The sequence below is a fragment of the Hoplias malabaricus genome, chromosome 1, assembly GCF_029633855.1.
Source record: "Hoplias malabaricus isolate fHopMal1 chromosome 1, fHopMal1.hap1, whole genome shotgun sequence".
In the NCBI taxonomy this organism is placed as follows: Eukaryota; Metazoa; Chordata; class Actinopteri; order Characiformes; family Erythrinidae; genus Hoplias; species Hoplias malabaricus.
The window spans coordinates 8564313-8782331 of NC_089800.1; the positions used below are offsets into that span (position 1 = coordinate 8564313).

At 43.2% G+C, this 218019-nt stretch overlaps 5 protein-coding genes across 5 annotated transcripts in view; 2 read left to right on the forward strand and 3 right to left on the reverse strand.

Annotated features, from left to right (window-relative positions):
* Positions 1-8056: 8056 nt before the first annotated feature.
* On the reverse strand, positions 8057-71188 carry mindy3 (MINDY lysine 48 deubiquitinase 3). Its single transcript, XM_066645785.1, has 15 exons — positions 70415-71188; positions 67836-67915; positions 61839-61899; positions 60967-61155; positions 59185-59236; positions 57889-58003; positions 57665-57738; positions 56343-56422; positions 55924-55994; positions 51348-51428; positions 28456-28528; positions 21144-21216; positions 19251-19338; positions 16608-16679; positions 8057-9756 (listed from the first exon to the last, which is right to left on the reverse strand). The coding sequence occupies exons 1-15, from the start codon at positions 70560-70562 to the stop codon at positions 9607-9609; spliced, it is 1407 nt and encodes a 468-aa protein (XP_066501882.1). The 5' UTR covers positions 70563-71188; the 3' UTR covers positions 8057-9606.
* Positions 71189-79064: 7876 nt separating this feature from the next.
* LOC136701591 (anion exchange protein 2-like) lies at positions 79065-162991 on the reverse strand. Its single transcript, XM_066676207.1, has 24 exons — positions 162883-162991; positions 160821-160898; positions 159256-159323; positions 158135-158288; positions 154379-154578; positions 154173-154267; positions 149463-149650; positions 142868-143004; positions 141618-141798; positions 91669-91804; positions 91090-91303; positions 90455-90557; positions 89156-89340; positions 86837-87053; positions 86325-86531; positions 85930-86078; positions 85024-85218; positions 84685-84924; positions 82575-82664; positions 82295-82461; positions 81150-81403; positions 80700-80869; positions 79829-80002; positions 79065-79659 (listed from the first exon to the last, which is right to left on the reverse strand). Exons 3-24 carry the CDS (start codon positions 159262-159264, stop codon positions 79579-79581), a joined length of 3546 nt encoding a protein of 1181 aa, XP_066532304.1. The 5' UTR covers positions 159265-159323; positions 160821-160898; positions 162883-162991; the 3' UTR covers positions 79065-79578.
* Positions 162992-169951: 6960 nt separating this feature from the next.
* si:ch73-173p19.1 (uncharacterized) lies at positions 169952-184685 on the forward strand. The gene is made up of 17 exons (XM_066677492.1): positions 169952-170255; positions 170973-171079; positions 171296-171420; positions 172117-172253; positions 172699-172839; positions 173041-173422; positions 175096-175176; positions 175766-175841; positions 175934-176109; positions 178570-178812; positions 178924-179022; positions 180010-180203; positions 180330-180504; positions 180605-180761; positions 180864-181017; positions 183088-183199; positions 183339-184685. The coding sequence occupies exons 1-17, from the start codon at positions 170244-170246 to the stop codon at positions 183506-183508; spliced, it is 2541 nt and encodes an 846-aa protein (XP_066533589.1). The 5' UTR covers positions 169952-170243; the 3' UTR covers positions 183509-184685.
* Positions 184686-191121: 6436 nt separating this feature from the next.
* glipr2l (GLI pathogenesis-related 2, like) lies at positions 191122-202488 on the forward strand. Its single transcript, XM_066682185.1, has 6 exons — positions 191122-191382; positions 191447-191547; positions 194725-194833; positions 196557-196660; positions 198415-198492; positions 201403-202488. The coding sequence occupies exons 2-6, from the start codon at positions 191535-191537 to the stop codon at positions 201561-201563; spliced, it is 465 nt and encodes a 154-aa protein (XP_066538282.1). The 5' UTR covers positions 191122-191382; positions 191447-191534; the 3' UTR covers positions 201564-202488.
* Positions 202489-204859: 2371 nt separating this feature from the next.
* The window catches only part of nacad (NAC alpha domain containing), a 24912-nt gene continuing 11752 nt past the window's right edge, over positions 204860-218019 (reverse strand). Inside the window, exons 3-10 of the mRNA XM_066645798.1 lie at positions 210696-215480; positions 209572-209841; positions 209367-209455; positions 208972-209043; positions 208498-208644; positions 206923-207054; positions 206284-206406; positions 204860-205487 (exon numbers count right to left, since the gene is read on the reverse strand). Of these exons, the coding sequence (XP_066501895.1) occupies positions 205473-205487; positions 206284-206406; positions 206923-207054; positions 208498-208644; positions 208972-209043; positions 209367-209455; positions 209572-209841; positions 210696-215480 (5633 nt within the window). The 3' untranslated portion in view covers positions 204860-205472. The remainder of the gene's footprint in view (positions 205488-206283; positions 206407-206922; positions 207055-208497; positions 208645-208971; positions 209044-209366; positions 209456-209571; positions 209842-210695; positions 215481-218019) is intronic.

The window sequence follows — 218019 nt, forward strand, 5'->3', positions numbered from 1 at the left end:
GCCGAGACGGATCTGTGTCGGAATCTGGGATTGGTTTCTTCTCTCTGGACGTTGTACTGAAACCTAATGCAAATCCCTGGATGTTCTACCAGCTTCCCGGACCCTGCAGCGGGATTCAGATATGTTTCATCTGTCCAAACACACACATCACTGTAGAAGAGTTATGGATCGGCTTCATGTACGAAAGGAATCTGTTTAATACCGAAAGAGGGATGAAAGAGAGATAGAGCATTCTCTAAATTCCCTTCAGGAGCCAAGAGGCAGAGAGCCATTCTACTAGACTGACCAGAGGGAAGGCCAAGCTGGTGTATTCAACAGGCATGGCTAAATTTAGCACTAAAAACAATTAGAGAAGTCATTTTGCATTACAGTGCTCTTATTCATGTGTAATCACATGGTTATAAACAACGTTTCAAGTTTAGTTATACAGTCGTAAACCTTACATAAACATTCCTCCAGAAATACCGGTCAATCTTAAGAAAAATAGTGAGCTTAACTGGCACCTTCAGAACGATTAGCCTGGATTAAAACAAAATAAATCTAAAACTAAGACTCACTCCTAAGTCAGAAAGGGCCAGATTTAATTTCGACCATCATTTATAAAGGTTTAATTAACGTGTCGTTACTGCAAAGACTGATAAAGGCTGTTTTTGACAGGTAGACGCCTCAGGCAGACATTACACGAGCAGCCGTCCCTGAACCTGAGCCTGAACTGACCCATCTGCCAAACATTAGTTCATGGGAATAATAAGTCATTACAGTGTTTACACTGGTCAGAGGTCGGCTGTCTGGAAACATCAGCTAACAGACGAAACCGGATCCACCTTCAGATCAGCCTCGTGGACAGCGTTGAAGACAAAAGACAAAGTAAAAGCTCAATCGTAAGGACATTCTTAAGTTAAGTTAAGACAAGTTTTAGGGATCTTTCTTTACTTTCTCTCCATTTAAGATGTCCCTCTATAGTCTCTAAGGGAGTTGCACTATTCCTTGGTAGCTGCCTTATGAGTCACTGCCTACATAGGTGGCATTCCAGCCGACATCCAGCCTCACATACATGAGAAGTTACTGAGGGCCTAGACAGCAATGACCTCAATACTTAACCCTCACTTCATGCGACTGGTGTTTACTCCCCTCAGCTCCCAGTTAATGTTCTAACGGGCATATATACGTTTCAAAAGAAAATAACATTTCTCTTTTTCAATGCATGAAGTATTGTCTTTGAAAATATATATAGGGTTTAAATTATTTGTCACTACATGCTGTTAGTATTTACATCTTAAATATACTCAGATATTAGTTATTCAACATTTCAAAATACATTTTTTTATAAAACATTTTCAATGCAGTTATTGCCATGAAATTTAGTCCAGATTCTAGTATTAACTCAATAAATCTAACAGAAAAATAAACAAACAAAAAGGCTTTCCATGTTATTACACATCATTTTATATGAAACAAGGTGGTACCCTTAAAAAACATATAATAATAATAATAATAATATATATATATTGAGTAACACCAAAATATCATTTAAATTTCATGCCAATAGCCACACCAAAAAATGTTTTATTACTCGAAGTGTCCATAGGCGTGAGTGTATGAGTGAATGTGTGTGTGTTGTCCTGTGAAGGACTGGCGCCCCCTAGAGTGTGTGTTCCCTCCTTGCGCTCAGTGATTCTGGGTAGGCTCCAGGCCCACTGCGACCCTGAACTGGATAAGCGCTTACAGACAATGAATGAATGAAAGAATTTGAACATCAACACTGTTTTTATTTACGTTTCATATATAAATATATGTATATAAATACAATAATTATTATAAGGTAAGGACTTTAAAAAGTTTGTCCAGGATCCACAAACTTGAACCACCACTGCTTGCCTCTCACAGGAGGAGGAAGATAAATCATCGGTGGACCTTCTGGAAAGACAACAACCCACACATACAGCGAAAAGACTCATTTGGGTCCACGATATGTACATTGGGGTGTTGGAATGATGCAGTTAATCAAAAAACCAAGATTTAACTGGGTTCACAACTCACATAGGGGTGCTATGTCGTCACCCCATAGCAGCTTTCCGAAGCCTAGGCTGCGGCCGAGGTTGGACTGTCCTGTGAAGACTCCTTCTTAGTAACCAGATCACACAAACGGAACAGTCTAAGGAGGCTGCGTCAAACTCAAATTACATCTTTAAACCTTTCTTTAACCATTTCTATTTCAAGATTAAACATAAATACTACAACTAAATGCTTTCTCTGGTACTGTAATATGGCAATAAGGTTTATGATTTAAAATGGTATAGAAACAAATAGTTGTTATTAAACAACTATTTTATATTATATTTAAATTATATATTATATTTTTAAATGATAACAAAACATGTTATTTTACACGTTACAAGGTAAACAAACTCTAAAAGTCGGTTTTTCACCATGTCTTGTTTATTTTCTCCAACATCATGCGCAGAAAATTGTGTTTAACTGAGGGCCACGAAGGATACATCTGTTGCATCTTTCAAATTGTTCCGAATGTAGGCTGCATTTCTCGGCTGTATACGAAGGATCCTTCACATTGGAACAGCCTTCTGTGACGTAGCGGCCAAGAAATGCATCAAAGCTTGGCTGCAGCTTAGGCTTTGGAACTCAGCTACTGTATCTCCATTCCCTGAAGTGGACGCCTACAATTGTAATAAAAGATTTGTGTTAATGCTAGGCTTCCTCTTTCTGCTCACGACAAAGAAACTTCCAAAGACTGAAAAGCATAAAAAGCAATGAGGATGTTGCTCTATTCCTGCTCCATAGGTGGGTAACACTGACTTATTTTTGCTGTTACAGTTACATTAATTAAGGTGGAACTGACTCTAAATTAAGATGAGCGCTAGCTGCATGAAAGTAAACACAGACTGAAAGTGCTACAAAACTAAACAGAGTTACAAATGAGTTTCTGTGGGAATTCATACAGTGAATAAAATCTTACAAACTTCAGCCACGTACAAACAGTTGTTTTCCCCCTGAAACACACCATTCCACCTTAAAAGACGCAGAGATTCTGAACATAAACAAACCAGAGAGAACAGTAGTTCCCCACAATTATAGACGTTCCCTTTAAAAGTACAAAGCACACGGCCCAGTCGCTGCTGCACAACTGGATGAAAGGTGTTGCTTGAGTTTCATTACAGCACTTTGAGCTGATAAAAAGTTTCCAAAGCGAAGCTTATGGACCGTGGTTCACAAATTCATCTGCTCTGCCACTGATCACGAGGAGATGGCGGCGTTTGATGTGGTGCCCAAATCCCGTTTATTTGCAAACTTGATGAAAACTGGGCTTCCACCAAAACGGCATTCTACATTTTTTCATTAATTCTTTGCTGTAATTACGTGGAGCTTTCAATCGAGTTGCTGGGACCGCTCAGGATCTGTTCCACATGTCACAAGGACCAGAGTGGGAACGGTTTTAATTATCCGTCGCCGAGAACGGCGGGAAACAAGGCGGGCCTGGAGCGACCTGATCTAATGACCCGTGGGATCACGAAGGCCACAGCGGTCACTTCCTCTGAGTTCATGTCTCTTTGAAAAGAAGGGGATTAAGAAGCTTCTCTGATCCGTCGCTGCAATCAGACAGAAACAGCTCTGGGTTCTGGACGTAGGGTCGGCTCCTTAAGATTTAGACACTTGGAAACTGCACCTGTCCGTGAGAAAGTATTCTTGATTAGGGCTGATACAGAGGTCCCTTTAAAAAGAACAGGGCTGTGATTAAACAGTTAATATCTATTCACCCATTAACTTCTACACTTCAGTAGTGTGGCCAATTTCTCACACTCACCCTGTCACTCACTTGTGGAGTATTACACTCACCCTGTCACTCACTTGTGGAGTATTACACTCCCCCTGGCACTCACTTGTGGAGTATTACACTCACCCTGTCACTCACTGGTGGAGTATTACATTCAACCTGTCACTCACTTGTGGAGTATTACACTCACCCTGTCACTCACTTGTGGAGTATTACACTCACCCTGTCACTCACTGGTGGAGTATTACATTCAACCTGCCACTCACTTGTGGAGTATAACACGCACCCTGTCACTCACTTGTGGAGTATTAAACTCACCCTGTCACTCAAACTTGTGGAGTAAAACACACCCTGTCACTCACACTTGTGGAGTAAAACACACCCTGTCACTCACTTGTGGAGTATAACACTCACCCTGTTACTCACACTTGTGGAGTATAACACACCCTGTCACTCACACTTGTGGAGTATAACACTCACCCTGTCACTCACACTTGTGGAGTATAACACACCCTGTCACTCACTTGTGGAGTATAACACACCCTGTCACTCACTTGTGGAGTATAACACTCACCCTGTCACACACTTGTGGAGTATAACACTCACCCTGTCACTCACTTGTGGAGTGTTACACTCACCCTGTCACTCAAACTTGAGAAGTATTACTCACCCTGTCACTCAAACTTGTGGAGTGTTACACTTACCCTGTCACTCAAACTTGTGGAGTGTTACACTCACACTTGTGGGGTATTACACTCACCCTGTCACTCAAACTTGTGGAGTATAACACTCACCCTGTCACTCACTTGTGGAGTATTACACTCACCCTGTCACTCACACTTGTGGAGTATAACACTCACCCTGTCACTCACACTTGTGGAGTATAACACTCACCCTGTCACTCACACTTGTGGAGTATAACACTCACCCTGTCACTCACTTGTGGAGTGTAACACTCACCCTGTCACTCGCACTTGTGGAGTATAACACTCACCCTGTCACTCACTTGTGGAGTATAACACACCCTTTCACTCACTTGTGGAGTATAACACTCACCCTGTCACTCACATGTGTGGAGTATTACACTCACCCTGTCACACACTTGTCGAGTATTACACTCACCCTGTCACTCAAACTTGAGGAGTATTACATTCAACCTGTCACTCACTTGTGGAGTATAACACGCACCCTGTCACTCACTTGTGGAGTATTGAACTCACCCTGTCACTCAAACTTGTGGAGTATAACACACCATGTCACTCACTTGTGGAGTATTACATTCACCCTGTCACTCACTTGTGGAGTATTACACTCACCCTGTCACTCAAACTTGTGGAGCATAACACACCCTGTCACTCACTTGTGGAGTATAACAGTCACCCTGTCACTCACACGTGTGGAGTATAACACACCCTGTCACTCACACTTGTGAAGTATAACACACCCTGTCACTCACTTGTGGAGTATTACACTCACCCTGGTGGAGTATAACACTCACCCTGTCACTCACACTTGTGGAGTATAACACACCCTGTCACTCACTTGGAGTATAACACTCACCCTGTCACACACTTGTGGAGTATAACACTCACCCTGTCACTCACTTGTGGTGTGTTACACTTACCCTGTCACTCAAACTTGAGGAGTATTACTCACCCTGTCACTCAAACTTGTGGAGTGTTACACTTACCCTGTCACTCAAACTTGTGGAGTGTTACACTCACACTTGTGGGGTATTACACTCACACTTGTGGAGTATAACACTCACCCTGTCACTCACACTTGTGGAGTGTTACACTCACCCTGTCACTCACACTTGTGGAGTATAGCACTCACCCTGTCACTCACTTGTGGAGTATAACACTCACCCTGTCACTCACACTTGTGGAGTGGTACACTCACCCTGTCACTCAAACTTGTGGAGTATAACCCTCACCCTGTCACTCACTTGTGGAGTGTAACACTTACCCCTGTGGCCAATTCCACCCAGCCACACATACCACCATGTTTTTAAGTTTGGGGTGAAACTGGAGGGCCTGGAAGAAACCACGCAGACACAGGGAGAACCCACCTCTTCACAGACAGTGATCTGAGCTGAGGGTGGACCCCAGGACCCTGAGACCCTAGCTGCCTGACGGTGCCACAAACTATAAATTAACCTAAGGGCAATTTCTGCTTCTGTGTTGTATCTAAGACATAAGCATAAAGTACATATTCATAGCAGCGTTTCCATCCGTCGTACACTACGCATGTGCTGACACACACCTCCCCAGAGATGTAACCATGTGTGATGATGATAATGATGCAGATCACAATCACTGTGATTGGCTCGCATTTGGACAAACATGGATCAAGCTGGATGTTTGTATAAATCTGCTTCTCAGGGACCCAGACGAGGAGAAAAAAGTGCCAGCATTGTATTTGTTTTTTGCCTGCCATCGCATGTAAACTATGCCCTGTCCCAAATAGCACCCTACTTCCAACATAGTGCACTTCACAGATTATACTAAAGAACACTACTACGCAGAGACAGGGAGAGCTGAAAAACAAAGCCCATTATGAAGGGTTTTATTATCCAAAACACAGTGCAGAATGTAGAAACAATTATTTTTATGACCTACAATCTGCACTACATAGGGTGGAGGACGATATTTGAGACTCAGCCCTTAGTTTATTTAGTTGAGATTGTGATGTGCGTGTGTAAATATAGTACCAGTCAAAAGTTTGGACACATCCTTTCAGTAGTCATTGGTGGAATAGGGCTATTCACTGTACCACCTCTGCACAACACAAGTTATGGCCTCAAACGCATTAAGAAGGCAAGCAGTTCTACAAATAAACTCTTGACGAGGCCACAGCTGTTCACTGAAAACCATTCCAGGTGACGACCTCATGAAGCTGATCGAGAAAACGTCGAGTGTGTGCAAAGCTGTCATCAAAGCCAAAGGTGGCTACATTGAAGAATTTATTCATTCATTATCTGTAACCTTTATCCAGTTCAGGGTCGCGGTGAGTCCAGTGCCTACCTGGAATCATTGGGCGCAAGGCAGGAATACACCCAGTCTTTCACAGGGCAACACAGATACACATACACATTCACATTCACTCACACCTACAGACACTTTTGAGTCGTCAATCCACCTACCAACGTGTTTTTGGACTGTGGGAGGAAACCAGAGCACCCGGAGGAAACCCACACAGACACAGGGAGAACACACCACACTCCTCGCAGACAGTCACCCGGAGGAAACCCACACAGACACAGGGAGAACACACCACACTCCTCACAGACAGTCACCCGGAGCGGGAATCGAACCCACAACCTCCAGGCCCCTGGAGCTGTGTGACTGTGACACCTACCTGCTGCACCACATTGAAGAATCTAAAATCTAAAATATAAAAATATATATTTCCAAAATTCCATGTGTTCCTTCATAGTTTAAATGTCTTCCATATTCATTTTGAATGTAGAAAATAATAAAAAACTAAGAAAACCATTGAATGAGAAGATGTCCAAACAATTGACTGCTACTCTACATTTACAATGTGTGGAAAACAGACCTAAACATTTGACTGATACTAATACAAAAAATATATATAAATTAAGATAAATATGTAAACCTGCTTATTTCGGGGCTCCTGAGTGTGGCCCCATCACCAGGAATTCACAAGTTTAAATTCAGGTCAGAGGCTGGGTTACCTAGGGACCACAACTGGCTTCACTGTGCGGGCAGGACAGCCCCGTCTCTGCCCATCACTGCCTGTGCTGCTGGTAGGGTAGTAGCTTTCATATTTTTGGTATGAATAGTGTATGGTAAGAGAGTAATTGATGTGACAGATCTGGGCAGTCTGCCCTCTACTCCGACACGATAAACTGTTCAGCGACGTTGCATCAGCAGCAAAAAGTAGTGGTGGGATGCCTCGCGTCTTGGAAAAAGCATGTGTTCAAAATGGGGTTTTTGATCAAACAAACTCTAAAATTATCTTAAAAACAATGCCTAAGTATTCAGCACAAACAGAATTACTTCTTATGATATGTTTACTTCAGAGAGAGGAACAGAGATGTGTTTAAAGTCTGTAAAATCAATCACAGGGACGAGGAAAAGCCTCTCACCGAAATTAACAGAATGCATCAAAGCTGAAATACGATATGTAACATAACACAGGTCAAACAGCGCTGTCCCTGCCACGGCAGTAGAAACACTCAAACACTCGAGTCAAAATCATTACAAACACGCTCCAGGCATGAAGAAAAAAAAAGTGTGTTTATTTTGGTGAACCATCGGGGGTCAGAATAAATAAAGAGTGCAAGTGTTTGTTCATTCCTCCGCCTCAGGCAGAGAGCAATAAATAGGTGTCAACAAGTTAATGCTGTCACAAATAATAATAATAAAAAAAGGAAAAACAAACAATCAGCAGAACGCTTGACTCACGTTCAGAATCAAATACCTCCACTGCCTCTCTCCTCCTCCTCCTCCTCCTGCTTTCTCACCTTTCTTCAACTCGTCCTCTCCCCGTCTCCCTGTCCTCTGTTGGGCTTTAGTGATTCCCGCTTTAAAACCATCTGCACTGACGCTCTGCACGTGAGGAATCCTCGTCAATAACACTTTTACTGTTTTAAGGGCGTGGTCATATTTTGAGAATTAAGCTGTTATTTTTGGAGAACGAAGTTGAAATATAAAAAGAAATCTGTATTCTTTAGAGAATGGAACTGTAATAACGGAGAAATAAAGTTGTAATAGTTCAATATTTTGACAATAAAAAAAATGAGTGTTAACTAATGGTAATATTTGGAATATTGGTGAATATTTGGAGAATAAAGTCAATTTGAGAGTAAAGCAAATCTTTCCTTTTTTGGTATTTTGAGAAAATTCCAAATTAAAATTGGAGAACAAAACTAATAGTATGAGATATTCGGAATATTTGGAAAGTATGACAATTACAAGTCATTATTTCCAATAAAATGTGAAGTTTTCTTTAAAGATTTACATATTTTCTTAATATTGCTTAATTCTCAAAATATTTTTTTACGTGTCGCTAAGCCACTGCTGTACTGCCCAGTTTTAAGTGCGTTACGTAAACTGAGTGAAGTAGCGTGGGGCGCAGACAGTTGAGAGATCCCAGGCCTAAGGCTTTGGTCATAACATACTTTAGTCAACACCTACCAACACCGAATCTACACTGAGAGTCATGCACATCAAGTACCTGAATCAAATGTATACATCGTTTACAAGTGAATACGTGAACACAAATCTTGATAAGTAAGTCAACTCAAAGAATAATTGTGTTGATGTAATTCTCCACGTGGGAGTCGTACACATTTGAAATAAGTAAATTCAGTGCGTGTCTTTTTATTTGTACAAAAACCACCACACCTACAAACAGCTCCATAAACGACTCCTCTGCTCCCCTCAAGAGGCCTGCGTGGTCAATTCCTATATTTTTAATACCTTAAATCAAGTAAACAAACAAGTGAAAAAATCTGTAGAAAATCAGCGAAAAAATCTAAACACCTGCAAAAAAAGAGCAAATTTGAACTCATGTTTCAATAAGAACGCGGTCCAACACCAGGGCTGTGAAGCCCTGAATAAACATGAACGTGCCGGATGAAAGCAGGACAGGAGGGATGCGGACAGATCGGCCGGTGCGGGGAGTGTGTTACTGTCTCTCGTGTGGGTTTAGTTCAGACACTGTACTGGCCTCTGAGGTTGTAGTGCACGGTCGCGAGTGTGCAGGCGTGTTTAGGACTGGGTGGGTGGAGCATTCCTGAAGCAGAGTGGGGCTGGTCAGCCGGAGGTGGATAGCCCAGGTGAGTGCTAATTGAGGGAGGGGGATCTCTCTGTGGTCCACAGCAGCTCGATGTATGGCCACTTGGTCTGCAAACAGCGCTTGACTGGGGTGTCGTCCGTACGCACCATGGGGTCTTCAAAACCAAGGACCAGAGCAGTGCCCTCAACATAACTCACCTGAGAGAGAGAGAGAGAGAGAGAGAGAATTACAATGAATAAGCGATTATCAACTTTCATGTTGTTGATTTATATTAGTCTAATACTGAGGGACAGTCCAATGTTCTTCTGAGAACTTCTCTTATTATTTGTATTATTATTATGAATGATTAATAATTCATACATGAATAACCTTTGCTGAACAGCGCACTTTATTAACTTTAGGGTCATATCACACCTATCACAGCCAAATTAAAGGTGTTATTAGGTGTCTTGGATCTGATCTAATTTCAAAACAACCCCTTTATCTCTGTAAAGAAATACAAAGAAAATCAATACAAAGGAAATAACCTTCTTAAATTTCAGTGGAAGGCAATGCACCAAAAACCAAATAATAATAATAATAAGAAATCTCCATGTAATTTTGGAGCATTTCTATTGGTCCATTCATCATTAAATTTACAGACAATGTGAAAAAAGCTGTGTTCAAATGATGTAGTAAACTATCCACAAAACAGATACATGACGAGAGAGATGCGTGTTTTTCTTTGGACGGCCGTGATACACAAGCTGACAGTGTTTGCGCTTCGGCTCTCTGTGTGTCTCTCATTAGAGACCTGGACTCCTGTGATGACATCATCAGACCTGAAAGACCTGAAGCTGGTGATGGTTTCCATATGGAGGGCCTCTTATGGCCAGTGTGGAGCTGGTCCTACATGCTGTGCCATGGTGACCATGTGTGGGAGCACTGCTGGGGTGTGTGTGTGATTAACTGGTCCTTTATAACCCAAAACCATTATGAATGTGTGTGTGTGTGTGTGTGTGTGTGTGTGTGTGCTGATATTCACTGAGTAAATGAAAAACATATGACAATATTTACGTGTACCAGTCCATGCGCATGCATAAAATACCTTACAAGCAACATCATGAGGACCACATGTATGTGTAACCCAGCCTAGATGTTGCGTCATGAAGAATGAGTGTGTGTGTGTGTGTGTGTGTTGCCTCAGAATGTCACGGTCAGGGCTGACCATAGGGTTTTGTGGGGGTTAGAGCTGGAGTGTGATGAGAGGTGCACTGACCCATTCAGACTTCTAAATCCAGGACCCACTCATCGCTGTCTAAATCTTTAAATGCTAAAATGACTCTATACACACACACACACACACACACACACACACTCACACACACACACAGGCTTGTTGTAATACAATGTCAAGACACAATTCATTTATGAAATTTTCAGTTCCAAACACTAAATACAAGGGCTATCAATCGAATAATAAACCCATCCAACTATAAACACACAACTGTGATTAATCATGATTAATTGCCTTGCCCCTTCCTAAGATTGAAGCTTTTAATAATGGATATTTAAATGTTAAAATAAATGTGAGATAAACAACTGAACATAAAAGGGTTATATTTATATAATCGCAACAATAAAGCTATTTAAACTTAGTACTTCCTTGTATTTTTGGGAGGGAAGTGTAATGTGTGACAATGACATAACTTCTACTTTATTATAATTTATATAATATTTAATACATATTTCAGCATTAACAAAACAATATACCTTCTGAACTCAACAGTAGTTTAAACGATGCTGCGTTTAAACTAAAGTAGAACTGCTAATCCGTCACTAGGCTTGGTCAAAAGAGTCAATTACGGGAGGAAGTTGCAGCCAAATTTAGTAAAATGGTTAATAAGCGTTATAAAAATGTACATGCGAAATTACCATGTGCGTTAATGGAACACAATGTAATATTTTCACCTTAAAATTACAGCTTCAAACTCACTGTGATGATCCACTGAGCTGTACCAGGGAGAATAGAGCCTTTGTCATTGCTACTCCAGGCTCAGCATGGCAGAAACTGCACTATGTATCTTATGGAGGAGGGTAGGAAACCATGTTGATTTCAGTCCAAAAACCCCAAATATTACCTAGTGTTCCTTTAATGTGTTAATTCTGACACCAGTAGTAAATACAATATAAACTTTCATTTTTCACTCTGACCATCCTTACAAATCATAATGATGATAAAAATGATAATAATAATAATAATACATCGCTACCCATATATAATGAGGATCTTCTAATCTTCTACCACCAACTATTAAACCTTAACATCAGTAGCTAAAAAATGTCTTTAGCTTCAGTTTTAAAACATGGAGCTCTTGTACAAAAACACTGTACAAAGTCAAAACTGCTTTGCGTCCGTTTTTGTCCCAAAACCTAGTGAGCTGTCGACAGAGACAGCATATTAAGTCGTAATGTACACACTCCTGACACGTACGCTGTCCCATTTCTCAGAGACATTAAATATGCTGCCTACTGAGATTACCTTAATCTGGCAGAACTTTAAAGCAGCATCTAACCCTTCCTTTGCCATGGGAAGGCAATCCCATAATGCAACAGAAGCACAATTCTTGTTTATTCACTGTTCTCCCAGAGCAAAGATAATTAAAATCACAATAAATAGGATAATCAATAGTGCTAAAACAATGAGGCGATGCTAGACGCTGAGGGAAGTAAACACCGGTCGCATGCAGTGTGCGGGAACAAGCCATGACGCTATCGTTCTCTAACTAGTGTCTCAATAATCTGCCCCATGAGGACAGACAACTTAGTGTCTCACTAGTCAGCTCACTAGGTTTTTGGACAGACCTGTATCTGCTTTTCTCTGAGGCCATTGTAGTCCTGCAAACCTATGAAAACAAGTGTTCTCTCTCTCTCACACACACACACACACACACACACACACACACACACACACACACAGCATCCAAAGTCTCATCAAGGACTCATCCAAACTCTGCTCAACTGGGAACAATCTCAATTACACTGCATGCTGACCTATTTAGTTTAACAGAGCAGACAGCAAACACGCTCCACTAAGAGTGTAATTACTAACATACAGGGGAAATACACATTCCACATATTACACCAGTGGGCACAAATATCCAACTGTTCTCCAAGTCAGTCCACCTTTGGCATTAGTGCCACCCTGCTCCCTCTACTGGTGGATACATGCATAGCCAGTTTTACAATGCTACTCATTACAGACGTTCAGCTAGATCAAACCTCAACAGCCCTTGTGTTAACAGGATAACTGTCTCTGTCTAAATCCCCAGGCTGATCACACAGTGGATGGACGCTGTTGCAGGATTCTCCTTTACAGTGGCCAGGTAACCTCTCCTTAGCCCCTGCCCCTGAGGAGAAATTTAACTGCTTCTCCCATTGGTCCTGAGTGTCCCCATCTGCTTTCTCACACTAAGATTAACTGTCTGTTAAACAAAATACTTGAAAGGGGATCTCTTTTGGACTGGGGCTACTCACACCTGCTATAAAGATTAAACAACAAAGGAATCACTGGGAATGAGATAGAACTCTATTGTTCCTTTCAGACCGGACTTTTTAGTTGCTTTAAGCAGAAGTAGCACTAAGTTCAACAAATCATTCAACAGAAAACACATGCCCTGTATGTATATTTGCTGCACATTTTATATACACCCTCAGCAACACGAAGGGACACTGTCATAAGCAATCAGAGCCAAAGAGAAGGTCCCTGATGCTGTGTATTGCTGCAAAAACACATAGGAAGCATTGAAAAAAGCAATTAATAACACCAAACTCAAGTCTGTTTGGTATTTTCTAACTAAACGCACTGATTTCCAGTTAAAAATTCAGAGTAACAAGGCAATGTTGGGTGAAAGTTCTTAAGTGTTTGCCTGTTTATTATATTTATGAAGTCCGGGACACATGGGTTATATCTCAGTGTCTTGTGTTTGATGCATAATAGTTAGACGTTGAAGCCAGAGGAGTCTCCTTTACAAACATCTCTCTTCTTGAGCTTCAGAGACATTACCACAAATGTCATGATTCCAACTGGAAAGAACAGCTAAAAGCATTTCCTCTCCCTGTCTGAGTCTGTTTCACGTTTGTGTTAAAACACGTCAACAGTGTGCATAGATTTCCTTCAAATAACAGAAGTATCTCCATAGACGGAGTAGTTTTCATGCACTGCAGGGCTTTTGTGTGTTGTGTGAGAGCTGCTAGACTGAGTCTTATTTGGCCCAGCTGTGTCATTGGCTACAGCTCCCATCTACAAGTAAGACATACTAATTGGTCTGGAAACAGACAAGTGTCTGTAATGTGCCTAAAATTCTATTATCGCTAAGATAAGAAGTTGCCAATTTATTTTTATATTATTAAAGATGATGAAAAATAAAGATAGTGTTTCTGTAAACAGAGACAGATGAATAGAAAAAAAAATAATTAAATCGGAAAACACTGTGGCCACAATTTGAAATGACGAACAGATGACACCAAGAAGACTTTTATTGTGGAATTTGGAATTTTTGGGCCATTCTTTGACACAGAGAATCTAAGTTTTGATTCTGAGGCCATCTGTTGAATCTCAATCTTCAGGTCCTTCCACAAATTTGAGGTTAATCTGGAACTGACTGAAAGTTCACAATGCAGTGTGCAGCATGGCAAGTTCCATCATAAGAATTTGCCTGTACATGGCTCCATGATCTTCCCTTCAACAGTTCTGATACTTCCATTAATCTGAGAAGAAAAGCAGCCCGAAGCCATGATGCTTATACATTTGTTACATGCAGATCCTTCTCTTGTACCCAATACTTCCAGGTCTTTCTGGAACTCTCTTCATGTTGTCCTTAGCCCTTTGACAGAAATCACGTAAGGAGCTCCTGTAGGTGGCCAGTTGATGGTTGAGTGATGGACCCGATGTTACTTGTAACATTTGGGACCTGAGAAACCCGCCTGTAACTTGCCACTGCTCAGATAAACTTCCCATGTGGAGACGTGTCTTATGTGATGGCTTGGTGTCTTGTTAATAATGCATTCAGATGTGGGTTAATTTGCATTCAGATGTGGGTTCACTTATTACAAAGAGTAAAAAGAGAAGTGCTTGGAAGTACCTACCGACCAAGATGCAGTAACCCAGCTGAATGTCATTAGCTCATGTAGCAGAACTTATTTATGGAAGCATCTGCTTTAAATGCTTTTTCTTATTTTTTCAATTAGTGTTTTGTTCCCCTGCATCATTCCACTGCACATAACTCTTCTATTTATTTATTTATTTATTTATTTATTTATTTTTAAGGGACTGGAATTGCATGAATTTTTTTTCTGTGTAGTTTTATTGAGTTAATGCCAAAATCTGGCTTAAATTTTATGTCAAGAGCTGCATTGAAAAAATACAAATAAATAAATAAATAAAAAAGCTGATGTGTTGCATACGCAGAAGCACAACCTTAAACCTAACCCTAACCTTAAATACTGAGATAAAAAATGACTTGTCATTTTCCATCTACAAATGGGATGTATTACTTTCATGGCAGCGGCAGAATGCAAAATAACTGAAATAGCATGTGCCTCAGAACAGGCTCAGACTAACAGACCTGAACTGCTGAATTTCTTTGAAAACTACAGCCAAAACTTGAATTAGAACCAGGCCTCCGTATCTCTGGTAGGTTTAAATGGCTCGCGCAGAGAGGTGACCTGCTCTTTGGATATTCGTTTGAGTAAGGCCCCCTAGGAAAACAAGTTTAAAAAAAAAAAAAAAAATTTAAACATCACAGTAAAAGCATGGCACAGCGGAAGCCTCCGCAACAAAGCTGACCACTTCATTACTGCTTCTAATGCACTTGCCAGGGGAAAAGTAGGACCTGGTGTGAGTGTACACTGCTTCTCTCTGTCACACACACACACACCCACACACACCCTGATTGAACGCTGTCCCTTCCCATTAGGCCAGAAGGACTGTTCATCACCCGCACTTCCTCTGAAAGGCAAAGGTCGCTCGTTCGTGCTCTCTCTCTCACAGATAAATGGAAATACGAGGCAGGGAGCATGTGTGAGTGTAGGCTGGCATATGTTAATGCCATTAGGCTCTTTATGGGGACTTGTGCGGAAAGTGGAAAATGGGGAAATGGCTCTCCGCGCGGGGCTGGAGGGAAAACACTTTAGCTACCGGTGACAGTAAAAGACACAAGATGAAAATCCCAGCCCATGCAATGAATCAGAGCGACAGAGAGATGCCAAAAAGGGACCATTAAAACCTATGTGTAGGAGCACCTCACACATGGATTTTAATTAAGGGCATGCATTACAGGACAGTGATTTTAAAGCAGATCTGAGATTGATTTTTAACAAGCTTTCAGTACATCGCTCTTAATTAAAGACTAAAACAAATGAATAATTACACAGCGCTGGAGCTGGCAGCTGTTGAGTTACAAGTTGCTAAACTAGTAATTTAGGTTTTTAGTAGCGTGTTATAGCTTTACTTTAATAACTATATGATATCAAATGTTGCTCTCCAAGCGGATGCAGCTTGATCAAAGCTACCTGCACAGTCTAATTAAGGAGGATTCATCATGATTTATTTTTTTGTTTCTTTTGGTTTATTATTTCATAAAGACGACCTGCTTAAATGAGATGACCATTAGGAACTCTCAATCGGCCATATTTGCAAATTTTGTTATCTATTAGACAAAGGCATCTGAGACTACTTATTATCATTTGATAATTAACATGTCTCAATGGGTAGCTTCAAAGCACTGGGCCTCTTTTTAATGTGGAGCTAACTAGAGGCAGATGACTGACCAGGAAGATATAAGTGTACAGAGAGCAGTGGTGGAGTGAGGGGGCTGGTGAAATGGGGTTGAAGCGGACGAACCAACGTCGAGGCAGTAATCACAATCAGACTTCAGACGACGTGCAGGGGATCAAAAAGGATAAGGATGGCTGTCTGGATTCTGCCTGCTCTGTGGATTACTGATAGCGGAAGTGGTGTCTGTATGAGAGTGTATGGACATTGCATGGGCGGGAGTCTGTGTGCTACCTTTTCGTTGTGGTTGGACTGCTTCAGGCCATTGTAGTGATACACAGGAAATGAGTCTGGAATCCCTGAGTCCTGCAAAGGCAAGAGGAGAAGAGGAGAAATGTTTTGAATGTGTACTACTACATTTGAGAGATAAATGAATGCAGTAGGGAGTAAAATATCTTCCTCCCAGCAACCACAACATTTCTTATATCATCTATCGCTGAACATTCAAGTATTCTACACCTAACTACCAAGGTCTCTGTGGCCGTTTACGACCTGGCAGCAAACAGCTACACCTAGGAACTAAGGTTACTTATCAGACCCAATCCATGAGTACCCACAACCCCAAAATGTATAGCTAGTTCTTCAAAGGGGCTAACAGGTAGACACCTCCCCTCGTCAGTGTTTCGCTAAATTATGCCCACGACACCTCCCGAAGGCTCTAGTCTGGCATCCCAGATTCACTCCCCTCCAAGCTAGTTTACAGCCCTATCATACTCTTGTAGGTAGATTCATTGTGCCCTCCCTGGCTAATAAGGCCATACCAAGCCCCACTGGCACCGTTAATGTGGACTTGAACTGTGCACACTATCAATTGCCTGCATTAACAACAACAACTGTAAATCCACACTGTCCTCTCTGGTGACTAAGGCTAATTCATTTAATTAATTAATTGTCTATAACCCTTATCCAGTTCAGGGTCACGGTGGATTGGGAGCCTACCCGGAATCACTGGGCACAAGGCGGGAAAACACTCTGGAGGTGGCGTCAGTCCCTCTCAAACATTCACTGCTAATTAAATTATGATTCAGAATTTGTTCCAAAAATATACCAACTACAGAAATGTGAAGGAACCATTTAAAAGTCATTGAAATATATAAATATATATGTACAATGTTCAGAGGCCATATTTACTATTTTTATACATTTGCAGTCAAAGAAGACATTAAATATGTGACTTGTTATTCATAATTTACTTGCAAAAGAAGGAGAACGTCTAAGAAAAATAAGTGTAATTAACAAGGAGTAATTGGACGTGAAAAGAACCAAATTATTATAAATGCAAAGGATAAAATTTATATAACTATTTGTCTTTTTAACAAGAAATCACAAAAACAATTCACCAATCATTATGTATTACTCGCTGTAATTACTGTAATTACTCTGGACCCACCGCGACCCTGACTGGGATAAGCGGTTACAGATAATGAATGAATGAATGAATTATGTATTACTGTTTGAAACTGAAAAGGATCTAAAAAAAGAGAATGCATACCTGATTAAATATTATCATAATAAAATGAATTTACAGGTCTGATCCAAACCAGTACTACCTCAGTTTCAGCGTTCATCTGTTGAATCAGGTGCATTTGAAGGAAATTATTCATGAATCAGGAATGAACAGAGAACTACTGCAATGCAGCATAGTTTAGACTGTGCATCACTTGTTTCAGAGAACATTCATATGTTTTTCTGCTTTAGAAAATTTGAAACATCTCAGTTTGGCTCCGGCTAATCAAAACTCACACCAAAACCCCACCGCTCATGTAACATGAAAAGAGACTGAACTCCAAGCCTTTGCCTGCAAAAACGTCTTGGACATAACAGATATTCTGCATTGACATCTCGATGGAACACGCCGGCCAAGCCAAACAATCATTAAACCAGTGAGCTGCGGCTGCAGAGAGGCAGGGAATGCTCTGGTGTGCCAAAAAAAAGTCCTCCGGCCCAGCTTTGAGCTTCACTGAGACCCAAACACACACTTCTGATAGCTGCCAAATACCTCCGTCTAGCCCTGTACCACACATGGGCAGAAACACAACCGTAGTGTGTGTGTGTGTGCGCGCCTGTGATGGGGTTAGCATGTTTGAATTGATGGTAAATTGAGGCTACACAGTGTGGATCCCTAAAGCCCTAATCTATTTAACACACAGTAAGAGAAGCTGCAACACTATGCCAGCTCTTACCCCCTCTCTCTCTCTCTCTCTCTCTCTCTCTCTCTCTAAATCATTACAGCAGAGAGGTACAGGATGTAAAGAACAGAAGCTGGAGTGGCACAGCTGTGAGGGAGGTCTATTACACTTTTATTGCTTAATGTTTATTCAGTTTTATGTTGCTATTACTGTTATTGTCCCAATTACTGTCACAAGTTTGGCCATGTAGCCAGCAAGCCTATAGAGAGGGAGAGAAAGTGGGAGAGAGTGCACAAGAGAGGGTGAGAGAAAGAGCATGAGAGAGGAAGAGAGAGAGAGAGAGAGAGAAAGTTTGAAAGGGAGAGAGAGAGAGAGTGAAAGAGAGCACGAATGAGTGTGAGAGAGAGAGTGTGTGTGTGAGAGAGGGAGACCACAAGAGAGAGCGAGAGAGAATGAGGGAGAACGAGAGAGAGAGAGAGAGAGAGAGAGAGAGAGCAAAAAGAGAGTGAGAGAGATAGAAAGTGTGGAGAAAAAAGAAAAAAGGAAAGAAGGAAAAACAAAAAGACAGGTGAAGAAATCACTGAGCAGGAGTACTGCGTTTGGAGTTTAAAAACATTCACAACTGGTCATTTACGATCACATTTGAAGATTCACAACTGATAATCAATCATTAAATGTCATTAAATGTCTTTAACCCTGTGTAGTAAACCTGTGAAAGACCTGTACAATGGAATGCATGGTGCGTTACCTGATCTGGGAAGAACTCGAGCAAGAATGGACCCAACAGAATGATTCCTAGACCCTCAGGATCCAGCTTACCCTTCATCAAATTCACACTGTTTTAAAAGAGTAAAAGAGTCTGTTACTAATTCACACCTTTCTATAAGTAACAAATACAGACCTATAATAGGCAGTGCATGTGTCTGATGTGTGCATTCACACACTGAACAGTGCCTGTGGTTGTGTTAATACATTCTTCTCAGAATAGGAGAGGTGTGTGTGTGAGCTGTAATGAAGACTGATGATATTAGCAAACTCTGAAGTTAAATATAACCATGAGCAATGCCTGGAATCTCACTATTATTATGATAAATCAAGCTGGCGGATTTAGAAATGAACTGACTTTTGAACACAGAAAGAACCACTAACCACGTTAAAAAGACATGCATCCAAGAACATACACACACACACACACACACACATACACTCAAAACAGATGATAACCTCCAAAATTAGGGCAGACACAGCCATTCTCATGCTGCGAGTTTATTACATCACTAATGTTTCTTAAGATAACCTTGCCAGAATGCTGATTATGATGTGCACTTTAGAAACAGGGATTTTAAAACATGCAAAATATGTTACTATGCAGCTAATAAGCTAATAAAATGAGCTTAAATACAGACGGGCCCCGTGTCAATAAAGAAAAAAATCTAAATATTTAATAAATGGATTAGGGAAGGCTTTTTGAATCATTTTCAGTAATCAAATGGCAAGGTTGATTCAAATGTTAAGTAGGCTGCCATTAGCACATCTGCTGCACTGTGTGGTGCAGGGCTTCTTGTCCAGTGTGCAGCAGACTTTAGTATCATTTATACACTGAATAAACACATAAAACATCTAACCAAAGCATTTAGTGTGGGCCTGAATATAATGTTAAAGTGGAGATGTTATGAAAATAATGATACTTCAGTGCATTTGCACATAAATGGGTGTATTTGGAGCCCACCAACCCATACGCTGTGAAACAAGACCACCCAGTCATTTTCTTGTGGGCTGCCCAAGTCAGAAGACAGGAGAGAGCACAATGACTTAAAAGTTTAACAGACAAAATAAGCAAAGAAATTAGAGCACCGATAAAATATTGTAAAAATGAGAACAGAGAAGAGGACTCAGCGAAATTGGCTACAAACCAGAGCTTCTGCTCCTCACTCCTGGGCTCTAGTGCCAAACTGAGCTGTGGCTTGTTTTCATTTAAAGGAACAGGTGCTTTACACAGGTGGCTCTGGAGAGGGCTGTTTAGACTGGGAGTGAGCCCTGGAGGGGGCACACACTCACACCTATGGACACCTTTGAGTTGCCAATCCACCTACTAACATGTGTTTTTGGGCCATGGGAGGAAACCCCCACGAACACGGGGAGAACTCATCAAACCCCTCACAGGCAGTCACACCCAGAACGGAGCTAGAACTCACAACCCCAGGACTCTGGAGCTGCAGACGCCACCGTGACACACGGCGAATAACACTGTATTCAATAAAGTATCTACCATGAACGTCATGCGGTATTAAGAGCACTATTTGGAAAGGGGCTGCTTAACATGTGCGAATTCCAAAGGCCCACAGTGTCCTACTCCTAACCTTGCTTTAAGTTTTGTATCACTTTATTAGGACTGAAAACAAAGAGGGACATTTTCCTTCACTCCTTTTTGCTGTGGTCATCACGGTGCAACCCACTGACAGAGTGAATGTGAGGGATGTGAGTGTACGTCAAAAACAGTGGGTGCCTCGTAGGGAGAGGGGGACTGCAGGTGTTCCACGCACACTCCAGCTACATCCTGACTACACACAAACACTCGCACACATAACATCCTACTTGTGTTATCAGTGAAAACATTACACACTCGTGTACACAAACTTACTACTCGGGTTCAGAGACCAGATCCAAAGCCTTCATAACGTCCTCGAGCAGTGTGTCTGGAATGAACCCGTTATCTACAGAAGAGAGAAAAGGGTGGGGGGAGGGGGGGGACATATGGTTGGGTTCTATTACTCGGAAAAAAGTGAGGATACAAAGAAACATAACCTTGTACGACTTTCCAAAGCCATGCACCCAGAGACCTCACAAGCACAGAGAATGCATGTTAAAACCAGTTAAATCCAGTTAACCCCAGGACAAGATGCATAATAAAGAGTTGCTCTCTTTAATGTGAAAGTTTGGTTTAAAAGAAAAAATATATATATTTGCATAATGCCCTTTAACCGTGGCATCGGAGACCCTTCATAATCACATTTATATCTCACCATCTGTTACGCCATATTACTTGATTGTTTAAGCCCACCACTGTGTCTCAGGATGACTGCTGTCTCTGCATTGTAAAATATTAGCTGTGAGTGTTTGTCAGTGATATTTATAGCACACCGAACTCTCCCAAAAACCTGCAGCCCAATTCTACTTTTATAACAACCATGACAGAGAAAGAGAAGGAGTAAAGAAGAGACAGATGGAGAGAGAATAAAAAGTATGGAGGCATGTGCAGAAGCTTGTACGTGTTTATGTTTTCAGAATGTTTACATGCATGGCTTCAGCTGTGTGTATGCCTCTGTGTGTGTGAGAGACAATGAAACTATTGTAGGCTGGCAGCAAAGTTTACATATTTGGTGTCTGAAACTATTTTCAGATGTCTTAAATGCGTGGGCGAAACACACAATCACTTACTCCTTTTCAAACACACAATAACACACAACAAATAAAACAAACAAACAAAAAAAAATCATCACCTGTTTTACTTGTATTGTATCAGGAAATTTATTTTATAGTTCGGCTGAGAGGTTTGGAGAAAACTGTGATTGTTCTGATCAATATGATGATTGATTTATTCTCCATTGTACAGATTCAGGTCCAGGCCTGTACTTTTGGCCAAGGTGACCACTACATCTGCTTCCTCTGGTTTGAGGCTTGAATGATGGTTGTGATGTGACAGCACGTATTTGTGTTTGGATGCTTCTGATTGGTCTAGATTATCTACTGAACACTTGTACTCTTCTACAGGTTATGTAAGTTCTGTGCTACTGGGTAAAACTTCACCACTTCAAACATCTGGGCTGAAAATAAATTAAACATTTTTGTGTTTGGTAGATTATTTCTTTGTTGTAACAATGCTTCTTGGCAATAAACACTATACCGTTGGAAAGCCTGTTAATTTCCCTTATAAATGGTGCCACATTTGTAAGGAACATTTGTGGGATGAGCAGTAGAGCTGAGTATGTGGGTTGCACCCATGAACAATTTGCCAAATCCTCTCTGCCAATGTCAAACAGCTTATTTTGTGTGATGGTGTGGGGCGGCATCTCCCTCACTGGAATAACGAGGGTTGTGATCATTGGAGGCGGTCTCAATGCAGAGAGATATCGAGATGAAACTCTGCAACCAGTGGCAATCCCATATTCTCCAAAGTCTGGGACCGAACTCTATCCTCCAAGATGACAACGCTTGCCCAATCTACCAAACACCATTTTCCTTACTTTTTGTGCTATGTTTATTATATAAATCACTCTTTCAGTTGTAGTGTGTAGGGGTGTAATATTAGCTAAGAGAAATGAGGCAGATGCACAAGCAAATGTGGAAATTTCTTAACCCTTGGGGGCAAACAAAAGAAAAGAAAACAAGTATAGGCAATAATCACTAGAAGAAAAGAATAAACAGGGACATAACAAACACTAGATTGAGACAGAATACTAACCAAGACACAGACACTAGGACAGAAACAGACAGTAACACAACTAAAGACAGGAGCCTGATCTGAGATCAATCACAAAATGAATACAACACAGAGGGAAATGGGTACAAACTGAAAACTAAACGCAAGAGTAAAGACAGAGGTGACAACATTCATTCATCCATTCATTGTCTGCAGGAATACAAAGTGACCAAGGAACATAGAGTGAATAAAACAAAGATATACTACACAGGCAGGGACTAAAACAGAATGGGAAATAATATACACACAGGGACAGACTAAGAAACCCACAATTACTGGACGATAAAAAGATCTCGATTTGTTTCATGATAAACTTTTGCTCAATACCAATATGAAGCTTTGGGCAAATGACTGTCCAACTTTCTGGCCGGACCCTGATGGATGACCGACTGTGGGGCTCTCCTGCTCCCCGCTTTAGAGCAGCTGCCCATGCTCCAGATACGGCCACTTGCCTCGGACTAGCTGCCCACCTTCCACTGAAGTTTTCCTGGAACTATTACTACTACTACTACTACTATTGTTATTATTATTACCACCGTCATCTTTGCTTTCATTATCTATTATCACATCAGAACACATGATCATAAAATCAGACTTATGTGATGTATAGGGTCATTTTTGGCAATAATTTGTACGTAGATTGACCAGAGGAGGATAGGTCCCACGTGTGAGCCTTGATTCCTCTTAAGGTTTCTTCCTCAGCTCTGAGGGAAATTTTCCTTCCCACTGTCACCCCTGGCTTCATGTTAAAACCTTGTCTTTAATGGAATTCTGTGAGGCTGCTTTGTGACAACATCAGTGGTATAAAGCGCTATACAAATAAACTTGATTTGATTAAATAGGGATCGATAAACGGTCATTTCTATTCCCTTCTTTTACTGCACATTCTCAGACACATATCCTAATGCCACTATGATACATGAACATGAGTGTATGAACCTGAGACTGAACATGTTTTAGTCTCCTGTTCTCACTGTGTTTGTGGCATATTTTTTTCTTGCACCTTCATTTACTGTACCCTCAAACAATAACACAAGTAGTTCCTTCCATCACACACTCCATCTCAAGAGTTTACATGCAGAACGCAAATGAAAACACAAACTATTGTTCTGCTATAGCCAAATATATCCTCTGCTTTAGAGCAGCATCACACGGCAAAGAGCCAGAACACACACACATTTTTTCAGGGATTACTGTGTTTTATTGCCTTATTGGCTTTTGCAGTATAAACACTGCAATATTAGTATTGCTAATAATAATAACTATATTAATACCAACAATAGCTGCAATGAGCCCCCATAACCAATCACAACTTGTTACATTTTTTTATCGTAGGCACTGAGTTCCAGAAGAGGGCTTCTGTGGGAGATCTGACAGATCACTGCATTAATGTTTTCTAACAAAGGTAAATTCTTTTGGTCAAAAATAACTGCGGCCTATTTCTTTAACCACATGACTGTTTTACCAATGCATTTTAATAAGCAGCAAGAAAGTCTACAAGTGAGAGTCTGAGTCTTCAGAAGGGGTCTTCATCTTATTCCACTCCTGTGTTGTTTTAGTGTGTAAGAGACTACAGACACAAGCCCCATGTTCCTCTGTCTCAGTCTCGCTGTCCCTGCGATCTGAATGGAACAGCTTTTTGTAGGATTATGCTTTGTTGTGACTGTCACCGAAATTATCCTTCTGGTTTGGATTAAAGTTTAATAAAGTAGTTCTCCATGTCTGACAGTGTGAGTGATCACTATACACCCTCTGTAGGGCAAAGTGTAGGTCATAAAATAACGGTTTGTACACTCACACAGTACGTTTAATCATAAGGTTTAAGTTTCCTTGTTGAATGAGCCTCTAATGACTGTATTATTAGTTTTATTATCTGCTATGTGCACTATGTAGGGAGCATGGCACTACATTGGGACGTGGCCAGTGAACCTCTGACTAACACAGACCAACAGAGCTCTGTTTACAAACGTGACAAGGACAAATGGGTCAGGGATCAATACTTATATTTCTTTCATTTTAATTTCCAAATGGGGACTAAACCTTTTTAAACAATGGCAATATGGCGGCAACTCTGCAGTGTGATGTCAGCTGCATCCCATGAACAGAAGGGCAAATTAAACACTTACACTTTGAGCTCAAAACCATTCAACCCTATGTTAGGAAAGTAGATAAACCACCGACCCTCGTCTGTGTCATATTAGAGAATGTCTGTGTAGCATATCTGTTCTTTCACACACATATATATTACAACACATTTCTGCTACAGAAAAATGTCTCCTGTGTTATGTTTATGATTATGAGTGTGAGAGATGAGGCTGAGTAAAACACACACTTCATATTGTTCTGATAAAACAGACACGAAAGAATGTTGTTTACTGTTAGAAATTATGCTTGAATACAGCCAGTTTTTAAGAAGTAAAAAAAAAAACATTGTGCTTCTGGCTCACTAGCGCTGTGTACACACAAAGAACATGGAACACATTTAAAATCTCATTATGTTTTAGTCTCCTGATCTGAGTACTCACAGTCGCTTAAAATGAGCTCTCTCTCTATCACTCACACACACACACACACACAAGGATGAGCCACAGGACTGTCCTGGTTTAAACAGTGTGTATCTAAGAAGCCAGATGCTTTTGTAAGTCAACTAAAGACCCCCTGACCCCCCTCACTCTTGTGATATATTTTTTTCTCTTTTTAGTTCCTTATATACCCTCACCTCAGGGGGCTTCACTGTGAAGATTTTCATACACGGCACAATAAATAAACAGAAAAACTACAGAAGATATTATTCCACTTACTAAAATCACAAAAGCAGATATGAAACACACACCACGAGAGAATTAGGAACCTGGAAGAGGAAGACGGGACGAGTTTTCAGGCCAAATTCAATGTCACTAAATTTAATCAGAGAGTGAGGCTCAACCAATAAACAGAGTAGAAACTCTTAAAATAACAGACCTACTAATGTATTACTCATTCATTCATTCATTCATTCAGTATCTGTAACCATTATCCAGTTCTGGGTTGGGGTGGGTCCGGAGCCTACACAGAATCACTGGGTGCAAGGCAGGAACACACTCTGGAGGGGGTAGCAGTCGTTCACAGGGCGACACACACTCTCACATTCACTCACACTTATTCACACTTGAGTCGCTAATCCACCTACCAGCCTGTGTTTTTGGATCGTGGGAGGAAACCGGAGCGCCTGGAGGAAACCCACGCAGACACAGGGAGAACAGAGCTCACTAATGTGTAGTGCAAGACTAGTTTTGGAATTAAAGGAACACTAGGTGAGATTTTGGTATTATTGTCCCCTACAGTTGCAGATTGTAAATTTAAGTGGTTGAAGTTGTGGTGGTTTCCATCCTCCTCCAAAAGTTACATAGTGTAGTTTCTGCTGTGCCAAACCTGTTGTAGCAAAGAAAGAGGCTCTTTTCTCCCTGTTAAAGCTCAATGGAGCACCACAGTGATTGTGAAGCCGTTATTTTAAGGTAAAAATGCTATATAGAGTTTTAAAAAGTGGCTGTTGTGAAGGTGAAAAGGCCTTTTTCAGTGCCCCAGGAAAGGTCAGAGCATGGCAGCTGCTCTTTTGCCTTATTGAATATTCAGAGATCTAGGCTGATAGTAAAATGATCATTAAGCAAAAACCTTGAGAAAATAAATCGTTTTTTAAATCTTACTTAGTCAAACCAATCCCCACCAGCTCATACTGTAATTAACAGTGATGCATGATATGCACAAAATGTCTCCGTGGAGTAAACTAATTTAAAATGTCAGTGACGCTAAGTACATGCACACACAGATAGCAGTGCAAATACACACACACACACACACAGAGCAGGTTACATGACAGAAAGATACTCTCAACCACCATAATGCAGGAGCCTTTCTTATATAAAACACATGAAGACAGGAAGGAAAGAAAGAAGGAAGGAAAGAAGGAAAGAAAGAAGGAAAGAAGGAAGGAAGGAAATAAATAAGGAAAGAAAGAAAGAAAAAAGAAAGAAAGAAAAACAGAAGGAAGGAAAGAAGGAAAGAAAGAAGGAAGGAATGAAAGAACAAAAGAAAGAAAGAAAGAAGGAAAGAAAAAAGGAAGGAAAGAAGGAAAGAAAGAAGGAAGGAAAGAATGGACAGACAGACAGACAGACAGACTGCTTCCATCTTGAAAATTAAAAAAAAAAAAACTGCAGTTCATAAGAACAAGGTCAAGCAGCAAACACATGGAGCAACAAAGCTACAGACTTGCTGAGGTCGAAAACGACTCTCTACTGACTGTGATGACCACCACCTCATTCGAATGTCACTTAATTATAAGATGATGTCAAGTGATCTACAAAAAGAATGGCAAGCGGCAGTAAATGGCAAACGGGGTGAACCGCACAGTGATGACGGGTCAAAACAGGCTTCTGGAGCCAGGGCTTTTCATCAATGAGAAGCAAAGAAGAGCCAGACTCAAGTTTGCTAAAGACCATAAGGATTGGACTGTAGAGGCCTGGATTATGGTCATCTTCTTCAATGAGTGCAATTTTCAGCTTTGTCCAACACCTGGTCGTGTAATGGTTAGACAGAGACCTAGAGAAGCCTACAAGCCAGAGTGTCTCGCACCCACTGTGAAATGTGGTGCAGGATCGGTGATGATATGGAGGTGTTTCAGCAAGGCTGGAATTGGACAGATTTGTCTTTGTGACGGACACATGAATCAAGCCACTTCCAAAAATATGCTGGAAGAAAACTTGCTTCCTTCTGCTGTAACAATGTTCCCCAGCTGTGATGATTGGCTTTTTCAGCAGGACAATGCTCAATGTCACACAGCCAGGTCAATCAAAGTGACACCAGATCAAGACCCTGTCATGGCCATCCTAATCTCCAGACCTGAACCCCATTGAAAACCTCTGGATTGTGATCAAAGGGAAGATGGATGGTCACAAGCCATCAAAAAGGCACAGCTCCTGGAAATTCTGTGCCAGGAGTGTCGTAAAGTCACCCAACAGCAATGTGAAAGACCGGTGAAAGTTGTGATTAAAAATCATGGCTATTCCACCTAATAACTATTTCTGAATTTACCCTAAGTTTAAATATTAGTACTGTGTTGTGTATAAATGAATATGAGGTTGTTTTCTTTGCATTATTCGTGGTCTGCAATTTCTATTTGGAGCCTTAGTAGTTTTCTAAAAAAACAGATGCTCTAAAATACAATATTTTTATTTGGAATTTGGAATAAATGTTGCCAGTAGTTCATAAAATAAAACAAAAATGCTCAGCCTGGTCAAACATACCCATCAATCGTAAAACTAGAGAAACTGGTAATTTTGTATTTGCCCCTTTTTTCAGAGCTGTATATAAAACTGTATTGTTAACATTTTGGCTTATAAAGCAGTTCAGCTTTCTGGGTTTAAAAAGGAAACTGTCATTCGTTATTTTTTTGTACAGAAAAACACAAAAACAGTAAGATCATTCTGTAATGGTTTACCTTCTGGGTCAAACGTCTGGAAGACTCTCCTTGCCTGTTCTGATGGTGACTCTGGGGCCACCAGGGACATTTCCTACAGAGAAAGAAAGAGGGGAAAAAAATATCTGTCAGAGATTCTGCAGAACACATTAAATAACATTAACCACTGTCAGCTGAAGAGTGAAACTTTCTGCCATGTTTCACTGATTCTTTTATCACCATGATTAATAGCAGCTTAAGAGAGGGGACTTTTTTGGTCTCAGACCCAACACAATCACAAGAGACATTATGGAACCACTGTCTCTCTGGCAGCTGCAAATACAAGAGTGAAAGTCAATTACAGAAGGCTTCAGCTTCTGAAGTGTTCCAATCTGATGTATGTACGAGAAAAGCTCACTGCAAAACCTAAAGAAGGAATGTCTTTATATTTATGTACATTGCACTGCACTGTATTTATCTGTCTATTAATACTGATTATCTGCCAATACAGAGTCCGGATGCAACACTTATATTTTCCTAGGTATTACTGTTACACAGTCCACACTTCCAGTACGCTATAGCTACTAAACTCTGCTCCACACTGAATATCTCACATTAAGAAAGAAATAGCCTGCTTCCAAGCTGCTGCTTCAATTTTGTTTTATAACAAAGTAAACAAAAGTTGTCTTCATAAATTGCACTGAGTGCCGCAGTAAAAGTAGAACATTTCAACAGGAGTAATACAACCCCAATACCACTCCGAAGTGCTTGAGTCACTTAATATCACAGTCACAACACATAAACACCCCGCAGAGTTACTGCTGCCGCTTCAGACTTTCATGAAAACTCTGCAGCGGGCTTTTAATATGAAATGACAGAAAGTAAGCAGAGAAATAATAACACCCCACTACGGTGTCCAGCAGAGTCAGATCACAACCACATTTACAAAGTGTGCTATATTTTAGAAACAATGGTGCTGGAGGGAATATTCACATTGGTCACGACTGACTCGAGGAGGAGAAGAGAGAGGAATCAGACTTAAGATGGAGCTCAATAAAGCCAATACAGATCAGTAAAATAATGCTGTGATCGTCCCGATACCGATCTTTGAGATTGGATCGGGACATCCCTAGTACTTCTTCAATATTATAGTTGCACACTGCAACACTGTATATTCTGCAACTGTTTTCCTGCATCTGCCTTAAACAGGCTGTTAGTCACCTCTAAGGGTCTGCTGTATTTGTTCATAACGTGTAATAACCCCCTCCCCATTACCCCTTATTCACTGTATAGTTTGTAATCACTGTATTTCTAAATGCATATGACAAGAAAAATATACTGAATCTTATGAATTTAGTACAAAGAATGTGAATTTGAGTGAATGTGTCTACAAAGACATAGAACGAGTACAGTCAGATATTTCATGTTTCTATGAGCATGAGATCAACATCAGGGACGTATGGAGCTCATGAATGTACAGTACATTTGTTTGTTTGTGTGTAGGTCATTTTCACGTCCTCAGTAACATATACAGATATAAACTGAGGATAAACTGCTTTCCCCCAAAACAACTCTCACCAACACTCGAGTCTGAAAACAGACAGGATCTTATCTAAACACTCTTCACGTATCTGTTTCTCTCTCTCACACACAAACACATCTGATTAATAAAAAACAAAGTCCCAGCGCAATGTTTGTGTTCATGTTGGAAATGACACTGGGTCACTGTCCCATAGCAGAGTGTTGCCTGAGGACATGAAGCACTTAATTTATGTTTGTGTGAAACTAGCTGAGAACATAATCACTCTTGAGATCCTCTATCGTTCAGTGACACACATTAAATTGTCCTGATACACAATTTTATATAAATAAAAGCAAAAACTAAGTATAGAGAAGTGTTAATTGTGCTTCTGCAGTATATTTACATCCACTTTTACACAGTTAATAAAAGCCACACTTGTGACCCTTTTGCAGGAGCTGTATGTATAAACATGACTTTACCCGGACTTCCTCCTCAAGCCCTAGTAAATGTTCCAGGTAAAGTCCGAGTCGGTGCATGTGAAAACGATTCGGGAAACGTTTCTCTACAAGTTCATGTGTGAAAAGGGCATAGGTAAGATTTTGTATTTTTGCTCCTGGGATCCCCTTGCAGTTGCAGAACGTAATTCGTTTTACATCATAGACCTGAAACCAAGGGTTAGGGGAGGGTGTGGGTGGTTTCCTACTCTTCTCCCACAGTTACCTAGTGAAGTTTCTGTAGTGCTGAGCCTGGAGTACAGGTCAGCTGGTCACAATGATTTTGAAACTAATTTTAAGGTAAAAATACAACGTGGTGTTCCTTTAAAGGACTGTGCACATTTAGTGCTGGGTGATACAGCCAAAATTTATATCACAATATATTTATACATTTTAGTCAAGATGATATAATTCTGATATTGATATGAACAATAAAAAAGCAGCAGAAAAACAACTGAGAGCAACATGACATCACCATCGAACAACAACCTCTTGGCTTTGTCAATAACGTTTGGTCCACGTTGGCAGGTGGATTGGCGACTCAAAAGTGTCCACAGGTGTGTGTGTGTGTGTGTGTGTGTGAATGAATGTATCGCCCTGTGAAGGACCGGTGCCCCCTCCCGGGTCTGTTCCTGTCTTATGCCTAGTGATTCCAGGTAGGCTGCGGACCAACAGCGACCCAGAGCTGGATAAGCGGTTACAGACAATGAATGAATGATATATATATATTGATATTTAATTATTTTCCAGCCCTATGCACACTTCAGATGACTCAGGTGCACTGATTATTATTAGCATTTAGACAGAACACCTCAAACATATCTGACTAGATAGTTCCCAGCATCCCATTTTTGAACAATATCCAAGAATTCTTCTTCCAGAGGCAGTTTGTAGGAGATTAATGAGATAAAATCAGTCAAAGGGGCATTTAAAAAAAAATCTAAATTGACAGACTTTTATGTTTCCAGAGTGTGTTAAGCCATTGTGTCAAAGTTTGGCTTGTGAGTCTAACCCAACCCCAACCTGACCTCAGCTTCAATGGCAATTTACTGGGCTCAGTTCTGGGACAGCCGGAATCCCTCCCTCAGTTCCTTCGACTCCACCCCTTCTCACACACACACAGTTACAGACACACACAATTACTAAGGAGAAAAGCAAAGGACAAAGTGGTTAAGCATTCCCATGTTGACTATGGGGACAGTACATAAGTCATAAAGAGGTCAGTGCTAGATGAAACTAGAGTTTGTTTTAAAAGTGTAATATTAAAATGAACGTCTATGATTGTGGGCAAATGCAGTTCTCTCTGGTTGTTTACATTCAGAAGCTCAGTGTCTTTTAAAGTGGAATGGTGTGAGTGTTGTTTGTACTTGGCTGAAGTGTAAACTGTCGTAGAAATTTAATCCACTCTTTGAATTCCCACAGAAGCTCATTTGTAACCTTAGTTGTTTAGTTATGTCGGTAATGCACTTAGCCGTCTGTTTTTGGCCCGGGGGAGGAAACCAGAGAACCCGGAGGAAACCCACACAGACACAGGAAGAACACGGAACTCCTCACAGACAGTCACACGGTGCAGGACTTGAACCCACAACTTAGAGCTATGTGACAGCGACACTACCTGCTGTGCCACCATGCTGCCCTTAAGTGATCAGAAACAGCAAAATTATAGCTATATTACCCCCCTATAAAGCAGGAAAAAAGCAACATCCTCATCGGACTTTCTCCGTTGTCTGAAAAAAACCTCCTGATGGTGTTCCTCTGCCATGAGCAGAGAGAGAGAAAGACTCTTTTGTATTAGAAGCTGAGGAATAAGAAGCCGATTTCACCTTCATCAGTAAATTAAAGAGCTCATCACAGACTTAAAGCAACAGTATGCCCTGCCCACATCCAAATGTTACATAATGCAGTTCCTACCACGCCTTGCCTGGAATATCAAACACAGATGCGCTGATCTCATTACAGGTCAGTGCAACATTACAATGACTTTAAAGCTGTAATTTTAAGATAAAAATGCTACATAGTATTGCTTTAACAACAGACAGAGGCACAGAAGCATCACAAACTTGCAGCTGAATCTCCATCTTTGCTGGTTTTGATTCTGCTCTTCATTGTACTGGACTGGATAATGTACTCTGATGCCTTGTATCAGGTTATTGGTGTTGACAGATTTTGCTGCCTCTCGTTGTCAGATATTGTAAAGAAGACAGAAGACATGACACGTTTCATTTCTGAGCATGCAGTGATATCTGGCTCAATTATTTTGTGTCATTCTTTATCAGGCAAAATAAAGAAATATCACTTTAAAAAAACAAAAAACTAAACACCAGGTTAATGAAGATTCAGACCCCAAGCATGCCTTGGCTGACTGATGGTGTGGAAGAACTGTATTGTGTATAACATCATGTATTCATGATGTTATGCAGTCTCTGACTAAACCTTGAGAAAATGCCACTCACAATCACATGGTTGAGCAGATGTGATGTGCATAATGTCTGGCTAGAACTTGATGTAAAATGCCCATGAGCAGTGTAATAAAGAACACACACACAAGAATGAAAGTAAAACACTGCCTGTGTAGTCTCACAGTATGGGATTGGTGCAACAGTCACAAACAGCTGCTAATGTTTCATAAAGAAAATACACAACTCTTGCTGATACTCAAGGACATAAGGGGAGCGTAGGGAGGTGAGAGGAGCAGATAATGAAATAAATGAAAGGAAAGGAGGAGCAAGGCGTCCAGCTGGAAGATGTTCTCCAAAGGACACCCCCTCAGAGACACGAACAACTAAAATTCAGCAGAAGAGCTGGCACTTAAAATTAAATAAATGAAAGCCTTGCCTGAGGCCAGCTGCAAAAATGAACTCTCATTCTTCATGTAATGAAAAGATTAGTTAGTTTTAACTTCCATATAAATCAAGCAATTCTTAAGAACAACTACAGAGAAGAAAGAGAGGAGAGATGGTGTGAGACCAAGAGGGAGACACACGGTGAGAGAGAGAAATCTGTGAAAGAAAGGAAGAAAGAAAGAAGTAGTAATAGGAGAAAAATACAGTGAGAAACAATTGAGAAGGAGGAGATGGAACAATTGAAAAGGGAGAAGATGCGAGAAGCAAAAAGGAGAAAGTGAGATAGCAAGGAGCATAGAGAAGAAGATATTTAGAAAAGAAGAGTGGTAGAGAAAGAAGGAAAAAGAAAGGGAGCATGAGAGAGAGAGAGAGAGAGAGATAGAGAGAGAAATTGAGTGAGTTACACACCAGTTCCATGAGGTGCATCTCATCTAAAAATAAAACAAGAGAGAAAGACGGAGTTTCTGCTCATAAAATACATTTTGCTCACAGCTGGAGCAGACGGCTGCATCACCTCTGTTTTGGATCTGTGTGATTAAGTGAGGAGAAAAAAGGCTTTTCTTCAGGGCACATTTATTAGTTTGGAGCTCAGTCAAATCTGTCCTGAACTCCTGTAAGAGGGCTTGTTTTTAAAACGTCTGATGTTTTACAGGTGCTAATTTTTTTTACTGGCCTTGAGTGCATTATTAACTACATTATTAGCCAACATCATCCACAGAGCATAAGAACTTCAGTCATTCACAGAAACGTGTTCAAATGTGTGCGCACAATGCAATGCTAGGAAAATTCCCCAAATCCAAACCTTTAATCCAGGTTCCAGACTGAGATTTTTAAAAAGGCTGGCTGGTATGATGCTATACCTGGCTAGTCGGGTTAATTATAAGTTGAAGCTATAGTGTCATAGAACTCTAGACACTAGGGTCTAGACTTAAAAATTTAGTGCCTATTCAATAAAACAAACAAAAAAAGTAATATGAATGAAAAAATAAATATTATTTTAACTAGATTGTTACAATAAACAAACTTTATTCACAAAATTAAAGAAACTGGGTGATTTATCATATTTAACACACAGATTTCTATCTAGTATCTCCATTGGCTGCTAGACCTGTCCATCAAAACCACATATCTCTGCCCTCCACACACACATATGTACAGGGGTTAGACAATGAAACTGAAACACCTGTTCTTTTAGTGTGGGAGGTGTCATGGCTAAATTGGAGCGGCCTGGTGGCCAATCTTCAATAACTGCACATTGCACCAGTAAGAACATGTGCATCCAATGGTTCAAACATTGTGTTCTGAAGGCGGTGCCGTGTATCAGGACGACAATGCACCAACACACACAGTAGGACTGGTGAAAGATTGGTTTGATGAACATGAAAGTGAAGTTGAACATCTCCCATGGCCTGCACAGTCACCAGATCTAAATATTATTGAGCCACTTTGGGGTGTTTTGGAGGAGCGAGTCAGGAAACGTTTTCCTCCACCAGCATCACGTAGAGACCTGGCCACTATCCTGCAAGAAGAATGGCTTAAAATCCCTCTGACCAATGTGCAGGACTTGTATATGTCATTCCGAAGATGAACTGATGCTTTTATATATATAAACAAATGTGCATTAGATTTTAACAATTGCAAGAATTGTGTGATATGAATTATGTCTTTTATTTTATTTACTTTAAAAAAATTTCTTTAAATAATCAAATGACTGCTTGCTCAAAGTAAACATTCTGTTAATACAATTTTTTTTCCATAACCTGAATGTAGCTCATCAGCCAAGATACATTTGGTGACTAAAAGTCTGAATGGTAACAACAATATAACATGTCTCCTTTTCAAATCCCTTCCCTACCTCTCGCTTTAGTGTTAACACACAGTGACACATATCTTTTGTCTTGTCACGAACCCTTAGTGCGCAACAACAGTGAAGATGTTCATGTAACTGTTCTAAATAACGAACCCTGGTGACAAAAACAACATTCTACTGCACCGCTGTTTACACTGGGACTCCAAAACAACACGGCCAGGCCTGTAATCAACTCTGCAGAGTCAGCATTAAACACACATGCTTACACACACACACACACACACACACACACACACAAAACACACAGGACCGAATTACAGAGAGCTGCAGTGCTGTTTAACAAGCAGAGCCCCCGGGCCTGGGGCAGAACGGCTTGGCTTCGCTCTGCTGAGCAGGATGACCCAGACAGAGGCACAGAGACAGACCTGTGGAGCCAAGAGTGCAGTGAAGTGAAGGGCACTGCAGCAAAAAGGCGTTCTGTTCTAGTGTTCAGAGCCATGCTCTACAGGGAGAAACTGAAACCTGCACAGAGATATTATGCATTATCCAGATAAGACGTTATCTTCTAGCACAGTGTGGACGTTCTGAAAGGACGTGCTGGGTTTGAAAGAAAGAATAGTCAAGCAGACAAGGGCTCTCCTTGACTGAAGATCTGCTTTGTCCACAAAAATGTCTGATTCCTACAACGACACCAGAGGACATGGGGAAAATAAAATACTGACATTGCAATCCCTTACAACTGGTCTTTTTCAGTCACAAGTGATTACTAGTGTGATGTCACCAAGCACCATTTTGGAGGCACTGTTACAGCAGTGGTTCTCAAACTTTTTCTATCATTCCCCACCTCAGAAGGGGAATTTCTGCAGCCCACCTGTTGATTAACATTAATGTTAGAGTGTGAGGCCGTGTCCCAAACAACTTAACTTGCTGCATATTTAGAGTGCTTTTTCATAACCTGAACACAGCCAATTATAACGTTAACTAACTCTCAGATCCTCCTCCGTTTCCCTAACAATTATATACCATCCATAAAAATGTCCCTGTGTTTTAAAATTGTGGGCACAGAGGGTAAGACATTCATTCATTCATTCATCCATTGTCTAACACTTATCCAGTTCAGGGTCAAGGTGGGTCTGGAGCCTACCCGGAATCATTGGGCACAAGGCAGGAACACACCCTAGAGGAGGCGCCAGTCCTTCGCAGGGCGACACACTCACACTTATGGACTCTTTTCAGTTGCCAATCCACCTACCAATGTGTGTTTTTGGATCACGGGAGGAAACCAGAGCCCCTGGAGGAAACCCACACAGACACGGGGAGAACAGGGTAAGGCCTTTAAAAACGCTTTTACTATAAGAATTTGAACTGATGGGATGACAAACTCAAACAAAAGATATATTTGAAATTCTATATGAATGTATGCAGGACATGGGAATGCAAATATTTGTACCCCACTCACACCCTCTTAGGGGCCCTGTAGATACTACCATATAATAATAAAGCAAATTTAGTCACATAATAAGGGAATTACAGGCAATGGCCTACATCACACTCTTCTACGGTGTCACACATAATCAATGATATATGACATATACAGTGGTCAAATTTAAACAGAAACCTGCAAAGCTATAGGATACAAGCTTCTACAGCTTTAACACTCTTCTAAAAATACATTTACTTGTATCTGTCATGTAAAAATAAACAAGTAACAAACCAAGTAGGTAGTAAATAGCGCTGCCCACTGACTCTTCATTCAGTCAGAATCAGAGATTCTTCAGGTCGAGCAGTCAAGTGTTTTTTTTGTTTTTGTAACAGTCAAAAACTTACAAAACATGCACAAGGGTCACATTTTAATGAACAATTATAACTAATGTGCATAATATGTTATTCTAGCGCAGCGATTAGGCGACTTGCTAAAAAGAACCCTTGTGAAAACATGCGCTGGTTCACTTTCAGAAAGCTGAAGCTGAGAAGACGAGGCGAGGGGTGGTAAGGTACGCTACGGTGTAGAGTTCGCGTCGATCAGTGTTTATTTTGGTAATTTACAGTGTTTCTTTTGTTAATTTATATTTAAATAAATATTTTTATGAATTTTTATGTTTTAAGGAAAAAAGAAGTAGGCGAATCTTGAAGAATATATATGTCCGTAATTTCGTAATAGACAGTGCTGTGAGTTTATTTTTAAGTATCTCAACTGTTTATTCATTAACACGTCAATTTTAATGTTGTGAAAATAAAAAAAAAAGGCAATATGAGCTTATTTTAAATATAAATACAGGCGTGCATTCTGTCTCATTCCATAAATCCATGATGAAACATCTGAAATGTAGCCTATTTTAAGGCTACATTTCAGATGTTTCATCATGGAAGGTGTCTCTTCTATTGATGTTAAATGTTCAAAATTATATTTCAATGTCTGTTGGATTTGACTTTCTTAGCGCACTGTGAAACATGACTTTTATCATGGAATATAAGAGAAGGTCAGAGACCTTGCACAGACTAGGATTACACATAATAAAGAGATTATGGGGTCATATAATCCACATGGCTGCTAATTGTGCTTTTCGGTCATGGCGTCCTGAATAATGCCAGAAATATCTCCTCTGCAGAAATGAGAGAGCTGTGTTTAAGAACATACTGGTGCTGTCTGCATTACACCAGCTTTAATTTCAGTATTTTAATAAGAAGTCTGGATTTCATTACTTTACTCACACACTCACAAAGACACACAGATATACACTCTTACAAACACACACATTGCAGAGAGGGCAGTAGGTATCGAGAGGCCATAGAAGGAGATCAGAGAGGTAGGTTGTGTTTTCCACAGGACTAAGCCCGGCCAATAAACGCTGATGACCAAGCCTCAGAAATATTTCTCACACACACACACACACACCCACCCACAGATTATTCAACAGTTACTAAAAACAGTGTTGTTCCTGCAAACATGAATAGCACTGCTTTACAAGTCTGGGAAAAATGACACGACAGACAAACTGACCAATCAGGACACAGTCAAAAAGAGAGAGAAAGACAGAGAGGTAAAGACACAGACTTTGGGCTTCCATCCAAAACATTTGCAAATGTTTGCGTAAAAAAAAATGCGAAATGAGTCATATTTCCATCCATTGCACTTATGCAAATAAACTCCAGGTGATTTAGGCTTTGTGATCAGGTACGGCATCTACAGGAGAGAGAGGGAGATATCTGACTGGGTCGTTTACATCTTTTAAATCTTGATAAAATATGTTCTGCTAAGTGTCTGTGTGGTTTTTGTGTGTAGAGCATGTTCTTAATGCATTTGAGAGGAAAGTAAAATGCTGTGTGTTCTCTGACTTTTCCACAGTGCTGCAATATTCATTCATTCATTATCTGCTTATCCAAGTTAGGGTCGCCTTGGGTCCAGAGCCTACCTGGAATCATTGGGCGCAAGGCGGGAATACACCCTGGAGGGAGCGCCAGTCCTTCACAGGGCAACACAGACACACACACACACACATTCACTCACACAGTCACACCTACTGACACTTTGGAGAACACACCAACTCCTCACAGACAGTCACCCGGAGCGGGAATCGAACCCACAACCTCCAGGTTCCTGGAGCTGTGTGACTGCGACACTACCTGCTGTGCCACCGTGCTGCCCATAACCCTAACCCTGTGCTGCAATAATCTACAATATTCACATGCTCTAAAACAAGAAGCTCAGGTGCTCGTGTGAGTACAGAGTGGTAAAGGGCAGAGAGGAGAGAAGAGATGAGAGAGTTGGGGGGAAGTCTGTTAAAAGCCTGTGGTTGTGGGACCAGTCTAGGGCTCTGGGGGGCACAGGGTGCATGTGCGGTGTGTATAAACCAGCTGAAACATCATAATTTATTTGAAAAACACTTTTCCGTCTCCGTTTTGCGCATTTGCACTTCAGCTATATTCTAATTTTCCACCTCTTCCAAGTGCAAAACATTTTTTGTGGTATTTGGCCTTTTTCCATCCAGGGTTTTTCATGTGCATTTTCATAATCAAAAACTCAGCACTCAATTCAGCATTTGAAGATGTAAGACTGACCCAAATACATACAACGGGCTGAAACTGATATTTATAAAAGTGCAATGCTCCTGGGTAATAAGAGGAGAAAAGAAGCTGAAGCTTAGGAGAGAGTACCTGGAATGCCTCCAATTCTACTCACAAAGCCCTGAACAGAATGCAGCATTCACTGGAAGAGTTTAGCCTTAAAAGGTGATGTAAAATAGTATGTGCAGGCATGTTTTGTGTGTGTGTTTGAGAGAGAGAGAGAGAGAGAGAGAGAGAGAGAGAGAGAGAGACTGAATCTGTGCTTTCTACACACTTCTGTCATCTGCTCGAATTCCAGGTTGGAGTGACACAATCCAGAACCAATGCACTCTTTTCTTTCACCAAAATACATACCGTCTGCACCTACACTGTTTACATTATAAACACACGTTCATGTTCCCTTAGGTCCTGCAACATCATCCAATAGCTGGCTATGCTGGTGAGGTAATCAAGGCCACTGAAAAGTTAACCTCAAGTCTGTGTTACACCTGAAGCTCATCGTGCCCTTTTAGAGTGTAATACTACTACAGCCTGAAAAGATTTAATCACACACACAAACACACACACACTCACCCCAAAACAGCACAGGCTTTATCACCATAAAAGGAACAGGCATGGCAAAAAATCTAATATACAGTTTTATCTTTCCCTTAAACAGGTTTGGTGCCTAAAATTAACTTTTGTTTAGTATCAGAAAAGAGCCATGATCAAAAAGGCATGTGACTAGGGCTGAATCACAATGAAATATCAATATATAATATAAAAATGTAGTTTTAAAACAGTGATATTGACAAAGCCAATAGGTTTATGTTTGAGGGTGATGTCAAATCAAATCTAATTTATTTATATAGCACCTTTTACAACTGACGTTGTCACAAAGCAGCTTCACATATTTAGTATCAGAACAGAACATTTGAATCAAAGCCCAATACAAACAAGCCGAAGGCGACAGTGGCAAGGAAAATCCCTCTTATGTCTGAAGGAAGAAGGAACCAAGACTTACAAAGGGGATCCATCCTCCTTTGATCAAACTACTAATAGAAATTTAAATTATCACCATGTCATGTTTCTTGTTTGTTCATATTGATATTGGGATTATATGGTATCGACCGAATTTAAGAAACATATTGTGATATAAATCTTGGCCGTATCGGCAAGCCCTAAACTGAGGTGAAATTTAAGCAAACACATGTGCTTAACTGCTTACAATCTTATGGTAAAACGCAATCAAATCTTCAAAGAAATGTCTCAACATTCACTGGAAAGCCTTCTCCAAATAGTAGAGGCTGTTGCTGCAACAAATCGGGGATAGAAAAAAAATATTAATAATAAAAATTTATACTTTTAATACACTTCCTTCAAGATGAACAGTCCAACAATAAGTTCCAGTAAAGGAACACTAGGTAACGTCTGGTGGTTTTGCTCCTGGGCTCCCCCTACAGGGGCAATGTTTAATTCTCAGTTACAGCATTGTCCTGAAGGTTGTTGAGGGGCGGTGGGGCAGCGGTGGTTATCTACCCTCCTCGTTTATAGTGTAGTTTCTGCATCATTGAGCCCAAAGTAGAAACAACAGAGGCTTTATTCTCACTAATACAGGTCAGTGAAATATGACAATGATTTTCAAGCTGTAACTTTAAAGTAAAAATACTATCTAGTGTCCCTTTAATGCCAAGCATGTTTGTTTTTCATCTAAAGTTACATTTTCAAAGACGTGAGATTATTATATGAAAATTTAAAACTATATCAGTATGTGATACAGCATCATCGACTGCTTTGAATTAAAAAGTGCCATATTATTCCCCTTCTCCATAAATTAACATACATCCCTGGGGTTTTAATAAAACCTGTGACGTGCTTTGGTTAAAATATCACAAGGATCAAACACAGCACCATATTACCGCCGTCTGAACAGCTATGTTCAGAATGACTGGTTTCAGCCTTTCCTTTAAATGATGAGCAACACACAGCTTGCAACAAGAAAGGCAGTGAACACATACACACTAGTGCATTAGAGTCTGTGAACACACCCAGAGTGGCGGGTAGCCATTCCCGGAACCCAGGGAGAAGTTGTGGGTTCGGTGCCTTGCTCAAGGGCCCCTCTTGATTGAGGGATTGAGGGAGGAGGACAGTGCTGTTCCTTCACTGGAACAACACTGTCCTGCCGGTCATGGGAATCGAACTAAAGACCCTCAGTCCACAGGCCTCTACTCTAACCATTAGGCTACAGCTGCCCATCGTTATAGGTGTGACTTGGCTTGGGCAGCACGGCAGGACTATAAAACAGTTTGTTCTTTTGAGGCAGCATCAAACAATGGCCTTTCACTAGGGTTTTATCAACAACTACTTCACTGTGACAACATCAAAGCGCTGCCAGGGGTTGAACTGTTACATTAGCCACAGCGCTAATCAGCGATAGCCTGTACTACGGTAACTCAAACTATGGCTCTGAACAGAGATCCTAGGAGGCTTCCTGCTAGTGGGAAACCTAAGCGCCATTAGCAACTGCGTGTTTAAAAACCCGATACAACACTACGTGACACGGTCAGCGTCAGGACACGACTGTTTAACATGAGAAAAAGAAACTGTTTTTCTCTCCACTGCTCTATCCCCAAACACAATAATCTCCTCTCACTCACTCGGAGGTCCCTGTCTTTGCTTGTAGAGCTATGTTAAAGCTATCTCGTGTCATACTCTCTATTCAAAGCACCTCTCTCATGGCTGGCTTTTTGACTGGCTTTGTGTGTGAAGTAGCCGCCCAAAACAGACAGCAGTGCCTGTGAGAGGCTATTGTCCGGCTTTAAGAGGGGATGTTGGGCTCTTCATGTGTTACGAGACCCATGGGTATGTATATATGTGTGTGTGTGTGTGTTTGAGTGAGTGCTTGAGAAGCACTAATGCAATGAAGACTGCAAGATCAATAACACAAGTTGTTCAGCTGTATATCAGTGTCGGGAATTGCTGATAAAATTCTGTATTTAAGAAGCATCTGACAGTAAATCACTGTCTCCAAAATGTGACTTTAACCTGATTTTAAAATACAGTAATACCTTGACTTACGAGTTTAATTTGTTCTGTGACTGAGCTCATAACTGAATTTGCTCATATATGAAATTAAATTTCTCCATTAAAATGAATTGAAATGCTATTAATCTGTTCATTCTGCCTATAAAAACCACACTAATTTTTTTTGTCACTTGTTTTTTTTTTTTTTACAAAAAACGACAGAGAAAAAAAGATTCGACAGAGATGCACGGCAAGATAATTAAGTGAACTGAACGCTGGCTGGGCCACCTACTGGCGGGTGGTGTAAAAACGCTCATGCGTAACTCAGATCTCGCCTTGCATCATAAAGCATTCATTCATTCATTCATTATCTGTAACCCTTATCCAGTTCAGGGTCGCGGTGGGTCCAGAGCCTACCTGGAATCATTGGGCGCAAGGCAGGAACACACCCTGGAGGGGGCGCCAGTCCTTCACAGGGCAACACAGACACACACACACATTCACACCTACGGACACTTTTGAGTCGCCAATCCACCTACCAACGTGTGTTTTTTTTTTTGGACTGTGGGAGGAAACCCGAGCACCCGGAGGAAACCCACGCGGACAAGGGGAGAACACACCAACTCCTCACAGACAGTCACCCAGAGCGGGAAACGAACCCACAACCTCCAGGCCCCTGGAGCTGTGTGACTGCGACACTACCTGCTGCGCCACCGTGCCGCCCCCATCATAAAGCAAACAAATATATTAATTATAAGTACTTCAATAAATAAATAAATAAATAAATAAAATTCACAGAGTGATGGTTCGTATCTCTGAAAATTCCTAAGTTGATTCACTCATAAGTCAAGGTTTCACTGTAGTCATATCATGCATAATTCATCATGTATCACACAAAAGACAAAATGTTGGGCACAAAAAAAAAATAAAAGACTAATGGTTAGAGAAGTATGTATGAGAACCAAAAGTCAAAGTTTCCATCACCGTGAACACCAGGACAAATTGAGGGCAGAGGGAGTGAAGGAACAGCACTGTCTCTTCTCTTGACATCCACTCTGTGGAGAAAATGGTACTTTGGACGTTTTTGAGACTCCAGAGCTTAACACGACAAAAAATGGGGAAATGGGGAAATATCTTTAATGTATGTATTTTATTCCTTTAAATATGTGTTTTATTTTTGGGTTTTCTCAAATTGCTGCCTCAAATTTACCTTCTTGTCCAATCTCTGCTTTCAAAGAAGACAAAGACTAAGATGCTTTTAACCAAGAGACATGATGCACCTCGTGCTAAAAAAGGTATCATCTGAATGCCCCCTATCCATTCCTCTAAAAATGAAAATCAATGTTCTTGTGTGACACCAACACTGCTCCAGACAGCACCACTGTACATAAGATGTTATCTCAGACTGTCCTCAAAAGACAAGAAGTCTCTATGTGTGTGTGTGTGAGTGTGTGTAATAGATCAGCTACAAGCAAAGCAGTGATTAATGACATGTCAGTCAGTACAATGCCTCGTGGAGACCTCTTTCGTCTGTCGGACGAAAACCCGAAACATGGCACGCACGCACAGAATGAAGTGATAATTTTACGCTTCCTTTGGCGTCCTTTTATCTACGAGTGTATGTTCCTTCTCCCAGCATTTTCTCTCTGTGGATATCTAGGCAGGTGCTGACTGATGCTTTTCAGAGTGACACACACACACACACACACACACAGCTGAGGGGATTCTTAGTCTGCCATTCTCACACAGGCAGAATGTAAACGAAAGTAGAGTCAGTCTAGAAAACTGGAGCATACAGCTTTACAACATATTTGTTAAAAGGCAATGTGATTTTGGTCTTTGCAACACATAGCCGTGATATATATATAATCCTGTGACAATTTGGGCTGCTTTTTAGACATGATAGAGCAGTATTTAATGTTTGTTTCAGAAGATTATATGTCATAAAGGTTATTCTTATTTCTACAAATAGACTAGATTCTTCTTTGTCACAGGTATAAAAGCATTCGGCTGCATGTAGATATTGGGTATTCATTTGGAGATATTCTTCAAAATCAAAGCAAGCAGAACGTAAACCCTGTGCTTTCACACTGTGTGTGCTCAGATGGTCCAGGCAATAATTCTGATAAGAACATACTATAGTCCCCCCTGAAAAAGATATAGATACTGCGATAATACGGCATAATGTAACTGCTTTCGCAATGAAAATCCTAAACAGAAATTACAGCGTTAATATCCTCTCTGAACTCAGAAGGATGAACGGATGGATTTTAATTCTTCAAACAGGTTATACAGAGACATGCCTGTAGTGAGTGTAGACCACCCTTGGCTCAGCATGCTCCCAAACGCTGGGGCACCAAAGCATTTTACCATCAGTCTCTTGCAGTGTTTAAAAAACAAATTTACTCCTGGCCCCCTTCTAACATCCTAACCTCTGAGCAGGGGACCAACCATCAGCAGAAAACCCTTGTCTCCTTCTCAGTATTTGTGACATAAATGGTTACTGCAGCAGTTTGTGGAAAACACTAGAAACTTCCAGAGTTCAGGAAGCCGTATGAGACACAAGTGAAGAGCTGGGGATTGGGGGACAGGCTTTAAAAGATGTTAGCTACATTAACCTCATATCTCCCATTGCAAAGCTGAAGAAAACAAACTTCAGACATCTCTTGGCTGAGTGACCACACCAAGTGGGGGAGAGGAAAAAACGGAGAAAGGAAGAGAGTACGTGTGGAAGAGAGATAAATAGAAAAGGATCCAAACCATCGAGAAAGGAGGGAGGGCGGGAGGGAGATAGGTCTCCAGTGAGAGAGAGAGCTAGAGGCAAGTGAGTAAAGACAGGAAACAAGGGATGTGAACCTCATTTTGAGTGGTCTACAAAAGAGGAGCTATCATAAAACAACATGAGCGCTGAAGAAACGGATGCGATGGTGATGGAACACACAGAGGGGCACCAGGACTACATCCACTGTGTCCACTGCAGGCCGAGTGTGAGGAAGAGAACCCAGGTCAGGAGTTTTGGTGTAAACCGGAGGCCTCGAGTTTGAGACACACGGATCACATTACCCTGCATTATACACGGCTATATTTACCACTCTGCTGCGTTAAAAAGAACTATTCCATTACATGCTGCCCTCAGGGCGAGTGAGTGTGTGCATGTCCACTGGGACAGGCTTCATCTTTTTTTCTTGCTACATCATTCCTTTAGTGTCTAGTGTTTGTGTGTGTGTGTGTGTGTGTGTGTGTGTGTGTGTGTGTGTCCCTATCCCCTCAAGGGACCCCTGTGAGAGGTCATTTGTGTAGTGTCTGCCGCTTTGTGTGTGTAAATCAGATAAGAGTGGAACACAAACCCTATTAGAGGCTAAAAGCAAAGGCACAAAGATGCATAAAAACAACAACATGAGTACACGTCCATAGGGACACTGGCTTAAAACCTGCACAGCCATTAAACACACCTCCACCCTCACCCGCTCAAACACACACCTCTTCCACTGCACCCATCACCGGGGCAGCCAGGCGTCCCAAACCAACAGCATTAAATCACAAAGAGCATTAGGATACAGCTTTTTAAAGCTGCTGAACCACTCAACTCACCCCCCCCCCCCCCCCCCCAAAAAAAAAAAACCCACCACATTAATGGCTCTTTCAGACCAACAGCCTAAAACCAACATAAACCCTACCATTCAGGACTACAGTGACAATTTAAACTTCTCAAACCCTTTCTTTAACTTCAACATAGCAGAAGACTGAGCTTACATTTACTGCACTGGGAATCCACAATAAATTTGCAAATGTTTGTGTTTTACTTTTAAAGTTGAGTGTTAATCATGGACTGATATCATAAATGTCACTATTGGTTTTTAAGCTTCTTAAGCGTTTTTTTATATTCACCCTTGGAACCATCCTAGTGCTGTTTACTCAGTCCTTAAAATCTGGTCCCAAAACCAAATACAGACTAAAATTTCCCTTTGAGCGTAACTTTTTCATAAGTTCCATGCATATTTCTTGCAATTTTTAAATCTAATGCACGTGTTATATATATATATATTTGTTTTGTTTTTTGTTTGTTTGTTAAACATTTGCACATATATACGCAAACATTTGCACGCACACACACACACACACACACTGCATAATACACATAATGCTTTGGGTAGTATGGATAAATCAACTCCTGCTTATCCTTTGTCTACCTAGAGAATTATTTCAGCAATCCATAATTGTTTCCACTTCTGATCATTTATTTCCTGGGGACTAACAAAATAAACAAAAAGTAATAAGCCAAAGACAAAAAGAAACAACATCTTGTCGCATAACTTGCACATCTGTCTGTAACCAAAAGCCCAACACAATTAGTCCAGCAGCCTTAGGGATGTGGAGAGAGAGAGAGAGAGAGAGAGAGAGAGAGAGAGAGAGAGAGAGGGAGAGGGAGAGGGAGAGGGAGAGGGAGAGAGAGAGAGAGAGAGACAGAGAGAGAGACAGAGAGAGAGACAGAGAGAGAGACAGACAGAGACGGAGAGAGAGAGAGAGAGAGAGAGAGAGAGAGAGAAAGAGAGAGAGAGAGAGAAAGAGAGAGACAGATGGAGAGGGAGAGGGAGAGAGAGAGAGAGAGAGAGAGAGAGAGAGAGAGAGAGAGAGAGAGAGAAAGAGACAGAGAGAGACAGAGAGACAGAGAGACAGAGAGAGAGATGTTTTTTTTAGGGAGTGAACTCAGAGCATTTCCATGTCTCTCAGGGATTGACTGAGTGGCTGACCCTGTCCGTGTCTCCAGGGGGCGGAAGTAAACCAGATGGGCACAGAGTTGAATTGCTCTTGGGAAAACGGATCCGATTTCCAAATGCAAAGATCTCAGCATGGCTCATCAGAGGCTCTGATCACAATAACCAACCCCAGGGCGCGTACATGTGTGTGAAGAAAGTGTGAGAAAAGGTTAGGGGTTAATCGTGTTGTGTTTATGTGTGGATGGATCATGCTATTTGTTTGCTTTTCAGAATCAACAGGAATTGGTTGCATCATTTCATCTTATGAGCAACAACTAGACAACCTGCTGGGAAGAGCCAGGGAGGATGATATGTGTAGTTCTGGGCAATTTCACCAATTATTAATATATTTTTTTAAACCCAGTAGTGTTGACAGTTTCACTGCACCTCTAGAAATAACAAATCTGAAGACAAATCTTTCAGTACGACTGTACAGTTATTTTATGAAGCTACAACAAGTAATTTTAAAAACAACAAAGGCACAAGCTTCTTGATAACACTAGCAAAGAGCGGAAGACATATTTTGGCATGACTCAGTACACATGCAGTGAACTACAGGCAACGTATAATAAATTTCATATTTCAGAGCCTGTGATCTCTCAGGTGCAGTGTGTAACTCTATACAGAGGACATCCCTGTGGGGAGGTGAACGAACACAAAACGGTTCATGGCCAGGCCAATGAATGAGCCTGTGGATCCTCACTGGAATAAGAAAAAAGAAAAAAAAAGCAGGAAATACACAAACGAGAAATCTCAGAACACAACAAATGAACTAAACATTTAGATTCTTTTAGAAGTCTAGGCATTCTTTACTTGGTTGATGCAAGCGCACACAGCAGCCATATTAACGAAGCCGCTCTCACATATGAACTCCGGGAAAAGTCCAGAGAATCGGGTCTGGAGATTTTTCGGACTAGTCTTTTCACACATGTAGCAAACAGTGGGAGATTTTGTCTGTAGGATGCATCTTTGAAGCTGGAAATGTTCCGCATGAACTAGGAACAGAGCGGAGCCTGTATAGTGTGTGCAGGAGATACAGAACGATTCTCTGGGTCATTCCCAGCTCTGTTCAAAGTTCCAGGACAGTTTACTAGGGGGCTGGCAGGATAAAGTCTGGGTAATGTCTGACAAATATTACAGATGTTTGTCTTCACAAACACAGCGTGAAAAGTACTTCTGAAAAAAAGCAATATATTAAAAGAGTAAATATAATTAGTTTAACCTGCAAATTCTTTTTTAAAGCACTAGGAATAGAGTGTGCTCCATGTAGAAATTCTTACTTCCAGAGAGAATCAATTACCCAGAAAACAACACCTGGGCACTACTGCTCACACTGTTTTTATAAAGCACTGAGAACCAGCTAAACTTGTAAAAGCAATGTTATTAGGCAGTGTACTGAGCGGCTTGAACACTGTTAATGAAACCGAACAGCTGATGACCGATTACGGCCATTAGACTGAATACGAAAGCAGATTATTCAAAAGGGTGTAAATATTGGTGGGGTATGGATTCTCCTGGTCATCAGAAAGGCAGCATGCTCATAAACAGATGACACATGAGACAACCAGCTTTTTTTTTATTATTATTATTTTTACCTTTGGAAACAGCCAGATATTTTCTTGTCCATAAATCAGGTTTATACTTAATTGCAATGGATTCTAGCATTCCAAAAATCAATGCAGTTATAGCCCACATTCAGGCTGATGTTCAATAATGTATTTATAAATAGATGTATAAATGACAAAAACAAAACTAAACAAACAAAAATACCCAAAATTCCCAAAAGCCATTGTCACTGACTGTTAAATGTGAGGGTTTGTTAGCACGCAAGTGACCGATGCTGATGGTTTTAACATTGGTAGGTGTTCAGACTTATAGCCTATCACCATCCAGCCATTCAAGAAATATTTACGTCGATCCGGAGAGAAACTGTTGACAGAAAATGCCTTCAGTACACACTTGCGCACACAGAGAGACCGGATGGAGATAATGTACTGACAGTAATGGCCCTGAGTGCAGGGCAGTGATTAATGTTTGCCGTCAATCTCGCTTTCCTCCAGGTGGAAGCCTTTATGAGAAACAAACATTTCCTTCTTTAACACATGGGATAGAACACATATGCACGTGTGTGCAAACACACAAACACACACAAAAACACTTACACACACACACAACATTTGGAGGGGCCAGGACAGGGTTTAGTGCTCTTACTTTAAGCCAGTAAGACCTGGCTTGAAAAGCAACACCAGAAGCTGCTCAGCCCCACCTCAACACCCAGTGCAGTTTTAAGAGTCTGCACATACTTCCACTGCTATTTATATTAAAAACCTTATCCAATGGCGAGGGATGTAAAGAAATTTGTCAAAAGAAAGGCACGTATGTTGTCCCTGGCACCCAAAACAATACACTCCTGTGGTGTTGATAGCCAGCATTTTCATATGTGAAATACAAATGCAGACAATCAAATAAAAAGGCGTGTTGCACTTTTCCCTTGCTTCCCTTTGTGTATGTGTTCGCTGCTAAGGATGGATTAAGCAGAGTCTCACTGCTGTTTCACGTTTTAGCCATGCCCCAAGGACCTGGTGTCATCACAGACTGATTGTATAAGGACTGATTCTCATGTCAGCAGATATACGCCATCAAATGTGCACAAGATTAACTACCAGGTGACGTTTGTGTTACTTTTTTTAATTATTTAATTATATTCAATTTTACTGATGTTGAACTTACAATGATAGGATACTGTTTTTGTGATAATTACACCACAAGCAAACTTTTTCCAGCAGCCACAGCACCTGAAAACCAGAACATTCAAATTCACTGAAGCACTGAAACCTTCAAGGAAAAGCTTGGGTGGGTGCTGGAACTGGTGTTAGTGGGACCAACAGGGAGCAATGTCTCTGAGGTCTGTTTGGATCCCAATTCTTGGGTGTAGTGATAGGGACACTGTGCTAACATATGGTGGACTGCACTTTGGTGGCTATTGAAGCAACTACGGCTGTGCCATATTGTATCATGCACAATAATATCACAAAAATTTCTTAAACATTCATTCATTCATTCTCTGTAACCCTTATCCAGTTCAGGGTCGCGGTGGGTCCAGAGCCTACCTGGAATCATTGGGCGCAAGGCAGGAATACACCCTGGAGGGGGCGCCAGTCCTTCACAGGGCAACACACACAGACACACCCCCCCCAACTCCTCACCCAGAGGAAACCTACGGAGACACGGGGAGAAAACACCACACTCCTCACAGACAGTCACCCGGAGGAAACCCACGGGGACACGGGGAGAACACACCACACTCCTCACAGACAGTCACCCGGAGGAAACCCACGGGGACACGGGGAGAACACACCACACTCCTCACAGACAGTCACCCGGAGGAAACCCACGGGGACACGGGGAGAACACACCACACAGACAGTCACCCGGAGGAAACCCACGCAGACACAGGGAGAACACACCACACTCCTCACAGACAGTCACCCGGAGGAAACCCACGCAGACACAGGGAGAACACACCACACTCCTCACAGACAGTCACCCGGAGGAAACCCACGCAGACACAGAGAGAACACACCGCACTCCTCACAGACAGTCACCCGGAGCGGGAATCGAACCCTGGAGCTGGAGCTGTGTGACTGCGACACTACCTGCTGCGCCACCATGCCGCCCAGTTTTTAAACAATATAAATAAAATCTCCGAGATAATAGTGGACTGTGGTATGGTTTTTGCCCTATTTTGCCCTTAGAGTGTGGTTCTAAAACATGTAGTTCAGTGTTATGTTAGTTTAAAGCGAGACAGAAAGACTGAACAATCCGCAAGACAAGTTCTCACATCATTCAAAAACAGGTCATTTACACGTCCACTATTAATGAACATAAAGCGCACCCTCACTTTTTCTGTAAAAAACTGTGTGTGTTTCTGCCAAACCTGACGGCATGCTGCAAAGCCTGCCGCCAGAATACACCACACTGGCTGCCTTATAAGTCCAAAAACTTCTCTCAGTCTCTGTTCATACATCCCACAGTTCCCGGCTTTATCTTGTTTTCCTTTCACTCCATAAAAAAAATTGTCTATTAGGAAGCACATTCTTGTGTTCTGAGACTTTATGGAGTAATGAAATAAGAGAGAGGACGTCTGTCTGCCAAGGCAAATGAGAGAGGGACAAGAAAGAAAGAGAGACAGAGAACATGAGAATGACAGAGTAGCAAAGGATGCTCAAAAAAACAAGAGGTTTTTCTGCTGTAAAAGATCAACAGGGAAGCCTAAGCTGCTGTTTATCACTGATACGCATCTTATCTGATGAGTTGGAGTGAGAGGACGGCTGTAAGAGATGAATTAAGACGTCTACTGAGGTATTTGTAGTGTTTCTGTAAGGAAAAACAACTGAGTGAATACTAACAGAATGGCCTTTTTCTCCCCCAGCTACTCACCTTGGTGAAGAACACAGAAAGATGGGTCTCACTGCCAAGTATCCATATAGGGAACTTTGGAGATTTGAGGAATGATCCGACCTGAAAAAGACAGAGAGATAAAAATAAAAAAAAGAGAAGGGATGACTGCCAATCTCCATACCAATGGCATGACTACTAAGACAAATACAGTTTGAAAACATTACGCCCAGATCAGCCTCACAGTAGGAGAGATTCCAAAGTACAGCAATGGCATTGTGATAATGATCTGCACTATGCAGGTTACCGAGTTCTACAGTGCAGTCTATACGTTTACACAAGTACAGTTCAGCATCTGACCTAGGGTTGGACAATACGGCCAAAATTTATATCACGATATATTTCTTAATTTCGGTCAATATGATAACTCCAATATCAATATGGACAATAAAAAAGCCACAGGAAAAACTGCCCAGAACAAACAAGAAACATGACATCACCATCAAACATAAACTGTAATGTTTATGTAAAAATAAAACTGTACTGGCTTTGTCAAAAATTGACAGAAGTGCTCTGTAATAACCATCAGTCAGAGACAGATGCTGTAAATAATGCATATTAAAATACTGAAAATGTGTTTAAGAAAATCATAGTGTTATTGAAAAATTTAATATTCATTCATTCATTATCTGTAACCGCTTATCCAGTTCAGGGTCGCAGTGGGTCCAGAGCCTACCTGGAATCATTGGGCGCAAGGTGGGAATGCACCCTGGAGGGGGCACCAGTCCTTCACAGGGCAACACACACACTCACACATTCACTCACACACTCACACCTACGGACACTTTTGAGTCGCCAATCCACCTGCAACGTGTGTTTTTGGACTGTGGGAGGAAACTGGAGCACCCGGAGGAAACCCACGCGGACACGGGAGAACACACCACACTCCTCACAGACAGTCACCCGGAGTGGGAATCGAACCCACAACCTCCAGGTCCCTGGAGCTGTGTGACTGCGGCACTACCTGCTGCGCCACTGTGCCGCCGTTCAGCTCTAACCCGACCTAAAACTGGGCATTAATGAATGAATGATTAATCATAAATTCATTCATTTTCAGTAACAGTGGGAGCCAGTTGTGATTTTCTCTAAAAATGATGACTAATGCAGACCACTATGAAGCTGACAAATCCAAAAATATCCCTAAAACCAAAAACAAAAAGACTAAGGGGCTGGTTCTAGACAGGGATTAAACCTAGCCCTTGATCACTCAGCATTTTGAAACCGAACCCTTAGTCTAGGACTAGTCTTAAAGGTGTTCTCAAGCCTTTAAACCTCCCAGTGTCACTGCTGGACTGAGAATAGTCCACCAACCAAAAACATCCAGCCAACAGTATCCTGTGTCCACTGATGAAGGACTAGAGGATGACCGACACACACTGTGCAGCATCAAATGAGCATCTACAAGATCTTGTAGGTGTTTGAACACTTCCTTTCCCAAGCTATAACAGTGTACAATTTGAGATTAAATATGAGATTCAATACAGTAAACAGAATGCAACTAGTTGTCTATTTGTATAAACTTGACATAGGTCACGAACTGTACAGAAGAATTGCATACACAAACAGTTTTGCACTCCAAATCATAATCGGATTCCAATCCCCAACCCCTCCTTTCAGTAGAGTCAGCAGTTTGACAGCGATGGATGATATATGAGACATGCAAGCTTTGCTGAATAATCATGTTTACGGTGAGCTTTCGGAACTGGGCCCAGACTCCTGCTATTCTCAGGCTCAAGTCCAAGAGTGTGTTCAAACATCATGGTGCTGATAGGCCTTTTCCATCACTCATCAGGTAGACATTAATCCCAGGTAGAGGACATGTACAGTACAGCGTTACTGTGTGCTGTACAGAGGCAGGGAGGTGAAGGACTACATGACTATTCAAGGGGAGGCTCAGATGCTCCTAAATATGAGGCGACAGATTCTTGCTTTGTTCCACTGCAAACAGAGCTGGTAGTGCATATCCTGAAGCTGCGCTCAGCAAGGTGCCATTTCAAATAAACCAGCTTCTTAATTGCTGCTTTTGTAGAACTCTTCCTTCAGGTTAGAACAATACATTCCAGCACAGGCATGCAGAATATATAGCCTGAGTGTTTGTGTACACTCCGTAACCTTCTCCCTTTTAGGGTATGACAGGTTAAATGCAGCAGAAAGAGGTTCAGAAGAACACTGTCACTTATTCGAGTCACAGCGCTCATCATAATGCAGAGATTTGATTGGCTGAGTAGCCTCATATGTGATATGCAGAAACATGTGATTAGTCTGTGAGTTTCCGGGAACGCTAAACCTGAACTGTAATGACTAGAAGAGTCACACCACTTCAAACAAACACTGTTTAAAACTAAACAGCTCTCAATAGTTCATAAGTTACAGGTCCAGGTCCTGATAAGACAGTCCACCAATTCGTGAGATCCTCTCCTATAGTCTACTGTGGGCAAGCAGAAGCCTCTTGTTCGTTTACTATGAATGGGCATAATTATATTAACGTACAGATAACTATTTGCAGTATTGTTTAATCAAGTATTTTAATTTGGGATTATCCTGTAGGTCTGATCAACAGCAACAAAATGAATAATTAAATAAATAAGACAGACAGCTATACGTAATTTTATATTAAAATTAAATAAATATATACAACGTGTACATCTGTGAAAGTTTCCATTTGTGTCAGAGTTTTTTTGTGGCTCCTTCTTTAAACAATAGTTGAGCAGAGAAATGTGCACATGAACAGCAATAAAACACAAGAGTGGAATATTTTTGGCTTGAATATTATTAACAAACTTCATATGAGATGAGAAATATAACACCATAAGAAATAAGGAAAGGGGCTGTCTTGTTTTCAGAGAAGCTTCATTCTTTCATACACAATCCATAGTGGGAAATGGTCGACTTAAAACCCATAATCAAACCAAAAAACTGGAACCTAGACTCACCTCAAAAATAAACATATAAATGGACTCTTGTAAACTATGTGCTCCAAATACTATTTCCCCCAACTCTGCCTCAAGCTGTCAACTATAAAAATTGCTAATGATGAAATTAAGCTTAATAAAGGAACAAAGACATAATTTATTACTGTGTTATTCAGAGCATCTTCTAATTGTCTTCCAGTTTTTCATGACGATAATCAAATATTCCAGGCACGGCTTTGTTTCAGAGAAATATGCCTTCTTAATCTTTTTGTTTTGACAATCCACTTTCCATTCCGTTTCTCAAAAGATTTAAATGACCTGCTACTTTGAGAAACCACAAATATGTTTTTAAAAGTGATGAATAAAGTTTAAACTATTAATAAAGTCACACATTTATCATTGAGATTTAGAACATTTTTCCATTTGCTATTTTCATTATTTTGTTGCAAGCCTTGAGGATTGCTGCCTGTGTGAGTAATTCAGAGAAATCCGATTTCTTTTTGCTGGCTACATTGTAAAATTACAGTCTTTTGACCACAAAAATTAACATACATGCATAGTTCTATGTATGCTTGTACTCGGGGAGTGTGTAGAGAGACTGAAACGAGTGGCTTATTAAAATCCACTACGACTGCAGCAGAAGCTCTATTTTGCTGTGGTTAGAAGTCACTGCACTTGGCCGAGGCTGAAGACTTGAGGTTTGGACGGCAGTGAACTGGAAGCAGAGCAAGAGCAGAACCACCACAAACAAACTGTCGGCTTCTGAATTCTTGAAGTGCAGAAAAGTGTCTCCGCTGCAAGAATTCAGAAGCTGACAGTGTGTTTGTGTAGTGTATTTAACCTACAGAAGTAGCAGAAGTGCAGCAGTAGTCCAAACTGATGGCTTTTTGGATTCTGAGCTATGGTTTCAGTTCCTTCACATTCATTCATACTACACTTTCAGCTACTCGATCGATACAAAAAACTGGATAAGATCTTGCTCTAGCCATGGATTTGTGCAGTGGTAATGATACAACAACTCTCTGTGCTCATTATATATGAATGTGTTAATACATTTCCATTAATTCATGGTCTGCAACCACTTATCTAGTTCAAGGTGGCAGAATCACTGGGTGCAAGGCAATAACACACCCTGGAGGGGGCGCCAGTCCTTCACAGGACAACACACACACACACACACTCTCTCTCTCTCTCACACACACACACTTTTGAGTCACCAATCCACCTACTGTGTTTTTGGACCGTGGGAGGAACCAGGGGCACCCGGAGGAAACCCACACGGACACGGGGAGAACACACCAAACTCCTCACAGACAATCACCCGGAGCAGGGCTTGAACCCGCAACCCCAGGACCCTGGAGCTGTGACAGAGATACCACCTGCAGTGCCAATGTGCGGCCCACATTTATACATATAATGAACAAAAACTACCATTATAGAAAGGGGTTGATGGTTTTCCATAGCCAGCGAATACTAAAATGGAAAAAACTGCATGCTGTAGCCTCTGGATTTTCTTGTAAATGAACTTATGTGACATTTGTTTTGTCAAACCATCTTATTTCTAAGTTAATTATTAGTTATTATTGCAATTGAGTTGTTACCAATGTTAGTGATAAAATATGCCTACTTCAGTTACGTGTACATACCTTGCAGTATCGCAGTGACTCCATTAATGTTAGAAACCCAACAGAAGCCTGTTCATGGATCCCATGGAGTTCTGCAGGGAAAGGAAGAGGGAGAGAGAGTGTGCGTGTGCGCGCGCGCGCGAGAGAGAGAGAAATAAACAGCATCAAATTAAAGAATGTAAATGTGAAAGTCATCCCTTTAATAACCTGAGACTCATTCTCAGTCACAATATAAACATGGACCAACTGGGCAAGTTAAATAACCCAGAATATTACTGGCAGAGACAATGAAATCCAGACAGTAATACCTCAGGCCTTATACTATATACAACACTGCCATCTAGTGTTCAAACCTAAAAGTAGCTGAATGTATCTGTACACCTATACAGTGCTGCTATATGTAGCATCAGATTTTCTGAAAATCAAAGTTAATACTTTACTCATTCCAGAACATTCCCGGTCTCCATCCCAGACATTGGACACGGCGTGTCCGGTCACAAGGAGGTTGATCAGGCTTTGACTATAGGGTGAAAGAAGAATATATATATATATATATATATATATATATATATAGCACTTTTCAAGAACTCAAAGATGCTTACAGTGTCAATAGATTGTAAACATTAATAAATATACAGCACAGAGCAAATACAGTACAGAGAACATTAACAAACAGTACAGAATGAGCATGAATAGTTTTGCTCCAACATCTGCAGTGTTGCTCTAAGAATCTTCTGAGAAGGACACAAAAAAATAATAAGATACATCAGCGTGTTGAAACGTGTTTAATGTGGTCATCAGTCCAATTTAATATCAGGAATATAGCGGCCACAATTTTCACATTTATCTGTATTATCACGGTGTTCTTAAAATGGTGCTGAAAAATTGAAAAACGTACCGATACACAAAGGGAAATCATTTTGAACAAAACTAGCAGCCCTACGTACTCACTTAAGTACATTTTAAAGAAAAATAGACCTTAAATAAATACAATTTTTTATTTTTCTTTTGCCTTATGTAAAGCTATGAGAGTAATCATGTGAGAGATTATGATAGTCAACAGCTGTTTTAGGTTTTCTTTAAAAGGTAATCAGTAGTCATACATTTAATATACCATAATTATATAATAATAATAATAATAATAAAACCCTCAACATTATTGTTTTTGTGGAAATATTTGTTGCACTGAGATCCCTTTTAAAAACCTATTTCTAAAAATATTTAAAATTGCTTTTAGAGCACAAAGGAGATTGTATTTGAATGTAATGTTAAACCATTAAAGGTGAATTAATGTGAAAGCTGGCAGCAGAACATTGAACTTAAGCTTTCTTTAAACTAGAATGAATCTCAGAACGTTTTTAGAATTTTCTGAATTAAATATGGGGAGAAAGCACTTAAATATAATTAGAGTGTCTCTATTAGTTACAGCCCATTAGCTACTCCTTAATCTTCAGAGGTTAAGAGCTCTGGTGCGGTGCGATTTCAGATTCAGATTCAGATTTGGCACCACACTGTATGGCTGTCACTGTGCCATGTTTCCACAAATGACACAAAACATCTTGTGTCACGGCGCTGTGACCACAAGAAAATGGGTACTTTACATTGAATTCTACCATGGTTTATCATTTAACTGGGAACTGTTTCCTGTCTACATGGCGCCTTGTATTAGCTTAAAATCTCACCAAATCATTTCACTTTGTCTTTCCTTCCTTTTCACATAAGGTCAGCACAAACAATCTTTAAAACCCTGCATGAATTTTACCTGCCGTGGCCATACACAGGGTCAATGAGTGGCTCTGAAGTGTCCTCTATCTCGTTCTTTATGTTCTCAATACCCTGCCAAGACATTTCAGTTGTAAAGGTTAATATATTCACGTATGTGTGAGCATACATGGCAGATAAAGCTTGATTCTGATTCAATGTTACAGCAATAACACAAGCTATAAACGTGTGTACAGAGATTATATTTGTAGATAGTAGTGTTACCTTTGTAAGTATAACAGAATACAGGAATAACAGGACACCAAATTTATTCCTCCAAGTGTCATACAGTGACAGGACAGCCTCCTTCAACTCAGCAACAGTTTTCAGTGTTCTTTTACTAAAGACACACACACATACACACAAATACAGAGTTTATAACCAGAGATACACTCATGAGACAGATTGAAACTAAAGTACAAGGCCCTAACCATAAACAGGTGCATTCATTTAGGTGCTACATGAAAAAGAACTATTCCCATGAACGTGACTGTATAAGAATTACACTGTGATGTAATACATGATGTTTAAACATAATAAAAATCAGTAGTACTTTACAAATCAGTAGTAAGTAGTTAATAATATTTTGGCAACTAGCTGTTTACACACATAAAATAAACGCCAATTTCCTATTTATTTCAAAATAAGAGTTTTGTAATGATAGGCTTCTTACCCCAAGACACCGCAGTAACCCTGCTGTGACCAGTGCTGTAAAACACCCATGGGATTCTGATCTGTTATGTTCTTAAATGATCAGGTACTGTGTGATTTACAGACATAGATACAGTATAGATACATCAGCTGATAACTTACTTATCCTGTTGATCTGTGTTTACTCAAGCAGGGATTCATTGTTTCTTACTGAGCTGTGCTAAGCCGAACTAGAATTAAAACCCTAGCCTTCTGTGTAGAGAGCAGTGGATTTAACCTCTACTGCAACCAACGCAATTAAATTCAGCAAGATCAATCCAAACTTCAAGATGCGTGCTTTGTTTCATAGAGATGCTTCACATCTCAATTTGATTCAGTCACAATTTCGGAACATGAGAGACACTGGTTTAGCTGATGTTAGCTGCAGTAACAATGAGAGAGTATTTTATAGCACTGATTACCATTTTGGGATAATTACCTTAATATTACAAAGCTTAAAAATATTAAGGTTCAAAAACTAAATAATTATTTAGTAAAACAGAATCTGATAATTAATGGGTAAACACTAATTGTAACAAAAACATTAAAATATTATTACCCACTTATCCATTTTGCAACCAATTACAACTGCAACATCTATGTCCACACAATTTTAACACTAATTTCAATACAATGTCTATGGAGTTAAACCACACCACACCACACCACAAACATCTATAAAAGCTGCGTACCAGAAATCTGAAACATGCATTAGTGTGAAATGGAAAAGGGTATAAGGTACTGTGCGTTAATATTTGTGGAATATAGAGTGATTTTGATCAGTGCTTTGGCAGTGTGTTTTGTGCAGGGTTAACACAAGGGTGCACTTACTGTACCGTGCTGTGAAACCTCTCAAAGCCAAACTCCTCAGCAGCCAAAGCAGCTACACACACACACACACACACACACAGCAGAAGTGAAGATTTAACAAAACTTATTACACTAGATTACATAAAACTGCACATCATGTAAACACAACATTAGTATTTGGAATTTCTCACTTTTCTCTTGTAAGACGTGTGCCCAAATACAACACTACAGAGTCTGTATCTTAAACAAGATCCATTACATTTCCATGTGGATCCCACACTTCCCATTGTATAGCGTTAAAAATAATTTTTGCTTTGTTCAACATCCAACGCAGAATATAGACACTAGACTTGTCCTGAGTCTCTCCAAACGCAGCTCTGGACCCGAGTTTTTGTGAGAGTGAAAAGACGAGGTTAAACACAAAGAAATATGAATATGGATTAAATCCAGAGCAAAGGTAAATAGGGGAAAAAAAAGAACAAAATAACAGAGCTTCTGTTCCTCACTCCTGGGCTTTTGCCCTGAACTGAGCTGTGGCTCATTCTTATTTAAAGGAACGGGTACTGAAACCGACCGTACTGAACAGGGATGTTCAGACAAGAATAGTGCTGTGTTGTTTGACCCATATGGTATCATGACCAAAACATGCCACAGTAGGGCTGTGCTCTAGCGTATTGTTTGCGATAATATTTTCAAAAGGTTAAAAAGATTTATTAAAGTTAAAAAAAAGTGATAATAGTGATATTCTGACTTGTTTACCAGACATACAATAAACCATGTTGTTATGTATGAAATGAAGGAAGCCTTTAACAACAAAAGGAGGAAATACAACTAATCTGTTTCACCTCCTCGAGCAGAAACGCCTGATTGAGGACGAGGAAAATAAAAAATGCTGTTAGAAGAGTTCAACTGCCAATGAGCTCTAACCCCAACAGAAAAACTCCACGGACTCAGCACAGCTGAGTTTCATTTACTGTGAAGCTTTAAAGTTACTTTTTGTTGTTTATATTCACACACTACAATTTTTTGTACTTTGTTTGTGTGGTAGATTTATGCTACATTACATATTTTATACAAAATCAGAATCTTGGTTACTGTTGTTTACAAAATAAGCAAATATTTACAGGTTTTTTGTTGTCATTCTTCTGAATGTTTTAAACTGTTACATTTGTAGTAAAAGAAAACTTTTTTTAAATAAATAAATAATATATATTAAATATATTTAATGTTTTGTTAATATCAATAATAGTGTTATCACCAAAATAGCCTGAAATATCATGAAATTATTTTAGGGCCATATCACCCACCCTTTTTGGTTTCACTTGTGCAAAATGGAGGCATAATATATCCTTTTAATGAAATGTCTTACACAAAGACAGACTCATCACAGTCTGATCAGAATGAGCATCAGAAAAAACACCAGAGTGTATAGAGCAGTGTTCATCTCTAATTATACGCCATGCTGTGCTACCTGCTTTAATGTCACATCATAAGAATTCTGTCTAAGGTGGTGCTTTTTTGCTTTTTCATGAATCGAAATAGTGTATGCTCAGGAAATTCAAACCATTCCCAGTTAAATTTTTAGTATCTTCTCTCTAGGCCAGGGCCTAGTTCCAGTCCAGGAGGAATTAAGTCCACAGTTTGCTGATATTCCTGTTCTAAAACACCTGATTAAACTCCTTATTTAACTGGCAGGTTTATTCATGGTGTTTGAGCAGGATAATGAACAAACCAAGCTGGATTCCACACCAACAGGACTGGAACGGCTCCAAGCTTTAAATACTAAAGTGCTGAGGCTCTCACTTGGCTGCGGTTGTGTTTCTGTAGGACGGCTAGACTCTGGCTCCGGGTGGCCGTCCGTGATGTCCGTGTTGTTGTCTGTGGCTTTTGTGCGGGTCCAGACGGCCAAGCAAAAGTTTTGCGTCTTGCCGAGGCAGGCAGACTCTAAAATCTCACTGAGAGTGGAACACAGAGCTGTGCGCTGCTCTTCATCTGGAAACACACAGAGCAACATGTACATTTTGGCACTGAATGCTTCACCAAGTTGTCATAAGCAAAAGCATGTTTAATATGCATATAAGTATTATTTTAAAACCCCTTAAGTGAAATAAAGTATTAAAGAGAGCCTTTGATCTCTCTGCTCAGTGATAGGAGGGTATGTTTGGAGGGAGAGGTGAAACATGATGTTATTGTTAACAGCATTTGTCCATCCACAGGTGCACAGTTTTGTAAAGAAAGGTCAGAAATCATATTCATTCAAGGCACACCCTTTTTTTGAGTCACCAATCCACCTACCAATGTGTTTTTGGACCGTGGGAGGAAACCCATGCAGACATGGGGAGAACACACCAAACTCCTCAGACTGGAACCCCCCAATACTAGATCCCTGGAACTGTGTGACAGCGACACTACCTCTTGTGGCACGGTGCTGCCCAGAAATCATTTTAGGGGCTTAATGTTTTGATGAAAGGATTGTTTCTTTTATGTATAATAAATACAGTGTAATATCAAAAATGAAGATGAATTAACAAAGTACACACGGTTGATATAAAGCTTTCTGCTTGTTCTGTTATTGGTTTCTGAAAAAAAGTGTCTATTTAATAAAAATTTAGGGCATTTGAAAGCAATTCAGGAAAGTGAAAAACAGACCTTCCTGCTGGACTCCCTGAACATACCTGAGATTTCTCTCCAGTTTGAGCTCTCCGTGTTGAAAAGGATGTTTTTCAGCAGGAATGCCTGAGGATACAAAACATTTTTTTTGCTTAATAAGTGCCATCTTTAATCATCCCAATGCCTTAAACAGTATAGTGCATTTTCGTTTTTATGTCAGTACTTAAAAGTTGCTCAAAAAGTCATTCCACCTGCCAGTTGGTGTTTTCGGACTGTGCGAAGAAACCAAAGCACCTGCAGGAAACCCATGCAGAGACAGGGAGAACACACCGCATTCCTCACAGACAGTGACCCAAGGTGGAGTTTGAACCCACAACCCCAAGACCCTGGAGCTGTGCAACAGTGTGACATATCAATTAGACTCATTATTTAATAGCAAAAAAATATCTTGAAGTGTTGCTGTAGTAATGATGTGTATAATATAAAAAAATAATAACTACAACTAGGGGTGCCATATAAAACAGTCTGTGTCATCTCTTGCGGTGCACGTCTGTTAGGCGCCGATGCATGTCCTTCATTGAACATCCCTCCTTATTGGTCTACAGACTCGATTGATGTGTTGTTAAAGCTGAGAGCCCAAGCAACACGGCCATAGCGGAGATCCACTGGGAAAATGTTTAAATATTTTTAAAAATTTGTTGTAAATAATTTTGAACTGTTTTTTTTTTTTTGGCAAGTACTCTTTATACAAACATGAATATTACTAACGAGTGGATTGATGGAAAGACTCAAATTTGGTCTTGTTTTTAAGGGGACAACCTACGTAAGTGCTGGAATTCTTTGTGTGTGTGTGAATCACTTGTGTGCTCTTTAGGCTTCATGGCAACATAGCTTTTTTTGTTTTTGTTTTTTTTTTTCAACAAAGAGATCTCATGTATGGAATAACGAATTATTATGGTTTTAATTCAGTGGCCATACATTTTAGAGTACTGGCTTACATTTTCGGTGTCCCGGTTGTCCACCCATTCGACTGATGTATAATATGTACACAGTATGTAAACAACTTATACGAACTACAGCGGACTGAATGTGCACGATCCAACAATCTACCTGTGATGGTGTATCGTGGGCAAATTCTTATCCTTCACGATCTGATATCATCATAATCGCACACCCTCTCTATTTAACTGTGATAGGAAACACATGCTGAAGTTATATTTCATATAAAATAATCATGATATTTGAAATACTATTTAATGCCATAATTTATGAGCATGTTCTACTGGTGAGCGTCCAAATTCCTAGAGTGTAATCTGACTGAATCACTCCTACGCCCTTTCACACTTAACATTCATTTTCATTTACAGTAAGGAACACCCCAGTCAAAGTTCTTTAGACAGATATGCTAGAAATGTCACTGAATGCAGAGTACAAATGTGAGTGCAGAATGGATATTCTTTTGCCAAGACTACACCTGCAAAAGCATTATACTTATATATGAAGGTATAAACAGTCCTGTGTAGATGTGAGTAGGGATTCTACAATTCTCGATACCAATTTCGATACCACGACAAAAAATAAACCAATGAAACGAATGCATGTCTACACAAATGCTTTCATTTTATAAAAGTCTTTTTCCAGCAAAAAAAAGTGTGGTCTGGGAAATCTGTAAAGCCTTCAGTATCTCCGGTACCACAAGGCACAAGAACCATATCGTTTTCAGAACATCGATTTGGTACCAAAGTATCGGTTCTTGTGAGGTTCAAATTCTATCACTCACCTACTTCTGTGGATGATCGTAATGGCCAGCCATTTACACTGCTCTTAAAACTATGACATTTGGCATGAGGACAATGTCATTACTATAAAATTACTTAATTTCAACATAGGACACTAATTAATCACACACTCCTCTGTTAAACCCTGAACCCATTCCAAAGCCACCAAGGCAATATTAAGACATCTCCTGATCCAGGACACTAAGCATCAAACTGATCTTACAAAGGGCAACATGTGGGTGATGACACTCTTAGTAAAGCTGTAGATCCCAAGAAATCAGAAACAGGAAATATCAATATATAAATGTAATATTCTGCAAATGCTGAAAATTAAGAATAATGTTCCAACTGAGGATAGTGTGTTTAGATCTAGTTTAAACAAAATATAAATATACAAAGTATAAATGTATTTATAAGTAATAAATAACAAACCTAAAGCAACACACACAGTGGAGAAAAGTTCCCATTACACTATTACACACACTGATCAACCATAATCATAATACCAAATCCCCAATACTGTTTGGGACCCCCTCTTGCCACAAAGGGATGGACCACACACTATGACCTCAACAGCAGCTCCTTTATCTGCAAGTGGTGAGATCCAACCATTCCTGAATTATGTTTGCAGTGTGGCAAGGTGCATTATCCTGTAAAAACAGGCCACTGTCCTTATGCCTGGCCCACACTACGGTATTTTAAAAATCTTTACCGATGTTGTGGTGTGAGACACCCCACACACAATGATATTTTTCACAGATTTGTCTCTGCTTCATCATTGTTAGTCCTCAAAGTCCCCACACTACACAATCTGCCCTGAATGAAACACCACACAATTTCAGACTGCTCATGCCCATTCCTCAAAACCTTGCAGGGGTTTCTTGCAAACTTTCAAGCAATCATCTGAATATCAGGTATGTATATGCAGTCTGTGTCTTTGCTAAATAAATAAATAGCACCATCTACAAACAAATTATTCAGTTGATCTCATTGATGGGGCAGTGTGGGGGTCAAGGAGCCATTATCTTTGACAGTAGGGAGGTGATTTCTCACCTGTGTTTCACACCTATCTCATATATAGCCAATATGTGAGCCATGGGTATCGAGAAAAACAGTGTCACATCAGATTTCGTTAAGCAGCGTTAAGCATTTCTTACGAGACCCCTCGACTCATGATTCAGAAATTGCTTAGTCCAGTAACCAGCATTCTCCCTATTACAGCTCTGTGGAACATCACAATAATTTAGAAAGCTGTAATTTATAGAAAGAAATACTGCATAGTTTTCCTACATATTGAACATGTTTCACATTAATGACTCATGATCAGGGCAGCCCCGAATGCACTGGGAAAAGATTAGAGGAGTAAGAACTGGATTATGGACTCTCCACACTACAGAATAAGCTGGGAAGATAATCTTTTGTGATCACCCTAAAATCAGGTGGAGCAAATCAACCTCAAAATCAGCCGGATTAACCTATGTTATGGGCCAGGGATTAGGGAACACAGTTGCCCTGAAGGGGGCTCTTGGTCTGGAACAATGTTTCGGTAGGTTGTATGTGTCAATGCACTGCCTGCTTGCCTTCTTTCCAGTGTGTATCCTGGTACCATCCCTTCCCCAGGTAAGCCATGAACATTCACCAGATCATCAACATGACGCAAAAAAAAAGAACAGGATTTATCAACCACTTCCACAAATTTATTTACTGAAAAGCAAAACTTTTTCAACAATTTGTTCTCCATGAGCTTTTCTGTGGCATGGGGCCAGATGGGCTAGACCTCGCTCTCCGCTCACATCAACGAAGACTTAAGGACCCATGGCACTTTTGCTAGTTCACTGTTAGGCCATTTGCACCAAAACAACCCTGGTTCTTGAACTGGTTACATCGGGTTTATAAGAACTGCTTGCGTTTAGTACAGTTTTAGTGGAACCGAGAATACATCACAGAATACGTCATCAACAGAGGGCACTGCACAGCGGCAGTAAACAGAAGTGAAAAGATGGTGGACTGTACAGACCAGGGGTTTTCAACCGGTAATGCTGAAAGCAATGCTGGTGGTCCGTGACATGCTATCCAGTTTAACTACTGAAAATGATTTAATTTTATTTATTTTTCTAAACATTTGGGGATCTGAATGAATAATGAATCTAATGCAAATATTGAATAAACAAGAGGGGAGATTCAATCTTATCCTTGCACCAATCAGGTTAATCAACTGTACTTTCCCAATGCAGTGTTAGTACCATCATATCAAACAGTCTCTAGTGTGAAGTAACGAGCTAGCAAAAGCAGATAACTATAAACACAATTTATTGTATTTAACACACTATTCTTTGGTTTCTGCTGCAAAGAACATTTTTGGGTTCCAGGATCTATTTTTATCGGAGGAAATGGGCCAAACCGTTCAAAAATAGTTGGCGAACCAGAACAGAGCCTGTTCCATGTTGGTAGAAAAGAACTATGTTTGTCCTATTTGAGTCCACATTGTGGACCAGTTTTCTAGATGCTCCAACCCAGTTGTCTAGACATCACAATCTGGCTTTTGTCAAAGTACTTTACGCTTGTCCATAATTAATAATCAAGGACTGTCTGCTCATTTGCTCCCTAATATATCCCACACTTCATGGGTCACCACTGTAATGAGATAATCATTACAATATTATTCACTTCATCATTTGACGGTTTTAATGTTGAGGCTGATCAGGGCATGTTTCAACTTAAAAATAAATGTCTTCAAAAACTGACATGGATCATCATTTAGTGAGTGGTTCTCAAACTATTTCTATGGACCTCCAGACATTCCACATTGAATACATTTATACGCAGAAAAGACAGTTTGTAAAGAACCTGGACACAAACAAGGTGTTTAAAATAACTGTATAAAAGATTAATCTATTTATAGTCCTGATTTCACGCACGTCATCACAGTAACATAACCCTTCATGGCACACCTAAATTTATCCATGTATGAGTTTTCTGCAGTAGAAAAGAGTCTGATGTTTTATTCACTTCTCTATTTAAAACGCCACTGATTTTTACCTGCTTAGATCACTCTGTGTTTGAGCTGTGATCTAAGGGTTTAAATCTACTTCAACAGTCCAAACTATATCAGAGTGGGTTGCATTTTAATCAGACTAAGCTTACATTCTTAAAACAGAAGGTTCTTCAAGGGTTTCTTTAGTAAAGACAATGGTTCTACTTAGAACCATGTGCTCTCTGTAGAACCAGCTGCACAAGAAAATGGTTCTTCAGATTCAAGGATAATGTGATGTATATGTTTCTATATAGCACATAAAATGGTTCTTCCAGACTTTGTAACAACAGTACAATCCTTTTTGTGCTATACAGAACCGTCCTCAAAAAGGTGCTACATAGAACTATATTAACACTTTTCTCATCAATCTGAAGAACCATATCTTCCGGGAAAGAACCATTTTAGAAGGAAAGCAGATCTATACAGAACACAAATGGTTCTAACTAGAACAATTAAATTAACTAAAGAATCCTAGAAGAACCCTCTTTTTAAGATTGTAGGCTAACCTTAGTTGGACTAAGTTGATTAATCGATGCACGTAATCACAATGACATATATACAATTGGTACCAATATTTGGTAATTCCCCTTTGGTGATAAATTATGGGTCTGTCCCAAAACCTAGTGAGCTGTTTACATAGAGAGCATTTTATTGTAATAGTGTAGGCGCTACCGACATGTGGGCTGTCCCAATTCTTAGACACATTAAATACATTTCCTACTGAGTTATCTTAATCTGGCCGAATTTTAAGGCGCCATTGAATCCTTCCTCAGATGCAAAGGCAATCCCAAAGGCAGCACGACTCCCGTCTATTTCTCTCTTCCCAGAGAACAAAAATATTTTAAATCTTGACTAAAAACGGAAAGAACAGATTCCACTGAACTGAAATGCTGAGGCAACGCTGAGGGAAGTTAACACCGGTTGCATGCAGTGGGCGGGAAAAAGCCGTGATGCTATCCTGCCTCATGAGGACAGACATCTGTTAGAACACTGCCGACTTAAACAGCTGGTTACGGAGTCACTTCCTACTTAGGGAGCTCACTAGAATTTGGGACAGACCTAAAATGTTGTCTGATTAAAATTATTTACTATATTTATACTCAAACCCAGCTTGATGGCCAACATACAGTGATGGAGCAAAAAATGTGGAGGCCTCTGACGAATGTTCAAGAACTAATCTAATCTAGCTAATCTGCCAGCTGACAATGCATAGGTGTGTATGAGTGTGATTCCAGTGACTGGAAGAATACCTGCACAGGTGCAATGACAGCACACGGTCCACCTTCAAATTGCTCCAGCGCACTGCGCTCTGTCTCACTGAAGACAAAGCCTGCAAAAAAAAAAGAAAAAGTACATTATATAATACAGATAATGTACTTTTTACACACAGAGTAAAGGCCTGTTCACACAGAGTCGGATCTTTACGGACAAAATATAAAAACAAACAAACACATGTATATTAACAGTGTCTTTTACATTGAATCCTTCTATTTTCTGTGTTTTACAGATGCCTTAAAGTCTTGTTCGTAGTGGAACACAAAAACTTAAAGAACAATCAACACACTGAGAACTAAACTCATTCATTCATCCATTATCTGTAACCGCTTATCCAATTCAGGGTTGCGGTGGGTCCAGAGCCTACCTGGAATCATTGGGCGCAAGGCGGGAATACACCCTGGAGGGGGCGCCAGTCCTTCACAGGGCAACACAGACACACACACACATACACATTCACTCACACACTCATACCTACGGACACTTTTGAGTCGCCAATCCACCTACCAACGTGTGTTTTTTGGCTGTGGGAGGAAATCGGAGCACCCGGAGGAAACCCACGCAGACACAGGGAGAACACACCACACTCCTTACAGAGAGTCGCCCGGAGCGGGAATCCAACCCACAACCTCCAGGTCCCTGGAGCTGTGCGACTGCGACACTACCTGCTGCGCCACCGTGCCGCTGAGAACTAAACTGCAGTGGTTAAAGAAAATACGCAGAAGCAGAGCCTTAAACTCCTCCAGTGACCTCCAGAAACACTGCTGAACTCCCCGTGCTGTTCTGGAGTGTGTGGCTTTTAGTTGCGGTGTTTAAAGTAAAGTTAGTAATTCATCTAGGGCTGCAGCTAATTATTTTAATAATCAAGTATTCTACCAATTATTCCATCGATTAATGGAGTAATGCGATATGAAATATTTGGGCTTCATTAAAGAGCAATAGTAAATAATACGTCTCTTAAATCTTTTTTTTATTTATTTAACCTCAACATTTTTATTTCTTAAATCGCATACAGAACAGTAGAATTTCAATTAATTGTCTTTTAAATGCATAAACAATATAAATAAACAATCACATTTCTTTAAAAAAATACAAAAACAAAAATGATTCTTCTTTCAGCTGATCCCTCCCATCAGAGGTCGCCACAGCGGATCAACCACGATCTGTGCCATTGATCTGGCAGTTTTATTTTTTACACCGGATGCCCTTCCTGGTGAAACCCTCCCTATTTACCCAGGCTTTGGGACCGGCACTGCAACACGATGTGTTAAAAAACAAATAAAAAAATTAAATAAAACAAATTCAAAGTATTAAAAAAGTATCTTCTGAAAGGTGGAGATGGTATTAATAACTGCGTCCATTTTGTTTGGTGTGAAATAATCCTATTTGGTGTGAACAGGCCTCTAATTCAATCCTCTGCATTGTGTTTTTAAAAGACGTGATGTACTCCCTAATGAAGCTTATGTCAGCAGTGACAGGGGGGAAAAAAACTCCCTAATAACAAGAGCAAGAAAAAAGCAGAGGAAGCAAGACTCGGAAAAGGAACTGACCATGCTCCAGGCTGATACTGGAATTCGGATATAAGAAGCACTATTGAGATTAAGCAGATACCTGTATGACACTGAGATCTGCTGAAATAGCTCAGGACATACACAGGGCAGGGCAGGAGATTGTCAGGTCTTATATACGAGTATGAGGGAAAGATCAAAGAACATGAAATGCAGAAACATATTTGAAATTCCCTGAATGATTTGAAGTAATTAAGTCCTAATGACAGGAGTTCTAAGATGAGGTGGTAAACTGATTATTAAAACATCTGGAGGTAAGGCTTAGTTCATTTCCAGAAAGAGCCAGGTTCTGTGCATAGACCTGGCTCTTTCTGGAAATGATTTTTCAATGGAAAATCACATTTCCATTGATTTTCAAACGATCTGCATCTGAATCTGTGGATTACAATGCAGGTTTAAGAAAGTCAGGGTTATATTCCTAATATCAGAAAAGTTTATTATAATTATTACTTCAGATTCAGGCTTCACAAAGCCGGAAGATAACTGACAGTCATTTTTATCCTTGAATATTCAATGGGTGACTGGAATAGCTCTATATTTGCATAGATAATAATAGTAAACAAAATTACAAATACTGAAATATAACTGTACGAATGTCTTGAGTGCTTTAATGTCCAGCTGTTTTCCTCCCACAGTCCAAACACATATCAGCAGGAAGTATAGCAAATCAAAGTGTTTATAGATGAGAGTGTTATGTTCTGTGAGGGACCAGGGTGTGTTCCTGCCTTATGCCCAAGTCTACAGTACAATTTCCAAGTAGTGAGAGAGTTCTGGTGTTTCCGTTAGGACCATTTCTGACTGAATTCATTTAAAAGTTAGTTGTTGTTGTTTTTTTTTTAACGGAAACACATTTTTTTACAATGGAATAAGCTCATTTCTAACATTACATAGGAATATGAGCCTACTTTATTTTGTGTGAAGTTAAATTCGTTATACTCTGTTATTATTCCTGTCAGCGGGAGGAGTCGCTCAGTGAAGCCGCTTACCTTGCGTCCACCTGCGGAAGAGCGGCGCGGACACCCCGCTGCCAGCGGACTGTTTCCCCCAGACCAGCTCCACCACATCTCTGTTTAACTCTGACATTTCCCCGGACCCTGGCTCTCTCTCCGGCGCTGTGTCCAGCCGAGCATGCATCCACACATTCACTTCAACAAGAGCTAACGACGGCTAGCCTCTTCCAACACTGTTAACTATAGGCTCTGTGCTATTCGGTGCTGTGAGACGGCATTAGCCGCCACAATCCAACCAGCTCCGTCAACTACAATAAAGAGAGAATTCACTACACATTTACATATAAATAGTGTTAAGTTAGTGTTCACTTGTTTCCAGTTTTCAAATGCCTTAACGTCAATTCAATGGAGCCTGTAACGTCAAGCTAACATTCGCGCCTCAAACACATAAGGTAAAGGAATACTGATTTACAGACAGCTGGCAATGGGTCTCCGTGTCGCCTACACAGTAACATACAGCCCCTCAATAAAGCTGTTCCTTCTCCTCCGCAAGGAAACCCACGGTCGCTTCAGGTTGTAATTATTTAGCTCAATGCTAAACAAACCTGATCACTGTAGTCCACCAAAAACACACAGAGCGCTAACAGCCCCCTCTCGCCTATGTCCACAAATATATGGATACAATCCCGAAAAACAGACTGGTTTAAAACAATTGCAAAAATCTACCCGAATCACAGAACCAAATCCCCCGCTTTCAGTCACTGTTTTGCTCACAAACGGTTCGAGTTGTTTCGAGTGTCATTTCAGCCACGAGACGCCCTCGAGTCGTGAATCGGTTCTTTTGAATTGATTCTTTACCTATAAGTCTGAGGAAGAGTGAAGACTGAGTCGATCCACCAACCCAGTGCAAACGAACGTTAGTGTTTCGCCAAAAAATATAAATATATTTTCTAAAATATCTTACTTACTTATAAATGTGAACATGTAAAATATAACTACAAAAAATAAATAAATAAAAATAAAAAACAAGGTTATTGATTAAGAACAACTTTTTAAAATTTGGAAATAAGCTATTATTTAATTAATGATATAACCAAATTATAAACAATGTCTATTTAAATGGGCTACAATAAAGACAAACATGTTTTTAAGAAGCTATTGTGATTTCTTCTTTCAGGCTTTTATTTGGGACACTGGGACATTAACATACAGTGTATTCAAATTGATTTCTTAAGTTTAATGAGCTTTGAATTTTCAATGTTTAAACGAGTTCTAATAACTATGAAGACAATTATGCTTTCATTGCCTTCATTTCTATGGTTTAACAAATAAGTCACATCACTTGGCTAGAAAATGAACCTTCTGATATTTTTTATTTATATGATATTACATTTTTCCAGATCTAGTATGTGTAATTTTTTGTTGTTTGCTTGAGCATAAAATATCGTAAATTACAAAAGAAAACTGATTGCTATACTAATTGTATTCGCTGGACCTGAAAAAAGTTGTAAGCCTCGAAAAATCATTATACATGAATTTGACGAGAGTGTGTTGATTTGACAGATGAATCAATGAATCATAAAATAAGGTGTTCGATTCATCAAAACGGACCGTTCTAGTGAATCGGTTCTGTAAATTGCTTTATCAGTAGTAATGTCGTTCGGTTTATTTACTATGTGACTTCGAAAGCGTTAGCCTCTGCGATTGGTTGAAACACAGGAGGTTCTGTTGACGTAGTTAGAAGCAAAGCAATGATTGGCCGATTCAAACATCATTCTCCTTTTATTTATTTATTTATTTTATTTGCTGGTGTCGCCAAGTCTCTGCGAATCCCCCGCAATGGAGTGGTTTGTGTAGAAATATCTAGAAAGGTCTAGAGATTACAAATGACAAATTTTATATAACTCAACGTATAATAGTGGAATTTATCGTCGACTTATGTCACTTTTTTGTCAGTTCAAGAAAATAATTAATTTGAATCATTCAAACACACACACAAAACAGTTCCAAAACAGATTATGTCTAGGACTGAACAATAGAAATGGCCCCACATCTGGAATACCACTCAGTATTTACCGGTATCTGAAAATAGATTTTTATGTTGCACAGACAGATACAGAAGTGCATCACCCACAACTATTTTTTTAGCTAAATTCGCCTGCTAGCTCCAACACAAAATTTTAAAAACAAACCTAAGATACAAAACACTACATTAGGGGTTGTGGGAATTCATAAATTTCATTTAGCCTTCTTTTTTATGGGAGACATTCTTTTAAGCTGCAACTATCTGAATGACTAAATTTAAGCATTTGTTTAACGTGGAAATAACTAAATAAACAAGTCTTACTAATAACTTAATGAGTAGTCATATTTTAGGTGTTTGATTGCAAGAAATTCTGTGGTGTCTGTATTAATCCTTCATTCTTCCAATGTGAGAAGACAACTCAATTCTGTTTACTGAGAAAAAGCAACAGACCAGAAAATATCTTAGAGAAGAAAATGCCCCCAAGAATACATTTCTGCAAAGATCAAATGTAATAAGTCCAAATCAAAACTTTGCACACACTAAGCAAAATGTAATATTTCATTTAATTGTTGAAGCAAATTGTATACTAAATGTATGTTATCTGCTTTAATTATTTTAATCTACTACAATTATTTAGTCACCATATTATCAGGCAATTAATTAAAATGTGAGTAGGCTGTGAAGGACATCAATCCCATCTAAATGGGCAGGAAGGCAAATGCATTCTGAGTGGTGCTACAAAAGGGGGGATTTGTTAAAGCATCTGACAATGTTCATCTATGGGCTAATAATGAACAGACCTCTAACCATGCTGCGCTATGTAATAAAACACCTCCAAAAATAGTGAGATTAACCTCACAGACCCACAATACGTCACCCTGATAGCACTCCAGACCTGTCTTCATTTATCTTGAACAAACCAGTCTTGTGAGTCTGCCCCAGGTTATAACTGCCACATAAAACTAACACACTGAAATATCAATCAAATTCACCACAGTATACTTTATATCACACTCCCTCAATTCTTGAAAGGTATATTACAGTTTAATACATTGAGGAGACCAGGGTGTCAATGTAATGACTTTAAAATCTGTGAGTAGTTCAAAAGAATGGCCTGAAGATAGTGCTGTTGCCTAAGTGAAGTTCTCATAAAAGAGGGTGACCATATGTGCGTTTTAAAAAAAAAAAGAGGACACATGGGGCAGGTTGGCAGCACAAATGCTTCCATAACCATGTAACTATGCTGCTGAAATTTAATACATCAACAGATACTCTTTAACAAGATAAATAACAAATGCCTTTTTGCACAGATTCCTTTCCATTCAACATTTGGCCCTAAGCAAAAACAACAAAATAATATTTTTGTCATTTCTTGACAGTTTATTATCAGTGAAACCTGTTATTTTCTGTTCATAGCAAACTTCAAAACTGAAGTCCTGTATTAAAGCGACTTGTTTACACCAGAAAACTCCTGATCATGACAGAAACGGACGAGTTTATTTTTTAACTGTGTTTTTTAAACGTTACTAAAAGCAAGCACCACATTTTATCACCCAGAAGTAATACAGACTTGATAAATGATCAGAGCATCACTGGGGTCCAGACATTTATGTAAAATACTTGTATTTCATATTTTATAAGGTCTGACTGATAAAACGTGCTGTATGTGAGAGCTATAATTCAGTCTCTCCCCTGTTTCGTCTTTAATAATCCGGAGAACTGGCTTGTTTTCATCTAAAGTTAATGTTAAACAGAAAAACTGCGCTTCTGTAACTTGATTAACTCGTCAGAAAGTGAGTAACGATCAGGTGTGATCCATAAAGACCAAGATGAAGAGAGTAAAAACAGGGACACAGCTTCCCTTGCCCAGAGTAGTGTTACCGGGGCCTCACCCTGGAGCCAGGCCTGGGGGAGGGGCTCCTTGGCGAGCACCTGGTGGCTGGACTTTCACTCATGGGGTCCGGCCGGGCCCTGTGGGAGAGGTAGTAATCCGGGTCTGGTGCATTGTGGATCGGGTGGCAGCCGGGGTTGGGGGCCCTGGCGTTCTGATCCTCTGTTTCTAAAACTGGCTTTTGGAACATAGAATGTAACCTCTCTGGTGGGAAAAGAGCCTGAGCTGGTGTGTGAGGTTGAGAGGTACCGGCTAGGTATAGTTGGGCTCACCTCGACACACAGTATGGGCTCTGGAACCAATCTCCTTGAGAGGGGCTGGATGCTCTTTCACTCTGGAGTTGCCCAGGGTGAGAGGCGTAAGGCAGGAATGGGCTTACTCATAGTCCCCTGGCTTAGCGCCTGTACGTTGGGGTTTACCCCAGTGGACGAGAGGGTAATTTCCCAGTGCCTTCAGGTTGGGGAAAGAGCTCTGACGGTTGTTTGTGCTTATGCACCGAACAGCAGTTCAGAGTACCATGCCTTTTTGAGGACCCTAGAGGGGGTGCTGGAGAGCCCTCATTCTGGGGACTCCATTGTTCTGCTGGGGGACTTCAAATCTCACATGGGTAATGACAGTGAGACATGGAGGGGCGTGATTGGGAGGAACGGCCCCGCTGATCTGAACCCGAGTGGTGTTCAGTTATTGGTTTTCTGTGCCCATCACAGTTTGTCCATCACGAACACCATGTTCGAGCATAAGGGTGTCCACAAGTACACCTGGCATCAGGATACCCTAGGCCACATTTCGATGATTGTCTGGGGTGGATGAAGTTCGCCCCTGGTTCCTCAAGGCTCTGGATGTTGTGGGGCTGTCCTGGCTGGCACGCCTTCGCGTGCAAAGCGTAGACATCGGGGGCAGTGCCTCTGGACTGGCAGACTGGGGTGGTGGTTCCAACTTTTGAAAAAGGGGGATCGGAGGGTGTGTTCCAACTGTAGGGGGATCACAATCCTCAGCCTCCCCGGTAAGGTCTATGTGGGGGTACTGGAGAAAAGAGTCCGACTGATAGTTGAACCTCGGATCCAGGAGGAACAATGCGGATTCCGCCCCAGTCGTGGAACACAGGACCAGCTTTTTACCCTCACTAGGGTCCTGGAGGGTGCGTGGGAGTTTGCTCAACCAGTCTACATGTGTTTTGTGGATCTGAAGGCATTCGACTGTGTCCCTCTGGATATTCTGTGGGGAGTGCTCTGGGAGTATGGGGTTCTGGGCTCTTTGCTACGAGCCATCCAGTCCCTGTATAAACAGAGCAGGAGTCTGGTTCGTATGGCTGGCAGTAAGTCTGACTGGTTTCCATTCAAAGTTGGACTTCCAGCTCTTGCTGGACCAGTTTGCAACTGAGTGTGAAGCGGTAGGGATGAGGATCAGCACCTGCAAGTCCGAGTCCATGGTACTCAGTCGGAAAAGGGTGGCGTGCTCTCTCCAGGTTGGAAGTGAGATCCTGCCTCAAGTGGAGGAGTTCAAATACCTCAGGGTCTTGTTCACGAGTGAGGGAAAGATGGAGCGGGAGATTGACAGGCGGATCAGTGCAGCGCCAGCAGTAATGCGGGCTCTGTACCGGTCCGTTGTGGTGAAGAGAGAACTGAGCAGAAAAGCAAAGCTCTCGATTTACCGTTCAATCTACGTCCCAACCCTCACCGATGGTCATGAGCTTTGGGTAGTGACTGAAAGAACGAGATCGTGGGTACAAGTGGCTGAAATGAGTTTTCTCCGCAGGATGTCTGGACTCTCCCTTAGAGACAGGGTTAGGAGCTCGGACGTCCGGGAGAGACTCGGAGTGGAGCCGCTGCTCCTCCACGTCGAGAGGGGCCAGTTGAGGTGGTTCGGGCATCAGGTCCGGATGCCTCCTGGAAGCCTTCCTGGTGAGGTGTTCCTGGCATGTCCAATGGGGAGGAGGCCCCAGGGCAGACCAAGAACACACTGGAGAGACTACATGTCTCGACTGGTCTGGGAACGCCTCGATATACCCCCAGAGGAGCTGGAAGCGGTGGCTGGGGCGAGGGAGGTCTGGGTTTCTTTGCTTCGACTGCTTCCCCCGCGACTGCAGAAAATTACTTGTGAACATCTCTGACTTGTGTTCAATTGATGGATTAATATTTATTCATTTGTCAAGTATTTTGAGCCTAATCTCTCTCCAAACACAACACACCACACCTACATACACAATTTGCTCAGCCCTGCAGAGTGCCAGAGGAATTCAATTAAATTTGACATTTTTTACACAAACACACTTAACAGCCAGAATCAAATAATCAAATCAAATGTATTTGTATAGCGCTTTCAACAACTAATGTTGTCACAATGTGGCTTCACAGAATTCCGGTAAGACCATGTTTTGATATTGAATGCAAGAACCTTGGGCGGAACCAGGCTCACAAGGTGGGACAATCTACTGGTAATAATAGGAGTCCACAAAAACTTAAGTGAAGAGAGCGCAGCTCCAAGGCAGTTGGTGGTGACTGGAGCATGGGCAGCTGGTCTGAAGCGTGGAGCAGGAGCTCAACAGTCACCCATCAGTATCCAGCCGGACAGGTAAAAGGTAAAGGGATGTAATTATTCATTCATTCATTCATTATCTGTAAGCGCTTATCCAATTCAGGGTCGCGGTGGGTCCAGAGCCTACCTGGAATCATTGGGCGCAAGGCAGGAATACACCCTGGAGGGGGCGCCAGTCCTTCACAGGGCAACACAGACACACACATTCACTTACGGACACTTTTGAGTTGCCAATCCACCTACCAGCGTGTGTTTTTTATTTTTTGGACTGTGGGAGGAAACCGGAGCACCCGGAGGAAACCCACGCAGACACGGGGAGAACACACCAACTCCTCACAGACAGTCACAGGTAATCGAACCCACAGATCGCGCCCCTCGCTGCTGTTGTATGCTTAGCTGAACCTATGTGTGCTTTCAGGTCTTTTACACCTTTATTTGCTACACAAAACATGGGGATTTCTTTTTAATTCATCCGAGAACTTACATTTATGTTTCGGTATAGCTGCAAAAACTGAGGGTAGGTACATGAGCTTTGCCTGACGTAGACAAGGACTACTGACGTGCGGATTGACCAATTAAATGTTTACAGAGAAAGCTATCGACCAATAACGGTAGCTCTACAGTCAGACCGTCCAATCAGAAGATTTTAGGCTACTTCACCACGCCCCCTTCTCACTCAAGCGAACCAATCGGAGTAGAGGAGGGCGGGACTAGTTTGTGAACGAAACGCTTCTCGAAGTTCTATGTAAGCTCTAGAAAAACAAAATCCTGGACGTTTGTGAAATTCCGCCCGGACATTTTTTTAAGTCTAAAAAAGAGGACATGTCCGGGTAAAAGAGGACGTCTGGTCACCCTAGTAAACCAGAATACGTAAACATTTCCAGAGTGTGGCTAATTTCCAGAGTGTGCGATTGTGTGCTCAGAGAACCATAGCCCAGTAAGTCTTAGCTGTAACACTACAGGAACCACTAACCCTAACCCTAACTATAATTGAACTGGTGAAATGAAGAACAGTGAACAGTGGAGATGAATTGAACCAAACTTCCCCCTCTAAAAGCTTATCATAGTATTGATGAGTGCGTGTTTACGGTGTGTGGTAATATGTGTGATGATATTTGTCAAATTAATAAAGAAATTACAAAAGAATCATTTATTGGAATAACATTTTATTATACAAATATTGTATGCAAAATATCTTTAACTCTGAAAACATAAACAACTTGAAATAATCCTCAAAGCTTTCAGCAAATTATTTTTCCCATTTATTATGATTCAAATCTAACTAATCAATCACTATCAATAATTATTTAAAAGTAAATTTTTAAATGTTAATCTTCACATAGTGCAGTAGAAAAAATAAAAATGAAACAGAAGGATGTTCAGTAATCAATCACTATTCCACACAATAATTACTTTTTTATTAAGATATTTGTAATTTATTATCAGAATAAAATGTTTACACCCAGTGGGTGGCTTCTATTTAGATTTTATAATGAAGATGTGAACAGATTACACTAATTAAAATACGTATAACAGACATCTTTTTTTTGTGATCTATAATGTACCAAAAAGACTGTAACAGTATCTTTTAACCTTTATGAATAAAGGAGTTAAAAAAATGAAACGTGTTAGTGTTAAATCATAAACAATTCTTATACAGAACATTATACATGAAAACACAAAAATAAAATAAAAGTAAAAAGAATTCACAATGTATATTCCTGAATAAGAACCATACAATTTGTATTTATGAAATAGGCTTTTTAAATGATTATAAACACATAGTTATTAGCAGTTTTTTTTAAAATTACATTTATTTCTGAAAATAAATATCATGGAAAACAAGGAAGTTCCTGAAAGCTTCTAATAATACGTATTATTATTTCTGAATATATATGTATTTTTCGTGTTCGTATGTCTTGATCGTGTTTGAATCATTTCAAGGGACTTTTATATTATACTTAGTATATTCATAAAATAATAATAAATATATACATAATTGTTCTAATGACTAAAAAAATCAGCTGCTAATGTTGGAATTTTCAGAATGGGATTTTAACATTTTTGGAGTTCTTGTAAATGTTGGAATGGTTTAAATTAAATTTTATAATTTTTGTTAAAAGTATTTTTTATTCTTTATTTGAAATATTACAGTTGTTGAAAATGTACAATTGTTGTGACTCAGTGTTAAAATGTTGGAAGTTGAGAGATTTGAACTATTGGAAATGTTGGAAATGTTGGAATTTTTAGAACTGTGTGTAACAAAAAAGTATGTTGTGTTTCAATCAAATCAAATGAAAATGTATTTATATAGTGATTTTTACAACTGACGTTGCCACAAAGAAACTTAACATAATAAAGCTCTTAGCTTTGTTGTAATTCAGATTAATTCAGTAGAGCTGAACAGAGGGAAATGTGGCCAGCAGAAGAGAGTAAAAGCACTAAGAAAAAAAAAATCAGACAAGACATATCAATCATCTACAAACATCGATGAATCAGTCATTGATCAGAGGATCAGAATCAGACTTCTGAGTGAGATTTAAACGTTCATACCCTCCTCATTACAACATTTAACCATTAAACATTTTCTGTTAAATTTTATATAAAATTCACAGCACCCGACTACAGGATAAAATCCTTACAACAGTAATTTCAGCATCTCACAGAGAGAGGGATGAATGGAGAGGTGGCAGGTGGAAGAGTGGAATGATTTAAAATGGTGTGGGGGGGTGGGGGTGGGGGTGAATCTCAGACAGGCATGTGCATCTCCGTGTACTCATCCTGTCCCTCTCTCTCATCGAACGTTGGTTCTGCATCATCTGCATCCAACTTTAAAAAAGAACATTGAAGACAATTATTGAATTTAAATATTTGAATATTCTAATAAATCAAATTCTGAATATTCCAGTAATTCTGTGTCTAAATATTGTAATAATTCAGTGTCTGAATGTTCCAGTAACACAGAAGGTAGTATTCCAGTGATTTTGGTGTTACTTACACAATGCATTTCTCGTGGAGTGAATATTTTGGGGAGTATGAACACTTTGAGTGGGACGGTGAGGATAAGGACAAACGGAAATGCCAGCGAAGCCGAGGTGGACATCACAACCCAGAGAACCGCCAAACACACCAACTGCACCACAGTGAACAGGTGCATCCTCAAGGTCCGGACCTGACCCAACAGAACAACACATTTCACTCACAGCACCAGACACAGCAGAACACAAACCCAGACAGTCATTCATTCATTCATTTTCTGTAAGCGCTTATCCAGTTCTGGGTCGCGGTGGGTCCAGAGCCTACCTGGAATCATTGGGCGAAAGGCGGGAATACACCCTGGAGGGGGCGCCAGTCCTTCACAGGGCAACACACACTCACACATTCACTCACACCTACGGACACTTTGGAGTCACCAATCCACCTACCAACGTGTGTTTTTGGACTGTGGGAGAAACCGGAGCACCCAGTCTCTCTCTCTCTCTCTCTCTCTCTCTCTCTCTCACTATATATATATATATATATATATATATATATATATATATATATATAAGCAAACATATAAACATATATATGGCAGAGAGGATTTGGCAATGTTCCTTACACCATTTAAAAGGCGCACCATTTAAAAGGGAAATTAACAGGCTTTCTGTTTGAACTGAACTGAGAGAGAGACAGAACAGAGTGAAAGTGACAGAGAGAAGGAAACAACAGAAAAAAGAGATAAAGAGAGTGAGACAGAGGGAAGAAACAGAGAGACAGAGAGAGAGGAAAAGGAAAAAGAGAGAGAGTCTGTCTTGCTGAGATTGTGTGATAACTGAAGTCAGCTGCTGTAAAGTGCACGGTGATGGTGAGCAGCTTTGTGATCTGACCTTACGGACATAGATTTGGTCAGGGTGATATTTCGGTGGCATCAGGAGCAGCTGCATGCGCTCTGTCAGCTGGATCCCATTTAGTGACATTACTCCCATGTACAGAAAAATCCCGAACAGGACAGCGATGGGAATCTGCCGCAGGAGGTCTCCGATCACTATTGACAAACCTGCACACACCAGAGGTTCAACAAGGTTACTGGTTCGACCCCCACGACTGGCAGGAAAAATGGAAGTAGGGGAGTGAAGGAACAGCGCTGTCCTCCTCCTTCAAACATCCATGGCTGGAGGGCCCTTAAGCAAGGCACCCATCCCCTAACTAATCCTGGACACTGGGGATGGCTGTCCCCCAGCTTTGGGCGTTCACTGCCCCTTTTTGCTCTATCAGGAAAAAGGTCCGTTTTTTAAACACATTTTTAAACTTAAAAATTTAAAGCTCAGAAGACCCACCTACAAGAGTGGCAACCATGAATCCAGTCACCCGTTGCTCCTTGACTTCCTGGATGCGAGGCTTATCGCCAGGGGCAACAGATTTGCTCATTACCGTCAGCGCATTCACGTGAGTCACAGAGCGCACTGTTGCTGCCGCCATCCACGGCAAGCCTAGAACCGCAGAAGTCCCACCTAGGACCACAATCAGCATCAAGTCCAAGTGGAACCCAGAACCCTTCACCAGCATCCGCTCCTTCTTACTGACGATTAGCCTAGAACCATACAGAACAAAAGAGAACTATTACTCAGTCTAAAACCACACAGAACCAACACAATGAATTAATTCAAATAAAAAAAAACATTTAAATATGGAATACAATGTGTTCAGAAAGTGTGATGGTGAACGTGGTGAATTTGTTGAAATTGGTGCAGGTAATTTTAATGATGATGATGATGATGGCGATGTTGGTGGTGAAGATGATGAAGTTGGTGGTGTTTTTAGCAGAAGATAATGGTGAAAATGATTTTGTTGGTGAAAAGGATGATGAAGTTGGTGGTGTTTTTAGCAGAAGATAATGGTGAAAATGATTTTCTTGGTGAAAAGGATGGTGAAAGTGGTGGTGTTGGTGAAGATGGTGGTGGTGTTGTTGAAAATATTGGAGAAAGTGGTGGTGTTGGTGAAGATGGTGTTAAATGTGGTGATGTTGGTGAACATGGTGCTGGTCTTGGTGAAGATTATGGTGAAGGTGGTGATGGTGATGGTGGTGAAGATGATTGTGAAGATGGTGTTGTTGGTGGTGAAGTTGGTGTTGTTGGTGAAGGTGGTGGTGTTGGTGAAGATGGTGTTAAATGTGGTGGTGTTGGTGAACATGGTGCTGGTCTTGGTGAAGATCATGGTGAAGGTGGTGATGGTGGTGAAGATGATTGTGAAGATGGTGTTGTTGGTGAAGTTGGTGTTGTTGGTGAAGGTGGTGGTGTTGGTGAAGATCATGGTGATGGTGCTGGTGAAGTGGGCTGTGTTGGTGAAGATGCTGATGAAGGTGGTGTTGACGGTGGTGAAGATGATGAAGGTGAAAATGGTGGTGAAGGTAATGAAGGTGGTGAAGTTGATGCAGGTGGTAGTGATGATGATGATGAAAACTGTGGAGGTCTTAGTGACTGACGTGGTGATCTGTGTCTCCATGAAGATGAGAATGAAGACGAGCAATGCCGGGAGAACACTGGCCGCCATCATCCAGATCGGGAACGGCTCCTCAGAACCGAACGGGTTCACGACCCAACCTCGTTTATCCGGACTCGTCACAGAGAAACCCCTGGGAACACTTAGCTTCTACACACACACACACACACAAAAACTACACATTATACACATAGGCACGCACACACACACACACACACACACACACACACACACATGGTCTTGTTTATCTGGTCTCTTCTTACCTGTGTGTATGTGTCTTGAATGCTGTAATCCACCAGAACCATTATCAGGATTGCGATTGGAACGCCAAAGTCTCCAATCACTCTCCTTATCTGCACACACAAAACAGCTTCTCACAAACACAAGCCTTCATAGTGCTCCACACATCACCCCACAGGTCAGACCCATACAGGTCATACAGATACATACAGGGGTTAGACAATGAAACTGAAACACCTGTCATTGTAGTGTGGGAGGTTTCATGGCTAAATTGGAGCAGAGCCTGGTGGCCAATCTTCAATAACTGCACATTGCACCAGTAAGACCACGTGCATCCAATGGTTCAAACATTGTGTCCTGAAGGCGGTGCCGTGTATCAGGACGATAATGCACCAATACACACAGCAAGACTGGTGAAAGATTGGTTTGATGAACATGAAAGTGAAGTTGAACATCTCCCATGGCCTGCACAGTCACCAGATCTAAATATTATTGAGCCACTTTGGGGTGTTTTGGAGGAGCGAGTCAGGACACGTTTTCCTCCACCAGCATCACGTAGAGACCTGGCCACTATCCTGCAAGAAGAATGGCTTAAAACCTCTCTGACCACTGTGCAGGACTTGTATATGTCATTCCCAAGACGAACTGATGCTGTATCGGCCGCTAAAGGAGGCCCTACACCGTACTACTAAATTATTGTGGTCTAAAACCAGATGTTTCACTTTCATTGTCCAACCCCTGTATGTATATATATGCAGGACTGGGCAAAAGATTTAGGCATCAGAGGTTACGAGATTTAAAAAGCTATTTATCTGAGCAGTAAGTGTTTATTTACTAAACAATAAATAACAAATAAAAAATCACAACCCAAAAAAATGTGTGCCACTGATTTAACAAATGTATGCAATCAAGGAGAATCTGAACAAAACATTGTTCTTCAAACTCACTCACACCTTCTATTTTATTGAAAAAATTATATTTCTTATTTATTTTATATAATTACTTTTTGTACTTACTGTGATTATATATAACTTTATAAAAGCACCACGCTTACAGAAAAGCCATTAGTTTAAATATATATATAATTATCTTAGATGCTTAAAACTTCTGCACAGCACTGTATATCTATACATAGGTACTCAAATCTAAAGGTGTATGATCCTCCAGAAATGAAAATAGATACTAAAATATGAAATCGGGTTTATCCACTATTATCATTATAAGCAAAATAAGTAAAAGTTCATCAGATAGGGATCACTGGACTCGACATTGATTCTGAAGCCCTCAAAGTCCCTCAGCCCTCTGTTGGTTCCGGTCTACTCTCCCAGCCAGAACCACTAAGTTATCTGCTCATCTGGAGTCAGGAACATCAACCTCCCCCGCACCCGGAAAGCAACAGTCCGTACCACGAACGCCACTGCGTAAAACTCCCAGAGAGGTCTGACCTTCAACAGCACCACGGGCATGATACGGCGGGTTCTGACTGCTCAGAGAGATCGTCTGAATAGTAATCCTTTGATCTATTTTTCAGAGTCGATGCCTTAGTCCCTTTTGGTAAAATGTCCACATAGTTATAAGTAGCTCACCTTATAGTTAGATCTCATAGGACTCATAAGAAAGGTTTCACATGCTTTAACCTAGTCTATGAGGATTTAATAAGTGTACTATGATGATTATTTATGATTTATAATCCTGTATGACTTGGTATTATGTGTGTAAAGTATATTCATAAGAGAATCTGAAAATCCTGAGTAACACCCACGTTCCAGCATGGAATTGTAACAAAGTCTCATAACAGAGTATTATTACTATTCTCCACTAGAGAGTTAATAATAATAATAATAATAATAATAATAATAATAATAATAAAAACAATAACAATAATTAATAATCAATCATCATAGTTCCCACACTACAATATTCCATTAGATTTTGTTTGTGCAAGAATTGGGTTCTATGCCATTTCATTTTAGTGTGGTTTAGGTTCTGTGATGTTAATTTCTGTATTTTCAGTTCTATGTGGTTTGGGTTTTATGTGGTTTCAGTTCTGTGAAGTTTTGGTTCTGCATGGTTTGGTTCTACGTGGGTTAGTTTCTGTGCAGTTCCAGGTGTATGCTGTGTATTTATTCTCACCCTGCCAGGGAAGAAGGCACTGTTTTTGAACTTTCGTAGGTAGAAGGCGATGAAGAAGGTTCCGGCCATGAGAACCAAAGACAGGAGAGCAGTGTTAGGCTCCGCCTCCACCTTCTCTGCTGAACTGCTATTGGTTTGCTGGGAGCTCCAGGTAAGGTTCTCTGGGATGACTAACCCGGACTCGTTCAGCTCAGAAACGTTCCTGATGTTGCAGCGCTGCAGAGGATGCTGCTGAAAGATCTGCAGGAACAAGAACATAAGGTGTAAATACCTCACGCTGCAGAGCTGAACCCAGAGGTCCAGACAGAAGTTTCTGAAAGCACAGACTGTAGCTCTGACCTTGGCGAGTTTGGAGAAAGTTTCGTAGATGAAGATGAGTGAGATGAGGAAAGAGAAGATCTCCTGTGTGAACCGAGACACATACCGAACCAAAAAACTTCCCTCGAAGGCCACCATGACCAGAACGATGATAATCAGCCAGAACCCGATCCAGACCCTGCCCGTCAGGTACTCCAGCTCATTACTCTTGCAGAACTACACCCCAAAAACACAAAGAGCGTTCAGAACTGTGTTCCTTCAAGAAACATCATCACCGTACTTCTGCTCCGCAAAGCATTAATCAGGAGAGGGTTCCTTTTCATTGAAGGAACACTCCCTCTGATTTACATCCACAGGAACATAGCTGTGAGGATCTGATGGAGTTCAGCCTCATACTCAGTGAGGGTCAGGGGCTGGTGGTGGGAATTGGTTCTGGATCACACTCACCACTCCAGCACATCCCAGAGAAACTCCATCACTCCAAAGAACACAGTTCTGCTGTTCCACACACCAGAGGAACTCCATCACACTCCAGTCCCACATTTTGCTTCATCACCAAACCTAGTCCTGCTGTAACTAACTCTGACCTTTACAGAAATCATAATTGTATTCACTAATGACAGAGCTGGGCATGGTCACAATGACTGAGCTCTGATCTGATGTTTAGCCGTTGTGTGAAGAGCTGAGCGAAAGCTGTAATCTGTGCTTTTGTATTTTGTGAAATGTTTGGGGTTTTATTTCTTCCAGAACTTTGTGCAGAGAAAACTGAAATGTCCCCAGGTCACTAGGGATCCGTGTTACTGCAGTTTCACTGTGAGGACGGACTGAGTTATTCAGTGCATTAATGAAATACTGTGTGGGTTTGTTGTCTGTAATTCTGCAAAAGTGAATGTGTAAAAATGTTCATAGATTAAAGAGGGAGCTCACAGAGAAGAAGGCCTCCTCAAAGACAAGCAGGGGTCCAGAGAAGCCTACCACGAGCAGGGGCTGCGCCCCCAACAGGCAGAACACCACTCCCTGCAAACATGTCGCCACAATCAGCTCCGAAACCCCAATCAGACCCTCTGTTTTCTCTCCTAGAAACAAACACACACACAAACGATATAAAAAAAAACCAAAGTATCAGGAGCTAGTTTCTCTTTTTAAAGCTTAGAAATCTACAGAACTCTAAAGTTTAGACATCACAGGTTTTGGCTAAAACCTTTCCACAAGGAGGTGCTATTTATGGTCAGACGGTTTGGGATTCTTCGGAAGAAAAGGGTTCCACCACATGCTGTTATTTTTGAGACATTTTATGATTCCTTTTCTCTGATGTGACTTACCGAGTAGTCCTCCGAAGGTAATGGCGGGGGACAGAGCCGCGAAGTAGATGAAGATGATGGCTGCCATGCACTGAGGGTTGAGAGCGTCTGTGAAGTCGCTGAGATACTTGGGATACCTGCGCTGAGCGTCTCGCACTAAGCCCCCAAATAAACGCCCAGTTCTCTGTAGAGGGTCATCTTCAGGTTTCAAGGTAGGAAACAGAGTCTCTATGGATGACAAACTCAATCAAACCTACAGCAGGTCCAGCTCAGCTCAGAGTTGGTTAAACAGCTGAGCTCGGATTTGTCGTTTCAGCTCTGCCTTTTATAGCAAATCCATTTTTCTACATTTGTTCATTTGTAATTGAAATTTAGTTTTTTAGAACATAGGAAAGTGACACATGTGAATTCTATTTTAATTTAAAAGTTAACATCACAGTGTCTCAAAAATGTGTGAGTTTAATAAAGAGGACCTCAATAAAGAGCTGATTATGTGAGATTTTATATTTATTTTTATTCAGAGATGAACGGACCTTTCTCCTCCAGAGTACGTGGTTCCTTGGACGAGATACTGTTCTCCTGTTCTTCTCGTTTCCGAAGCATTTCTCTCTGAAAGTGAGCAACAGAGCGCAGCAGCTCATCTCCACTGACCTCTGACGGAGGAAGAACGATGCTGCAGTCCAGGAAACTGTTAATGGCATTTAACAAATCCTGACGGTCGTCCGCCAGGTACGCTGCCTCATGGAACGACTGAAAATGATCAGAAAATGAAAATTCAATAATCTCTGGAAAACACTCAGAAGCAAGACAGCTCGGGGGGGCGGGGGGGGGGGGGGGTACATTGTGTGTTTGTATGGTGTGTGTGTGTAATGTGAGGGGTGTGTTTGTGGTGTGTGTAGTAGTGTTCGGCTGATATATCGGCCGGCTGATTAATCGAGTCGATTTTTTGGGGCATTTTTTAATATAATCGGCATTAGCAGATATATGAGTGCAAGAGGCCGATATTTACACAATGCACAATACAGGTAATGCTGTGGGCAGCTCCATCATTCTGGCTCTTAGAGCGCCCCTTGCATCAATTTTGCCATCTTACAGGCAGACATCATTGAACACAAGTACAGGAGTACAAGCCTCCAACCTGTAGCTGCATGCTGTCTCATCAGAGAAAACGGTATGTTATGAAAAAAGTAATGGGACTCATGAACTCTTCAGTTTATAGTCACTAACATTTTTTTTTTTCAAAAATAAGACAAGCGCCTATAGTTTTTTGTGGCTTTCATATGTTTTTGACCACTTCATATATATTTCAGGACTCTAAATGGTTTCTTTTACAAATTTGAAGGGTTTTCTGTAAAAATAAATCATGATAGTGTCTCTAGTTTATTCACTGCCTGAGGAATGGGAATATCGGCTTTACATATCGGCCATCGGCTACAACTGCTGTCTAAATATCGGCATCGGCCATCAAAAAACCCCTATCGGTCGATCACTAGTGTGTGTAATGTGCGGGGTGTGTTTGTACAGTGTGTGTTGAGTGCGCATTGTGTTTAATGTGAGTGGTGAGTTTATGTGGTGTGTTTAGTGTGTCTGTAGTGTGAGGAGTGTGTTTGTGTGGTGTGTGTGTGTAGTGTACGTAGTGTGTGTGTAGTTTATTGTGTAGTGTGAGGGGTGTGTTTGTGTGGTGTGTGTAGTGTGTGTAATGTGAGGGGTGTGTGTGTAGGGTGAGGGTGTGATTGTGTGGTGTGTGTAGTCTGTATAATGTGAGGCGTGTGTTTGTATGGTGTGTAGTATATGTTTAGTGTGTTTGTAGTGTTTGTGTGGTGTTTTTAGTGTTTAGTGTGTGTGTAGTGTAGTAGTGTGTCTTGTGTGTGTGTAGTGTACGTAGTGTTTAGTGTGTAGTATGAGAGGTGAGTTTGTGTGGTTTGTGTAATGTGAGGGGTGTGTTTAGTGTGTAGTATCAGGGTGTGAGGGGTATGTTTGTACAGTGTGTGCAGTGTTTGTGTGGTGTTTTAGTGTTTAGTGTGTACTGTAGTAGTGTGTGGTGTGTATTGTGTGAGTACTGTGTAGTATATGTAGTGTGTGTAGTGTAATGTTTAGTGTGTTTAGTGTAGTGTGTGTAGTGTATGTAGTGTGTGTGTAGTGTTTAGTGTGTGTAGTGTTTAGTGTGTGTAGTGTATTTATTGTGTGTGTAGTGTTTAGTTTATGTAGTGTGTGTAATGTTTAGTATGTGTGTAATGTGTGTAGTGTTTATTTTATGTAGTGTTTAGTATGTGTGTAGTGTGTGTACTGTGTCTGTGTGTAGTGTTTGGTATGTGTGCAGTGTGTGTACTGTGTGTTTAGTATGTAGTGTGTTTAGTGTGTGTGTGTAGTGTATGTGTAGTGTGTAGTGTATGTAGTGTGCTTAGTGTGTGTGTGTGTGGTATATGTAGAGTGTAGTGTGTGTAATGTAGTGTTTAGTGTGTGTGTGTTTGTAGTGTGTTTAGTGTGTATTGTGTAGTGTTTCTAGTGTTTTGTGTGTTTCTAGTGTTAGTGTGGTGTGTGTTTTTTGTGTGGTGTGTGTGTAGTGTTTCTAGTATTTAGTGTGTGTAGTGTTTTGTGTTTAGTGTGTGTTTATTGTGTAGTGTGTGCTCTGCTCTCATATTTCCTACTGTCTATGAGACACAGAAGCAGTGCAGAGGAAGGAACTATGTTGTTGTGTGTTGAAGGTGTGCATTATGATGTTGTGTTGTGTGTAGTGGGGATCTTGTGAGTTCATGGTGTGTATTATGATGTTGTGTTTTTGCGTGCAGTGCGATCTTGTGGTTTGATGGCGTGTGTATTCTGATTTTGTGTGTGTGCACGCGTTTGTGTACCTTGTCAGACATCAGTGTAGAGATGGAGCGTCCAATCTGGTGGTAGTCCATGCTGGTGCTGGAAGGTCCGAGCAAAACGAAGAGGAACCGAACAGGAACTGGAACCTCCAGAACAGCATCCAGTTCCACAGCCTCCTGCAGACGCACGAAAGCGATCGTAGGCTGATCCAGGAAATCAACAGTGCCTGGGGAACCACAGCATTTACATTTACTCTCAGAACCCCATTCTAAGGTTCCACACAAAAAACGCACATTTACACCTTTCTACATTTACAATATTCTAAACCTTTATTTAATAACAATTTTTATTAGTGTTTGACCGATATATCGGGCTGATTTTTGGCATTTTTTATATAATCGATATATGAGCGCAAGAGGCCGATATTTACACAATGCACAATACAGGCAAAGCTGTGGGAAGCTCTGTCATTCTGCCGTCTCATCAGAGAAAATGGTATGAATTATTTTCTCTTCTTCAGCTCTCACTATTTGTTACTGGCTGCTCTTTGTAACATACACTCAGTAATCTGCATCATAAACGACTAAAAAGCGCCTAAAAAAATCACTCATTGTTATATCCATCAGTATATCTCAAGTACTACAGGTCCAAAGTCAACAGTCAATGTACCAAATTAAAGCTTAAAGTCACTGATTTTCATTGATTTAATCATTTTATATATAATCCCACTCGATAAATAAGTATTTTTGGTCGAAATATACCTTGCCAGGAAATTGTTATGAAAAAATATTAGTGACAGTACAGATTTTCAGATTTTTCACGGCGCCATATTTGAGTCAATGTGTACATATAAAACACCAGTGGTGCCCAACTCTAGTCCTGGAGGTCCGGTATCCAGCAAAGTTTGGTGATTGCTCTGCTAAAACACACCCCTTAAACCTGGCAATTAACAGATGAGTTGACTGAGATGGTGTGTGTGAGCAGAGGTATAACCAAAATTTGCTGGATACCGGCCCTCCAGGACTGGAGTTGGGCACCCCTGTAATACACCAATCGAATGGGCAGACTCTCAGGATCACGAGGATATACAGTAAAATGTGGGATCAAGTAGGAGGTATCAACTCCAAATTTTTCCAAATAGACCTTTGGAGACACAATTTTAAAAAGAAAAAAGTAATGGGACTCATGAACTCTTCAGTTTCTAGTCACTAACATTTACTACTGCTGTCTAAATATCGGCATCGGCCATCAAAAAACCCATATCGGTCAATCACTAATTTTTATTAAAAGGAACAGAAACTAAAACTAAATCTACTCAAACTCTCAGAATAAGAACTGACCCACAAGAACCACAGTGGCCTCTGCGTTCATTGGAATCTTCTCCAAGAGTTTTAGCTCGTGTTTGGATTTAGATCTGTGCATTCCAACAGGAACAGGATCTCTCTGCACACACACACACACACACACACACACACACACACACACATTATTACACTTCACACCTGAATCAGGTCACTGTATGAAATCATTAATGCATTACATGTTGTGTCAGAGTAAAGTCAGAGATGTGAGTCTGAGTTGAGTTTGAGTCAAGTTCGAGGTGAGTCGAAGAACGGCCTGAGTGCAGTTAGAGGTGTGAGCTGGTAAGAGTCTCAGTGGGGTCAGAGCTGCGTCTGAGAGAGAAGAGTCTGAGTTTGAGGTGCGAGTCAGAGGGAAGAACCTGAGTAGAGTCAGAGGTGCGAGTCAGAAAAAGAAAAGCCAGACTCAAGAAGTATGAGTAGAGTTTGAGGTGCGAGTCAGATAGAGAAGGGTCTGAGTTGAGTTTGAAGTGTGAGTCAGGGAGAGAAGAGTGTGAGGTGCGAGTCTGAGTCGAGTTTGAGGTATGAGTCAGAGTCGGTTTTGAGGTGCAAGAAAGAGAGTCAAGTTCACACATCTATTTCACTTTGTGTCATTAGTTTGGTGACCAGTGCTTTACCTCGTTTCTGTCTATGTCAGGGTTTAGAACTATGTCTGTCCTTGTGGTGGTGCTCATGAGGGGCTGCGTAGCAGAGGACTCTGGGGGGGTGGAGGCGGAGCTGATGGGGTGGGTGGGGTGGTGGGGGTGATGAAGGTGGGGGAGGAGGGAGCCCAGGCTTGAGGTAGAGATATTCCGAGGAAAGGAGGCATGGTCTTTTTCATCACTTGGGTGACTGAGGGATGGAGAACAGGGCAACTAGTTAAACCACAACAACACACATTGTATGCACTGCATACACACACACACACACACACACACACACACACACACCTCTAATGACCTAATCACAAACCAAACATTTTGGTTATTGCTATATCCAGAGGTGATTTTGCTGATTATTGTGACTGTGGTGATTGTTATTTTGGTGGTTGTTGTGATTGTGGTGATTCCCGCCTTGCGCCCAGCGGTTCCGGGTGGGCTCTGGACCCACCGTGACCCTGATTTGGATAAGCGGTTGCAGACAATGAATGAATGAATGATTGCAGTGATTTTGGTGATTGTGACTGTGGTGATTTTCCTGATTGTGCTGTTGTGTACCTGTGTTTGAGCAGCATGGCTCTCAGGACATTGGCTCGATCTTCTGCTTTGATCTGATCTGAGATGATCATCTGCTCCACGACCTGATGTGCAATTCCTGGCAAAGTCTTTTGATCCAAATCCAGCAGAACTGCACCTAAACAAAGAGTCTGAGGTTTAGTACACACACATACACACACACACACACACACACACACACACACAGAAAACCTAATGATAAATGCAAAATATAGTTATTTATCAAAATGTCAGCTCTGTTCTGAATGAGGGGAAACTGGGAATGAGGGGTGTACAGAGTAAATGTAAAATGTACAAAAATAAATATTACACTAGTATACAGTGTAAATGTGCAGGAGGCGAGTTTCTGACCCTAAGAGACAGTTTAAAGGCACTGGAGGTGAGTTTCTGACCCTGAGAGACAGTTTAAAGGCACTGGAGGTGAGTCTCTGACCCTGAGAGACAGTTTAAAGGCACTGGAGGTGAGTTTCTGACCCTGAGAGATAGTTTAAAGGCACTGGACGTGAGTTTCTGACCCTGACAGACAGTTTAAAGGCACTGAAGGTGAGTCTCTGACCCTGAGAGACAGTTTAAAGGCACTGGAGGTGAGTCTCTGACCCTGAGAGATAGTTTAAAGGCACTGGAGGTGAGTTTCTGACCCTGAGAGATAGTTTAAAGGCACTGGAGGCGAGTTTCTGACCCTGAAAGATAGTTTAAAGGCACTGGAGGCGAGTTTCTGACCCTGACAGACAGTTTAAAGGCACTGGAGGTGAGTTTCTGACCCTGACAGACAGTTTAAAGGCACTGAAGGTGAGTCTCTGACCCTGAGAGACAGTTTAAAGGCACTGGAGGTGAGTCTCTGACCCTGAGAGATAGTTTAAAGGCACTGGAGGCGAGTTTCTGACCCTGAGAGATAGTTTAAAGGCACTGGAGGCGAGTTTCTGACCCTGACAGACAGTTTAAAGGCACTGGAGGTGAGTTTCTGACCCTGACAGACAGTTTAAAGGCACTGGAGGTGAGTTTCTGACCCTGAGAGATAGTTTAAAGGCACTGGACGTGAGTTTCTGACCCTGACAGACAGTTTAAAGGCACTGAAGGCGAGTTTCTGACCCTGAAAGACAATTTAAAGGCACTGGAGGTGAGTTTCTGACCCTGAGAGACAGTTTAAATGCACTGGAGGTGAGTTTCTGGCCCTGAGAGACAGTTTAAAGGCACTGGAGGTGAGTTTCTGACCCTGAGAGACAGTTTAAAGGCACTGGAGGTGAGTTTCTGACCCTGAGAGACAGTTTAAATGCACTGGAGGCGAGTTTCTGACCCTGAGAGACAGTTTAAAGGCACTGGAGGTGAGTTTCCGACCCTAAGAGACAGTTTAAAGGCACTGGAGGTGAGTTTCCGACCCTGAGAGACAGTTTAAAGGCACTGGAGGTGAGTTTCCGACCCTGAGAGACAGTTTAAAGGCACTGGAGGTGAGTTTCCGACCCTAAGAGACAGTTTAAAGGCACTGGAGGTGAGTTTCCGACCCTGAGAGACAGTTTAAAGGCACTGGAGGTGAGTTCTGACCCTGAGAGACAGTTTAAAGGCACTGGAGGTGAGTCTCTGACCCTGAGAGACAGTTTAAAGGCACTGGAGGTGAGTTTCTGACCCTGAGAGATAGTTTAAAGGCACTGGACGTGAGTTTCTGACCCTGACAGACAGTTTAAAGGCACTGAAGGTGAGTCTCTGACCCTGAGAGACAGTTTAAAGGCACTGAAGGTGAGTCTCTGACCCTGAGAGATAGTTTAAAGGCACTGGAGGCGAGTTTCTGACCCTGAGAGACAGTTTAAAGGCACTGGAGGCGAGTTTCTGACCCTGACAGACAGTTTAAAGGCACTGGAGGTGAGTTTCTGACCCTGACAGACAGTTTAAAGGCACTGAAGGTGAGTCTCTGACCCTGAGAGACAGTTTAAAGGCACTGGAGGTGAGTCTCTGACCCTGAGAGATAGTTTAAAGGCACTGGAGGCGAGTTTCTGACCCTGAGAGACAGTTTAAATGCACTGGAGGTGAGTTTCTGGCCCTGAGAGACAGTTTAAAGGCACTGGAGGTGAGTTTCTGACCCTGAGAGACAGTTTAAAGGCACTGGAGGTGAGTTTCTGACCCTGAGAGACAGTTTAAATGCACTGGAGGCGAGTTTCTGACCCTGAGAGACAGTTTAAAGGCACTGGAGGTGAGTTTCCGACCCTAAGAGACAGTTTAAAGGCACTGGAGGTGAGTTTCCGACCCTGAGAGACAGTTTAAAGGCACTGGAGGTGAGTTTCCGACCCTGAGAGACAGTTTAAAGGCACTGGAGGTGAGTTTCCGACCCTAAGAGACAGTTTAAAGGCACTGGAGGTGAGTTTCCGACCCTGAGAGACAGTTTAAAGGCACTGGAGGTGAGTTTCTGACCCTGAGAGACAGTTTAAATGCACTGGAGGTGAGTTTCCGACCCTAAGAGACAGTTTAAAGGCACTGGAGGTGAGTTTCCGACCCTGAGAGACAGTTTAAAGGCACTGGAGGTGAGTTTCCGACCCTGAGAGACAGTTTAAAGGCACTGGAGGTGAGTTCTGACCCTGAGAGACAGTTTAAAGGCACTGGAGGTGAGTCTCTGACCCTGAGAGACAGTTTAAAGGCACTGGAGGTGAGTTTCTGACCCTGAGAGATAGTTTAAAGGCACTGGACGTGAGTTTCTGACCCTGACAGACAGTTTAAAGGCACTGAAGGTGAGTCTCTGACCCTGAGAGACAGTTTAAAGGCACTGGAGGTGAGTCTCTGACCCTGAGAGATAGTTTAAAGGCACTGGAGGCGAGTTTCTGACCCTGAGAGACAGTTTAAAGGCACTGGAGGCGAGTTTCTGACCCTGACAGACAGTTTAAAGGCACTGGAGGTGAGTTTCTGACCCTGACAGACAGTTTAAAGGCACTGAAGGTGAGTCTCTGACCCTGAGAGACAGTTTAAAGGCACTGGAGGTGAGTTTCCGACCATGAGAAACAGTTTAAAGGCACTGGAGGTGAGTTCTGACCCTGAGAGACAGTTTAAAGGCACTGGAGGTGAGTCTCTGACCCTGAGAGACAGTTTAAAGGCACTGGAGGTGAGTTTCTGACCCTGAGAGATAGTTTAAAGGCACTGGACGTGAGTTTCTGACCCTGACAGACAGTTTAAAGGCACTGAAGGTGAGTCTCTGACCCTGAGAGACAGTTTAAAGGCACTGGAGGTGAGTCTCTGACCCTGAGAGATAGTTTAAAGGCACTGGAGGCGAGTTTCTGACCCTGAGAGACAGTTTAAAGGCACTGGAGGCGAGTTTCTGACCCTGACAGACAGTTTAAAGGCACTGGAGGTGAGTTTCTGACCCTGACAGACAGTTTAAAGGCACTGAAGGTGAGTCTCTGACCCTGAGAGACAGTTTAAAGGCACTGGAGGTGAGTCTCTGACCCTGAGAGATAGTTTAAAGGCACTGGAGGCGAGTTTCTGACCCTGAGAGATAGTTTAAAGGCACTGGAGGCGAGTTTCTGACCCTGACAGACAGTTTAAAGGCACTGGAGGTGAGTTTCTGACCCTGACAGACAGTTTAAAGGCACTGGAGGCGAGTTTCTGACCCTGAGAGGCAGTTTAAATGCACTGGAGGTGAGTTTCTGACCCTGAAAGACAGTTTAAAGGCACTGGAGGCGAGTTTCTGACCCTGAAAGACAATTTAAAGGCACTGGAGGTGAGTTTCTGACCCTGAGAGACAGTTTAAATGCACTGGAGGTGAGTTTCTGGCCCTGAGAGACAGTTTAAAGGCACTGGAGGTGAGTTTCTGACCCTGAGAGACAGTTTAAAGGCACTGGAGGTGAGTTTCTGACCCTGAGAGACAGTTTAAATGCACTGGAGGCGAGTTTCTGACCCTGAGAGACAGTTTAAAGGCACTGGAGGTGAGTTTCCGACCCTAAGAGACAGTTTAAAGGCACTGGAGGTGAGTTTCCGACCCTGAGAGACAGTTTAAAGGCACTGGAGGTGAGTTTCTGACCCTGAGAGACAGTTTAAATGCACTGGAGGTGAGTTTCCGACCCTAAGAGACAGTTTAAAGGCACTGGAGGTGAGTTTCCGACCCTGAGAGACAGTTTAAAGGCACTGGAGGTGAGTTTCCGACCCTGAGAGACAGTTTAAAGGCACTGGAGGTGAGTTCTGACCCTGAGAGACAGTTTAAAGGCACTGGAGGTGAGTTTCTGACACTGAGAGACAGTTTAAAGGCACTGGAGGTGAGTTTCCGACCCTGACAGACAGTTTAAAGGCCCTGGAGGCGAGTTTCCGACCCTGAGAGACAGTTTAAAGGCACTGGATGTGAGTTTCTAACTCTGACAGACAGTTTAAAGGCACTGGAGGTGAGTCTCTGACCCTGAGAGACAGTTTAAAGGCACTGGAGGTGAGTCTCTGACCCTGAGAGATAGTTTAAAGGCACTGGAGGCGAGTTTCTGACCCTGAGAGATAGTTTAAAGGCACTGGAGGCAAGTTTCTGACCCTGACAGACAGTTTAAAGGCACTGGAGGTGAGTTTCTGACCCTGAAAGACAGTTTAAATGCACTGGAGGTGAGTTTCTGACCCTGAGAGACAGTTTAAATGCACTGGAGGCGAGTATCTGACCCTGAGAGACAGTTTAAAGGCACTGGAGGTGAGTTTCCGACCCTGAGAGACAGTTTAAATGCACTGGAGGTGAGTTTCCGACCCTAAGAGACAGTTTAAAGGCACTGGAGGTGAGTTTCCGACCCTGAGAGACAGTTTAAAGGCACTGGAGGTGAGTTTCCGACCCTGAGAGACAGTTTAAAGGCACTGGAGGTGAGTTCTGACCCTGAGAGACAGTTTAAAGGCACTGGAGGTGAGTCTCTGACCCTGAGAGACAGTTTAAAGGCACTGGAGGTGAGTTTCTGACCCTGAGAGATAGTTTAAAGGCACTGGACGTGAGTTTCTGACCCTGACAGACAGTTTAAAGGCACTGAAGGTGAGTCTCTGACCCTGAGAGACAGTTTAAAGGCACTGGAGGTGAGTCTCTGACCCTGAGAGATAGTTTAAAGGAACTGGAGGCGAGTTTCTGACCCTGAGAGACAGTTTAAAGGCACTGGAGGCGAGTTTCTGACCCTGACAGACAGTTTAAAGGCACTGGAGGTGAGTTTCTGACCCTGACAGACAGTTTAAAGGCACTGAAGGTGAGTCTCTGACCCTGAGAGACAGTTTAAAGGCACTGGAGGTGAGTCTCTGACCCTGAGAGATAGTTTAAAGGCACTGGAGGCGAGTTTCTGACCCTGAGAGATAGTTTAAAGGCACTGGAGGCGAGTTTCTGACCCTGACAGACAGTTTAAAGGCACTGGAGGTGAGTTTCTGACCCTGACAGACAGTTTAAAGGCACTGGAGGCGAGTTTCTGACCCTGAGAGGCAGTTTAAATGCACTGGAGGTGAGTTTCTGACCCTGAAAGACAGTTTAAAGGCACTGGAGGCGAGTTTCTGACCCTGAAAGACAATTTAAAGGCACTGGAGGTGAGTTTCTGACCCTGAGAGACAGTTTAAATGCACTGGAGGTGAGTTTCTGGCCCTGAGAGACAGTTTAAAGGCACTGGAGGTGAGTTTCTGACCCTGAGAGACAGTTTAAAGGCACTGGAGGTGAGTTTCTGACCCTGAGAGACAGTTTAAATGCACTGGAGGCGAGTTTCTGACCCTGAGAGACAGTTTAAAGGCACTGGAGGTGAGTTTCCGACCCTAAGAGACAGTTTAAAGGCACTGGAGGTGAGTTTCCGACCCTGAGAGACAGTTTAAAGGCACTGGAGGTGAGTTTCCGACCCTGAGAGACAGTTTAAAGGCACTGGAGGTGAGTTTCCGACCCTAAGAGACAGTTTAAAGGCACTGGAGGTGAGTTTCCGACCCTGAGAGACAGTTTAAAGGCACTGGAGGTGAGTTTCTGACCCTGAGAGACAGTGTAAATGCACTGGAGGTGAGTTTCCGACCCTAAGAGACAGTTTAAAGGCACTGGAGGTGAGTTTCCGACCCTGAGAGACAGTTTAAAGGCACTGGAGGTGAGTTTCCGACCCTGAGAGACAGTTTAAAGGCACTGGAGGTGAGTTCTGACCCTGAGAGACAGTTTAAAGGCACTGGAGGTGAGTTTCTGACACTGAGAGACAGTTTAAAGGCACTGGAGGTGAGTTTCCGACCCTGACAGACAGTTTAAAGGCCCTGGAGGCGAGTTTCCGACCCTGAGAGACAGTTTAAAGGCACTGGATGTGAGTTTCTAACTCTGACAGACAGTTTAAAGGCACTGGAGGTGAGTCTCTGACCCTGAGAGACAGTTTAAAGGCACTGGAGGTGAGTCTCTGACCCTGAGAGATAGTTTAAAGGCACTGGAGGCGAGTTTCTGACCCTGAGAGATAGTTTAAAGGCACTGGAGGCAAGTTTCTGACCCTGACAGACAGTTTAAAGGCACTGGAGGTGAGTTTCTGACCCTGAAAGACAGTTTAAATGCACTGGAGGTGAGTTTCTGACCCTGAGAGACAGTTTAAATGCACTGGAGGCGAGTATCTGACCCTGAGAGACAGTTTAAAGGCACTGGAGGTGAGTTTCTGACCCTGAGAGACAGTTTAAAGGCACTGGATGTGAGTTTCCGACCCTGAGAGACAGTTTAAAGGCACTGGATGTGAGTTTCTAACTCTGACAGACAGTTTAAAGGCACTGGAGGTGAGTCTCTGACCCTGAGAGACAGTTTAAAGGCACTGGAGGTGAGTCTCTGACCCTGAGAGATAGTTTAAAGGCACTGGAGGCGAGTTTCTGACCCTGAGAGATAGTTTAAAGGCACTGGAGGCAAGTTTCTGACCCTGACAGACAGTTTAAAGGCACTGGAGGTGAGTTTCTGACCCTGAAAGACAGTTTAAATGCACTGGAGGTGAGTTTCTGACCCTGAGAGACAGTTTAAATGCACTGGAGGCGAGTATCTGACCCTGAGAGACAGTTTAAAGGCACTGGAGGCGAGTTTCTGACCCTGACAGACAGTTTAAAGGCACTGGAGGTGAGTTTCTGACCCTGACAGACAGTTTAAAGGCACTGAAGGTGAGTCTCTGACCCTGAGAGACAGTTTAAAGGCACTGGAGGTGAGTTTCTGACCCTGAAAGACAGTTTAAATGCACTGGAGGTGAGTTTCTGACCCTGAGAGACAGTTTAAATGCACTGGAGGCGAGTATCTGACCCTGAGAGACAGTTTAAAGGCACTGGAGGCGAGTTTCTGACCCTGAGAGGCAGTTTAAATGCACTGGAGGTGAGTTTCTGACCCTGAAAGACAGTTTAAAGGCACTGGAGGCGAGTTTCTGACCCTGAAAGACAATTTAAAGGCACTGGAGGTGAGTTTCTGACCCTGAGAGACAGTTTAAATGCACTGGAGGTGAGTTTCTGGCCCTGAGAGACAGTTTAAAGGCACTGGAGGTGAGTTTCTGACCCTGAGAGACAGTTTAAAGGCACTGGAGGTGAGTTTCCGACCCTGAGAGACAGTTTAAATGCACTGGAGGCGAGTTTCTGACCCTGAGAGACAGTTTAAAGGCACTGGAGGTGAGTTTCCGACCCTAAGAGACAGTTTAAAGGCACTGGAGGTGAGTTTCCGACCCTGAGAGACAGTTTAAAGGCACTGGAGGTGAGTTTCCGACCCTGAGAGACAGTTTAAAGGCACTGGAGGTGAGTTTCCGACCCTAAGAGACAGTTTAAAGGCACTGGAGGTGAGTTTCCGACCCTGAGAGACAGTTTAAAGGCACTGGAGGTGAGTTTCTGACCCTGAGAGACAGTTTAAATGCACTGGAGGTGAGTTTCCGACCCTAAGAGACAGTTTAAAGGCACTGGAGGTGAGTTTCCGACCCTGAGAGACAGTTTAAAGGCACTGGAGGTGAGTTTCCGACCCTGAGAGACAGTTTAAAGGCACTGGAGGTGAGTTCTGACCCTGAGAGACAGTTAAAAGGCACTGGAGGTGAGTTTCTGACACTGAGAGACAGTTTAAAGGCACTGGAGGTGAGTTTCCGACCCTGACAGACAGTTTAAAGGCCCTGGAGGCGAGTTTCCGACCCTGAGAGACAGTTTAAAGGCACTGGATGTGAGTTTCTAACTCTGACAGACAGTTTAAAGGCACTGGAGGTGAGTCTCTGACCCTGAGAGACAGTTTAAAGGCACTGGAGGTGAGTCTCTGACCCTGAGAGATAGTTTAAAGGCACTGGAGGCGAGTTTCTGACCCTGAGAGATAGTTTAAAGGCACTGGAGGCAAGTTTCTGACCCTGACAGACAGTTTAAAGGCACTGGAGGTGAGTTTCTGACCCTGAAAGACAGTTTAAATGCACTGGAGGTGAGTTTCTGACCCTGAGAGACAGTTTAAATGCACTGGAGGCGAGTATCTGACCCTGAGAGACAGTTTAAAGGCACTGGAGGCGAGTTTCCGACCCTGAGAGACAGTTTAAAGGCACTGGAGGTGAGTTTCCGACCCTGAGAGACAGTTTAAAGGCACTGGAGGTGAGTTCTGACCCTGAGAGACAGTTTAAAGGCACTGGAGGCGAGTTTCTGACCCTGAGAGACAGTTTAAAGACACTGGAGGTGAGTTTCCGACCCTGAGAGACAGTTTAAAGGCACTGGAGGTGAGTTTCCGACCCTGAGAGACAGTTTAAATGCACTGGAGGTGAGTTCTGACCCTGAGAGACAGTTTAAAGGCACTGGAGGCGAGTTTCTGACCCTGAGAGACAGTTTAAAGACACTGGAGGTGAGTTTCCGACCCTGAGAGATAGTTTAAAGGCACTGGAGGTGAGTTTCCGACCCTGAGAGACAGTTTAAAGGCACTGGAGGTGAGTTCTGACACCGAGAGACAGTTTAAAGGCACTGGAGGCGAGTTTCTGACCCTGAAAGACAGTTTAAAGGCACTGGAGGTGAGTTTCTGACCCTGAGAGACAGTTTAAAGGCACTGGAGGCGAGTTTCTGACCCTGAAAGACAGTTTAAAGGCACTGGAGGCGAGTTTCTGACCCTGAAAGACAGTTTAAAGGCACTGGAGGTGAGTTTCTAACCCTGAAAGACAGTTTAAAGGCACTGGAGGCGAGTTTCTGACCATGAAAGACAGTTTAAAGGCACTGGATGTGAGTTTCTAACTCTGACAGACAGTTTAAAGGCACTGGAGGTGAGTCTCTGACCCTGAGAGACAGTTTAAAGGCACTGGAGGTGAGTCTCTGACCCTGAGAGATAGTTTAAAGGCACTGGAGGCGAGTTTCTGACCCTGAGAGATAGTTTAAAGGCACTGGAGGCAAGTTTCTGACCCTGACAGACAGTTTAAAGGCACTGGAGGTGAGTTTCTGACCCTGAAAGACAGTTTAAATGCACTGGAGGTGAGTTTCTGACCCTGAGAGACAGTTTAAATGCACTGGAGGCGAGTATCTGACCCTGAGAGACAGTTTAAAGGCACTGGAGGTGAGTTTCTGACCCTGAGAGACAGTTTAAAGGCACTGGATGTGAGTTTCCGACCCTGAGAGACAGTTTAAAGGCACTGGATGTGAGTTTCTAACTCTGACAGACAGTTTAAAGGCACTGGAGGTGAGTCTCTGACCCTGAGAGACAGTTTAAAGGCACTGGAGGTGAGTCTCTGACCCTGAGAGATAGTTTAAAGGCACTGGAGGCGAGTTTCTGACCCTGAGAGATAGTTTAAAGGCACTGGAGGCAAGTTTCTGACCCTGACAGACAGTTTAAAGGCACTGGAGGTGAGTTTCTGACCCTGAGAGACAGTTTAAAGGCACTGGAGGTGAGTTTCCGACCCTAAGAGACAGTTTAAAGGCACTGGAGGTGAGTTTCCGACCCTGAGAGACAGTTTAAAGGCACTGGAGGTGAGTTTCCGACCCTGAGAGACAGTTTAAAGGCACTGGAGGTGAGTTTCCGACCCTAAGAGACAGTTTAAAGGCACTGGAGGTGAGTTTCCGACCCTGAGAGACAGTTTAAAGGCACTGGAGGTGAGTTTCTGACCCTGAGAGACAGTGTAAATGCACTGGAGGTGAGTTTCCGACCCTAAGAGACAGTTTAAAGGCACTGGAGGTGAGTTTCCGACCCTGAGAGACAGTTTAAAGGCACTGGAGGTGAGTTTCCGACCCTGAGAGACAGTTTAAAGGCACTGGAGGTGAGTTCTGACCCTGAGAGACAGTTTAAAGGCACTGGAGGTGAGTTTCTGACACTGAGAGACAGTTTAAAGGCACTGGAGGTGAGTTTCCGACCCTGACAGACAGTTTAAAGGCCCTGGAGGCGAGTTTCCGACCCTGAGAGACAGTTTAAAGGCACTGGATGTGAGTTTCTAACTCTGACAGACAGTTTAAAGGCACTGGAGGTGAGTCTCTGACCCTGAGAGACAGTTTAAAGGCACTGGAGGTGAGTCTCTGACCCTGAGAGATAGTTTAAAGGCACTGGAGGCGAGTTTCTGACCCTGAGAGATAGTTTAAAGGCACTGGAGGCAAGTTTCTGACCCTGACAGACAGTTTAAAGGCACTGGAGGTGAGTTTCTGACCCTGAAAGACAGTTTAAATGCACTGGAGGTGAGTTTCTGACCCTGAGAGACAGTTTAAATGCACTGGAGGCGATTATCTGACCCTGAGAGACAGTTTAAAGGCACTGGAGGTGAGTTTCTGACCCTGAGAGACAGTTTAAAGGCACTGGATGTGAGTTTCCGACCCTGAGAGACAGTTTAAAGGCACTGGATGTGAGTTTCTAACTCTGACAGACAGTTTAAAGGCACTGGAGGTGAGTCTCTGACCCTGAGAGACAGTTTAAAGGCACTGGAGGTGAGTCTCTGACCCTGAGAGATAGTTTAAAGGCACTGGAGGCGAGTTTCTGACCCTGAGAGATAGTTTAAAGGCACTGGAGGCAAGTTTCTGACCCTGACAGACAGTTTAAAGGCACTGGAGGTGAGTTTCTGACCCTGAAAGACAGTTTAAATGCACTGGAGGTGAGTTTCTGACCCTGAGAGACAGTTTAAATGCACTGGAGGCGAGTATCTGACCCTGAGAGACAGTTTAAAGGCACTGGAGGCGAGTTTCTGACCCTGACAGACAGTTTAAAGGCACTGGAGGTGAGTTTCTGACCCTGACAGACAGTTTAAAGGCACTGAAGGTGAGTCTCTGACCCTGAGAGACAGTTTAAAGGCACTGGAGGTGAGTTTCTGACCCTGAAAGACAGTTTAAATGCACTGGAGGTGAGTTTCTGACCCTGAGAGACAGTTTAAATGCACTGGAGGCGAGTATCTGACCCTGAGAGACAGTTTAAAGGCACTGGAGGCGAGTTTCTGACCCTGAGAGGCAGTTTAAATGCACTGGAGGTGAGTTTCTGACCCTGAAAGACAGTTTAAAGGCACTGGAGGCGAGTTTCTGACCCTGAAAGACAATTTAAAGGCACTGGAGGTGAGTTTCTGACCCTGAGAGACAGTTTAAATGCACTGGAGGTGAGTTTCTGGCCCTGAGAGACAGTTTAAAGGCACTGGAGGTGAGTTTCTGACCCTGAGAGACAGTTTAAAGGCACTGGAGGTGAGTTTCCGACCCTGAGAGACAGTTTAAATGCACTGGAGGCGAGTTTCTGACCCTGAGAGACAGTTTAAAGGCACTGGAGGTGAGTTTCCGACCCTAAGAGACAGTTTAAAGGCACTGGAGGTGAGTTTCCGACCCTGAGAGACAGTTTAAAGGCACTGGAGGTGAGTTTCCGACCCTGAGAGACAGTTTAAAGGCACTGGAGGTGAGTTTCCGACCCTAAGAGACAGTTTAAAGGCACTGGAGGTGAGTTTCCGACCCTGAGAGACAGTTTAAAGGCACTGGAGGTGAGTTTCTGACCCTGAGAGACAGTTTAAATGCACTGGAGGTGAGTTTCCGACCCTAAGAGACAGTTTAAAGGCACTGGAGGTGAGTTTCCGACCCTGAGAGACAGTTTAAAGGCACTGGAGGTGAGTTTCCGACCCTGAGAGACAGTTTAAAGGCACTGGAGGTGAGTTCTGACCCTGAGAGACAGTTAAAAGGCACTGGAGGTGAGTTTCTGACACTGAGAGACAGTTTAAAGGCACTGGAGGTGAGTTTCCGACCCTGACAGACAGTTTAAAGGCCCTGGAGGCGAGTTTCCGACCCTGAGAGACAGTTTAAAGGCACTGGATGTGAGTTTCTAACTCTGACAGACAGTTTAAAGGCACTGGAGGTGAGTCTCTGACCCTGAGAGACAGTTTAAAGGCACTGGAGGTGAGTCTCTGACCCTGAGAGATAGTTTAAAGGCACTGGAGGCGAGTTTCTGACCCTGAGAGATAGTTTAAAGGCACTGGAGGCAAGTTTCTGACCCTGACAGACAGTTTAAAGGCACTGGAGGTGAGTTTCTGACCCTGAAAGACAGTTTAAATGCACTGGAGGTGAGTTTCTGACCCTGAGAGACAGTTTAAATGCACTGGAGGCGAGTATCTGACCCTGAGAGACAGTTTAAAGGCACTGGAGGCGAGTTTCCGACCCTGAGAGACAGTTTAAAGGCACTGGAGGTGAGTTTCCGACCCTGAGAGACAGTTTAAAGGCACTGGAGGTGAGTTCTGACCCTGAGAGACAGTTTAAAGGCACTGGAGGCGAGTTTCTGACCCTGAGAGACAGTTTAAAGACACTGGAGGTGAGTTTCCGACCCTGAGAGACAGTTTAAAGGCACTGGAGGTGAGTTTCCGACCCTGAGAGACAGTTTAAATGCACTGGAGGTGAGTTCTGACCCTGAGAGACAGTTTAAAGGCACTGGAGGCGAGTTTCTGACCCTGAGAGACAGTTTAAAGACACTGGAGGTGAGTTTCCGACCCTGAGAGATAGTTTAAAGGCACTGGAGGTGAGTTTCCGACCCTGAGAGACAGTTTAAAGGCACTGGAGGTGAGTTCTGACACCGAGAGACAGTTTAAAGGCACTGGAGGCGAGTTTCTGACCCTGAAAGACAGTTTAAAGGCACTGGAGGTGAGTTTCTGACCCTGAGAGACAGTTTAAAGGCACTGGAGGCGAGTTTCTGACCCTGAAAGACAGTTTAAAGGCACTGGAGGCGAGTTTCTGACCCTGAAAGACAGTTTAAAGGCACTGGAGGTGAGTTTCTAACCCTGAAAGACAGTTTAAAGGCACTGGAGGCGAGTTTCTGACCATGAAAGACAGTTTAAAGGCACTGGATGTGAGTTTCTAACTCTGACAGACAGTTTAAAGGCACTGGAGGTGAGTCTCTGACCCTGAGAGACAGTTTAAAGGCACTGGAGGTGAGTCTCTGACCCTGAGAGATAGTTTAAAGGCACTGGAGGCGAGTTTCTGACCCTGAGAGATAGTTTAAAGGCACTGGAGGCAAGTTTCTGACCCTGACAGACAGTTTAAAGGCACTGGAGGTGAGTTTCTGACCCTGAAAGACAGTTTAAATGCACTGGAGGTGAGTTTCTGACCCTGAGAGACAGTTTAAATGCACTGGAGGCGAGTATCTGACCCTGAGAGACAGTTTAAAGGCACTGGAGGTGAGTTTCTGACCCTGAGAGACAGTTTAAAGGCACTGGATGTGAGTTTCCGACCCTGAGAGACAGTTTAAAGGCACTGGATGTGAGTTTCTAACTCTGACAGACAGTTTAAAGGCACTGGAGGTGAGTCTCTGACCCTGAGAGACAGTTTAAAGGCACTGGAGGTGAGTCTCTGACCCTGAGAGATAGTTTAAAGGCACTGGAGGCGAGTTTCTGACCCTGAGAGATAGTTTAAAGGCACTGGAGGCAAGTTTCTGACCCTGACAGACAGTTTAAAGGCACTGGAGGTGAGTTTCTGACCCTGAAAGACAGTTTAAATGCACTGGAGGTGAGTTTCTGACCCTGAGAGACAGTTTAAATGCACTGGAGGCGAGTATCTGACCCTGAGAGACAGTTTAAAGGCACTGGAGGCGAGTTTCTGACCCTGACAGACAGTTTAAAGGCACTGGAGGTGAGTTTCTGACCCTGACAGACAGTTTAAAGGCACTGAAGGTGAGTCTCTGACCCTGAGAGACAGTTTAAAGGCACTGGAGGTGAGTTTCTGACCCTGAAAGACAGTTTAAATGCACTGGAGGTGAGTTTCTGACCCTGAGAGACAGTTTAAATGCACTGGAGGCGAGTATCTGACCCTGAGAGACAGTTTAAAGGCACTGGAGGCGAGTTTCTGACCCTGAGAGGCAGTTTAAAGGCACTGGAGGTGAGTCTCTGACCCTGAGAGATAGTTTAAAGGCACTGGAGGCGAGTTTCTGACCCTGAGAGATAGTTTAAAGGCACTGGAGGCAAGTTTCTGACCCTGACAGACAGTTTAAAGGCACTGGAGGTGAGTTTCTGACCCTGAAAGACAGTTTAAATGCACTGGAGGTGAGTTTCTGACCCTGAGAGACAGTTTAAATGCACTGGAGGCGAGTATCTGACCCTGAGAGACAGTTTAAAGGCACTGGAGGCGAGTTTCCGACCCTGAGAGACAGTTTAAAGGCACTGGAGGTGAGTTTCCGACCCTGAGAGACAGTTTAAAGGCACTGGAGGTGAGTTCTGACCCTGAGAGACAGTTTAAAGGCACTGGAGGCGAGTTTCTGACCCTGAGAGACAGTTTAAAGACACTGGAGGTGAGTTTCCGACCCTGAGAGACAGTTTAAAGGCACTGGAGGTGAGTTTCCGACCCTGAGAGACAGTTTAAATGCACTGGAGGTGAGTTCTGACCCTGAGAGACAGTTTAAAGGCACTGGAGGCGAGTTTCTGACCCTGAGAGACAGTTTAAAGACACTGGAGGTGAGTTTCCGACCCTGAGAGATAGTTTAAAGGCACTGGAGGTGAGTTTCCGACCCTGAGAGACAGTTTAAAGGCACTGGAGGTGAGTTCTGACACCGAGAGACAGTTTAAAGGCACTGGAGGCGAGTTTCTGACCCTGAAAGACAGTTTAAAGGCACTGGAGGTGAGTTTCTGACCCTGAGAGACAGTTTAAAGGCACTGGAGGCGAGTTTCTGACCCTGAAAGACAGTTTAAAGGCACTGGAGGCGAGTTTCTGACCCTGAAAGACAGTTTAAAGGCACTGGAGGTGAGTTTCTAACCCTGAAAGACAGTTTAAAGGCACTGGAGGCGAGTTTCTGACCATGAAAGACAGTTTAAAGGCACTGGATGTGAGTTTCTAACTCTGACAGACAGTTTAAAGGCACTGGAGGTGAGTCTCTGACCCTGAGAGACAGTTTAAAGGCACTGGAGGTGAGTCTCTGACCCTGAGAGATAGTTTAAAGGCACTGGAGGCGAGTTTCTGACCCTGAGAGATAGTTTAAAGGCACTGGAGGCAAGTTTCTGACCCTGACAGACAGTTTAAAGGCACTGGAGGTGAGTTTCTGACCCTGAAAGACAGTTTAAATGCACTGGAGGTGAGTTTCTGACCCTGAGAGACAGTTTAAATGCACTGGAGGCGAGTATCTGACCCTGAGAGACAGTTTAAAGGCACTGGAGGTGAGTTTCTGACCCTGAGAGACAGTTTAAAGGCACTGGATGTGAGTTTCCGACCCTGAGAGACAGTTTAAAGGCACTGGATGTGAGTTTCTAACTCTGACAGACAGTTTAAAGGCACTGGAGGTGAGTCTCTGACCCTGAGAGACAGTTTAAAGGCACTGGAGGCGAGTTTCTGACCCTGAGAGATAGTTTAAAGGCACTGGAGGCAAGTTTCTGACCCTGACAGACAGTTTAAAGGCACTGGAGGTGAGTTTCTGACCCTGAAAGACAGTTTAAATGCACTGGAGGTGAGTTTCTGACCCTGAGAGACAGTTTAAATGCACTGGAGGCGAGTATCTGACCCTGAGAGACAGTTTAAAGGCACTGGAGGCGAGTTTCTGACCCTGACAGACAGTTTAAAGGCACTGGAGGTGAGTTTCTGACCCTGACAGACAGTTTAAAGGCACTGAAGGTGAGTCTCTGACCCTGAGAGACAGTTTAAAGGCACTGGAGGTGAGTTTCTGACCCTGAAAGACAGTTTAAATGCACTGGAGGTGAGTTTCTGACCCTGAGAGACAGTTTAAATGCACTGGAGGCGAGTATCTGACCCTGAGAGACAGTTTAAAGGCACTGGAGGCGAGTTTCTGACCCTGAGAGGCAGTTTAAATGCACTGGAGGTGAGTTTCTGACCCTGAAAGACAGTTTAAAGGCACTGGAGGCGAGTTTCTGACCCTGAAAGACAATTTAAAGGCACTGGAGGTGAGTTTCTGACCCTGAGAGACAGTTTAAATGCACTGGAGGTGAGTTTCTGGCCCTGAGAGACAGTTTAAAGGCACTGGAGGTGAGTTTCTGACCCTGAGAGACAGTTTAAAGGCACTGGAGGTGAGTTTCTGACCCTGAGAGACAGTTTAAATGCACTGGAGGCGAGTTTCTGACCCTGAGAGACAGTTTAAAGGCACTGGAGGTGAGTTTCCGACCCTAAGAGACAGTTTAAAGGCACTGGAGGTGAGTTTCCGACCCTGAGAGACAGTTTAAAGGCACTGGAGGTGAGTTTCCGACCCTGAGAGACAGTTTAAAGGCACTGGAGGTGAGTTTCCGACCCTAAGAGACAGTTTAAAGGCACTGGAGGTGAGTTTCCGACCCTGAGAGACAGTTTAAAGGCACTGGAGGTGAGTTTCTGACCCTGAGAGACAGTTTAAATGCACTGGAGGTGAGTTTCCGACCCTAAGAGACAGTTTAAAGGCACTGGAGGTGAGTTTCCGACCCTGAGAGACAGTTTAAAGGCACTGGAGGTGAGTTTCCGACCCTGAGAGACAGTTTAAAGGCACTGGAGGTGAGTTCTGACCCTGAGAGACAGTTAAAAGGCACTGGAGGTGAGTTTCTGACACTGAGAGACAGTTTAAAGGCACTGGAGGTGAGTTTCCGACCCTGACAGACAGTTTAAAGGCCCTGGAGGCGAGTTTCCGACCCTGAGAGACAGTTTAAAGGCACTGGATGTGAGTTTCTAACTCTGACAGACAGTTTAAAGGCACTGGAGGTGAGTCTCTGACCCTGAGAGACAGTTTAAAGGCACTGGAGGTGAGTCTCTGACCCTGAGAGATAGTTTAAAGGCACTGGAGGCGAGTTTCTGACCCTGAGAGATAGTTTAAAGGCACTGGAGGCAAGTTTCTGACCCTGACAGACAGTTTAAAGGCACTGGAGGTGAGTTTCTGACCCTGAAAGACAGTTTAAATGCACTGGAGGTGAGTTTCTGACCCTGAGAGACAGTTTAAATGCACTGGAGGCGAGTATCTGACCCTGAGAGACAGTTTAAAGGCACTGGAGGTGAGTTTCCGACCCTGAGAGACAGTTTAAATGCACTGGAGGCGAGTTTCTGACCCTGAGAGACAGTTTAAAGGCACTGGAGGTGAGTTTCCGACCCTAAGAGACAGTTTAAAGGCACTGGAGGTGAGTTTCCGACCCTGAGAGACAGTTTAAAGGCACTGGAGGTGAGTTTCCGACCCTGAGAGACAGTTTAAAGGCACTGGAGGTGAGTTTCCGACCCTAAGAGACAGTTTAAAGGCACTGGAGGTGAGTTTCCGACCCTGAGAGACAGTTTAAAGGCACTGGAGGTGAGTTTCTGACCCTGAGAGACAGTTTAAATGCACTGGAGGTGAGTTTCCGACCCTAAGAGACAGTTTAAAGGCACTGGAGGTGAGTTTCCGACCCTGAGAGACAGTTTAAAGGCACTGGAGGTGAGTTTCCGACCCTGAGAGACAGTTTAAAGGCACTGGAGGTGAGTTCTGACCCTGAGAGACAGTTTAAAGGCACTGGAGGTGAGTTTCTGACACTGAGAGACAGTTTAAAGGCACTGGAGGTGAGTTTCCGACCCTGACAGACAGTTTAAAGGCCCTGGAGGCGAGTTTCCGACCCTGAGAGACAGTTTAAAGGCACTGGATGTGAGTTTCTAACTCTGACAGACAGTTTAAAGGCACTGGAGGTGAGTCTCTGACCCTGAGAGACAGTTTAAAGGCACTGGAGGTGAGTCTCTGACCCTGAGAGATAGTTTAAAGGCACTGGAGGCGAGTTTCTGACCCTGAGAGATAGTTTAAAGGCACTGGAGGCAAGTTTCTGACCCTGACAGACAGTTTAAAGGCACTGGAGGTGAGTTTCTGACCCTGAAAGACAGTTTAAATGCACTGGAGGTGAGTTTCTGACCCTGAGAGACAGTTTAAATGCACTGGAGGCGAGTATCTGACCCTGAGAGACAGTTTAAAGGCACTGGAGGTGAGTTTCCGACCCTGAGAGACAGTTTAAAGGCACTGGAGGCGAGTTTCTGACCCTGAGAGGCAGTTTAAATGCACTGGAGGTGAGTTTCTGACCCTGAAAGACAGTTTAAAGGCACTGGAGGCGAGTTTCTGACCCTGAAAGACAATTTAAAGGCACTGGAGGTGAGTTTCTGACCCTGAGAGACAGTTTAAATGCACTGGAGGTGAGTTTCTGGCCCTGAGAGACAGTTTAAAGGCACTGGAGGTGAGTTTCTGACCCTGAGAGACAGTTTAAATGCACTGGAGGCGAGTATCTGACCCTGAGAGACAGTTTAAAGGCACTGGAGGCGAGTTTCTGACCCTGAGAGGCAGTTTAAAGGCACTGGAGGTGAGTCTCTGACCCTGAGAGATAGTTTAAAGGCACTGGAGGCGAGTTTCTGACCCTGAGAGATAGTTTAAAGGCACTGGAGGCAAGTTTCTGACCCTGACAGACAGTTTAAAGGCACTGGAGGTGAGTTTCTGACCCTGAAAGACAGTTTAAATGCACTGGAGGTGAGTTTCTGACCCTGAGAGACAGTTTAAAGGCACTGGAGGCGAGTTTCTGACCCTGAGAGACAGTTTAAAGGCACTGGATGTGAGTTTCCGACCCTGAGAGACAGTTTAAAGGCACTGGATGTGAGTTTCTAACTCTGACAGACAGTTTAAAGGCACTGGAGGTGAGTCTCTGACCCTGAGAGACAGTTTAAAGGCACTGGAGGTGAGTCTCTGACCCTGAGAGATAGTTTAAAGGCACTGGAGGCGAGTTTCTGACCCTGAGAGATAGTTTAAAGGCACTGGAGGCAAGTTTCTGACCCTGACAGACAGTTTAAAGGCACTGGAGGTGAGTTTCTGACCCTGAAAGACAGTTTAAATGCACTGGAGGTGAGTTTCTGACCCTGAGAGACAGTTTAAATGCACTGGAGGCGAGTATCTGACCCTGAGAGACAGTTTAAAGGCACTGGAGGCGAGTTTCTGACCCTGACAGACAGTTTAAAGGCACTGGAGGTGAGTTTCTGACCCTGACAGACAGTTTAAAGGCACTGAAGGTGAGTCTCTGACCCTGAGAGACAGTTTAAAGGCACTGGAGGTGAGTTTCTGACCCTGAAAGACAGTTTAAATGCACTGGAGGTGAGTTTCTGACCCTGAGAGACAGTTTAAATGCACTGGAGGCGAGTATCTGACCCTGAGAGACAGTTTAAAGGCACTGGAGGCGAGTTTCTGACCCTGAGAGGCAGTTTAAATGCACTGGAGGTGAGTTTCTGACCCTGAAAGACAGTTTAAAGGCACTGGAGGCGAGTTTCTGACCCTGAAAGACAATTTAAAGGCACTGGAGGTGAGTTTCTGACCCTGAGAGACAGTTTAAATGCACTGGAGGTGAGTTTCTGGCCCTGAGAGACAGTTTAAAGGCACTGGAGGTGAGTTTCTGACCCTGAGAGACAGTTTAAAGGCACTGGAGGTGAGTTTCCGACCCTGAGAGACAGTTTAAATGCACTGGAGGCGAGTTTCTGACCCTGAGAGACAGTTTAAAGGCACTGGAGGTGAGTTTCCGACCCTAAGAGACAGTTTAAAGGCACTGGAGGTGAGTTTCCGACCCTGAGAGACAGTTTAAAGGCACTGGAGGTGAGTTTCCGACCCTGAGAGACAGTTTAAAGGCACTGGAGGTGAGTTTCCGACCCTAAGAGACAGTTTAAAGGCACTGGAGGTGAGTTTCCGACCCTGAGAGACAGTTTAAAGGCACTGGAGGTGAGTTTCTGACCCTGAGAGACAGTTTAAATGCACTGGAGGTGAGTTTCCGACCCTAAGAGACAGTTTAAAGGCACTGGAGGTGAGTTTCCGACCCTGAGAGACAGTTTAAAGGCACTGGAGGTGAGTTTCCGACCCTGAGAGACAGTTTAAAGGCACTGGAGGTGAGTTCTGACCCTGAGAGACAGTTAAAAGGCACTGGAGGTGAGTTTCTGACACTGAGAGACAGTTTAAAGGCACTGGAGGTGAGTTTCCGACCCTGACAGACAGTTTAAAGGCCCTGGAGGCGAGTTTCCGACCCTGAGAGACAGTTTAAAGGCACTGGATGTGAGTTTCTAACTCTGACAGACAGTTTAAAGGCACTGGAGGTGAGTCTCTGACCCTGAGAGACAGTTTAAAGGCACTGGAGGTGAGTCTCTGACCCTGAGAGATAGTTTAAAGGCACTGGAGGCGAGTTTCTGACCCTGAGAGATAGTTTAAAGGCACTGGAGGCAAGTTTCTGACCCTGACAGACAGTTTAAAGGCACTGGAGGTGAGTTTCTGACCCTGAAAGACAGTTTAAATGCACTGGAGGTGAGTTTCTGACCCTGAGAGACAGTTTAAATGCACTGGAGGCGAGTATCTGACCCTGAGAGACAGTTTAAAGGCACTGGAGGCGAGTTTCCGACCCTGAGAGACAGTTTAAAGGCACTGGAGGTGAGTTTCCGACCCTGAGAGACAGTTTAAAGGCACTGGAGGTGAGTTCTGACCCTGAGAGACAGTTTAAAGGCACTGGAGGCGAGTTTCTGACCCTGAGAGACAGTTTAAAGACACTGGAGGTGAGTTTCCGACCCTGAGAGACAGTTTAAAGGCACTGGAGGTGAGTTTCCGACCCTGAGAGACAGTTTAAATGCACTGGAGGTGAGTTCTGACCCTGAGAGACAGTTTAAAGGCACTGGAGGCGAGTTTCTGACCCTGAGAGACAGTTTAAAGACACTGGAGGTGAGTTTCCGACCCTGAGAGATAGTTTAAAGGCACTGGAGGTGAGTTTCCGACCCTGAGAGACAGTTTAAAGGCACTGGAGGTGAGTTCTGACACCGAGAGACAGTTTAAAGGCACTGGAGGCGAGTTTCTGACCCTGAAAGACAGTTTAAAGGCACTGGAGGTGAGTTTCTGACCCTGAGAGACAGTTTAAAGGCACTGGAGGCGAGTTTCTGACCCTGAAAGACAGTTTAAAGGCACTGGAGGCGAGTTTCTGACCCTGAAAGACAGTTTAAAGGCACTGGAGGTGAGTTTCTAACCCTGAAAGACAGTTTAAAGGCACTGGAGGCGAGTTTCTGACCATGAAAGACAGTTTAAAGGCACTGGATGTGAGTTTCTAACTCTGACAGACAGTTTAAAGGCACTGGAGGTGAGTCTCTGACCCTGAGAGACAGTTTAAAGGCACTGGAGGTGAGTCTCTGACCCTGAGAGATAGTTTAAAGGCACTGGAGGCGAGTTTCTGACCCTGAGAGATAGTTTAAAGGCACTGGAGGCAAGTTTCTGACCCTGACAGACAGTTTAAAGGCACTGGAGGTGAGTTTCTGACCCTGAAAGACAGTTTAAATGCACTGGAGGTGAGTTTCTGACCCTGAGAGACAGTTTAAATGCACTGGAGGCGAGTATCTGACCCTGAGAGACAGTTTAAAGGCACTGGAGGTGAGTTTCTGACCCTGAGAGACAGTTTAAAGGCACTGGATGTGAGTTTCCGACCCTGAGAGACAGTTTAAAGGCACTGGATGTGAGTTTCTAACTCTGACAGACAGTTTAAAGGCACTGGAGGTGAGTCTCTGACCCTGAGAGACAGTTTAAAGGCACTGGAGGTGAGTCTCTGACCCTGAGAGATAGTTTAAAGGCACTGGAGGCGAGTTTCTGACCCTGAGAGATAGTTTAAAGGCACTGGAGGCAAGTTTCTGACCCTGACAGACAGTTTAAAGGCACTGGAGGTGAGTTTCTGACCCTGAAAGACAGTTTAAATGCACTGGAGGTGAGTTTCTGACCCTGAGAGACAGTTTAAATGCACTGGAGGCGAGTATCTGACCCTGAGAGACAGTTTAAAGGCACTGGAGGCGAGTTTCTGACCCTGACAGACAGTTTAAAGGCACTGGAGGTGAGTTTCTGACCCTGACAGACAGTTTAAAGGCACTGAAGGTGAGTCTCTGACCCTGAGAGACAGTTTAAAGGCACTGGAGGTGAGTTTCTGACCCTGAAAGACAGTTTAAATGCACTGGAGGTGAGTTTCTGACCCTGAGAGACAGTTTAAATGCACTGGAGGCGAGTATCTGACCCTGAGAGACAGTTTAAAGGCACTGGAGGCGAGTTTCTGACCCTGAGAGGCAGTTTAAAGGCACTGGAGGTGAGTCTCTGACCCTGAGAGATAGTTTAAAGGCACTGGAGGCGAGTTTCTGACCCTGAGAGATAGTTTAAAGGCACTGGAGGCAAGTTTCTGACCCTGACAGACAGTTTAAAGGCACTGGAGGTGAGTTTCTGACCCTGAAAGACAGTTTAAATGCACTGGAGGTGAGTTTCTGACCCTGAGAGACAGTTTAAATGCACTGGAGGCGAGTATCTGACCCTGAGAGACAGTTTAAAGGCACTGGAGGCGAGTTTCCGACCCTGAGAGACAGTTTAAAGGCACTGGAGGTGAGTTTCCGACCCTGAGAGACAGTTTAAAGGCACTGGAGGTGAGTTCTGACCCTGAGAGACAGTTTAAAGGCACTGGAGGCGAGTTTCTGACCCTGAGAGACAGTTTAAAGACACTGGAGGTGAGTTTCCGACCCTGAGAGACAGTTTAAAGGCACTGGAGGTGAGTTTCCGACCCTGAGAGACAGTTTAAATGCACTGGAGGTGAGTTCTGACCCTGAGAGACAGTTTAAAGGCACTGGAGGCGAGTTTCTGACCCTGAGAGACAGTTTAAAGACACTGGAGGTGAGTTTCCGACCCTGAGAGATAGTTTAAAGGCACTGGAGGTGAGTTTCCGACCCTGAGAGACAGTTTAAAGGCACTGGAGGTGAGTTCTGACACCGAGAGACAGTTTAAAGGCACTGGAGGCGAGTTTCTGACCCTGAAAGACAGTTTAAAGGCACTGGAGGTGAGTTTCTGACCCTGAGAGACAGTTTAAAGGCACTGGAGGCGAGTTTCTGACCCTGAAAGACAGTTTAAAGGCACTGGAGGCGAGTTTCTGACCCTGAAAGACAGTTTAAAGGCACTGGAGGTGAGTTTCTAACCCTGAAAGACAGTTTAAAGGCACTGGAGGCGAGTTTCTGACCATGAAAGACAGTTTAAAGGCACTGGATGTGAGTTTCTAACTCTGACAGACAGTTTAAAGGCACTGGAGGTGAGTCTCTGACCCTGAGAGACAGTTTAAAGGCACTGGAGGTGAGTCTCTGACCCTGAGAGATAGTTTAAAGGCACTGGAGGCGAGTTTCTGACCCTGAGAGATAGTTTAAAGGCACTGGAGGCAAGTTTCTGACCCTGACAGACAGTTTAAAGGCACTGGAGGTGAGTTTCTGACCCTGAAAGACAGTTTAAATGCACTGGAGGTGAGTTTCTGACCCTGAGAGACAGTTTAAATGCACTGGAGGCGAGTATCTGACCCTGAGAGACAGTTTAAAGGCACTGGAGGTGAGTTTCTGACCCTGAGAGACAGTTTAAAGGCACTGGATGTGAGTTTCCGACCCTGAGAGACAGTTTAAAGGCACTGGATGTGAGTTTCTAACTCTGACAGACAGTTTAAAGGCACTGGAGGTGAGTCTCTGACCCTGAGAGACAGTTTAAAGGCACTGGAGGCGAGTTTCTGACCCTGAGAGATAGTTTAAAGGCACTGGAGGCAAGTTTCTGACCCTGACAGACAGTTTAAAGGCACTGGAGGTGAGTTTCTGACCCTGAAAGACAGTTTAAATGCACTGGAGGTGAGTTTCTGACCCTGAGAGACAGTTTAAATGCACTGGAGGCGAGTATCTGACCCTGAGAGACAGTTTAAAGGCACTGGAGGCGAGTTTCTGACCCTGACAGACAGTTTAAAGGCACTGGAGGTGAGTTTCTGACCCTGACAGACAGTTTAAAGGCACTGAAGGTGAGTCTCTGACCCTGAGAGACAGTTTAAAGGCACTGGAGGTGAGTTTCTGACCCTGAAAGACAGTTTAAATGCACTGGAGGTGAGTTTCTGACCCTGAGAGACAGTTTAAATGCACTGGAGGCGAGTATCTGACCCTGAGAGACAGTTTAAAGGCACTGGAGGCGAGTTTCTGACCCTGAGAGGCAGTTTAAATGCACTGGAGGTGAGTTTCTGACCCTGAAAGACAGTTTAAAGGCACTGGAGGCGAGTTTCTGACCCTGAAAGACAATTTAAAGGCACTGGAGGTGAGTTTCTGACCCTGAGAGACAGTTTAAATGCACTGGAGGTGAGGTTTCTGGCCCTGAGAGACAGTTTAAAGGCACTGGAGGTGAGTTTCTGACCCTGAGAGACAGTTTAAAGGCACTGGAGGTGAGTTTCTGACCCTGAGAGACAGTTTAAATGCACTGGAGGCGAATCTGATAGAGTGTGTGACAGTTTAAAGGCACTGGAGGTGAGTTTCCGACCCTAAGAGACAGTTTAAAGGCACTGGAGGTGAGTTTCCGACCCTGAGAGACAGTTTAAAGGCACTGGAGGTGAGTTTCCGACCCTGAGAGACAGTTTAAAGGCACTGGAGGTGAGTTTCCGACCCTAAGAGACAGTTTAAAGGCACTGGAGGTGAGTTTCCGACCCTGAGAGACAGTTTAAAGGCACTGGAGGTGAGTTTCTGACCCTGAGAGACAGTTTAAATGCACTGGAGGTGAGTTTCCGACCCTAAGAGACAGTTTAAAGGCACTGGAGGTGAGTTTCCGACCCTGAGAGACAGTTTAAAGGCACTGGAGGTGAGTTTCCGACCCTGAGAGACAGTTTAAAGGCACTGGAGGTGAGTTCTGACCCTGAGAGACAGTTAAAAGGCACTGGAGGTGAGTTTCTGACACTGAGAGACAGTTTAAAGGCACTGGAGGTGAGTTTCCGACCCTGACAGACAGTTTAAAGGCCCTGGAGGCGAGTTTCCGACCCTGAGAGACAGTTTAAAGGCACTGGATGTGAGTTTCTAACTCTGACAGACAGTTTAAAGGCACTGGAGGTGAGTCTCTGACCCTGAGAGACAGTTTAAAGGCACTGGAGGTGAGTCTCTGACCCTGAGAGATAGTTTAAAGGCACTGGAGGCGAGTTTCTGACCCTGAGAGATAGTTTAAAGGCACTGGAGGCAAGTTTCTGACCCTGACAGACAGTTTAAAGGCACTGGAGGTGAGTTTCTGACCCTGAAAGACAGTTTAAATGCACTGGAGGTGAGTTTCTGACCCTGAGAGACAGTTTAAATGCACTGGAGGCGAGTATCTGACCCTGAGAGACAGTTTAAAGGCACTGGAGGTGAGTTTCCGACCCTGAGAGACAGTTTAAATGCACTGGAGGCGAGTTTCTGACCCTGAGAGACAGTTTAAAGGCACTGGAGGTGAGTTTCCGACCCTAAGAGACAGTTTAAAGGCACTGGAGGTGAGTTTCCGACCCTGAGAGACAGTTTAAAGGCACTGGAGGTGAGTTTCCGACCCTGAGAGACAGTTTAAAGGCACTGGAGGTGAGTTTCCGACCCTAAGAGACAGTTTAAAGGCACTGGAGGTGAGTTTCCGACCCTGAGAGACAGTTTAAAGGCACTGGAGGTGAGTTTCTGACCCTGAGAGACAGTTTAAATGCACTGGAGGTGAGTTTCCGACCCTAAGAGACAGTTTAAAGGCACTGGAGGTGAGTTTCCGACCCTGAGAGACAGTTTAAAGGCACTGGAGGTGAGTTTCCGACCCTGAGAGACAGTTTAAAGGCACTGGAGGTGAGTTCTGACCCTGAGAGACAGTTTAAAGGCACTGGAGGTGAGTTTCTGACACTGAGAGACAGTTTAAAGGCACTGGAGGTGAGTTTCCGACCCTGACAGACAGTTTAAAGGCCCTGGAGGCGAGTTTCCGACCCTGAGAGACAGTTTAAAGGCACTGGATGTGAGTTTCTAACTCTGACAGACAGTTTAAAGGCACTGGAGGTGAGTCTCTGACCCTGAGAGACAGTTTAAAGGCACTGGAGGTGAGTCTCTGACCCTGAGAGATAGTTTAAAGGCACTGGAGGCGAGTTTCTGACCCTGAGAGATAGTTTAAAGGCACTGGAGGCAAGTTTCTGACCCTGACAGACAGTTTAAAGGCACTGGAGGTGAGTTTCTGACCCTGAAAGACAGTTTAAATGCACTGGAGGTGAGTTTCTGACCCTGAGAGACAGTTTAAATGCACTGGAGGCGAGTATCTGACCCTGAGAGACAGTTTAAAGGCACTGGAGGTGAGTTTCCGACCCTGAGAGACAGTTTAAAGGCACTGGAGGCGAGTTTCTGACCCTGAGAGGCAGTTTAAATGCACTGGAGGTGAGTTTCTGACCCTGAAAGACAGTTTAAAGGCACTGGAGGCGAGTTTCTGACCCTGAAAGACAATTTAAAGGCACTGGAGGTGAGTTTCTGACCCTGAGAGACAGTTTAAATGCACTGGAGGTGAGTTTCTGGCCCTGAGAGACAGTTTAAAGGCACTGGAGGTGAGTTTCTGACCCTGAGAGACAGTTTAAAGGCACTGGAGGTGAGTTTCTGACCCTGAGAGACAGTTTAAATGCACTGGAGGCGAGTTTCTGACCCTGAGAGACAGTTTAAAGGCACTGGAGGTGAGTTTCCGACCCTAAGAGACAGTTTAAAGGCACTGGAGGTGAGTTTCCGACCCTGAGAGACAGTTTAAAGGCACTGGAGGTGAGTTTCCGACCCTGAGAGACAGTTTAAAGGCACTGGAGGTGAGTTTCCGACCCTAAGAGACAGTTTAAAGGCACTGGAGGTGAGTTTCCGACCCTGAGAGACAGTTTAAAGGCACTGGAGGTGAGTTTCTGACCCTGAGAGACAGTTTAAATGCACTGGAGGTGAGTTTCCGACCCTAAGAGACAGTTTAAAGGCACTGGAGGTGAGTTTCCGACCCTGAGAGACAGTTTAAAGGCACTGGAGGCAAGTTTCTGACCCTGACAGACAGTTTAAAGGCACTGGAGGTGAGTTTCTGACCCTGAAAGACAGTTTAAATGCACTGGAGGTGAGTTTCTGACCCTGAGAGACAGTTTAAATGCACTGGAGGCGAGTATCTGACCCTGAGAGACAGTTTAAAGGCACTGGAGGTGAGTTTCTGACCCTGAGAGACAGTTTAAAGGCACTGGATGTGAGTTTCCGACCCTGAGAGACAGTTTAAAGGCACTGGATGTGAGTTTCTAACTCTGACAGACAGTTTAAAGGCACTGGAGGTGAGTCTCTGACCCTGAGAGACAGTTTAAAGGCACTGGAGGCGAGTTTCTGACCCTGAGAGATAGTTTAAAGGCACTGGAGGCAAGTTTCTGACCCTGACAGACAGTTTAAAGGCACTGGAGGTGAGTTTCTGACCCTGAAAGACAGTTTAAATGCACTGGAGGTGAGTTTCTGACCCTGAGAGACAGTTTAAATGCACTGGAGGCGAGTATCTGACCCTGAGAGACAGTTTAAAGGCACTGGAGGCGAGTTTCTGACCCTGACAGACAGTTTAAAGGCACTGGAGGTGAGTTTCTGACCCTGACAGACAGTTTAAAGGCACTGAAGGTGAGTCTCTGACCCTGAGAGACAGTTTAAAGGCACTGGAGGTGAGTTTCTGACCCTGAAAGACAGTTTAAATGCACTGGAGGTGAGTTTCTGACCCTGAGAGACAGTTTAAATGCACTGGAGGCGAGTATCTGACCCTGAGAGACAGTTTAAAGGCACTGGAGGCGAGTTTCTGACCCTGAGAGGCAGTTTAAATGCACTGGAGGTGAGTTTCTGACCCTGAAAGACAGTTTAAAGGCACTGGAGGCGAGTTTCTGACCCTGAAAGACAATTTAAAGGCACTGGAGGTGAGTTTCTGACCCTGAGAGACAGTTTAAATGCACTGGAGGTGAGTTTCTGGCCCTGAGAGACAGTTTAAAGGCACTGGAGGTGAGTTTCTGACCCTGAGAGACAGTTTAAAGGCACTGGAGGTGAGTTTCTGACCCTGAGAGACAGTTTAAATGCACTGGAGGCGAGTTTCTGACCCTGAGAGACAGTTTAAAGGCACTGGAGGTGAGTTTCCGACCCTAAGAGACAGTTTAAAGGCACTGGAGGTGAGTTTCCGACCCTGAGAGACAGTTTAAAGGCACTGGAGGTGAGTTTCCGACCCTGAGAGACAGTTTAAAGGCACTGGAGGTGAGTTTCCGACCCTAAGAGACAGTTTAAAGGCACTGGAGGTGAGTTTCCGACCCTGAGAGACAGTTTAAAGGCACTGGAGGTGAGTTTCTGACCCTGAGAGACAGTTTAAATGCACTGGAGGTGAGTTTCCGACCCTAAGAGACAGTTTAAAGGCACTGGAGGTGAGTTTCCGACCCTGAGAGACAGTTTAAAGGCACTGGAGGTGAGTTTCCGACCCTGAGAGACAGTTTAAAGGCACTGGAGGTGAGTTCTGACCCTGAGAGACAGTTAAAAGGCACTGGAGGTGAGTTTCTGACACTGAGAGACAGTTTAAAGGCACTGGAGGTGAGTTTCCGACCCTGACAGACAGTTTAAAGGCCCTGGAGGCGAGTTTCCGACCCTGAGAGACAGTTTAAAGGCACTGGATGTGAGTTTCTAACTCTGACAGACAGTTTAAAGGCACTGGAGGTGAGTCTCTGACCCTGAGAGACAGTTTAAAGGCACTGGAGGTGAGTCTCTGACCCTGAGAGATAGTTTAAAGGCACTGGAGGCGAGTTTCTGACCCTGAGAGATAGTTTAAAGGCACTGGAGGCAAGTTTCTGACCCTGACAGACAGTTTAAAGGCACTGGAGGTGAGTTTCTGACCCTGAAAGACAGTTTAAATGCACTGGAGGTGAGTTTCTGACCCTGAGAGACAGTTTAAATGCACTGGAGGCGAGTATCTGACCCTGAGAGACAGTTTAAAGGCACTGGAGGTGAGTTTCCGACCCTGAGAGACAGTTTAAATGCACTGGAGGTGAGTTTCTGACCCTGAGAGACAGTTTAAAGGCACTGGAGGTGAGTTTCCGACCCTAAGAGACAGTTTAAAGGCACTGGAGGTGAGTTTCCGACCCTGAGAGACAGTTTAAAGGCACTGGAGGTGAGTTTCCGACCCTGAGAGACAGTTTAAAGGCACTGGAGGTGAGTTTCCGACCCTAAGAGACAGTTTAAAGGCACTGGAGGTGAGTTTCCGACCCTGAGAGACAGTTTAAAGGCACTGGAGGTGAGTTTCTGACCCTGAGAGACAGTTTAAATGCACTGGAGGTGAGTTTCCGACCCTAAGAGACAGTTTAAAGGCACTGGAGGTGAGTTTCCGACCCTGAGAGACAGTTTAAAGGCACTGGAGGTGAGTTTCCGACCCTGAGAGACAGTTTAAAGGCACTGGAGGTGAGTTCTGACCCTGAGAGACAGTTTAAAGGCACTGGAGGTGAGTTTCTGACACTGAGAGACAGTTTAAAGGCACTGGAGGTGAGTTTCCGACCCTGACAGACAGTTTAAAGGCCCTGGAGGCGAGTTTCCGACCCTGAGAGACAGTTTAAAGGCACTGGATGTGAGTTTCTAACTCTGACAGACAGTTTAAAGGCACTGGAGGTGAGTCTCTGACCCTGAGAGACAGTTTAAAGGCACTGGAGGTGAGTCTCTGACCCTGAGAGATAGTTTAAAGGCACTGGAGGCGAGTTTCTGACCCTGAGAGATAGTTTAAAGGCACTGGAGGCAAGTTTCTGACCCTGACAGACAGTTTAAAGGCACTGGAGGTGAGTTTCTGACCCTGAAAGACAGTTTAAATGCACTGGAGGTGAGTTTCTGACCCTGAGAGACAGTTTAAATGCACTGGAGGCGAGTATCTGACCCTGAGAGACAGTTTAAAGGCACTGGAGGTGAGTTTCCGACCCTGAGAGACAGTTTAAAGGCACTGGAGGCGAGTTTCTGACCCTGAGAGGCAGTTTAAATGCACTGGAGGTGAGTTTCTGACCCTGAAAGACAGTTTAAAGGCACTGGAGGCGAGTTTCTGACCCTGAAAGACAATTTAAAGGCACTGGAGGTGAGTTTCTGACCCTGAGAGACAGTTTAAATGCACTGGAGGTGAGTTTCTGGCCCTGAGAGACAGTTTAAAGGCACTGGAGGTGAGTTTCTGACCCTGAGAGACAGTTTAAAGGCACTGGAGGTGAGTTTCTGACCCTGAGAGACAGTTTAAATGCACTGGAGGCGAGTTTCTGACCCTGAGAGACAGTTTAAAGGCACTGGAGGTGAGTTTCCGACCCTAAGAGACAGTTTAAAGGCACTGGAGGTGAGTTTCCGACCCTGAGAGACAGTTTAAAGGCACTGGAGGTGAGTTTCCGACCCTGAGAGACAGTTTAAAGGCACTGGAGGTGAGTTTCCGACCCTAAGAGACAGTTTAAAGGCACTGGAGGTGAGTTTCCGACCCTGAGAGACAGTTTAAAGGCACTGGAGGTGAGTTTCTGACCCTGAGAGACAGTTTAAATGCACTGGAGGTGAGTTTCCGACCCTAAGAGACAGTTTAAAGGCACTGGAGGTGAGTTTCCGACCCTGAGAGACAGTTTAAAGGCACTGGAGGTGAGTTTCCGACCCTGAGAGACAGTTTAAAGGCACTGGAGGTGAGTTCTGACCCTGAGAGACAGTTAAAAGGCACTGGAGGTGAGTTTCTGACACTGAGAGACAGTTTAAAGGCACTGGAGGTGAGTTTCCGACCCTGACAGACAGTTTAAAGGCCCTGGAGGCGAGTTTCCGACCCTGAGAGACAGTTTAAAGGCACTGGATGTGAGTTTCTAACTCTGACAGACAGTTTAAAGGCACTGGAGGTGAGTCTCTGACCCTGAGAGACAGTTTAAAGGCACTGGAGGTGAGTCTCTGACCCTGAGAGATAGTTTAAAGGCACTGGAGGCGAGTTTCTGACCCTGAGAGATAGTTTAAAGGCACTGGAGGCAAGTTTCTGACCCTGACAGACAGTTTAAAGGCACTGGAGGTGAGTTTCTGACCCTGAAAGACAGTTTAAATGCACTGGAGGTGAGTTTCTGACCCTGAGAGACAGTTTAAATGCACTGGAGGCGAGTATCTGACCCTGAGAGACAGTTTAAAGGCACTGGAGGTGAGTTTCCGACCCTGAGAGACAGTTTAAATGCACTGGAGGCGAGTTTCTGACCCTGAGAGACAGTTTAAAGGCACTGGAGGTGAGTTTCCGACCCTAAGAGACAGTTTAAAGGCACTGGAGGTGAGTTTCCGACCCTGAGAGACAGTTTAAAGGCACTGGAGGTGAGTTTCCGACCCTGAGAGACAGTTTAAAGGCACTGGAGGTGAGTTTCCGACCCTAAGAGACAGTTTAAAGGCACTGGAGGTGAGTTTCCGACCCTGAGAGACAGTTTAAAGGCACTGGAGGTGAGTTTCTGACCCTGAGAGACAGTTTAAATGCACTGGAGGTGAGTTTCCGACCCTAAGAGACAGTTTAAAGGCACTGGAGGTGAGTTTCCGACCCTGAGAGACAGTTTAAAGGCACTGGAGGTGAGTTTCCGACCCTGAGAGACAGTTTAAAGGCACTGGAGGTGAGTTCTGACCCTGAGAGACAGTTTAAAGGCACTGGAGGTGAGTTTCTGACACTGAGAGACAGTTTAAAGGCACTGGAGGTGAGTTTCCGACCCTGACAGACAGTTTAAAGGCCCTGGAGGCGAGTTTCCGACCCTGAGAGACAGTTTAAAGGCACTGGATGTGAGTTTCTAACTCTGACAGACAGTTTAAAGGCACTGGAGGTGAGTCTCTGACCCTGAGAGACAGTTTAAAGGCACTGGAGGTGAGTCTCTGACCCTGAGAGATAGTTTAAAGGCACTGGAGGCGAGTTTCTGACCCTGAGAGATAGTTTAAAGGCACTGGAGGCAAGTTTCTGACCCTGACAGACAGTTTAAAGGCACTGGAGGTGAGTTTCTGACCCTGAAAGACAGTTTAAATGCACTGGAGGTGAGTTTCTGACCCTGAGAGACAGTTTAAATGCACTGGAGGCGAGTATCTGACCCTGAGAGACAGTTTAAAGGCACTGGAGGTGAGTTTCCGACCCTGAGAGACAGTTTAAATGCACTGGAGGTGAGTTTCCGACCCTAAGAGACAGTTTAAAGGCACTGGAGGTGAGTTTCCGACCCTGAGAGACAGTTTAAAGGCACTGGAGGTGAGTTTCCGACCCTGAGAGACAGTTTAAAGGCACTGGAGGTGAGTTCTGACCCTGAGAGACAGTTTAAAGGCACTGGAGGTGAGTCTCTGACCCTGAGAGACAGTTTAAAGGCACTGGAGGTGAGTTTCTGACCCTGAGAGATAGTTTAAAGGCACTGGACGTGAGTTTCTGACCCTGACAGACAGTTTAAAGGCACTGAAGGTGAGTCTCTGACCCTGAGAGACAGTTTAAAGGCACTGGAGGTGAGTCTCTGACCCTGAGAGATAGTTTAAAGGCACTGGAGGCGAGTTTCTGACCCTGAGAGACAGTTTAAAGGCACTGGAGGCGAGTTTCTGACCCTGACAGACAGTTTAAAGGCACTGGAGGTGAGTTTCTGACCCTGACAGACAGTTTAAAGGCACTGAAGGTGAGTCTCTGACCCTGAGAGACAGTTTAAAGGCACTGGAGGTGAGTCTCTGACCCTGAGAGATAGTTTAAAGGCACTGGAGGCGAGTTTCTGACCCTGAGAGATAGTTTAAAGGCACTGGAGGCGAGTTTCTGACCCTGACAGACAGTTTAAAGGCACTGGAGGTGAGTTTCTGACCCTGACAGACAGTTTAAAGGCACTGGAGGCGAGTTTCTGACCCTGAGAGGCAGTTTAAATGCACTGGAGGTGAGTTTCTGACCCTGAAAGACAGTTTAAAGGCACTGGAGGCGAGTTTCTGACCCTGAAAGACAATTTAAAGGCACTGGAGGCGAGTTTCTGACCCTGAGAGACAGTTTAAATGCACTGGAGGTGAGTTTCTGGCCCTGAGAGACAGTTTAAAGGCACTGGAGGTGAGTTTCTGACCCTGAGAGACAGTTTAAAGGCACTGGAGGTGAGTTTCTGACCCTGAGAGACAGTTTAAATGCACTGGAGGCGAGTTTCTGACCCTGAGAGACAGTTTAAAGGCACTGGAGGTGAGTTTCCGACCCTAAGAGACAGTTTAAAGGCACTGGAGGTGAGTTTCCGACCCTGAGAGACAGTTTAAAGGCACTGGAGGTGAGTTTCCGACCCTGAGAGACAGTTTAAAGGCACTGGAGGTGAGTTTCCGACCCTGAGAGACAGTTTAAAGGCACTGGAGGTGAGTTTCCGACCCTGAGAGACAGTTTAAAGGCACTGGAGGTGAGTTTCTGACCCTGAGAGACAGTTTAAATGCACTGGAGGTGAGTTTCCGACCCTAAGAGACAGTTTAAAGGCACTGGAGGTGAGTTTCCGACCCTGAGAGACAGTTTAAAGGCACTGGAGGTGAGTTTCCGACCCTGAGAGACAGTTTAAAGGCACTGGAGGTGAGTTCTGACCCTGAGAGACAGTTTAAAGGCACTGGAGGTGAGTTTCTGACACTGAGAGACAGTTTAAAGGCACTGGAGGTGAGTTTCCGACCCTGACAGACAGTTTAAAGGCCCTGGAGGCGAGTTTCCGACCCTGAGAGACAGTTTAAAGGCACTGGATGTGAGTTTCTAACTCTGACAGACAGTTTAAAGGCACTGGAGGTGAGTCTCTGACCCTGAGAGACAGTTTAAAGGCACTGGAGGTGAGTCTCTGACCCTGAGAGATAGTTTAAAGGCACTGGAGGCGAGTTTCTGACCCTGAGAGATAGTTTAAAGGCACTGGAGGCAAGTTTCTGACCCTGACAGACAGTTTAAAGGCACTGGAGGTGAGTTTCTGACCCTGAAAGACAGTTTAAATGCACTGGAGGTGAGTTTCTGACCCTGAGAGACAGTTTAAATGCACTGGAGGCGAGTATCTGACCCTGAGAGACAGTTTAAAGGCACTGGAGGTGAGTTTCTGACCCTGAGAGACAGTTTAAAGGCACTGGATGTGAGTTTCCGACCCTGAGAGACAGTTTAAAGGCACTGGATGTGAGTTTCTAACTCTGACAGACAGTTTAAAGGCACTGGAGGTGAGTCTCTGACCCTGAGAGACAGTTTAAAGGCACTGGAGGTGAGTCTCTGACCCTGAGAGATAGTTTAAAGGCACTGGAGGCGAGTTTCTGACCCTGAGAGATAGTTTAAAGGCACTGGAGGCAAGTTTCTGACCCTGACAGACAGTTTAAAGGCACTGGAGGTGAGTTTCTGACCCTGAAAGACAGTTTAAATGCACTGGAGGTGAGTTTCTGACCCTGAGAGACAGTTTAAATGCACTGGAGGCGAGTATCTGACCCTGAGAGACAGTTTAAAGGCACTGGAGGCGAGTTTCCGACCCTGAGAGACAGTTTAAAGGCACTGGAGGTGAGTTTCCGACCCTGAGAGACAGTTTAAAGGCACTGGAGGTGAGTTCTGACCCTGAGAGACAGTTTAAAGGCACTGGAGGCGAGTTTCTGACCCTGAGAGACAGTTTAAAGACACTGGAGGTGAGTTTCCGACCCTGAGAGACAGTTTAAAGGCACTGGAGGTGAGTTTCCGACCCTGAGAGACAGTTTAAATGCACTGGAGGTGAGTTCTGACCCTGAGAGACAGTTTAAAGGCACTGGAGGCGAGTTTCTGACCCTGAGAGACAGTTTAAAGACACTGGAGGTGAGTTTCCGACCCTGAGAGATAGTTTAAAGGCACTGGAGGTGAGTTTCCGACCCTGAGAGACAGTTTAAAGGCACTGGAGGTGAGTTCTGACACCGAGAGACAGTTTAAAGGCACTGGAGGCGAGTTTCTGACCCTGAAAGACAGTTTAAAGGCACTGGAGGTGAGTTTCTGACCCTGAGAGACAGTTTAAAGGCACTGGAGGCGAGTTTCTGACCCTGAAAGACAGTTTAAAGGCACTGGAGGCGAGTTTCTGACCCTGAAAGACAGTTTAAAGGCACTGGAGGTGAGTTTCTGACCCTGAAAGACAGTTTAAAGGCACTGGAGGCGAGTTTCTGACCATGAAAGACAGTTTAAAGGCACTGGAGGCGAGTTTCTTACCCTGAAAGACAGTTTAAAGGCACTGGAGGCGAGTTTCTGACCCTGAAAGACAGTTTAAAGGCACTGGAGGTGAGTTTCTGACCCTGAGAGACAGTTTAAATGCACTGGAGGTGAGTTTCTGACCCTGAGAGACAGTTTAAAGGCACTGGAGGCGAGTTTCTGACCCTGACAGACAGTTTAAAGGCACTGGAGGCGAGTTTCTGACCCTGACAGACAGTTTAAAGGCACTGGAGGCGAGTTTCTGACCCTGACAGACAGTTTAAAGGCACTGGAGGTGAGTTTCTGACCCTGAGAGACAGTTTAAAGGCACTGGAGGCGAGTTTCTGACCCTGACAGACAGTTTAAAGGCACTGGAGGTGAGTTTCTGACCCTGAGAGACAGTTTAAAGGCACTGGAGGTGACTTTCTGACCCTGAAAGACAGTTTAAAGGCACTGGAGGTGAGTTTCTGACCCTGACAGACAGTTTAAAGGCACTGGAGGTGAGTTTCTGACCCTGAGAGACAGTTTAAATGCACTGGAGGTGAGTTTCTGACCCTGAGAGACAGTTTAAAGGCACTGGAGGTGAGTTTCTGACCCTGAGAGACAGTTTAAAGGCACTGGAGGCGAGTTGCTGACCCTGAGAGACAGTTTAAAGGCACTGGAGGTGAGTTCTGACCCTGAGAGACAGTTTAAATGCACTGGAGGTGAGTTTCTGACCCTGAGAGACAGTTTAAATGCACTGGAGGTGAGTTTCTGACCCTGAGAGACAGTTTAAAGGCACTGGAGGTGAGTTTCTGACCCTGAGAGACAGTTTAAAGGCACTGGAGGCGAGTTTCTGACCCTGAGAGACAGTTTAAAAGCACTGGAGGTGAGTTTCTGACCCTGAGAGACAGTTTAAATGCACTGGAGGCGAGTTTCTGACACCGAGAGACAGTTTAAAGGCACTGGAGGCGAGTTTCTGACCCTGAAAGACAGTTTAAAGGCACTGGAGGTGAGTTTCTGACCCTGAGAGACAGTTTAAAGGCACTGGAGGCGAGTTTCTGACCCTGAAAGACAGTTTAAAGGCACTGGACGCGAGTTTCTGACCCTGAGAGACAGTTTAAAGGCACTGGAGGCGAGTTTCTTACCCTGAAAGACAGTTTAAAGGCACTGGAGGTGAGTTTCTGACCCTGAAAGACAGTTTAAAGGCACTGGAGGCGAGTTTCTGACCCTGAAAGACAGTTTAAAGGCACTGGAGGTGAGTTTCTGACCCTGAGAGACAGTTTAAATGCACTGGAGGTGAGTTTCTGACCCTGAGAGACAGTTTAAAGGCACTGGAGGCGAGTTTCTGACCCTGACAGACAGTTTAAAGGCACTGGAGGCGAGTTTCTGACCCTGACAGACAGTTTAAAGGCACTGGAGGCGAGTTTCTGACCCTGACAGACAGTTTAAAGGCACTGGAGGTGAGTTTCTGACCCTGAAAGACAGTTTAAAGGCACTGGAGGTGAGTTTCTGACCCTGACAGACAGTTTAAAGGCACTGGAGGTGAGTTTCTGACCCTGACAGACAGTTTAAAGGCACTGGAGGTGACTTTCTGACCCTGAAAGACAGTTTAAAGGCACTGGAGGTGACTTTCTGACCCTGACAGACAGTTTAAAGGCACTGGAGGTGAGTTTCTGACCCTGAGAGACAGTTTAAATGCACTGGAGGTGAGTTTCTGACCCTGAGAGACAGTTTAAAGGCACTGGAGGTGAGTTTCTGACCCTGAGAGACAGTTTAAAGGCACTGGAGGCGAGTTGCTGACCCTGAGAGACAGTTTAAAGGCACTGGAGGTGAGTTCTGACCCTGAGAGACAGTTTAAAGGCACTGGAGGGTGAGTTTCTGACCCTGAGAGACAGTTTAAAGGCACTGGAGGCGAGTTTCTGACCCTGAGAGACAGTTTAAGACACTGGAGGTGAGTTTCCGACCCTGAGAGACAGTTTAAAGGCACTGGAGGTGAGTTTCCGACCCTGAGAGACAGTTTAAATGCACTGGAGGTGAGTTCTGACCCTGAGAGACAGTTTAAAGGCACTGGAGGCGAGTTTCTGACCCTGAGAGATAGTTTAAAGGCACTGGAGGTGAGTTTCCGACCCTGAGAGACAGTTTAAAGGCACTGGAGGTGAGTTCTGACACCGAGAGACAGTTTAAAGGCACTGGAGGCGAGTTTCTGACCCTGAAAGACAGTTTAAAGGCACTGGAGGTGAGTTTCTGACCCTGAGAGACAGTTTAAAGGCACTGGAGGCGAGTTCTGACCCTGAAAGACAGTTTAAAGGCACTGAGGCGAGTTTCTGACCCTGAAAGACAGTTTAAAGGCACTGGAGGTGAGTTTCTGACCCTGAAAGACAGTTTAAAGGCACTGGAGGCGAGTTTCTGACCATGAAGACAGTTTAAAGGCACTGGAGGCGAGTTTCTTACCTGAAAGACAGTTTAAAGGCACTGGAGGCGAGTTTCTGACCCTGAAAGACAGTTTAAAGGCACTGGAGGTGAGTTTCTGACCCTGAGAGACAGTTAAAATGCACTGGAGGTGAGTTTCTGACCCTGAGAGACAGTTTAAAGGCACTGGAGGTGAGTTTCTGACCCTGACAGACAGTTTAAAGGCACTGGAGGCGAGTTGCTGACCCTGAGAGACAGTTTAAAGGCACTGGAGGTGAGTTCTGACCCTGAGAGACAGTTTAAATGCACTGGAGGTGAGTTTCTGACCCTGAGAGACAGTTTAAATGCACTGGAGGTGAGTTTCTGACCCTGAGAGACAGTTTAAAGGCACTGGAGGTGAGTTTCTGACCCTGAGAGACAGTTTAAAGGCACTGGAGGCGAGTTTCTGACCCTGAGAGACAGTTTAAATGCACTGGAGGCGAGTTGCTGACCCTGAGAGACAGTTTAAAGGCACTGGAGGCGAGTTGCTGACCCTGAGAGACAGTTTAAAGGCACTGGAGGCGAGTTTCTGACCCTGAGAGACAGTTTAAAGGCACTGGAGGTGAGTTTCTGACCCTGAGAGACAGTTTAAAAGCACTGGAGGTGAGTTTCTGACCCTGAGAGACAGTTTAAAGGCACTGGAGGTGAGTTTCTGACCATGAAAGACAGTTTAAAGGCACTGGAGGTGAGTTTCTGACCCTGAAAGACAGTTTAAAGGCACTGGAGGTGGAGTTTCTGACCATGAAAGACAGTTTAAAGGCACTGGAGGTGAGTTTCTGACCCTGAAAGACAGTTTAAAGGCACTGGAGGCGAGTTTCTGACCCTGAAAGACAGTTTAAAGGCACTGGAGGCGAGTTTCTGACCCTGAAAGACAGTTTAAAGGCACTGGAGGTGAGTTTCTGACCATGAAAGACAGTTTAAAGGCACTGGAGGTGAGTTTCTGACCCTGAGAGACAGTTTAAAGGCACTGGAGGTGAGTTTCTGACCCTGAAAGACAGTTTAAAGGCACTGGAGGTGAGTTTCTGACCATGAAAGACAGTTTAAAGGCACTGGAGGTGAGTTTCTGACCCTGAAAGACAGTTTAAAGGCACTGGAGGTGAGTTTCTGACCTGAGAGACAGTTTAAAAGCACTGGAGGTGAGTTTCTGACCCTGAAAGACAGTTTAAAGGCACTGGAGGCGAGTTTCTGACCCTGAGAGACAGTTTAAAGGCACTGGAGGTGAGTTTCTGACCCTGAGAGACAGTTTAAATGCACTGGAGGCGAGTATCTGACCCTGAGAGACAGTTTAAAGGCACTGGAGGTGAGTTTCTGACCCTGAGAGACAGTTTAAATGCACTGGAGGTGAGTTTCCGACCCTAAGAGACAGTTTAAAGGCACTGGAGTGAGTTTCCGACCCTGAGAGACAGTTTAAAGGCACTGGAGGTGAGTTCTGACCCTGAGAGACAGTTTAAAGGCACTGGAGGCGAGTTTCTGACCCTGAGAGACAGTTTAAAGACACTGGAGGTGAGTTTCCGACCCTGAGAGACAGTTTAAAGGCACTGGAGGTGAGTTTCCGACCCTGAGAGACAGTTTAAATGCACTGGAGGTGAGTTCTGACCCTAAGAGACAGTTTAAAGGCACTGGAGGCGAGTTTCTGACCCTGAGAGACAGTTTAAAGACACTGGAGGTGAGTTTCCGACCCTGAGAGACAGTTTAAAGGCACTGGAGGTGAGTTTCCGACCCTGAGAGACAGTTTAAAGGCACTGGAGGTGAGTTCTGACACCGAGAGACAGTTTAAAGGCACTGGAGGCGAGTTTCTGACCCTGAAAGACAGTTTAAAGGCACTGGAGGTGAGTTTCTGACCCTGAGAGACAGTTTAAAGGCACTGGAGGCGAGTTTCTGACCCTGAAAGACAGTTTAAAGGCACTGGAGGCGAGTTTCTGACCCTGAAAGACAGTTTAAAGGCACTGGAGGTGAGTTTCTGACCCTGAAAGACAGTTTAAAGGCACTGGAGGCGAGTTTCTGACCATGAAAGACAGTTTAAAGGCACTGGAGGCGAGTTTCTTACCCTGAAAGACAGTTTAAAGGCACTGGAGGTGAGTTTCTGACCCTGAAAGACAGTTTAAAGGCACTGGAGGCGAGTTTCTGACCCTGAAAGACAGTTTAAAGGCACTGGAGGTGAGTTTCTGACCCTGAGAGACAGTTTAAATGCACTGGAGGTGAGTTTCTGACCCTGAGAGACAGTTTAAAGGCACTGGAGGCGAGTTTCTGACCCTGACAGACAGTTTAAAGGCACTGGAGGCGAGTTTCTGACCCTGACAGACAGTTTAAAGGCACTGGAGGCGAATTTCTGACCCTGACAGACAGTTTAAAGGCACTGGAGGTGAGTTTCTGACCCTGAGAGACAGTTTAAAGGCACTGGAGGCGAGTTTCTGACCCTGACAGACAGTTTAAAGGCACTGGAGGTGAGTTTCTGACCCTGAGAGACAGTTTAAAGGCACTGGAGGTGACTTTCTGACCCTGAAAGACAGTTTAAAGGCACTGGAGGTGAGTTTCTGACCCTGACAGACAGTTTAAAGGCACTGGAGGTGAGTTTCTGACCCTGAGAGACAGTTTAAATGCACTGGAGGTGAGTTTCTGACCCTGAGAGACAGTTTAAAGGCACTGGAGGTGAGTTTCTGACCCTGAGAGACAGTTTAAAGGCACTGGAGGCGAGTTGCTGACCCTGAGAGACAGTTTAAAGGCACTGGAGGTGAGTTCTGACCCTGAGAGACAGTTTAAATGCACTGGAGGTGAGTTTCTGACCCTGAGAGACAGTTTAAATGCACTGGAGGTGAGTTTCTGACCCTGAGAGACAGTTTAAAGGCACTGGAGGTGAGTTTCTGACCCTGAGAGACAGTTTAAAGGCACTGGAGGCGAGTTTCTGACCCTGAGAGACAGTTTAAAAGCACTGGAGGTGAGTTTCTGACCCTGAGAGACAGTTTAAATGCACTGGAGGCGAGTTTCTGACACCGAGAGACAGTTTAAAGGCACTGGAGGCGAGTTTCTGACCCTGAAAGACAGTTTAAAGGCACTGGAGGTGAGTTTCTGACCCTGAGAGACAGTTTAAAGGCACTGGAGGCGAGTTTCTGACCCTGAAAGACAGTTTAAAGGCACTGGAGGCGAGTTTCTGACCCTGAGAGACAGTTTAAAGGCACTGGAGGCGAGTTTCTTACCCTGAAAGACAGTTTAAAGGCACTGGAGGTGAGTTTCTGACCCTGAAAGACAGTTTAAAGGCACTGGAGGCGAGTTTCTGACCCTGAAAGACAGTTTAAAGGCACTGGAGGTGAGTTTCTGACCCTGAGAGACAGTTTAAATGCACTGGAGGTGAGTTTCTGACCCTGAGAGACAGTTTAAAGGCACTGGAGGCGAGTTTCTGACCCTGACAGACAGTTTAAAGGCACTGGAGGCGAGTTTCTGACCCTGACAGACAGTTTAAAGGCACTGGAGGCGAGTTTCTGACCCTGACAGACAGTTTAAAGGCACTGGAGGTGAGTTTCTGACCCTGAGAGACAGTTTAAAGGCACTGGAGGTGAGTTTCTGACCCTGAGAGACAGTTTAAAGGCACTGGAGGTGACTTTCTGACCCTGAAAGACAGTTTAAAGGCACTGGAGTTGAGTTTCTGACCCTGACAGACAGTTTAAAGGCACTGGAGGTGAGTTTCTGACCCTGAGAGACAGTTTAAAGGCACTGGACGCGAGTTGCTGACCCTGAGAGACAGTTTAAAGGCACTGGAGGTGAGTTCTGACCCTGAGAGACAGTTTAAATGCACTGGAGGTGAGTTTCTGACCCTGAGAGACAGTTTAAATGCACTGGAGGTGAGTTTCTGACCCTGAGAGACAGTTTAAAGGCACTGGAGGTGAGTTTCTGACCCTGAGAGACAGTTTAAAGGCACTGGAGGCGAGTTTCTGACCCTGAGAGACAGTTTAAAAGCACTGGAGGTGAGTTTCTGACCCTGAGAGACAGTTTAAATGCACTGGAGGCGAGTTTCTGACCCTGAGAGACAGTTTAAAGGCACTGGAGGCGAGTTTCTGACCCTGAGAGACAGTTTAAATGCACTGGAGGTGAGTTTCTGACCCTGAGAGACAGTTTAAAGGCACTAGAGGCGAGTTTCTGACCCTGAGAGACAGTTTAAATGCACTGGAGGCGAGTTTCTGACCCTGAGAGACAGTTTAAAGGCACTGGAGGCGAGTTTCTGACCCTGAGAGACAGTTTAAATGCACTGGAGGTGAGTTTCTGACCCTGAGAGACAGTTTAAAGGCACTGGAGGTGAGTCTCTGACCCTGAGAGACAGTTTAAAGGCACTGGAGGCGAGTTTCTGACCCTGAAAGACAGTTTAAAGGCACTGGAGGTGAGTTTCTGACCCTGAGAGACAGTTTAAAGACACTGGAGGTGAGTTTCCGACCCTGAGAGACAGTTTAAAGGCACTGGAGGTGAGTTTCCGACCCTGAGAGACAGTTTAAAGGCACTGGAGGTGAGTTCTGACACCGAGAGACAGTTTAAAGGCACTGGAGGCGAGTTTCTGACCCTGAAAGACAGTTTAAAGGCACTGGAGGTGAGTTTCTGACCCTGAGAGACAGTTTAAAGGCACTGGAGGCGAGTTTCTGACCCTGAAAGACAGTTTAAAGGCACTGGAGGCGAGTTTCTGACCCTGAAAGACAGTTTAAAGGCACTGGAGGTGAGTTTCTGACCCTGAAAGACAGTTTAAAGGCACTGGAGGCGAGTTTCTGACCATGAAAGACAGTTTAAAGGCACTGGAGGCGAGTTTCTTACCCTGAAAGACAGTTTAAAGGCACTGGAGGTGAGTTTCTGACCCTGAAAGACAGTTTAAAGGCACTGGAGGCGAGTTTCTGACCCTGAAAGACAGTTTAAAGGCACTGGAGGTGAGTTTCTGACCCTGAGAGACAGTTTAAATGCACTGGAGGTGAGTTTCTGACCCTGAGAGACAGTTTAAAGGCACTGGAGGCGAGTTTCTGACCCTGACAGACAGTTTAAAGGCACTGGAGGCGAGTTTCTGACCCTGACAGACAGTTTAAAGGCACTGGAGGCGAGTTTCTGACCCTGACAGACAGTTTAAAGGCACTGGAGGTGAGTTTCTGACCCTGAGAGACAGTTTAAAGGCACTGGAGGCGAGTTTCTGACCCTGACAGACAGTTTAAAGGCACTGGAGGTGAGTTTCTGACCCTGAGAGACAGTTTAAAGGCACTGGAGGTGACTTTCTGACCCTGAAAGACAGTTTAAAGGCACTGGAGGTGAGTTTCTGACCCTGACAGACAGTTTAAAGGCACTGGAGGTGAGTTTCTGACCCTGAGAGACAGTTTAAATGCACTGGAGGTGAGTTTCTGACCCTGAGAGACAGTTTAAAGGCACTGGAGGTGAGTTTCTGACCCTGAGAGACAGTTTAAAGGCACTGGAGGCGAGTTGCTGACCCTGAGAGACAGTTTAAAGGCACTGGAGGTGAGTTCTGACCCTGAGAGACAGTTTAAATGCACTGGAGGTGAGTTTCTGACCCTGAGAGACAGTTTAAATGCACTGGAGGTGAGTTTCTGACCCTGAGAGACAGTTTAAAGGCACTGGAGGTGAGTTTCTGACCCTGAGAGACAGTTTAAAGGCACTGGAGGCGAGTTTCTGACCCTGAGAGACAGTTTAAAGGCACTGGAGGCGAGTTTCTGACCCTGAGAGACAGTTTAAAGGCACTGGAGGCGAGTTTCTTACCCTGAAAGACAGTTTAAAGGCACTGGAGGTGAGTTTCTGACCCTGAAAGACAGTTTAAAGGCACTGGAGGCGAGTTTCTGACCCTGAAAGACAGTTTAAAGGCACTGGAGGTGAGTTTCTGACCCTGAGAGACAGTTTAAATGCACTGGAGGTGAGTTTCTGACCCTGAGAGACAGTTTAAAGGCACTGGAGGCGAGTTTCTGACCCTGACAGACAGTTTAAAGGCACTGGAGGCGAGTTTCTGACCCTGACAGACAGTTTAAAGGCACTGGAGGCGAGTTTCTGACCCTGACAGACAGTTTAAAGGCACTGGAGGTGAGTTTCTGACCCTGAGAGACAGTTTAAAGGCACTGGAGGTGAGTTTCTGACCCTGAGAGACAGTTTAAAGGCACTGGAGGTGACTTTCTGACCCTGAAAGACAGTTTAAAGGCACTGGAGTTGAGTTTCTGACCCTGACAGACAGTTTAAAGGCACTGGAGGTGAGTTTCTGACCCTGAGAGACAGTTTAAAGGCACTGGACGCGAGTTGCTGACCCTGAGAGACAGTTTAAAGGCACTGGAGGTGAGTTCTGACCCTGAGAGACAGTTTAAATGCACTGGAGGTGAGTTTCTGACCCTGAGAGACAGTTTAAATGCACTGGAGGTGAGTTTCTGACCCTGAGAGACAGTTTAAAGGCACTGGAGGTGAGTTTCTGACCCTGAGAGACAGTTTAAAGGCACTGGAGGCGAGTTTCTGACCCTGAGAGACAGTTTAAAAGCACTGGAGGTGAGTTTCTGACCCTGAGAGACAGTTTAAATGCACTGGAGGCGAGTTTCTGACCCTGAGAGACAGTTTAAAGGCACTGGAGGCGAGTTTCTGACCCTGAGAGACAGTTTAAATGCACTGGAGGTGAGTTTCTGACCCTGAGAGACAGTTTAAAGGCACTAGAGGCGAGTTTCTGACCCTGAGAGACAGTTTAAATGCACTGGAGGCGAGTTTCTGACCCTGAGAGACAGTTTAAAGGCACTGGAGGCGAGTTTCTGACCCTGAGAGACAGTTTAAATGCACTGGAGGTGAGTTTCTGACCCTGAGAGACAGTTTAAAGGCACTGGAGGTGAGTCTCTGACCCTGAGAGACAGTTTAAAGGCACTGGAGGCGAGTTTCTGACCCTGAGAGACAGTTTAAAGGCACTGGAGGCGAGTTTCTGACCCTGAGAGACAGTTTAAAGGCACTGGAGGTGAGTTTCTGACCCTGAGAGACAGTTTAAATGCACTGGAGGTGAGTTTCTGACCCTGAGAGACAGTTTAAAGGCACTAGAGGCGAGTTTCTGACCCTGAGAGACAGTTTAAAGGCACTGGAGGCGAGTTTCTGACCCTGAGAGACAGTTTAAAGGCACTGGAGGTGAGTTTCTGACCCTGAGAGACAGTTTAAAGGCACTGGAGGCGAGTTTCTGACCCTGAGAGACAGTTTAAAAGCACTGGAGGTGAGTTTCTGACCCTGAGAGACAGTTTAAATGCACTGGAGGCGAGTTTCTGACCCTGAGAGGCAGTTTAAAGGCACTGGAGGTGAGTTCTGACCCTGAGAGACAGTTTAAATGCACTGGAGGTGAGTTTCTGACCCTGACAGACAGTTTAAAGGCACTGGAGGTGAGTTTCTGACCCTGAGAGACAGTTTAAAGGCACTGGAGGTGAGTCTCTGACCCTGAGAGACAGTTTAAAGGCACTGGAGGCGAGTTTCTGACCCTGAGAGACAGTTTAAAGGCACTGGAGGTGAGTTTCTGACCCTGAGAGACAGTTTAAAGGCACTGGAGGCGAGTTTCTGACCCTGAGAGACAGTTTAAAAGCACTGGAGGTGAGTTTCTGACCCTGAGAGACAGTTTAAATGCACTGGAGGCGAGTTTCTGACCCTGAGAGGCAGTTTAAAGGCACTGGAGGTGAGTTCTGACCCTGAGAGACAGTTTAAATGCACTGGAGGTGAGTTTCTGACCCTGACAGACAGTTTAAAGGCACTGGAGGTGAGTTTCTGACCCTGAGAGACAGTTTAAAGGCACTGGAGGTGAGTCTCTGACCCTGAGAGACAGTTTAAAGGCACTGGAGGCGAGTTTCTGACCCTGAGAGACAGTTTAAAGGCACTGGAGGTGAGTTTCTGACCCTGAGAGACAGTTTAAAGGCACTGGAGGTGAGTTTCTGACCCTGAGAGACAGTTTAAATGCACTGGAGGCGAGTTTCTGATCCTGAGAGACAGTTTAAAGGCACTGGAGGCGAGTTGCTGACCCTGAGAGACAGTTTAAAGGCACTGGAGGCGAGTTGCTGACCTTGAGAGACAGTTTAAAGGCACTGGAGGCGAGTTTCTGACCCTGAGAGACAGTTTAAAGGCACTGGAGGTGAGTTTCTGACCCTGAGAGACAGTTTAAAAGCACTGGAGGTGAGTTTCTGACCCTGAGAGACAGTTTAAAGGCACTGGAGGTGAGTTTCTGACCATGAAAGACAGTTTAAAGGCACTGGAGGTGAGTTTCTGACCCTGAAAGACAGTTTAAAAGCACTGGAGGCGAGTTTCTGTCCCTGAAAGACAGTTTAAAGGCACTGGAGGTGAGTTTCTGACCATGAAAGACAGTTTAAAGGCACTGGAGGTGAGTTTCTGACCCTGAAAGACAGTTTAAAGGCACTGGAGGCGAGTTTCTGACCCTGAAAGACAGTTTAAAGGCACTGGAGGCGAGTTTCTGACCCTGAAAGACAGTTTAAAGGCACTGGAGGTGAGTTTCTGACCATGAAAGACAGTTTAAAGGCACTGGAGGTGAGTTTCTGACCCTGAGAGACAGTTTAAAGGCACTGGAGGTGAGTTTCTGACCCTGAAAGACAGTTTAAAGGCACTGGAGGTGAGTTTCTGACCATGAAAGACAGTTTAAAGGCACTGGAGGTGAGTTTCTGACCCTGAAAGACAGTTTAAAGGCACTGGAGGTGAGTTTCTGACCCTGAGAGACAGTTTAAAAGCACTGGAGGTGAGTTTCTGACCCTGAAAGACAGTTTAAAGGCACTGGAGGCGAGTTTCTGACCCTGAGAGACAGTTTAAAGGCACTGGAGGTGAGTTTCTGACCCTGACAGACAGTTTAAAGGCACTGGAGGTGAGTTTCTGACCCTGAAAGACAGTTTAAAGGCACTGGAGGCGAGTTTCTGACCCTGAAAGACAGTTTAAAGGCACTGGAGGCGAGTTGCTGACCCTGAGAGACAGTTTAAAGGCACTGGAGGTGAGTTCTGACCCTGAGAGACAGTTTAAAGGCACTGGAGGCGAGTTTCTGACCCTGACAGACAGTTTAAAGGCACTGGAGGTGAGTTTCTGACCCTGAGAGACAGTTTAAAGGCACTGGAGGTGAGTTCTGACCCTGAAAGACAGTTTAAAGGCACTGGAGGCGAGTTGCTGACCCTGAGAGACAGTTTAAAGGCACTGGAGGTGAGTTCTGACCCTGAGAGACAGTTTAAAGACACTGGAGGTGAGTTTCTGACCCTGACAGACAGTTTAAAGGCACTGGAGGTGAGTTTCTGACCCTGAGAGACAGTTTAAAGGCACTGGAGGTGAGTTTCTGACCCTGACAGACAGTTTAAAGGCACTGGAGGTGAGTTTCTGACCCTGAGAGACAGTTTAAAGGCACTGGAGGTGAGTTTCTGACCCTGAGAGACAGTTTAAAGGCACTGGAGGTGAGTTTCTGACCCTGACAGACAGTTTAAAGGCACTGGAGGTGAGTTTCTGACCCTGAGAGACAGTTTAAATGCACTGGAGGTGAGTTTCTGACCCTGAGAGACAGTTTAAAGGCACTGGAGGTGAGTTTCTGACCCTGACAGACAGTTTAAATGCACTGGAGGTGAGTTTCTGACCCTGAGAGACAGTTTAAAGGCACTGGAGGTGAGTTTCTGACCCTGAGAGACAGTTTAAAGGCACTGGAGGCGAGATTCTGACCCTGACAGACAGTTTAAAGGCACTGGAGGTGAGTTTCTGACCCTGAGAGACAGTTTAAAGGCACTGGAGGCGAGTTTCTGACCCTGAAAGACAGTTTAAAGGCACTGGAGGTGAGTTTCTGACCCTGACAGACAGTTTAAAGGCACTGGAGGTGAGTTTCTGACCCTGAGAGACAGTTTAAAGGCACTGGAGGTGAGTTTCTGACCCTGAGAGACAGTTTAAATGCACTGGAGGTGAGTTTCTGACCCTGACAGACAGTTTAAAGGCACTGGAGGTGAGTTTCTGACCCTGAGAGACAGTTTAAATGCACTGGAGGTGAGTTTCTGACCCTGACAGACAGTTTAAAGGCACTGGAGGTGAGTTTCTGACCCTGACAGACAGTTTAAAGGCACTGGAGGCGAGTTGCTGACCCTGAGAGACAGTTTAAAGGCACTGGAGGTGAGTTGCTGACCCTGAGAGACAGTTTAAAGGCACTGGAGGCGAGTTGCTGACCCTGAGAGACAGTTTAAAGGCACTGGAGGTGAGTTTCTGACCCTGAGAGACAGTTTAAATGCACTGGAGGCGAGTTTCTGACCCTGAGAGACAGTTTAAAGGCACTGGAGGCGAGTTTCTGACCCTGAGAGACAGTTTAAAGGCACTGGAGGTGAGTCTCTGACCCTGAGAGACAGTTTAAAGGCACTGGAGGCGAGTTGCTGACCCTGAGAGACAGTTTAAAGGCACTGGAGGCGAGTTGCTGACCCTGAGAGACAGTTTAAAGGCACTGGAGGTGAGTTCTGACCCTGAGAGACAGTTTAAAGGCACTGGAGGTGAGTTCTGACCCTGAGAGACAGTTTAAAGGCACTGGAGGTGAGTTCTGACCCTGAGAGACAGTTTAAAGGCACTGGAGGCGAGTTTCTGACCCTGAGAGACAGTTTAAAGGCACTGGAGGCGAGTTTCTGACCCTGAGAGACAGTTTAAAGGCACTGGAGGCGAGTTTCTGACCCTGAGAGACAGTTTAAAGGCACTGGAGGCGAGTTTCTGACCCTGAGAGACAGTTTAAAGGCACTGGAGGTGAGTTTCTGACCCTGACAGACAGTTTAAAGGCACTGGAGGTGAGTTTCTGACCCTGAGAGACAGTTTAAATGCACTGGAGGTGAGTTTCTGACCCTGAGAGACAGTTTAAAGGCACTGGAGGTGAGTTTCTGACCCTGACAGACAGTTTAAATGCACTGGAGGTGAGTTTCTGACCCTGAGAGACAGTTTAAAGGCACTGGAGGTGAGTTTCTGACCCTGAGAGACAGTTTAAAGGCACTGGAGGCGAGATTCTGACCCTGACAGACAGTTTAAAGGCACTGGAGGTGAGTTTCTGACCCTGAGAGACAGTTTAAAGGCACTGGAGGCGAGTTTCTGACCCTGAAAGACAGTTTAAAGGCACTGGAAGTGAGTTTCTGACCCTGACAGACAGTTTAAAGGCACTGGAGGTGAGTTTCTGACCCTGAGAGACAGTTTAAAGGCACTGGAGGTGAGTTTCTGACCCTGAGAGACAGTTTAAATGCACTGGAGGTGAGTTTCTGACCCTGACAGACAGTTTAAAGGCACTGGAGGTGAGTTTCTGACCCTGAGAGACAGTTTAAATGCACTGGAGGTGAGTTTCTGACCCTGACAGACAGTTTAAAGGCACTGGAGGTGAGTTTCTGACCCTGAGAGACAGTTTAAAGGCACTGGAGGCGAGTTGCTGACCCTGAGAGACAGTTTAAAGGCACTGGAGGTGAGTTGCTGACCCTGAGAGACAGTTTAAAGGCACTGGAGGCGAGTTGCTGACCCTGAGAGACAGTTTAAAGGCACTGGAGGTGAGTTTCTGACCCTGAGAGACAGTTTAAATGCACTGGAGGCGAGTTTCTGACCCTGAGAGACAGTTTAAAGGCACTGGAGGCGAGTTTCTGACCCTGAGAGACAGTTTAAAGGCACTGGAGGTGAGTCTCTGACCCTGAGAGACAGTTTAAAGGCACTGGAGGCGAGTTGCTGACCCTGAGAGACAGTTTAAAGGCACTGGAGGCGAGTTGCTGACCCTGAGAGACAGTTTAAAGGCACTGGAGGTGAGTTCTGACCCTGAGAGACAGTTTAAAGGCACTGGAGGTGAGTTCTGACCCTGAGAGACAGTTTAAAGGCACTGGAGGCGAGTTTCTGACCCTGAGAGACAGTTTAAAGGCACTGGAGGCGAGTTTCTGACCCTGAGAGACAGTTTAAAGGCACTGGAGGCGAGTTTCTGACCCTGAGAGACAGTTTAAAGGCACTGGAGGCGAGTTTCTGACCCTGAGAGACAGTTTAAAGGCACTGGAGGTAAGTTCTGACCCTGAGAGACAGTTTAAAGGCACTGGAGGCGAGTTTCTGACCCTGAGAGACAGTTTAAAGGCACTGGAGGCGAGTTTCTGACCCTGAGAGACAGTTTAAAGGCACTGGAGGTAAGTTCTGACCCTGAGAGACAGTTTAAAGGCACTGGAGGTGAGTTTCCGACCCTGAGAGTCAGTTTAAAGGCACTGGAGGTGAGTTCTGACCCTGAGAGTCAGTTTAAAGGCACTGGAGGTGAGTTCTGACCCTGAGAGACAGTTTAAAGGCACTGGAGGTGAGTTCTGACCCTGAGAGACAGTTTAAAGGCACTGGAGGTGAGTTCTGACCCTGAGAGACAGTTTAAAGGCACTGAAGGCGAGTTTCTGACCATGCGAAATGGTTTTCCGGAGTTCTAAAAGGCTTCTGAAGGACAGTGAAGCGACGTGAGGTTTTCCCCATCGCTCTGTCTCCTCCTCCACATCTTCCTCAAACTTAATCCAGCGAGCTGTCTCCCTCCACTGCAGCTCCTGGTTCTTATCCACCATCAATTCATTCAGCTCCACAAACACCTAAACAAAAAAAGAAAAAAGAAAATGTGGTCAATAAAACTGCTTCAGTCTTCACAGAAGTTGATTTAATTAAATGAAGAATAATATGGATATATCTCCATAATAAATTATGTAGAGATTCAACTGGTCCTAGAGATACTCAGGATGTTGGACAGTGGACACTGTTGTATTAATGGAACCAGACATCCTCCTCTAAATGTTCAGCGTGAGTCACAAGGTGTGATCAGCGACATCTAAGGGTTAAAAATACCCAGTCCTGGCAGTGAGGAATGCACACTGATTGGGTTGAAATGTCCACTGTTCTTCATCATCTTCATCACTCCATAGACAGCGGAGGTGACAGGGATGAGGAGGGAATAAAGTTCTAGGTGTGTGTCAGAGATGTGGAGAACAACACCAGACTCTGTTCACCAACACCAGAGAGAAATTGTAGAGTCTCTACAATCGGATATTTCACACCTAAACTCCTGCTCTGTGTCCACCGCTCACACACTGAAATATACAAAGTTTTAGACAGAAACAACCCCCCGCCAAAAAAATACAAAGAGTAGAGTTCTGACCTTCTGCTGCTGAGTGAGTCTCTGCGAGAAATCTAACAGAACCATATTCTCACAGAACCGAGCTCTACCTGAGCCAGGGCTCATTAATAAAACAGAGAACAGGCGGAGTGTCCTATTACCTGTGAGAGTTCACCTCTCCCTCTTCTCTGCCCCCCCCAACCAACACCCCTTACCCCAATGTGTGAAAGGAGAGCGTAATTAATTCATTTTTAATGAATACTCTGCTGCTTTAGAAACATGAACACGACTGTGGTAACTGTTCATATTAGTATTAAACCCACAGAGACTGAGCCTAGTCCTAGACGCCTCAGGCACTGAAACTAGTCTGGATCAGTATTAATCAATCAGGGACTGAGCCTAGTCCTAAACTCTCAGGCACTGAACCTAGCCTCGGGTCAGTATTAACCCTCAGGGACTAAGCCTTGTTTTTGTGTTTTTAAATTTTATTCAGACTGAACAATTATCTAGAATAAACACTAGGACTAGGACCCAGGTTCTTGGGGCCTCACCTCATGTGGGGTGCGGTCCAGTTTGCGGTTCCGTGGACTTGGTTCTTTATGATCTTTACTGACGTGGACCATCAGACCTTTCGAGCTTTTTCGGACCAAGTGTCTCCTCACAGCCGGAACATCCTCAAAGCGGTGACCTGCCAGAACACACATTTCAGTCCTTTATTCACTGTGTGTGTGTGTGTGTGTGTGTGTATGTGTGTGTGTGTGTGTGTGTGAGTGTAACTGAGAGTCGTGAGACTGTGCTCAGGCCTGGGTTTTGTTTGGAGCTAAATCTTGTTACAGAGGGGGATTGTGGGTAATGGGATTGTGGGTAATGAGTTTATCCACATGGTGAGAGAATTTAACTCTAATTAAAGAAAATGTTCAGGGATCAGAGGTCAAAGGACTGAATTTCAGTAACAATCAGGAGCTGAACCTTAATCTAAACCTGGAATCGACAACTTTACCCTAAAAATCTTATCCACAAAATTAAGTAAAATGTTATTCCATTCAATTATTAAAGTTTTTCACAAATGTACAAAAGTTACTTAACACTTTCCCATCATTAATCCTAAACTTTAATATAATATCCACATATTTAATCCACAGTTTTAATTCTCTCATACACAGTAATCAAGAAATGTATGTAAGTCTTTACCCAGAGGAGCTGTGTGTGAACGCAACCACCCACAACATTCGACTTTGTCCTCCTGGCACCCTGGTAAAGAATCTGGATGAAGTCTGAGTCAGTGCATATGAGAACGGAGAGGGAAATGTTCTGGTGGTTCTCTTGTATGTGCTGCTATGAACTGCAGGTGTGAACGGCTGCTTTGGGACCTTCATGTGTGAGAGTTCATGTGTGAAAAAGGCACTAGACACGCACAGCCCTTTATGTTCTCTGGAACCTTAAATAGTCTCCTCTGCGTCCACCAGTGTCCAGCCTCCACCAATACTCTGTCCCCTCACCACAGACTGGCCAGAGGGGAGACAGGAAGTTTAAACTTAGATTTAAACCTAAAAGCTAATCTAAAGGTTTAACCCAAAATATCCATCCAAAAATGTAAATAATACTGTATTACACACAGTAAGGATGTGTGTGTGTGTGTGTGTGAGTGTGTGTGTGTATGTGTGTATGTGTGAGTGTGTGTATGTGTGTGTGAGTGTGTGTGTGTGTGTGTGTGTGAGTGTGTGTATGTGAGTGAGTGTATGTGTATGTGTGTGTGAGTGTGTGTGTGTGTGTGTGTGTATCTGTGAGTGTGTGTATGTGAGTGTATGTGGGTGTGTGTGTGTGTATGTGTGTGTGTGTGAGTGTGTGTATGTGTGTGTGAGTGAGTGTGTGTATGTGTGTGTGTGTGTGTGTGAGTGTGTGTATGTGTGTGTGTGTGAGTGTGTGTGTGTGTGAGTGTGTGTGTGTGTGAGTGTGTGTATGTGTGTGTGTGTATGTGTGTGTGTGTGTGAGTGTGTGTGTGTGTGAGTGTGTGTGTATGTGAGTGTGTGTGTGTGTTTGTGTGTGTGAAAGAGGAATGGAGTGAGAGAGAGTGCAGGAATGATGAAAGGATCATTACTGGAGTGAAGTGATACAGAAGGAGGTGTGAGCTGAAGGTCTTCAGGGACACACAATGGTACAGAGATGAATATCGACTGAAATTCAATCTGATTTACAGAGACTCTACGCACTTTACTGACTTCATTGCATCCCCCGAGCATCTAAGTTCCTGAATCAGCTACAGGACCCAGACGGCCCAGCCAATGGATGAGCCACAATCTGAACAACCCCCCCCCACAGACCCCCGCAGAGAGATGCCCACAAATCACCTCCACCAGCAACATCTGCCCCAGAGCACTGTGGGAAACTGCCCTGACTTTAATGCTGTTCCGTCTCTGTGGAAACACTTAATTAAACTCTTTCTTTTGAATGTGCGGCAGGACTTTACTGAACTGTTCAGATTTCTTCAGATGCACAGACTCTGCCTGGTTACATCACAGAACATTGTCTTAAAATTAATTAAAAAATCAATGACAACCGAATGTCGACTGTCTTCAAGGAGTAAATGACTGTAAAAAACTGTAAAAATAAAGAGTGCTCTTTTTCTCAGTGAGTTTTGCAGCATGTCTGACTCCCACACCAATGATATTTTAGATCTAAAAGGTTTAAAATGTTGGAATTGATGAGCAACCAAACTTTACACTGTGAGGTCTGCACAAGGTCAGTGTCAGAAAAAGAAATCTGATTAAAGATTAAATCAAAGAGAAGAGGAAAAGTTGAGAAGTCTTTATGGAAAATCAGAATAAATATTCTGGATAAAAAGATTAAAAATATCCAGGACATGATAATGAGACGTCTGGAAACATGGAGCTTTTCTCATCTAAAAACTTCTACTTTAACCTTTAGAACTGGAGAAATTAACAAATTAATTGTTGTAAAAAATTGGAGTATTTGAGACTACTTGAGAGGAATTTGGTGTGTTCTCCCTGTGTGTGTGTGGGTTTCCTCTGGATGCTCCAGTGTCCTCCCACAGTCGGGTAGATGGATTGGCTACTCAAAACGTCTATAGGTGTGTGTATGTGAATGGCTACATGAGCGTCTGAGTAAATGTGAGTTTGTGATGTCCTGTGATGGACTGCCACCCGTTCAAGAGTGTGATCCTATGGAGTAAGATTACTGTCAAAAATAAACGTGTGCATGCTCATATACTTTCATACATAAAAATTAAATTTGGACACAAAAGTCTGTTATGTGTGTGTTTTGTACGAATACGACTTAAAAAATATATGATTATAAAGTAGTAATCGACCGATATGGGTTTTTTGATGGCCGATGCTGATATTTAGACAGCGGTAGTAGCCAATGGCCGATATGTAAAGCCAATATTCCCATTCCTCAGGCAGTGAATAAACTAGAGGCATTTTCATGATTTATTTTTACAGAAAACCCTTCAAATGTGTAAAAGAAACCAATTAGAGTCCTGAAATATATATGAAGTAGTCAAAAGCTTATGAAAACTACAAAAAAAAGTAGGCACTTATCTTATTTTTGGAAAAAAATGTTAGTGACTATAAACTGAAGAGTTCGTGAGTCCTGTTACTTTTTTTTTTTTAAACTTGTGTCTCCAGGGGTCTACTTTCATCAGGTAAAATTTGGAGTTGATACCTCCTACTGATCTGAAGTTATTGAAGCTGGAGCAGACAGTGGACAGATGGCCTCTCCAAGTGTCTCTTTAGACCCCAAGCTCTCCGTAAGGAAAATGATTACTTTTACTGCAATAATACAGTGTACATACCTGGTCTAGACCTAATGTCAACATCTTAGTGTTTTTCTTTACTTTCTATGAGAAACTAGTCTCCTGTCCCTCACCAAGTGGCCATTTACCCCTCACAAAACAGTAAAAACCCTTAGTTATGGTGTGTTTTATTCTGATGAACTGAGTTTATTTCTGATGTTTACACTTGTTTCTCACAGAGGACAGTGTTCCTTTAAATGTCTGACGTGTTAAAAGGCGAGAGCTGCACTCTGATTGGCTGTAGAGCGAGGCACCCTCCCCCACACCCCCTGCTGCATTTAAATGTCCTCAGTGGGGGAAATGTAACTAGTAAAAGAAATCTAAGCTTTGAAACATGTTTATTGACTTGATTATTGTTTGTGGAGCTTGTGGCTGCCAAATAGAACCATTTGAGTCTCTTTCGCGGTGTCTGGCTCTGTTGGGCAGTGAAAACGTATGCGCTCTGCGTGTTTGTCCATCCTCCTTGGGTACACATCGCCATAACTCTGCCCCTGATTGGTCTACAGACTTGATTGACATGTGGTTGGAAAGCTGAGAGCCTGAGTAGGTGTGACATGGCGTAACTCTACGGGGATCATATTTTAACTATTTTTTGAAAGTGTGTAATTTATTTTCGGCCAGTACTCTTGACGGTTTGACGGAGAGATTCAGATTTAGTCTCGTTTTGAAGGGGACTATCCAAGGTAAGCGATGCTAACTTTGTGTGTGAGCCACTTGTGGGCTCTTCAGGCTTCGAGAAGCAGCGGTTTTGTCATTGGTGAAGAAACCTGAAGTTTGGAATATCTTATTCTTTCGGCTTTAATTCCTTAGTCCTACATTTTAGGGCATGTCCTCGTGATCCTGAGAGTCTGACCGTTCGATTGATGTATGATATGTACACATTGACTCAAATGTCACTAATATTTTTTCATAACAATTTCCTGGCAAGGTATATTTCAACCAAAAATACTTATTTATCGAGTGGGATTATATATAAAATGATTAAATCAATGAAAAGCAGTGACTTTAAGCTTTAATTTGGTACGTTGACTGTCGACTTTGGACCTGTAGTACCTGAGAGATACTGATGGATATAACAATGAGTGATTTTTTTTTAGGCACCGGCGACCAATGAGTGAAATAAGAGGCTAAATAACACTGGGTTTCTTCCCACAGCTTGGCCTGTATTATGCATTGTGTAAATATCGGCCTCTTGCGCTCATATATCGTCTGATGCCGATTATATAAAAAAATGCCAAAAATCGGCCTGATTAATCGGCCCGCCGATATATCGATTGAACACTATTATAAAGACTTAGGCATACAACTTGAATTATTATGGGTACGGCTTCTAGATTACGAACAAGAATTGGAAAGTAAGAAAACACTGTCAAAAATACGTACGTCACTGGACTCACAGGCAAGATGCATAGAGCAGAAGGCCAATCGATTTAATATAGTGCACAAGTGTGGTCTGCTGCGTCTTGTTTTGAACTGGTGGGAGAGGTGTTAAATGAAAGCTTATGGTGTCCCCCTGTGCCCAATATATGTTATTTTATGATTTGTCTGGTTTGAAGTGTATTTACATATTAGAGCCCCATTTCTATGTTTTATTTTATTTTCATGTGGTAACTGATGAATATAGTGGAACAAGGAGAGTTGTAGACAGACAGATGAGAGCTTGTTAGTTTCAGGATAATCTCAGAAACTCAATGATGCCAGGTTTATACATACAAGTAGTATAACCACAGATATATTTTAGTAGGTTATTTGTTTTACCCCAAAATTAAGGATAACATATATATTATAAATCTGAACACTTGACTGAATAATAATAATAATAATAATAATACTTTGTAGTTAAAAATCCCAAGAACCAGCCCATTGATTTGATTAATCATTTATAACTTTTGTGTGACATTTATTTTTGTACAGATTATTAATTTCAAATCCCTTTCATATTTCTGTTTTTTTTGTGTGTTTTATATTTAAAGCAGATTCCTCATTAGTTGTCCACATTTTACATAATAACACTGCTCCAATGGAAAGAAGATAGTTCCAGCTTTCATATGAGACCTTCATATTGTATCTGCCTTATAGAGTATGACATTTATGAAATGAAGAACGTGAAGAATGGAACCACTGGTGTGTAGAATTAATAATTTTCATAAATATTTTATTATTATCGTTACACTTATATAGCGCCTTTCTAGACACCCAAGGACGCTTTACAATCTACACTGCTCAGAACGCTCAGAACGCGAGAAGCGGCAGCCAAACGCGCACAGCGTACTCTCAACCAGAAACGACCGTCCACCTGGAGGACTGCATCGGGCACTAGGGTTTAACCCAGGACAGAGCGCCAATCCATATCTGGTCTCACACATACAGACATTCATTCACACACCAGGACAGTTATTAGAGAAGCCAATTCACCTACCCTCCATGTTTTTGGACTGTGGGAGGAAATCGGAGCCCCCGGAGGAAACCCACGCAGACACAGGGAGAACATGGAAACTCCACCCAGATGGGACTTGAACCCAAGATCCCAGCGCTGGGAGGCGAACGTGCTAACCACCAAGCCACCGTGCCGCCAGCACCCAGAGGAAACCCACGCGGACACGGGGAGAACACACCAACTCCTCACAGACAGTCACCCAGAGCGGGAATCGAACCCACAACCTCCAGGTCCCTGGAGCTGTGTGACTGCGACACTACCTGCTGCACCAACGTGCAGCACAGTATTCATACAAGTCTTTAATTTTACACAAACTGTTAATATATGTGCGGCACGGATGCGCAGCAGGTAGTCACACAGCTCCTGGAGGTGGTGGGTTCGATTCCCACTCCGGGTGACTGTCTGTGAGGAGTTGGTGTGTTCTGCCCGTGTCCGCGTGGGTTTCCTCCGGGTGCTCCGGTTTCCTCCCACAGTCCAAAAACACACGTTGGTAGGTGGATTGGTGACTCAAAAAGTGTCCATAGGTGTGAGTGTGTGTTGCCCTGTGAAGGACTGGGGCCCCCTCCAGGGTGTATTCCCGCCTTGCCTCAAGTCCTATGTGTAAGTCTTTATAATTGAATATTTTTTAAGTCGTATTCGTACAAAACACGCACATAGCAGACTTTTGTGTACAAATTAAATATTTATGTACGAAAGTATATGAGCATGCACATGTTTATTTTTGACACTTATCTTACTCCATATGTTCCCACTTTGCACCCAGTGTCTACTTTGGGTGAGGAGGGAGCTGCGAGGTAAACCATGTGTATTAGAACCCTAACCCTAAGTATTAGAACCTTAACCATGTGCATTAGAACCCTAACTATGTGTATTTCTACTTATGTGGGTAACTGACTCTTGATGACGTCGAGGTCGGCGGAGGCCAGAAATTCTGCGTCTGTTTCCTCAGTGGGGATACGCTGGTATTTGGCATGTTCAGTTCCTGTCATGTTCCCCGTTCTGCTGTGTTCTTGGAGGCTCTGCGCTGACAACTCACAGCTCCGAGAATCCAACTCACAGAACCCAGCATCAGCTTCAGGAATGCTGAAATAAAACAAACAAGTGTAGTTCAATCCTACTACTTCTACTACTACTACTACTAATAATAATAATAACAATTATAATTAATTTTACAATCATTATTAGAAAATAATCATTAAATCTCATCACTGTCCTCAGACCTGAGTCTCTCCATGCAATGTCTCTCTGACCCGTATCCATAAAATCAGTGATTTCATATATACATCATATCTCAGAGTTCAAAATGATGTGAAACAATTTGTAAAATTCCAGCCGCAGTTTTATTCAAAACATGGTTAGATTCAGTGACACCCTTCTGACCTTTCCCCCATACAGTAAAGACCACTGTACTCACCACTGCAATCACACTTCAGCACATAAAGTAAAAGAGGAATATACAATCCAGGACCTTATCCAGAATATTATCAAGAACATTATCTGGAGCCACACTGAAAAATTCCACAGAGAAGAACCAAACCCAGGAGACGAAAGAGAACTGGGACACGCAGGATTTTAAAAAAAGGAGAGAAAAAACTGTTGCCAGTGGTGACGGTTATTAACGAGAACAATCTGGACCCTGCTGACCATTGAAACAACACACACACCCCAATAAAACACACACCCAAATACAAGACACACACACAAACACACACACACCCCAATAAAACACACACCCAAACCCAAGACACACACACAAACCAATAAAACACACACCTAAATACAACACACACACACACACACAATACATCACAAACCCTAATACAACAAACACACCCCAATACAACACACACACGCAAATGCAACACACACTCCAAAACAACAAACATCCCAATTCAAAACACACACACACTCTCCAATAAAACACACACCCTCTCTAATAAAACACATTAATTAATTAATTCATTCATTCATTCATTCATTATCTGTAACCACTTATCCAGTTCATGGTCGCGGTGGGTCTGGAGGCTACCCAGAATCACTGGGCGCAAGGCAGGAACACACCCTGGAGAGGACAACAGTCCTTCGCTGGGTGACACGCACCCACGCATTCACTCAAACTCTCACATCTATGGACACTTTTGAGTTGCCAATCCACCTAACAACATGTGTTTTTTGACCATGGGAGGAAATCAGAGCATCCAGAGGAAGCCCACGCAGACACGGGGAGAACACACAAAGCTCCTCACAGACAGTCACCCGGAACGGGACTCAAATCCACAACCTCCAGGTCACTGGAGCTGTGTGACTTCAACCCTACATGCTGCACCACCGTTTATTCATTCATTCATTATCTGTAACTGCTTATCCAATTCAGGGACGCGGTGGGTCCAGAGCCTACCTGGAATCATTGGGCGAAAGGCGGGAATACACCCTGGAGGGGGCGCCAGTTCTTCACAGGGCAACACAGACATATACACACATTCACTCACACACTCACACCTATGGACACTTTTGAGTCGTCAATCCACCTACCAATGTGTGTTTTTGGACTGTGGGAGGAATCTGGAGCACCAGGAGGAAACACACCAACTCCTCACAGACAGTCACCCGGAGCGGGAATCGAACCCACAACCTCCAGGCACCTGAAGGGGGCGCCAGTCCTTCACAGGACAACACACACACATTCATTCACACATTCACACCTACGGTCACACTTTTGAGTTGCCAATCCACCTACCAATGTGTGTTTTTGGACCATGGGAGGAAACCGGAGCACCCGGAGGAAACCCACGCAGACACAGGGAAAACACACCAACTCCTTAGTAAAACACATACACTCTCTAATCAAACACACTCTAATAAAATGAACACACACAAAAAGAACTGTTCTGTAACTCATCCTCCCAATAATAAACACAGCACACTGTCAGGAGAAAATACAACGCAATAAAATGACCCATTTGAGGGTCGTGGTGGCAACAGGGCGAGTAAAGAAGCACAGATGTCCAGTGAGAGGAGTCCAGGAGGCATCCTTATCAGACTACCTCAACTGAGTCCTCTCAACATGAATGAGCAGCATCTCTACTCAGCTCCTCCCTAATCACTGAGTTCCTCACCTGATCATGGACAGTACGTCCAGCAGCCCTTCGGAGATAGCTCATTTTGGCCGCTTGTATCTGCAATTTTTTCATGTTCTGTCATTACCCAGAGCTCATGCCCATAGGTGAGAGTAGGTACGTAGACTGACCGATAATTTGAGAGCTTTGCTTTATGGCTCAGCTCTCTCTTCACCATAAGGGTCCGGTACAGTGACTGCATTACTGCACCTAACCTACAGTCAACCTCACAATCCCTCTTCCCATCACTCGTGAACAAGAACCCAAGATACTTGAACAGGTTCTCACCCCCTACCTGAAGAGGGAGGTTTCCAGGAGATAACCATGGCCTCAGACTTGGAGGTGCTGAACCGCATACCAACCGCTTCACACTTGGCTGCAGACTGCTCAAGTGAACGCTGGAAGCCTCCGTGCGAAGAAGCCAGATTAACAACATCATCCACAACATCGTCCTAAGCCCCTTGAAGGAAGCCATCCTGTTCCAGGCTACGCCTCACCACCCTGGCCATGAATTTCAGGAACAGGAGTGGAGACAAGGCATAGCCCTGATGGAGTTCAATGCCCACTTACTGCGGAGGATGCAAACACAACTCAAACTCTGAGATTACAAGGACCCTGGCACACCATATTCACAAAGCACCTTCCACAGAATCTCTCAGGGAACATGGTCATACACCTTCTCCAAATCCACAAAGCATGTGTAGAGTGAAGTAGCAAACTTGCACGCACCCTCAATCATCTGTGAAAAAGTAAAGAGTTGGTCCACAGTTCCACGGCCAGGACGAAATCCGCATTTTTCCTCCAAAATCCTAGGTTTAACTATTGGATGTATTCTCCTTTCCAGCACTTTGGCATAGACTGTCCCAGGGAGGCTGAGAAGTGTGATACCACAATAATTGGCACACTTTCTCCAGTCCTTTCACCACCCCCGTTCACCAATCCAAAGGCATCGTTCCTGTGGTCCAAGCAATATTGTAGAGGCGTGTCATCCAAGACAGCCCTACAGTATTAAATGCCTTCAGTAACTCTGGGTGAATCTCATCCACTCCTAGGGCTTTGCCACTGCAAAGCTTTTTCACCAACTCAGTGACTTCAGCCAAGGAAAAGGAACCTGACACCCGAGCCCCTTTGGCCCTACCTCCTGTCCAGGAGGCACGTGTCTCGGGTTTATGAGTTCCTCCTACACGCAACAACACACTCAGTCGAGTTCAGAGTTTCACCATCCTTACTGAGCACAGCTTGGACAGTGTCCCCCCTCCACCTCCTGGGCTGTCAGAATGTTTTCCAAAACCTCTTTGAGGCCACCCATATGTCATTCTCCATGGCCTCTCCAAACTCTTCCCATACTCTGGATTTTGCTTCTGCAACTGCCACAGCTGCAGCCTTTTTCGCCTGCCGGTACCCATCTGTGGAATCTGTGGAGTTCCCCAAGCCAGCCAAGGTCAAAAAGCCTTCTTATTTCGCTTGACAGCTTCCCTCACCCCTGGTGTCCACCAACAGTTCTTGGGTTGCCACCATAACAGGCACCGACAAGCTTTTAACCACAGCTCTATGCAGCAACTTCCATAATGGAAGTCCGGAACAGGGTCCATTCAGACTCCATTCCCCCAACCTCCTCCGGAACATGTGAGAAGTTCTCTCAGAAGTGAGAGTTGAAATCCATCTGTACTGGAGTTGAAAGTCCTCTGCCAGCTTTTCCTATTTCACTATACATTTTGGCATACCAGGTCTGTCCAGCAGCTTTCCCTGCCATCAGATCCAACTCACCACCTAATGATGATCAGTTGACCTGCCAGGTGCCTCTCACCCAGTACAGGTTCTGGAGCTCACACTGTGTAGAGGTGAGCCCCACCAGCTCCAGCTCCTTCCCCCCAATGAGGTTACGTTCCATGTGCCAAGAACCAGTTTCTGCTGCCAAGCTCCATGACGCCAGGGGCCCTGCTCTGCACCACACTGCTGGATCTTGCAGGTGGTGAGCCCACATGATCCTCCCACGTTGCCTTTTCGGGCTGAGCCTGGTCGGGCCATGTGCTCTGCCCGGCTGCCAGGCGCTCGCCATCTGACACATATGTAGTCATAGGGATGCTTCTTGGATCATGTTTGTATGGCTTTTCACTCCAGACCTGTTCACCATGGGAGACCCTACTGGGGGGAGCTAACAACTCCCGACGACATTGCCCTGGAAGTCATTATACCACACAAGCCCTTCCGCCACGACAAGGTCCCAATCCAGGAAGGGTACTGCTGAACAACTTTATGAAAATAAACATTCAAATTTAATTTGACAAGTAAATTTTAATCAACTGAACCATAACCAAACAACATTATGACAGCACAGGGGCGGGTCTTGAAATTATTGAAGTACAGCTGGGGATAGAGTGGGAGGGGCTTATAATATAATTGAGGTGGGACTGAAAAATTGTGGGTGGGACTAAGTGGGTGGACGTGGCTTATTAAGGTGGAGATCGTAGAGTAGTAAATACACTCACTTTGTAACAGGACAGGACACAACCGGATCAGCGTGAGAACCCAAACTTTTAGAGCCCTCCAGAACAGTGTGAGGCTCCTCATCTGAAACAAAAAACTGAAAAATGGATCAGAAAAATTTTTTATTCTACATTCTAAACACAACAACAAAGCATCAGCACCGCAGTCCGTTTAAACTCCACAGGGATAGGGTTAGGGAGTGTATCACCTGGACGCTCTCTTTCGGGTCCAACTCCACTACGTGAGACTCTGTAGCTTCTTTTTCATCATCTTCCTCTTCATCCTCCTCCACCACATTCTCTCTATCATCTTTACTCTTCCTCCTCTTCTTCCCGCTCCTCTTCTTCACCCCAGCACCCGGGTGTTTGGACAGAGGGTGACGGACGTGACGGGATGACTGACGGTGGACTGGACACAAGAACAAAATAATACAGAACAGAATAACCCTCTCTCTCTCTGTCTTTCTCACAGACACACCTTCTCTCACATTCACAAACGTTTTCTTTGTCACTGTTTCTCTTCCTCTCAAGCTCTCACTCTCTCTCACACACACATTCTCTTACATTCACACACACTTTCACATGGTCTCTCCCACACTGACCACACAGTCTGTCCCACACTGACCACACGGTCTCTCCTACACTGACCACACATTCTCTCCTACACTGACCACACGGTCTCTCCTACACTGACCACACAGTCTCTCTTACACTGACCACACAGTCTCTCCTACACTGACCACACAGTCTCTCCTACACTGTCCACACAGTCTCTCCTACACTGACGACACGGTCTCTCCTACACTGACCACACAGTCTCTCTTACACTGACCACACAGTCTCTCCTACACTGACCACACATTCTCTCCTGCACTGAGCACACAGTCTCTCCTACACTGTCTACACAGTCTCTCCTACACTGACCACACAGTCTCTCCTACATTGTCCACACAGTCTCTCCTACACTGACCACACATTCTCTCCTACACTGACCACACAGTCTCTCCTACACTGTCTACACAGTCTCTCCTACACTGACTACACAGTCTCTCCTACACTGACCATACAGTCTCTCCTACACTGACCACACAGTCTCTCCTACACTGACCACACAGTCTCTCCTACACTGTCCACACAGTCTCTCCTACACTGACCACACATTCTCTCCTACACTGACCACACAGTCTCTCCTACACTGTCTACACAGTCTCTCCTACACTGACCACACAGTCTCTCCTACATTGTCCACACAGTCTCTCCTACACTGACCACACATTCTCTCCTACACTGACTACACAGTCTCTCCTACACTGACCACACAGTCTCTCCTACACTGTCCACACAGTCTCTCCTACACTGACCACACATTCTCTCCTACACTGACCACACAGTCTCTCCTACACTGTCCACACATTCTCTCCTACACTGACCACACAGTCTCTCCTACACTGACCACACAGTCTCTCCTACACTGACCACACAGTCTCTCCTACACTGTCCACACAGTCTCTCCTACACTGACCACACATTCTCTCCTACACTGACCACACAGTCTCTCCTACACTGTCCACACATTCTCTCCTACACTGACCACACAGTCTCTCCTACACTGACCACACAGTCTCTCCTACACTGACCACACGGTCTCTCCTACACTGACCACACGGTCTCTCCTACACTGACCACACAGTCTCTCCTACACTGACCACATGGTCTCTCCTACACTGACTACACGGTCTCTACTACACTGACCACACAGTCTCTCCTACACTGACCACATGGTCTCTCCTACACTGACCACACTGTCTCTCCTACACTAACCACATGGTCTCTCCTACACTGACTACACAGTCTCTCCTACACTGACCACACAGTCTCTCCTACACTGACTACACAGTGTCTCCTACACTGACTACACAGTCTCTCCTACACTGACCACACAGTCTCTCCTACACTGACCACACAATCTCTCCTACACTGACCATACAGTCTCTCCTACACTGACCACACAGTCTCTCCTACACTGACCACACAGTCTCTCCTACACTGACCACATGGTCTCTCCTACACTGACTACACAGTCTCTCCTACACTGACCACACAGTCTCTCCTACACTGACTACACAGTCTCTCCTACACTGACCATACAGTCTCTCCTACACTGACTACACAGTCTCTCCTACACTGACTACACAGTCTCTCCTACACTGACCACACAGTCTCTCCTACACTGACTACACAGTCTCTCCTACACTGACTACACAGTCTCTCCTACACTGACTACACAGTCTCTCCTACACTGACCACACAGTCTCTCCTACACTGACCACACAGTCTCTCCTACACTGACCATACAGTCTCTCCTACACTGACCACACAGTCTCTCCTACACTGACCACACAGTCTCTTCTACACTGACCACATGGTCTCTCCTACATTGACTACACAGTCTCTCCTACACTGACCACACAGTCTCTCCTACACTGACCACACAGTCTCTCCTACACTGACTACACAGTCTCTCCTACACTGACCACACAGTCTCTCCTACACTGACTACACAGTCTCTCCTACACTGACCATACAGTCTCTCCTACACTGACCACACATTCTCTCCTACACTGACCACACATTCTCTCCTACACTGAGCACACAGTCTCTCCTACACTGACCACATGGTCTCTCCTACACTGACCACACAGTCTCTCCTACACTGACTACACAGTCTCTCCTACACTGACCACACAGTCTCTCCTACACTGACCACACAGTCTCTCCTACACTGACTACACAGTCTCTCCTACACTGACTACACAGTCTCTCCTACACTGACCACACAGTCTCTCCTACACTGACTACACAGTCTCTCCTACACTGACTACACAGTCTCTCCTACACTGACCACACAGTCTCTCCTACACTGACCACACAGTCTCTCCTACACTGACCATACAGTCTCTCCTACACTGACCACACAGTCTCTCCTACACTGACCACACAGTCTCTTCTACACTGACCACATGGTCTCTCCTACACTGACTACACAGTCTCTCCTACACTGACCACACAGTCTCTCCTACACTGACTACACAGTCTCTCCTACACTGACCACACAGTCTCTCCTACACTGACTACACAGTCTCTCCTACACTGACTACACAGTCTCTCCTACACTGACTACACAGTCTCTCCTACACTGACCATACAGTCTCTCCTACACTGACCATACAGTCTCTCCTACACTGACCATACAGTCTCTCCTACACTGACCACACAGTCTCTTCTACACTGACCACATGGTCTCTCCTACACTGACTACACAGTCTCTCCTACACTGACCACACAGTCTCTCCTACACTGACTACACAGTCTCTCCTACACTGACCACACAGTCTCTCCTACACTGACTACACAGTCTCTCCTACACTGACTACACAGTCTCTCCTACACTGACTACACAGTCTCTCCTACACTGACCATACAGTCTCTCCTACACTGACCATACAGTCTCTCCTACACTGACTACACAGTCTCTCCTACACTGACTACACAGTCTCTCCTACACTGACCACATGGTCTCTCCTACACAGACTACACAGTCTCTCCTACACTGACCATACAGTCTCTCCTACACTGACTACACAGTCTCTCCTACACTGACTACACAGTCTCTCCTACACTGACCACATGGTCTCTCCTACACAGACTACACAGTCTCTCCTACACTGACCACACAGTCTCTCCTACACTGACTACACAGTCTCTCTTACACTGACCATACAGTCTCTCCTACACTGACCATACAGTCTCTCCTACACTGACCACATGCTGGCCAGAGGCCAGGCATTAGTCACAAAGGATTTCTCTCTGTTCTGGTTTTTCAGTGTTGTGAAAGTTCATAAGTGACTTTTGTAAATGAACAGTTTACTGATGTTTGTTTGTTTGTGTGTGTTATGAAAACTCACACTCAAAGTCCTCCTCGCTGTAGGAACGGTAATGTTCACTTGGCATTCTGGGATTAGGGCCGAGAATGTTGTGGAATCGCTGAATGCTCAGAGTTTTATTCAGATCTTCATCCTCATCCTCCCTTAGAGCTCCGGCCCCTGTAGGAGAGATAGACTAACACGTGTACACACACACACACACACGCATGCACACACACACACACACAAAGTTAATTTATTACTGACTTTATCTCGAGCCTAATGGTTTACTGTGTGTCAAATACATTCAAAGTTGTCAAATACATTTTAACCCCACAACCCAATAAACATACTCATAAGGACCAGGAATGTGTGTATGTGTGTGTGTGTGTGTGTGTGTGTGTGTGTGTGTGTGTGTGTATGTGTGTGTGTGTGTGTGTGTGTGAAGTGTGAGAAAATGCCTCTCATCAGTAGGTGGCGCAGTGGGTTGACTTTACAAGATGTGCCAGCAGTGATGTTGTACTGATGTCAGACTGTGTTGGGTGAGTTGGTGTGTGTCAGGGGTAGTTGGTAGTTGGTTGATAATTGGTGAGTGTTTGGGAAGATGGCGTATGTCAAGGGGAGTTAGTGTTTCGGAGGGAGGTGGTGTATGTCAGAGGCAGTTAGAGTGTATCAGGGGGAGTTGGTGTGCGTCAGGGGACTTGGTGTGTGTGTGTGTCGGGGGGGGTGTTGGGGGGAGTTGGTGCATGTCGGGGAGAGATGGTTTGTGTCAGAGGGAGATGGTGTGTGTTGGGCAGTGTTGGTGTGTGTCAGGGGGATTTGGTGTGTGTTAGGTGGATTCGGTGTGTGTGTCAGGAGGTGTGTTTGGGGGAGTTGGTGCATGTTGGGGAGAGATGGTGTGTGTTAGAGGGAGATGGTGTGTGTCAGGGGGAGTTGGTGTGTGTCGGGCTGTGTTGGTGTGTGTCAGGGGAGCTGGTGTGTGTTAGGGGGAGTTGGTGTGTGTCGGGGCATTCATGCCAGGTGGACGAGTGATGAATTTTTAAATCGAAGTTCTGACCACTGACCATAGCATCACACAAAGGACTAAACCCAGAATAAACAAATCTAGACTAAACCTAGGAATAAGCTCATGATTAAAGTCTGGACTGAAAATTAAAACCTACCTTGCTCATGGTCAGTCGTAGATGTCTGTGGTGTTTTAAGGTAGATGTTCGTGGTCAGTTGTAGCCTTCTGTGAATTTAGAGGTGGATATTCATGGTCAATCTTGTGTTACATAGTGTGTGTCAAGGGATTGTGTTGGGGGGAGATGGTGTGTGTCATTGGTGTTGGTTTGTGTTAGGGGGAATGGTGTGTGTCAGGAGAGTTGGTGTGTGTTGGGGTAGTTGGTGTGTGTCAGGAAAAGTTGGTGTGTGTCGGGAGAAGTTGGTGTGTGTTAGGGGAAGTCGGTGTGTGTGTCAGGGGGAGATTGTGTGTGTCAGGCGAGTTGGTGAACTCAGGATTACATTTTGGACAGAAGATTAAAACCACCTCGCTCATGATCAGTCGTAGATGTCCATGGTGTTTTTAGACAGATGCTCTTGGTCAGTTGTAGCCCTCTGTGCAATTTTATAGTGGATATTCGTTGTCAGTCTTGTGCTACATTGTTTGTGTCATGGGACTTGATGTGTGTCAGGGGAGTTGGTGTGTGTCAGGGGGACATGGTGTGTGTTGGGGGAGTTGGTGTGTGTAAGGAGTGTTGCAGTGTGTTGGGGGAGTTGATGTGTGTCAGGGGAGTTGGTTTGTGTCAGGGGGAGTTGCTGTATGTCAGGGGGAGTTGGTGTGTGTCGGGGGGACTTGCTGTGTGTCAGGCGTGTCGGCGGGAGTTGGTGTGTGGTAGGCGAGTTGGTAAATGTCATGGGGAATTGGTGTGTGTTGGGGAGTTGGTGTGGATGTCGGGTGGAAGTAGGTGTCTGTCCGGGGGAGCTGGTGTGTGTCAGGGGACTTGGTGTGTGTCAAGGGCATTGGTGTGTATCCTGGGGTGTTGGTGTGTGTCAAGGCATTCGTGTGGAAAGTCCAAGTGGATCAGTGATGAATTTTAAATCCAAGATCTTACTCTAAACACTCACCACAGCATCACACAGAACTAAACCCAAAATTTTTAACTTTGGATTAAACCTAGAAATGAACTCGATTAAATTTTGGACTGAAGATTAAACCTGCTTCACTCATGATCAGTCGTAGATGTCCATGGTGTTTTTAGACAGATGCTCTTGGTCAGTTGTAGCCCTCTGTGAAATTTTATAGTGGATATTTATGGTCAGTCTTGTACTACATTGTGTCTGTCATGGGACTTGGTGTGTGTCAGGGGTGTTGTTGTGTGTAGGGGGGCGTTGGTGTGTGTCGGGGGAGGCGATGGCGTTTGTCGGGGGGAGTTGGTGTTTGTCAGTGGTGTTGTTGTGTGTCAGGGGGAATTGGTGTGTGTCAGGGGAGTTAGTTTGTGTCAGGGCGAGTTGGTGTGTGTCAGGGGGAGTTGGTGTGTGTCAGGGCGAGTTGGTGTGTGTCGGTGGAGGAGCTGGTGCATGTCAGTCCATTTGTGGGGAAAGTCCAAGTGGATGAGTGGATGAATCCAAGTTCTGACTCTAAACACTGACCATAGCATGACACTAAGGACTAATCCCAGAATTAAAAACTCTAATAAACTCTAGGAATAAACTCAGGAATAAAATCTGGACTGAAGATAAAACCTACCTCGCTCATGGTCAGTTGTAGATGTCCGTGGTGTTTTAAGGCAGATGCTCGTGGTTAGTCGTAGCCCTCTGTGGAATTCTAAGGTGGATATTCGTGGTCAGTCTTGTGTTACATTGCTGAACAAAACTCCGTTAGGTCTCACTGTTAAAGGGGTAAGAACAATGTAATCTCCGAAGGCTGTTCCCAAGGGCCAGGGCAAATATTGACCATGACTTTGGGCAGATTTGTGTTTGATGTTGAGTGACCTTCACTTCAGCTTCAAAGTCAAACACTTTAACCTTCATTCAGAACAGCCGGACACATGGCATGGTGCTTCTACTTTACAGACATACCATAGCAACCAGGTGGGATACACTCTAGCAACCAAGCAACACCAATGGCATTACAGACCACCATCCACTTGCTGTACTTTATTAAAATAACTCTAACACACTCTGAAGATGGTGGTACAGACCACCATCCACTCACTTAACCTTTAACATTCTACTCTCCAGCAATTTAACATCAATCATTTTTTAACTATAACAATAAATACTATAACTACAATATCTATAACTAAGACAAATATAACTATAACATCCTTAAGATACCCTATATTGCCCAATGTATTCGCTCGTCTGCATTTGCACACATATGAACTTGAGTTACATCCCATTCTTACTATATAGAGTTCAATGAAGGCTTTCCACAATGTTTAAAAATGTGTTTTGACCATTCATCCAGAAACACATTTGTGAGGTCAGAGACTGATGTTGAATGAGGCCTGGCTCACAATCTCCACTCTAATTCATCCCAAAGGTGTTCTATCAGGTGGAGGTCAGTACTCTGTGCAGGACAGTCAAGTTCTTCCACACCAAACTCACTCATTCATGTCTTTACGGACCTTGCTTTGTGCACTGGGGCACAAACATTTCCCACAAAGTTGGGAGCATGAAATTGTCAAGATTCTTGGAGTGCTGAAGCATTAAAAGTTCCTTTCACTGGAACTAAGAGGCTGAGACCGACTCCTTCATCAGATCGCCACATGGAGAATCTTGATTCTTTACTCCAGAGAACACATCTCCACTGCTCTAGAGTCCAGTGCTGATGTGCTTTACACCACTGCATCTGACACTTTGCATTGTGCTTGGTTATGTAAGGCCCGTGAAGTATGTATCCATCCCGTGAAGCTCTCTACGCACTGAAGGCCACATAAAGTTTGGAGGTTGGTAGCGATTGACTGATTTTACATGGCTTTTCACTTTGTGACCGAGTTGCTGTCGTTCCCAGTTGCTTCCACTTTGTTATTTTCCCACTGACAGTTGACTGTGGAATATTCAGTAGTGAGGACATTTCATGACTGGACATGTTGCACAGGTGCACAGTACCACTCTGGAATTCACTGAGCTCCTGAGAGCGACCCATTTTTTCACAAATACTTGTAGAAACAGTCTGTATGCCTAGGTGCTTGGTTCTATTCAGATCTACTAGGATGGGTGAATAAATACTTTTGGCAACTTAGTGTACTGTATATATTAATAAAATGTAACATTTCTAACTTGTGAATGACAGAGAGAGACACACAGAGAGAGTGAGAGAAAGTGATTGTGTGTGTGTGTGTCTGAGAGAGAGAGAGAGAGAGAGAGAGAGAGAGAGAGAGAGAGAGAGAGAGAGAAAGAGAGAGAGAGAGTTTCCTGGTCATGTGTCTCTGTGGGTTGAAATACTGCAGACAGAAACTAATCTCACTGCTGTTGTGAAAGAATGTGCAGTCTAGTTTTCTATAAAAATGTGTTTTAAGATTTAATTTAAAGTAAATATTTTATTGTGTATTATAATTAATTATAAAAACAAAAAGGGATTTGGTTTGACACACTTTCATAAAACTCTTGTTGTAACCACAGTCAAAGCCAGATCAGCATATATTGACCCCCCCCCCCCCCTTCAGTAAATAAGAGCCCAGGGCCAATCAGAACCCTCACTCCATGCCCCCCCCAACCCACCCTCCACCTCCAAAACCAACACAAACTCACACACACACACTGACCTCAGGCTAGTGCCGCTGGTCTCTGCTGTAACCACTCACCTCTGTGAACAGAACCTCCATCAACTCCAGGATCTTCAGATTCAAAACAATTTCCAACTTCCTCTTTAATGCGAGCTGAAGTCCAGCAGCTGGAGGATCTCCACCAATCAGAACCCACGCACCGTCATGGTCATGTGACTGGACAAGGATATAGAGAACAACTGCCAAAAACTCAAACTCCAATTACACACCATCAGCTTCCTTTAACCTCACACACACACACACACACACTCTCTCTCTCACACACACTGTTAATCATTAACTCAGAGCAAAGTCAGGAAATGTCCCCTTCACTCACACACACACACACACACCATACACCCCCCCACACACACACACCCCATATTCAACTACACAATTCTAGTTTAAAATAATGAACCCACCAAATTAAACTCCTCAATCTGTGATTTAAAAATTCCAATTAAATATTTAAGCCAAATAAACTCCATATTCAATCAATTAAATAAAACTCTTGAATCTTGAATATTAATCATTATAAAAACATATTTACCATAGTAATCATAATCACATATTAATTATTCATTGATTCATTGTCTGTAACACTTATCCAGTTCAGGGTCGTGGTGGGTCTGGAGCTTACCCAGAATCACTGGACACAGGTGTATACGCACCCTGGAGCAAGCACATATTAAAAATTTTATGTATATAATTTTAACACAGGGCGGAATGATGGCGCAGCAGGTTGTGTCACAGTCATACAGCTCCAGGTGACTGTCTGTGAGGAGTGGTGTGTTATCCCTGTGTCTGCGTGGGTTTCCTCCGGGTGACTGTCTGTGAGGAGTGTGGTGTGTTCTCCCTGTGTCTGCGTGGGTTTCCTCCGGGTGACTGTCTATGAGGAGTGTGGTGTGTTCTCCCTGTGTCTGCGTGGGTTTCCTCCAAGTGACTGTCTGTGAGGAGTGTGTGTGTGTGTGTGTCTCTGTTGCCCTGTGAAGGACTGCCGCCCCCTCCAGGGTGTATTCCTGCCTTGCGCTCAATGATTCCAGGTAGGCTCTGGATCCACCGCGACCCTCAACTGGATAAGGGTTACAGATAATGAACTAATTTTACCACAACATAATTATTTGATGGTGTCTTTTTTGAAGGACATATGGGTTTCATAATCTAAAACATACATTCTTTTGAAATCTAATGATTCATGTTTTTTTTTTTCATTGTTTATCTTTCTGTTGGAATGTTTTAAAACAGATGAAGTCCAGCTCCTGCTCCTTTGCGGCTCCCAGTTGGTGGCCACAGTACGTCTTAAAGAATGACATCAAAACAGCACAAAACACGATTGAACAGAGGTTTAATCCCAAATCACTCCAAACCCCCTACCATGTCGTGCATGAAATTTCTGAACCTTAAAGTTTTTTTTACAATTGCAAACAAGCATTTACCGATACCCAAACACTTTTTCTAACTCTTAACAGAGCACCACAATTATATCACACAAGTATCACACCAAATAGTTCATTAAATACCAACTGCACTTGCACAGTCCTCATAAAATCTCTTTCTCTTTTCCAAACATCATTTTTATTTTTTCTCTGTGTGCTCCTGCTCATGTCTCTGACTGAGTTTGGACTCAGCTGTGGTTTGGCTCCTTACATCAGACATGTCAGTGATCTGTTCATTCAGAAACTCTGTAACACTTTACAATACTGTTTGGTGGTTAATAAGTAACTATGTAGGGACTACGCAGGAACTAATGATTAGTGCTGCATTAACACCTAAATTACTCCAATTAACAACCAGGGAGTACTGATTAATTACTCAGTAGGTAATATTGAACTAATGGTTGTTTTAGTTTACTACTAAATAAGCAATAATTACTGAGCTCTGAACTCTGGGAGAACTACTTATTATGTCTTCATCAGAGTAACTACTCATTAACCACTGGTCACATCAACACCTTACATGCCACCTGGAGAAATATAATCGAAATACCTACTCCCAAAAAGTGCTCCTTTGAAGTCCTTTGGACAATAATGTCAAAGAGAGGTCTCACAGGAAAATTTGCTTCACTGTATGTTGTGTCCTACCTCCTTATTCTTTGAGAAATATTTCCAAATGTATATGTCATTTTTGTTAGTGAATTAGATGTAACTGTGTTGTTCTTTGGGTGTTAATGATGATCAGGAACAGTATTATCAAGTGATCATAATGATAACTCATTATCTGTAAGCACTTATCCAATTCAGGGTTGCGGAGGGTCCAGAGCCTACCTGGAACCATTGAGCGCAAGGCAGGAATACACCCTGGAGGGGGCAGCAGTCCTTCACAGGGCAACACAGACACACACACACACACACACACACACTTTTGAGTCGCCAATCCCCCTACCAACGTGTGTTTTTGGACTGTGGGAGGAAACCGAAGCACCCGGAGGAAACCCACGCAGACACAGGGAGAACACACCAACTCCTCACAGACAGTCACCCGGAGCGGGAATCGAACCCACAACCTCCAGGCACCTGGAGCTGTGTGACTGCGACACTACCTGCTGTGCCGCCCACAATGATAGCTCATTACTAATAAACAGGGTTTATGTGTTCGGTTGTAGTTTATTTTCAGTGTTGTGAAGATGATGATGAAGAAGACTCCAATCTTGAGGTTTCTTGAGGTTTATTACAATGAAAAACAGCATTAAAGCAAGCACCAATGGACAGCTTGCTGAGAGGGATTTTTGTTCCCATTCAAATCCTTCTGGCATTCAACCCCCAATCCTCAGCTTATATGTGTATATGTTGTTTTCGTTCTATATAAGGTAATGGTATAGCTCTTGTTTACATTATCTCCTACTCTGGTACTGAGAGAGGGAAAGAATTGTAGCTTCCTATTCTGTCGCTTTCAGGCAAGGAGCTTGCCATTCTCATGCAGACATAACCCATTTGAACTCAGAACACTAAAACATTGCCTAGTGCTGCACTTAATAACATATGTGCATATAATAACTATACTATACACTTCATAATTCCCCCCCTTTAAGTCAGGCAGCCAACTTTCTTGAAATGTCCTTCACACAATGTAGATAGAAAAAGGTTACCACATAAAGGTACTCCTGTGCAATTTAAATTATTACTATATATAGTAATAATTATAATATATCAGAGGCGCTAGTGTAAAATTTTATCCTCTCTAGACCTCTAGAGAGGTCTAACCTTTTTCCGAACTGGTCTTGGACTCTGCAATTGATCCAAGTCTCTGAACTGTTCTGAAATGGAATTCCACTGGAATAGGACCTGTTGTTTCTGGGACATATTGAATTCAATGTCTCCAAACATTTTTTCCTGTCATCAACATCATACAAACCAGAGACAATCTTTTCTTCTGGAGTTTGACTCTGGGATGTGTGATGGAATTTGTTTATTGAAATGATTCATAATCAATAGAGGTATTTTAAATCAACAATAACCATGTATGCTTGTGTAACTGAAATTGTTTTATTCCTAATTCTCTGTGTGAAAGAGCAGACTTATGTGTGTGTGTGTTGGGGTGGTGCACAGAGTGCATTGTAAAAGGAGAAAGATATGCAAAAGAGATGGTAAAATGGCTTGGAGTCATGCTGAGAACAGAATGCATTAGAACGTAATTGATGTGCAGAAGAAAGCAAATGGAATGTGTAAAAAGTAACAATGGTAACTTGGCTCCTAGACATTTAAGGTAAAGAAATGAGAGCTATGTTAATCAGAGGTAGAGAGCCACAGGTATAAAGATGCAGTTTGTTAAACGGGTCTGAGAGAGAGGGAGGAAACGGTGCTACACGTAGCATTCTCTCTCCATTAAATAAAATGTTCTCTCATTTGATACCGATTTAGAGACTCAGCTTTCTTATTTCTGTCATAATTTTCCACCACAGATATCTTGTGCATGTTATTTTCAGTATATTCTTCCACATTTTCTCTAGGCTCTCCTGAGCCTACAGTATCTGCCTGTCACCAACTCATGAATCACGCAGCTCACTTGAGTGACAGACCATTAATGCTAATGGAGGTGCTGCTATACAATTTAGACCTGTGTGCTGACAGATTATAACAATCAGATTTTTCAAAACACCATTCATTTTTTCACAAATCCCTTGATTTGCTGATGGTACACTGCACTAAGACATTTAATTCCCAGTTTTTGCTAAATCAATTTCACTGTTTTATCCACAAACTCTTTCCCATTATCTGAGGATATCCAATCTGGAAGTCTCCCGGCTGCTTATGACTTCTTTACACAGACTGAGCGTATTTACCCTTATTTTGACCAGCCTCAGGCCTTTGTAAAAATCTATCCAAGACAACCAGCATATACCTTTTATCTTCCACTGGTTTATCATGGGGCGGCACGGTGGCGCAGCAGGTAGTGTCGCAGTCACACAGCTCCAGGGGCCTGGAGGTTGTGGGTTCGATTCCAGCTCTGGGTGACTGTCTGTGAGGAGTTGGTGTGTTGTCCGCGTGGGTTTCCTCTGGGTGCTCCGGTTTCCTCCCACAGTCCAAAAACACACGTTGCAGGTGGATTGGCGACTCGAAAGTGTCCGTAGGTGTGAGTGTGTTAGTGAATGTGTGTGTGTCTGTGTTGCCCTGTGAAGGACTGGCGTCCCCTCCAGGGTGTATTCCCGCCTTGCGCCCGATGATTCCAGGTAGGCTCTGGACCCCCTGCGACCCTAAATTGGATAAGCGGTTACAGATAATGAATGGATGGATGGATGGTTTATCATGTCATATCAGGTCCATAACTAACTCATAGGACCCACTGGTGTTGGAATGTAACCAGGAGGAACCATCACACCCATTCGAACATTATTTTTCAAACAAACTGTGCACCTGTCATTGACATAATCAATTTGTTCAAGTAAACATGGTGCCCAAAAACCATACTCCTTTGCAACCTTCCTCCTGATTTCTCCCCTTGCAACATGAGCAAACCCATGTTTTTCCATGCCAATCCAAACAAATGCCACACATTATGGGCATAGGCAGTATCTATGTATCTGTTCACATGCTTACCTTCAGCTAACAAACACTCTCCGCCTGTTAACCCCACGAGTTCAGTAAGTTGTGCAGATGCAGAGTGTGGTATTACTTCAGCCTTTTCAACAACAAACTCAGTCCCTTGAGCTTTTACTACTGCATAGCCAGCACTCAATTGACCTCCTTCTTAACTTCTTAAGGATATCTGACATATCTGTATTCTGCCAAGGCTTGCACTACATATTCTGTCCTTGGATGATCACTGGACACATCGTCTCAGGTATCTTTCCTTTTCTTGGACGTAATGCATATTTTCTGTCTGATTTTTTTGGAGTCTTAATTTCTCAGTTCTTTCTTATGTATCTGCAACTCTTTCAATTGTGTCTCCAATGCTTTTTGGCTTTCTGAGCCAAGAGCATTATCTAAGTATGACAGGCATTGGGCTATACTTCTTTCTACTTCTCTTAAAGCTCCCTGTCTTTCTTCTGTTTTTGCACTGGATGTTGCAGGAAGGACCCTTATTTTTCAGAACATCACCGCCGTCTTTATTCTCAGTTTCATCAGAACTCCCATCTCCTGAGTCTTCTTTCCTCCTGGTCGCGTCTCCTCTTTTTTCTGCTTTAGCCAGATTTCGTCTAACTGTAGGATATCCACCAGAGGCGATTGCTCTAAGACTGTAAGGGAAGCTCAGCTTCCCCTAAAATGTCAAAAAATAAGTTATCAAATATATACTGTTGTGTGTATGTGTCATTGAATAAACATGCACTACCACACGCTCAACTTCAGAATCAGCTTCTTATCACTGGTAAAGACGTGGCTTTCCTCTCAATCATTCTCTTCACGGTGATTTAAACCGTTCAATAGCGAAGCAGCGAAGTGCAGTCAAACGAGACGAGTGATTGGATAAATGCTGGGCTTTGTCCCGCCCATCGGACGCTCAGCGTCTCTGGGGGTCTATGGGGCAGTGGGCTGGCCTCGGCTGGCCCGGACGCTCAGCTTCTGCATGATGATTGGATGATCTGTCTGAGGCTGAATCCCTTTTTGATTGACAGCGAAATGAGCGAATCAGCGATCCTTTGGTGTAACGATCCGTGGGAGCATTACATTTTCATTCTGTTCTGCGTTGAACCAGACTTTCTAAGTCCTCTTAGCACCGAGCTTCTATTTCTGGTGGGGTTTTTTGTAGCTGCTTGTTATTGGAGACTGACTTCTATCACTCTTTCTGACTTCTATCGCAGTTTCTGTCCAGCGGGTGCTGCTGAGCCGTGGCTCTGTCTTGGTCACAGATGCGCCAGCAAGACGTCCTCTGATTGGTCAGATGGGTTCGCTGATCTCTGAACAGTGCCCGCCCCCGCCTCTACAGAGACACAAATTAGTTTTGCACCACATTGATTGAGCTATTTGGTGCAAAAGTGAGAACGCGCGGAAGTTGTCACGTGTGAGCGAAAAAGCATTTGACTCGTAGCCTCAGATCCGAGCAGGTGTAGTCATTGACGTGTTTTTTTCAAGACAAATATCCCCTTATAAAAGGTTTAAAAAAATGCACATGTGCAAATTGCATTGCACAGATTCATATATTAGTTTGCGAATGTGCAATATTTGTGCATGATTTATACGTGTATTAATGTACTTTGCACAACATTCACACTGCAACTGTAGCAAAACTGAGTGTATAATATTTTTGTACTTGTGTACAATTGGACTTGTGCACCTGCAATGAAGAATTTGTAAAGGGGTTAACTTGGGGTGACCAGACGTCCTCTTTTACCCGGACATGTCCTCTATTTTAGACTTAAAAAAATGTCCGGGCGTAATTTCACAAACGTCCGGGATTTTGTTTTTCTAGAGCTCACATAGAACTTCGAGAAGTTTCGTTCACAAACTAGTCCCGCCCTCCCCTACTCCGTTTGGTTCGCTTGAGTGAGAAGGGGGCGTGGTGAAGTAGCCTAAAATCTTCTGATTGGACGGTCTGACTGTGAAGCTACCGTTATTGGTCGATAACCTTCTCTGTAAACATTTGTGGGAGAGGGGGAAAATATCTGAAGAGATTTTCTCTGTGACTTCAAATATATTGATACACACGTGTGACTATTTTCTACAACTAAAATTTACACTGTCACAGGTGCTTAAGGGTTCCCCCAAATATACCTCCTTAAACTGTGTAGGCGCCGCATGACGTGAATCTCGGGTGTGCCGTTCAAACAGCCGTACTGTTTATAGAAGTAGCTCCGCGTCCGTCCGGCAGGGGGCGTCTGTGTGCCAGTTGTGCTGAAACTGATTCTGTAGAAGAAGGAGGAGGTGGATCCAGTTCGGAGTGAAAAACATAAAAAAAAGTTCTGATTAAAGTTTTTAAAAAGCGGAATTGCCTGCGAATTTAAATCTTGACAATCACAGATTCGTGGCATGGAGCCCGCGGTGAGTTCATACACTCGAGTAACACTTTACAGCGTCAGGAGCTTTTTATTTGTTTGTTTCCTTCAGTTTCGCTTAAACGCGACTAATTGAGAGTTTGTGGTGATATTTGTTGATAAACTCTAATGTTGGGAGAGTTTAAAAACCAAAGCAGACATGTTTCATTAATTTTCCGGTCCACCTTAAATAGAGCACTTTACAGTGTATCCGTGACTGACAACACAGGAGCGCTGCGGCAGTTAAGGTGGACGGTTGAAATGTCATAAAAGTTTAAAACTGATTTACAGATGAACTGTATGTTTAGCTGTTTTATGGACGAATGCTCGGAAACAGCAGTGACCTGATTCTGAAATGATATTAATTTAACCCTTAACCAAGCTCCGAGAGTAAAAGTGAAAGTTGAAGAAGGGTGGACACTTCAAGGAATTAGATTTTCAGAAACTACAGATTAAGTCTGTTTACACTCGGAGAAAATGTTTTATCGAAATCTGCTGAAATGAATAATTTTACCTTGAAAATTCACTTAATTTGCATTAAATGGTAAGTAATTAAAAAAACGAATATTCTGGTCAGATGTAAGCAGTAATGGACCAGGTTTTGGTTCTAGAGGAATGAGAGATGGTGTGTGAGAGGAAGAGAGAAATAGTGAGTGTGACAGGGAGATGTGTGTGAGAGAGAGATAAAAAGAGCCACTGTGTTTTGTTGCCGTGTGTGTTACAGACAGTGGGAGATTTTCTTTCTGTTCTCGGAGAGATGGGTTTCAGTGAAGGACAGATTCAGGATGCAATGAATGCTGGCTGCTTCACTGTTGCAGAGGCAGCAGAATGGTAAACATTATTATTATTATTACTTATATTGTTATTTATATTTCACTCGTTTAATCTTGTTAAACCTTCAGAATATTTTGTTTCTGCTGACAGTGTTGCTGATATACTTAAAACATTATACAATTATTACAGACAAGTCTCTCTATCTCTCTCTCTCTCTCTCTCTCTCTCTCTCTCTCTCTCTCTCTCTTTCTGTGTGTGTGTGTTTGTGTGTAGGTTGTTGCAGGAGAGTGGTCCTCGTCACAGTTTGATGAAAAAATCGGGATCACCCACAAACGCTTTCTCAGCCTTTAATCCTCCTAAAAACCAAGTCAGCCCCCAGTCACAGTCACAACAAGCAGGTAAACATGTTAAAAACTGTACAAAACAACAGCAAAACCTGGATCACCTCCTCCAACAGCTGTACAATGTGGCAAAAAAAAGATTATTTGTTTAGGATTCTTTAAGTTTTTCTCACAATGTTAAAACTAAATACTGCAGTAATAGAAAACTCAAGGAACACAAGTGTAAATCAGTGTATTTTAAAAGGGTTGCCACATCCTAAACACCTGAGTCTCTTTGAGATTGTGTCACATTTGATACTTGGTTGTGCTGAAAATACAGAGTGACTGATTTTCAACATTCATGTTGGTGTCAATGACCAAAACAACAGTGCATTTCAAATCAGCATTAGATTAAAGACTGAAGAGTGTCATATCAAGGGGATACATTTCCTGGTGGCTAGTATAACTCAGCACCATCCCACTGTAAGGTTTCTTTTTGAGAGCTAGTGCTCCTGTGTTTTGACAGAAAGCAGGATTTCCTTATTATTTACAACAGAAAATGCCCTCGTCATTTAAAATAAAAGCGTTAATAATTTACTTCTGGGGTTGAAACAATGTAAAAGCATTGAAGTTCCTCAAAAACACATCATTTGTATTATAAAACTCCATGATGCACTGTGCCACTGTGGATTGGTTCACCCCATACACCCTGAGTAATGACTTAGAGGTTTAGTTTTTGGTGGTGATGATGATGATGATGATCTTCTGATAAAGGTCCTGCTCTGGCTCTGGGTCCTGCTGCAGAAAGAGATCCTTTACAATCGAGGATTAAACCAAATCTGAGCTTTGAGCAACAGCAGAGACAGAGAGCGGCTCAGGAAGCTCAACACCAGAGGAAACAAAAACAACAGGTAAACAAAACAAGCACAAAAATATCTTCCAAATGCAGAACAGTATTTATTCCACACTGAAGGTTCATATTGGATTAAAATCACACCAGCTACTTCTAAGGATGCATCGATCCAATATTAGGATCGGCTGTCGATTATTGGATAATTAGGCAGATCTATGGGACTAGTCCGAGTATAAAACAAAGGGGTTTTAATTTGAAACAATAGATACAGGAAGTGGAGGTGTGATGAAACACATGTGGCAGCCAGATGAGTCACAAGATACATTTCAGAAAAACTTCCACTGGCTGCAGCGCTGCAGTCACAGGCCTGGCTGTCAGTGCTTCTACTCACTCACTTTTAAAATTATATTTGGTTTAATTTGAACTCAGCGTGAGTTAGAGAAACCGAGTCTAAATTCACTTCTCTGTGTAAGTGTTTTACAGTGTTTCTTGTGTTCTTCTAGGAGCGCGAGTTGATCTTGAAGAGAATTGCAGAGGATCGGCGCTCCCATCAGGATAAGCTCCAGGTTCCTGCGGCCAGTGTCAATGTCAGCGCAGCGTCTGAAAGATGTCCGAACACTGTGGATAATCAGTGTGTCCTCTTGGTGAGATCAAATCATTCAGAGACAACAACATATAAATAAAGTTATATTTTAAAGGAATGTGTTTCACGCCACAAACATGATCTTTATTAAGTGTCTGTGTGGTGAAATGGTTTAAAATCCCTTTTCCTTCTGAGAAACCTCTTATTTAATTGCATCTTTTCTGATCCTTGTTTATTTGTGTGTTTGTTTTTTCTGCTGTAGATCCGTCTTCCCTCTGGTGAATCAATGCGTGAAAGTTTTTCAGCTGATGCACCTCTGTGTGAGGTTGTGGAACACATCACAGCTCATTATCCATCCCTTCCTGCGTTCTCTCTGCTGCAGGGTTTTCCTCGTAAATGTTTTTCTGAGGCAGAGCTTTCGTCTTCATTGTCCTCACTTGGCTTAACTCCAAATGCAGCGTTGTGTGTTCAGACAACTGCGCAGGAATCACACAACGAGGTTCAGTCACACAATGAAGAGCCTTCACTCCCACAGGGGGCAGCACAGGTCCAGGAGCCACTGCCCCCATCAATTCATCCACAGCTTTGGGAAGAAGCAGTAGAGCAAGCTGGGATTGGGCCTGCTGGGCCCTCTCACCACTGGGGTAAAATCACACTACACAGTAAACACATTTATTATATGCATTATAAATATTATATTACTACTGAAAATTCACATTGTCTCTGCTGTGGCACGTTTTATATTTTTATAGAAATCACCTTTTACATTTCAGTACATGATTAAACAGGTAATTTATTTCAGCGTTATTATGTCGGAGCTGGTATTCATACTATATAGGGATCGACCGATAAATCGGCCGGCCGATTAATCGGGTCGATTTTTGGCATTTTTTATATAATCGGCATCGGCCGATATGAGTGCAAGAGGCCGATATTTACACAATGCACAATACAGGCCAAGCTGTGAGCAGCTCTGTCATTCTGGCTGTTAGAGCGCCCCTTGCATCCATTTTGCCATCTTACAGGCAGACATCATTAAACGCACGAGTACAGGAGTACAAGCCTCCAACCTCATCAGAGAAAACGGTATGAATCCCCTCCTGTGTTTAAACAGTCTCGACAGTGAATGGGATCTACACTTTGAAAATGTGTTTATTGTTTTGGTTGTTGTTTATATTGATTGCTGTTGCCATATAATACTCTCTGCATCGTCTCCGGTTGTGCGTGTCTGTTAGACACCGAAGCATGGTTGCTTCCCTGCCTCCTCATCGCCCCTGATTGGTTTACAGACTTGATGGACTTGTTATTAAAGCTGAGAGCCCAAGCAACATGTCCATAGTGGAGATCCACAAGGAACTTATTTAAACTATTTTTTATTTGTTGTACTTTATTTTGAACTGTTTTTCTTTCTTTTTGCAAGTACTCTTTACACAAACATGAGGATTACTAATGAGTAGATTGAGTGGATTGGTCTTGTTTTTAAGAGGACAACCTACATAAGCGCTGGTATACTTGGTGTGTGTATGTGGGCTCTTCAGACTTTGTGGTGCCACAGTTTTGTTTTTGTTTTTTTTTGCGAGAAAGAGCTCATATATGGAATAACAAATTATTTTGGTTTTAATTCAGTAGTCTTACATTTTAGAGTAGCGACTTACGCTATCGGTGTCCGAGAGTCTGCCCATTCGACTGATGTGTAATATGTACACAGTATGTAAACAACTTGAACTGCAGCGAACTGTCTGTGCATTAACACGATCCAACGATCTCTCTGTGATAGTGTATCGAGGAAAAAAAAAAAAAAAAGTTGGGGGGTTTGTGAGTTTCACTCCCAGGACCGGCAGGAAAAATGAATTCACGGCTGAAGTGCCCAAACTGCTCTCGTGTGCTGTGTTGCAGCCCACTGCTCCACTTATGAGGTTTAACTTGTGTTTGTGGATGTGGTGAAGAACTGTGTTCATAGACAGTGGTTTTTGGAAGTGTTTTTGAGTGCAGAAACCGGTCTGTTTTTAATTAAGTGCCATCTGAGGGCTAGAAGACCACGGCCGGATACTGGTTTTGGACCTTGTCTCTTTCTTATAGAGATTTCTCTGGATTCTCTGCAACATTTAATTGTATTACATGCTGTAGATAATGAATGTCCCATGTTCTTTACTATTTAGAGTTGGGAAAGGTTCTTGAATTATTTATGTAAAATGTCTCATTTATAATATTTAAAATATTCACCATGGAGGGGCGTTATTCACAGGGCGTTATTCTATATGTGTGTGTGTGAGCATGTTTGTGTAATTTGAGTCAAGTTTTGATTTCATTTCTTCAGGGCGAGGTCAGCGGCTGGTGACCGGTGAAGATGAAGACTTAAACGATCCACCTGAAGAACCTGCAGCTCCTCTTCTCAATGGTATCAAACCAAAACTTTTCTAAAACATGAAGCTATCCAAACAAACTCTAGAACTACAATGGTACGTTTCATGTAGAGCTGAAGTGTTCATACGTCTGTGTGAACTGCATGCATCGAAAAGCAGACAGACCTTGTAGGGAGTTGAGAACTGGTGCTGGATAAATATTGTGTTCTATTAGAAAATAGGTAAGTGATATGGAAAATGAAGGATCTTACTATTATTTAGCACAAGAAGAAGTAAGGGAAGGTGAATCCTCATTGTCAAAAAGTAAAATTAAACTTGGACAGGAATTTGACCCCCCACCATAGGTTCCACTACACACTTGCACACAGATGTTTAAAGGAGAGGTATTAGGTTGTGATCCAAAAACACACGTTGGCAGGTGGATTGGCTATTTAGAAGTGTCCATAGGTGTGAGTGTGGACCCACCTTGACCCTGAAAAGTGCTTAAAAACTATTATTGTTTTTAAAACATATTTTTGCCTGAACAAATTTTCAATGTATCCTGATTTCTTTCTCTCTCTCTCTCTCTCTCTCTCTCTCTCTCTCTCTCTCTCTCTCTCTCTCTCTCTGTGTGTGTTTGTGTAGGTTTACCTCTGCTACCATTTAGAGTTGGTAATTTGGAGCCGCAACATCTTTGGCCTGAACAGGGAAACAGACTGAGGTAAAACCACAACACACAGTAATCAACACACTACACCCTGAGACCTCACTGTCACCTTCACTACAGGTGTGTGTGTGTGTGTGATTGTATAGAGAACCTGGATCTGCTGAGCCTGCAGTTGGGCATTTGTTACCGGGAGATGCTGCAGTTCTGCGGATGCAGAGAGCAACTCCAAGAGAAGAACCTTCTCCCAAAAAGCGCCCGCGGAACCACGGCATCCCCTCACTGTGTTCCCTCGCCACCAGAGCCAGCATCTCACTCATCACAGGTTACACATTTAAACAGACCGTATTATGATATTGTGTGTATGATTGATAGAGCCTTATCAGTTTAGTTAAAACATGCTTTTGGTTTAGACTCTTACTTTGCTTGCAGGCCTTCAGGCTAGAACTTTTATTTTGATGTATGTCCTTAGGCCACCTGTTCAGGTAAAGATGGCGTCTTCCACGTGTGATTAGTCTCTCAGACAATGGAAGATGCTGTAGTTGAATAGATTAACGCTTTAACCTGGAATTTAGAATTTTTTTTTTTTTTTTTCTTTTAATTATATATATAATAATAATATGCTGTAAAATCCCTCCCTCACTCCCTGCCTGTTTGTTAAATACTCACCTGCTTGCACACCTGCTACCTATCTCCCTCCTGACTGCGCGCCTTCTCCCTACCTGCCTCCCTCTTCTACGATCTGTGAGCCCAGGTAAGAGCAACAGCCAGACACATTGTTTTTAAGAGAAGTGTGTAATAACTATACATCATCTATATTTTAGATTTAGTTTGACCCTCACATTAGTGAAAAACTGTTCTTTAAGTGCTTAAAACTGGGAAACACAAACTTGAAAATGGGATTTGTTTGTTTGAACGGACTGTGGACTTGTTTGGACTGTGTATATTGCTTGCACCATTTTGGATTATTGGATTTTGGAACGAAGCTTTGAACTTAAACTAAACTTTTTTTTTCTGTGTCACATTTAAGTTGTTTGAAACTAATTGCTGAAATTTTTTGAAAAATGTCTGAACCAGCCACTGAAACTGAGCCGGCTGATTCTGCCACTGAGGTTACTGATACAGCTTTCATGGTGAAACCAGTGGTAACGGAACTTGCTGATTCTCCTACCGAGAATTCTTATATAGCCATCATTATGGAAAAGAAATTAAGACGGCTCATTACAACCCGTAGATGGAAGCTGCATGTTGGCACACACAAACAAAATGAATTAAAGGAGTTTATGGATAAAGGCAATATTGATGTGGACAATGGCTTTCAATATCTTACTGATGCATTGAATGAATTTGACACTGCTCATTTGCTTGTATGACAACTCCTTGTCATTTTTAGACGATGTGCAGGCATGGAAAGGCCGTCTATCTCAGCCAGTACCCATCATTACTCCATTAGACAGGATTTCTTATGTGTGAAAGAAATCAAAGACATCTAGCTATTCTTCTAAATCTGGTACATCCTTCAAGTCATCAGCATGCGCAAAGGTTGAAGCAGAGAAGGCAGCTCTTCCTGAACGTGCTGCTGGACGTGAGAAGAAACATGCTCTTGAACTGCAAAGTGCAATAGAACAGAGTGCAGAAACTGACATTGCTTCAGCAAATGCAAAGGTGAGAGTTATGAGAAACGGCTGGAAGGAAGCAAAGAAAAATGTGTCTCTCAGTCAGAGCCACCTATGGATGGCATGAATTCTTACTTGGAAGCACAAGGAAAAACCATAAAGGAAACTTCTTTGGATACAGAACCTTCAGTTGAATATGTGAAAATATATATGGTCCCCATTAGACCGCTTCAGACACTTACGGCCTGTAAGTGAAACCAACAGTACTTTCAACCACCACTGGCAGAGGAACCCCCTCATCTGCCAACATCAGCTGCCACCTCCACTCCCACCATGGGTCTCTACCCGCACCACAGTAGCAGCCACCTCTATATCTACAGCACCAGCCATTTTTGGCCTTAAATCACTTTGGTATTTGGAATAATGATACTACACTTGGAATCTGTATCGAAGTCAATATCTCCACTGTGTCATCTACCTCTCTCCCTCCCTCCCTGCCTGCCTGTTTAACTGTTTTCTACCTGCTTTACTGATTGTCTGCCTTCTCCCTACCTGCCTGCCTCTTCAACAATCTTTGAACCCTGGCAAGAGCAACAGCCAGACACAGTGTTTTAAGATAAGAGCATCTATATTTTGGATTTAATTTGACCCTCACAATGATAGTACTCAGTCATTGGCCTACAGAATTTAGTTTGTTACAATGGCAGTGCACACAGCTTTGAGTCATAGAAGCTGCAATGTTTTTTAACCTTTTTTACTTTGTATTGTGGTTGTGATTTAACAAATCTTAAGGGTTCACTTAGCACCAGAGTAGGAGCTGGTTTTACTCAGTGTGAGACCCGTGTGAGCAGTGGAGAAGGAGCTCAGACTCAGAACTGAGCCTTGGGATTGGTCAGGGTAAAGTTTACATTAACTTCGCCCAATTTATGACCTGCCCACTCTACATCGAGAGGAGAGCAGTACTGGTAAATTACAGACACTTTGGGAAGATATTTATAATAAATAATTTGTACAATTAACTTCATTAGATAGAAAACTCAGGTTTAGGTTCCTAGGAGCTTTAAAAACTTTATCCAGTGGGGTTTATTTAAATAAAAGTAAAACAACTCAAGCCATCTCTCTCTCTCTCTCTCTCTCTCTCTCTCTTTCTCTCTCTCTCTCTCTCTCAGCTCCATGTATGCAGTACAGTAGTAGTCTTTCTGGATTGACTTCAGAAGGGGCGGAGCTGATTTTGTCTCACATGATCAGGGAGCGTGTCCTAAGGCCGCGAACTCTTGAGCTGTTTTTTGGCGTCCCGCTTCAGCGATTTGTCCTCAACAGCTACCCATACACAACCAATGAGTTACTACGACAACTACGAGCTTTCACCGCACTCAAGCACCTCAGTGTCGTCAACTCCCCACTCATCACCGGTGTGTGTGTGTGTGTGTGTGTGTGTGTGTGTGTGTGTGTACATGTGTTGATTATTATAGTTATAGTGTTTTGATGCTAGAATGTGTGTTTATATTGTGTATTGTGTTCAGATGCTGGACTGTGTGTGTTGTCCAGTTTGTTAAAGCTGCAGCACCTGAACCTGTCGTCCTGCTCGAAACTGACAGATTCCTGTCTGCAGCACATCATCAGTGAGTTAAATTTTACTTGTAATTTATTTATTAATGATATATTAGAAATACCTTTACCTGTTACTATGACTCTACAGTAAAACCACAGCTCTCTTTACATTAGAGTTGGCTCAGCAGTCTAAAAAGCTCTGTTCAGAACGCCTGCTTTTAGCACCTCTTTCTTTAAATGATAATGAACCGCTCATTGTTCACCCTGACCCAAGTGCACAGCAGTGAGCAGCAGAAGCTCTGGTTTTTAGCTGTTTTCGCTCAGGTTTCTTTCTTCTCCGTTCTCGTTTTCTCTGTTTTTACACAGTGCTCGTATTTCTCTGTGTTAATTCTGTTTTGTTCCGTTTAACCTCTTCTTTGCACTCCCACATAAATGCGGGTCCTGCGCTGTGATTTGGCAGACTCAGACATGGGGGCGGAGTGATTCTAAAATCTCTGCACTTGATGTCAGAAGAGGGGCAGAATCAGAATGCCTCGTTCTATCCCATATTTTCAGGCTTGGGCAGCGCACAGAAAACTGTCTGGGGGGTCTTGTGTAACAGTGGCCCATTTTACATGTGACATCCAGAGAAAGTCTAGAGAAACTCTGGATTATAGGGTCTGGGGTCATCCTTTTACACATGCAGCACACATCAGGAGTTTTTCTGTGTCAGACGTGCTCTCACAGCAGGAAATACTCCACAGGCTTTAAGCATGGGGTGGTGCGTATGCAGGAAATGCTCCTAAACGTTTATAGCTCTGAAGTCACATGCGCAGACTCAGAGTTTACCCAGAGTCTCTACTTGGGCACTACTAGGAGCATTTCTGGATTACTGTGCATGTGTGAAAGGCGCTAGTTTGTGGGTTGGTGAGCTCTAGATTATCACATTAATGTGAACATACACCAAACAAGGGATTTCTTCATATGTCCTCTTCAAACACTGATGATTTATTTTCCATTAAAGGGAATCTCTCTCTCTTTCTCTCTCTCGCTCTCTCTCTCTCTCTGTGTGTGTTTAGATCTGCAGTGTTTGTCCTTTCTGTCTCTGGATCAGACCAAAGTAAGCGATTCAGGATTAATGATGTATCTGAGGTCAGCTCCCCCTGTGCTCGTCCACCTGAGTCTGAATGAGACAGCGATAACAGAAACCACGCTCACCGCTATCTCACAGTGTTTACCTCAGCTTCGCCAACTTAATATTGCCCGCACACTGGTAACAAACACACACCTTCACACAAATACAGTGCAAAAACATGGGCAAAATGTCAAGAAATCTTTTTCAAGTTACTATTTGTATCCATAATATTTATAATATTTCAGCTTGTTTGTCTTGTGTTAGGTGAGTGACGTTTCTGCCCTGGCTGAATTGCGCTGTTTACACACACTTCATCTGGATGGAACTTGTGTAAAGGAAGACTCACTCCAAGCTCTCGGGACCCATCCTAGTTTATCTGTTCTCGGACTCGGCGCTATTCCTGTTGCCAGTGGCAACCGTACACTGGAGATCATCTCCGGTCAGTTTGTGTGCTGCTAAGTCTTTTTGATGATTCTGTAATACTCTGCCCTGTTTCAGACTTTTGAAGTGTGGTTTTGTTATTTTCTGTGCCTCTGAAGGTTTAACCCTGACTCAGCTAACGCTACCTGGCCGTCACTCATTGACTGATGCTGGACTTCTGTTCCTTTCTAAACAATCTCTGCTCTCTGAGGTGGACCTGACAGATTACACACAGATCACTGACCAGGGCATCAAACACCTCGCATCAATGACTCGGTACAGATCTGCCAGTAGCTAACAGCTGTAAATTAATCTTTACTAAGTTGTGATCAAAATTAACAACTTTCAGGATTTTAACATGAATGATTTCTGAAACAGGCTGAAGAAGCTGTCTCTCAGTAATACTCAGGTGAGTGATATGGGGCTCCTCGCTCTAGTGGCACTTAAGGACCTGATGGAGCTGTGTTTGGACAGAACGGTGGTCAGCAGCCTTGGAGTCTCTGCCCTCGTCACACACCTGCCCTATCTACAGGTAACACACACTCTTCTTCTGTCTTTTGTGTTGAGAATAAGCCAAAGAAACTCTCAATGAAATTCCTATTTCTGAAATTGTAGTGTCCTGTAAATATAGAGATAGTAAAATTCAGACAGATGTAATCAGCCGACTGAGCAAAGTGCTTCTGAAGCTCTAAGGATTCTGAAGGGTTTATATTCAAATTTCTAGATAATTAAACCATAACATTCATTCCAGTGGGCTCTGAAGTTCCCAAAGAGTAAATCAAATATTTTTGCTTATTTTTCCTCACTTAATTCACTGCATTTGGTTATTAGTTAAAAAATTTGTTCAGCTAATACTCAGTGTTTAGTATTGGTACTGAAAAAATAATGGGATAGTGCCATCTCATGATCAATATTATTATAAAAATATGCCTTTTAAAAGAACTCCCACTAATCTCCTACAAACATGACAAAATAATCTATGCTCTTTAATCCTGCAATCACACTGACAGTGATGACACGACAAAGTGGCTGGAGTTAATTCATTCGAGGCTGGCAACGCAAAGTGGGCACAGTGAGGGATGCAGTGAAGTTGAGTGAAGTTTAACTTTATGCAACTTAGGAGTGAAGCAATGTGGAGAAAACCAATTGGAAACCCTGCCAACCAAAGTTCAGTTCGAGTTCTGGAATCCAGGCCATGAGCGATCAGCGATTTGAAAAAAATCAAAAATTAGCAAAAATGTAATTTGTTCTTTAGAAAGTCAGTTTCCAGTGAAACAGACTTCACCAAAGTGCTCCTTCCTGTGTGTTCTCCTGTACGTCTAGTACTTTGTGCAAATAACAAAACATGTAAACAACCTGAATGAAATAATAATAAAAAAAAAAAAAATTCCATCCATCAGTAAGGCTGGGCGATATGGACAAAAAAATATCTCGATATATTTTAGCTGAATGGCGATATACGATACGTCATATGTTGTGAAAAATATTGTTTTATAAACATTTTATAAACAGAACATTCAGTTTTATGTGTTAGCAAAGCAAAAAATATCAGAAAAACATTTTTATTTATCAAAATAAAGACTGAAGTACACATCTAATGACTTGATTAATTTACAGACCTACAGTGTCTGTAATAAAGTGCTTTTAAGAACAGTGTAAAGGCTATGTGCTCCCAGTGTGGACTTCTGGGAAATAGCTCATCTGCAGACATGCATTTAATCTCCCAATTTTCATTAAAGTGTATAGTCATGCTCAAATATGGCTCACAGGTGCGACTTGACCATATATCTGTCGTCAAGGGAAATGTTTTACTCTTACGAGCCGGTTGGAAAGGGTCTGTCGGACTTAAAAGTACACGTTAGGCAGTACATCTCTCTGGTAAACTACCGCTTTAATAATACCACGCCACTTCGTACTGTTCTTTTCGTAAGACACAGCGTAAGCTCATGAAGCTTGCAATGCTGTCTGAACTGGCTTAGGGAACTGTACTGGGAAGTGAATACTTCAGAACAGTAGCAGCAGCACATCTGAGTTTTAATAGCTTCATACAGAAGTTTGTGCTGCTGTTGTAAGAGGTGAAATAGGCTGGGAGTACCCCCACATTTTGATAGTACGTCCTTTCAGCATTCCCTGCAGATAGCTGTTTCTGCTACTCATCTGACTGGTAAAATCCGAACTATTTACGTATAACCGAACCGCTGTTCTTCTTTTTCACGCTCTGTGTTACTCGGTTACTTGATATAAACTCACTCCATATCCCACTCTGTTCTATCTCAGTATAATTTAATATATCAATATATCCCCCAGCCCTATGCCCCATATGTGCTAGGAGAAATATTGCTGTTAATATAATGTGAAATAATTATAGTGTTGCATTAATAGTATAATAAACATCTGTGGAAATGTTCCTACAAAAATATTTATGAAATTAAAAAATTGGACCTAGAACGACCTGGGATTGAGTCGGAGAGATATATAACAGTTGTTTTCGTAGTAGGTGGAAAAAGCTATATTTTAGTGAATTAACCCTGTGTCTTGCTAACGTTTTGTACAATAAATTCTTCATTCAGTATTGTTGATTACTGTGTGTATGTGTGTGTAGGTGATTGGTTTGGCCTGTACTCGAGTGGGGGACTCTGTGATCAGACGTGGTTTAATTCACTGTCCTCAACTAATTAAACTCAACCTCAGCAGAACACGAATCACTGACCGTGGTAAGAAATGTGAGGGTACACAAAATGAAGGTGTAGAGATTATCCATGATTTTGAATCAAATATTTTATTTTGAACTTGAGAATCAGAATTTAATGTCTGTAAACAGCCTTATTATACACTTGTTTTTTCCTCTCGCAGGTTTAAGGTTTCTTCACCGTATGAAGTTGCTTCAGGTGAATCTAGATGGTACAGGTGTGACTCTGGAAGGAGTGACCAATCTAATCGCTGCCTCTCCTCACCTGAGCAGCATCCGAGCAAGCAACACTCTCAGAATCCCCCCCGATCAACAGTCTGATGATGAGTCCTGATCAGTGCTCCAGTTTATACACCAAACATGAAACTGTAAACACAACTCACATCCTGCAAATCACATCCAAACTGCTGATCAGATTTAAACTGTAGATCAGATATTAATGGCAAATCAGATTTAAAATACAGACCAGATTCATATTCCGCAGTCTGTAAATACTACTTATTTACTTACATTGTTTAGTTGCTATTTGGTAAATATCTCCCAAATGTAGGGAGTTTAGAGCTGGTATGAAGTTAATCCTCTAAGAATAAAGTTCTATTAAAATGTAAGCATTGAGATTATTTGTTAAACATGAGGTAGTTGCAATGCCCCATAGATTTTAAAGCTAACTTGGAATGTATTGCCATGCTGTGTTTTTTTTTTTTCTTTTCTCTCGATTTATTTGTACAGTATTCTTTAACACATTTTACCGCCCCTGTTGGCCATGCCTGTTACACCTCCGGTGGGAGATGTCAAGGGGGCATTCTTATCAAATGCCTGGACATATTTAGTTGGCTTTTTTCATTGTGAAGGGATACAACTGCAACAACTTCAACAAAACTACAATTTATCCTGCTTTCCCTCACTTATGAACATGATCCCGAGAGACTTTAACTCCTTCACTTGGAGTAGGTTCTCACCCCCTATGTGAATGCATCATGCCATTTTTGTCCCCAGGTCATAACCATGGCCTCATGTTTTGTGGTGTTTATCTGCATACATCATCTGGCAGTAGCAGAGATTGCACCTACGTAACCCCTGATGGAGGCCTCACTGGCTGACTATGTAATCCTACCTTATTCATGAATATCAGTAACAGAAGTGGAGACAAGGCACAACCCTGACAGAGTCCAATGCCCTTCCTGAACCAGCCTGACTTACTGCCAAAATTTGAACAAAATCACAATGAGAGTACAAAGATTGAATTAATTAATTATCCATCTTTACATTAATGGAAAATTGCAAATGTTTTACCCATTTTACATGATTGTGTGGGCTCAGATTTAATGTATAATTAAAGCATTAAAATATTTCACAAATGTATTTACCACTATACTCCTCAAAACAATTTAGGGCCTAGCCCAGAACTTTGAGGAACACCACAATTGAGTTTCACTAGATCAGATGACATTGTTTATTTTTATGAATTTATATCTTTCTTCAATAAAACAACTTAGCTGTTATTTCTCTATGCCTGCAATACCACATCTCTCAAGTGTATTTGTTAATAATCCATGGTCAAATATCTTTCTCAAGTCTATAAACGTCCCTAAACCCTAGATTTGGTTAAGAAGCAATTAGCAGCATTGAAGCTCCACTAGAGACTGGTTGTTGATGTAGTGCAACCTATCTCTATATCTGCGGGTCATTTGAATGAATGAATTTTCAAGCACAAACCTGACACTTTGCAGCTTGCCTTTGACTCCAAGGGACTGGGTTTGCTTCAACCTCCTCAATTTGGATCAAAGCACCCAATCATACAGAAAATAAGCCACACATCATTCACGAACACATCAGTGCAAAGACACTGGAGGATGGTGTATGAACTAAAACATAAAGATGCTGGGAATTAAATTGCAGACCCTCATCCAATTGGATCACAGTGCTCATGATAATATATTCAACTCCCTCAGTGCACCAGGCCTCAAACATTACAGACTACCGATCCTATCCCTAGAATTGGTTAAAGAGTGATCAGCAGCACTGAATCTCCACTCGAGACTGGAAGGTTACATACCGTCTGTTGAGGATGATGAGCATACAGATGAGCTTCCCTGACAGTTTGTGCAGAAATTATTTGGTTATGCAAACTAATTGTTGCAACAGCTGTCTGGGTGGCAGGTCTCACATGATCTTGGAGGTGAAGATGCTGGATGTAATGCCAAATTCTCTGAAATGCCTTTGGAGACGGAGAATGGTAGAGAAATGAAAATTAATTTCATGGGCAACAGCTCTGGTGGACATTTCCTGCAGTCAGCATAGCAATTGCACGCTCAAAACTTGCAACATCTGTGGCATTGTGCTGTGTGATACAACTGCAAATATCACGCTGTCTAGTCAGCATCTTGATATGGCATTGTGTATCATTCTGGAGAATAACTTAGTTGCTGCAGAACCTCCACCTCCAAATGTGTTGATGTGAAGCAAATATGGCAAAACCCAGAGTTAGATATGTTACTACAATATTACCAACCTTATGGAGTAGGATGTGTTTCCTACTGATAGAGTATTGCATAAATTAATTTATTTTACACAGTGACTTTTTTTTAAGTGCCTGTTCTTTACAAGTGCTCTGGAACTAATCATTCTCAGAATTATTCCTACATTGTTCTCAGAATTATTCTGATATTTTTCTGAGACTTTATTCTCAGGTTTCTTTTTTTTTTTTTAATGCCGTGGCCCTCAAACTCCGCCGTAAAACCAGTCCCTCTTTTTAACCTGCTACAAAAGATAATTTTATAATCTACTCACAGCTAGACTGAAGCTCTAAAGCTATGCCTCAAAGCCACAAAACTCTGAAGCCTTCTTGCCCAAAGCGGGAGAGGGCAACTCTGCTCGAGGTGCAGAACATGCTTGTACTCACTAAAGGTGGACATTCATTCATTCATTGTCTGTAACCCTTATCCAGTTCAGGGTTGCGGTGGGTCCAGAGCCTACCTGGAATCATTGGGCGCAAGGTGGCAACACACCCTGGAGGGGGCGCCAGTTCTTCACAGGGCAACACAGACACACTCACATATTCACTCACACACTCACGGACGGACACTTTTGAGTCGCCAATCCACCTACTAACGTGTGTTTTTGGACTGTGGGAGGAAACCGGAGCACCCGGAGGAAACCCATGTGGACACGGGGAGAACACACCAAACTCCTCACAGACAGTCACCCGGAGCAGGAATCGAACCTACAACCTGTGTGACACTACCTGCTGTGCCGCCCTAAAGGTGGACATTCTTAGTAAAACTGACTCCCTTTCAATGAGCTTGTGTTCTGTCTTCCCACATGCAAAAAGCTGGGGACCTTGAGGAAACACTCTAAAATTCTCTGAATTTTACAAAAAGTGTATTCAATTACAGGTCTTATGTCTCTTTGTGTGCATCAATGGCAGACTGGATGGCTGTTCAATGAGTGTGTATTGGTTTTACATTCTCTCCATCCATATGTTAACGTCGTTTGGCTACATGTTTAAGGTGTTAGAACATGTCATTGCTTTGTATACATCTTAACGTATGCTAGAATACTAGACAGCAGCTACAAATGATGTCAGAATTTCATTCATTCATTCATTCATTCGTGGATGTGACACCAGTAACACACATTCACTCACACACACCTGTGGACCCATGGAGACACAGGTAGAACACACCAAACACCCACGGACAGTCACCCAGAGCGGGGCTCTAACCCACAGCCCTAGGAACATGGAGCTGTGTGACAAAAGAGAAAGAAATTTTGCTTCTCTGCATTTAACCCATCCATGGTCATAAGCACACAAACACACACTAGAGAGCAATTCTTTACAAACTAGGGGCAGCGAACACACAAGCAACCAGAGCAGGAGGCTGACAAACACCTCTGTGCCTGGGGAGTAGGTGCCTTGCTCAAGAGAGCTTCAGACATGGATGAATATTTTATCCAGCTAGTCCCAGGAATTGGTCCGGCGACCCTGTGGCCTCAAATTTGCTTCTCTAACCTTAAGGCCACGTCTGCCTCTGACAGTGACACTACTTGATGCTAATTGGGGTGTAGGTTGGGGTAGGTAGGCCAACAAAGTAAAAAAAGAAAGAAAACATTACCTAACTATCAATAGCCATCCAACACATCCCTATCACAATTTCAAAATTCTGCTGTTCAGGCACAAAGAACAGAGGTTTCTTCATAAAAGAGCTCAGCTGCATAAACACTGTAGCGATCATGCCACCAGTCCATAATGTAACTACGGAGTCTATCGGCACATATGAGAAGAGCCTTCACAAAGAACCTGTATTGCATTCAAATGATCCTTCTGCTGTGTATTATTGTGTGTTCTGAGCATTACTTCCCTGCACAGGCTCTGTATAACACGCAGTGTTATAGGTATCTGCTATAGGTAAGTTGTACTTAATGTGGTGCATTATGGGATTGTTTGAATTCACTGAAAATGGTGTATTATGCATTCAGACAATAGAACTCCAAAATAGTGCACTAAGGACACTTCTTCAGACACAGCCAATATAACACTAGACTACAGAAGCTGTTACGGGTGAAAAAAATATGTGAAGAGGAAACTCCTATATCACCACTTTAACGTGGTGGAGGGGTTTGTGTGCCTGCGTGAGCCTAGGAGCTATGCTGTCGGGGGCAATAGCCCCTGGTAGGGTCTCCCAAGGCAAATTGGTCCTAGGTGATGGGCCAGACAAAGAGTGATTCATAAAGACCAAGATGAAGTAGGGTTACAGGGTCCTTACCCTGGAGCCAGGCCTGGGGGAGGGGCTCCTTGGCGAGCGCCTGGTGGCCGGACTTTCACTCATGGGGTCTGGCCGGGCTCAGCCCAAAGGAGCAACATGGGTCCACTCTCCCATGGGCCCACCACCTGTGGGAGAGGTAGTAATCCGTGTCTGGTGCATTGTGGATCGGGTAGCAGCCGGGGTCGGGGGCCCTGGCGTTCTGATCCTCGGTTACTGAAACTGGCTTTTGGAACCTGGAACGTAACCTCTCTGGTGGGAAAAGATCCTGAGCTGGTGCGCGAGGTTGAGAGGTACCGGCTAGATATAGTTGGGCTCACCTCGACACACAGTATGGGTCTGGAAACAATCTCCTTGAGAGGGGCTGGATGCTCTTTCACTCTGGAGTTTCCCAGGGTGAGAGGCATAAGGCAGGAGTGGGCTTACTCATAGCCCCCCGGCTTAGCGCCTGTACGTTGGGGTTTACCCCAGTGGACGAGAGGGTAATTTCCCTGCACCTTCAGGTTGGGGAAAGGGCTCTGACGGTTGTTTGTGCTTATGCACCGAACAGCAGTTCAGAGTACCATGCCTTCTTGAGGACCCTAGAGGGGGTGCTGGAGAGTACTCATTCTGGGGACTCCATTGTTCTGCTGGGGGACTTCAACGCTCACGTGGGCAATGACAGTGAGACCTGGAGGGGCGTGATTAGGAGGAATGGCCCCGCTGATCTGAACACGAGTGGTGTTCAGTTATTGGATGTCTGTGCCTGTAACAGTTTGTCCATCACGAACACCATGTTCGAGCATAAGGGTGTCCACAAGTACACCTGGCTCGTCTATCACTGTGGCTGGGGTGGCCGAGGTGGTAGGAAAACTCCTTGGTGGTAGGGCCCCGGGGGTGGATGAAGTTCGCCCTGGGTTCCTCAAGGCTCTGGATGTTGTGGGGCTGTCCTGGATGACATCGGGGGCAATGCCTCTGGACTGGCAGACTGGGTTGGGGGTCCCCTTTTTTAAGAAGGGGGATCGGAGGGTGTGTTCCAACTATAGGGGGATCACACTCCTCAGCCTCCCTGGTAAGGTCTATGCGGGGGTACTGGAGAAGAGAGTCCGACTGATAGTTGAACCTCGGATCCAGGAGGAACAATGCGGATTCTGCCCCGGTTGTGGAACACAGGACCAGCTCTTTACCCTCGCTAGGATCCTGGAGGGTGCGTGGGAGTTTGCTCAACCAGTCTACATGTGTTTTGTGGATCTGGAGAAGGCATTCGACCTTCGATCTCGTGATATTCTGTGGGGGGTGCTCTGAGAGTATGGGGTACTGGGCTCTTTGCTACGAGCCATCCAGTCCCTGTATAAACAGAGCAGGAGTCTGGTTCGTATGGCTGGCAGTAAGTCTGACTGGTTTCCAGTCAGAGTTGGACTCCGTCAGGGCTGCCCGTTGTCACCGGTTCTGTTCATAATTTTTATGGACATTTTTTCTCAGCGTAGCCAAGTGGCGGAAGGTGTCCAGTTTTGTGGTCTCAGGATTCTATGTTTGCTTTTTGCGGATGATGTGGTCTTGTTGGCTTCATCAAGCCGGGACCTCCAGCTCTCGCTGGACTAGTTTGCAGCCGAGTGTGAAGCAATAGGGATGAGCCGTAGGCACCTCCAAGTCTGAGTCCATGGTACTCAGTCGGAAAAGGGTGGAGTGCTCTCTCCAGGTTGGAAGTGAGATCCTGCCTCAAGTGGAGGAGTTTAAATACCTCGGTGTCTTGTTCACGAGTGAGGGAAAGATGGAGCGGGAGATTGACAGGCGGATAGGTGCAGCGTCAGCAGTAATGCAGGCTCTGTATCGGTCCGTTGTGGTGAAGAGAGAACTGAGCAGAAAAGCAAAGCTCTCGATTTACCATTCAATCTACGTCCCAACCCTCATCTATGGTCATGAGCTTTGGGTAGTGACCGAAAGAACGAGATTGTGGGTACAATCGGCTGAAATGAGTTTTCTCCGTGGAGTGTCTGGACTCTCCCTTAGAGGCAGGGTTAGGAGTTCGGACATCCAGGAGAGACTCGGAGTGGAGCCGCTGCTCCTCCACGTTGAGAGGAGCCAGTTGAGGTGGTTCGGGCATCTGGTTCGGATGCCTCCTGGATGGCTTCCTGGTGAGGTGTTCCGGGCATGTCCAATGGGGAGGAGGCCCTGGGGCAGACCAAGAAAACACTGGAGATACTACATGTCTCGACTGGCCTGGAAACGCCCCAGTATACCCCCGGAGGAGCTGGAAGCGTTGGCTGGGGAGAGGGAGGTCTGGGTTTCTTTGCTCCGACTGCTTCCCCCGCGACCTGAACCCAGATAAGTGGTGGAAAATGGATGGATGGATAGATGGAAACTATACACATGGCTTAATCTGTCTCTGGGTTTATAAGCTAAATTTGTAAATTGAATCCTTAATTTAGCAAAAGTGTACAAAAGAAGCAGACAAAGAGGCAATGGATACTATCATAGATGGCTACTTCAGAAGTGAATTTACAAGTTGTGAAACCGAATTAGACAGCCATATCCAAAGGGGCATCTTTAATTGATTAAAAAATTATTGACATATTGTCTAATAAAAATGAGAGCTAATTAGTTAATAATAAAAAATGTTTTTTATTTTTAATTATATTATGTCATGTTGTGGAAATGGGCATCCATAGACAATAATATATATATATATATTATTGTTTGTTTTATCTTGAGTTTTAAAACCTAACGGTGTTTGTTTACTGCCTTAAAAAATATTTTAAAATGTGGGCTTCAGATAAATGAACACACCTTACACATATCCAACTATTCAACCTTTATCTAAACCAGTTTTTGAGCTGCACTGTAATGCTTGGGAAAGGCTAAGATACTCCATAACATTTCTTAAAAAAAAAAAAAATAACAAGCTCAGATAGGAACTGGCATGTCTGGAGGACTCAGTGATTCAGTTTAATTTCAGAGGAAAGACCCAGGGTTTCTTTTTCAAAATACACGAGAGAACATAAAGTGAAAGCAAGGCAGTGCAAATATAACCTTTAACCTGATCGCTGGCATGCCCCTTACATGTGTGTGTGTGTCTGTCTGTGTTTATTCCTGGTTAAACCGTCATTCTTTCTCCAACTCAGTGTTTCCATCTAAAACAAAAGTGCCAGCCCCATATAAGGTCACATGGCTCACAGAGATGATGTAATCATAGCAGAGAGTTCCCTCTCCTTTACTCATGCCGAGAAAAAAAGACAGACAGAGAGAAAGAAGGGAGATGGATGTGTAGAGGGACTGTGACACTAAGAGAAAGAGTTGAAGAAACTTTTGACAATATTTTTGAAGGGTTTGGGAAATCTGCTGGAAACTAAGGCAAATTATTTCAGCTGTGTTCAGTGGAGAACAAGGCGTAGAGAGATTCTGGTATATGACAGGAGAGAGAGAGAGAGAGAGAGAGAGAGAGAGAGAGAGAGAGAAAGGCAGAGAGAGAGAGAGAGAGAGAGAGAGGCAGAGGGAGAGAGAGAGAAAGGCAGAGAGAGAGGGAGAAAGGCAGAGAGAGAGAGAGACTGATCTGCTGTAACAGCTGCCAGGAACTGTGAGGAATCTGTTTGTACAAGACGGAGATCATTTCTCCTCATCATGGGCAAATCAGGTAGGAAGAGCTGTTTTTATGTGATTTAAGGTGGTCCAATGTTAGGAAGTTGTTTTGTTTACATTTATTGCTGATAGTGCCTTGTTTCTTTTAGACGGGGCAGGGCAGGCACGTACCATTTGTTTGCTAGCTTGCCCTTCTCTCTCTCTCTTTCTCCTCTCGCTCTCTTTTTCTTTCTCTTCTCTCTCTCTTTTTCTTTCTCCTCTCTCTCTCTCTCTCTCTCTGTTTCAATCATTGCATTGTTTGAGCTCCTTGCATGACAGGAGCCTCCACAATAGTCACAAGTGCAGTGATGCTTTGTTTAGTTTTAAGAGTTAAGTGGTATCACCTTTAAATGTAAAATATTTTGTTTTATTTTTCCTGCATTTTTTAAATCTTGGCTAAAAAATGATTGAAATGTTGAATGTTTGAAATGATCCAAAAGTAAGCATTATTTTCAATTCTAGTTCATATATAAAGTATTCCTTAACAATTCCTGTGAAGTAGGAATAAAAACAATGCTTTAATTTATATTTAAACCTAATTTATAATTACGTTTTCACTTTGCCAAGATTTAAATGCAGGAAATAAAATGCCATGTTGTATTTTGTACCAAAAAAAGCCCATCACTGTTTGTTTCAGCATGACATTTATTTGTCCCATGGATATTTCCTTAAACTGTGCTTAAGATATTGACTTATTCTTTAATTGAATTTCCTGCATTGCTTCATTCAAAAAATATTGAAACACTCTTTATATTTTAAACTTGGGCGTGTCATGTCACACAAACACCTCGATGAAAACAATGACTAACAAACAGATCAATAGGCTTTTATACAGCAGAGGAGTAGGGAACCTCTGAGAGACAGCTGGGGTGAGACAGGAAGGAAGAGAGCAAGAGAGGCCGAAAAGAAATCATATCGCTATCACATGGACAGCAGAAGCACAGGGAACAGGCAGATAAAGGGTAGGGGTCAGAATGTGACAGGGCGGGGTTAAACTGTAGGTTAAGTGGATGTATATGTGTAAATGTGTCAGTACTCATGCCACACAAGACGCATATCTCAGTATTTATTTTGTTAATATACAGAACCTCAAGGCTACACTACTTTATTTCTTTTTTAAACATTCTTTTGAGAATGAGATGAGTGGTGGACGAAGAACACAGATCATGTACTGAGTTAAAGTGCAGATACCCAAAGTAAAATATTACTCCAGTCAAAGTAAAAGTCCTCCGTTTAGATTTTCACTTGAGTAAAAGTGTCAAAAAAAGTATCATGATTTATTACGGCTCTAACGCTAATAAATTCTAATTTGTGTAAAAAGACTCTGGATTAATCGACTTATTTTAGATAAAAACCACTTCAGGATCTATGGAGAGAGATTAGTCTCAAAATACTTTACAAATGCGTAAATATTAATCCACAAATTAAACACAAGTCACAGATATGTTTCACTGTTCACAAATGAGCACATCACACTCTGTGTCTCACAGTCTGCAGTTTGTACAAATACCGTTACATTCATAAATACATGTTTTTGGTTTTCATAGATATATCACAATTTTATGCAAAAATAAATACATTTGTTTACATTTACATTGCAAATATTTGTAAAGGCAAAGTCTCGAATTTAAAATGTATTTGTAAAATGTAGAATCTGCGTTTGTGGATCAAATCACTCGTGTTTTCCGTGACGTGCATTTGTTCATTTCCTCTCGCGGGTTTTTGGATTTTGAGACTTTCCTCTCGCATTTCACCCGCTCCAAATACAAATGCAGCCTGATCCACAAATGTGGCCAGCAGCCGAACAACCTACCGCTAGGAAAACACGTGAGTGACTTGATCCACAAATGCAGATTCTACATTTTACAATTTTTACAATTTACAAATTTTAAAATGAGACTAAATGGAGTCTCTCCATCAAACCGTTCGTGAGTAATCCTCATGTTTGTGTCAAGAAAACTGGCCAAAAAATAGTTAAAATATGATACTCAGACGACATGTCAGTCAAGTCTGTAGACCAATCAGGGGCAGAGTTATGGCGATGTGCAACCAAGGAGGACGGACAAACACACAGCAGAGCGCATATGTTTTCACCGCCTAACAGACCCAGACACTGCGAGAGAGATTCAAAGGTTCTATTTGACAGCCACAAGCTCCACAAACAATAATCAAGTCAATAAACGTGTTTTGAAAGCTTAGATTTCTTTTACTAGTTACATTTCCCTCACTGAGGACATTTAAATGCAGCAGGGGGTGTGGGGGAGGGTGTCACGCTCTACATCAGAAGGCAGCTCTCGCCTTTTAACACGTCAGACATTTAAAGGAACACTGTCCTCTGTGAGAAACAAGTGTAAACATCAGAAATAAACTCAGTTCATCACAATAAAACACACCATAACTAAGGGTTTTTACTGTTTGGTGAGGGGTCAATGGCCACTTGGTGAGGGACAGGAGACTAGTTTCTCATAGAAAGTAAAGAAAAACACTAAGATGTTGACATTAGGTCTAGACCAGATATATACACTGTATTATTGCAGTAAAAGTAATCATTTTCCTTACGGAGAGCTTGGGGTCTAAAGAGACACTTGGAGAGGCCATCTGTCCACTGTCTGCTCCAGCTTCAATAACTTCAGATCAGTAGGAGGTATCAACTCCAAATTTTACCTGATGAAAGTAGACCCCTGGAGACACAAGTTTAAAAAGAAAAAAGTAACAGGACTCACGAACTCTTCAGTTTATAGTCACTAACATTTTAATTTTTCCAAAAATAAGACAAGCACCTACAGTTTTTTTGTGGTTTTTCATAAGATTTTGACCACTTCAAAAATCCTTAAACATTTAGGCATGTGTTCATAAACAAAGCCAAAACAAGGACAGAGATTTGTATTAATTCACAGAAAAGATGTGTGATGAAATAAGGGCTGCTGCAGCAGGTTTGGATTCTCGTCCATCCTTTGGCACATGGTCTCCTGTCCATCGCTGGATGATGATGACAACAAGCTAAAAGCTATAGTTAGCAAAGATTCTGCCAGGCAGTCCGGATATTCTGCCTCAGTTTGGCTTCTTCTCTCTGGCTGAAAGGCCAAAACCTTTGGCATTTATTGTGTGTGGAATAAACATTCTTTACACAATTGAAATTAATTAATAAGTTTTATATTTAATTTATATGAATATGTTTTATCTATCTGTCTAGCCTCCAGGCTGTTTTGTGAGGAAGTGCTGAAGTCTCACAACGAGTACAGAAAGAAGCACCAGGTGCCACCTTTAAAGTGCAGCAAGAAGCTGTGCACAGAGGCAAAAAGGTGAGGCAAGTCTCTGCTGTTACATTCAGTTCATTCCAACATTCATGGCTAAAAGTTTAGCTGTTAAAAGTTTAACTACAAACCATTAATTTATTCCAGAGTTAGTGAAGAACATGCTCAAGTAGGTTGAGGTCAGATATGAGATTATTCGATTTATTTGCCTTAAGCAGCTCTTGGGATGATTTTGTGGTGTATTTTGGGTTATTATCCATTTTAATTTTAAATTACCATCCTATAAGTTTTGCAGCATTTGAATCTGAGGAGAACTTATAGATCCTTACACTTTATATTTCACCCTGGTTTTTCTGTCAGCAATCATATAATCAATAACCACCGTTCCTTTGGCAGCCGTACAGTCTCCCCATAGTGCAGGTACATGGAGTCTTTGGTGTCATCCGTCCATATAACATTGTTCCAGAATTGGGAAGGTTTTTTCTGATGTTTTTTAGCAAAGCCTAATCAGGTCTTCACTTGAGTGTTAATATTGGTTTGCAATTTGAAGTTATTCTCTATTTACGGTCATAAATGTGTCACTTGATTCTAGTTTTTGACAATGGTACGAATGGTAGAAAATTAGTGACACACAATAAACTATTGAAAAAAAGTTTGTTAGTTTAAAAAAGTTTTCCAGGGGCCTGGAGGTTGGGTGACTGTCTGTGAGGAGTGTGGTGTGTTCTCCCTGTGTCTGCGTGGGTTTCCTCCGGGTGACTGTCTGTGAGGAGTGTGGTGTGTTCTCCCTGTGTCTGCGTGGGTTTCCTCCGGGTGACTGTCTGTGAGGAGTGTGGTGTGATCTCCCTGTGTCTGCGTGGGTTTCCTCCGGGTGACTGTCTGTGAGGAGTGTGGTGTGTTCTCCCTGTGTCTGCGTGGGTTTCCTCCGGGTGACTGTCTGTGAGGAGTGTGGTGTGTTCTCCCTGTGTCTGCGTGGGTTTCCTCCGGGTGACTGTCTGTGAGGAGTGTGGTGTGTTCTCCCTGTGTGTGCGTGGGTTTCCTCCGGGTGACTGTCTGTGAGGAGTGTGGTGTGTTCTCCCTGTGTCTGCGGGAATTTCCTCCGGGTGACTGTCTGTGAGGAGTGTGGTGTGTTCTCCCTGTGTCTGCGTGGGTTTCCTCCGGGTGACTGTCTGTGAGGAGTGTGGTGTGTTCTCCCTGTGTCTGCGTGGGTTTCCTCCGGGTGACTGTCTGTGAGGAGTGTGGTGTGTTCTCCCTGTGTCTGCGTGGGTTTCCTCCGGGTGACTGTCTGTGAGGAGTGTGGTGTGTTCTCCCTGTGTCTGCGTGGGTTTCCTCCGGGTGACTGTCTGTGAGGAGTGTGGTGTGTTCTCCCTGTGTCTGCGGGAATTTCCTCCGGGTGACTGTCTGTGCGCCCAATGATTTGAGGTAGGCTCTGGACCCACCGCGATCCTGAATTGGAAAAGCGCTTACAGATAATGAATGAATGAATGAATGAAAAAAGTTAAATTACAGCCATTCATTAGAGACAGGTACTTGCAGGGTGTTCTAAGGCAAAATAATACCTAAAAACACTTAGATTCACAACTGTCAGCATTACATCTAAAAACCTAGGTGATATTTGTTAGTTTAATTGTTTTGAATAGTCAATGAGATCCCCATATTCATGTTGTCAGCATTGAGACAATGGTTCTTGTAACCTCCACTGGCAGTTTTGAAAACTCAGTGGAATCCTTTCAATCAGCTTTTCAGCTACACTGTTTTTGTCCGTTTGTTGTAGATATGCAGAAAGTCTAGCCAGCACCAGGATTCTTAAACACAGCGCCGAGTCCAGTCGAGGAAGCTGTGGAGAAAATCTAGCCTGGGCGTCTTATGATCAGCCAGGTAGGATTATGCTTTGGGGTGTTTCCTGTTGAGAACATTTTAGAAATGAGATGTCTCCCCCTTCTCCCCTCACAACAGCTGGGACTTATTTCGTAATGACAGTCTCCATGTTAGCTTTCGAAGTCGGTGACTAAGTGGAATGGAATGTCTGGCTGGTCCGTGAAGATTTATGAAGTGTCAAACATGTATGCATTATGGGTCATATAGAGTTTGCCTTGGCTGAAAAGCCATTTTATGTCTGAGAACCTGAGTCTTCATTGGATTTACTATGGGGTGATTCTGCTCAACAGTCTGACCAGTTGTTGTCTCACCAAATGAACAACAGGCCATTCCTTCAAAACTAGTTTTGGAGACACATTTCGATGCGGTGGACATATGTGCTTCATCATTTCTTCATGTGAAAATAAGATTGCATTCAGCAGCAGAAGCTTCAGTGAGGTCAGTTGCTGATGGATAGTTAGTTCTGGATCACAAACACCACTCCACTCCATTCCAAAACTATTGGATAGAGCATCATCACTGAAGAAACTGTAATTCTACACCATAACCCAGTGCTTGGGGTGCTTTTTACCCCTCTGATGCTAGGCTAGGCATTAGGCATGGTGACCTCATGTACAGTTGCATACTTAATAGTTTCATTTCAGGTTTTTTAAGCTGTGTGTGCAATGGATCATTTAAGTCTTAATGTTCCTCAAATAAGGGCGGCACGGTGGCACAGGTAGTGTCGCAGTCACACAGCTTCAGGGGCCTGGAGGTTGTGGGTTCGAGTCCTGCTCCAGGTGACTGTCTGTGAGGAGTGTGGTGTGTTCTCCTTGTGTCTGTGTGGGTTTCCTCCGGGTGACTGTCTGTGAGGAGTGTGGTGTGTTCTCCCTGTGTCTGTGTGGGTTTCCTCCGGGTGCTCTGGTTTCCTCCCACAGTCCAAAAACACACGTTGGTAGGTGGATTGGTGACTCAAAACTGTCTGTATGCGTGAGTGTGTGAGTGTGTGTTGCCCTGTGAAGGACTGGCACCCCCTCCAGGGTGTGTTCCTGCCTTGCGCCCAATGATTCCAGGTAGGCTCTGGACCCACCGCGACCCTGAACTGGATAAGGGTTACAGATAATGGATGGATGTTCAAAAGTGTTTTGTTCCTGCCAGTGACTAGGATGGTGGAGGGCAGTTACTATAGTGACACTACACTACACACACACGTGACAATACACATGGAATTTGAAACCACAGCTGTTACATTCTTCACAGTAACAGTGAAGAAACTCTTTTGCTTTCACTAAGGAAGCTATATCTGATCATGCAGTACCTCGGGAAAACACCTCCCACATCACTACACTTCTAAGGCACAATATCTCACAACATTCCAACTGGAATTCTAGTCCAGAGTTTATAAATATTTATGACTGAAGAATGATTTTACAAATGCAGCAGTTAACCTTTGGATTTTCTTATCAGTGTGATTTGTTCCTTTAGTGTGGGGAATATTATGATCATTATTATCCAGGGTAATGAGTGTGCTACAACTGCAGAAGATGGAGATTAGAATGAAAACTCCTGAACTGTTCCTTGAAAATTATCGGATTTTAAAAAAGGTGCTCCAGACTAATATACTTTAAAAAGATAGGACATTGGCTAATTGACAACTACTGCTTAAAATTAATTTGATTGAACTGTTGTTGTCTGTGAAAATATGAACTGAGACCATCATTTACTATTACTAATTTTGGACAAATATGTGTGTGTGTGTGTGTTTGCTTGCTCAGGTCAGGACGTGTCCGACCGCTGGTACAATGAAGTGAATCAATACAACTTTAACCATCCTGGATTTTCCTCTGCCACCGGTAAATATCTTCTGAAAAGTAAAAGTAAATTCCACAGAATTATTCAGAATTCTTGTATAAATATTAAGTGAGATATAAAGTAATTCTAAAAGGTGTTATATATAATTATCAAACGTGGAGAAACGTACTGAGCCAGAGTTGTTCGCCATGGTGACTGGATTAAGGCATCTGAAGCTTTTGAATATGTAAAACAATTTTACAAATTTATTGATTCATACGAGGGTCGACTTTGAACAACAGAGATATGTTAGGTGTTAATTATTCCTTTAAATCTGAACCCTGCTAGTGCAGTGTCTCTGTGAATGGCCAAGATTTAGCCACAAGACGCTTTATAAAGGCACCTGTGACTTGTCTGATCAGAAAGGAACACCCACAAAATCCTGCTCTCAGGATGTTCCCCTAAAAACTCACTCTTTACCAATAACTTCCAGGTCACACACAGTTGGGTCATGTCCCACCAAACATCTCTGTTGTTTCAAACTTTTAAAAAACATGTGATGTCCTGTTAGTTAGAGGAACAAGGGGTCTGAGAAAGTTAAATGTTAAGAGACGTTGGGTATAATGTGATATTTTCCACTCCCGCTTTCTGCAGATAAATATTTAGCTCTGTAGTTGACAGGAGGTTTAGACTGGAAACACACACACACACACACACACACACACATTCATAGAGCCGACGCATACATCCTGATGGTTGCTCACTAAAACACAACATAAATATGTAAACAAAGAGACCCAACTGTCTAAGGATTTGTGCAATCATCAGGACATTTCTAGTTCAAAGCCTTAAATCTTTATTTATGGGACACAATTGCACCATATAACATTGCATTAATATTTCATTATTTGTCTGTAACTGCTTTTCCAGCCCAGGGTCGCAGTGGGTCCAGAGCCAATGGGTGCGAGGCGGGAACACACCCTGGAGGGGGCACCAGTCCTTTATAACATTACATTTATACAGGGGTCCTCGACTTACGACGTTGATCCGTTCTTACGTCGCGTCGTAAACCGATTTTCGGTGTAAGTCGGAACATACGTACATACTGTACGTAAATAACATACTGTAAACACTTATCCTATCCCAGGGGTCGGCAACCTTTACCACTCAAAGAGCCGTTTGGACCCGTTTCACACTGTAAATAAAACACTGGGAGCCACAAAATCCTTTTGAAATTTTACATGAAATAACACTGCGCATAACAGGGTTTTTTTTTTTGCCTTTGTGCTTTGTATAAACAAACTATGAATACATAGTTTATGAAAAAAAGACGTTGTGTTGACGGTTAAGTAAAATACTCAGTGTCTATTTGAGTCCTTGTAGTAATGGGGGGAAAAAACGCCGAAATTAAATTATCCACTGGCAGCAAACAAAAACGCTGTCCTCTCTCTGCGTGACGTCATTATTTTACTGGCGCCGTGCAGTCAGCGGTCAGAAAGTTCCAGAAACCGCACACTGGCGGGTGTCGCACGTTGGAAGTTGTGACGTATATTAAGAGCGACAAAATATTTTAAATATTAAAATATTTTAGATGTTACACGGTCGCCATAATCTTCATAGAATTACATTTTGAAAATGATCGAACTAAAATAAAATACACTTTAATTAATTACTCATTAATTATTTTCAAAAGCTGAGCTGCATCAGAAGGATCAAAGAGCCGCCGTTTGCCGACCCCTGTCCTATCCTACACCTATCCTCCTCGGTCCCGAGCCGTGTAACCGTGTATTCTTCCGCCGCGCCGCGCACACCAAACACGAAGTTCGCGTTACGACGTTTACAACGCAAAACCACTTAAGTCGAAACAAGGCTTAATACAGTAAATGGGAGATGTGTCGTAACCACGAAACATCGTAACTCGGGACTGACGTAACGCGAGGACCTCCTGTACTTTATATTTTTTAAATTGCACTGAATCTCATTATATGTTTCTGTTTAAAAACATTATTTTGAAATCTTAAAAACACAAATCTTAAGTCCATATCTTTTGAGGGCACTTAACACTGTTTGTAACCTTTTGGCCAAACATTTCAACACTACATTTTTGCTGACAACTTGCCGTACGCCTTGCTATGTATGGTTACTGTCTGCATGTTGCCACAGACTTTGTAAACAAAATCTGTATGATTCACTCATAGGACTGTCATTCAGGGTGGTTTAAGGTGAAATATTGTTCATCGCAGAGAAATACACATGCAAGGAAAATGGCTTTTATTGACATTTCATCATCTCCAAACATTCCTCTATAAGCAGCTTGGAAAGGTTCAGGAGCTTGACGTATCTCTGAGGAAGCTAATGTTAGGCTTCGCCTCATATTCCTCAATAAAAGCAAAGTTGTCTAAGTGTTTATTATTAATACCACCCTCAAGAATGATGTGTCTTTGCCCAGATGAAAATTGTTGTTATAATTAATCATACACTGATCAACAATAATATTAAAACTGCCTTCTTGTTTCTACATTCATTGTACATTTAATAGGCTCCACATATCTAACAAGTTTACAATGTAGTTCTACAATGATAAGCTGCAGTCTGTCTGTCTGCATACTTCTTAGCCCCTTTTTAGCCTTTTGCTAAATGGTCAGGAATTATAGGAAGCAGGTATTATTTGGATGGTGTGTCATTCTCAGACCTGAAATGCCATTAATGTGGTGGTGGTGGTGTATTAGTATTGCATTGTTATAAATTGGATAAGACACAGCAGTGCTGCTGGACCAACAAGATAGGTGTGTCTAACTGTGGCCGGTAAACGGATACAACCTCTAGTAGGGCTGTTGTGTCTGATCCCATACCAGCTCACTTCCGAGTGAAAATAAAGGTTGATTGATAGATTGATTGATTAACACGCACACAAACACAGAATGACAAAACCTGTTTTAAACCATTGTGTAATTGAGTGATTTCTGATTCAGGTCACTTTACTGCGATGGTGTGGAAGAGTTCTACAAAGCTGGGTGTGGGGAAAGCTGTGGCCTCAGATGGCTCTACCTTTGTGGTGGCACGCTATTTTCCAGCTGGAAATATCACCAATCAGGGTCACTTCCAAGCAAACGTCCTCCCTCCGAAGAGCTGACCACACAAAAGCCAGTGAACCAACACATCTGCCTGTGGAAACAAGGAGCTGGACACATATCTGAGAAAAGCATATCTGCTTTGCAGTGTTTGAAATGCCTTAATGTGTTAAACGTACTTGAATTCTACATTTAGCCCATTCACAAAGAGCTCATGGAGATCTGCTGATCATCAAGTAAGGTTTAAATCATGCAAGCAAAGACAAAATGGAAGTTTTTTATTACAGTATTGTGCAAAAGTCAGAGACCACCCTTATTGATTTCCAGTCAAACCCAGCCTTCAGTCCAGGTTAAAGTTAAGAGAGTGCCATTGATGCAAGATATTGACTAGCGCCCTTTAAAAAAACTGTTTTGTTAAATGTGAGTGTGCGAGAAAGTTGCAATTTAGTAAGTAATCGCAAATGTTTCTTGTTTTGAGTTCCAAACTTTTTGAGTTTGAGTTTTCTACTTTTATTGTCTATTTCCCTTTCTTAGGAATATAATCATTCGGATCCATGATATCATAAATGAAGGGTGGACAACAGTACTGTGTGCTTATTACTGCTTTTGTTCTGAGTAATGTAACCTTCAGCACAAACATTTACAACGCCAACTTGAGCATTTTACAGCCGATTACTATTTAAAGGGAAATGGTTCATAAACGCTAAAATGTCCTAAACAGGTTGACCACATTTCTTGTTTTGCATAAAACAATAGAAATACCACTTGTTACTTTGACTTCATGTGTGTGTCATGTATTAAACCTTAAACTGTTTTGAAATCTCTGGTAGACTTGTACTTACATTAAAATCATTTTACTATAGGTGAATGAAACAAGACTACAGTCATTACAAAGTAAGCCACATAGTATTGAGCCACATAGTTTTGCCCATAAAGTGATGTAAATGGTATTGTTTTTAGTGTTACACTTTATTTAAAGAAAATACTATCACTTGAAAATACTCCATAGGTTAAATTAAACAATACAATGAACAGTGTAAGTTTTTACTGTTATACTATTTTATGGCAGTTTTTAGACGTTTATGTTAGACTTTATTTATTAAGGTGTGTGTGTGAGAACAGTAGCATGCACACTATGTAGCAACATTACAGTGCACATACACATTCATTCATTCATTATCTGTAAGCGCTTATCCAGTTCAGGGTCACGGTGGGTCCAGAGCCTACCTGGAATCATTGGGCGCAAGACAGGAATACACCCTGGAGGGGGCGCCAGTCCTTCACAGGGCAACACAGACACACACACACACCTACAGACACTTTTGAGTCGCCAATCCACCTACCAACGTGTGTTTGTGGACTGTGGGAGGAAACCCACGCAGACACAAGGAGAACACACCACACTCCTCACAGACAGTCACCCGGAGGAAACCCACGCAGACACAGGGAGAACACACCACACTCCTCACAGACAGTCACCCGGAGCGGGAATCAAACCCACAACCTCCAGGCCCCTGGAGCTGTGTGACTGCGACACTAACCTGTTGCACCACCGTGCCGCCTGCACATACACAACTCAGTTCAAAAGCATTGCCAAAAAAGCCCCCCACCACAGGGCTGTGGAGCATTCTCTGGTGTGATTGAGCTGGGATGGGTAGGAGTGACAGTTTCTAACTTTACCGTCTGACTTCACTAATGCTCTTGTGGCAGAAAGCAGTGAAATGCCTACAGCAATGTTACAAAATCTAGTTTAAAGCCTTTCCTGGAGTGTTGACGCTGCAGCAAAATGGATTTGTTTGGGTGGGTCTGTGAGACGGTAGGTTGCTCTGGACACTCCACCCACAAACTGTTGCAAAATTGAGAACTGTAGATGCATTGAGAAGCAGATGCCATGTTGTTGCACTATGCTAACTGTAACTGATAAAAAAATATTTGTAAAGCTATGAATGCCAAATATATATACACACACACTTTACCCTAACGTTTACTGAGAATTTTAGATTGAATTTAATTTGATTGTTATGCATGAATTCTCTGCAGAAATATCTCCTGAACAAGGATTATTTTGTACTTTAACTGAAATTGTAATAAAATAAAGCATGTTTTTTTGTAAAGCAAGCAGAAGGACATACAGTTATGTAACATAAGTTCCTTATCTTTGGTGATTCAGTCATAGTTTTACTTCTCTAAAAGCTGTTTTACAGGGAATGCATGATTTGGTCTGAGCCTCATTATGTCATCAAGTTGGAATATATGTAAATCTGACCTAAAATTAATAATAATAATGCCACTGTGAGGAGTGTGGGGTGTTCTCTCTGTGTCTGTGTGGGTTTTCTCCGGGTGACTGTCTGTGAGGAGTGTGGTGTGTTCTCTCTGTGTCTGTGTGGGTTTCCTCCGGGTGACTGTCTGAGGAGTGTGGTGTGTTCTCCCTGTGTCTGCGCGGGTTTCCTCCGGGTGCTCCGGTTTCCTCCCACAGTCCAAAAACACACGTTGGTAGGTGGATTTGCGACTCAAAAGTGTCCGTAGGTGTGTGTGAGTGAATGTGTGTTGCCCTGTGAAGGACTGGCGCCCCCTCCAGGGTGTATTCCCGCCTTGTGCCCAATGATTCCAGGTAGGCTCTGGCTCCACCACAACCCTGAAATGGATAAGCGCTTACAGATAATATATGAATGAATAGTAATGCCTACTTTTGATGAACATACTATACCTCATAAGGACAATAGGTGTCGCTAACTTGCCAATGTTTCTACTATTAATCTCATAATATTAGTTCAATTATGTAATGCTTTTCTACACTGAAAGCTCTAGATGTAATGGCTGCCAATCCGTTGCAGTATTCTCACAGTACATCAGCTAGAAAACTTCATTTCAATCATTCACTTAAAATTAAAATATGAAAAAGTTGATTTATTTCAGTAATTCTATTATGACCAGCACTTGCAACTTTCCATCAAATGTCTGTGTAATTAAACATGATCTAAACTAAGGTCATTCAGAAGAGAGTGAAATGGACCAAACTTGCCGAGTCAGATTTCTGACCAGTTATTGTTAAAGAAACCAGGTCTCTGAAGAGGACATTGCATGCAGTAATGATACAGCTCCTGGGGCCTGAGACTTGTCATAAGATATGTTTTGTTTAAAATGTGGGTGTGGGCAGCATGGTGACACAGCAGGTAGTGTCCCAGTCACACAGCTCCAGGGACCTGGAGGTTGTGGGTTCAAGAAAAAGTAAAGTAGTAGGTTTTTAAACAGGTCATAAATCTCTTAAACGAAAACGGTTCTTTATGGAACCGAAAGTGGTTGTTCTATAGCATCTCTCAAAGAACCTTTGTAGCACCATTAAGGATGTACCAACCAATTTTTATTTCCATCAGTTGTGGGTGCAACTACTTTTTTGATTCTAAGTATATTGTCACCATAGTAACAAAAATGTATTCTGTCCCAGTGTATCCTTTCACTGCTGACCACTCAATTACCGTTACCTCTCAACAAATGGAGATGTGAGGATTTGCAGACTGCATACTTCATGATTTTTAATAAGCACAGTTCTTCTCTCTGCACTATGTTAAAACACTGTTCTAATCTGACAGTTCTAGCCATTTTTTGTTTAATTTAAAAACCTATTTCTATTTCAGAGTATAATCTTGCCGGAGATGGTGTAATAACAGTCTTGGTAGGTGTTGTGCAGTGTTCCTCTGTGGGCAGCATGGCTGACGTTACAAAGCAGCACATTTGCTTTGACTAAAGTGTGAATAAATGTGGCTATACATGCCAAGTTCAGCATATTCGTCAGGCCGTGTGTGGGTGATGGCAGATTTACTTCGTTTCCAGTTAAAAGGCCGAACTGAAACAACATTGAGTAACAGAGTTTATTCAGCAGGTAAGGGACATCAAAGGTACAATGTAGCAGCATTACTGGGAAAGGACATGGGAATGCCAGGGAGAGAAGCACGGGGCAGGCAAGACCTCTCTCACATGGTCAGCTCCTGGAAATGGAAATAAGAAAATAATTTACATTTTGAAATTGATACAATGCATATGCAACATAAAGAAGTGATATCTAATGTTATAAAGTCAGTTCGAGCTGTAGTTTGAACACACAAGTAGAAGTGGGCAATATGAAAACATTTATATTTCCAAAGATCTTTGAACACATGCTCATCCTCTAAAATCAACAGGATTCATTAGAATTGATTTCCTTTCCCTGCCTTAACCTAGCTACTACTCAAAGGAGGCTTAAAGTAAATATAAGATATTGCTTTTTTAAAGCCATTCTGCCAAAATAAAACTGTCATGTTCAGATTGAATGATTAGTTCTGGATTAGTTGCTAATGTTCCAGTAACATCTAGACTCTTTAAACCATACGTTAGCGCCCGCCCTCTCCGTTCCTCAAAGGAGCGCCAACTAACACGACCAACCCCCCGTACAGGTCAGTCGAGGCTATTCTCATCTCTGGTACCACGCTGGTGGAACGAGCTTCCAAGCATCAGAGCAACAGGAACCCTCTCTGCATTCAAGAAATCCTTGAAAACCCAGCTCTTCCGAGAGTATCTCTTGCACTGAAAGTCTTTCTTTAATGCACTTATTACATCCTGGCATACTGCACTCAATATAAGGTAATTTGTGTAAATTGTGCTGTAGTTCGAAGGTTAGATCCTCTTTTGTAAGTCGCTTTGGATAAAACCGTCTGCCAAATGCATAAATGTAAATATCTATAAATCATTAAAAATTTCTACTGTACTACCAACAGTTAGGTACATGTAAATAATGAATTGTCTTACCATAATAGCATTGACAATGTCATTCTTGTTGTGACGTAGTGCACGGACAGCTTTAGCACGAGCCACATTGGCCTGCGCCATCACAAGCTCAATATCTCTCTGTTCCAGCCCACTCTCGTCCACCTAGTTAAGATAAATAAATAGTTAATGTTCGTAGTAGATACATGATTTATACATACAGTCATTTTTGACTGTTCCCATTTGTTTGTCATGAAACAGTGAAAAGAATAGCTAGCATTTTCATATTAAAGCAAGACATATGTTTTAAAACTTCCTGTTAAAATTCGTAATAAAATGCACATTTCTCTGAAATTTCAGAATCATCTACAGCCCTCGTCATCCTTCTGTGTACATCTAATATTTTGTAATTTCTTTTCCACTAACAGCTTCAAAGCTTCTTACTAATTATCTAAAGCTTTGAAGCCCTACTTTACATCATTACATGTATCTGCATATTTACACCTGCTGCTGAAGGAGTTTTACATAGGGGTTTCCAGAAAGGACAAGCAGCACAAAATGGCTCCAAGCTGCGATACTCATTGAGCTTAAACCACCTTCTATAATTTCATCTTGTTAATTTCATTTCAGTAAACAACTTGAAGAACTGATGTAAATCCATTTACTAAACGGGAGGTTTACCTCCTCTTCTTCTTCACTCTCCTCTTTAATGGTGAGACTGGGCATTATGTCTGGGGTCAAGGGCGAAGGGTCGAGGGGAACTTTAAATTTCTCTGCAGCAGCCTTGTGCACCTGCTGTGACAGATCCTCAATCTGAAATAAAGACAAAGAAATGTCAAATTGTCTCAGACACTAATATGCTTTCACAATGCAGCTGCTTTCACTTCATGTTTGGTCACATGTCTACCATTCTTCAAGACCACCTGTTCTTCTCATGAAAACTTATACGGACAATGGATTGCCACATTAGCAAATGCAATCAACACATCAGTTGTGTGTTTTTATCTCTGTATTTATGGCCACAACTGACTTTATGATTATGTCTTGCTTCCTAGTTCCAAGCTGGATGCTTCCAGAGCGATGAGACAAAGCTTGAGGTCAGATAAGTACACATGCATATATTATACTAGAAGTATGCACTGAGGACCAGTCGCAAGTAAGATTTTGAGCTCCTTTTGTTAATAAGGAATGTGCGTTCTGCTATGCTTTATTTTAGTTATATGTATAAGCCTCGATGAAGTGGACAAATGTTTCCAGTTCAGATAGTTGTATCAATGTTCATTCATTCATTCATTCATTATCTGTAAGCGCTTATCCAGTTCAGGGTCGCGGTGGGTCCAGAGCCTACCTGGAATCATTGGGCGCAAGGCGGGAATACACCCTGGAGGGGGCGCCAGTCCTTCACAGGGCAACACAGACACACACACACACACTCACACCTACGGACACTTTTGAGTCGCCAATCCACCTACCAACGTGTGTTTTTGGACTGAGAGAGGAAACCGGAGCACCCGGAGGAAACCCACGCGGACACAGGGAGAACACACCACACTCCTCACAGACAGTCACCCGGAGCGGGAAACAAACCCACAACCTCCAGGTCCCTGGAGCTGTGTGACTGCAACACTACCTGCTGCACCCTTGTATCAATGTAAGGCATGTAATTAGGAAAACTAGAGGACGTGTCACCTACAATAATAAAGACCAAACATTTAATAACTGTGACAAGTTTAGCTTCTAGTCCGATATAGCTACTGCTTTTAGTTATTTATTTATTGTAGTTAAATGTAACAGATGCCATTATGTTTTGCGGCGTCAGAAATTTAGTGAGTGTACTTGAGATTATTTTAACAACACAACGCAGTGTATGTAATGATTTAAGAGAGTGGTTATATTAAATATGTTAAACAGTAACATTGCTTATTGATAAAATGTCTGTGACATCTTTTGCTCAAAACACCACAGCACCATTTCCATCCATTCTAATCATCATTGTTGGTCCAGTGTTGTAAGTGAAGATTTTCAGAAAGTGGGTAGCAGCATATTTCTAAATGTTTATACACTTGACATAGGAAGCAGAGCAAAGCAGAACTTTGCAATTTATCTCATGTTTACACACAGGCAGACCTTGTTTTACAGTTTGAGTACTGGTAGGCTCCAGATCAACAAATTCATGTTTTTTATAACGTGTCCTCTTTAAAGTATGGTGGGAAAATGACTGATCAAGAAAGTAACAAACAGATCTGCAATACTCACCTTGGCTTCTCCAAAGACTATGTAGATGTCTGATGCAGGGCTTTTGAAGACATCTGGACGAGTAATGACAAACAAGATGTTCTTGGACTTCCGGATGGTAATGCGCGTAACCCCATGGATCTGTTTCAACCCAAGCTTAGACATAGCCTTTTGTTGATAACACATCCAGAACAGAGAAGGGAAAACATTAGTTAGGTGCTGAATTGCCAAGTGAAGGCATTAGATCAGGGGTGGGCAATCTTATCCGCAAAGGGCCGGTGTGGCTGCTGGATTTAAGTCCATTCAGGCTCAAGCACACCTGATTTCACTCCTTTAATTAGTTGGCTTGAGTAAAACAAATGATCATGTGACCTCCTGGTTGGTTGGAACAAAAACCAGCAGCCACACCGGCCCTTTGCGGATAAGATTGCCCACCCCTGCATTAGATTGTCAGAGATCTCAGCACTCTAATAAATGTAATCAATAATGTCTCACCTTCCGTGCCTTCTTCTCACTTCGACTCTGCTTAGTTTTGCTCACTGACTCATCAGCTGTGGAATGTGTTATCTGGAAGAAATTAGTGGGGTAAAAAGTCATTTTCTCCAATATACCGACACCTGACCTGGAGGTATTTTGTACAAAATCTACTCTAAACATGGCTGACCTCATGTGGAGGGGAACCAAACTATGAAGCATAACAGTTTTGGAACTACAAAAAAAAATTGATTTATCATCGCATGTGAGTTACACTTCATAGGAATATATTTCAATATTGTTTGCTGAATTAAGTAATTTTACCACCAAACATCCTATTTTATATAATAATCCCACTGCTCTATTTATTAGGTGATAACCCTCAGCTGTGGAGTCTTTTGTTCTCACTGGCATACCTGTGGGTCAGAGGGTCTCAGAAGACTCCCATCTGGTTCTTCCAGCTCAGGAACAGATCCATCACTGTCTGTATCATTACATGAACCCACTATATATTGGAGAGATGGCGATAGAAAGGAAATAAATAGGTTCATACTCCTGAAGTGCATGTTTCTTGATACTGAGTTAGCATGCTAGGAAGCAGAAACTAGCAGTGACACATACTGTTGTTTTTTAAGGAGAGATCCATGTCGTCTGAATCTTTTGTTCGATAGCTGATTGAGCATCTATCCTGGTGATCAGTGTGCTTTCCAGCTGGCTTTTGTCTTGTTCCAACTGGCATGTTTAATGTGGGACTCATGCAGGGCAAGTTCTCTCTTTCACTGAACACATTTGACGTTCTGTTAGCAAGACTAGCATCTCTGTGTCCCACACATCCAACAACAGGAAAGCTTTTGGGGCTTTTAGGAGAATCTGTCCTGTGTCCCTTGCATACTACACAAAGAAATAAAAACAAAAAGAAATAAATTACATCTCCATGTGTTCATGACTGTACAAAAAAATCCATTCAAGGTTTCCAAATCCAAACAACTTGGTGTTGTCAGTGTTCTAATGAAGATGCATATATATTAATAGGTATTGTTACTGGACAATACTGGGGCACTAATTAGCCATTTCCTGTTCTGCCCTGTTATCTTGTTAGCTATTAGCTGAACTTCCTCTATTACACAGGATATCATCAAAACTGGAAAGATATGGACAACTGATGACAATTCATACAACCACAAATGCAGTGTCACTGCACAGTCCAACACACCAGACAGCATCTAAAATGCAGGTCCCTTATATTAGTTTGTGCTGGCTGGTACTGTGCTGTGAATTACAGGAGGAAGGGTAGGCTCCTTAAATGGCTGAAGCATCAACAGGGATGAACTGGTGAGATATATACATATACACACCCACACTACCGCTCAGGTTAGCGGTGATCCTATCTGGAGTCACTAAGCGCAAGGCAGGAAAACACCCAAATTGGGGCTCCAGTTCATCAAAGGGCACCACATGCATGTGTGAGAGTGAATATATGTACAACTATGGACACTTTTGCATGGCCAATCCTTGTACCAAATTGTACTTTTTGAGTGTCAGAGGAAACCCACGCAGACACTCAGTGTGTCTCAAACCCCACTCCAACCACTGAATGAGCTAAATGAATGGCCAGATGTGAACAACCCTAGTCAAATTATAAATCATATTTCTGAGAAAGATCAATGATCTTCCTGAAAACATAAATGAGTTATTACACTACTATTTAAATAACCAATGTCATAAATATATTATCAAGTACTCACCTTCCGCATTCTCTTGTCTGCATGGCTTTGAATGTAAGGATACCCTCTCTTTCACCATTGGGTGTGTGTCCTGTGTGGGAAACGATTCGGGTAATTCTTCCTCTGACTCTACTGTGGGCACTACAACACTGGTGACATGTGACAGCGTCTGCGAGTCATGCTGACACAGCTCATAGTTCTGAGCTGTTTCTGTAAGACGGAGAGGACTGTGCAAGTGTGAACTCTCAAATGAAGGTTGGGACTCCTGTATCGGGGTTGGAAGGTCCTCATCAAGTACATCTGTGGATGATGTGACAGGGGAATTCCTGCTCAATTCAGAGCTCACTGCCTCAAATATCAAAGTGCTTCCTAAATGATTATCATTGATGTCTTGTGTGCTTTCGCTGAGATCCAGCTCTTCTAAAGTGCTAGAGTCAGGTGCCTTGTGTTGATCTGTATTGGCAAGATTATTCGCTTCGCTCAAACTCTCTAAAACTGTCAAATCATCTTGGCTCTGCTGTATATGTGAGATTAGGCTTGCATGATGAAAATTGGGTTGATTTGGCGTTTGATGATGTTGGTTTATCTCTGCTGCATCCTTAGTTCTATCTGGTTGCTGAGGAGATGGTTTACACTGAGAAACAGTACCAGTTTCTGCAGTTTGACAGTCTTTACTTTGGCTTGCTTCCTTTTCCTTAAGGGCAAGGTCTGCCCTGGGTTCAAAGGTAACAGGTTGCTTTGGTTTCTTGCCATGATCTGAATCATCTTCCTCAGTAGAAGTTATCCTAGGGTCATTCAAATCTCTTTCTTCTATTTCACAAACATTGAATTGCTCTGAAACATCTGCTTCTTGCTGGTTGGTTTCCAACTCTGAGAGACTTGATATCTGTGAAAGATCTGTGCCCTTTACATTCTCTTCCAAAGTGTCATGGTTTTCTCTGACATTTTCATCTACATTAACCTTTGGACATATTTGCACAACCTCCATCTCCTCCTGCTCCATTAATGAAATGCATACATCACTGACTTGATCCTTAAAGGCAACTTCAGTCTTTGGTTCACTGAGTTGTGTGTCAGTCACTTGATCACTATTATGCCTGGTGTTTAGATTGGTTTCCCCAAGTGAAATGTCCTTTTTAGAGAATGCTAATATCTCATTGGTCTCAAGCCTTGAATCTCTTGATTTCTTTCTGGGTGTGAAGGATCCAAAAGAACCCCCTTCTAATTTGAATACAGATTTGTTTTCAGCAAATGTTGACTTTGTATTTATTGTTTGTTTAGGCACGTCATGGCTTTGAGAAAGGCATGGAGCCGAGATGGAATTTGGGCTGTTTGATTCATCTGTTATATTATTTGTTGTCGTAGGTTCACAGGTATCATTTTGTTCATAAATAGTTGGAGCTGGTACATCTCCATGTTCTTGTGCAGGTACAGTGACTTGTGGTTCCTGTTCATGAGAAACATCAGGACTTTCATCCCTGCACATATTCGGTATGGATTCTCCTGGAATGTTAAACTCTGTATTAGGGGTCTGCTCTTTATCATCTTTTCCATCATCTGAAAGGATATTTAGGTCAGAATGTGCACTAGGCATGCTGCTCTTTTCTGGCTCAACCCAAGTGGTCACCAGGAGTTTTTCAGAATGGCATTGTATAAGAGCACTGCTGTCTGGATTTTGGAGGATGTTTGCATCATCCTCACCACCTCCTGCTTCTGACAGATCTTCAATGGATCTCCAAGTGGACAGATTTGACTCCAGCATTCCAGCCTCAATATCTGCCATCTTCTCTGGCAAATCACAGAAGTTGTTGTTGTCCTCGAGGTCACCCATGATGTCATCTCCTGCAGCGATGTTGGGTGTTACAGATAGGCCCTTATTGTGCAGTGACCCAGCTATCTCACACATGAGCAAATTCTCTGCCTCAAAGTCACAGCATTCCCCTAATGATAAGGACAAAGGCTCAGCTGGAGCCCATCCCTCTGATGAAATACTCCTTTCTGCTATGGTGTTTTCAGAGTTTTCTTTCTTTGGTGAGATTGCAAGCATACTATAATTAGTTGAGGACATATTTACAGAGCCAAGACTTATATCTTCAGTGCTAGGTTGATTCTCTGTCAGGTTATCTTGGTCAAGAGAGTGTTCAAATGGAGAAATATCAGTTGTAGTTAAGTTATCTGGTAGTTCACAAAGCTCAGGATAGGCACAAACTGGTATGTTTGTGGGGCTACACTCATCTTTAGGGTAAGACAACAAAGGGACACCTTTGTTAAGATCATTGGTTGCTGTATTGTCAAGCCGCAGTGAAGTATCCAAGAACTCAGAGTTGTTTCCATTTTTCTGGTCCAATTCTTGATCATCCTGAATATTTAATTCATTATCCATGCCTGCTGCTGTGGCACCAAGCATACAAAGTGTTGGTTTAACACATATTTCAGTTATTGTATCTAGTTCTGCTGATCTTGATTGATTTCCCAATCCCTGGATGCTTATGGGGCTTGACTGTTGAGACTCCATACAACATGGATTGTCTCTTAAAGCCTCTTTATATTCAGAACTGTGCTTACCTTCCTCAGATTCTTCCTTCAAGTCTATTGTCTCAGCACCTCCTCCCTCTATCATTTTTGGCATGATCACATGTTCAGAACTGTTAGAACAGACGGGCATTTGGTTTTGAACCACTACATTTGGAAGCTCAGAGGATTCAGATGATATTTCCATTTCACTCTCACTTCCAGAAGACTCTTCTTGTGCATGGGTCATCGGCTGCATATGGCCATCTTGAGCAAGTTCAGCATGTTTCTCTGTACTGTACAGATGGTTGTCTTCATCCCCATTACAAGAGGTGGAATCAATTGACTCCTCCGTGTCATCCTGATAAGCAAAGGACTCGTCTACCCCTTCATTTATTGAGTTTTCCGAAAGTGAATTTAAAAAAGAGGCAGATGTGTCCTCTTCATTGGGGTCTTCCACATCCCTTGCTCCAGTCTTCAAGGCTGCAGCTTGCCCTTCCAAATAATTGTCATCATCCTCATCTTCATCGTCATACTCATCCACATCACCTTCCTCCTCCCCAGCAGCATATGCATCAACGTCATTTTCAGGCTCCTCGTCTGTAGGGAATAATGTTATTTCCATGGACTCTGCTTGGAATATCAAACTTGCATGGACAGGCAACATGGAGGCCGGAATCATTCCATCACCCCCAGGTCCATCTTCCCGGGAACAGCCGTGGAAGAACAAAGCAGAAGATCCCATCTCACTGTACAAGCTGTTATTGTCAGTATCTGAAATCTCAGAAGAGCAAGTGGCAGGGGTCAGGCTGCCTGTTTCCACAGCTGCTGCAGATGTTGCTAATTGCTGACTAAAGGTATAAGATGATGCCAGATCTTGAGGAAAGTCTTCTTCTGGGCTTAGAGGGGCATCCAGTCTGGCAAAATGCTCTGAAACACAGGCTTCAAGGTCCAGTTCTAGATCCTGATCTGGATCATCAAAAGGCTGGGTTATGTCAGTGGCTCGCTGAATTTCTGCCTGCACTAAGGAGACCTCTGACCCTCCCAACCCATCTTGTGAGTCTGTGCTTCTACCACTACTACTTCTGTGTGGAGAAATATTTTCTGTCACCCACCGAGGCCTGCAGGTCTCTCTCCTTATTGTCGTCTCCTCATATTCCACATCCTCGACCAGCCCTGGCATGACAGGCTTACAGAGACAATGCTCCTTTTCAGCTCCAAGTCGTTCATCTCCCAGTTCATCCCCGATCTCAGAAAGAGATCCCACATAGCATGCAGGGGCCTCTTGCAATTCAGCTTCTGCAATGAGGTTTGGGGAACATGAATGAGAGGTGCTGGAGGTATAGGAAGAGGTCCAGCTGCCACCCTCAGCAGTAATGTAAGATCCAGATGGGGAAGTGGGAGGGGAACATAGATCGGACTCATCTGTTGGCGAACCAGGACCTGTGCTTGGGCTGCTTGGGTGCCACTGTTGCTTGAGATGTGAGCAATAGGCCATCTTAATGGGTGTGGAAGGGGCTGTATAATAACGATCTGGGTCCAGTCCGGGAAGGACACCGATTCGCTGGGGATCAACTGGGAAGGAAGGCTCAGAAAAAGACAAGGAAGGCACTTCACCCTGAGATTGAGCCATTTGTTCTCCCTCGTCTTCTGGGAAAAAGGTGCTGCTTTCTGTCAGACCAGCGTCTGCTGTTTCAGACTCTGGAACTGGGTTTTCAAGTAGCTGATTTAAGCCTTTCTCTTGCTCAGGGGTTGGAATCAGAGAGTCATCTTGGCTAGGTTTAGGACTTTCTTGACCAGTATCAGGTTTGAGTTTCTCATCTTCCCAAGTCCGGTCTTCCACCGAAGGGGAGGAAGGTTGCGAGGCATGAGATTCTGAACTGGACACCACCTCATTTGTCTTTTTGCCAAGCAGCACACCAAACTGTGTCTCCATGTTCTTCAGCAGAGCTTCCTGCCCCATTACTACTCTTGCATCCATAGATTCAGGTTCCTGGTAGTCACTCTCTACCTCAGACCCAGTTAAGACTTTGATCCTCTCCATTTTCACGGGTCCCCTTCTACACACTCCTTTGCCAAAACGCCCTGTTAGCCGGCCTACTGACCGTCCATCTGACTCAAAGCTTGCACCCTCGGGTTGAGGCCTGGTGCAAGTGTTTGGCTTTGCCATAACCAAACGGGGACCAAATGGAGAGGTACATTGTGGGGACAGTTGGGGTGGACTGCTAGGAGAAGGTGTGGAGGCACTGTCACTTGGTGTAGAGGCTGTAGAATTGGAGGCCTGTCTGGACAAATCTGAAAAAGAAGACAATAAAAATGTTTAGGAATTTAATTTAAAGAAATGTTTACAATAATTTCCTAATTGTATTTCAATGTTTAGACTGATTACACAAACAAATCCAAAATTAAAAAATGTGTACTTTATTTTAGGGATCCACAATGGCATATTAATTACTTCAATATTAACACAATATGATATAGACATCTGACTGATATTTCAAAACAATATTTTTATGATATTTCAAACCACTTTTATAACACTCTAGAGGAGACAAATGACTACATGATCATCTACAAAGCTAAAATATCTGAAATTTGTTATTTATTACATATAGGAGTGACATGTTCATTCGTTCACATTTGAGCAAAAAGTGTAATTTTTCTGTTAGAAATTACTTTCAGTAATTCAATAACTTTATTTTTTAAATAACTTGTTCCATGTTTGCTTGTAAAGCAATGCAGGCCAGACATTAAGGGACATAGTTCCATTTCTTTTCTGAGATGCAAAGGACATGGTATAGATGCCAAAAATTGATTTCTCCCTCTCCAGTAAGCAGAGCCATACAAATGCATACACTCTACATGAGTGCTTCTTAAAGAAACAATTCAAATTTTACTTTATTTCTGTTTGCATTTTATTTTGACAAAACACAAAAATGCATGAAAAGGTGCTTAAAAAATTACAAGCAAATAAAGTTAACAGAGTAGGTAGATTAGATAAGAGATATTTCTCTCTTCAGGTTGCCCTTATTACAAATGCTTTCACCAAAATGCCAGTATAATAAATGTCATGTAAAATATTTAGTGTAAAGAACACTGAAAGAGTGAAAGGTCATATTTTAAGGTTTATATTTTCCCACTTCAGTGATTGTGCTAGACTGTAGGTAGAACGCTAGGAAGGTGCAAATAAAATAACTGGAGGGTAGTTATCCAACAATCCCTAAAGCATTTTTGTATAAAGCAAGACATCAATTAAACTCCATCAAATGTGCCTTTAACCCCAAATTAGCCCTCTGTGAAATTTGTTCGAGACCACACAAGAAATTAAGACTCAACACTCATAAATAGTGGTATTTTACTTTTAAACGCAAAGCTGCTGACAATTTTAGGAGGGTCATTTCACCTTTCTCTTGGTAAGAAAGCAGCAATTTGAATGTCTGTTGATTCATAATTACATCAGGGAAGCAAGGCATTTTTCTGCCTTGGAAGAAAGAGGCATTCCCAGCAAACAATGCATGTATATACAGTTCATGCGTCCATTCATCAGTATTCATCCATTAAAATACCCAGCATTGCAGTTTGCAATACCTTTTGCATACAACTAATCCGAATCAATCAATATCAGTTGTGAGACTCCAGTGGCATGTACATAAGGTACAAGCATGTTTACAGCAGAAGATATAGTTTTGTTTTGTTTTTAAAGAATTCCATTTTAATTTTTGAATCCAACAGGAAATTTACAATAATCCAAAAGGGTATTTTGAGGGCATTTGATACATTAACATGGGCGTTGTATGAGTTGTTGACACGATTAATGCAGTGGAGCTCCTGTCACCCCCACTCGCACAATACTTTGTAAAAAGACAGACAGGTAAGCCTAGAGCCAAACAAAGCTGTAACAGGATTATCTCCTCTCATTCTCTTCTTTCTCTAAGCTCCTACTCCATCCTTTATCTCGATAAGCTTCAGTTTGTGTGTGTGGTGCTGGGACTATCACTGAACTTCACAATCTAGTTTTTCACCTTGCCTTTTATTTTGATTTTTCAAATGTACTCTGTGCACAGACTTCACCCACCTACTGATTGTGGAAAAAACAGGTGACATACTGTCACACTTTCAGGTACATATCTAGATTTTAAATGCAGTTAATTTATTTAAACACCAATTTACATTTGTAGCAGCTTTCCTTCTGACGTTTCCAGCATTTTGTCAAGAGTTCCGAATGTCGAAACATATGAATGCTCTTCCTATTTGTGGGCTTTATCAGTTTGACTGAAAAACTGTTTCAACATGTTTCAGAGCAAGATATAGTCACTCAACTAAAAAACACTGGCAAGATCCACAGTATTACATCTCTGACAGTCGTTTAGATTATGCACACACCCACTAACACCTACACAGATACAAATACACTGCAAAAGTATGCTGGTCCTGAGCCTCCTCTAACTGTTCTTCTTATGATGTTGACTTCACTCTCACACTCCCGTGTCATACAAATGACATTCCACAACAAAACGTCATGTAATATAGAATCAGACCTTCCTATTTATCTGTGTGTGTATTGTTATGTTTAGTCATGATGCAAAATGACGACATCACCCTGTCTCTCTCACTCACACACTAAAACTTTTATGGAGCTGAATGTGAAACACAGTGGCACTGTTTCTGGCAAAGTGAGAGTCTTTGTGTCAGAGAGAGAGAGAGAGAGAGACTCTTTGTTTGCTGTTGCAATTGCAATGCTTGCACAAAGCCAGACTGATGTAATGAGCTGTTTTGACCTTTTTACTAGTAAAAACTAAATTCAACTATTAATACTATAATATACAGAACTGTA

Coding starts and splice junctions, on each gene's coding strand:
- mindy3 (XM_066645785.1), bottom strand. CDS start 70,562: ATGCATGCTCGGCTGGACACAGCGCCGGAGAGAGAGCCAGGGTCCGGG. Junction 61,156..61,838: donor AAACTGGAGAGAAATCTCAG/GTATGTTCAGGG, acceptor GTGTGTTTCCAG/ATGAAGAGCAGCGCACAGCT. Junction 9,757..16,607: donor AGTCCAACCACAACGAAAAG/GTAGCACACAGA, acceptor TCTCTCTCTCAG/GTGAGTTATGTTGAGGGCAC.
- LOC136701591 (XM_066676207.1), bottom strand. Junction 91,304..91,668: donor GCCATGCTGCTCAAACACAG/GTACACAACAGC, acceptor TCCATCCCTCAG/TCACCCAAGTGATGAAAAAG. Junction 79,660..79,828: donor CTCCACGAGAAATGCATTGT/GTAAGTAACACC, acceptor TCTTTTTTAAAG/TTGGATGCAGATGATGCAGA.
- si:ch73-173p19.1 (XM_066677492.1), top strand. Junction 175,177..175,765: donor TGCAGCTCCTCTTCTCAATG/GTATCAAACCAA, acceptor GTGTTTGTGTAG/GTTTACCTCTGCTACCATTT. Junction 183,200..183,338: donor AACACGAATCACTGACCGTG/GTAAGAAATGTG, acceptor TTCCTCTCGCAG/GTTTAAGGTTTCTTCACCGT.
- glipr2l (XM_066682185.1), top strand. Junction 194,834..196,556: donor CTGTGCACAGAGGCAAAAAG/GTGAGGCAAGTC, acceptor CGTTTGTTGTAG/ATATGCAGAAAGTCTAGCCA. Junction 196,661..198,414: donor GGCGTCTTATGATCAGCCAG/GTAGGATTATGC, acceptor TTGCTTGCTCAG/GTCAGGACGTGTCCGACCGC.